The sequence below is a fragment of the Siniperca chuatsi genome, linkage group LG1, assembly GCF_020085105.1.
Source record: "Siniperca chuatsi isolate FFG_IHB_CAS linkage group LG1, ASM2008510v1, whole genome shotgun sequence".
Lineage (NCBI taxonomy): Eukaryota > Metazoa > Chordata > Actinopteri > Centrarchiformes > Sinipercidae > Siniperca > Siniperca chuatsi.
The window spans coordinates 10970592-11181623 of NC_058042.1; the positions used below are offsets into that span (position 1 = coordinate 10970592).

General features: G+C 39.8%; 7 protein-coding genes and 1 long non-coding RNA gene across 27 annotated transcripts; 6 read left to right on the forward strand and 2 right to left on the reverse strand.

Annotated features, from left to right (window-relative positions):
* Positions 1-16282: 16282 nt before the first annotated feature.
* psmd14 (proteasome 26S subunit, non-ATPase 14) lies at positions 16283-21138 on the reverse strand. The gene is made up of 11 exons (XM_044201174.1): positions 20994-21138; positions 19857-19912; positions 19215-19286; positions 18977-19096; positions 18711-18781; positions 18310-18460; positions 18043-18150; positions 17631-17705; positions 17413-17538; positions 16795-16857; positions 16283-16457 (listed from the first exon to the last, which is right to left on the reverse strand). Exons 2-11 carry the CDS (start codon positions 19902-19904, stop codon positions 16359-16361), a joined length of 933 nt encoding a protein of 310 aa, XP_044057109.1. The 5' UTR covers positions 19905-19912; positions 20994-21138; the 3' UTR covers positions 16283-16358.
* A 4748-nt stretch (positions 21139-25886) lies between these two features.
* On the forward strand, positions 25887-42813 carry rbms1a (RNA binding motif, single stranded interacting protein 1a). 2 transcript variants are annotated; one of them, XM_044199211.1, is made up of 14 exons: positions 25887-26401; positions 29823-29983; positions 31673-31731; positions 32615-32706; positions 33799-33956; positions 34780-34859; positions 34961-35061; positions 35593-35642; positions 35741-35831; positions 37629-37679; positions 38507-38608; positions 39827-39895; positions 40160-40234; positions 40729-42813. In XM_044199211.1, the coding sequence occupies exons 1-13, from the start codon at positions 26351-26353 to the stop codon at positions 40226-40228; spliced, it is 1134 nt and encodes a 377-aa protein (XP_044055146.1). In that variant the 5' UTR covers positions 25887-26350; the 3' UTR covers positions 40229-40234; positions 40729-42813. The 2 variants fall into 2 exon arrangements, with proteins under 2 accessions (XP_044055146.1, XP_044055156.1); XM_044199221.1 differs by having other exon boundaries at positions 25895-26401; positions 29841-29983.
* Positions 42814-46595: 3782 nt separating this feature from the next.
* Positions 46596-61093, forward strand: itgb6 (integrin, beta 6). 2 transcript variants are annotated; one of them, XM_044198059.1, is made up of 16 exons: positions 46596-46763; positions 48906-49108; positions 49505-49584; positions 49816-50014; positions 50112-50358; positions 50510-50675; positions 50829-50990; positions 51199-51294; positions 51568-51657; positions 52965-53099; positions 54539-54956; positions 55047-55269; positions 55750-55844; positions 57990-58106; positions 58193-58359; positions 60350-61093. In XM_044198059.1, exons 2-16 carry the CDS (start codon positions 49054-49056, stop codon positions 60422-60424), a joined length of 2325 nt encoding a protein of 774 aa, XP_044053994.1. In that variant the 5' UTR covers positions 46596-46763; positions 48906-49053; the 3' UTR covers positions 60425-61093. The 2 variants fall into 2 exon arrangements, with proteins under 2 accessions (XP_044053994.1, XP_044053986.1); XM_044198051.1 differs by lacking the exon at positions 46596-46763 and having other exon boundaries at positions 46786-49108.
* A 2431-nt stretch (positions 61094-63524) lies between these two features.
* Positions 63525-93526, forward strand: pla2r1 (phospholipase A2 receptor 1). Of its 3 annotated transcripts, none has more exons than XM_044208984.1 (30): positions 63527-63823; positions 66051-66431; positions 66601-66774; positions 67281-67445; positions 67754-67867; positions 68349-68498; positions 68797-68991; positions 69109-69272; positions 69767-69877; positions 72183-72295; positions 72400-72569; positions 72655-72863; positions 73432-73577; positions 75345-75429; positions 75539-75674; positions 75769-75804; positions 76250-76410; positions 78634-78698; positions 80603-80706; positions 80787-80923; positions 83086-83203; positions 83394-83533; positions 84434-84575; positions 85805-86040; positions 88153-88333; positions 88453-88587; positions 90723-90845; positions 90932-91108; positions 92165-92200; positions 92452-93526. In XM_044208984.1, exons 1-30 carry the CDS (start codon positions 63679-63681, stop codon positions 92667-92669), a joined length of 4467 nt encoding a protein of 1488 aa, XP_044064919.1. In that variant the 5' UTR covers positions 63527-63678; the 3' UTR covers positions 92670-93526. The 3 variants fall into 3 exon arrangements, with proteins under 3 accessions (XP_044064940.1, XP_044064919.1, XP_044064929.1); XM_044208994.1 differs by having other exon boundaries at positions 63539-63823; positions 65972-66431; XM_044209005.1 differs by lacking the exons at positions 92165-92200; positions 92452-93526 and adding an exon at positions 91844-92121 and having other exon boundaries at positions 63525-63823.
* Positions 93527-95851: 2325 nt separating this feature from the next.
* On the forward strand, positions 95852-120539 carry ly75 (lymphocyte antigen 75). 2 transcript variants are annotated; one of them, XM_044208960.1, is made up of 36 exons: positions 95852-96169; positions 97211-97570; positions 98672-98845; positions 98962-99123; positions 100329-100448; positions 101300-101440; positions 101856-102059; positions 102394-102554; positions 102738-102845; positions 103225-103313; positions 103544-103713; positions 104203-104402; positions 105234-105376; positions 105905-105983; positions 106248-106319; positions 106980-107103; positions 107366-107401; positions 107628-107797; positions 109130-109197; positions 109309-109385; positions 109926-109949; positions 110414-110550; positions 111186-111294; positions 111464-111624; positions 112111-112240; positions 112694-112914; positions 113009-113171; positions 113895-114059; positions 114173-114295; positions 115369-115554; positions 115675-115898; positions 116062-116269; positions 116549-116710; positions 116801-116917; positions 117828-118010; positions 118711-120539. In XM_044208960.1, exons 1-36 carry the CDS (start codon positions 96067-96069, stop codon positions 118884-118886), a joined length of 5250 nt encoding a protein of 1749 aa, XP_044064895.1. In that variant the 5' UTR covers positions 95852-96066; the 3' UTR covers positions 118887-120539. The 2 variants fall into 2 exon arrangements, with proteins under 2 accessions (XP_044064895.1, XP_044064905.1); XM_044208970.1 differs by lacking the exon at positions 109926-109949.
* Positions 120540-121514: 975 nt separating this feature from the next.
* On the reverse strand, positions 121515-131210 carry marchf7 (membrane-associated ring finger (C3HC4) 7). 4 transcript variants are annotated; one of them, XM_044209036.1, is made up of 11 exons: positions 130781-130918; positions 128368-128560; positions 126783-126929; positions 126466-126637; positions 126044-126223; positions 124757-125939; positions 124081-124250; positions 123888-123991; positions 122791-122895; positions 122421-122469; positions 121515-122223 (listed from the first exon to the last, which is right to left on the reverse strand). In XM_044209036.1, exons 2-11 carry the CDS (start codon positions 128548-128550, stop codon positions 122132-122134), a joined length of 2385 nt encoding a protein of 794 aa, XP_044064971.1. In that variant the 5' UTR covers positions 128551-128560; positions 130781-130918; the 3' UTR covers positions 121515-122131. The 4 variants fall into 4 exon arrangements, with proteins under 4 accessions (XP_044064971.1, XP_044064963.1, XP_044064954.1 ...); XM_044209028.1 differs by lacking the exon at positions 130781-130918 and adding an exon at positions 130112-130712; XM_044209019.1 differs by lacking the exon at positions 128368-128560 and having other exon boundaries at positions 130781-131210.
* On the forward strand, positions 130790-133744 carry LOC122882061. Of its 2 annotated transcripts, XR_006379276.1 has the most exons (3): positions 130792-130921; positions 131870-131988; positions 132171-133744. It is a non-coding gene; the product is annotated as an uncharacterized LOC122882061 (long non-coding RNA). The 2 variants fall into 2 exon arrangements; XR_006379277.1 differs by lacking the exon at positions 131870-131988 and having other exon boundaries at positions 130790-130921.
* An 11708-nt stretch (positions 133745-145452) lies between these two features.
* baz2ba (bromodomain adjacent to zinc finger domain, 2Ba) lies at positions 145453-210567 on the forward strand. 11 transcript variants are annotated; one of them, XM_044202925.1, is made up of 38 exons: positions 145453-145673; positions 157978-158020; positions 181187-181369; positions 184871-185062; positions 185155-185316; positions 185997-186193; positions 186301-186513; positions 186779-187348; positions 189157-189913; positions 190522-190791; positions 191688-191748; positions 191869-191977; positions 192776-192877; positions 193468-193690; positions 194244-194336; positions 195313-195374; positions 195659-195724; positions 196357-196422; positions 196714-196758; positions 197062-197094; positions 199003-199068; positions 199393-199533; positions 200111-200365; positions 200953-201176; positions 201694-201768; positions 201849-202080; positions 202169-202231; positions 202884-203028; positions 203439-204253; positions 204405-204657; positions 204899-205054; positions 205319-205479; positions 205608-205831; positions 206514-206649; positions 206760-206906; positions 207637-207938; positions 208803-208946; positions 209121-210567. In XM_044202925.1, the coding sequence occupies exons 3-38, from the start codon at positions 181189-181191 to the stop codon at positions 209275-209277; spliced, it is 7098 nt and encodes a 2365-aa protein (XP_044058860.1). In that variant the 5' UTR covers positions 145453-145673; positions 157978-158020; positions 181187-181188; the 3' UTR covers positions 209278-210567. The 11 variants fall into 11 exon arrangements, with proteins under 11 accessions (XP_044058860.1, XP_044058816.1, XP_044058834.1 ...); XM_044202881.1 differs by having other exon boundaries at positions 145454-145673; positions 205608-205936; XM_044202899.1 differs by having other exon boundaries at positions 145454-145673; positions 197062-197088; positions 205608-205936.
* The last annotated feature ends 465 nt before the right edge of the window (positions 210568-211032 follow it).

Genomic DNA, 211032 nt, shown 5'->3' on the forward strand with positions numbered 1-211032 from the left:
GACTTGACAAGAGATGGGTACTGACACTTCATCGGCTGAATTATAAATTGAGTCACACACTCACACACCCTTGAGATGAGGTGACCTCAGTGTCAGGAGTCCAGAGGAGGAGCAAAGGGACCAGACAAAACATTTTATCATTCAATTCTTTGACCCTCTTTTTAATCTATAGTGATTTACAGAGTTGTTTTAGATATTCTGGGGAAAAGTCCAAGCGAAGTCTCATTAAAGCAAGTCTCAAGTCAAGTCACAACTCTTCATAAGCAAACTGTAAGTCAAGATGCAAGTCTTTCACGTCTCAGGTCAAGTCTTCATTTTGTGACTTAAACCTGCAATAACTGATTTTATGGCCACTTGGGGGCAGCTGAAACAAGCTCTGACCAAAAAACTAACATCATCACCTGATACAGTTAATGTGGCACACTCGTTAGCAAACAGTTGCCTACTTAGACATCCAGCAGATAAGAAACAACAGTCCAATATTAAGTCTCCTTTTGGCTCCGTTTTGGTGTCCACCAAATCCAAATTTCTGGCTCTTTAGCTGTTAAATGTTCCACTGTCTCCCACGGCACTGGGCGGGTAATTGAAGTGAAAACAGCTGCCTGATGCGGCCGAAAACGATGCTGATGAGAATAGTGAGAGTGAACCAGAACAATACAGTAGCGGATAGTAAAATCAGAGCAATGATGCTGGCATTGTAACGAAACAATGAAGATGCTAAAACGATCCGTAGAGCTGAGGTGAACTGTAACGTGGGGGTGATAATTCTCTGTGGGTTCATTACTATAAGAGACAACTTTCAGACACAAGTACTTTGTTCACAGGCAGAATATGCGGAAGTCTCCCACCTCTTCCCCCTCTGTAGCCATTTTTTTTTGGGGGGGGGTCTATGCTGATCCAAGAACAGCACTCCCACTGCAAAGCTTTGTGAATGCTGACCTACACCCTCCACCTCTGCAGAAAGCTGTGTGTCCTCAGTTTATTCACAGTTTATACCTCCACCAGTAAAACCCAGATTAGCTGTGCAGCCATTTCTAGGATGGCAGTCTCCTGTGACACTTCTCCTTCAATCAGAGACATGGAAATCTTGTCTGTCTTTTCACACCATGACACCAGGTGTAAATAAGCATGACCCTAACAGGGTAACACGTGTGTTTCCATTTCTGCAGTGTGGTGTGTGTTTGTGTGAGCAGAAGAAGGAGAGAGAGAGAAAAGGGAAATGTGGTCTTGGTGGAAGTGTACACTGTGTGCTTCTAGTGTGCTTCTTTAACCTGTGCCCTCACACACAGTCCACAGTTTGTCCATAGTGAATTCACTCAATGTGAAAAGGAGGAGCTGTGCTTTTCCTGTGGGGCTAATTTCCCAGACTGCCCCAGTGGTTTTAATAAAGCCAATGGGGAAAATAGGTGAAACAAGCCTGCATCTTGTATAAAAATAGCCACTTTGTTAGTGTTGTAAAATGAGCTTCACAGATGTGCACAGAATTTGGGACCCATGTGAAAATGTCTGAGCCTTTTTCCTGTTGTCACACCAACTAAGACTGATTGTCTTATAAAACAGAGGCCACAATTCATCACATTAATGAATTCCTGATTAGGCCGCCAGTGGAAAGGTGATGATATTCACACAGACAGGGCACATTTCCAAAGGACTTACAGTAAGCTCTAAAGGCGGCGAGGTAAAGAATCATTCTGCCCTGACCTTGGTCAGTCTTGTTACTCACACTGTTGGCATGTGTCTGTGACCTGCCTTTGTGCGCCCCCCTCCTCCTCACAACAACCTGCCTGCCTCGTCATCTCTGACTGAGCAGGTTGTCCTCAAAAGCTCCTGGAGGAAGGAGACAAAGAGGGGCTTTGAGTGGGCAGAACTTTTGCTGGCCTTCAGACCTATGTAGATTCAAATAAGCCAGCCAACAGTCCGACAAAACATATACAGGAAAACATACAAAGATGCCATTGTTGTTGATGAGTAAATACATGAATTCCCTTCTGCAGTAAAAGCTGTGTGTGAACAAAATGTTGAGCCAATTTGGATCCTTGTCCTAGCTGTTTTACTTGTGGTATTTTTCACACGTCTTTTAAAACATTCAGCCTTAATGGGTAAGCATTATGTTCATTGTGTTCTGTTTCACTATGTGTTTTATTAGACAACAGGGTTGTTGTCTCTAGATTACGTTAGGCTGACATGCACACAGCAGGTCAAAACAGGGTATATTCTAGCTCTCCTGCCTGCCTCTTAAAACTTCCTGACAACATGATTAATGTAAAATAGACTTTCACTGTACTGGCCCCGCAGGGAAGTAAAATGAAGGTTTACAAGACCCTAGCAAGTCTCACTCTTTCTCTGCTGTTTGTTTTTCTCATTGTCGGCACTTTCCCTCTCTCTCTGCCAATGCTTGCTTTTAAGGCCTAAAGACAAAATCATTTCCCTACCAAAGCAGCAATCCTTTGTCAAAACTTACCCACGTTGTGCGCCACAAACACACGCATACACAAACATGCGATTCAGCAACACCTTTCATAGAGTATCACCACTAAATATTTTCTGCAACTGAGCCCTGATGATGCTGACACACTTTCCAAACCAGTGAGGGGAAATATAATTAACTGTGTACCTTGCTGTAAGCATCACCATTACTCACTTGTTCCCGTCTAGACGACATGGACATGCCGGCTCACCTGGGGCTGTATGGAGGAGGCCCACCTGCCTCATCCCAGGTGAGGTCAGCCGGTTTTGGGAAATGCATGACAAGCCCCACTGATTCTATTAAAATTATATGGTACGGCTTGGTGGGAATTAATGATCAGCAGAAAGAAAACAACCCTTGTCATTTGAGATGCAAGTGTAGGAACTGGAAAAGGTCTGTTTAGCTTGAAAAAAAGAAGCTGTACTGACAGAAGCCTGTGTGGAGGTGTAACGAAAGCACTCATGTACAGACCACCACAGTCCCCTCAACACACACACAAAGTCAGACACCTCCACAAATATACACATGCACAGAAATACACAGACACCTCAGCAAACACAGTCTGCAAACTACGCCGATGTTTGTTTTCAGCCTCCACCACATTTGTGTGTTGCATGATCTTGTAAATGAACGAATTATTGAAGAAGTACTTGAGTCTAATCCTTACCACAGCAAAATCTTTCTTCCCCTGTCTTCGATTTTGCATACACACCTGTGTTAGGATTCTGTTTTGACATCACTACTAGAAATGATACACTGGCCTCCATATCAGCCGTGCCAACATGAGCACAGCTGGGCTGAAGGGGTTGATTCAGAGGGGAGGATGGTGGAGGTAGGGTAGAGCAGTCTGCTGTACTTGCTGAGTGAAGCATGGGTCACAGTTCACACCCAGACAATGATTCTACCAGTGGCTAACAGGAGGGATATAATAGCATTTCTCAGCATTGGTAGGGTGGTGATAATATTGGGTCTGTAAAGTGTGATCTCTCCTGCAAAGACAGACAAGTACTGATATTACAACCCTATCACCAGACAAGATTGTTGATATTACACAATTCTGCAAAACCCTGGGTTATGTTCAGTTTGACATATATTTTACATTCATTGCCAACATTTAAAAAAAATCTTTCTTGAACAATTTGTACTGTAGTTGCCATGCTCATAATTGAGTATGTAGTTGCCATGCAGTACACTTAGGGTAAGGGAAAGATTGTGGTTGTGGCAAATAAACTATGGTTTAGGTATCCCATCCACCATCCCAAGCTCCACCCCTTTACTTTCTGCCTGGCTACATAAAGGGTACACTTCTTACTGCATAGGCGCTTAACTTTGGCATTGGACATAAATTGTGAGGTGCGGAACAGTCCAATATGAAAGTAATTCCTAGGAATACCAGGCTGGATATTAAGAGAAACAACAGTGTCGTACATTTGTTAACTATTCGCTAGAAATCACCGCTATATTACTGCAATACCATGAGTATACCTTGTTTATAGTTTGTCCTGCCTTCCAGATAGCAAATAAGTTTCAGTTAATTTCAGTAAATAAAAAACTGATTTAGATTATTTGGGTCTTAGACCTATTTAATCTTAACTTTTGGATACACTTGTCAATACAGCACTACTAAATAGACTGGAAAACTACTTTAAACTCTATGACACAACCCTGAAGTGGTTCAAGTCCTATCTCCAGGACAGGAACTACTTTGTCTTTTTTGTTAAATTATGCATCATCAAGTGGTGACCTGATGTTTGGAGTTCTCCAAAGCTCAATCCTTGGGCCTCTTTTATTTAACATTTACATGCTTCCATTAAGGTAAATAATGCAACAAAAAAAACTCTTAAATCTAAAATGTTTTAGTTAACTCGAATGCACAAACAATGCTACTGCATTACCATGCAATGTAACTGTGTAATTGTGATATAAAATAATGCTGACTTACCTGGCTATCTCAGGAATATTACAAGTCTCTGCAAGTTTATTTTCATCTTATATTTGGAGATACTAAGTTAAAGAAAACTGGATTTACAGGTTTTAATTTTCATCAGTTCTACTGACGTGGGGGTCAGTTACCACACATTTAAACCTTAATGGGTTGTTCACACACTAATGTCACATTACCCCGACACCTGACTGAGAGACTTTTATTTTCATTTTATTTTTCATCATTGAAATGAACTGAACACATTGGCTCTAAAACATATGGTGGGACTTGGAAAATGGTCAGCAGTAATGTAGAATAATTATGATTTGTAGTTTATTAGCTAAAACAAACAATACCACTGGAATGATCTTTCAAGCCAAGATATAATGATCCAAATAGTGTTCAGGTAAAGGGAAAGTAGTGACAGTTACATCATAGCAGCATCATCAAAGAATTATTTTGTATGGGTGAGGATATCATTCTACCTCGTCTCACCATGTCACCATCCCCCACACTCCTCTTTCCTCTCCACTACCTTTTTTGGTCTGAACGCATCTCTCCATTTGGCTCCATGTGAGACTGACTGCAGCCCTCATCAGACCATTTGCCACAGTGCTGTTTTCTGAGGGAATTGCCAGAATGTTTTACTGACTGTGCCACAGAGAGCCAAACACTATAACCACAACACTTTAAGCCTACAGTGTGTCTGCTACATGAATGTGACTGTTAACGGTTTACTGGAGTGCATCTTTGACCTCTCAGACAGACAGCCGAATAAAGCAAACTTATTGTAATAATAAACTCCAGGGCTCATTTGGCTGTGGCTCTAACAATACTCCAGGTTGGCAGTGACTCACATGTATGGCAATGCAGCACAAAAAAAATCATAACCAAGCTGTGAGAGAATGACTCATAGTCTGTGGACGGGCACACTGACAGACCTTATTACATTATTTCCCAGCAGAATACTTTTCTGCATGGAGAGAACATTAGGAATTAACTGAAAGGAGTTTCCCAAAGCTTTCCCTGTTAAACGCAAACTAGGCCCACCATTATAGATCACCACTGCAAGTAGAGTTACAAGCCTATTAAAAACACCCTCACACTCATGGAAACAATATTATCTTGTAATAAAGCCAGAATAGTTTGGTCTATGACTTATTACTTCATTACTCAATTGTGCCAGTAACTGAAATTTCTGATCTGTGCCGTGCTTACGAGAACAAGCAAGCGGACAATGAAGTTACAAAAATCACAAAGGACCAAAACTCAGTCAGACCTTCTTAAACACATCTGTCCCTGCCTCACATCCACTTTGGCTGATTTTGTAATTATTTGTCAGACAAAACACAAACGGTCATCTCAGGGTTATCTGTCTCATCCTGCAGCTTTGAAGACCATTAAATAGATGATGATAGTTCCTAAGAATGACATCATCACAGTGTGTATGTGCATGCATGTGTGATTTTGTGCTTGTTTATGTGTTCGATGTCTGTCTCCATTTCTAACCTCCTATAATTACACAGGTCATCCTCCGCTGAAGGAATCCAGCAGATCAAACAAACCACAAGCTAGTTACTTATTTAAAGATGAAAACTTAAAACATCTTCACATGTTCACGCATTATAGAGACTTATGTGACCCGCTGTTCATCTGACTCACTGGAGACTGTGACGTAACAGGAGGTGTGAAGTGCACATACAGATGGAGGAAGTGACATATCAGTGATTAACCACCTTTCAATACCTATATAGAAAACAAACATCTCTCCTGATATTTATGTAGATACTGTATATCAGTTTGAACTATAGTTGAACTAAACATTGCATAAATGGATTAAAAGACCTCTAGACACAGAAGTGTTTGAATCAAGTACAGTACAATCTAAGTATAACTTCTGCTGTTGAAAATGTGACAATGACGTTGTAAGACGTGTGAAAATGAATGTTTGTTGTGGAGATGCTTCGGTCAGTGTCTTAGAGCGAAAGAGGAAGTCTGGAGGTTTCCGAGGTCACTGAGGAGAGGTCACATTGCCTAATAATTTAGGAAATTATGTGAAAGTGTATGAAAACAGGAAGCAAAACTTTTTAAAAATCACTTTTATCATTTATAGATTTCAAGTGAAAAACAGTTGTGTGCATAAATGCAAAATAATTTTCCCGCAGCCAGATGTGGTCAGATCTGAAGATATGAATTTAAGGTTAGATACGGTGTTTACATGCCACAGTACCCTGGTTTATATCAGAGCACTCCGGATAGCATATCCAGATATCTGAAAACAGGATATGATGTTTACATGCACAACACATAACCAGGATACTTCCAAAACCCGATCAGAACCAGGATACCAGTGACATTATAAATCAAGCATATTGCTCTTTGTAACATCCAGATGAAGGATGAACTGAGCAATGCAACCCTTTCTGCAAACTTGTATAATACAAGTTTGTCTCCATATGCATACATGCCTCATACTCAAGACAGAGTTGTGTCAACAGCAACAAGGGCATATCCGCATGTATATTTTTAATGAATTTGAATTTGAAGAGCATTAGTGACATCATGGAAAAATCAGGAGCTTGTAAATAACTCTGATTCTTTGATTCTCAAACAACACATTCTGACATCACATATGAGTCTCTTTCAGAACATCTGGTTGGTGTTTCATCCACAGCAGTAGGAATGTGTCTAATCGATGTGATTTCAGAGTTGTTTAGCTTCTTCTAACTCGTTTTCTCTTTTTCAGTTGAGAATTTTCCCCTCATTGCTCTATCGAATTGTATAGACATCTTTTGTCATCATCAAAATTACTAGCCAGTGACTCAGACTCCACAACATCACTATTTGGCAGAAATTTTAGGCTAATAAAACCTCCTGTACTGACATTTTAGATTCACTTGGTGCTCTTTTCCAATTATCTGCTTTACAGGAAAGAAGTGGCGACAAACCAGAATGGCTGTTTGATTCAACTTCCCACCAATATTTTTCCAAAACATTTAGGGCCTCCCCAAAGTTAACTTAAATTGTGAATAATTCCAGCTTAATTATGGAATAATATACAGTACTTCATCCATGTAATACAGAATTAAAAAAAAAAAAATTGCCCTTCTTTCCATTCCCCACGTACAATCCACTATTCATATCTCATTACTACCATTCAGAGAGGACAAATGTCTTATGCAACCATAAATCAAAGGAGTAAATATATTATGAAATGGAGAGCTGCTTACTGTCTAGTGTGTGTGTGTGTGCAGGAGTATGTTAGAGCTCATTATTGACTTAAATAACAGTGACCCAGACGGTGAGTCCCTGAAGACTAAACCAATGAAAACAGTACCTCTCTTTTGTGGTTCTGTTCAACACAACCCTCTTCCCTATGCAAACGCAGCCTGTCTGACTGCACGTCACAAACACACACACACACACACACACACACACCCATTCGCTTCATCTCCGCAGGCCCTCTGCTATGGCGGAAACTCGGCGGACATTGACATCATCATTCCAAGACCACTGAGTAACATTACAGAGAGGAGTTGAAATGTAGTCCTGGGCAACAAGTAACATCACAACACCACGCCACGGTGTTACTGTCATTACTGTACCACAACCACGGAAGTGAAGGCTCTGGGGTGCCACGATCGTTGAAACCCACACAAGGACACACACACACACGAAGCACAGAGGAGCAAAAACATCTGTGAGTGAGCTAATTTATTCTCTAAAATCTTATCTGCTTTTCAAAAAATCTTGCTTCATAAAATCATAAAGGAGTGAATCATCATTGATGCTTAAATGACATGTTCTGGACAACCCCTGGATGGCCTTCGTGTACGCGTTTGCTATCATATGCTTCCCTTCCACCATTTGTCTGTCCAACATATCTCAAAAGCCACCTTTAAACAGTGAGCCATTCCCTGATATGTTTATATGTGCTTTGGAAGATAAGAGGTTCCGGTAAATTCTTGTGCCTATTTGCTCTTGTCTTGCATATGGCTTCATTGCATAACACAGAAAAAGAGGGCAAACATGGGGAGAAAGGACTTCACATAATTATAAGAAATGGTAGGTTGGTAGACTCCCTGTGTGGCTGTAGCTTTGAATTTTGGCCACTGGCCTTCCCTGCAGAACCCAAGCTCCTTTGCACATGCCTTAAAACAAATGGAGTCTTAGTCAGTGTTTCCTTTTCCCAGTCTGACACAGCCTAGAGGACATTCACAAATTCACACTGCTACATTAAACTAACATCTGTAGCGCACAATTCAGTTCAGATCACTTCAAATTACTTCATTAATCTTTCAAGGTAAGGGAGTTTGCCAACAACAGCATACAAATAATGAAGAAAATGAGGGATCTAAAAAGATTTTTAAAAATGATAGCAGCATAAAAATAATAAATAATTGAGTTCACAAAAGATGCAAAGAGGCACATTCAGTGTTCACATGTTTAATGGCTTCTGGAATCTAAATCTCTCTTTCTTTGCTTTTACATACCAGTCCTCCTGAGCGCATCAGTACCAAAGTCTCGAGGAGAACCTGCATTAGAATTGGCTTTTTCAGAATCCACTTTGAATCTCATTGTGCAAGAAAACATTTGGTTTTCCAAAAAATTTAGAGCTGAAACGGCAACTTGCACTTGGTTTCCTGTCTGGCTGACTATAAAGTGTAAACCAGAAAACCATTAAAAAGGCTGAAATACTTTCAATAAAAATATATAATGTCAGCATAACTGTCAAGCCTAAAGGAGAGTTGCAAAGACTCTCTCACCATGGCATCTGTATTCTCACTAAACCTTATCCATCAACAAATGCACATTTGTTGCATTTGTGTTCAAACAACTTTTAAGGCTGCTTCATTGAGTTTCATTAATGTAGCTATGACAAGTACATTCCTAACCCCAACTAACCCAAACCTTAAAGATACAACTGTGATTCTATTGTAAACTATCAGTCCAAAATTGATTGGCAGGTCTTTCAATACATGGACTCGCAGCAGACAACAACAAAATATGTTACTAACTTGCCAGTTCATTCTTGACCTTGGAAACACCAGCTGACAATCTCAGCTCAAGGTGTGAAGACCATGAAGACTGTGTAATAAGGTTAAAAGCTCCAGATCAAGTGAGTAAGTGGACCTTGAGGTGAGATTGTTTTGTCAACTAACTTATTAATGTTTTCTGATGGTGTTTCCATTTTCATTTTCAATCTAGAACTCTTCAGTTGTGTGTCAACATACCTCAAATGTATATGGCTAAAAAAGTACGGACTGGGTCTTTAATCTATTTCCAATGAAGAATCTCACACTGAATGAAACTGCAGAGAAACCAAACTGAGGACACCAATTGTATCGGTTATTGAGCATGCTGGCCCCAATTTACTGGTTGAAGTCCAAACTTTGTCCCGAAATGTGGCATAGTTCAGATGCGCACACAGACAATTAAACAGAACAAATATGCACTATGGCACTGTGTTTGTCTTTTGTGTACTCTGACAGAAGACTCTCCTCTGCAGGACAGAAGCATTGCCAGCTTTGAGTCCAGAGAACAGAATACATGAATCATTTCCATGCTAATGGATGGGTGTCAGAGCAGATCACTCTGTCTGCCAACACACTCTCTCTCTCTGCACTGTGACTTTTAAACCCTCTGGTCAGGGAAATGGTCTATTGTTACTGTACAATGCTTTACTAAATACGGACCAGAGGCTCCGGTAACTTGTTTGTGTAGAGGAAGAAGAATGATGGAGAACCTTTCAACCACTGGGAGTGTTTACCTAGATGTAAACTTTTCAAATTATTGTATAATTTCTGAGTGATGTGATTTTAACCTTTTCATACCACCACACCCTCTATTTCCTTCTCATTTTATTCCTCATTTGCTGTCTAACTTGCCCTATAAAATATTCTGCCTGATAACAGAGCTCCAGTAAATACACTTGCTTTCATTCACCCCTTTTAAGGAGCAAAATACAGTCATACCACAAGTATTCCAGAAGCGAAATGCGGTTGAACAGGCATGCTAGAGGCAGCATGACTACTTTGCCATCTCTGCCATTCATTTATGCTTTCATTTGGGTTTTGTTGTGTGTGGCTGGCTAGCTCTGCAGACGATTACCGATTGTTCAAACTATGATCTAAGTCTTCTGGCTGGTTCTGAGTTTGATTCAGAGCTAGATACAAATACAGTCCACATTCCACATGTCCCAGAAGTCACGCCCCCTGTTACAGTAGAGGGCACCATTTTTCACATGTTGTATACATTAGTATTTGCCAGAAAACTCTGCAGGTATGAACCACCCTCCAGCCCCGAGCTGAACTAAGCATAGAGCATAGATCTGTTCATTTCTTGGCTGAACAGATGTGTTGAGAGAGTGAAGATGTTTGCAGATTAAGGGCACTCTGACTGATGGGGCAATGCACACAAGAAGGGAGTTAGACTCTACGCTGATATAACACAGCTGTCTGGCAGATAGCATTACACTAAAATGCCCAAACAGTCCACATTAACTTTGCTTGGTCACATTTAATGGGCAGTGAGGAAAGGTGAAATAAAGTTGGGATGAAGAAAGTGCTCCATGGAGATGGTGTGAAAGCAGTTCTGGGTTGATGGGTGAGTGTTTATTACCCCAAGGAGATGCTTCTCCAGATGTGCAGAGTACACCATTAACACATGCAAAAATTCACATACATGTGCATCAATGAACAAACCAAAATACTCTCACTTTCTCACATATGCAGTCCAGTACACACACTCCCTCCACCCAAATTAGTGTGCAGAAAAAAGAGAGAAGGTCACAAAACAATCATAACGATCATATCACATGATATTTTTTACCAGATAGATTCCCAATTGTCATGGAAATGTAGATGTTCAAGTTTCCATGTTTTTTCTGAGCATTTTAAGTACCTCTCATCCATGTTGGTTTCACAAGACAAAGAGTCTACAGACATGCTAGCTGCTCTGTTAGGCACACCAAAGTAGTTCAAATTGATCCTGAGTGGAGCATGGATGTGTGTACCAAATTAGTTGTTGAGACACTTCACTCAAAACCACAACCTCTTGGTGGTGCTAGAAGAAAAGTCAGGGGATCACCAAAGTCAACATCTGGGGACCATGAACATCTGTACAAAATGTCATGCAGTCAATCCAATAGTTGTCAAGATATTTCAGTCCGGACCAAAGTGGTGGACCAACTGACCAGCATCCCAAGAGCTACGTCGCTAGCATGGCTAAAAACACTGCTGGTGAGATCATGCAATATGATCAAAAGCTCCAGAACAGCTAATAAATGCACATTGATTATATTTACAGGCTTATTTTGTCAGCAGCTGTTTCCAAGGTCAACTCTGAAACTCAGAGAGAAGGTTCTCAAACTGATGATTTTGGATTTGAAAGCACACTGTGCTTCATTACACTTTGACTCAACAAAAAAGAATTTTCAGCTCTTCACAAAAACAAAATTTGGCTAATTTGCATTCATCATGCTGTGATCGTTCACGTTTTATAACACTCTTAACTGTTCATCTGTGAGAGAACACACTTAAAAAGCCTTAACTCTGTCATCCTCTGGCTCCCGTAGGCTGAGGCGGGGCAGAGTGTTGTATACTTGGCCGTGGCCTCATGGGAGTAATCTGTCCTCTTACACCACACCAAACAGCACCAGCGTTTATTAAAGCCCCTGTCTTGTTTACAGCCTCCCCCTTTAACTCATCTGTTTTGAAGTGGTTTGCCACGAGAGGAAAGCAGGGAGCAAAACACCCATTTGAAAATGAGTGCTATGAGGGAGCATGAGATAAGTTGGGTCTCATTTGGGGCCTCCATGCAATGAGTTGGACAAAAGTCTGGTAGATTTATACAGGTGGAGGAAAGATGTCTGACCATGACTTAAGCATTAGTGAGTCAAACCTCAAAGGATCAGCTGGCTATATATACACTCACAACCATAGCGTGTCAGAGCTCATCTAAACAGAAGAAAGCATAGTTGAGGCTTATCTTATCCTGCTTTCAGAAAAAGACTGAGCCCAAAAAAGCTAGATCAGACTTGTGTGCTACACTGTTTTCTGAGGGGAAGTCTCTTATCACGGTCCCAGAAAGATAACATTGGGTTGTTGTTGCCGTCTCATATGACTCCTATGCAGGACGCACGCCTGTTTCATTTGTGGCTGTAATCTCAGTGAGACATCCCCTGACATTTCCAACAGGATAGGCCATGTCTGAAGATGTCTCCATGATTTCAGCTGGCTGGAATGAAAATACTATATGAAGATTCAGCACTTTAAATACACAAGGGAGGTGACACATGAGTGCACAAACTCATGTGTACATACAGACAAGCTTTATACGACTTGGCCTTTCAGAGCTTCCTAGTTATAGGAGGTAATCTCTGTTGCTGTATATGCAATTGCTGAAAATTACTATTTGCATGTGTTATTTTTAAATTGCCTTTTCATCTACCTTCACTGCAAGGACATCAGTTCTAACTTATACAGTAAGCCTAAAAACTATAGCTTCCATTAGCTTCACATACATTTTGGTATCACAAACTTTTCTATTAGCTGCACGATTTAAAAAAAGTTTCCTTTATTGGCTTCACACAATGATGGAAAGTAACAAGTGTGGTTACTTATTGCCCCCACTCTATTTAAAAAATGTGTTTTGCTTATTGTTACTTGACTTGGATGTTTGAGCTTCACTGTGCAGAATGATGTATGTGCAGAGTTTGACACCAGAAGGCTGTTTTTTTTCACATTCATCTGCTGAAGAATGAAAGTTTCTCTGTGCTCACCTTAAATCTCAGTTTAAGGCGCATATATACAATCATGGTTTTGTGACATCACTACAAGTTTTGAAGCCAATTGTGGTCTAATATGCAACTACACTACTTTCCAGAGGGAGAAAGTGCTTTTTACTCCACTAGATTTAACTCATAGCTATAGTCACTAGTGACTTTGCGTATTAAGATTTTACATTAAAAAATATGATCAGTTAATAAAATATGAATTGTTATAGATTAAACCATACAACAGAATTTAGTCAAAATTAGTTCCACTTCAACCAGCTGCAACATTAAAATGCAATTAAAATACACATTAATGCATCAGTAATAACAATCCAATAATGTACATACTAATAATAATAATACTGTCCATTCTGCATAATGAATATTTGTACTTTGATGTTTAAGTACATTTCTTGATTAATACATTTGTGCTTTCAAGTAAAATTCTGAATGCAGGACATGTACTTGTAATTGAGTACTTTTACATTGTTATTGATACTTCAAAATACATGCAAAGCTAAAGTTTTTGGGCTTGATCATATAGAGAGGCATTATCAGTCATTAAGATGAGCCTTACAATGATTTTACATTTACTTTTTACATTTTAATGTTTTCAAAAAGATGCTTTTGAAAGCATCTGAATAGTCCTGTAAAATCATTCCTAAGAAAACTGTTTTGATTGATGTTAAAATCAGCACTTTAAATACACAGCAATGTTGTAGCCAGCTATAGCACACATCTAATATATCTTGGAATTTCATCTTTTAAAAATTATTTCTCAACTTTCAGGTTATAAATTTACCTTATGGACTATGGTGGGGCCCACTTTGTCATTCCCAAATGGCCTTAGGAAAGGTGTTTCATTTCACAGTCCTGAATTTTCACATTTTTCAGTGAGCACAAAGAGAAAACCAATTTCCTCCTGTGTGGGTTGCAAAGATTTCAGTCAGGAATAAAAATGATGTAACTTGAAGACCCTTTAATGGCAGGGGGCCACATCTGTCATAACACTGTCTAGATAGTATATACTGAACAGGGTGGAGAAAGACCATATGCTCCATGTTCTCTGAAGTTACTGCAACACAAGCTGCTCTGCTCTGGCTGAGATCCTGTGAGCCCATTATGGAGACTTTTTTCCTTCAAACTGTAATAAACTAAGAGTGATATTGGCTATTAGGCCCAGCTCCCATGATGAGAACATGATTCCTCTCATAAGAAAACACTCAGTTGAATAAGCTATTGTTGATAATCTGCAAATGCTCCATTTGGATGCGGGTATCAGATGAGGTATACTTCTCAATCAAGGTGTGTTCATCCAGGTGATTTGTAAACTATGCTGTTTGTGCAGCATCTTCTGTTCAGACCAAACCCCAGATGTGAGGTATACTGTATTATACTGTGTGGCAGTTTAATGTCTTTATCATCGCACTTGTTCTTCCTTTCTGAAAGCAAAAGATTACAAAAGCTGCACTTCAGTGGAAATATTTAGGAATAAATTCCTCTTTTATGACCTCACAGCTGATTACTCACTTCTGAATTTGATGTCTGTCTACTGTGTATTGCAGGCGCAAAGTTATTCATAACTACACCAAAAGAAAGTGCTGATCAGCCTTTTTTCTTTTTCTTTCTCCAAACGGGGCAAAAAGTTGTCACTCATCACCCTTGACCTTTTAACTGACTTTGTGGCAACGTCTGTGACAAACAAAGGGGAAGGAATCCTCATTTTGATATTGAGACACAGCCGGTGGAAGAAGCAGCATATAGTGCGTCAACAAAGCATGGTCTGAATGCAAAGTGGAGCATGACGAGTTTACAGTGGAAACAGTAAAGGGGATTTTAAGTTTGTTGTTTTTTATTTTGGCAAAGAGTTATCAGTGTTGTTTGCCCCTGCAGCATGCCTTGCCAACTGTTCAAAATCCACAAAACTGTAAAATAATCCCAAAAAGTCAGTTTAACTATGATGCTTTAACTCTGGAACGATAACTGGGCTGAAATGTATAAAATCTTCAAGTGACATCACCTTCAACTGAAACGACCAAGCCTTTTGAAGAATGAAAGTTACTATGATTTGATGTACTCCATCTTGATCACAACTTCTAGTTTTTGTCCATGGAATTTGCATCTCTTGCACCATCCAGTGGTTAGGATGGGAATTACATCAATATAACAAGTGGCTCCACTAATGCAGCACTGTATTCCACCTTTGAATATATTTCCCTACATTATTAGGGGTCCAAGTGCTGAGAACCACAAATGCAAGGCATGTTGGTAAAAGGGGTACTGCAGCCTACACCGTAAGAGTTATGCAAGTGAAATTCACAGGGGAGGTATAGACTGGTGCCCACACCTCAGACACCAAAAATAAAACACGTCCACCAGCAGATGGCACTATAATCAAGGTAAACGCGTTTTGGCCAGTAACTTGTACATAGGTTGCACATTTGAAAACCTTAGCTGCACGCGTTCCTTGAATAGGCCACGCCCATTTTCATCTATAATTTTTTTTCCTGCAAAACTGCGGAATATGCAAAACCTACTTTTCCTAACTCCTATCTATAAGTCTGTCACTCCATATTTTTCTTTAAATATGAAAACATTAATTAATATCTATATCTCCACATCTAGTGTCTTCTTTCCATCGTCTTTCCGATTAACATGAAACTCGGCTCAATAGTTTCTTATGCACCACTGAGGCTGTATGCAAACTTACATTGTCTCCGTGGGCCGTGCGTTGCGACTTGCAACAGAGGCTTGGAGCCCGTTAATAATATGCCTGCAGGTCTAGTATTTTGATTGTGAAGAACTATTAAGTAAAAGCAACAAAATAAGGTAGTTTTCCCTTGTTAAGAATTGTGAAAGTCCAGATAAATACAAAAACACTAGATAAAATTGTGTAAAAAAAAAAACAAAAAAAACACGATATCTGTTAATGATGCATTTGCCTAAAATATTGACAAAGGAAGAAAAACAATCACACATAAAATGTAGAAATACAATACTTTGATTCAAACAGACACAAAGTTATGTTCACTGCCAGAATTATGTAGCTTGCTGCTTGAATAGTAAAATAAGGTAACCCCATGCTGTTCAACTCATACTAGACACAACCATTGTCTTCATTTGATACATACATTTATTTTATATAAAAGAAAACAAGGGTTGCAATATTAACAGTTATACACACAGGGCCGTCACTGGAAAACTACGGTATCCAACATGGCAGCTAGGCACTGAACAATGTTGGATGTCATTAAAACGTCTACGTGCTCCTCCAAGTGCCTCTTGGGATCCTGCAAGAAGGACAGAAAATTAGAGAAGGGACAAAAAAAACCCCTCAACAATGAGATGTGATTTGTGATGAAGATTTTTGAATAAATACAATTTCTGTTTTGACAAGTCTTTGGTTTCAACAAACTGTAGGAAAATGTAATGACAAAGTAATCCGATCTCTGCTTGTACTGATATGTCTGCACAATCTGACTCTAAGCCAACGTACACTTTCATTTACCTCTAATCAACATCAATCACAAATACTGACTTTGATGCAACAATTTGTCATATTGCAAAAAAAATTAAAATTCAGCATATATATTTGTTTTTATCTGAAGCTTGAAATTTCAGTGTTACCTGCTTTCCAACATTCTTGATTGCCAGCTGCTCTGGGGTCATTTTGTCCTCTTCTTCAACAGCCTGATGTGGAAACATGACAGCGTCTTAGTATTGACGGGGAGCACACCAGGAGCATGCTCTGCATGCATATTTGTATGCATGTACGATTTTTACAGTTTTTGCTCTATGGAAATACTGTATATAATTTTTAGGCCTTGCAACACCTTAAGAATGCTGTATAAGGGAAATACAGCATGCCTGTGTGCACCAGTTAATCCCCAGCATTAGTATGATAGGAGTCTACGAGTATTAAGAAACACGAGGGTGGAATCCTGAACAGCAGCATAGCAGAAAGTAGCTCACTGATCCTCTGACTGCTGCGCCAGAGTCAACAGTTGAATTAAATGATAGATCAGTGATTTTGTTGGTTACAATAGTTTTTTTGGTCAATACTAAGAATACTTAAAAATACTTTTTATTATTTTATAAAAAGGTTATTAAAATCTACATACATTAAGTAATGCATACTAGAACCTTTGTTCCCCTTTGTGCTGTTTTTAAGGCCATTTCAGGCTTCTAAAGAGCTGAACAAAATGTGCTTTCCGAGGAGTGTTGGAAGAGGTCTAAAAGGTGTACCTTATTGTAGTTCTTAGCCAGCTCCAGCATTTCCTTGACAATGGTCTCATTGAGCTTGCAGTGCTCACTGTAGTCCTGCAGGGTCAGGCCCTCCATCCAGCTCTTCTTATGCAGGTTCAACAGCATCTGAAGAATAATAATAACAACAAGTTATGTTTCTCATGTTCTATTAAAAACACCCAAATAAATCATTCTGTGTTAAGTGTGTATTCTCAAACCTTTTGCTCCAGCTCGTTTTTCCTGTAATTTATGGTGATGGAGTAGTAGTGTCTGTTAAGTCCATGAATCAGAGCCTGAAAACGTGAGAAACCTAAAAGTTAAGTATATGAAGTAATAACAGGCACAACAAAGTGGTTTCATATTAAGCCAAGTGTGCATTTTCTCTCATTATAACAAGATGTGATGTGATGTTTATCTGACCGCTAATGGCTAAGAAAACTGAGTCAAATTAGGTAACCTGCTGCTTGTCAAACACTTAGTATGAAACTTTGCTCATATTCATGGTGGTAACAAGTATTGTGCCTGTGTGGTTCAGAGGTGGAGAAAACACCACTTTACCATCTCCAAACAAGGCATTTTAAAAGAAATTCAGCTTGAACGAAGGTGATGGTGCCATGCACAATGTGTTACCTGGATTGAGGGCTTGTTCAGGTGACCCAGGTTGGATGTGGTTTGTCTTGGTTCATGACCCAACACCATCATGTTGGCATTGATCAATCTGAAGGCATCAATAACAACCTGTAGAAGACAGGGGCCACACATGAAACCAGTCTACTGAAAAGTAAGTTATTTCTAATTCACAGTTAATATCACATTTTATACAATGTTTTATACAATGCTCTCAAAATGAGAGCTACTGAGTTACAAGGTTCTTCTGCAGCAGCCAAACATCTTTACCTTTCCTTTGACACTCTGAATGGGATCAACCACCACTGCGACGGCACGCTCTGACAGGGCCTCGAAGCTCTGCTGTGTGTTGATGTCCACGCCAGACAACCAACAGCCAAAACCAGGGTGACTGTGGTACCACCCCACCACCATCTCTGGTCTGATGAGCAATATGGGTGGAGGAGAGCAAACATGTTTAAGGCATCCAAAAAATAATCATAATAAAGTGTTGTTTTATCATCAAAGTGAGGTTTGATAAAACTACTCAGGCCTGAATTTACACTTGAGTTGTTAGTTAACATGAAAATTGGTAGAATGACTTTTTTATAAGTTAGGTTCAAAGAATCTATTGGTCAGTGTAGACAAACAAGTATTTTTCTAAATATTGTAGATATGTGTTAAAGTTTTACCTGCCAGTCTGCTTCAGCATGTCCAACATTTTTGCCTGGAACACAGGGTCCACTGCTTCAACACTCACACCCTGTGAGGTAGAAATGTGTCATTTAGTATTGAGGAGCCAGGGCCATACACTTTCTTGTAAAATTGTCAAAATCAGTATACATACAAGGCATTTACTACAAGAACAAGTCAGCTTTATTAATTATGTTCCAGATCAGGTATTTTCTACAACAGTTTCACAATGACGCATAATTGTGACATTATGGAAAATACATACCGTTCCTGACTGTGGCATGGCAAACACATCGATCACTCGCACTGTGTAGTCATCAACAAATTCTCCCAGCATCAATCCCATGACTTCCATTGGTACACCAGCACGCCCGTGCTTCAACATCTAATGAAGAGCAAATACACGAGAGAGAAGTCACATAACACAGAAATGTTATTTTAACTACAAAAATTAATATAACCACTTTGAAAGAAAATGTTTAGTGCAGATGATGTGTGATTACCTTGAGCAGGGCCAGAGAGGAGATATACACCTGCTCTGCTGTGTCCACAGCAGGTGCATCTGTTGGGGGGCCCTGAGGAGTCAAAGCAGAGTTTATTTATTAGTTCAGGCCTTTAAAGTACAGTAGTTGCTCAGGTTAATCACTATAATCCAACTATTGTTTAGATTTTTAATGCATGTAATGCATAATGGGTTTATAACTGTGTCTCCCTTAATCCTGTGGTATGCTACATTAAAACTCTGGGCTTGACATGAGATTTGTGTCAAGATGTGAGACTGCATTGGGACAAAGTTACCTTGGTCTCACCCCTGAGAATTAATTAATTAATAAGTATGAAATACTGAATACATTGCTGATGCAGTCATGGATCCCACCAGTGTTATGGAAAAATGCTTCCAATGTGGCCCACCAAATTGTTTTTAAATCTTATCTAATAAGATTTAAAAAAGTATAAGCATAGATACATTTAAGTTTAAATGGATTTTAGGATATACAGTTGAAAATGGTTTGATTTAGGTTAAAGATGGGTGGTTTTGTGTATGGGGAAGAATCTGGTAGGGACTTTAATTTCTTCCCCTAGTTATTCTAGGAACTATTAGAAACCTTTGTTCTTTATCTATGGACATTCAAACTTTGTGTTACCTGGCCAAGCCCTGGCATTCCACCTCCAAGCCTCAGCAGCCGGTCCATATCAGGATCTGTTAAACAGACACAATAAAGTCATTAGCTTGCCTTCAAACTATACAGCTGACCAGTAACTTGTATAATTATCAGACAGATATAAATACATTTTAAAGTATTTCAGGCAAATTCAGTACAAAGATTTCAAAATACATATGACTCAAGTAGTGGGTTTCAATTTTTTTCTTTTTAAAATGGAACTCCAGGGAGACTTTAATTTGTTGAGAAGCCAACTGAAACCCGTACACATATACATACTTCTTCCAGACTATTTAGCTCAATAAATGTTAAATGCATCAATCACTTTCCTTTATGATACAACAATTAATTGAGTATGTAGCGTATAGAATCTTAGGATTGTGTTCTTGTACACGTTGCAGGGGATTTGTATGGATATGCGTTAGGATTTGCTTTGATTTCTCTCTGCAGGTAAACTTGACAGGTGTGTTGCCCTAAAGCAGGCTATTTTCCCCAACTAGTAAGGGAAGCATATACACTGGTAAATATTATAAGTGACCCAGTAACAGTTAACCGATTAACATAAGGCTTTGGGTTTAATTGCTAAATTAGCGTTATGTCAACTTTTACATTTTCTGCTGAAGAAGCCGACTGACCTAAATTTGTGCTGAAACTATGACCTAAACTAGTAGATTGAGAATTATGTTAATTTCGTATATTTTAAGGCCTACGACTGTTGTATTCCATTTAGAGTGTATTTGAGGATCCGAGGATATCCTGAATAAAACTAAAGTTAGCAACAACATCGTTAGTTAGCTTCGGTTAGCTAATTTACCCATAGTCACGTCAACACAGCATAAAGAGCCGGATAACCACGCATTGATCTTTGATTCAAATTATCATGTATTGTGTTTTAGCTATAACAAAGAGAGGAAAAATTTGCATTAAGTGGCATTAAATCGCTAGGTTCATGCTAACTAGCAATTAACGTTACTAAAAGCGTTAGCGTGCTGTTAGCTTACTCATGCTTAGCCTCTGTCATCTCGCACGAGAAACGCAGCAACAAATTATTAACACTGATTCCATCTCAGCGTATTTTATGAAAGCTACTGACTGTGTTAAAGCTGTAAGTCTACTTACCTGTTGTCAAATATTTCGGATGTTCAGATAAGTATGTGTTTCTGTGTATAGTCGAATCAAACCAACAGGCTACAATGAATCAGCCAGAATTGTCTTTTTTTTTTGATAAACTACTTCCGTCGCACTGATGACGTCTTTCGTTGTAGCCGGACTGGCCATTTCTAAACCGAGACACAAGGGGGCGCCATAGTCATTACATTTCATATTACTACTACTGCTGCTGCTGCTACTTGCTTCCTATTACTACTAATACTACTACTAATGTTAATAACAATAATAATAATAAACATGTACTTATTCGCCTGTCACAGGCATATAACTGATTATTACATATACAGCTTATAAGCTTTTATCTACAGTAAAATAATAATCTCTGCAAATATGTAAGTTTAAATTAACAGTTTCATATCATTGAGCTCTGCAATATCTGCAATTTTGACAGTAGGATTATTTTAAATGAATTATGTTTTTAAGATGTTAAAATGCTTTTACAAAAAGTGCAATATTCTTTTGTAAGTAAAACTAAATAAAACATTTACAATAGTCTGTGCTGTTTACATTTTGTCTTGATATTTATAATCGTGTTCCTGGAAAAGATCAAATCTGGACTTTCCATTGTGGTTGTATGCTTATGTTAGGTTTATGGCTGCTTATTTATTTGTTTCGGTCAAATATGCTTTAATCTTTGTAGATGCTATTAATAGTATGTATCTATAAAGTGAAAACATCTTTATATACAGTATATAGCTACTACAAACAATGTGCTTTCATTTTGAAATGATAGAAGTGCGTCAATGGATTTTTAAGGAGACTGGTGGTAAAACTAACATTACATGTCCTCAGGATATTTAAGTCTATATTTTAAGGTAATTATTTATACATTTTCAAATTGAACTGAACATAAAGTTGCACACTGACCTTGCCTTCTAGCACCTACAAAACAACACTAATATAATATACAGCGTCTCTCTTTGAATACTAAAAAGAATGAAAATGGCTGGGATGTTTGCGTGGTTTCTCATATTTCAACATGCCAGCATTACATTATTCCCTGAGGGGCCACAAACTCTGACCCAAACCACACCAATACTGGGGTTGTGAAAAAAGCTTCACTGTTTGGTTTCATTTTTTCTTGCCAGAAAAGCAGAACAACTCCTTCAATCTCACCCAGCAGTGTTACTGGCCAGACAGGTCAGCTGTCATGCTGAGGACTTCAACAGGAATTTCAAATTCCCTCATTCCTCAGTGGATGAGGAAGATAATTATCCACATTCCTCAGTCCCTCCCTCTCCACACGCACAGGACCCACAGCCTTAACCAGGATGTGCATCCTTATGATGAGCTAAATGGCCTTTGAGGTCCAGACTGAGTTAACCTACATTAGTAAGGTATATATTATTAATGTTGTCTCTAAATTCAGTGGCTTCAGTGTTTATCTAATTTCTGTTGGGTTATTGCTAATACAGTTTGAATGCAGTCTCCTGTAATGACTCTTTAGCAGATATACATCCACCATTAAAGGATCTGATGTAAGCTTGATCAGAGTCAAGACAATATAGGAAACAGTCATTATTTTTCCTTCAAAGTGGGCAAAGTGAGTTTCTTGTCGGCTGAATCATTATTGCTGACTGGGTTATCTCATTGAATTCAGCTCTGCTTGCAATTGGTTGACAGCTTCCCAGTGGTTCAATTCGAAACCTGTTCATTGTGTTGCCTTAAACAGAGAGAAGTCATTTCTGAAGCTAAAACAATGGAAAGATGGATAAATGAGATGAAGGCTACAGATCAATTGATCTATTGACCTTGGATATTTGATACATTTGTGGCAGAGCAGGTCAAAAATACAACGCAAATAGTTGCAAAGCACAGGAAATCACCTATACAAAGATTATTGCAGCTGATTATTCAGATAGGAATGATTGGACTTTTCAAGGAACATCAGACGTAGCTTGTAACACGACACCAGCATGAAACCTTAATCCTACCAGCAGAGGAAATAAGGGAGAGACATTTGATGCTTTAAGAGCTTCCCTTCACCCTGATGGGATTTGGATTTAGTTTAGCTTTATAAATCTCCAGCAGGACCTGCAGCAGGACGGCTGTTGTGCAGTGGTAAGCACTGCTTTGTGCCCTTAAGTGTTCACATGTGAATATAAAATGTGTGTAATTAGATAAAATTGAAAGGCAAATGTGCACCTAGACAGTTAACTCCAACACCTCTGGGGGCCACATATGGGCCTGTATGGCCTAAGATTTAAGTTTCTCTGCTGCATCTCTACCAATCTGTCCACTTTAGCTGTCTGAATAAACATAAAAATTGTTTATAGTGAATGTGAGTAAAGCTGCTGGGTCTGATAACATCCCTGGCCCTCACCCCCATTCTGATTAAGTGCCTTGAGACACTGGTTCTCCAGCACATAAAGAACAACATCCCAACAAGGAAACCCACCAGTTTGCTTTCAGAACCAACAGAACCACAGAGGATGCCATCTGCACTTCCCTCCACTCAGTCTTCACACAATAGCAACACCTACATCAGAATGTTGTTTGTTGATTTCAGTTCAGCATGCAACACAATCTCCCCCATGAAACTGATTGGAAAACTTAGCACTCTGGGCTTGAGTACCACACTCTGTATTTGGATATTAGACTTCCTAACAACAGACCCCAGACAGTTCGGATTGGCGGTCACACCTCCTCCACTCTAGTGCATGCACTCTGGTTGTAAAATGATCAATAAATCTTGTATCTGGAATCATGTATCTTTATAGTGGTTAAGACACATACCATATACTTTGAAGTCTGTGGTTTGATTCTGGCTTCCAAAAAATACTTCAAAAAATAAACTCATGAGCACACTGTCCACTTTTCTTTTGAGAAATTAAAACTGAAGGACCACACCACACTGAATTTTATGTCTGTTTCCCAGTGACTTTTACATGGATAATGACTAAAAGATCAAATGCTTTAGACACAAAAGGTAAAAAAAGGCATACAAGGACACTTTTATTGATATGAACACTTCATAGTAAAAAATAGGTTTTCTTTCAAGTAGCTTTAAGGTTGGAAAACTCAACGTATTCCACACTGTCTGACAGTATGACACTTTTACTGTATCAGCTTGTTCGAGCTCTACATTGAAGCTTTATAATGTTTACACTAATCAAATTCAAGACTCCATGTTTTATTTTTATATGGCTGCACTTTTCCATCAAATGGAAATATCCTATATGGCATGTGCATCATTTTAGACACATTTCCCACAAGATTCAGGCAATATATTTGGAAATGTTGTGATCTCCACTTGAATCTAAAATAAAGATCTATGTGTTTGAGCAAAGTCTGGCTGCGCAGCATGCTTGTAGAGTGGCTCAGTGAGGTTTGAAGGGTTAATGTACTGTATGATATTGTGTTGCTGTATCATGCCAAGTAAAGTTTATTTACCCAATACATTTTTAAAAAGACATGTATTTGTAAGTCTAAATACTTTCGGATCCCTGTGCACAGAGCAGAATACATTTCTGGTGGAGACATGCAGGGTCTTTGCAGGACTGGGTGTTGAACCTCAATACATTCCAACTAAAATGTGTCTGTAGCATTAAGTCTTGAAAACTGTCAAGTATTGAAAACTGGTATCAAATCTTTGGTCAGATTCTTAGGCGTGTTTACTTTTATCTTTTATCAGATATTTTCTGACTTAAATGACAAAACGTTTCTTACTTTAGACTATGTTTTATATAGGAAAAGCTTTTAATTTACATAACACTGATGCACAGTTTGATACATTTCATAAATGAAAAGAGGAAGGTCAAAAAAAGGTTACATTCAGCACAGTAAGGTATCATGTAGATACCAATATCCTTGATTAGTTAATTTTGTGTTGGCCAACAAATATTATCATTATTATTATATATAAATGTAAGTAGGCCTATATCAAGTCTAAACATAGTGGTCAGGCTGTAAAATAGTCACCATTTTTAAGTTTTTAATTGTAGAACGTAAACTCCCTGCAGGTCTTTAAAATCCTGCAATATCCAGAAAAAAATTCAGAAGACATGACCTCACTGTGAGCGATGCTACGGCTCAATATATGATCAGAATTACCAAGCAAAAGACCTAAAAACACAAACTTGCACACAGGCAAATAAAACCAGTGGACAAAGAATAGATTTTATTATTGATTATATTGAGGGAGGCTGTTCCTCAATCTGGATGCAACAGCTCAAAGCTTTATTTAAGCCCGCGTCTGATGAACCTAAAGGGTCTTGGAGGTCAAACGCAGGCAATCAGAAATGTAGAAAGAGATCACAGGTTATTTTAAAGCATCAACAACAAACCACCGCATCTCAAAATCAATTCTAAAAAGCACTGGAAGCATTTGAACAGAAGCAAGAAAGCTACAGTTCCTCTTTAGTGAGTTATTTGTGTGCCATATGTGAAAATGCTTAGTTTAGACTTTTAAAAACTGCATATGAGCAAATCAATCTTGTGAATGCACTAAAAAGTGAAAATACGAATGGTTCTCTTGATTTATGAGTACACAAAAGAGTCGGTATTTTGGTCCTACTTCACTGTTAAACCTTTATGTCACATGATCTAATATTGATATCTAATATTTATTCTCTGTTCTTGTTTATTAATCCACTCTCTCCCATAGTTAGGTTTATATAGGGAGAATGTGACCTCCAGCCCAGGCCAGTCCCTGCTTATATTTCATTGCATCCTGATTCTCTGACATGTAGTGTGTTTGATGGGGGGAAGGGTAGGAAGAGGAAGAGGGTGTGTGTGTGTGTGTGTGTGTGTGTGGTTGGTTGGAGGAGGTGGGGGTGAAGAATGCTTGGTATGTGCGGACGACAACAACATGAAAGGCGACGAGTGTTCAGCCCAACTGATTGTGCGCCTACAAATCAAACCCTAAAGCATTTTGTATCCGATTATATATTGAGCCACCTACATCAGATGTCTCGGCGTGCCTTTGTTACAAAAAAACACACCGCTAGTGTGAGTTTTTTTGAGGCGGCCACGCAGTTTATTTGATGGCAAACACCCTGCAGCAGAGGCAGAGATGGTTTGGTCTGTAGTAGGTGGGACTGCCGAGCGGTCTGCAGCAGGACGTCGTAGATCAATGAACCGGACCGGAGGGTTGGTCCATCGCCTGGTGTGCATCTGACTGTATAGATGTGTTATACTTATGCAGGACCGAAGCTATATTTCTGTTAACCAGCCCGTTCAGTATGCGGATGTTTTAAACCGACTGGCTATATTTTATAGGCTCCTTTCACCGCTTGGATTCCGTCTCTAGTGGCTCGTCATTGCGATATTCTTTTGGGAAATAAAATATATCTGTAACCTCCAGGATGATCTTTGCAAACACAGGCAACCCGCTGAAGACAGCCAATCGTAAGCAGGTAGGCCAAAACACACACATTGTTTTTTATTATTATTATTATTATTATTATTATTATTATTATTATTATTTATGCCTACTTTATTGCTCACATTTGAGGCAGCATTTGAATAAACAGGCTGAATAATAGCAGCCACAAATGACATTGGAAAGCCCTTTCTGGCTTTCATATGAAATATGGGCGTTTATATCTCATCCTTTTAACACCAAATTAATTGAATTATATATATTTTTTGAAAATCCACTGCTCTCAGCCGACTTATCAAACGGGAAGCTGATAGGCTACATGGAGAAATAAAACCAGCTGCTGACCCAATCTATAGCTATACAACCGAGACTTTAATTATTATGTCCATATAACCTTGTTTGCCCAGTCACTCGCCCACTCTGGTCAATATGAATGGCGGTTATTGTAGTCCATTTTATAGATTAATGCATTCTGGATGAATCCACAGAGAGAGCTTGAGAGAGAGCTCAGTGTAATGTAATGTATGTCAGTGTGCTGGAGTGAACTGAGCTGCCTGCATCTTTAATTTTGACCTCTCAGGTGAACAAAAAGGTAATTGAAAGCTGTGCTCCTTTGCTTTCCCATCACATCTTTTTGATTTAGATGGAAGATGGGAATAGAAAGCAGGCACAGAGGTGAGAGGCAGTTGTTATTATAACCTCTGAAGATGGAAATCCGAGCCTTGTGTCAGGTGAAGTGGATTTTGTGCCTGCGGCCTATAAGACTCCAAATGTCCACCTTTCAGATTTAAACTGTAATATTTATTCATCAGAAGGTGCTGTATATTCCTAAGAGGACATGAATCTCAAAGCAACCACATATGAATCCCTGCAGGGAAGCAGTGAATGAGTTTTCTGCGTAGGTGTAACACAGGTTTAGTCTGCTATAAGGTGTGATGATGCTTCAGTGAAATGTACCCCAGTAGCTGCCCTCTAATGGAGTAGGCGTACCGTCTCGGAGGCCTGATGTGAACCCTTGATGGTCTCAAACAAAGTTAGCGCAGTAATTGCATACCAACAAAATGTAAGGCCTCTACTTGAGGACATAACAGGCCTAACTGTTCCTGCCACAGCGATCAGTTCTTCATCTGTAAAAGAAAAATAGCTGCTATGAACATTTCACCATCACATGACTATGGAAGAATATCTCAGTGATTCTTGTTGGCATGGCTATAGTTGTATCCATTGGCTTTGGCTCTTGGAGTGGATTGTCCTTTTGGTTATGGACAGATGGTGCGATTTTGCCATGCTTTGTCTTTGATCTGATCTGGAGAGGGTTTGGGTTGGCTGGGAGCTATTTTAATGAATGAGTAAGGGGAAGGAAATGCTTTGCAGAGCAGCGCTGCATGGTTTGGCTCGCAAGTATGAAGAAAACTGTAGGTTTCTGATAAACACTACAGCAGGGTAGTGAATACAGATTTAATCACATTATGATTCATAAAGGCCCCCCACACAAGAATAGATATATTTTAATGTACTCTGTGATATATTGGTGGACAGAATCACCTTTTTACAACAACCAGGAGCTTAAAGGTCAAACCTACCTGCCACTGAGACAGTGGTGGAAGAAGTATTCAAATCCTTTAGCATACTTAAGTAAAAGTAGAAATATTATAGACCAGACCAGCACATAGCCTACGGATACTTCGTAAAATGCCATGACTGCGCCCCTTTTGGGGGGATATAACCGAAGATCCTATAGATAAATGGCAAATGGACTGTACTTGTATAGCGCCTTTCTAGTCTTACGAACACTCAAAGCACTTCACACACTACATATCACATTCACCCCATTCGCACACTGATGGCAAATGCTAACTGCTCATCAGTCCAAAGAAACACATTTTTGGGGTTCAGTGTCTTGCCCAAGGACACTTCACTATGTGGGCTCGGGGAACTGACCACTGACCTTCCGGTTGGTGGACGACCCGCTCTCCCACTAAGCCACAGCCGCCCCATTAAGCCATAGACGCATAGATGTCAACGCAATTTGACTTGTGTGTGGATTACAATTTTGACAAGTTTGTATTCATTGTGTGTTAAACAAACCTTTGTTAGACATGTCTAATAGTTATTTTGCTTCCTTGCCTGAACCTGAGCGTTCGCGATATAATTTAATAAATTAAGGTTGATCGGTCAGCAGTCATGCCCGTTCAGTCTTCCACCATCCAAGTGGATCAATGACCCAAAACAGTGGCCAGATATTAATTATTCGGACATGTATACATACTTTGGTATCATTTGGCTAAGTTTTGTTTGTAAGTAACCAGCCTTGGTTATTAATACGGTTGTTTTTAGTTTCTTATTCGGCATAATTTAAATTACAGAAGGTAATTAATATTTATTGTCACCAAAAGGAATTTACATTGCTGCCAAAATGAAGAAATTACCGTTCTCTGGAGGCTCATACGTTCGTCAGCAGTGGATGGGTACAGGTTATTCTACATATAAAACCTGAGGGTTCAGACTGAAAAGATTGGGAACCGGAGATCCGAATTCGTATGTTTACTTGTTTTACAACCTGCTACACAACAGCTTTTCGGGATTTTCCTTTTTCTCTCATCAGCGATGTGTTAGCCTGAGCCTTATGGTGAAAGCTTGATTCTTTCCCCCAAAAGGGGGCACAGCCTTGGCGCTTGATGGCGTGATGGCAATTAGGAGTAGGCCTACAGTCTGCGCGCTTCTCATCATGCCCGTTTTCACACATGCTGAACATGTGCAACAGCGGCCCCTGCGGTCACAGAGTTCGGCTCCATTACAATTAAAAGTCCCACATTGTAGATGTTACTTAAGTATAAGTACAGTATTCTGAACAAAATGTACTTAAAGTATCAAAAGTAATGTATTCATAATGCAGGAATCCTTCTTTCAGAGTGTTAAATTATTGATAATAGGCTATATTACATTATTGGACATAATTACTTAATTTGTCAAGGTGTAGCTAATTTTAGGTACTTTATACATTCCTGGGTAGTTTATTATTATGTTTTTCATGTAAAATCTTAATCTGTAAACTAACTATGAGTGTCATATAACTGTAGTGGAGTCAAAAGTACAATATTTCCCTCTGAAATGTATTGCATAAAATAAGTAAGTAAAGTGTAAGTACCTCAAAAGTGCACTTAAGTACAATACTTCACTAAATGTACTTCCACCACTGGACCCTGATGTTGTCTCAGATGTGCCACAATGTAGAAAAACCTAAGCTGTGTTGACTGCTTAGTGGATCATCGATGAATAGTGCAAATCATCTTAAGAAGAGTACAAGAGTGAAATTTAATGTAGCATGTAATTCATGAAATAATAAAGTCAGACTGTGCCTTCTGTGTGTTTTCTGCATTTTGATGAGATGTTCTTGTGCTCTTGTTGACCTGGGTTTAAATTAGATTATCTAGTGACCATACACTTCCTAACAGTGGGTTTCCTGTGTGCAGTCCTACCCCATGACTCCATCCAGTCCCAGCAGCAGCAGCAACAGCAGCAGCACAGGCCTGGAGCAGCTCAGCAAAACCAATCTGTACATCCGCGGCCTGCCTCCTGCTACTACAGACCTGGACCTGGTCAAACTCTGTCACCAGTGAGTGCATACACATATATGAACATAAGCTTATGTGTGTGCACACTAGTGTTTTGTCACTGATATGCTTGTTTGCTGAAAAAAATGGGCCAATACGGAGGCTTAAGATATCACATGCAAATGTCATTCCAGTCTGATTTAATGAAGGTCTCTCCCTGACAACATGCACTGTACAAAAATACAGTTACGAGTTTCTAACCCTAAAAAATGTAATTATTTTCGGTTCCTACAGGATATTAGTGACTCACAAAAGTTTGAAAGTTGTTTCTGATAGATTTCCTCCTTGATAAGAAGAGACTTTTAAAATGTAGCCAGAAGTTCCTTTTTTTACACTGGTGCCATGTTGCGGAACAGCCTTCCGTTACACATCAAGTTCTTAAATATGAGATGGGGTTATTGAAGTCAGGTTAGGGAACAGGGTAACAGATTTATGTAATTTGCAATGACGTTACTTTTTACTTTTTTTGATGTGGGAGTTATTTGTTCTTTCTTAAATTGCAGTGATGTGCTTTTGGACTTCAGGATTGTGTCATTTAGTTTTTATGCTGAATGTTTTGTGTTTATTTGTGTTGTCTTCTAATATCTTGGGACCATGTTGGAATAAGTGTTTTCACTTTAACATGTTATCTTTTGAATTTGTGATCCGATAATCCATAAATAAAATCAATCAATCAATCACTTTTGGGAAAATTTACTAAATAAAAGGAAATATTTCGCATTTAAGTGGCTATAGATAAAGAAATTAAGTTGGAATTTTGATAAAAACATACTGATTGTCTGCCGTTTTAATGCAAACACATCAATGTTGGCATTCAAAAACACACACTGGTTTAACCATAGTGTATACTGACACATAAAATGCTCCAACCACCATATCTCTATAAAAAGTCATAGCTCAACTGTGGTATATGAAGTGGACTGTAAAAAGTTATTGTTTTCTAAAAAAGACAAAAACAGAGTCATGTAAAGCAGCCCAGTGAACATGTTCGATACTTGATACTATAGTCTTCAGTCCGAGCGGTTAGTGTGGTGGATGCCATAATTAGCGGAGTTTTGTCTCCTCTCTTTCCCTCTGAATCACAAGCATATGGAGAGAGGCATTCACCCATGTAACCAGCAGCAGCAGCAGCTGTTTGTGTCCTGTTTGCTTGTGTTTTGTTCATGCTCCCAATGGTGTTTGCCAGTACAAAGCAGAAATGAAAGCGCTTTTCATAGCAACAAGGTCTGAATGGTGATGTAAGCTAGGCATTCAGTCTGTATGGTGTGTGCACTCAGATAGCAGCTCACAGCTTGTGCCACAGTTCAACTTGAGTATAAAGTCAGAGATAAAGCAAAGCCTGAAACGTTGAAATCGAATTCATAGTGTATGGAAACATGTAGGAGAGAATAGTGATGTACAGAATGTGTCTCTGAAATCACCAGGTATCTCCATGAATGACCAGTTTTTATTATTTTCATAAATTGTGCTTTTCTGGTTGCGTTGTCTTTTATTTTTGATCTCACTAGACTGTCATGATGAGTGAAGGTGCTCTCTGTTCTACTTCCGCTGGAAATAGATACACAGAAATTTGACTGACATTCACAATACATAATGAGAAGTCCAAGGCGATTAAAAGACATTTTGACAAAAAATCACCAGTCTCACCAGAGAGTTTTTTGATGCTAATCTACATGTTGATGTGTGTCCAGGTATGGCAAGATTCAGTCAGCAAAGGCAATCCTGGACAAGACAACCAACAAATGTAAAGGTCAGTAAGGTTACTAACTTACCAGTCATCATTTATCTGTGCTGCACGATTAGAGAGAAAAAGTATATTTAACAATATAACTTAAATCCTCTTCCAGTGCTGGAACATATCTCCGCTGCAAGTATGGAGACTCACCTTATATATTGTTTAGTTGGGGCATCGAAGTATCTGTTGTGTTCAGCTGCCGTTCATAAAGTTCATTTATGCATACTTATATAACTGCATACTTGTAAGATATGAAAACATACCATGTTGTTTTAGATTTTTTAAATGAATTTCCATACCTTCCAGGCAGCTCCTAGTTTTCATTCATTTCCAAAGTGAATGAAAATCAATTTGCGGCGACTTGCTCAGTTGGATAATCCATCACTGTGAACATGAACAATGAATGTGTTTTTGTGAAACTTGTTATGTTGTTGCAGCTGAAAGTGCAGATTGATTTTCAAAGTCTGTACTGCATTACAATGCAATCATAATATTAATTTGACAAAAACAAAAGCAGAATATGATGAATGACCGAACTCAAGCAGGTTTAGAGTCTATACAAACAGATTACATATTTACCGCACAGACGTTAAGAGTGGTATCGATCTTCTCATCTAAGTCTTGGGAAGAAAGTGAATAAGCAGATTTCCCAAAATGTTGAACTATTCCTTTAAAATATTTCAGATTTTTAAATAGTTTTGTAGTGTTAATTTAGACAACAAAACTGTGTATCATGATTGATACTATAAAACATATCTTGATATATTTACTGTAATAAACAATATATACCCATATATATTACCCATCCCACAGTAATAGTGATAGCACAAAATGTACAATAGGTGGTTGTTCTTATTATTAATGACTATTTACGTAAATACTGTTCCACCAACTACAGGTTACGGCTTTGTGGACTTTGACAGCCCGGCGGCTGCTTTAAAGGCAGTACATGCTCTGAAAACCAGCGGCATACAGGCCCAGATGGCCAAGGTGAGTTTGATGCAGGCGTGTGTGTGTGTGCATATTTGTCTTGCTTGTGAACATCTCTGTGGGCTTGTACTTCTTTAATGCGTGCATTTGTCCGGTTTGTGTTGGATAATGACATTAGATTGGTCACATGACCTCAGCTGGCAAGCTGTTCTTTCCCGTGACCCCATTTACTTTCACTGTAGAAACCAGATGTCACATCTCTCTCTGCCAAATAACCTGTCAGTCAGTGTGACACGTTAAACGCAGGACCACCAGCCCACATACTAGCACAACATCCTGGTTAGGTTGTACTGTGTAGATTGTACAGATTTTTACCAGTATTATTATTATGTCACTTAGTGTTAACAATTGTCATTCATGCATACTAATGTAGGCATATCTGCACCGAAGCACTATAGCAACAGTACTGCTGCTTTGAGCCATTCTTGATCCTCTGTGACTAATTTAAAGTAAAGCACATCAATTTTCCATTTTTCCAAAATATTTTTAGATGACAAACACTATATTTCTACATCACATCTGTGATTTGTCTCGTAGTGGGGGCAGGAATTGCCTGGCTCAATACGTTTTTTTCAGTCCCTTCCCTTTCCCACCCTGGGTTGCTCTCTGGAGACCTGCATGTAGCTGCTCTGTTTGGAACAAACATGGCAGAACACAGTTTGTGTATTGTGGTAGCTAGGCTACGCTGCTCTCCTGCTGTTTCTAGGGAAGACCGTAGAGGCGCTGAGCTGCTGCACAGTACAATTGAAGTGTGTTTCTGCGTGTGTGTGTGAGTGCAGGAGAGCTTATTAATGTTTGTTTAACCAAATGTCTTCCTCTGACCCTTAACCACACTTAAGCTGAGCCTCCTGATCCACATAGACAAGTTTCATTGTAGAGAAAAATATATTGTGTCAGTCTTTCATTTGTCACTGAAGAAATAGCGCAGCACTGCCTTTATCTGTGGTTCAGTACAAATCTGCCTGATTCATGAGAAATTATTCTTGCATTTTAGCATGTGGCTCTTTCTCAGGTCAGATGTCACATACAAAATATAGTATAAAGCACCTGGCATTCAATGTACTTCTTTTCTATCGTCTTTCATGTGAACAGCAACAGGAACAGGACCCCACAAACCTGTACATTTCCAATTTGCCTCTCTCTGTGGATGAGAAAGAGCTGGAGAACATGCTGCAGCCCTTCGGCCAGGTCGTCTCCACACGGATCCTCCGAGACTACAGCGGCAACAGCCGAGGCGTGGGCTTCGCCAGGTTGGTCACAGTAGATTGACAAAAAGGAGCACTCATTTCTTCTCTGATGAATCACCTTTAAAGTAGTTGTAGAATAAACCTACAACTTTGATCACAAACTTATGATGATAAATAATGAACAAACACCAATTTACCACTCAAATAATTGTATCTAGTGCTTAGCAGTGACACTGTGTAGCTACTGTTCAAGCACAATTATTGGTAAACTAAAATGTTGTCAATATTTATTAAAATAAGATGTTCTATACTATTATGGTATGTTTTTGACATGATATAACACAATAAATCACCGGAGGTTGAGTTTTATTGTGATTTAGAGCGACCAAGACATCACACGTGCATCTTTTAGCTTGACTATCAAACTTATTAACTGGAGTCGTTCATGTCGTTCAGCAGGACTTGCTTCTGTATTTCCACTGCTGTAGCAAACAGTGTAAATCGCAAGAAACTTCGACGGCCATGTTTTTGTTGACTTTTTTCTTTGACTTCACCCATGATCTTCAAAATAATTTTCTCACAGAATCTTAAATTGTAATACAATTGCCAAACCTACTATTGTTTTAATGGGAGGCCAAATGAAGACAAGCTGAGATACCATTTATTAGCTCTGCTTTGCTTATTGTTTATAACTGTACAGAATGTGAACTAACATTAAAAGGAGAAAAGGAAAAGGAGAGGGACAATTTTGTTCAACATAAGTATGAAGGGGGCCAAGTTGCATCATGCCTCACAAATCCACTTTGTGTTAAAGAAAATGTTACTGTAGATGGTCTCTGCGTGATTTAGTGATGAGTCATTGTTGTTTTATCTTCTCCCCCATCAGGATGGACACAACAGAGCAGTGTAATGCCGTCATCTCCCACTTCAATGGGAAGTTTATCAAGATAGCTTCTGGAGCTCTAGGTAGGAAAGAATTTCACCTTTCTGTACACTTTTTCTGTGATGAAAACTGTGGAGGCGGCAGTGATTGATTGTTGAGTGACTGTTTTGTGCTTTGCCCCCAGCTCCCTCTCAGCCCTTGCTGTGTAAGTTTGCAGACAGTCAAAGGAAGAAACATGCTCACAGTGGATTTCTTCCCAATGGACAGACAGGGGATCTCAGACTAGTATGTATCTGCTTATGTTACATGCATTGCCCCCTCTGTGCGACTTGTTAATGTGATGAGAATGAATGAAGTTTTTATTATTGTGTCATGCATGTAAGACACCATAAAATCACATAAGCCAGAACCAGACTGCTGCGTATAAATTTATTAAACAGTTCCATTCAAAAAAAGCCCAAAACTGGAAAACCAGCTTTAACAACTTATACAATCAAATCTTCAGACCTTCATTGTCTACAACATAATTCAGAAATCAGTGTAAATGCTCATTAAATAGTCCACCTTGCCTTATTTTCCAAGCAAAGTTAAACATATCAAAATTACAACCATTCCAGTTTTTGATCTGTACACCAGAATATCTGTTTTGTTGAGCCATTTCATGGAAACATACTGAAATGATTCCCATATAAACCCATTATAACTGATGAGGTGATAATTTTAATTTTTATTATTACATATTGGGTTCAGTTGTTATGATACAGTCATGAGATACAAATATGTAATTTCACATTATTGTCTATTTCCTCACCTTAGGGTACAATGACTCTTACCTATGACCCCTCCTCAGCAGCTATACAGAATGGGTAAGTTGCGCTCAGGTTATAGCAAGTCATGACGGCATTAACATTTAACTACAGTAATTTTTCTTGAGAATTATTTTGTAATACTGTCTTTTTCCAAGGTACTATCCTTCTCCGTATCCAATGACCAACAGGATAATGACTGTGCAGCCTACGATGTCTCCCTACATGTCTCCAGTATCTGCTTACCAGGTACTGCAGAAGAACAGTCAGAGCTGAATTTAAATCACCTCTCTCACACTGTATCTCTGGTCCCCTCTATGTTGCATTTGAGGTTATGGTGTGTATATGTGGGTTAGGGTGTATTTTTGCTTGTGTGTGGGTTGTACAGGGGCTCTAGATGTAAGAATAGGTGTTAAAGCCACCCTGGGACCACCTCACACTGTGGCAGTGGATGGTCAACCAGAAATCATGTAATATGACAGTTAGCTTAGTGGTTCATAGGAGGGAAGAAAAAACCCTGCTCTTTTCAGCATATACAGTCGTCATATAGGAGTCACACTTTCTCTGAATTGGGTTCTTTCTCACTGTTTTGTAATATTTCACCCATAAGTTTTGATTCATTACTTACTGTGCACCCGAAACACTTCCGACCACTGAGATCCGTTGCTTGAAATTCATTTGCACATGAGGGAGGAATCTGAGGGGTCTTGCTTAGCAGGGTTGCAACACACAATAGAGGTTTTGAATATAGCCCTCTGCCAGTTGTTCTTCAGATGAACCCACAACATGTTTGGGTCTTCCAGGCCTGTCTGGTAGATATTCCCATCATGTGGAGAGCTTACCTTTGATTAAACAACTGCAAAGTCGATCATCGACCTGGCACCTTAAGGGCTCTGGTACTGTGAACACTTACTGTATGAGCTTTCTTGTGTTTGAACAAGGCGTTTTTTGTACCAATCCATAACTAGTATTGAACTCTAACAAAGGCTCACCTTTTCAGTCAGATGGGGGTGGCAGTTCCTCTCTGGCACTCCCCTCCAGGTGTCCTATTCATTGCCAGTATGAACACTGAAGTCTCCAAGTAAGATTATGGAGTAGGTGAAGCTTTCTAAAGGAGCCAACTCGCTCATAATTTAAGCGCACACAGCGAGACAACAGTCAGACTGCATCTTGCAGTCACATCTAAGCAAAACTCTTTTTTTTTTTTACCACATATCCATCGTGTCTATGGAGAGTTTGGTTCCAGAGGCAATGATGTATGAGAAGCAAGTCCAACTATATCCAGTTGGTATCTTAACTTTATGCTCCAGCTCCTCCCCCTCATTCTAATGTCCGATTTGTGCTGCCAATATCCACAACACCTGCATCTTCCCTAGTCCTGCCCATTGCACCTGATGCCTACCTTTTGTAGGTAGGCTTTCAAGGCTTGGTGGCACAGGTGATGCACCTATTATAGTTACATATGCAAAAGCCGGGGACATGCTAGGACATACTCGTAAAAGGCTACCAAGATAACCTTACCATTAACTACTGAGCACCTCAGTAGGGTAAAGCAGGATCTCACCCAGTCTGTCAGTAAGGCGGCACATTGCTGACCTAAGCTGGGGCTATTAATGAGAGGTAAAAGTTTATTTAACGTCTAATCAGACAGACATACCCTCAAAACAGGAGGCAGAATTGTAAGATTCATGGAGTTTGGAGGCCATCATAATTGTTGTAGTAGTTAAAATGCTCCTTAGTGCCACGCCAACAAAGGGGGAACCAGATTGGCCCCAAAAAGCTGAAGGCTTTGGAAGGGACCTTGGTGGACCAAGGTCCCTGAGCAGGACTAGTGGCTTCAAAACATGAATGAATGGATGGATACAGTGTATGCCGTTAACTGTAGCTGTAGACTGATAACATCCTTGTATTTCTACTTAAAAACTATGCTTATTGCAATTGTAAAGTTAGTTTGTAACAAAAGTTTCATTCAAGACACGTCAATAACTCTCTACTTTTCATCTGTATCTCGTTCTGCCTCTCTCTTCCTGTCCGACCCTCCATTAGGTACAGAGTCATTCTTGGGTGGCACATCAACCGTATATCATGCAACACCCGGTAAGGGGACAACAGCATTTGCTTTTTTTAGTCATACGCTCATAATCCACTATTCTGTGTACAGGAAATGGGTGTGTGGCGCTGTTACAGCTAAAGCTCTGACCTCACAGTCACTCATAATGTTACTTTAATCAGCTTGTTTTGCTGACACAATAAAAGCAGCAATGCCCAAATGTAGGAGAAGCACAGAACTGAAAAGTTCTGGGAAATAGCCATTGTGTGTTTACATATTGCAAGTGTGTATATGTGTGTTGGAGTGTGAATGAAAGAAAAATGGAACAACTAAGAAGACATTCAGCCACTCCCCCCCCCCTCTCTGGATCCAGCAGGAAATGCCTGGAGCAGAGACAGTCTTGTGACTCTTTGACTCTTCCAACAGATGGTTTCCAGTGGAACAAGTGTCTCTGCTGATCTGCCCCTCCCCCACTTTTTACTAGGAAATGGTCTATTCCCTAAAGGCATCATGTTTAAAGGAATATACCCCATCTGAAAACAGACTAGAGCTGGCAGCGTCACACCTTTTAGATATTTTCATCCCTTAATGTAACCCAGGAGCATAGAATACTTCATGTTTAACCTCAGAGTCACATATTATCACAGAGTTAATGCTGCAAATGTATTATTTTACATTTTGTCAAACCTCAAAGCCACAAAATATCTTTTTACCAGCTAATCTTTCTGGTCTGTCAGACATACATAGGTGTTAAACAGTAACTCATGCTATATTTATACTCCACTACTCCACTCAGGTGTTTTATCAGAATTAGTTGATTTAGTCTGTATAATCATGTGATATGTGGTAAAAACTCAGCTGCCTTGTATTACAGGCTGCTGTGATGTCTCCCTCTGTGGATCCCTCCATGTCACTGCACCCCTCAGCCATGATTACTCAGCAGATGGGTCAGCTGTCACTGGGAAACACTGGAGCGGTGAGTGGAATTCTGGGATATCCTAAGTCACACACAGCATTGATCAAATCTGTATTGTATAATTAAATAGATGTGATGCTCCATTTTAGAGACAAAATGTTAGTTTCTGTTTGTGCAATCTGTAGTATGACAATGATTATACATAGACTTGTGAATATGCCTGAACAAAGGCTCAGTAGAAAGATTTTTAATTGGGATATTTTGCATGGACACCCCTGGATTAGCAAGGTGAAATCTTTATTTTGTATAATTGATACATTTTTTATTTTTGAGAACAGATTACAGTGTAATATTTATGATACTCTGCACAAATTGTTCCTGATGTACAAAGAAAGATGGTCTGTTGATGTTTGGTACAAACAGTGTAGAGCCTTATGTGAAGCAGAATTTGGCCAAAAGTCAAAGATCTCTGTGTGCACGGTTACGTTCAGGTACATTAGCATTAGCTGTAGAAACAACAGGTTTACTGGTCTCCCAGAAGACAAAATACTTTGTTTACTAGGTGATTTAGGTGAGACTGAAGACAATGTCCATTTCATGTTTTATTGCTCATTATATGATGATTTAACAGCTACAGTTTTTTGTAAAACATTATTATTATTTTCTGATGAGTTCTTCTGAATGGATGATTATGAAAAACCTTGTGGCAGATTTTATTTGTAAAGCATGGGACAGAAGACATATTTTCTTGCTTGCAATGTAATGCCATGTGTAAGAAGTTACATTCATGTCTGACAAATGTTTCACCGCAGCAATAGTATTTTTTGTGTCTTACATGACATGATAATAAATAAATTAACCCCCCTTTAAATGTCCCCATACCAAGCTAACAGAGATGTGAGATCCTCTAGATCCAGGACTAAATGCTATGGTGACAGGGTTTTCTCAATAGCTGCCCCATAACTTACATTTTCTATTTTTCAGTCATAGTTTTACTCATTGGCATGTAATTGTGGCCTAACCTAATCTGCTCCTCTCTAGAAATGTATTATCTCTGTGTGCAGGTGTAAACATGTGATTCTTTGTGTTTTCATTTATTTTTTTCCTCATGTTTTTTCCTTTATGTTTTTTTATGCTTGTGCTATAAAGCACTTTGGATCAACTGTGTTGTGAGTGCTATATCAGTTAAGCTGAGTAGCACAAGATGCATGTATAGCAATATATAGCAATATACCATTCAATGATTTGGATTTAATGTAATTTTTTCTTATTTTGCAGTATATTTCAGCCAACCCTGGAGTCCAGGGAGCTTATATGCCTCAGTATCCTCCCATGCAGGCAGCACCTGTAAGTTTATTGTATCTTTGTCTAATTCAACTCTAAATCCAAGACATTCACCTTCTACCTGGTGTCCATTTAACTGTGATACATCTTAAAACAATAATTGTTTTAGAAAATTACAACAGCCCATGCCAGTCCAATCATCTTCCATTCAAACAGCCTTGAATTGTTTTTGAAGTGTCCGTCCTCTGAAACTATCAATTATCTCGGTGCAAACACAGTGATAGTTATTATTACGTTCTAAATGAGAGATGCTGTTTTGCTTTTTAGGAAAACGGCACGCCGCAGCAAGTGGATTCTTCTAACAACTCGTCTCCTTACAGTCAACTCAGCAAGTAATCACAGGTACACTTTAGTTTCTGAATATAAGCCGTCTGACGTGAATGCCAGCAAGTTGTTTATTTCAGCAACTTTACTGCCACATAACAGAAGTTATGGTACCACTTTCTAATAAGACACCAAGGGTTTATATGTTGTAAGGAGTTACTTTATCAAGGGTTAATGAATCACTTACTTAGGCTTTATAGATCAGTTATAATCCATTAATAAGAATCATTTCGGGGTTACTAGGTTGTATAAAGTTATAATTTATAAAACCTTTATATAGAGTGCCTTATTAGAAAAAGAGCAAGAGCAATTTCTTAAAAATCCCCTTCAGACATGTTGAAAGACATACAAATATTTAATATCAATAATAATAATAATAAAATAATAATAAATGAATCATAAATAGTCTGATCTGATTTTTCAACAAAAAATAATAACATCCTAATATTGTTGTTAATATTAGTTAACAACTTTTATATCAATGCTTCTGCTTTCTGTGTCTTTATTTTTAGGCTAGACTACCGCTCTGTGAGCCAGAGGGCGGGTGTGAAGTTACTGATGACATCACAGTGATAACAGTCACCGCCTTCTCTGATTGGACCAGATACATGAACTTTTTTTGCACAGCCCCAACGTTTGTGGTAGAAAATGAGGACAATGTAAATGGACTCAAGCAGTTGGCTAATCACAGAAAAACAAAACAAGATTTATTTTGATAAGAAACCACATGCTCTTCTTGTTCTCTTTTTTCAAGGATTCTCAAATAAATGCCAGAGGAACGCCCATCCCTCCCCTCTCCAACCCCCACCCCCGCCCCTGCCACCCCCCAACCCCACCCCCGTATGATGTGATATTAAGATGCATGAGATTGAGATATTTTCCCCCTTCAAGGTTTCTATGATTTCTAAGATGATATGAAAAACCTTTCAAAACCTTGTTTGCACTGAAGTTTAAAGTTTCAAAATATCTTAATTTTGGTTTTCAAAGTTGCCACAGAATAGCTTACAAAATCAATTAATGTTCAACTGCCCTTGACAGCTGATACAGGTGTCCATTTAGGAAATTAAAAAAAAAAATAGGAAAAGAATTTATTATTGGAAAAGGTGCCTTCCTTACGTCACATCAAACATTCTCCAACATGTTTTCATTGAACTTGATCAGGTGTCATATTTCTATCTGATTGATCAAATGTGTGTGTGAAATCATGAGATTTCCATTGAGTGTTTCGCTATCTAGTCTTCTGGTAGCAATAAAGACAATGCGAGTCCCACGGCAATACTGAGAGTAAAGAACGGTGACAAACTCAGAGCAGGGTAATAATTCCATATTTTCCCTTCTTTCTTTCTTTTTGACAAGACGTGACATGAAAAAAGAGCTGTACTTTTATGAAATTACAAGTTTTACACCCAATGTACATCTTTTACGAGGTTTTTTTTTTTCTCTTGTGGTCAGTTTGACCAGTGATCTACCTCATGGTTCTGCTGGAGTCTGCTGGTGTTGTGGGGTTTGCAGGTAAAGCCCCCTTTTTCAGTGGATGAAGCAGAACAAAAGCCACGCTCAGGAGCTGGCTAAATAGGACTTCTGCCGTTTGTCTCCCACATGCAGCGTTTCTCTTCCTGATCTGCAAAGAAACATTGTGCTTTGCTTCATCTCTATTTGTCATTACTTCTGTTCTGGTGTTCCTTTTTCTCGACATGATTAGTGTTGTTCAGTTGTGAGGCTCCATTTTAGAGATTCAAAGTAAGACAACTACTAGGTTCTCCTAAAAAATAGTTGTGCTTGAAACAAATTAATGCAGGCTGTATGCATTTATTTGGTGCAGTCTTCTGCCTTTGCCATTGTAGACAGATCTTAAATTAATCACCACTTCCCTTACCTTTCTCTTTTTCCTTTAAAAAAAGACTAAAAGTCACTATCTTGAGTTACACTGCTACTGTAAAGCTCTCCAAAAATAACACTAGGATTTAGCCAGATTTTGGTCATTTGGTTATACAGCAGTGTGATAGTGTACATGCCAAACAATTGGGATGAGTGGAAAAGTAAGTTTCAAATCTTGCCTCATGCAAAATAAATGCAACAATCATGTATGAAGTACTTTTAAAAACAGCAGTATTTCATAAGAGTTGGATGAAAGTTGAAATCATATGACTGACAGCATGTGTTTCAAAGGCTGGCTTGTTCAGAATAAGACTTGTAAATTATATACATTCAGGGCCAAAAGTGAGTTTTATTGTTTGCTTTGATTTTTTTCTTTAAACTAATGATTTCTGAAATAAGAACTCTACACTACTATGAGACAAGAAAAATGGTTAAAGCTATATGGTCGCGGTGCTTTTCCCCGATCAATAGCACTGCAGCAGTAAATGCTCACCATCGGAAAATACAAGTAGTAACCAGCTTTTACTGAGTGTACTCTCCCATTCTGAACATTTGTTGCTGGAAAAAAATGTAAAAATGAAAAAAAAAAATCTTGTACATGTTATCCTCATTGCTTCCCCTGTCACCGTCAACTGATTCTCAAACAATCTTCTCCTTGCTCTGTCCTTTGAAAGCATTGGATAACAAGAGTGCTGAATAAAAGGCTCTTCTCTTTCTCATATACGACTCCTGTCTCTTTAATTGGCTGGTCTTTTTGCTATATTTTATTGCTATTGCACATTTGTCATGTTAAGTGTTTTGAAATTTAAAGGATATTTATGTTGTTATTCTAGATTTTTCTTAATGTTAACAAATCCCATGAAAATACCAATAATGCATTAGTCCATCCCTCAATACTTCCCAACCTACCCTGTCTGTGTGTTCGGTTGCGGATTAATACACATATGGTGAGTATTTAGCTATATGTGGGATTGACTCAAAATAAAGTACAGTGCCCATGTTCATTGTAATGAAGGAATATGTCGTCAAGTGCAACAGTGTGGCTGATTGGTGTGTTTTTAATAGTTTTTGGAAAACAATGGAGGTCTGTCGCACAGAGGAATTATATCAGACTTTGGCTACACAGGCAATACTTGTTAGTAGAATAATTTCATTGGTGGTTTTGGTGTTTTCATAGGATTTGTTGAGAATAAATAAAATACAGAATATCACCAGCCTTGTCCTTTAATATCAAGCTAATTGAATGTATAGCCTTAATCACAGGCAAGTTTAAAGATTTAAAGACTTAAAAGTGTAGTCCAGCAATTTAGTATTGCACTTTCTTACACTGGGGGGACTCCGAGAGACAGATTTAAAACTGAATGGTCAAAATCGGTGCAGCAGAGGCAGAGATATCCTGGTTTTAAATCCCTGGTCTGGGTTAAGCTACAGAAGTGTTGAATCCTATAATTTCCATAATGCAAATCATAATGTATTTTTTTAAAACCTCTCTTCCTGGTAAAAGCTTGCAACTTTAAAACTCTGCCTCTCCAGTTTGTAATCCAGGCTTTCCATTAAACACCCTAGCCAGGATCATCCCTGGGGATCAGGGACTCAGAGCTACTGAAAACATTATAAGAGCTACTGAAAATATTATACAAATGTTTTCATATGCTGAGTAGTAGGCTACTGTTCTTTACAAGAAAACTGATCTTCATGTGTTAAATCAGTGAAGTGCCCCTTTAATACTTTAAACAGGCACAATCACTATCCACAATCAATAGCAGAACAAAAATATATTTTTTTACTTATTTGAGGTTGTCCCCAACAACCTCAAATGACCATACCATAAATATCAAGAAGAAACCTTTAAACATATCTACTGGCCAGTATCTTCAGTGAGAATTAGGCTGTACTGATTATCTGGCAGCAGAGGGCGCTGTGAGTCAAAGCTGTCCAGCATATTTGAAAGCAGAGCTAATTTTCAAGCTTGGATATGTTTTTGTATGACTATGTCTGATGTTATGTATGCAACTTATGGCGGATCAGATGAGCAACAAGTGCAACATGTGCGTGCTCATGCCCCAGCCATTTTCCTGCACTATTTCAGGCACACAGCCTTTATAGTTTCACTCTTATACCGGATCTTCCTTCTTAAGCTCAGTCTTAGCGCAGCTGATCCTGGAGACATAAAGGCACCATCCCCTCATCTCTTACCAGTCAAAGGGATCAAAACCGCCAAGATGCAAGATTAGCCATCACACCCACTGTCACCCCCCAACATACACGAACCCAACCATCCAACCCCAACTCCAGGAATATACATACATGTCCCATGTAGCCCATGCACACACACATGTCAATCAAGTGTCTATTGTAAGGGAATCAAGCCTTTGAACATAAGATACTTGCCAAGTAGAGTCTCTTTCTCTTTCCTCTCATCCGCTCTCTGTCTCTCTTTTAATTCCCCACAGCTGAGGGCACACATGGCACTGATCCCTTGAGGAAGCCCAAGGTCAGACTGGGGGCACAGACATTAAGAGGGGAGGCCTGCTTCAGTATCCGGTATCATTCATTTAGTGTGATACACTTCAGCAATTCAACACATGGGATGCTTCCTAAAGATGCAGAATGTCATTGCTTGTTGCTCTCAATACTAGGATTTCCAATTGTTTCAAAAGGTACAGTAGGTTGAAAAGAAAATAACCTAAAGGGGATGGTCAAGTAGACACTATACTGCAAATTAATATACAGCGTAGGGCTGCAACTAATTATTATTTTCATTATCGATGAATCTGCAGACTATTATTCTCGATTAATTGATTGGTCTATAAGATAGAGTCTTCAGATGTCTTGTTTTGTCCAACCAAAAGTCCAAAACCCAAAGATATTCAGTTTACAATCACATAAGACAAAGTAAAGCAGAAAATCCTCATTACTGAGACACTTGCACCTGAGAATGTTTGGCATTCTTAATATCAAAAATTTGCTTTAAATGATTAATAGATCATCAAAACAGTTGCCGATTACATTTCTGTTGACTGACTTATCAATTAATTATTTCAACTCTTATACAGTATGCTACACTTATCTGCTAACAAGCCTGGGCCATGTTTTGTTATCTCACTGTCTGACTAAATACCAGTGGTGGAAAGTAACTAAGTACATTTACTCAAGTGCTGTACTTACATACAAATTTGAGGTACTTGTTCTTTATTTTAGTTTTTTGTCTTTTCATGTTTCTTTATACTTCTACTCCATTACATTTCAAAGCGGAATATTGTGCTTTTTACTTCACTACAATTAATTTACAAATTACAAATTAAGATTTTTGCATATTAAACATACAATATGGTTGGAGCTTTTAAAATATGATGCTTTTTCATAAATTAAACCAGCTAGGGTTTGTGAGGGTTTGCAGCTTTTCCTTATAAAAATAACTTTGAGGTTTGAACTATTGTTTAAACAAAACAAACATTGTGAAGGTGTCACTTTGGGCTCTGGGTAATTGTGACTGCATTTCTCACTATTTTCTGTATTTTTGTATATTTTTTTTTTTTTTTGTGTGTGTGTGTGTGTGTGTGTGTAGCATGAAGGGACTACAGCTTGCATTTCATTGTACAAACCTGTGTTGTATAATGAAAAATTAATGAACCTTGAACCTTGCAAAACTAATGACATTTCTATCAGTCTCAGCTGTACTTTGTGTTTAGTGCTAATTAGCAGATGTTTGCTTGGTAACACTCTAAACCAACACGGCAAACATGGTAAACATTACACATGCTAAACATCAACATGCTAGCATTATTATTGTGAGCATCGTGTTAGCATTTAGCTCAAGTACAGCCTCACAGAGCTACTAGATCGCTGTAGACTCTTAGTTTTATTTATATCTAACCAAGGGTCTTAGGATAGAGAGTGTTGCATGTTGTACAAATTGTAAGGCATTCTGAGATGAAAATTGTGATTCTGGGGCTATGTAATCTACAGTTGGCCTATGCTCTATTATTTTGTTCAACTCACATATGCATGTGTGTGTACACCTGCATTCCAGCCATACCACTATAAGAAGGAGGCTGTATTACAGCACTGGCACTCCCTCTCTCGGCTTCCTCCTCCTCCTCACTACAGGAAGTAATTGAACCTGAGCAAACATGTGCACGTATACACACACACACACACAATCCAAACTAACGAAGGCCATTTCTTTGTGTCAGTGCTGCAGTTCACACCAGCTTTAGCCTCTAAAGCACAACACTAGCACATCAGTCAGGTTGTCTCTTAATAAAGAAGCTGGCTCATGTGGAGGTCTCACATTCAGCAGTTGTTACTGTCACTCATTATCATCACAGCCTCCCCCTGCACATGCACACACACACACACACACACACGCGTGCACACACAAGCAAGTTGGAGCCTGTACAAACACCCACACATGACCCCAGTATGCATGCACACACACACACAAAAGCACACATAAGCCAAGGAGCATGGGTAGCCGGGTCACCCTAGCGCCATGCTTCATAAAGGGCGCCGTTACAATAGGTTTACTGTTACTCTGACGACTCCCGGGATACAATAGGACTGAATGTACTGGCCTGTTGCTTCTCCATTCCTCTCCATTTTTCACTTGATGACAAGGAAGACAGACTGAGACGGGACAGTATGTTATCAGAGGACGCCCCTGAAGGTGAGTTGCCTCATTGCAGGGTTAATGTATACTTCCATTTCTATGCAAAGTTAATGTTTGGTGCTGAGAGAGACATATGTGGGAGAATAATTTATGGATTGCTAAATTTTGATGAGACTGATACAAAATTTACAAATCGTGTCATGATATGCTTCAAACACTAATGTCAGATTTGTTGTGAGAGTTTCCCTGAAACCAAACTGAAAGGCAACAGGTTTTAAATCTAGAATAAAATTAGGCTGAAATGTGCGTAATGGTATGGTGCATCATGCTGATATTTCTTGAGAAATAATGACAAGCAAGGAAAGATAAAGGCTGTGAAGGAGGAGAGGAGAGGAGAGGGGAGGAGAGGGGAGGAGAGGGGAGGAGAGGAGGAGATAATCAAATAGCAAGTACACTGGAAGACAGAACATGGGAGGAATTAAGCCAAAGGAGGTATAAATGAAATGGAAATTTCACAGACCAACACTTCAAGAAGGCTACTGGGTAAGGTGGATCAAAGTACAGAGAGCTGAGGCGAGAGGGGGTGTCATTGAAAGACGAAAGGAGGCAAAGAAGAGAGGGTGAGAGGGATTAGTATAAGAGGAGTGGAGGTGGGGTTTGGTTTGGGTGAGTCGGGGTAACAGATGGGACTCAAGCAGATCCAGAGGGGTGTGGTGATGAATTGTGAGATTCCTGTGAGTGTGATACAAGCAGGGATATTTGCACTGCAGCTGTCAATGGTTCAACACCTACGCAGCTCCACCCTCCTCACCCTCGAATTATACACACACATGCACACACTCATGGCCATATTTCATATCTTGCAATTTCCAGTGATAGGCCTGCATGGTTGGTTTTGTGTTGAGTTAATTGTTAAATTGAAAAACTTCTTGTGAGACAAAGACAACGATTCATGTTCTTGTGTTGTTAAAGATTAACATATCTTCAGTTATGGTGTCTGGGTAATAGTGGTATACAGGCTATATTTGCTTATGGCGTTACCTGTCTGTACTTTATTGTTCCTCTTCGGGCATAGTTCAATGATTAAACAATTTTAGTGTAGCTTGAGCCAAGCCTATTACATCGATGCAGTGATGTAGTGGGGGTATAAACAATCTCTTAATAAAAGGTGCTTCACAAGTGCTTCACATAAAATACAACAAGACTTTCAAGGGAACAAAATAAAAACATACGCACAACATAAAACCATTGAAGTAACAAGTGGCTAATGTTATTACTTTTCTACTACACTTGCACTACTATTGCACATGATTGTATACTAGTATATTTAGAGTCAGAGTGCAGCCCCTGCTTTACTCCACTACATCTCAGAGGGAAATATTACTCCTCTACAATTATATGCCAGCTTTAGTTACTAGTTACTTTACAGATTTACACACAAAACTTATGAAGAGTTTATAAAATATGATGTGTTGAGACAAATGTTAAGATTTGCCGCTTTTCCTTTTAATTATTTTAATAATTTTAATGCATTTTTAATAATGTTGCGGTAATGTCTGGGTAATTGTGACGGCATTTCTCACTATTTTCAGATTTTTTTTACAAATCAATCAGTCAATCGATTAATGGAGAAAATAATCAGCAAATTAATCCATAATGAAAATAATTATTAGTTGCAGTCCGAAGACTACCAAAGTAGTTAAAAATGAACTCCACCTCAACCAACTACAACAGTGAAATTATGTTTTTACATTAATGCATGAGTAATAATAATCTAATAATCTAATATATAACAGTATAACAGTCACAGGGAACATTTTTAAGCATTGAGTAATTTAACTTTTAATACTTTAAATACATTTTGCTGATTATACTTACATACTTTTACTTTTTCAGTGCAGTACTTTTACTCGTAACATAGTATTTTTACAGTGTGGTATTAGTACTTTTACTCAAGTAAAGGATCTGAATACTTCCTCCACCACTGTCTGAATATGACTTAAGGTAGTGGGAACAAACATGATTCATGATCAGACAGTTAAGGCTGGAAAACAGATGAGTTAGCGGTCAGCACGTCAGCATATGGGTGTGATTTCTCCTCGCGCCTGCCTGCTTTCTCACCTGGACGGAAGTGAACATAAAAGGCAGCGCAGGTAAAGGCAACCACTCACCTCCTCCTCCTCCTCATCCCCTATCCAGGTAGTGCGGGACGGCAGCGCTCTCCTCGCTAGTCTACGTTCGGCTGAGGAGAGGAGGCATGACGCTAGATATGTTTCACTCCTGTAAATATGAGACAACTTGAAATATTCTTCTTCTTTTTCCTCATAACCTGTAACCTCACGGACTAATGGGGCTTATACTGCTGAGCCTGATTCTTCGTTACTGGATCAACACCGTGGAGGGTAAGCAGGACTGTTGTTCGGCTTGAAAATCAAGGGCAACACGTTTATAATGTGCAAACAAAGAGTAACAGTTACTCAAGAGCAGACCGTAAATCCTGTGTTGGTATTTATGACAGGTTAACATGTTTAATTGTGAAAAGTCTTTTTTTATGAAAGTGTTTTATTATTTTAACTGTACTTTATCAAAATAGTTAAAAGAGTTATACATGTTAATAAATGCATTACATCTTAAATTTAACAAAAACATTTTTTTTTTCATTTTATCAAGTCCAAAAACTTAACATACTTTTTAAAATTCAGATATCTTCCCTGGAGAGACTTTTAATTGTTACAGGAAACTCTGTTTGATGTTGACATGCTGACTCTAGCTGTGCACTGGGTTCATGTGTACTGCAGGATCATGTTCAGCTGGCAACGCTGTGACTTGTGACCAGTGTCTGCAGCTCAGTTCTCACTGTGCCTGGTGCACACAGGAGGTAAGCAGCCAGGGTTGCACGTATGAAACCACAACATGTAAGCAGATGACCATAATACATTCGAAAATGGATTGTTTTTGGGCAAAGATAAGCAAAATGATATTGCTTGTTTGGATGTTTGCACCTGGTGATGATAATAAAATGAATGGCGTTATTATGGCATACTATACAACAACCTCAATCTTCCATCTGCAAACAGCACAACGTGTGACTTTTTCCTTCATCTCTCAGAATTTCACAGACTGGTTTTCAGTCAGTGAAAGATGTGACACACTGGATATCTTACTAGAAAAGGGATGTGCCAGGGACCAGCTGGAGTTCCCTGTTTCCGAAGGCCAAATCCTGCAGGATCGCCCACTCGGGAGGAAGACAGGCAATGTTAACAGCACTCAGATCTCCCCACAGAAAATGGCACTCAAGCTGCGACCTGGTACGTAACCCAGCGCATTTTGATTTGATGATTTGCCTCCAGAAGTGGTTCCTCATTTTCAGTCAGAAATAAGGTGTTGATTTTTTTTTTTGCACAGGCAGTAAGGTGACTTTCCAGGTCAAAATTCAACACACAGAGGACTATCCTGTGGACATCTACTACCTGATGGATCTGTCAGCATCCATGATCGATGATCTGGAGATGATCAAAGACTTGGGCTCCTCCCTGTCTAAAGAGATGGCCAACCTCACCAGTAAATTTCGAATGGGCTTTGGCTCTTTTGTGGAGAAACCCATCCTTCCCTTCATCAAGATCACAGAAGAAGAGCTGGCCAACCCCTGCAGGTATACAATAAATATTAAAACATGACCAGAGACTTCAATGACATCCTCTTTTCTGATGTATGTTTGAGGTTGGAAATTTCAGAAATGTCATTTGGTATCTCAGAGAATCTTATTTTTCAAATCTTTGTTTTTGACTTCTGCTGTGTTGCAGTGGCGTAGGCTTAACCTGCCTGCCAACATTTGGCTACAAACACGTCTTATCCCTGACGAGCAGCACTGACAAGTTCAACGAGATCATCAGAATGCAGCGTGTATCTGCAAATATTGATGTGCCAGAGTGTGGCTTTGACGCCATCATGCAGGCAGCAGTTTGTGGGGTAAGATTTTGTTTTTAAAATGTCTAAAAGATATGAACTACGATGTTAGTTTGTGATTCTGTCTTGTCAACTCAACATTATTTGATTGGTTAGTTGAGTTATCCCCTGATGATGTAAAAAGGAGGATGAGCAACATAATGTGTCTCCTGATAGGACAAGATAGGCTGGAGGAATGACTCGATGCGTTTGCTGGTGTTTGTCAGTGATGCCGACTCACATTTTGGGATGGACAGTAAGATGGCCGGCATCGTGATTCCCAACGATGGGCAGTGCCACCTGGATGTCAACAACGAATACTCCATGTCCACAGTGCAGGTAAGTCCACAGAGGTTCTTTTTTAGAAAGACGTTTTGTTTTTATCTTTTGCATTATGTAGTAATAGTTGTGATTTTTTTTTTATTCAGTTAAACCCATTTTATGACCTCATGACTTTCATTTCATGAGTCATTTTAGGGTCAGCTGTGATGAATCGTCACTGCCTTACAGCTCATTCACTATTGACATTTCACCATTTTTTTCCCAGGAGTATCCAACTCTTGGTCAGCTGATTGATAAAGTGGTGGAGAACAATATCTTACTGATATTTGCTGTGACAGACAAGCAGAAACGCAACTATAAGGTAACAGCTTCTTTCCATAGATGTATTAATTTCTTTTCAAGTAGAATAGGTCCAAACTAGAGAAGTGAAAAATGCAAGTGTTTGTGTGAGCATAATGTTTACTGAGGTTTGCATATTCATTCATGGAGCCGCATTCTCATTCAACCTGTTAGAACTAGCCCTCTTCTCTTCCCTGCTCTTTTGCGTACTCTTCTTTGCTTCCAACAACTATGAGCCAAGTCTACCCACATTTGTAACAGTGACTTTGCTGTCTATCTGTTTTTTGTCTCGAAGAACTATGCAAATCTCATACCTGGCGCCACGGTTGGAGTCCTGGCGACAGATTCGCGGAACATCCTGGAACTGATTGTAACAGCATACAAAGTAAATAAACAGTCTTGGTGATCTGGATGTGCGGGTAGGCTGTGTGTGCAGGCACTGGAAATACGGAATAAGACAGAAAACACCTGCTGTTATAAAAGCAGTAAAACTGTGTTAAATTTAATTGAATCAAGATATTTGACATCAAAATGTTTTTGGCTTGAGCCAGAGTTTTAACCAAAACACATAAATGCATGAACATAAAGCATGAATGAATTAACCCTCTGTACATCTTATTTTTTACATCACAGAATCGACAGTATCTCTGCCTTCTCCATTCCTTCTTATCTCTTGATTTTCCTCTTTCATTCCTTCTTCTATAAGGTTTTTCCCTCTTCCACCCACTGCATGCATCAGCATGTTTGACGCCAAGTCTCTGCTTGTCCCATCTGTTTGATCTCCTCACCCTTCTGACTCTGACTTGCTCCTTCTTCCCCACTCTTTCTTTATATTTCTCTGTCTGTCTACCTGCATTCTATGTCCTTTTTGTAAATCCCCCCTGGCGACGGTGAGTGGTGACAGGTCTGCAGTCCTCTAATTCCTTCATCAGCTACCTCGTTGACACCCACTTTTAGTCTCTGCCACGTTAACCACACTGAAGAGAGTAGTCCTTGTTATCGCGATTGTAGATGGTTGTGGTTCTTAAGGGAAATAAAAAACAAACAGAGGGATATTTAGTGACAGAAGACAGATGATTAGTATTTATGGATTGATGCAATTGCAATTTTGGATTAATGTTTGTTGTTTAGTGGATAGATATTTTAGCCAACCCACTTTAAATACCCTGCAACACATTTACTGAATAACAATTAAGTCTTTTGAATCTGTTTTACCTACTTTACTTTAATCCATCTTCAAATTGGGTGTATCCCATTTTGACGTCTCCCTGTTTTCTGCTCCTTAGCAACACTGAAGACACAGTACAATTACAGGCCTACAGGAAACACACAATTAACCCTCTGTTAGCACCCAGACAATCCGTCACAGAGTTCATTAGTCAGTCAAACACAGTCTTTCCTCCAGCTGAGGTTAGCTGTCACTCTTTCCTCAGGTGCTTTTGTACAGCCCAGCACACCTGGATGATGACTCACCCAAAAAGAGAGAACTAGATAGGAGGTTTCAAACAGTCTCAGCACGCTATAGGTCAGCGCAGGGTGAAACTGAGAATAGAAGTCAGTACATACCATTGACAGTTGGGTCTTAGTGATTTTTGCTATTTCAGAGAGAAAAACCTTTTGTTCACCACCAGGTCTGTGCTGCCAATTGCATTTCGATACAAGGTGCTGAAATATACATGCACTGTTTTTCAGGAACTGCGTTCAGAGATCGAACTGGAGGTCCTTGGAGACACAGAAGAGCTCCAGATGTCCTTTACAGCCATTTGCCCAAATGGGACTGTCCTCCCTGATCTAAAACACTGCTCCAACATCAAACCTGGAGAGACGGTCGGTTGTTTCGCTCTAAATTGCTCTTTCTCTGTATTTGTATAGCACCTTTCACACAAGCTAGTGCAGTTCAAAGTGCTTTACAGACTGACAAACTAAAAAGACAGTAGAAAGATAAGAACAGTAAAATAATTGGACAAAAGTAAATAACATAGTGAAAAGTGAAATTAGATCAATAAAAATCATCTGCTCTGGACTAACTGCTCTACACTTAGGATGAACTAAAATTTTCGTGACAGAGGACTTGCCTGCCATGCCTGCTTAATGACTTGTTTGGGTAGACCAGATAGGACTGCATTACAGTAGTCAGGCCTGCTAGTCAGTGTTTCTCAGAGAGCAAAATGGTCGCACTTTAGTTATGTTTTTCAGATGATAAAAAAAGCTAATTTGATGACATTCACTACATACTATAAGCCCTCAAGTTTAGTTTTAAGTCAAAGGTTTCTTGCATGTTTTCCAGGTGTAAGTCCTAGTAAATACAATTTTGAGGCCAGTTTCTCCCTCTGAGCCTGAATACCTGTAATTAATAGTTCAGTTTTGTCCTTTTTGAGATGTAACACAGTTAGCTGGTCCTGTGTGATCAGGAGATACTACCGTATATAGCTGTATGTGCTCTCTATTTTATCTAGAGCTGAAAGGATTAGTTGATTAATTGATAAGTTGAATGTCAGAATGTCATTTTTCATGCAAAAATGTCAAACATTATGGAACTCCAACTTCTCAAATGTGAAGATTTGCTGCTTTTCTTTGACTTATATGATAGTAAATTGAATATCTGTGGGTTTTCCCACTGTTGGTTGAATAAAACAAACTTTTATAAATTATATTGGGCATTTTTTTTCTATTTACTGATATATTATAGACAAACCAATTAATCGATTAATAAAGAAAATAATCGACAGATTAATCGATAATGAAAATACTCCTTAGTTACAGCCCTAATTTTATCTTCAGTTTGACTGGGTGATTTGGGTGAATTAAAATGATAAAGATAGCGTACTGGCAACAAAACCCATAAAAAGAACAAAACCAACAATGCTGCTGGATAATCTCTCAATAGTTTATGACTTTACCAGCCTGTCTGTAGCTATCTTCTTTTAAAAAACACACATACAAAGTTTAACTTTTTAAATAGGATAAATAATTTCCTAAAACAGCTGGGCACTGTAGTTTTTAGCAAATGTTACTCAAAGAGGAGTAATACACGTGGTGCTGTAGTGGACGGTGTATGTGGGATTGATTCACACAATGCCCATGCTCTTTATAATAAAGGAACATGTCACCCAGTGTAACAGTGTGACTCACTGATGTGTTTTTAATAGATTTTGGACAACAACGAAGCTCTGTAGCACAGACGGATAAGCTGTATCAGGCTTTGGTTACACAGGCAAAACTTGTTAGTTTTGGTCTTTTCAAGGGACTTGTTCTTTGCTCCTCAGGTAGTGTTCAACGTGTCTGTGAAGCTCCCAGGATGCCTGTCAGGAGTTCGGCACTTCTCCCTCAAACCGGTAGGTTTACAGGACAGTTTGGAAGTGGAACTGGAGTCTCTTTGCTCTTGTGACTGCCGGCAGCCTCCTGAGGCAAACAGCAGCCAGTGCATCGAGGGCCAAGGGGCTTTCCAGTGTGGCGTATGCGTGTGTCAGCCGGGGTTCCTGGGAGCACAGTGCGAATGCAATGAGGAAAGCGCTTTGTTTAGTAACTGCCTCGCTAACAATGAGTCAGTGATATGCAGTGGTCAGGGGCAGTGCTACTGCGGACAGTGTGTATGTCATGCATCCAGCTTTGGACGCATCTACGGACCTTACTGCGAGTGTGACAATTACTCCTGTGTTCGCTTCCGTGGGGAGCTCTGTGGAGGTGAGTGATTACATATGAATGTTATAAATTATTCACGTGTTTATTGCGTTGGGCCTGTGCGTTGAGGCTTCAGTGATTTTGTGTTTGTAGGCCACGGGGTGTGTGACTGCGGGGAGTGTCACTGTAAAAGAGGCTGGACAGGGGAGTTTTGTAACTGCAGCACCAGCACCGAGGCGTGCACATCAGAGGATGGTGCTCTCTGCAGCGGCCGGGGAAGATGTGAGTGTGGCCACTGTGTCTGCTCTGTACCTGGAGCATCTGGGGACAAGTGTGAGAAGTGCCCAACATGTGGAGACGCCTGTAGCTCTGCAAGGTGAGAACACATTCATGCCATCAGCTCTTTGAGGTGAATAAAGACGTAATGATGTTTTTGTCGGCTTTACCTCTGTATTTGTTGTTTTGTTCCCTGAAAGATATATATATGCCCCATGATCTGTCTGTTCTTTTGAGTACAGGCATATCAGGTTCTGTTCCCCTTGTTCACATATGTCTACACCTTCCATGTGACATCAAAAGACAACTAATGTCCCCAATACAGCACTAAGAGATTTCCTTTCTCCATTGTAAAGCAGCTGTCAGGGCTAGTGCCATTTGATACCATTGTTATAGGGGAGACGGGTGATATAGAGTGAGTGAAGTCTTGGGAAAACTGTGATAAGTGACCAACACTGGGATTTCTTTGTACTCACTGTGTCAGTGATTGAAGCCTCATTAAACTTTAGCTTCCCAAGAGGTACTGTATCATCGCTAAGGAAAACCTGACCTTTTGTTTTTCCACTTGTTTTAACACCAGGGCCTGTATAGAGTGCCATCTGGAAGATAAAGAAGATGCTGAGGTGTGTGATCAAAGGTGCAGTGTCCCGAAAATTTCCATCAACACAACAGCAGGTAAAGGACTCCCCAAACTACCTGTTCTGTATCTGAGAACCAGCAGCACTGCTTTAAATAATATGATGAATACAGTTTCTGCATCTTTTCTGCACTTATCTTATAGCTTATGTCAGGTTTAGGGCTGGATAATATGGTTCAAATCATTATTGAGCCATTATTTCCTAACATGGATATATATCACAATATGTTAATGCATGCAAAATCAGACATAAAATATTGAATAAACTGTTTGACTGTTATGCATTACATAAGCATCAGTTAGGAACACAGAAACAATTACATGATAAGATCAGATCATCATGATGTGATTTTTCTGAGATTTGATAAACAATACAGAATTATCGCCCAGCTTTTGTCAAGTATATGTCAAAATTGTCAACTTTAGAATGTATGTAGTTGGTTTTGAAAAGGTTTAATAACTTGAAAAGATAAAAAATGTGTTCAACCATTAGAGAAGGATGCAGGTGTTCAAATTAAATACTGGTGATTTTGCTTGTTTTAACCCATTAATATTACTGATCTATTTTCCAAAGCATGCCATATGTTTTTAGATAGATTTTTATACCTTGCAAGCTGCCTCTTATTACAGGTCATGTCAGTACACTGTGAAAATCAACCGGCAGATACTTGAAACTCGCTTCAGATAGTCCATGTATCACAGGGAATATTTTGTTCCTTTCATGTAACATTAACATCTAATGCAGTTTTGGGCGGGGACTGTTTTTTTTTTATTCTTGTGCATTGTTGCCTTCAAGAGCAGGTGGGAACCTTAAAAATCTGAAACTTAAGAAATGGACACCACAAAGCAACCATTGTTAAAAACAGTGGCATAATCTTTTTCACAGCATCCATGTTTGCTTATTGCTTGTCATGCAGGTTTGATTTTTTGATTTTGGTAGCTGAGGAATCCATGGCTTTATGCCACCCAAACACCAATGTCAGTCCTTGACAATGATATAATACTAACAGCAAGAGAAGGTCACTAAATATTCTCTCTGATGGATCACCAAGCAGGATCTCCGGCAGGTTTCAGGCTCAAAGCGCCAAAAATAAAATTTAAAAACTCAACAGCATTGTCTTTTTCCAGAAATCATGACTCAAGATAATCCACAGACCTCGTTGTGAGCAGTTTCATGTAGGAACTATCGGTAGAAAGAAAATAGTCCCTACATGAAACTGCTCACAACAAATCTGTGGATTATCTTGAGTACCCGAGTCATGATTTCTGGAAAGAGACATTATATTCAAGACAGGCAGACATCTCTACGGCTGATATGTCCAAAACTCGGCAACTCACACTAAAACAATGTAGATGTATAAATAGCACTACAGGTAAGAGGTATTTTTGATTTTGGGGTGTACTGTCCCTTTACAGTTAAAATAAGATCTTCATAATTAGAGGTTACAGTATTATGGTTTTATCCAGCAGTCAAGTATTGTTCTTAAGTATTCTGATCTAAAATCAACAGCTTTCAATGATAGGAAACCTCTATTCCTACAGAATTGAAGAGGACTATCTTTACAGGATGTGCACCGACATTAACATGATATAAATGTACCATAATCCATATACACCGGCCTCCTAGCATGATCACTTACCTGTGCTGTAAATGCTTGTTGTTGCTGGAGTTTGTTCTCTCAGCTCAGTGTTTTTGATAGTGGTATCAACATAGGGCCATGCTAAGTTTCCCCGTGGGTCAGAGATTTGGAGGAATGCTGACCTGCATCGACTCGGGTGTCTCTCTGAAGCCTGCAACCCCAAACACAACACCATCCATGTCCATTCAGGCAGCACTGGACAATGGGGAACATATTATTTACCTTGTCGTACAGGCAGAGCTATTGTAGTGCATGTGAATAGCCAAAGGACCTTGTCTTCCTTTATAGAAAAGATTATTTTAAACCTGCTATACTTGTGCAAGCTGAGAGGATTTGATTATCAGGCTTTTCAGGCTTCGGCTGTGAAATACAATGGCGTGGTCCACACACACCAGATTGTAGTCTTTGATATGGAAATCACACTGACAGTACAACAGAGGCGAGTATATCCTTTTACATTCTCAGCACAATGTAGAAAGGGAAGATCATATAAAATGGATTCGTGCCTTCCTTATGGATATGTATATTCTCATTTCCTCTCAGATTATGACAAGAGCCCTTCTATGCAATGCTCGCTGATGATGGAGAATGAGTGCTGGATTTCATTTTATGTGGTAGGAGGTGAGACGGGGACCACCGCCTACAATCTCCAGATATATGGTAAGATTTACAACAACAACAAAAAAAAAAAGGAAAAAAAAGGGAGCTCTGGCGTGAGTCTTATCTGATCCCCTGTCCTGTCCCAGGTTGCCCAGAGCCTCCCAACATCCTCATGATTACTCTGGGGGTCTCCCTGTCCATTGTATGTATCGGACTGATCCTGCTGGGTGTGTGGAAGGTGCTGGTGTCGGTCCATGACCATAAAGAGGTGGCAAAGTTTGAGGCTGAGAGGTCAAAGGCAAAATGGCAGACGGTAAGACCTTAAAGTTGTTTAGGTTAAAGACTAGGCTGGTAATATTCTACAGTTTTCTTATTGTCAATAAATCCCATGAAAACACCAAAACAATTAATTGATTCTACTAACAAGTACTGTCTGTGCCATAGACCTCCATTGTTGTCCAAAAACTGTTCAAATATATTTTTATTGAGCAGTTTGGTTCATATACAGATAACAATGAATAAGTTGTTGCTCAGTTTAATAATTATAAAGCCAAATGATATATTATACAAGTATCCACATTACATTCAGTCAGTTTGTAAAAAGCAGTGAACAGTAATAACATTGTCATATGTGGTGTGGTATGTGGACCCAAACGCAGATGACCAGGAAGCGGTATGAGGGTGAAGTAGCCAGATGGCTACAATGTTTATTGGGGTAGACAGGTACAGGTGGACAGACCGGTAGGCAGACAGGCAACAAACAGGTCCAGGTACAAAAATATGGGTTACCGGCTGGCAGTGGTGGAAACAAGGAAGAGAGTCCTATGAGGCTAAACAAATCCGATAGGGAGCAGGCAAAGTTCAAAGTCCAGAATCTAGACACAGTCCAAGGGAGACAAAGAATCCAAACAGAATCTTACTCACGGTAAGCATGCCGGGGAACTGGACACGGGAATCAGGTACAATTAAACATGCACCAAACGACAACACACACACAAGACAGAAACAACAATGATCCGACACTAAAGAAAGAAAGGGACCCGGACTAAATACCCTAGGGGAGGTGAGACAACGAGACACAGGTGCAATCAAGGAAAGACCAACAATCAAAAACTGGAGGGAAAGCAAACAAAGACAGGAAGTAAAACCACAAGATATGCAAGGGAAGGAGAATACTACAAAATAAATCAGGAAATGAAAAACCCTCAAATTATAACAAACATAAACTGAAGAGAGGAAAAAAGGGGAGAAAACAATTAGTCTAGATGGGGGGTATCAAATACTAACATTGAAAAACAAATATATACCAATGGATTTTTCCCTCCAATTATTATTCTAGATTTGGGAGATAATCATGCTCTAAGTTTTGAGTTTTTACAGTTCCCATAATGCATTGAGAGATGTAGGAAGTGCAATGTTGCCATGGAGTCAGTTAGTTCATTTTGTTTAGTTTAGTTAGATTTTGGCAAATTGGCATTAAAAGTATGCCAAATTAGATATTAACAATTCTTGTTTGCACTGTACCCATGGATTTACAGACACTGGGTTACTTTGATCCTGAAGAATACTTAAAAATGCTCAGATTCTCAGGCAAGTTCTGGAGTTATAAGGATTGCCTTTTTTCTATGATTTCCAAGTGGATTTAAGGATTCACTATGACATCAGATGATAATGATATCCTCGTAAAAGTGTAAACACAACAAATCTAAAAAATATGTGTATCATATCTATGTCTCTCAGATTTTACTGAGTTATGACTCCAAGAAGGAGTGTGAATTTTGACCACATTAATGAGCCACATCGTTGCACAGGGTGACATGTTCCTTCATTATGATGAACATGGGCACTGTGGTTTATTTTGAGTCAATTCCACTTCCACCGTCCTGCTGCTGTAAATAGTCACAAACAAGCAAAAAATAGTCCCCAAGAAAAGCACTATTTACTTCTGTTTGAGTAAAGATAGCTAAAACTATACTGTCCAGCTGATTTAGGAAATTAGTATCCTTTAAAAAAAATAAAAGTATGTGTTTGTGACCTGTTTTTTAAAGATTTACATCTTCAGTAGGAACGAATGGGCTTGGAACTACAAGCCACAGACAGGCTGGTATTTAGGGGAGGGTTAACACATTGTTGGTTTTGGTCTTTTCATGGTAATTGTTGACAATAACAAAAATATAGAATATCCTAGCCTTAATGTTCTGATGACAATATTTTAAAGATCCATTGTTCCATCTTGTTAATTCAAAGTGATTATGAATGTTAACTGCTTCATGTGATTGTGTTTTTTCTTTGTCTCTCTTCAGGGGACCAACCCTCTGTTCAAAAGCTCAACTTCTACATTCAAAAATGTAACTTATAAGAACACAGAGAGATGCTAAACTGGAGGCAATGCAAACCAACATCTGAGTGCACTAAAGTGTGTGGGTGGGGTGTAGGTATTACTAATGTTGTGGGGACATAAATCTGTTTACACAGTCACATTGTGGGGACTTGCCTTCCTTATGGGGACAAAATGCAAGTCATCATAATGTAAATCATAAAATTTTCGGGTGAAGACTTGGTGTGTCTGTCTGTGTGTGTGTGTGTGTGTGTGTGTGTGTGTGCAAGTGTGTGTGTGAGACAGAGAGAGAGAAAATGTTGTACTAAAATTTGTTTTTGTACGAATCTCTGTGTTGATTCAGAGATGTTATAACACAGTGGACAATGTGAACAGACAAACACTACATGATGAATTTGCTGCTGTAAAAGTGCACTGCCAATATACTGTTAAACACTGCACTTTCCTGATCATGATCATGATCCTACAAACACATTTGTGTCTACTGTAACATGCAGCTTGGAAAGGAGGAGTCTACACTACGAGTGGTCTACTACTGAAAAAAAGCTTTGTTTTATTCTAATGAATGTATATATAAAGGTGGATGATTATGATTTTGTTTAATATTGTGTTTGTTTGATGTTTTATTTTAAAGCAAGGCTGAGCCTTTGATGTTGATAATTGAGTTTTTTAGTGGCATGGCACATAAATAAAGTTGAATTTTGACTTATTGTGGAATGATACTTTCAGCATTCAAGGTTAATTGTATGTTACAACATAATTCAGATATTGACAGATATTGATTAGATTGATTAGATTTGGTGCTAAGAAACCCAATTTAAAGTTTATTTTGTTTAAAGTGGTGCAGTGAACTCTGTCTAAGAGAGTCATTCCTTTATTCTCTCTTTCTAGGCCAGTGATCGAAAAGTAAGAAAGTGCATTTACTCAAGAACTGTATTGAGGTACTAGCACTTGAGTGTTTCCATTTTCTCCTACTCCACTCAATGCTAGATTACCAACCGTACAAACTGCCTCGGGGCCCTGAAAGCCCCAGGTGTGTCAGGTTTTTTTTTTTTTGTCATTTGATTACTTGCAAATATGTCTGGAAATTTGCACCACTAAAGTACAAGATTAGCTGGGTCTTACATTATTACATATTCTCGTGGCCTGTGTTAAAATGTAGTTCTAACACTTTTATTATTTTTATCTTGTATTGTGCTCACATGGGGCATTTTCCCTAAATAAAGTTGTTGCATCAAATTACCACATACAGAAAAGTTGCGGTCAGTATTCCAGTGTAGGAGTTCTGGTGGGTTTCTGGGTCTCTGTGCAAGATATAATACAGCTGTCATCTAAAGTGCACTGTACTTGATGGGAACGTGGAGGCAACAAGGAGACAACAGCAAAATTTTGCCCCTAAACAGGTTAATCCAGCTATAACCTCACTACATTCTATCTATCTAAAAGAAAAATGCTATTGGCATTATGGGAAATTGTAGGACCCAGTCTTTTTGGAGTTTGATCAGCATAGGGACCAAAAGTCAGGAAATCTCAGGCTCTGCTGCTGTCGATTTTGATCATTCTTGTTTTATCTGTCTCTTGTGAATCCCCCAACTTTATGGAAGTGCAACATTAAATTGCTGTAGTACCCCTTTCAAAAGTAGTAATAACACACTGTAAAAATACTCCACTACAAGTAAAAGTCCTGTGCTAAAAAAGGTTATCTAAAGTCAAAACATGTAAGTATTATGAGCAAAATATGGGCTGTTTAAAGTGTCAAAAGTAAAAGAAACATTGACCCTGTGAGTGTTGCTAATGTAACTAAGTACATTTACTCAAGTACAAATTTGAAGTACTTTGACTTTACTTGAGTATTTCCATTTTATGAAACTTTATACGCTACATTTCAGAGGGAAACATTGTACTTTTTAATACATTACATTTATCTGACAGCTGCAGGTGCTAGTCACTTTGCTGATTAAGATTCACATAAAAAAATATGATACACTTCTATGATATGATGCAGTACTATAATCGACCCTGTATATACATCAAATCAGCTCCACATTGATAAATTACAGTATTTACATGCTTTTACATATTTATTAGTGATAAAAACTGAATAATATAATATAATATAATAATATAACCATTCTGCATAATGCGTACTTTTACTTTTGATACTTTAAGTACATTTTGCTGGTATATTTCTGAACTTAAGTAATTTTGAATTCAGGACTTTTACTTGTAAGGGAATATTTGTAGACTATGGTATTTCTACTTTTACTTAAGTAAAAGATCTGAATACTTCTTCCACCACTGACCATAATAGATAATTGGATTGTTTTTTAACATGTAAGTCGACTTTCGTTATTTTCCAATTTTTATAGTTGAGTCGAGGTGGAGTTAATTGTAGTTATTTTATATACTGTTAAGTAGTTTATGGCAATGCATTCAATTTTATAAGTTCATCATATGATTTGTTTGTAAAATATTAATTTGGAATAGAAGTAGGCCTACAGTATCTATCTGTCTATTTATCTATCTGCAGTGGTGGAAGAAGATCAAATCTTTTACTTAGGTAAAAGTAGCAATACCACAGTGTAAAAATACTCTGTTACAAGTAAAAGTCCTGCATTCAAAATCTTACATGAGTAAAAGTACATAAGTATTAGCCTTAAAATATACTTAAAGTACCAAAAGTAAAAGTACTCATTATCAGAATGGCCCATTTCAGAATAATGTATACTAGATCATTGGATTATAATTAATGATGCATTAATATGTAAGCATCACTAATGTTTACTACTTTACATAATGTCGTGTAGCTTAATATCTAAATTAATACATCATAGTTTATTAGTTATATTTTGTATTAATAATCTGAATCTGCAAAGTAACTAGTGACTAACGATGTCAAAGAAATGTAGTGGAGTAAAAAGACAGTAAAGATGCATAAAAGGAAATGCTCAAGTTGGCTACCTTAAAATTGTACTTAAGTAGCTACAGTACTTGGTAGTTACATTCCACCACTGTCTATTTATCTATGATTGTGTTTGTTTACTTATTGAAGTCCTTTTTATTCAGTCTAAATTAGGTTTTGTTGCTGTCTCAGTGAAAACAGAATGCAGTTTCCAGACCGGAGAGGAGCCGCAGCTCCTCCGTCAGACGTGACGTCGCTGTTCCTGCGCTGAAAAACTTCACTCGGCCGAAGTTTTCTATGAGGGAAAAACAACGAGCCCAAATTACTCTCTCTGACCCGGAGCCTCGGAATGTGCGGACATTTGCACTTCAACATTGCATCCCGCCGTCGAAATGTTAAGACAGTTGTTTCGTTTCGTCGACTCCGTGGCTGTTGTGGCGACTATTTGTGCAGCAGTGTTGTTGGTGAAAAACTGCGTGTGTGTCACCGAGGAGGACGATGAGGTCCTGGAGAAAAAACAGCTCATGGAGTTTTACAGTAAGTTCAGTCATCTGGCTGTAGCTGCTGCTCGGTGGTCCTTTTTTATGTGAATGGCCTCCTGCAAAATATGTCCACACTACATCTTCTGGTTTGGGATTTTGTCTTGTACTCTTAACATGGTAGATAATTATATAACTGTACTGAATAGTGCGTTGGGAGAGCAGAATAATCATTACAACATGTTCTCATTGTGCAAACTATTCCCCAGTTTCCTAGGGACCCACCTAAACTATCTTCAAGTCCCATAGTGGCCTTTGAACCACAGTTTGAGCCCCACTGCTGCAGCTTGGCTCCAGTTTCCAGCAGTGATTTTTATTATCTGTAAAACAGGACAACTCCAGAAGCTGCTTGTGCAAGTTCATTTTGATGAAGAGAAACTTGTCCCCCAGATGAGTTAATTATTGAAAATAAATATTATAAAACCTCATAAAGTGAAATCTGAATAAGGAAAAAAATCAGATGCTATTTATCATGCAGCTCATGCTGAACAGCAATCTGGTTAACATGTGATTATGTTTGCAATGGGGCTGAAATGATTGTGAACTTATTGGTTAGTCAATTGAGTGATAATCAATGGCAATTTTGAAAATCAATTAGTTTATTAAGGAATAATGTAAAATAATCACTGCTTCCAGCTTCTCATATGAGCGGATATAATGGTTTTCTGTTTTATATTATTGCATGTTGAATTAGCATTGAGGCAATTGATGACTTGACTGGTGATGGACAGCAAATTAATCTGCAACAATTCTGATAATTGATTCATCTTCACAGCTGTTCAGTCAAACAAAAATGGCTCATTTTAACTGGTTCCAGCTGTTTTTATCTCTTCAGTATAATTATAAATTGAAAAGTTGGTTTTGGACTAAACAAGCAATTTGAATGTCACCTTGTGCTGAGAAATTGTGAGAAGAAAACTGTATATATACTTGTATATTAAAACTATTAACCTATTAATCATATTTAAAGATTGTTGCATTATCATGTCACTATTATCATGATACTAATTTTGTCAACATCACATCAGATTTAAACAGCCCTCCAATACACAATTTAAAGGGACAGTTCACTCCAAAATCAAAAATACCTATTTTTCCTCTTACCTGTAGTGCTTTATCCATCTAGACTGTTTTGGTGTGAGTTGCCGAGTTTTGGAGATATCAGCCGTAGAGATGTCAGCATTTTTTGAATATTGACATGAAACTGCTCACAACAAATCTGTGGATTATCTTGAGTAACCAGGTCATGATTTCTGGAAAGAGACATTGCTGTTGAGTTCAAATGTATTTTCAAATGTATTTTTTTGGCGCTTTGAGCACCACAAGCCAAGGGCCATTTAGTCCCATATATGTCCAAAAAACTCCAGTCTGGATGGATAAATAGCACTGCAGGTAAGAGGAAAAATATGTGTTTTTGATTTTGGGGTGAATTGTCCCTTTAATGCTGTGTGTGTGTATATTAGTGTTATGGTATAGTCCATTCTAGTATAAAAACACAGGAAGGATATTTGGCCTCTGAAAAAGCACCCCCACATACAAATACATACAGTTTTGGTCACACAGACCTTCAACGCCAACGCCTTTTTAAAATAGTCTTTCCAACTATGTAAATTCAACACAGGTAATGTGAACATTTTATTTAGATTTGTAACATACACTCTGTTTTTCTACTCCAGTATGCAATAGTGACATGAAGGAAGAGAGAGCCTAATTCCTCTAGCTGTTTTCATCACTGCCGTTTGTATATATGCGGTATACATCCTCTGTTTTGAGTATCCAGTTTCCAAAGACAGTGTTTCGTTTTGGAAGACAAATGGTTCCCTCAGGCCTTCATCTATCTTGAATACTGCTCCATTTAGGTGGAGAAATCTGAAAAAACAAGGTGAAATATTGTTATTGTTATATATTGTGTGGATATATAAGTGTGGAAATCCACTGGTGGTGAAAAAGGTGTGCAAGTATTCTCACTTTACTTTCTGAACAACTTTATATAAGACCCTTTGCATCCCACTGAGGTGGTATGCCATCATACAGTATATTAATCTATCCTTTTTTTGCTCACACTAGACAAATCCATCCATCCTCCCCTCTCTATGTTACACATTCACTTCCTCCCCCATGTCTCTCACCCCTCTTTTCATCATAGCTCCCCCTCCTCTCCTTTCCTCCACTACTGCTCATTTCATCCTCTTCCTCCTTCTCTCCTCTCACCCATCTCTTTCTAGAAAAGGGTCTGTTCATCCTGGAGAGTGAGCCGCTGAAACGCTGCATCACAGTGGATCGCTCTAACCTGGTGCTGGAGGACTGCGAGCGGCCCACGCGCCGCATGCTATGGAAGTGGGTCTCCCGACATCGCCTCTTCAATTTGGGCACCAGCATGTGTCTGGGCCTCAACATCTCCGACACGACGCAGCCTCTCGGCACGTTCGAGTGTGACACGGCCCTCCCTGTGCTGTGGTGGCGCTGCAGTGGAAACATGCTGTACGGGGCGTCCCAGTGGAAGGTGGCTGTGGCTGGACGTTTGGTGGTGGTAAAGAAAAACTCTTATCATGAGTGGAAAAGATACAACACGCCCAGAGAGGGGCCCTGCTCGTATCCATATGAAGGTAAACATCTAAAATATCCTGTATATTTTCTGACTTATAGTTTATCTAACAGCTCTTTGGTGAAACTTGACACACTTAAGCAACAGAACAGTTATCTTAGTCACTCTCTGATTTGTCTACAAGATAGTTATAGTCATTTCAAATTATACTGAGTCTGGTTTATTTGCAGATATCCACACTTTGTTGGGAAATGCACATGGCATGCCCTGCGCTTTTCCCTTTAAATACAACAACAAATGGTACTCTGAGTGCACAACTGAGGGGCGTGAGGACCATCTGCACTGGTGTGCTACCACCACCCGCTATGATGAGGCCGAAAGATGGGGCTTCTGTCCGGTGCAAGGTAAAGTGGACGCACAGACAACCCAGAGTAAGAAAGGAACTTGAGTAAATAAGCTACATGGCTTGAAGTATGTGGACCCCTCCTGTTTCAACATTGTAATGCCCCCATGCACAAAGCGAGGTAGTTAATAGTTTTCTGAGTTTGGTGTGGACTTGACTGACTTGCACAGAGCCCTGAACTCAGCCCCATCCAACACCTTTGGGATGAACTGGAACGCCAACTGTGAGCCAGTTCTTATCATCCAACATCAGTGCTCAACTTCAATAGTCCTCCTGTGGCTGAATAATGGGAAATCCCTGCAGCCAGTTTCTAAAATCTTGTTGAAACAAAACCTTTCCAGAAAAGTGGAGACTGTTATAGCAACATACCTTTTAAAACTTTCCCATTCTCTGTCGTATCTCTACTCCTCCTACCTATCCAGTAATGGCAAAGTGCTGACTCATTTCACCTCTTTCCTCATCAGTTTCCTACTGTCTTTCCTTTTTAATTCATGGCTTTATTCATAGATTCCAGCTGTGAGCATTTCTGGGAGTCAAACCAGGAGCTGCAGGCATGTTACCAGTTCAACCTGTACACCATCCTAACCTGGAGTCAGGCGCTGTCGACCTGCCAGGCTCAAGGTGGAAATCTGCTTAGCATCACCAGCCTGGCAGAGCAAAGATATATCAGAGGTAGGCATCTGATAGAAAACACAAACAAGGACCATAAAGCTGCTGAATGAAATAACCACCATGTACTGTCCCTGTATTACATCCACAAACAGTACACTAGACCTACACTACACTAGTACTAGAATCTGGTGTTTGTCCTTGCCCTCCCTTCTTTTCAGTTATTTTATGTCTTGTTCTGCTGTCCATATTATTTATAAATCACATGTGTCAGACTGGCCGACAGTTTACCAATAACCTATTTTCTACTGAAATTAGATACGATTTGTTGACAACTCATACAACATTCTTGTGTCTGTGTCTTGTGGTAGATCGGCTCGCAAGTGTTGGAGTGATGGTGTGGATCGGGCTGAACCACCTGAAGGATGGGTGGGGTTGGCAGTGGTCTGATGGAGCACCTCTATCATTGGTTAATTTCACCACAGGTACTGATTATTTATTTACTCCAGGGGCAAGTGAGAGGGTACTGTCTGTTTCATGAGATTTTAACATAAATATTTTCAGTAACCTCTTTGTAGATGTAGACGTGTGACCCAAATGACAACAACTTTTTTTTTAATGAAATTAAAGTATATTTTTTAAGTTTCATATAAACCCAAGAAAGGAAAATAGATAAAAAGGACATCTTAAACTTGATTAATTAAACAAAAAGATACAAAATATATATTTTCATAGCCCATATAACATATAAAACATTAAATATATCTTTATTTGGTCTAATAACAATGCTTTATAGTCTTTTCTGTATTTTGTCACCTTCATCAAATGTGCAAGCTCAGTTTGTGTCAAAGGGAAGGGTTACCACTTCAGTACGTTTCTACATATTGGGTTCCAATATAAAGAAAACACAAGGGTTAAAAAATTTAACATGAGACTGAACTGCTCCCATCACTGTGTTCCCATCAGCTCTGCCTGCCAGCCCGCTACAGGACAACAGACAGTGTGGAGTTTACAACTCAGCCTTTGAGGGTCACTGGCAGAGTCTTTCCTGTGAGTCTGCTCTGCCTTATATCTGCAAGAAGACACCTAATGACACCCGGAGAGCCGAACCACTAGGTGAGAGCGTGTGCATTGTATGAACACCTGACATGCAGATGGCTTCCCTGCATCTTCAGAGGTGGCCTGGACTGTGGCAGGGATGAATTATGAGTCAGTGCAAAATGTACAAGAAGCTTTTTTAGCTCCTGGCCTCAACAGCTGCACTGCACCTGGGGTGTGAACTTTTGATCTTCCTCTCTATTGCGCTGTTGGCGGCTAGACCAAAACAATGTCTGCTGTGAATCTGTGTTGTAAAAATGTGTTCTTCTGGTCTGTCCTGTTCTGATTTCTCCTCCTCTTCTTCTTCCTCCTACAGAGGACTGGCAGTATATCCATACAGAGTGTGCTAATGGATGGTGGCCTCATAATGGTTTCTGCTACCGGTTGCTGTCAGAAACAGAAGCAGGAAGCTGGGAGGAGTCTTCCCGGGCCTGTGGCTCTCAGGGAGCAAACCTCACCAGCCTCCACTCCCTTTCTGAGGTGGAAATGCTGCTCAACCTCCTGGCTAACTGTAAGGAGCATCATGCTATACAGTTATATGAAGTTCTGTTTCTTATAGACACTCTGGGGATATACCATGGGGATACTAAATACTATTTTGTTTGTGTGAATGCCATGGTGCATGCAGTTTCTGGGGAGAGTATAGAGGTGTGGATCGGTCTTTGGAAGCAGGCATCGTTGCCGACTGTAGAGTGGTCTGATGGCTCACCAGTAACTCTCACTGTCTGGCACCAGTATCACCCCCCTCACAACCTGACAGATGCAGCGCTTTGCGCCAAAGCAGACAGAAAGGTGGGAAACACTGCGTTGTTGTTCTTTTATGTAAAAAGTCTCTTGAAGCTCAGTTATAACAAGAGAGTTTAGCTCCTCCAGTCAGCGAATTCAAATTAAATGAATCCCTTTGAGGGCTACAACTAATGATTATTTTCATTATTGATTAATTTGCCCTTTATTTTCTTGATTGATTGAGTAATTGTTTGGTATATATGCACATCACAGTTTTCCAGAGCCTAAGGCTTTCTTCAAATGTCTCGTTTTGTCTGACCAACAGTTCAAAATCCAAAGATATTCAATTTACTATAATTTAAGACATGGAAAAGCACCATATCTCTCATTTGGGTAGCTGGAACCATCAAAAATCAAAATGATCAAAATAGGTGCTGATTCATTTTCTGTCGATTGACTAATTCATTAATTAATTGTGTATGCTCTAATCCCTTTATAATGTTTGTATGCATTCATCGGGTGCTGTCCTTGTCAGAATAAAATGTTAACCTCTTTCACAGGAAGGTAACTGGCTTTTAGCATCATGTGATGAGCGACTGCCTGCTGTGTGTAGAAGAGAAAGCCAGAATCCTGTTCATCACCGTGGAAGCTGGGATGAGGGTTGTCCTGAGGTAGGAACACGCACATACATCCAGGTTAACATGTACTCACTGGCTGAAATGTCTGGGAGCAAGACAAGGAAACTCTGTCATGCAGTGGGACTCTTTTGTACAGTAGCTTTGCCCTAACCTCACAGTAGAAGGGGATCAAAAACATCACATTACATGATTACATAACACTTAATCATCTTAATTTACCTCTGATAAGACTTTACCCATAATGTGGCACAACTCGGGTTTAAAAATGCAAAGATAACATCTACAAGCATAAGATGTTTGGTTTCAGGTTGTTCCATAATGATTTACTTTTAACAGTAATTGTATTTGTATATTCATGTATTCCTTTGTAAGGGACTCCCTTTGCAAGAAAAGTGCTGAAGCAAAAAGCATAACCAAATGATTTGCAAGAAAATCTGATTTGTTGACTTTGTAAAATGACATTCTCTTTAAGAAAAATGAAAATGTTCTATTTCTGACAGAAATTGAAGTGACTTATTTTTAACTTTGTCAGGCAGATTATGTGCTGTGCAGCGTTACAATAGCTCCATACAGATCAGAACATGCACCAGGCGGAGCCACACGCCTGCTGCAGTTCAACTTCTGAGCAAGTTGCCCCTTCAGAAGCACAATGAGCTGATTCACTCGACTGCTGACGTATTGTCTGGCATTCATGTTGCTCCTTGACTCTGTTTACAAGAATATCAGACTCCTGAGTCATCGGGCTACTTCATACCCTGGATCATGAGGCCAAAAATGGCCCTGAAGGCACAATATCAGTGGACATGCTTGAGCAGTCTCTGATGATTCCTGCCCCGGTTTTAGCAGACAAAACTATATTTTCCACTTTAGTCTTTTCATTGGCTGTGTTGTACAATCTGGTAACGCAGGTAACCATGTAAAATGTTTACCGTAAGTGTAATTTTGTTGATAAAATGACTCCAGACACTCTCTAGTTTTAAAGAAATCTTTTAATTTTGTCTTCATGTAAATGTCAGTATAGGGAGGATTGGGGGTAGATGGGATATAGGGGTGAAGGGGGGCAAACCACCCCCTCCACACAACCTAACACACAGACTTGCATACACAAGCAGACCTGAATATAATTCCCCACATACTGTCTACACTAACACATAGTATAACCATCACTCCACATTAGGACTGGGTAGGTTTGAAAGTTTTCAATAGTAGTTCCAGTATGATACCTGAGTTTTGGTACTGATGCCAAAAGGAAACTTTTAAGAAACTTTACCAACAGAAATTTACATTTTTAGCAATGGTGTGGCTCTATGGATGGTAGTACCATTTGGACTGTTGATCAAATATTGGATGGATTGCCATGAAATTTTGTACAGGCATTCATGGTCCCCAGAGGAAGAAGCCTGCAGACTTTGGAGATCTCCTGACTTTTCCTCTAGCGTCACCATGAGGTTGGCTTTTTTGGTCTTGAGTGAAATATCTTCACAACTATTGGATATTCAGGGTCCCTAGAGGATAAATTCTAATGACTTTAGTGATCCCCTGGCTTTTTATCTGGTGCCATCATCTGGTCAAAATTGAATTTACCCAATAGTTTGGATTATGACCAAATACCTGCAACACTGCTAACATTCCCATCAGCCTCAGCTGTACATTGCGTTTAATGCTAATTAGTAAATGTAGCTGCTAGCAGACTAAACTAAGATAGTGAACTGGGTTAAAATTACTTGATCAATATCAGCATCTTAGTTGTGTCAATGCTCACGTCACTGTGAGCATGTCCACATGCTGATGATGTCTTGTTACTACAAAACCCTTTTTCATTTAACAAAAGAAGCCAAAGTTCTCAAATATTAAATGTTGTCTAAATGCAAGCAGCTGTACAAGGATCAATTAAATTGGGATCTCTCAGATCTAAGAATATTGTAGGTAAAAAAAGATCTCAAATCTAACCAAATATTCTATGGCAATTTTCAGTACTTGACAATTTTAGATACTTGGTGCTATGGACATGTTTTGATCAGTACCAGTACCTTCTTATCATAATAATAATTGTACATGTATATTTTAGTTTGTATTTTTCCTTTACCTCTCATCTATTCCTCTGCATCACAAACTCTGTGCACTCTGCTGATTGTTGCTCCTGTAACTCTATTTTGCTGTACTGTTTCTTCAGTCCTTGACATTCTTATCATATGTGTGTTTTAATATTTCATGTGCTCTGTGAAGGTACTGTATTTGATGATGTTTTTGTCTTGTGGAATATAGAAAATACCTGCAGTTTGAAATAGTACATAGATGGAGTTTGATTAGTGGATTCTTTGTTGTTGATGTGTTGTAGGGCTGGAAGCGACATGGCCACTCCTGCTACATGGCGACTAGCCATGAACAGAGCTATGAAGACGCACTGATGGGATATTACTGCAAGGCTCCTCTCCTTACTGTGGAAAACAGGTGGTTTATTGAGCAAGTGATTTATTGTGTTGTTTTTAGTTTGTGGCAACATTGGAGTCTCTTTCCTCTCCTCACCTCTCCTCTCTTCTTCCTCATGCTGGCAGGTTTGAGCAGGCATTCATTAACAGTTTGCTGAGTGAGAGTGGGGCGAACAGTAGCATGTATTACTGGATTGGCCTCATGGACCTGGAGAAGAAGGGAGAGTACAGCTGGCTTCCTCACAATGACTCCTCTCTGCCTCTCACCTTCACAAACTGGAACAAACACCAGCCAGGTAGCCAGTTGTTGGAAAAGTTTTGTTTACTGTGATTGTGTTAAGTTTTCCGGTTCTGCTTTTCAACTCCTTCTTATTTCCTTAGTCAGTGCTGGTGGATGTGTTGCTATGTCAGGTGGCCCTGCTGTGGGTCACTGGGAGGTGAAAGACTGCAAGTCCCACAAGGCCTTGTCAGTGTGCAAGCAGAGCATCAGCAGTTACCACAGTGTCCAGCTGCCAGAGCACCACATTGATGCCTATGCCCCCTGTCCTCCAGGGTGGGAATCACACTCTGGGCTGCTCCACTGTTATAAGGTTAGATCATCCTCATCTTTTGTCTGTGCTCCTCTCTCTTCTCTGTCCTGATTCATTCAACAGTACATTCTGGACATGACATCAGTCTATCAACACACATAGACAGACAGACTTATTCACATTCACACCTGCAGGAATTTTATTTTCATAATTTCCACAAGGTCTGCAGCTAACAACTATTTTCATTATCAGTTAATCTTGGCCAACCAGCAGTGCAAACCTCAAAGGTATTCAATTTGCTTACTACCATAAAGAAAGAAAAAAAGAAAATTAACAGAAAATATTCACATTTAAGAAGCTAGAATATGATTTTTTTTGTTGTTGCGATTTTACTTCCATAACAATTAATCTGCTATCAAAATTGTTATAAACTATGATTTATATTTGAAATTTTTACATATTATGCTCATTATGAATACAGATTTTTTTTTAATTACTGAAAAAAAATACACATTTTATAAAAATATACAGTTTCTATATATGTGACGCATCTCTACAGCCTTACTGACAGTGTTTGTTGTATATTTGATCTGTAGCTCTCAGCTGACAGTAAGTGTTTCTCTTCTAGGTGTTCCATGATGAGAAAGTCCTGATGAAGCGTTCCTGGGTGGAAGCAGACTTCTTCTGCCTGGCCCTCGGGGCTCAGCTGGCCAGCTTCCACCACTATGAGGAGCAGGTGTTTGTTAAGCAGCTCCTCAGTACCATGTTTGAAGGGTTGGTACAGCCCTCTGGGCCTCGTTAGTGCAGGAATGTTATGGGAAATGATAAATGTATCGGTTGAGGTGTTATGTTTTGAAGTCTTATGTTTATAGAGCAGCGAGTACAGAATATAATTATTGGCTTTTGAAGATGAAATGTGGTTTGGGATTGTTTCTAATCTGTCAATCGATGATTAATTTCCTACAGGGCAAAACAACAAAAAAAAAAAAAAAAAAACACATAAATAAGTAATGTAACCAAGTAATACATTCAAGTTTCTTAATTGCAATTGTGAAACAATGGTGGATGTGCTACAATAATTTAATAATTTTGTAGAATCAAGTGTTAGGTTTGGGCGGTATGACAATATATACTGTGAGATGATAGAAAGTGTCAGAGATTAGTCATTTCAGTCAATCTTGCAAATCAGTGAGCAGGGCTGTTAAATAACAATATTGGATATACAGGATTTTTTACAATTTGATTATTAGTAATAATGCTAATATTAAAGTTTATTTGTATAGCACAAACCAATGTTACAATAAAAACAAAGATATAGGAATAAAATAAACAAGAAAGATATGAAGATAAAAATCTAAAATGTGCAGTGTATAAAGCTTAAAATGAGTTTTGAGAAGTGATTTAAAAGAAGATAATGATTTGGTTAGCCTGAGCTCCTCAGGCAGATTATTCCAGAACTTACGTGCTCTGATAGCAAAGGCACGAACCCCTCTAGTCTAAAGTCTAGACGCAGGAACAGCCAGCAGGTTCTTGTCTGAGGACCTTAGGCTGCACACAGGATGGTAAGGGGAGAGCAACTATGAAATATAATCTGGAGTCTGGCTGTGAAGAGCCTTAAAAGTAATCACTAAAATCTTGAAATCAATACTAAAACAAATGGTGAAGTAATATGATTTCTTTTCCTTCTTTTAGTTAAAAGTCTAGCAGCCACATTTTGTACTAGTTGGAGCCTGTTGAGGGATTTCTGGGTTACACCTGTTAAAAGACCATTGCAGTAGTCCAGTTGTGAGGAGACAAAGACATGCATAACAACTTCTGCATCTTTAAAACTTAAAACTCGTTAAATCGTGAATCTGTTTTTCAGATGATAAAAACCGGAGCAGCTTGCTGATATGATATTCAGAGGTTTTTTTTTTACCACAGGCTTGATGTTGTTGGCAACAGCCCCATTTGTGGATCAATCCAATCCTTCACATCTGCTAGACATCTAACCAGACGGGTCAGATCAGAAGGGTCATTGGGCTTTACAGGGAGATATATCTGCGTAAATGATACAATGAGACTGAGGGGAAGCTTATACAAGGAAAATAAGAGGTCCTAAGGTCCTAGAATTGAACCCTGGGGAACTCTGCATGCTTTTGCATCAATGTGATGAAATACTTTGATTTGTCAGGTATTTAATTCACTTGATTAGCCATATTCTTATTTGATCGAAGAAAATATTCTTCAGAATTTCCAGCAAAATGTACATAAAATTTACACTATATCACAATATAGTGAACCTATAAAGTGATATGAGATTTTACTTACATTGCCCATTGCCAGTGAGTTTCATGGTATAATCCAGATCACAACGGTGTGGTAAAAATATTCTACAACTAAATCTACAACTAAATAAAAGGATAAATTATATTTACTCCCATACAACTGGAAAGATTTATTCTACAGTGTGCTAGTGAAGAACAAATCTCAAAAGGTTAAAAGACTCACTCAGATGGACTTGTGTTGCAGTGTGTTTTTTGTTCTGCTCCTCTTTTGTAGAACAGAGGGTCGCTGGTTCTGGGTGGGTTTAAATAAGAGAGACCCTGAATATCCCGGAGCCTGGGAGTGGTCTGATGGTTCTCCTGTAAGTACATAGGTGGTCACAAAGTATCCACATGCCTTGTTGAAGCATGAAATAATACTCAGAGGGTGTATCCATCATGGTTTTGTGTCGTGTGTCTGTTTTCGTGCAGGTGGTGACGTCCTTCATAGAGGATAAGAACGAGGAGGATGACAGGAGAGATTGTGCTGTCTACAGTGACCTGACCAACAGTCTCACGCCGCAGCCCTGTGACACCAAACACGAGTGGATCTGCAAGCTGTCCAGAGGTAAACACCCTCACACCACCACTCTCCACACAGATGTACTGCACATACACACATCAGTACTGCATTACTTACCATACTCTGTTTTATGTTGCAGGTGATAAACTGAAAAAACCCTATTGGTACACAGAGCGTAAGTAGAAGTTTCATTTACTTCATTGCTTCTGGCAAGCTTCATATACACTGATACTGTAGATATTGTTATCTGTAGATATTGTTAATGTCTCTATTTCTATATGATGAAAGGCAAGCCAGGCAAAATATGGCCTGGCAGGGTAAAACAAGACCACATTATGACTGCACTAAAAGACTTATTTTACAACAATTACAATTACTCCTCTATTTTCTCATTACCTGCTAACTGAAAACATTTATCATTTGGCACAAAATGTATGAAATGAATATCATCTATGTACCTGCCCCACTATATAATTTTTTCCAAATAAACATTTAGGCTGGAAAACACGAATGTTTCCTCCCACAGTGGAGGTGTTCATTCATTTTACCCATCGATATTTAAAGTTACATTACTTGAAAATGTGTACCGTATTATAATTGTTCTCTTGGCTCCCCCACAGAGAGCGAGCCCTGGGTGTTTTACCGCGGAGCTGAATACCTGCTGGCAAAGCAGCCCTTTGACTGGGATGCTGTCTCTCTAGCCTGCCAGATGATGGGAGCCTACCTGCTGTCCATTCACTCCAGAGAGGAGCTGTACTTCATCAAGGAGCGCTTGCGGCGGGTCTGTTACTGCTGCTACTCATATACATAGATTCACAGAATTTCAGTAGCACCAGACTGCCACATATACAGATTTGTAAGATGGTATCTATTTAATAGTCACTTTGAGGTGGTAGCAGGCAGCAGTACTGTAATTATTTTTTCCAGAATATTAATGCATAACAAGAATATACATTTTTGTCATTGTCCCCATTTAAAAGAAAAAAATATCCAAAAACACAGTCACACCCTAAGGCATTTGGCAAAATCCAAATTTTGTAATTTTGTAAACAAGTAATAAAAATTCTCCAAGATAATAATATATGGTATATACAACACAAGTGTATATGATATTATTGTGATAACAATAGTCCTACTGTCAAATTATATTAAAACGTATAGGACGTATCACAGTTTCAAGCAGGGTACTCAAGGAAAACAGGAGATTGGACCCAGAAGCAGACTAGGAGGCAGAGCTGGTGCAGTTCAATGATTTAATGATGAAAAAGGCTTACACGTATATCAGGCAGGCAGTGGTCAAAACCAGGGAAGCAGTCCAACAACGGCAAACAAACCCAAGGGAGCAAGCAATAATCAGAATCCAAAATCCAAGCAAGATCCAAGAGAAACAGAGAAATAATCCAAGAAACGCTGGGGGAACACAGGAACCAAAGGCCAGGATACTTGACATAAGACTAAGACGAACTGACAAAGAAACAAGGGAAGCACACAAACTATATACACTCAGGTGAGGGGAGATAACAAGGCACAGGTGAAACTAATCAGGGCAGGGCAGATAATCAAAAGTGGAGGGAAAAGACACAAAGGCAGGAAATTTAAGTACAAAACATAAGAGGAGAGGTACGTATTACGTAATAAAACAGGAAATTACTAAACTAAACCCTCAAACCATGACAATACTCCCTCCCAGACATCCCTTTAGAAACAAGTCCAAAAAAAAGTTCAAGTCAATCCGGGTGGGTGGAGGGGGTCCTGAGGAGAGATTCAGGGGCTGAGCAGAAGACCTCAGGAGAACATCCTGAGGGCTGGACAGGTGCGGAGCCGAAAACCTAAGGCAGATGGCCTGAGGGCAGGATAGATGGGCAGAGCAGGTCCAAAGAATGACCAGACGTGCAAAGCAACTCATGGGGGCCGGCGACTAAGGGCGGCGATGAAGGCAAAACCCCTCTGGAGGTTGGATTGGAGGCCAGCAGTGAAGACAGAAGCCCTCTGGTGGCCACCGGCGATGGCAGAACCCCTTGGGAGGTCAGGCAGAGGCCGGTGTAAATGACTAAACTAAACCCCCAAACCAAGACAGGATGCACATAATCTCAAAAACCTTTTTAAAAAACGTGTTTCCTTGTAAAACATTCTATATGAAAATGCTATGTATTTTATTAAACAAATTAATACAGCTTATTCAAAAGGTAATGTAACAATTCTAGCTAATTTTAAAACATAGAAATAGCTACTCAATTGCATAAAATAACATCTGCAAATAGTTTGCACCACATTAAAACAATATTATCTCTGTAGCGGTACAACTGTTACAGTGTTTTAGCGAATTATCCCACCTCTTTACTTCTCATACCATAATTTTAAGAGAAAATGCAACTGACATTTACTTTTTCCCAGTGCAAATACTCCCACCATCTAATTGCAGTGACCAAAATGATGCCAGCAGCACTGAACATAAACACTTTTTTTTGTTTTCAGTGGGCATGGGCACAATTTCACACAGGAATACACAGCCAAAGCAGTGTACTTAATCACAGAGGCTCTTCTTCATTGAGTGGCCCACTAGGCAGTTCACACACACACACACAGTGAAAAACAAACACGTGCATGAACAAGTGTGAACACAATTGGCACACTCGTTCCTCATACAAACTCAAGTGTTTACAGACACACTTCGACAAGCTGAAATGTACCTCATATGTGGACACTTTCATGCTTGAGTGACCCCAAACACAGGGAGTAAGAAAAAGGCTGTTCAGCAGCAGCCTTTTGGACCACACTAAAGAAGTCTCTTGTGGTGCTGAGGCTTGTGAAGGGATAAAGGGAACAAAACAAGGCAATGAAAGAGGCGAGGCACTGGCCAAGGAGGGCGCCTGAATGGCCGCTCATGTCAGAGAGGCTCTGAAAAGACAGTCTTCCAGCCCAGTGAGGACTGGATTGCAAAGGAGGAGGGTGAAAGTGAAGCAAGTTCTTTTTCATCTCTGTTCCTTTCACTGTGTCTCCTCAGCTCTCCCTGGGCCCGACTGACTGGTGGATCGGCCTGTCCATTGGGCAGCCTGGAGAGGAGGTCAGGTGTGTGTGTTTTGGAGTTTGTTAAACATTTCCTGTTGCTGCCACTGATTCTATTAGAGCAGTCGACACTTTGTTCAACATCTTGACTAAAGAAATGTTGATGTAGTAACAATCCAGTGGCATGTTTCACAAAAGGAAATTGCTTGTTGATGCAAATGGTGGCAGCGACTCACAAATTGAAGATAAATTTGTGAATCCTACAGGGCTTTCGAATACTCATGCATGTTGCAGATTTGGTGAAATGGGCCCCAGATCTCTAGGGGAAAGCAACATGAAGCCAACTGAAGTCTGGCAATAATGTAAATTATTGTTGGGGCAAATCGTTTAAACAAAGTTGAACCGAATACATATAATAAGAAATAGAACCCAGCTACAAAGGAAAAGGGGCCTGCAAGTGTTGCCAAATGAAAAAAGAAATATAACAAAAGAGGACTCCTAACTCAAGGTGTTTTATAAACTACCTACTACTACCTCTCTAAGCAAACAAAAAATAAAATAAAATAAAGTCTCAGAGTTGCTCTTCTACTACCCAAACAAAGCACAATAGAGGCTTGTGTGGCTAGACAGCTCTTTGCAGTGACACATAGGTGAGCTTTTATGTAAAGATAAATTGTGCTAATCCTGGCCTAGTCTCAAAGTAGCCTACAGCAAGTGTCTGAAATCCACAGATTACAAGTTCAAACATCAGGCAAAAGGAGAGGCACAGGCGCAAGCTGTGGAAATCAAATAACACCCACACAGAGAGAAATTTTGGTCAGAGACACTTATGACAGGAAAATAACTATTTATTGCAAATGGTTATACAGTTAGATTTGGTGGAAAATGCTCTGCTGTTTGAGGGAGCTCTCAAAGAATCTGAGCAAGGATTCTGTTGGGAGAACTAATCCCTCTAATTTATAAGGTTACAGAATCGAAACAGACCGCTGTAAACATATATGAACATTAGAGCTTAGCAAGACAACAATAAGTGTGTTTCCGTCCACCTGTTTTTATGTAGATTTTCAATGTGTGCATAGAAAAGCCCCAAAGGGAAACAACAGAAATTCTAAATATCGTTTTTATGCTTGACTGAGGTGGAAAGGTTTGCCTATCAATAAAAGCAAAATGCGACAAAGTGAAAAAGTGAAAACAGATTAAAACTAATTAATCATGACGTATATGAAGCATGTAACTTAAACATCCACTCAATGTTCTTTTCCCCTGGAGAGAAGAAAAGTTGTGGACCAAATGCCATATTTCCATCATGTTTTTCACAACGTTTTCTTTTGTTTGAAGTTTGACTGGTGCTCTTTTAATTACGTCATCTTGTTGCACCTTCTTCTTTTGCAATTATTTAATGGCACCCAACTAGACTGGAACTGTTTGTCTCTCCAAATATTTGCATAACAGTAGTGGATGAAAACATGCATTTTCTTTTGCCAATTTTCTGGATATTCGGTTTCAAATTTTAGTTAAATTTGGATGGAAATTTGAATACAAACAAAGCTTAATCACAGTCGGAGGAGTTTGGGGTGTGGGGTTGAGTAATGGTGAGAACTGACAGTTTATCAAGGCCATCTAGTACACTTGTATTAATGTAATTGGATGTTACTTGTCAGCTGGTAGTCTAATAGAGTATAATACGTGATTTCTGTAACTTAAGTGAGGGAGACTTCAGTGTTCTGCCTTAACGAACGCAAAGCTTCATTTTGAGCAGAATATAAGTAGCTCGACAGCTGCAACATTGGGATCCATGGATTGGGTGCTCTTCCAATTACAGGTGTTGAGATGAAACATCAGGTCCTGGGATTGGTGGGATCCTCACAGCATTAGTTGCATGCATGAAAACCTACTGACAGGTTCATTAAGACCAGGACATCAGCTAGGGACTAGACACTTAAATGTATTTGCGTGTTTGTTTGCAGGTGGAGCGACAAGACAGAGGTAGACTTTCATAATTGGGCAGAGGGGACTGCCAGTGGTGGCTCAAGGAAAAACAGGTTGTGTGTCACCATGTCCTCTTCATCAGGTAAACACATGCAGAAACGCACTGATGCATGTATACTTGCACATGCTTGAATGTGTTGAGGTTTTCGTGGTATGTTGCAGGGAAGTGGTTGACGAGTAAATGCAGCGATCTCCACGGCTATGTTTGCAAGAGAAAGACTGTGTCTGTGGTGGAGACTCCCAGGGAGCCACACTACATCGGAGGATGTCCAGAGAAATGGCTGTACTTTGGACACAAGGTTCAGACACACACTTGGACAGGCATGCACACACACAAACACTCTTGAGTCATTTATGTCCCCTATTAAAGACTAAAGCAATGTAACAAAAACAGTACAGGAATATGGATGTATTGTCTGTGACATTACCCATGATTTTCTGATGGGATATTTAGAAGTTTGAAGTTTACAATTTGCTGCCATCCTGTTTGTTTGGAGACACAAAATCCAAATTCAAGCAACAGGGTGGAGCTGTGCTGGGTCGAGCAGCTGCAACCATCATGGATGTGTGTAATTGTCAGGGAGACCTGTCAGTCAAGGCAAAGACACCTCAAGAACCCATACCTACTTTATTATAGAACCTTAACTCAACACATATGAGTGAAATTGGTAAAATGAGATTAATATCTTGTATTATATCCTCTAGCAATTGTCAGAGAATCCACACCTGAAGCACTTACCACCACACCGCTTTAACTGTCACCCATAGCAGTTGTCACTTGAACATAACTGACAGTGATTCAGTAATGAACTTCTTTTGAGATCTGTGAGCTGAAACATTGTGACGTGCTTCCACATTTTACCAATTATTACATAGCTCCATGGATAAGAAGAGCCATCCCTTGTAAGTTACCCACCATACACAAAATGAATGATTTTATATCAGGTTTAGGAAGAATAATCAATGTTCATGTATCTGCATCAAGAAATTTCATCTGGTCAAGTCCACATTAAAAATATTGTATGTTTGTGGCTTTATTTTTTCATTATTGGTTACAAGTTCAGACATCTTGCTTAGCTGTGCAACCTCAAGTACATCTAGTTTTTATTGTTTTAAATGTAACACTTTACTTAAACCCAACTATTAAGAATTTATAGTATATGAACATTTAATAAATAGGTTTGTAACACATGATAATGTAGTTGTAAGCAGATATAAGCATATGCTTACAATTACATTATAGTGTGTTATAACCATAGTGTGTTGTATAGTGCTTATCAATGCAAAATAGTTTGGGTTAAAGTAAAATGTTACTGTTTTAAATGATTATCCACTTATTTTGCTGTAATGGTGCAAACTGCAAAAAGGTGGTTCATTTTATCCCACTCTTCCTCACAAATCATTTTGGTCACTTCTCAAATTCACAGCTGCCTCTGGGGTTGAAGCAGGATGTTTTTGTTTACATTCACTGTTCTTGAGGGACTTATGTTTACAACTTCCCACTGATGACGCTCAAACTGAGTCAACCTCTAAAAAAAGAGCAAAACCAGCTGATCCTCTCTTAAATCATCTAGTCATCTAGACTAGTATTACATCCCAAAATGTAGTTTTCTTTAAAATAAATGACTGTATTGTTCAAATAATGTAGATTGTTGCTAGCATCAATACAATATTGGGTGATAAAAGAAACATTTTGAAAAGTTATTTTCTTTTTGGAACATGGCAACATGTAAAATAATATTTTTGCACCAAAACAAAATTTCAGAAAAATGGTTAAAAAGTAACTTGATAAGATGGACATTCATTACTGGGTCTTACCAGATGAGACCCACTGACTTGGAATAGATGCAGTCTTTAGCAAGACTATTGTCTTAAACTATTGTTGTTCTGCATATTAAACAGAATGGAAAGCCTTGTAGCAATGTCTGACCATTCTCTCATTGAACATAAAATATGAAACAACAGTAATTAGTAAAAAGTTGTTTTGTTTTTTTGCCATTTAATTTCTTTATTAGAGTGTTGACAGGAAATGAGGGGAGAGATAAAAACAACATGAAACAGACTTCCCCGGTCAGATCTGAACTGTGGACACAAGGGCAACCCTATCTAGCCGGTTTTAAAGTATACATTTAAGTGCCTTTCTGAGTTAAACTTCATGGGATATGAACAGTGAAGACCTTAATGCCTTGTGTAATGTTACCTAATTTCCCTAAAATTTAATCATAAGAAGCAGAACTCTTGTTGATGCATAGAATCAGCTGCCAAACGTTTGCTTTTTTCCTGTTTAACCAGTAATATGAAATTACATCTATCAAAGAAGACTACATGCTTGGATTTTTTTTTTTTTACTTTGAATCCTGACCTCTCCAAACAAGAGTCCTGGTGGTGATAGGGGAATAATGATTTGCATTTCACAATGTGATATTCATGTTTTGTGTGGGATTTGTGTGTGTGTTGGCAGTGTCTCCTGCTTCACCTCCCTGGCAGCCCAAAGGAGGGAAAGAGTTGGAAAGATGCCCAGTCCATCTGCTCCGCATTCGAAGGCTCGCTGGTTGCTATAGAAGATGAGATTGAACAAGGTAGAGGCAACGCAAACTGTACAACTATCTGATGAATGGCCAATTTCATAAACAAACACCATCAGATAAGATCACTTTGTTTTTGCGTTCCTCCCTGGCTTCATTGGTAGGCATGTCAGAATGGAATACTGCTCATTTTTGTTAAATTTTAGTTTTTTATTTTCCTGTTGTCTTGTCATCATTTCTGCAGCCTACATCACCATGTTGCTCCAGGGAAGCTCTGTAGGTGTGTGGATTGGTCTGCGGGATGAGGACACCATGAAATGGACCAATGGGAAACCAGTCAGCTACACCAACTGGTCTCCAATTGAACCAAAGAGCTATCTCACTGTAAGCTCCTGTGAATATTTCAGGTTGACCTACACTGCTAACTGTTAGAACTTTAGCAATTTGTTATCTATTGTTATTATGTGTGTGAATATGCGTCCTCCCACAGGAGAGTCATCTAATCGTGTCCAAAAGAGTCCCAGCTTTTGCAGAAAATTACTTAATTAATTATATTTTTTGGATTTTTTTATGGCCAAACTGTGTGTCTGTGTTTGAATGTAGAGAACGGGTGATTCTTACATTATATACTATACAAATAAAATCTAATTAATTGTGTTCTTAAACTGCTGTTGAACATTGCACTGCGAGCCAAGACAAGTATACGCACTACAGCTCTAGGTCTCTTTGTTCAATGGCGTCTATGACAGATGGAGGAGCTTGAGACTCTGTGAAAGTGAACACAGAGTTATGCTGTAATAGAATAGCACAGCGGGGGAAGCCACTGGTTCCAGTAACAAGTATTTTAACGCTGTAAATTGCCATTGTCTTTCCAATTTGAAAGCTCAATCTTTAGCTTCAGCTCACTGTTAGCAGTACACACAACAGAAGTTCAATCTTGGTGATTGGATTTTTCTTACCAAAATTCTCTGTGGTCGTCGTTGTTGACTTCCTTACATTTATATGTACACATGCTTGTACCTTTTGAGGTTTTATCAGAAAACAGAAAATTCAACCAGGAGAATACCCACCCCAAATAACTCCTCCAGCTTTGTTACTCTTACATAAAACGAACTGGAAAAAAATTATGTGTAATGTGAACAAAGTTGAAAGCACCATTTCACCAAGTATTGGTTGAAGTGTCTGAAGATATGTGAACTGACGAGGCACACGTTCAGAAATGTGCTTTTGTGAATGGGTTTGTGTGTATTTGTGTGTATTGATATGTACTTTATGGACCCTCAGGAGGATGAGTGGCTTAGTGGATTTGCTGATGAGCCATTGTGTACTGTTATGTCCAACAACCACAACTTCCACCTGACAGGGAAGTGGTACGATGAGAGGTGCAGCAATAGTGGGTATGGCTTTGTTTGTCAAAAACCTCAAGGTAAGATTCCTTCAGTTTCTTTATCTTTGCTTTTATTCTGTCACTGTCTGTCTTCCATTGCCTCTCTGAATGTTTTTCAGCATGTCTGTCTTTCTCTTTTGCTGTCAGACCACTCTAGCTCTCTGAAGTTGAATGGTCTCTCATACACTTCTCTTATAACTTATTCTCTCTGCAAGTAAAAAAAAACCTTTGCCATCTTGAAGTGGAATCTTGAGTGCTGACAGGTGACACTGTGTCTGACACAAATTCTAGCATATTTCAACCTGGTGTATTTCCTGTAAATGTGGCCATTGTCACTATATTGTATTGACCCGGATAGATCTCCATGCAATTAGCCATAATGGCTATTCCAGGAGGCTACTTCTGTGTTTACTTTCAGTCAGATTCAGAGACAAACATTTGAAGTGATTCACGTAAAAATCTTGTTTATTTGAGAAGCTGTAGGAGTAGGAGGCTCGCACAACTTGCCACAATATCCCTGTTTCTCAGAATCTCTACAATGGAGGTGTTGAGTGCAAAGTTAGCGGCCATTGTGACCAATAGAGTCACATTTGTAGGAAATATGTCAGGTTGAAATATGTTTTCCTTTAAGGAAATAAACTCTAAAAACCCAATGACACTAGTGATGGTGGCCAGTCACATTTCTCTGGGTACACCAGGCCCCTCCTTTCATGTGGCCTTGCGTTATTTGATTAAAAATAGAATTGATAGCGTTGATTGTTGACCTTAAATTAATAGTTAGACATTTTGGGAAGTGTGCTTATTCACTTTCTTGCCAAAAGTTAGATGAGAAGATCAATACCACTTTAATATCTGTTAGTAAAAATTAAGCTACAGCCAGGAGAGGGTTAGCTTAACTTAGCATAAAGACTAGAAACAGGGGAAAGCAGCTAGCTTGGCTCTGTCCATCAATGACAAAAATCAAGGAAGTCACTACGCAGATGTGAAAATGGTATCAAAGCAAGAAAGCAAACTAGCCCAAAATGTCAAACTATTCCTTTAATTGACGTGCACGACAGCTAATCATCCATCCATTAATTGCATAAATCAGACGGTGTAGTCCCTCATTCGTCCAGGAGTGTTCTATCGACTACGACTGAAACCCTGTCTACAATTGCATAAATCCCAAACATTAACACCTTGAAGTAATCATTCTGACTACTACTGAGCCTACCAGTATCTTACCTTCTTCCCACACTCCTGTCTTTTGCCTTTTTTTCTTGTTACAGATACATCCAAACCCCCCACCCACTCCTATCACCACCCTCTCCCTGACAATATTGAGTACAGGAGCCGCAGCTACAAGGTTATGTCTGGCAACATGAGCTGGTACGGCGCGATGCATATGTGCATAGAGAATGATTCTGACCTAGTGAGCGTTACAGATGCCTACCACCAGGCTTTCCTTACTGTCCTTGTCAATAGATTGGCAGTCCCCCACTGGATTGGACTGTATAGTCAAGACGTATGTATCCTCTCATGCAATATGTACTGTATACCTCTGCACTGTGTTTGTCTACTATATGTTTGTGTCGGAGAGGTGGAATTGTGTGTGTTTGTCTGCTTTTCTACAGTTTATCTTTAAAGAAATAGTTATTAGTTAAGGAAATAACATTTTGGTAAATATGCATATTCACTTTTTTTTTACCAAGAGTTAGATGAGAAGATCACCACCACTCTCAAGTCTGTATGGTAAATATGAAGCTGCCGGTTAGCTACAGTAGCTTAGCATAAAGAGTGGAAATGGGGAAACATCTAGCCTGGCTCTGTCCAAAGGTTAGAAAGTCTGCCTAGAATCACCTCTAAATCAACATGTTATTTCTTATTTGGTTCCATACAAAAACAAAAGTGTAAAAACAACACATTGTAGTTTATGGGGAGTTATGTGCCGGACTATTACTTACCCGGGAGCAGTAGCTTCCTGAGTCTTATGGTCATGGTGACGACAAGACTCGTGGTCATCTGACGTCAGATATAACATGTTAGAGATGATGGTAGGCAGATTATTTTTTTCCTTTGAAGCAAGCCAAGCTAGCCATTTCCCCCCCGCTGTCAGTCTTTATGCTAAGCTAAGCTAACCATGTACTGGCTGTAGCTTCATATTTAATGGAGAGTGGTGTTCTTCTCATCCAACTCTTGGCAAGAAAGCGAATAAGCATATTTCTCAAAACTATACCTTTTAATACTGGTTAATGAGCATGAATTGCAGATAATACACATCTATATGCATGAGATGCATTTAAAAAATTGGTGGTTGACTGTCCTTCATATGCTTTTTGGTTTTTTTTTTACCAAAAGCATAGTTTGTGCATGTCAGCATGTCATCGGCATCCGAAATCTGTGTGGCAGTCAGTTTCCTATCCCACACTATCATGTAGATAGCTAAACACATATCATAACATTTGAGCATCTCAGTTTTTGTACTAGTTGTTGCTCTGCTGTAACATGATGCACCACCTGACAAGCGTTAATTGCCTGCTCTAAAATGGAAAATAAGAAGATTTTAAATTGTGTTTTGAGTAATACACAGAAAGCTTGGAAAATAGCTTGGAGCTAAATCTTAATAAGGGAAAAGGAAGTACAAAGGAAAGCATTACAAAACTGGTCCTAGAAGATTCTTTAAATGGACACCTAATGTATTTTGTTTAGTTAGTTTTACATAGATGCCTGTCGATGGCTAGTTACAGTTGTTTCACATGCCTGTAGGGTTTTTCTCCTGGCCTTTTGCCCATGTAGAGGTATTCTATCCACAGGCATTTGCTTTCCCAGGAGACAGTCAGAGCCTTAACATTTGGATTCGCTGTATCGCTGAGTCTCAGTGGAATGTCTTAGTCATGGAGAGAAATTAACGCAGGAAGTGAGGGACCTGATTCTCTCTCTCTGCCTCTCTTTTTAATTTTTTTATTTATCTTGCCTGATCTTTTTCAATGTCTGTCTCATGAATCATCTACAGTAATTCTGTTCTTTTAACTTTTTATTACACTCATTAATACAGTAACCACCAGTTCAGTACTAACAAATAGTATTTTTGTCATAGTTTAGTAACTATTGTGACTGCTTCGAATCATGTTGCATGTTCGTTATTCCATGAAACACTGTGTGTGTGGCTCTTCTGGTGAATCAGTAGCTGGAATTCCCCTCAGAAACATGCATCTCCTTAACTAAAACATGGGGCATATTGTTTCTTTGTTAGGAGGTTAAAACAAGTATTTTAATTTGAGATTTATATTTTATAATACTTCTAAATTAGAAAAGGATGCAGTATTTCAGTAAGCATGATCAAGAACCAATACTTGTGAGCGTGATGGTGTGAAGATTTCTTGATGTTTAACTAAAACTTAATAATGGGACATGAAACATACACAGTAAAAACAATTAAATACATAGTCCACACATGGCAGACACCCAGTACCAGTGACCCATTACCCCCAATTCTTGTTAATCAAACTGCTGTGCATGCACAGATTGACATTCACTGCTGCAATAGCTTGGATTCTAAATAATGTTAAGTGTTACTGGTAGAGTGTAGCAGGTGTAACTTCTTGACTGACACATTGGTGAATGTGCTTCATTACAGAGTGGCATCAATTATCAGTGGTCAGATGGCAGTGACACAGTGTACACACACTGGGACGCAGCCGATGATGATGAAGACTTTGTGACGGGAGAGTGTGTGTACATGGACGTGAGTGGAGGCTGGCGGAGAGCTGACTGTGAAACTCCGCTACCAGGAGCCCTGTGTCATATTCCCCCACCAAGTCAGTGCTACTTCAGTGAAACTTGAAAATCTGAGTGTTCGATCTCTTCAGCTGTTGGGTTACTCATAATGTATGAAGATACACACCATTTCGTGCCTTTCTCCTGCTCTCTCTCACAGGCAGTAAACCATTTATCTCAAATGAGTTTGTGTGTCCCTCCACGTGGGTGAAATTTGGACACGGCTGTTACAACTTTGAGCCTGTGGTGCAGAAACTGACATTTGAAGAGTCAAGAGAGCACTGCAGACAGAAAGGTAGGCATGCATAAGGTGTGTAGCCATTATCTGTGAAATGTCTGTGTTGTTTTTGTCAAAATGACAATGATATGATTGACAATTAGAAAAATCTGCAGGATGGATTGCATACTCCCCCTACAGGTCAAATTGAGGAGCTGCTCTGAAAAGCACTAGGCTTGAGAAAACAGTGTTTGAGTTCTTACTAATAAATGTCACTTAGAGGAAATTGATTTTTAAAAAAACTATAAAATCTTGCTTAAGGCTATATACTCTATACCAGTGGTCAATTTACAGTGTGTTACAAAACTACTCATCCACTATATTTGTTTTTGGAAGGAGTAGTTCGACATTTTGGGAAGTACGCTTATTTGCTTTTCTTGCTAGATGAAAGGATCAGTACCACTCTCATGTCTGTACAGCAAATATGAAGCCTCAGCCAGCAACAGGTTAGCTTAGCTTACCAAAAAGACTGGAAGTAGGGGGAAACAGCTAGCTGGGCTCTTTCCAAAGGTAACCAAATCCACCTATCAGCACCTGTAAAGCTCACTAATTAATGCATTATATCTTATTTGTTTAATCCGTAAAGTATAGTTGTAGTTTGCCGGGGAGTTATGTGCCTGACCACCACATTGAACTCCACAAATACAGATAGTTTATTAAATGCCCGACCAGACAGGAGAATATTCGGGTTCACTGTTACACTACAGTAAGCAGTGCCTATCACATCCTATCACGTGATGACAAACCCTGGTTCACAGCTAAACTCAGACAGTTAAGGTTGGGGAAGGAAGAGGCGTTCAGGAGTGGAGACGGACAGGTTTAAGGAGTCAAAGTACAGGTTTAGCAAGGCGGTGAGAGAAGCTAAACGACGGTACTCAGAGACTACACCACCAGTTCTCAGCCAACAACTCTGCTTCTGTCTGTTCTGTCTGGAGGGGGCTTCCCCCCCCCACTCCATTAACGACTTACTGGTCAACCAACTGAATGAGTTCTACTGTTGATTTGAAAGACAATGGGACAGTCCTGACACCATCCCCCGCGACCCCATCCACCAGTTTCAGCCCACCACCTCCCCCACCTCAGCAGGGGCCTGGGCCTCTCCTCAGCTGCCCACCCAAAGGCTCCTCCCTCTCCTACTGCAACAATGACTCTCTCCATCCTGGAGAAAGGGACGTTAACAGACTGTTTAGGAGGCAGAACCCCCCCCGCAAAGCAGCTGGACCAGACTCTGTCTCTCCATCCACCCTGAAGCACTGCGCCGATCAGCTGTCTCCAGTGTTCACGGACACCTCACTGGAGACATGTCATGTGCCTGCCTTGACCACCTGGTGACCTGGTGCAGCCAGAACAACCTGGAGCTCAACACTCTAAAGACAGTGGAGATGGTTGTGGATTTCAGAAAGAGCCCAGCCCCACCCTGTATAACTCCCCTGTTGACACTGTGGAGTCCTTCTGCTTCCTGAACACCATCATGACTCAGGACCTCAAGTGGGAGCTGAACATCAGCTCCCTCATCAAGAAAGTCCAGCAGAGGATATACTTCAAGCAGCAGCTGAAGAAATTTAATCTGCCAAAGATAATGATGGTGCACTTTTACACTGCCATCATTGAGTCCATCCTCACCTCCTCCATCACCATCTGATACACTGCTGCCACTGCCAAGGACAAGGGCAGACTGCAGCTTATCATTCGCTCTGCCGAGAAGGTGATTGACTGCAATCTACCTTCCCTCCAGGACCTGTACGCCTCAGGGTCCTGGAGGCATACAGGTCCTGGAAGAAAGGTAAAGGAAAGATTGTGGCCCACCCCTCCCACCCTGGACACAAACTGTTTCAGACACTACCCTTCGGCAGGAGGCTGCGGTCCATCAGGACCAGAACCTCACACCACAAAAACAGTTTCTTTCCATCTGCAGCTGGCCTCGTCAACAAGGCTCATTATACACCCCTATTCATTATAGTTATGCTTCTTGACCTGCTGTACTTTATGTTTCTTCATGCTTCATTATATTTCTACTATGTTTATTGTCAGGCACCAAAATACCAAAGCAAATTCCTCATATGTGTAAACCTGCTTGGCAGTAAAGCTAATTCTGACTCTGATTCTAAGCTGCACAGTAGTTGTGACTTTGTTGTGCTACTGTCACTTTCTAGTGAACACCTCAGATATCCTGACCATTGAGAGTGAGACAGAGAATCGTTTTGTTCTGGAGCAGTTGTGGTCGTTGGGGTTCCTTCACCAGGTCGTGTGGTTGGGGATGTACTTCAACATTGACAGTAAGAATCTATCACTCTCCCGTACCCATCAGATGATCACGATCCCCTGCAATGTCATTTCATTAAATAGTGGCCTCTGCTTTTAGCTGACTCTATGGCCTGGGTGGATGGTTCACTTATGGACTACACCAACTGGCCCAACAACGCCCCAGACTCCAAGCTGCTGACTGCAGATGTCTGTGTTACTACCAGGGTGGTTGACGGTGTGTGGCACCTGTCACGGTGCACTGAGAATCTCGGCTTTGTCTGCAAAACCATCTTAGGTAAGTTGAATCAGGGGCCGTAGCTTTGAACTGTGTGGCCTTCTGAAAGAATATTGGGTCCCCTGTATTGAACTCATACCCAACATATTGGAATGTTTGTTGGCCCCAAGTCTTTACTTTTTACACAGGTAACAATGCCACTGGGTTAAAATTAAAAAAGAGAAAGAATTAGCAGTAAGTTCAGTGTGCATAAAAATTGTGGAGTATAAACAAGCCATAAAAAACACTTCAGTTTGGGATAGGGTTTTCCTTAGAAACCAAGGCACAATTGCATGGAACTGTTCGAGTGATCGTACCCACAAAATTTAAAGCGGCTATAATCAATATTTTGTGGGAAAGGGTTCGCTTGTATTGATGAACCCACAGATAATTATCACCAGACTGCAGTTCCCCTCAAACTCTACAGAGCATTTCAGCTTCTTTCAGCTCATTGTTTTGGTTTTCAGGCCCGCAACTTAACTGTTTTGGTTCACTCTCATCAGTGTTTTCAGCTAAAAAGCTCTATACACTACCTACCCAGCACCAAACAGCAGACACAGTTAGCAACTAGCTAGTGAACATAGACCAAAACCAGAGCAAAAGGAGAGTGAATATTGGAGTTACAAATAATTGATAATGTTTTGTGCTCTGTATCTGCTGGATGTGCACTTTATGCAGAAAGATGTGTGTTTATTCATTCAGATTAGAAGTGCTTTTATCTGCAAAGTTACTGTCCATTACTGTTTTAATGTTTAGATACCACAGCCTGAACACCAAGTCTGTGCTTGCCACAGAAAACTAAGATCTACAGAACAGTAGGCTATGTATGCCTAGTAACACGCAGATACACAATGGACAAAACAACGCTAACTAGATAATATGGTAAAAAAAAAAACATCAAGTTTTTCATACTGATTCTTTTGATAATTGTGGCTGCACCATTTTTGACCAAGATCACATTTCATAGAGATGATCTTTTGAGAAGTAATGTCAGTTCTTCTTTGCTCACTCCACATCGTCTTTATACCCAAGATGACACATGATAAATTATATTGAACTGTATGTGTTCTTTTGCAGATGTAATTACTGAGGTCGAAGTGGAACCACTAAATGGTAAAGTTCACTTTAATTGGAATGATTTACACTTCAGAGCATTTTATGTGTCCTTTACAGTAGGTGCCATAAGCATGAGCACATTGTTTGACATTGTGAGGCTGTGCTCAGCTAGAAGCTCAGCAAGGATACAGTGTATGATCAAACATGCAGAGAGTGATTCATCATTTACGGAATCTGTATTCATGTAATTCAAAGAAAGGCCCATCATCATACCACATACATTAAAGCTATCATGTTATGTATTTCAGGTTTACATCATGGTGTCATCCCCGCTGCAGTGCTGGTGGCTGTACTGATCTTTGCCCTACTGGCAGGAGCGATGTGGTTTGCGTACAAGAGGAACGCTTCACGTTTTCGGGGGCTTCCTACTCTTGGCAGCGCTTATTACAGACAAACCAGCTCACAGGCTACAGAGTCAGATGGAAGTGTGCTGATCACAGACCTGGAGGCTCACTCAGGAGATTAGCATTCAATGACTCCTTTTTTTTTTTTTAAGGTCTCTGTTGTTCTCCCATTCTGTCTGTCTCTCACCATTTCACCATCAGGTATGACTGCCACATGACACTGCAAAGCTGTGATGCTGACTCCTCAGGACAGTGGTGAGATGATGACGGCAAACATTTCTGTCTTTGAGAAAGTGTTTGAAGGATCCCAGTTGCTCTCTACAGCTTTCATTTATTCAAATCATTTCAATGAGACAAATGTTTGTGAAGATATTTCTTGTGTTGACATTGTAGAGCGCTCATTTGAATTTTTAGACTAACACAGTTCACATAAATGAGAATGTTGATGAAGGGATGCTAGAGAGCTTTAAACTTGTTAAAAGAGGTACTGGACACTTAATGTTTGTCACAATCCAGACGTAGGAGGATTTAATCAAATATAATTGGTAAATAAAGTATTTAGGAAACTCATTTAAACAATAAAAGGTTTTACTCAATAAGATTCAAACAGGTGAAGGAAAATCTACTTGTCAGGGTCAAAAGTAACTGTCATTATTATAAATAAGAGGCAGATGAAAAGATGTAAATTACAGTGATGTTTGTGATTTAACTTTGTATATTTCATTCAGAATCCAGGAGCTGTTGGAGCTGCACATGTGGTACAGCAATTTTGTCAGTATTACTTATGTATTTTTATTTTATTTTTTAAAGTATACATTTTGTATATCGATACCAGATGTTTTTTGAATGTTCAAAACTGTAAGGCTATAGCTGGTGATTGGATTTGTTCTCTTGTTCACTTTTGTCTGATGATGCAAAGCAAATTATTAGATGTATTTTGCACAATTGTGTTTTAATAAATTGAAGTTAGGCCTAACAATTCCAGTTTTGTCACTGAGTCTTGCTGTGTGAATAACAAAGGAGTCAAAGAAATATAGGAAATCCTCAGTGAAAAGTTTTGCAAGTTCCCCTATTCAATCTGTCAATTACTTCACTTTTTAAGTAATAGGACACAGAATTTCTCAATAGCATGGCCAATAATCTCCTCCTAGAAAATCCTCATTACAAAATAACTGAAATCAAAGAATTCATATAGCAATAATATCTAACCATGCACTATCTATACCCACTTAAGCTTTGCAGGGTCAATTTGTTTGCATGTTTGGTCCTTTGCTAACAATTTTGGCAACTCCTTTTGGATAAATGTGTTGTATCCTTAATGGAGAGGGATGGTAAAATACTACAGGCTTGCTTGTAGTGTTTCGTCACTGCTCTTTAGTCTTGTTTGTTCAGTTTTAGGTAGTCCTTGTGGGCTGTAGGACAGATAGTATTACTCACATAGCGATTAAGCCAGTAGGTCATTGTTGTTTTTATTTTAAAACGAGCTGTTATCATTCTTCCTTGAATATTATCCTTGGTATTCCATCTTTTCACATTGAAATAATCTCTCACTGACAAGACCACGAATATGTCTCTGTGGAAACTGCTGAGTTTGTAGGCCTTTTGTGTAAAAATACAATAATCACCTAATGTTTAATTGATCTCAATAAAACACACTCCAAGCCATTAGAATAAAGATATCACTGTTGGGCAGCACCTAACCTAATGGAAATAGGAGAGAGCAAAGTGAAGCTATTAACATTTTCTCTGACATTATCTGACATAAGTAAACTAATGTAAATTAATTAATAATTCACAATAGCTGCTACGTTTACAAATAAAAACAATAACTGTCACTGTACGTACAAGACAAATTATTAATGCTCTGCTGTTAGTTGTAATGAGGACTTCCACTGCAGTTGGATGAAAAACACAAAACGTGTGCGTTTTAGTTGATGAAAAACAACCGAGTGGGCGTGTAGTGGCTAATTTGAGAAAATTTCCGGGCTCTCGGAAGGGAGGGAACCGACGCAAAGAGCCAGAAAATACAAAGGCAACATCGGAAGACAAGTAATTTCGCCTTCAGTATCAAAGTGTTTCATGAAATTTGCTGTTCAGACAGACCGTCCATAGCTCCTATAACTTATTGAATTATAGACAGTGGTGGGTAAGTAAAAGTAAAAATGACCTTTTGTCATAGGCCTAGTAAAAGTATAAAGGTACTTGGTCAATAAACTGCTCAAAGTACAAGTTACTTTGTGTTTTAATATTGTTTAGTGTGTGCGGGCCAGAGATCTTCACAAGTCATTTTATGCAAGTCTAAGCCAAGTCTCAAGTCTTTGGTCAAGAGTCTGAGTCAAGTCTCAAGTCTCTTTTTGGAATAATAAGTGTTACATCCGCTGTGCATCAGGTTAGAAATAGCCACTGTGCAATATGGTGATTTCTAGGGAATGCACTTTACTTTGCATGGTGATTTTCTGTTTAATACAAGTATTTTTCTTTTTTTTTAAATCTACATGAAGGCTTCGATAAGATCACTTTAAAATATCATACTAGCCCACTATTGTTGCCTGTGTCTGTTGTTATCTTGATATGGACATGTAGCCAACAAAACCACTTGCACATTTTCATATGAAAGGCACATATGATTTGCCTTCTCCAATAGCACAGGCACCCAAAACAATATGATGATTCCTAAAGCATGTATGAACATAATATTTACAACGTAAAGAATTATTGTGGCAATAACACAGGAGCAGCCCATTGTTGAATGAAGTAGGGTAAGTCTATATATAGATGGACTGTTTTATCCACCCATATTTGCCCTTTCCCTATGCTTCTCAAAAAATGTTGTTTCCTGAACAAATAACATCTGGTAGTCTACTACCTATCTCATATTCATTTGTCTCAGTAAGTCCTACTTTTGACTTAGTATCCCATACATTTTACTTAGTGAGCCATTTTGACTAGTATAACTTTGTCTTAGTAAGTCATACGTTTTTTTTAACTTTGCAAGTCATACTAATTTTGACTTATCATCATCATATTTTTTTTATTTAGTATTTCATAATTTTCACTTAGTATGTCTTTTTTTTACTTAGTAGCTCATAATTTCCGTCCATTTTATTAATTTTTTTTGATCAAGCCTTATTTTGATTTCGTAGGTTTGACTTAGTAAGTAATGGTTTGCCTTACCCTAAATATATGTGTTTTTATCATGCATAATAACTGTTCATCATTTTATAACTTTCCTGGCAGAATAGGTTTCCATATCCTAATTCCCAGTTTGTCAGGTTTGTCATCCTTATTTTTGTACGTCAAACCGGAAGTCTCGCCCTGGAGTCTGGCTCGTGCCAGCTTGACAGTGTAGTCGGAGCGGGACTCACACAGCTGACAGTTGGGAGAACTGGGTTAACGTTAGGTTAGTTAACTGATCGCTTTCGGTTTTGAGTTCAGTTATCGATCGGCCTATATTTACTAGCTCAACACTCCGGGAGGGCAGATTCTTTATGAATCCAACAAAAAGACTCTGCCGTGAACATGGGGAAATTATCCGAAGCGACACTTTGCCTTTGTTTGTTGACTGTGTTGGAGACAACTATTTTCTTGGGAACTTGTTCACCGGCTCATGTTACAGGTTTTGGTAAGTATCTACCTCCGACACTTTACTTTCATTAATGTGTCACTTATCGCATTTTCAACTATGACTAAGCCATTCACACTTGACTCAGTTGGATAATAGCTGCCACAGAAGCGCGACATGAGTGCGAGGACAAAAGCTGCAAACCTGCTAGACTACAACAAGTGCGGGCAGATACAAACCCAGCTTTTAGTTTAAGTTATTAGCTAGTAGTTTGACTTTGTTCCCATCCCCCAGTGAGTTTGATGCCACACCATATTCTGACAGGTCAAACAAATTGCATACTCATCCCTCCCTCCCCCTAGTAGCTCCGTGCATGTCATGTGTTAGCTACATCTGTACGCAGCTCTCAAATTATGTAGGCTAGCCACTGTTTATGCTCAGTAGTAGTGTATAACTCAATCCTGAATGGCTGCAGTAATGTACAGTGAAGCTGTAATATGATATTTTCTATTTTAGAAAGCCTGTGTGGGTAGGTACTGGACATAGGCAAGCAGTTTTTATATGTTTACTTAATATTTAACTGTAATCACTCATAACTATTTACCCAGGTTACTATATGTCCCTGCTTACTGTCCACTTTTTCTTTATTCGGGAAACTGTGGCGTTAGATGTGTATCAATCTCTTGCCAATATGAAAGAATTAAAAGACAAGTCCAGGAAAAATGAAAATGGCCAGCCTTTTTTTTTTTTTAACCAGCATTGGTTTTCTCCCCAAGTGTTTTTTGTGGTAAGAATGAAGCCCCCCCCTTGCTAAAACCAGCCAAATCCACCCCAAAAGTATAGAGGAAACCATCTCAATATACTAAGTTGTGTCTACAGCCCTGTTACTGTCAATTTTAAGTAATTTGAGCCATTTTGTTTTGATTTTGTCTACATGGTCTAAAGGGATCACACAAATGGTAATCATTTTAGAATGGAAACTCATTGCAGAGCCCAGTCCTAGAGCCTGATGGTAACAAAAGACTTTCTGCAGATGTCAAGGTGAAGTCAGTCTTTTTTTTTTTTTTAAACTGGCGTTTTCTGTCTGTCCTATCACCACAGACGAGGGTGCTTTCACCATCCAGCACTCAAGCACAGAGAAGTGCCTGGGTACAGACTTGAGTCTCACCTCCTGTGACCCAAACAGCAGGTCCCAGCTGTGGAAGTGGGGTTCGGGTCACCGGCTCTTTCATGTGGCCACGTCCCAGTGCTTGGCGTTGGACGTCCGCTCCAAGACATTGTCCCTGGTTGACTGTGGCTCTAACATCCTGCTGCACTGGCGTTGCCTGGATGGGGCTGTTTACACCGTTTATCAGATGGGCCTGGCGGTCAGCGATGGCAAAGTTTCCGCCAAACGGGACAGTAATGATACTTGGGTAAGAGGAGGATCCCAGGACAACATCTGCCAGAAGCCATACCATGGTGAGTGTGGTTTCCTTTATCAAATCTGGGAGAGAAATGCTTACGTACTGTAGCTCTGAGCACTGCAAAGTGCTTCAAACTGTCCATTATGGAGCTCTGAGGACTGACTAATGCTTGAGGAAATTATCAGTCTGGAAATTAAAGTAGTGTTAAATTCAGTTTGTGTTGATTGTAACACAGTAAATTGTGCAAGAGAATCCACATTCTGAATTGAACCAACCTTGTGATAAGTTACACCCTTGTGTATATAGAGATGTTACCTCCTCTTGCTTTTGTGTCTCATGACCAAACTGGTTCTTGTACATTTTAAACAAAGCCTGACTGGTGGGTTATCTTCACACCCCAGAAGCCTCAGAATATCTCAGATTCGAAACTGTCTCTTGAATGTTTGGGGAATTCCTTTGAGTGTGCTTTATGACTGCGTGCATGCAGTAATATGCAGTAGGTCTGTGTGTTGCAGGGCAAAGTAAAAGCTGGTTTCACTTGTGTTTCTCACTGCCTAACTTTGCTGATGCACATTTAATCAAATGCAAATACCTACACATTAAAAATATATAGAAATGTAGAAATTTAAAATATATGTATGTTTCCTCTTTATTACATTCAAAATTCATTGACTGTTGAATTATCTTAGGTCCTTAAACTGCACAGTTTTCCAGTAACTGGTTTTTAACTGCAATAACGGCTGATTTCTTGTTAAGAAAGTCACACAGTAGCATTAGGTAACAGTGATTCTCATTCAAAGAACTCATCTTTGTAATCCAAATAAGGTTTTGGGGAGGTTTCCCATAAAGTATGTAGAGACCTACGTTCAGTGTTAGATTTAGTGTTTCATCATTTACGTTTGCAAAAATGCAACACTAAACTAACTATGTCTAAAGATCTTCTGTCTTTGTGGTTTTGTTGACCACAAGTAAACACATTTCTGTCCAACAATGCTTTCAAAGAAAGATTTTCCTCTCACCTTAGTTAATTTTGGTCTCTTTTTAGTGACACCAAATTTTAACTTTTAACAAATAACCGTCCTGACATGTTTTTGGTTTTTCAGGGGCTTGTAATAGATTTTTGACTTTGCTCTTTGCTCACCTCTCCTCTGTGCAGTTGTCCACACCACTGGTGGGAACTCTGCTGGCATTCCTTGTGAGTTCCCCTTCAAATACAACGGCAGCTGGCATCACGGATGCCTCCCAGATGCAGATTTCCCTGGACTGTCCTGGTGTGCCACCTCATCCGACTATGACCAAGACAGAAAGAAGGGACACTGTCTAACACCTGGCATGTTGTGCTGTGATATTATCATAAGTTTTTCGCCCTTTTACTTGACAAGACATTGACTATGGAGACATTCAGCAACCCATTTTTACTCACACTCACACTTTTTGGCTTTGCAGAGGAGGGTTGCCAGACTCTGTTTGCTGGGCCAGAAGGGGAATCCTGCTATGAGTTTGTTTCCAGTGCCGCGGTGACCTGGCCGGAAGCTTTGGATTCATGTCGTAGTCAGGGAGCTGATCTGCTGAGTGTGTCTGAACCCAACGATCTCCACTCCAAAACCTGTAAGACTTATTTACTGTTTATTACTTCTTTTTCCACCTTCTTCTTTGTCTGTTCTTGTTTCTTCTCCACCTATAAGCTGACAAAAATCAAAAACACAAAGTAGCCTAAGTAATCAATTTCATGTTGAACATGAAGAGAAGAGAAATGATGAAGTTGGCTATTGAGGCCAGTTGATATTCTAAATATATCAACTGGCCTGCGTCTCTCAAAGCCTGGAAACTATATATTCATACTGCTTGAAAACTCTGAAGGGCAACCCCTGCCCCCTCTGTTTGGGTAAAAAAAAAATATTTCAAGAAACAGAACAGAAAGAGAAACATCTATTTTATTCACGCCCAAACACCATATCTGTATTTGTATATTACTGTATATCATATAAGCTTTCGTATTTAGTTAGTGGTCTTGAAAAATGCATTCCTTCCCTAAAATTTTAGGGAAGGAACCCTGTAGCTCACCTGGTGGAGCAAGCGCCCCACGTACCAAGGCTAAGTCCTTACCACAGTGGCAAGGGTTCGAATCCATGTTTAAAAAGTAAACAGTCTTGTAGGCTCAGTGATGCATTTCAATCCTTAATCTTCTGTGTTTTTGTGGGTCATAAGCACTTCTATAGAAATATTAAAAACACAGTAACAGCACACAGTCTTTTGTTTCAAAATGTGTGGCGTTTGCATGATTATTATCTAACCTGTCATGTCTTGAGGATGTCCCATAGCTAGCATCCAAAATATCTCTTGTTCTTAAGTTAATGCTGTAAGCTGTTTGAGAGCGCAGCTGTTGCAACTGCTTCTTTGTATGTGTGACACTTCAGCCACTAACTTGTTCTGGGAAGTTGAAAACCACATTACAAGTGTAACTAGAGCAGCAGCAATTCTCTTTAACAAGCCCACCATCCTTCTAACTGCTGTCAGTGACATTTAAAGCTAAGCTAGCTGTTGGTGTCATTTTATTGACCTGGGCTGCACCAGGACAGACTTGTTGACAGTTTTATGCTCCAATTGAGGCTTGACTTGTGTATTTCTCGCACTCTTCTCCTCTCTTTCTTTCATTGTTAATTTGTTTACTCTGCATCCCTGTGTTTGTGTTTTTTTATGTTGTTTTCACGGTTACAAATTATCTTGATGATTCATACTATCTTAGACTTATCATTTACTTTTTTAAATGTATGCATTACTTGTCCTGTGTGCTGTGATTTTGCATTGTGCAGTTTTGGACGGCCTTGACAGAATGCCTGAGAGGATGTGGATTGGCCTTCACCAGTTAGACATTTCTCAGGGCTGGCAGTGGTCAGATGGCTCCGCGCTCTCCATCCTGCGCTGGGAGACAGGTGATGATGGTTATATCATATTTTTTCTCTTGTCTTTCCCCTGTGTTACTTTCTAATCTTTGACCCATTTCTGAGAGTATGTGTGTAAATGACATGTAAACACATGTAGATCTAAGTGTTGAAATGCCTTTGTGATTTAAAAAAAAAAATCACAAGAAAGAAGAAAGGAAAAACAAAACCCACTGAACCTCAACACTTCCGATAAAAAAAACAAAATGTATATAGGGCCTAGATTTAGCTACTTAATTTGTAGGCATAGGTTTTGCAGAACTGCAGTAAACCAGTTTCAGTTGCCTGAAACATCTGCTCCTCCTAGCACACCAAAACCTGCACCCTGTTGTGATCTGCTGTTGTCGCTGCCCTTCTATAAACTGAGACTTGGTGTCAGTCAGAGAAACAATGAGGCCAGTGTTGAAACGAAGCTCATTGTGCCTGGTTTTTGGACACAGTGTGGCATTGGGATTGTTAGTGTTGCTGAATAACCCATTAATTAGTACTGAATGGAAGGCTTTATAAAACCTTCTAGCTATGGTAATATGTTTGCTGTTTTTTTTTCTTCTGGTGTTGTTCTTACACTGCAGTGTGAGCAGTCAAGGCTACTGCAGCCAACTGTCCTGCTGACATGAGCTCTTTGTGGCTATAATTTACAACATGTCAGTGTTGATACTAGTAACACTATGTTGAGTAGTTATTGCAACATAAAACATTTTATTTCACCTCTCTGTGTGAAACACAGTTGATATGCTGAACCTAGAAAAATACCCACAGGTAAATGCCACTCCTCTGCTCTGCTGTCACAGTCAGTATGTGATTTTATTTTTATTTATTGTGTGTGGGAATGTGTTTGACAGAAATGCCGTCCACCTCCATGATTACTGCATCAGACTGTGGAGTCCTGAACTCCAAACAGAACTATGAATCTGAGTCGTGCAACAAACGGCTGCCATACATCTGCAAGAAGAGTGTCAATGCCTCTCACACAGCCACAACAGGTAGGTGTAGCTGTTGCCCTCGCTTTCTGCTCTTATACGTCTTCTGAATCATACTTAAATAAAACTAAGAGTCTAGAGCCATGCTAGCAGCACTGTGAGGCCGTACTTAAGCATGTGTACACTCCCAATAGTGGGGATAAAATTTATTTAAAAAATACACCAGGCAATGCTGTAGTTCTTCCTCTTCTTCTACTTTTTGGTTTTTAACAGTGGCTGACAACCAGCATACTAGTTTGTCTGTTCTGGAAGTGAGATCCCTCCTCTGTTGCTCTTCTGTCTCTCCCCTTTTCCATGTTGTACAGATTATAAATATAATATAATTATAATATCACAAATTTTGTGATTTTAGGATATATAGATAAAATTGACCTGACTTCCCCTCATGGCCTCTATCTGCCTTGCTCCCTCTCTACAGAGTCTTTTTTATATAAAGAAACAGTGTGTGAAGACGGTTGGGTCCCATGGAATGGCTGGTGTTACAAGTTAGTTAAGGACAAACCTAGCAACTTTGCAGATGCCCAGCTGCACTGTAACAACACAGAAGGAGGAGTAGGAGGCTTTCTGGCCAGCCTCCACTCCATTGACAGCAAAGAGATGATCAGCACTCATTTCCATGCAGGTAAATCTCTCATTTTCAAGTTTTTCATATTATTTTACTTGGCAATGAGTCCTGAAGTTGTTATTTTTCATTGAACAAGTGAAATATCTGTTAATGCAAATTGTTTTTAATGTGATTTGTCTTTGTTCTAGAATTTTGCATGTTTTTTCTTGATTTAAGGCAGAGAAGAAGTGATCACCTGAGTCTGTGGATTTTATGAAACTAGTTGATTTACACTCTGTTGTCTTGTTTTTTTTCTTGGACTTCTAAACAAGGTGGAAATGAGAACAGATTCAAAATGTTCTCTCAACTCTTTGAGTTTGATTTTAATTATTTGTGTGTTATGGTCCATCAGAAGGCCAGTTTTTGGATGTGTGGATCGGTCTGATGGGTTTCGGCATGAACCCCACTGTCTTCAAGTGGATCGACCAAGCACCTGTCACCTTCACCTACTGGGACCCAAACCAACCAGTCCAGCCCACTCAGGATAACAGCTGTGTCCTATACTCTGGAGAGGTGTGTGTGTGTCGACATGGGTGTGAGTGCATGCATTTTTGTGTAACCCCACCCATTGTATCAAGTCTTTTTGTGTTGGGCCTGTGTGGGGAGTGTGTTTACTATCAAGGCTCTGTTTTTGTATGATGTACAAGTTTGTTTATATGAGTCCTGCAAAATCAAACCTGTGTCTGTTCTCCACAGCGTCTTGGTTGGCAGGTTGGAAACTGTACACAGAGGCTACCTTTTATGTGTCAGAAGAAAGGAGGGGTCAGGGAATCAGCAACACAGGACGGATGTCGTTATGAGGATGTGAGTATTGTCTAAATGACCTGATTTTCCAAGGGAAGCCTGCATTATTTTGCATTGGCTTCATTATTTTGTTGGCAACTGACTGTATTAGCTCATCATGTCACGTAATTTAAGTCCAGACTCAAAGACTACTTGCACATTACGGGCCTTAATGCTCAGTTAATTCCACACATGGACATCTTGTGCATGACATGCATGCATATGTCGGCAATAATAAAATAAGATGATCCTTTATTGAGCCCCAGAGGGGAATTTCAAGTGTTGCAGCAGCACAAGGATAGAAATACGTAAAGATAAATAGTGAAAGTAAAAAATGAAAGTGACAGATTGGACGTTTGCTTTGAATGTAGTTTAAGTCTTACTCCTGTCAATCCCCCAGGGTTGGAGGAGACATGGCAACTCCTGTTATCAAGTGAACACCAAAGAAGTATCCTTCAAAGATCGCTGTAACATCACTATAAGAAACAGGTAGGAGTCTGTTCAACTGGTGACCCTACTGCTTGATCACAAATACACACTGACACTCATCAGTTGCAGCCCACATGAATACTTTCTGTACCATTTCAATAGAAGACCTGTATTTCTGACTGTAAAGCAGATTGTAACTCATTCATCACATATGGTAAATATGGACCATTTTAACTGTTCTTTCTATTTTGGGCAGGAAAAAGTCACTCATATTTGACTGTTCTTTGCAGGTTTGAGCAGGCCTTTATCAGCCGTCTACTTGGAGCACAGATCAGCAAGGAACCTCAGTATTTTTGGATAGGGCTGCAGGACATTAAGAACACAGGGGAGTACCAGTGGCTGAGCCAGGATGGGTCCCCTGGTGTGGTTAAATACACCAACTGGGGCTGGTTCGAGCCAGGTTAGTAAAAACCACGCTGCTTCTGCTGCTCCACTCAGTACCTAATGCAGGAATAGCACAAGACTGGAGGACTAGTCATGTCATAACAGACTTGTGATTAATGACTAATGAGTATTAAAATGTGCTTTCCCGAATATGATCGTTTCTTATAGTGTGTGGGGGTTCGGCCATGTCAGTATTCATACACTTGTCCTGTGTGTGAGCATAGGCTAACACTAGACAACTAAATTGAAGTTATGAATGTCTGCTGATGCTCTAAAAGGTTTGTTTTCCATCAGTTATGTGTGTATACCAGGCCCATATTTTCATATTTAAGGAGCTAAAAAATACAAAACTGTAGATTCTGTAGATGTAGATTTTTCATCTAGAAGTCAAACTCTTTGATTATATATGTTAAAATACATGCTATATGCTCAAATATCTACAATATTAGCAATTTCACACAATATATTTTGACTTCATTGTGTTTCATCTACATGTGTATTTCAGAACAGGATGGAGGTTGTGCAGTGATTTCCACCGCAAAACCCCTGGGCAAGTGGGAGGTGAAGAACTGTACCATTTTTAAGGCCGGCACCATTTGTAGAACAGACCTCAGTCCACCTCCACCCCCAGAACCAGAGCCGAATCCCAACATAACCTGTCCTGATGGATGGGTGTCCAGATCAAATATCAAATACTGCTACAAGGTGTGTGTGTGTGACTGTCTTTGAACAGAATTAGGAGCCGTAGTTATTTGGCGAAGGTGATAATGGTTGTAGTAGGAGTTAAAGGGGAACATTGATTTTACACATCAAAGTCTGTTTACAGGTCTTGGGGAGTACTACTGTATATTTGAAAAAAAGTCATACGAAGCTGATAAACTGCCAGTGATGTCATTTGAGTCAGCATTGTTTGGGGTGGAAGACTACAAGTTTGAAAATTAAAAAAAAAAAAAAAAAAAAGTAAGTGGAGTTAGAAAGAAGTGAGCTTACCAAACCTCTGTAGCCCGCTCCTTATCTCTGTTTGAGGCTAGCAGTTCGAGGCTACATTAGCCGCTACTAGCATAACACACCAGAATCTCCAACCGAACTGTCAGCGGTCAAATTGACTTGTGGGTAATGTAGGCGGCACATTCTGATGCATCAATTTGATACTTTTTTAACTGGCCACCGTGAGTCTGACAATGTTATAGGAATGCACTGCTAAATTGGTGGAGTACTCTTTTAATTTAAAAACGATAAAGTTAATTTATGAAAATATCACCAGTCACTCAAAACACAAACCCAACCTGGGCAAACAGAAAAATGGATCACAGGAACAGAAAAATAGGAGCAAGGAAGTAATATTTAGTAGTAGAGTGCAGCAAAAATCTATTAACATCATTCCAAAATCTCATCATTGGCAACAAATGACCATTTGAATAAAGTGTTATGTATTAAAGTATTGTGTAAAGTAAACTTGACTTTCTTTACAGTCTACTCAAGTCTGTTACTTTAGTGGTAGTCTTTTAGTTGTAAATTGTTGTTGCACCTTGTCAGGTGTTTCATGGGGAAAGGCTGAGCAGGAAACGCTCCTGGGAGGAAGCTGAGAGGTTCTGTCAGGCTCTGGGAGCCAACCTGCCCAGTTTCACAAATATGGATGAGATGAGGGCCCTGCACAGCATCATGAGAGAAACCATCAGGTATACACGCATGAACACAAGTACTGTATGTGTTCCTTTTTGTTAGCATTACTGTATTTGTCATTGTTTATTTTGCATCATTCTGACATGAACAAATCAAAATTGATTGTTGCTTCAACCTTTATACACACTTCATGTAGAAGAGTGTAGCTTATAATGGGTGATAATAATTCCCTATCAGACTGGCACTACCAGTCACTTAACAGAGAGATCCTAAACATGTCGGTTTGTCTTCATAGTCGCATACCTCAGAGTTCAACCTCCTCTCATTGTTCACATAAACATTCAGCACTTCACTTGAACGTTAAAATAAACACATACCATCTCCTGACTCACATTTCATACTTGTTCAGTGAGCGGTTAAGTTGAGTCAATTTTAAACTGTTGTTTCTTAGAATAAAATGCCAACATCCCTTTTAAAATTTCTCGACCGTTTTTAAAAGGATTTTTTAAATAATGATTTTCTTTAAAAGAAGAATAATTAAGTGTCATAAATGACGGTGGTTTGCTCTGGTGTTCTTGTTGCAGTGATAATCGGCACTTCTGGGTTGGCCTGAACAGGAGAAACCCAGCCGATCGCTCCTGGCAGTGGAGCGATGGCCAGCCTGTGAGTATTAACCCTAAACCCCTCCCTAACACATTCTGAGAAAACATTAATTAACATATTGATAATAGTGATGCCTGTTTTAAGACTGTGCCTTCTTAAATGTACAATGTGTACAAATTTAGAAAAAAAATTCTATTTAAATTAACTGTATTTCCTAGTGTATAACACTGCAGCTGAAACTTCACCTTTATTTATCTCAAACATACCAAATCTGGTTTGGATAGACTGAGTGTGAAGTCTGTTCATTCAATGTCTCCACAACAGGTATCTATGGATGTTTTACACCAAGATTTCCATGAGGATGATGCATACAGTCGGGACTGCGCTGCATTCAAGGTGGGCTGGGTAGATTTATACAACTAAATGGAGACTTTAAGGGAGAAATAAACATTTGTTTTGTCTTTACTCTCCATTTCTATACCCAATTATGTTTTTTTTTTGCTCTTATCTTTCTCTTAACTTATCTTTTTGCATGTTTTTTAATTTTAGTTTAGTGAGATCTGGTTATCCAAACTGTACAGCTTGATTTGTGAATCAAGGCCATTTGCTCAGCTGTTTGTGGGAGTCAAGCGAAGAGCTACAGCTGAAATCTGCCCCCACTGATTCAGTGATTTCATGTCCTACATGCTGTCTTGAAACCAAAATCACAGAAAAGACAGCCAGTCAGAACAGTGGTTCCTCAATGTTTTTTCACATCATGAGGACACTGTGACTTGCCATACATCAAATTGGCCATGATGATAATATCTCTTTGTTTATTTGACACCTGTGTTTCACACACACTCTTGCTGTTTTCCTCCATTTAAGAAGTACTTTTTAATCTTGCCTCTCAGACTCTGACCTTTGTCCTCATTTAGGTTGTCTCAGTTAGTGATTGTGTTGTCAGAAAGAATGACGTTCTCTTCTTATCACTGAACTGCAGGGAGCAACAAGATCTGCAATGTCAGTTATGGCAATTGTGACAATGTTTGTGCAAACAATCTGTCTCCTCATTAGACAACGAAGAGCACATTGAAACACCTATTTGTGTTTCTGCTCCACAACTTACCTCCCACACCTTTCTACGCCACACCATTTCACTGTGACGTCAGGCTAGAGTGGGTCTGCCAAATACCCCACGGTAAGACTACACATGTGCACAAAGATTGTTTTGTTTGTGAAGAGCTAACATCTCTCATTATGACTGCATACTAGGGATTTGACTTATTTGTACAGCTTTATTTAACACAATAATGGAGTAAAGAAAAGAGATTTCTTCACATGTGATTTAAAAAAAGTTATGGTCTTATACATAAATCTACTGGAATGCAACGTAATCTTGTTATTTGTGTGTTTTAGGTTATATTCTGCTTCTAACTCATTCTTTGTTGATGCTTCAACAGGAAAGACACCAAAGATCCCAGAGTGGTACAATCCCGGTAATGACCAAATCTTTTGAGAAACTGTGTTGAAAGTCTAAGTATCTTTTCAGTCTGTTATTTGGACCTATTAGTAGCCAGAATTTCTTTGATTCGACTTTTTTTTTTCTCAGACGATCTACTAATAGAATTATTTCATCCATGTCTGTGGCTGGCTTTATTATGTCTGTTGTCACTGTCACTCAAAATATGTCATGATTTTAGAGCTGTTTGTTGTGTGTTTCAGGTGGGCACCATGAGACGTCTGTCTTCGTAGATGGAGCAGAGTTTTGGTTTGTTAATGAGCCTAAGCTAACTTTTGAGGAGGCAAGTCTCTTTTGCAGTGCGAATGGCAGCAAACTGGCCGCACCACTTAGCTCAACTGCTGCCTTAAAGATTCACCAGTACCTAAATGATGTAAGTGACAGGAAACCGTAAATGGCCATGTAGTGGTCTATCTGCAGACTACACGACAAACCCACTTTACTACACGACACACCCCCTGAGATTTCTGACTTCCTGGATTAACTCGCTTATTTTAACCCAACCCATGATTTTTTTCCTAAACCTAACCAAACTGTGACCGTTTCGTGGGAGTATCATGTAATTTTACCTTTTAATGTTCCCAGCTAATTCATTTTAAAACAAGAACCATGTAAAAGGGTTTTAAATATGCACTCAATGGCTACATACATGATATTGTGCTGAAAGGCTGAGGCTAAACTGGTTAGTCGGACATGCTAATGTATGCAGCTTATGTTAGAGCAGACAAACACGCTGTTTATTCCATTCCTTACACTTTTACGTTTGTTTGTTTGGTTTTCTAAAGGCTAAAAAAGACACCACCTTCCACCCTACAAATGATTTAGATACCCAGTGTAGCTCTTATTACAGTCCCATGCACACAGTTTCAGGCTACAGCTTGTGAAGAAATCCAAAACTTGATAGGCCTAGTTACAGTTGCTAAGCTATTTTTGGACAATCACTGTTTGGGGCTGGGGTGTAGTGAACGGTTAATTAATTAAACTGTCTATACATTAAGGTCAAATGAACTGGGGCACTTAAAAGTTCATAAAAATGCCTGTGCAGTTAAGAATAAAAGGGGTAACTTGAATAAATTGGAATTCCCTGTTTTTTTTCTCTTTTTGCAGTTTCCCCTTTTACAGTTTTTCTCACCATGGGCATCTGTAGTTGATTTGTAGAGCCTAATGACTGGGGAAATTCTTTCCACTATCCTCTGGTCATGGAAAGCTGACAGTTTTTCATGAGAATACAGCTGGAAGCAGTCAAAATAAAGTAGAACACAATTCTGCCTCCAAGCTAACCACTAAAAAATATAAAAACATCCAATGTCATAAAAGCTTAGAGGCACTTACTGCACAGTTCATTAAACCTCAACATCAAATTTATTTTTATAAAAATGTGAAAGGCCACCTTAGCCTCTGCTGCGACAATTTTGACTGTCCTGTACAGTCAAGCATTTTACATAAGATGCATTTTCTAAATGCCACATTTTGTCATAGATTAATGTCTATTGAATTCCATAATCCCAAGTTTTTTTTACATTAATGTTATTTTCTTTTAATTGTGTGTTGTTTGCTTGCTAGATGGGTGTCCTTATGATTACTGCCTGACAAGTTGTCTTTGTTTTGTCAAGTACTTTATAAACTCTGTTTAAGACAAGTGGTAATAAAGTGTCTTATATATTTATTTTATTATGTTGTACTTAAGCTTGCATGTTTTAAACAGATTTCAAGTTCTCCCAAGCAAAGCTGGTGGATCAATATGAGAGAGCCTGGGCGGATATTCCCCATGACGTAAGCCATTACAGTCACACACACATTCAACAATCAAGGAGATATTTATGACGCTTATACCTGTATATATGTGGTAAAATGTGAGGTTGACTGAAATAATGTATGTTCTAGGTACATCCAGATGTACTTTTATCATTCAGCTTTCCTGGGCAGATGCACCTCCATCAGTCCTGAAATCTTCTTTCCAGGTGAGTAAACATCATAGTGTTTCTATACAGCTGAGTATGATTAAGGATATATTTTAATTTACAATGTTGTTTGGACAGAAAACAACTTCTAATTCAGTCAAACTTAATCAGTTCAAATAATCCATCTCTATGAATAAAAAGGTGAGTTTTATCAGACTGCTAATGTCAGGCATTTTTTTTTTGTACAGTTTGAAATAAGTCTCTGTAAAGTATCAGTATCGCACAGCTCTGGGAATCCAGGATATGCGTTAAATATAAGAACAGTCAAATCAAAGTCTTTGTTTTCTTGGCCAATATGAAACTTCACACTTCTATAAAAAAAGAAACAGACAAACAGCTTCCAGCAGGTCTAATCCATAAAATAAAATAAAAATAAAAGCCCTGAAAACCTATTTTCTCAATCAGCTTTTTACTATGACAGATGGGGTCCTACATGAAAACAAATTTCTGCCAAACTTAGATAAGTTTTTATTTTATATGCGATATATGAGAGATATGTGTATTTGTGTTTTTGTTCTTGCTCTTCTCACTGGTTTGAAGCGGGCGTGGCTCAGTTGGAAAAAGGTATTTCCATGCACCATATGCATTTCCATGCAGTTTAGCAACATCAACATTTTTATCAAAATCTGATGACAGTTGTGGGTTTTGCTTGCTTATGTTTTTGTAGTGTTGTAGTCCAAACTTCAACTTCGATTGTTCAATTTAGTGATGAATATTTAATCTTATAGAAAAATACTTTTTTAAACCAAGTTTTCACAACTGTGTTTCAAAATGGCCTCTTTTTTAACCTGGAGTAATTTGTAATATTTACACGGTAGTTGTTTGAAACTACTAAATAACTACAACAGCAGAAAATAGCAAATATTTAAATGTTTTGAAAGTGTTCCATATTTAGCAAGAAATAATCTGACTTTAATCCTTTCAGAGAGCAAAACAGCTCTGCTGCACATTACTTTATTTGACTCGATATGCATGCTTACAGTCTCTTTTATTAATACACACATTTACTCTTATGTGTTTACTTGCAGAGCATGATCGCAGTTGCCGCCAGCGATTGTCCTTTGTGTGTGAGAGACACAACATCACGTCAGTGGAGATAAACCCTCTGGAGCCTCGGCATGGAGGACTGCCCTGTGGAAATAGCTCTCTGTCCTTCAGAAATAAGGTCTGATCATTCAGCACATTAAATACTGCATCTACATTTTTGACACTGCATGACACAACATACTTTTTGATACTTGCAACCCTACAATCACTATGACAGAATTGTTGTTAAAACTAAGAGATTAGAGCTAAAATAAGAGGATGATAATATTATTATACTTTAAAAGAAAATGCACCTGGAAACTCTTTAACACAGACAAAAAAAATCATACATTTCCCATGAAAAAATGGCCCAACATAGACCATCTCAATTTGAGATATTTCCAGCACAGCTGCAGTAATAGAAGAAATTCAAATGTCATTTTTTGTGTTAACCCAGAAGAGCTCTGGCTTCTTTCTAATATCATCATTTTACACCAAGACTTATTCACTGTCTGAGTGACTGTGAGATCATGTGCACTTAAAGAAAAATTTTGAATGTCAAACACTCCTCACATTAGGAAGTCTCTCAAGATACATTATCTCTATTACCAAAGAAACCCGTCTAAAATGGCAATGTAGAGTATTCAACACAGGGTCACATAAAAAAATTCATTCACAACATTTACATATAGCATATAGCACAATAATATAGGACATGAGAGGCTGAATAAACACTCTTCGCAAATTATTATGATACTGGTGTCTTTTTTTCAGTGCTACACACTGATGAAGAGCATGAAGCCTATGCCATTTAAGTATGCCAATGAGAAATGCCTGTCAGTGAGGGGAACCCTGGTCACTATATCAGATCAGGTGGAGCAAGGTGAGGACCACTATTGTTCTGAACAAGACAAGCATGGTTAACGTGCCCGTCATGGCTCAGATGAGTCAGATAAATACTTTGTTTTCTTATGTTTGATAAAGAGTTGTTCAAATAAGAAATTTGCTCTATTGAACACAAAACATGTTTGTACTATATGTGTGTGTTTTAGACTTCATCACCACCCTTGTGCCGAGCATGACAAACATGGAAATGATATGGATTGGTCTGAAAATCATACGTGATGACCCTGAGTGGGTGGACCAGTCCCCAGTTAACTACCTCAATTTTAACCCCCTGCTTCTGGGCATGCACAAGGCTATAAAAGTCAATGTAAGTTCCCCTTATCTTCACTTCTGTATTAAATGGGAACTCCACCGATTTTACACATCAAAGTCTGTTTACAGGACTTGGGGGAGTACTACTGCATATGTGAAAAAAGTTGTCTTGCTACATTAGTCGCTACTAGCATAACACACCCAAAACCTTGACTGAAATGTCAGCAGTCAAGTTGCATTGTGGGTAATGTCCATCGTGAGTCCAGCACTGTTAGAGGAGTTCAATGCTAAATCAGTGGAGTACTCCTTTAATGCAAACCTCAGGCTCAGAGCACAAGATGAGTTGTGCTTTACCCTGCATTATCTTCATCCAGTCTGCATTACATCCACAGACTTTAGATAGATACGATATGTTCTTTACTATTAGCATTGGCCAAACGGTATCTCATAATAAAGGAAAACTTTTAACAGAAAAAAAGGCTTAACCATATTTGAGTTCACACTGTAATTTTTGTTTGCATTTTTGGTTCTTTTTTGATAGACATGGGATCCAGAGAGTATGGATTTGTGTGTGTTTATGATCAATAACCCCAACTCTGCCATGCTGGGTACCTGGGACTATTCTTCCTGCACACAACATCAAAATGTGGCTGTTTGCCAGCACTATGCAGGTAAATCACCACTTCCAACACTTAATACTACTTTATTATCCAGATTTTGCTGCAAAGATGACACTTAATAAAGTTACCTAATCTGGCATGCTATGTTCCTCTTAAGATTTATTTTGATTAACGTTTTATTAAATATAGAATTTTATGCCTGATATGTTAACCCTGGAAAATACATTTGAAAGGGCAATAAATAATGCTTGTTTTAAACCTCATCCTCTTGGGGCTGGTGGCCTAGGGGTTAAGGGGCTTACCATTAACCTTGATGTCAACAGTTCAGCATGGACCTTTTGTTGCATGTTGTTCCCTATCTCGCTCTCCCCTAATTTCCTGTCATCACTCTACTGTAATCTCTCTAATAACCTCTTTTTGCAACCAAGGTATTGGAGCAACATAGGTGTCTGGCACAGTTTACATGACCTGATGTTCTTAAAACACAAGGCTTACTTATTTCAGATAAACTAGAGGAGCCCCACATCCCCACAGAGCCCTTCAATGTCAAAAACCACACCATCCTACTGCTTGTCAAAAATCTCACCTGGTTTGAGGCCTTAGAGCAGTGCAGAAGTAACAACATGGACCTGGCAAGTGTGGCCGATACCTTCCTGCAGTCCACCCTCACTGTGCACGTGAGCCGTGCAGACACTCCCATGTGGATTGGCCTCTTTAGCGAAGATGTAAGTGTACCAAAGAAGGGCTGCCTTTTATTTTAATCCAATATTCTCAAGATTCTTTTTTAAATGTTTCTTTTGTCTTTGGTTTTGCGTTCAGGATGGGATCCACTACCGCTGGACCGACCACAGTCACACTGTATTCAGCCGCTGGTCTTCTGATGTCACCAGTGGCTCGTGTGTCTACCTGGATACCGATGGCTTCTGGAAAGCCACAGAGTGTGATGAGGAGCTAGGAGGCGCTATCTGCCACAAACCACAAGGTGAGTGGGGAGATACACCGATAAACAGAAATGCCCGTTGTACCTCCTCAAACAGCTAATTCCTGCTAGTGGTGGAATTGCCGGTGTATGAAAAAAAATTCTAGATAGGGAAAATTTCACTCTATCTAAATCCTCTCAGGAATAGTGGTACATTTTGTAACAGTTTTTTTTTTCTCAGCATGGTGGTGGAGAACTTGTTTGAGTCAGAAAAGGGCTTAGGACATAGCTATGGCAGTTCTAGCTCAAAATGTTTAGAGGACATGGTTGCAATGCTGTACTGTGTTTAAATTTACAACCCTGCTGATAAGTCCTCTGTGGTAACAGTATGTAGAGTCTGTTGTAGAGGAAATTTAAAAACTTAGAAAATGAAGCTATGGCTTCCCTATTTGGCCCGGCTGTCAAAACATAGTAAAACGAAAGTTCTGGGCATTATTCCAGAAAGAAGGACTATGAAGTTGTAAGTTAGCCGATATATATATAAAATTAAGTTTCAAAATTCTACTTTTCTGTTCTTGCCTTTTTTTAGTCCTAATTTTCTCATTTTTGTTTTCCTTGGTTGTAAAGTACTTTAACTTTTTCAATTCACAAAGTCTTGTGAACTGAAAACGCTACAGTTTCATCGTCTGTAAAATCTATTCCCTTTCTGCTGGCATGCTTCAGTATGCTTGCAAATACTAATATTTTCAAACCATCTAAATAAAAATGTAAACTTATCTCTTACAGAAAAGATCATCACCACACCAGAGGATGTTGCAGGGAAGTGCCCCCATAAGATTAATGGTCCGAACTGGATCCCCTTCAAGAACAACTGCTACTCCTTCCAGCTAGTTGCCTCCAGATGGGAGCAGTTTGACCAAGGACAGATTCACGATACCTGCAAAAAACTTCGTAAGAATTTTACAACAATGGGCACATGTTGTTATGTGGAGGTTTGCTTATGAAACTTTCTGTAATAGAGTGTTGTTGCTAAAGTTGCTAGTGATGATGCATTTATGTTTCAGATGCAAATGCAGACATCCTAACCATCCGAAATGCAGAGGAGAACGAGTTTGTTAAGCAGCAGCTCATACCGTTTCAAAACTTGGTCCAGTTTGTGTGGCTGGGGCTGTTCAAAGATGACAACGGTTTGTATTTTATTACTTTCACTGCAAATGTCTATTTAGTAGATATGTTCACTACATGTGGGTAATTTTACAGACATCTATAGCAGTGTTTTTTTTTTTTCAATTGTTTTTCAAGCTGCAATAGGTGTGTTATGTAATAGGGGTGCAACACGTTTTACAGATCAGCTTTAATACAGATCCTGATACATAAACTCAGGGTATTGTCCGATATTGATGCGACTAATATCACCGGCACCATCAAAGAGCTCATTTCATCCTTTAATTTGTATGGATGCTCGGAGGTGCTGCTACAGCCCTCTGATTGGTGGGTTTTTCCGGGGGCTATGTTAACATTAGGGATGCACCAACAGGCAAATATCGTCCGATATTGATGTTCGGACGATATTTGCCTTGTTGACTGCTATCGGCTTATCTGCAAATAGGATGGCAGTGGCCGATGTTTATCTGTTGTGTCGCATCAATTTTGCGCTGGCTAAATTTTGTGTTGGTTATTTGTATTTGTTTTATAGCAGACTAAAAAGGCTTTTGAAGCAGTTATTTTTCAAAGAAGGTTATATTAAAGGTTGATTCATAAATTTGTCTCATTGAATTTATGCTCATTCAAAGATAGTGTATTAAAGGGTTGAATGACTTTAAAACAGTTTAGTTATTTTTTTATAATGAAGATTTCTTTGTTTCCCTGGCACAAAAGGGGGAGTAAATAAACAACAAAAACAAAATAAACAACAACAAAAAAGAACAGCGGTATTTGCATCAGCTATCGACCAAATTGTTATCGGCCCAGAATTTCATGGTACCGGTGAAGTGAGTACAAGTGATTGACAGAGTGTAGGATTTTTTTTAAATTTTTTTTATTTAAACTCTGTATAGCTCACAGTGTGGAACTGTCTGGGATATTTTTTTAATAAAATGTTTCTGTGTTTGTGTAGTGTAGTAACAGCCTCATGTTACTTATGCAGTGTTTTCAGGCTTGTGCAATAAGATGTAAAGTATATCGACACTGATTCTGCTCCTAAGTGTGTGTGTATTTATGTCATTATGCCAGGGATAATAGTAATTTTGTTCTGCTGTAGATAACCAGATGAAGTGGTATGATGGCACAAATGTCCAATATTCCAACTGGGCAAAAGGCAGACCAGATGTAGACAGTCCATTCTTAGCTGGTCTCACCGTTGACAGCAAGTGGATTCTCATCGCAAACCCACTCCTATTCTCAGAGTTCAAACAAAGGACCATTGTGGCCTGCAAACTGGACAATGGTTGGTGTATCGCACTTCACATGATGATTCATATTTCTCTGTCCACCTCTATTGTTATTGTTACTGAAAATATTTAATGCTCAAAATGATCTTACATCTTTTTAATCCTTCCCTCCAAAGAACCAAAACAGGAGTACAACCAGTCATCCAGGGATTTTCAACATTATGGCAACTTAACTTATGAGGTTGTAACCCGAAAGTTGAGTTGGTACCAGGCTCTGGAAGAGTGTGGTCAGCGTGGAGGCCACCTGGCAAGTCTCCACGACATCCAGCACAGTGCACATGTGAAGCTCATTGCCAAGACAGATGGCTTCCCTCTCTGGATTGGCCTATCGAACCAGGATGTAAGAATTTTGCTTAACCAGACTCTGAGATATATATCTTAACTTCAACTGCAAGCCAGATGGGCTAACATGACAGTCTCTCTCTCTCTCTCTCTCTCTCTCTCTCTCTCTCTCTCTCTCTCTCTCTCTCTCTCTTTCTCTCTCTCTCTCTCTCTCCATGCAGGTTATTGGCTCAGCCTATGAGTGGTCCGATGGAACAAGATTTGACTACAAAGCCACCATCTCTGACTCACAGGAGGGTTCCAGCTCAGCCAAACAAGAGGCCAGCTGTGTTTTTGTAACCCCTGCTGGAGCCTGGGTGAAGACCAGCTGCAATATGTTGGTAGACGGCGCCATCTGCTACACCACCACCATCACCACCACTTCCCAAAGTAAGACACCGATGTGTTTTATATAAAAAATCACATTTCTATATAAAATCACATTGTTCCACTTTCATTATGTAGGAAAAGGGAAATGACTGGAATCGGTCAGTATTGAATGGTTTAGTCAGCAGAAATGATTTAGAGGAGAAAACTAGCACCACCGAATCATTTGGTACATTATGGCAAAATTGTACCATTGTGTAAAAGGGATGCATCTACCTGTGACTTAATTTGTGTTGGAGTGGCACTGACTGTCATCCATCTTGTTTTTGTGTTATCAATCAGGAGCCAGACTGCAGGCTGCCCCAGAGGCCAATCACTGCCCTCAGAGCAACGGTATGTCCAAGTGGGTGCAGCATCAGGATAACTGTTATGCCTTCGACATGAGCTTCTACAACTACAGCGTGTACAGCATGGAGAAGGCCAGGGGCGTCTGTCAGAGCATGGGTGAGTTGTCAGAGCATGGGTGAGTTGGGGTGGGTTATAATTAGTATTCATCAACTGTAGTCCACCAATTGCTTTTTTTTCTGCTGACAGATGCTCAACTACTGACCATAAAAACCACAGAGGAGAACGACTTTGTGTCAAAATACATGTCTGATGACCCTCTCATCACCAGTCGAGTATGGCTCGACATGGAGCTCGATTCTCAAGGTAAACCCCATCATTTGAAATAGAAGTAAGACAGCAAAACGTTGTTGATGATTTAGATTAACATTACAGGTCCAACCTGCAGTTTTTAGCTATTTCAATTATGATTATATTCATACATATAATTCAAGTTTGACTTCTAGCATTTTGTGTTTTTCAAACTATTGGGCAAGTTACTTTCAAAATTTAATATATTACATATTACATTACATATTACTAGTAACTTTTAACTCATTTGAAAGTTACGATACAGTATTACTGTCTGTGTAGGGTAATGTGTTGCTGATTACACTACTACTACTACTACTACTACATTGTTTTGGTTTTACGGCCCACAACTTTACTGTTTTGGTTTAATCTCACAGCCCTCATCATCAGCATTGTTTCCAGCCACAGCAAGCAGCTGCTGTCAGCAAAAAAAGCTCTGATAAACTCACTGTACACTACCTGCCCAGTGGACATGCAAAGTTAGTGACTAGCTGGTGAACACAGTCGAACATTTAGCCGCTAAAAAGCGAAATATTTCCCTCAGAAGTTGGTAGAGACCAAAAACTGAGCTAAAAGGAGAGAGAATATTGGACAGTTCTTATGCAGACAGAAACACAACTCCAAACCAATGCTAATGTTGCTGCATGTCTGCTGGATTTATAAACAGGCAACTCTTTGCTAACAACATATCGCCACATCACCTTTTATAAGGTGGTAATATGTCAGTGTTGTGTTTACAGTTTGTTCTGCTGCCCGATGTGGCCAAAAAAATTTTAATAATGTTGTTTTGTTTTAACAAATCAGTTTGATTGTGTTAACTTCTTCATTTGAGTCAGATATAAGATTTGTGATATTTGTGTTGTGAGACAGTGATGACAGTCCTTCTCCCTTTCCTCTCTCATTGTCTCCTCGTTCTTCCCCTTAGGTAAGCCTGTATCCTGGCAAGATGGCTCGGATCTGGCCTACTCTAACTGGAAGTCTGAGGCCTTAGTTACTGGGAAGAAGCCCGGGCCCCACTGTGCTGTCATGATGACAGGAGATAAGGGAATCTGGAATCTTGTCAACTGCAAGGCTAGCTACAGTCGTGTTGTCTGTAAAACTGAAGCAAGTGAGTATCACAACTGCATTAAAGGAATAGTTTGACATTTTGGGAAATACGCACATATTTGCTGAGAAGATAGATACCACTCTCATATCTGTACGGTAAATATGTATCTGAAGCCAGCGGCCAGTTAGCTTAGCACAAAGACTGGAAACAGGGGGAAACAGCTAGCCTGGCTCTGTCCGAGGGTAAAAAGTTGCCAGGTTGCGGAGACTGTGGGAAGTTGCTAGTCGCAGCCAAGAAATTATCCAGCACATAATTGCCCATAAAACGTCAAATTGTTAGTTTTACATTTTGTTACCTTTTGACAAAAAAACAGGCTAGCTGTGTCCCCTACTTCTTTGTGCTATGGTGCTATGCTAAGCTAACCGGCTGCAGCTTCATAGTTACCATACAGACATGAGAGTGGCATCAATCTTCTCATTTAACTCTCAGCAAGAAAGCAAATAAGCATATTTTTAAATTCATCTCAGCACCAAAGCGCCACCTTTTCAGACGTTTCATATCTTTGACAACAGTAGTGGTTTTGCATGTTTTAGCCCAAACAAATTTATTTTTTAATTACTGAGATTGTCTTACACAGAGAGTCTGAACTCAGATAAAAACTGTATGAACTCAAACATTATGACATCTTGTTCAGTGGGAACACAAAAACCTCTAAAAACTGACTGACTGATGACTGACTAACTTCACTTTTGTTCCTCAGAGACTGCAAGCTCTCCTGTGGCACTGGTTCTCTTCATCGTGGTCCTCCTCGCTCTCCTTTTAGCCATCGGCTTTATCATCTATAAGAAGAAAAGAGCCTACTTCTCCTCCACTGTCCGCTACAGGAGGACCTTTGATGAATCAGACAACACCAGTATAATAACAGAATCTGACTGAGCTTGCTTAAGTATTCAGCCTCAGGGAGTATTGATATGCTTGCCTCTTGTGCATTTTAGTACTTTTCAGCAAGAGCAGATGCAGCCTTTTTTAATTATTTATTTATCCTGCTCAAGCCTGCAAACTTTCTAGAATTAGGTGTAAAACTGTAAATATTGTTAGAGAATTGTGAATATCTGCCAATTCAGTTTCTTAATGTGGGTTATTTTAGATTGCGTTTATTAAAAGCCCTGTGTTATGCCTAATGTAGATACTTGGGCAGATGCTTTGTGGTAAATGTTGATCACTGACATTAGTGGGATGTTAGAGTTGTTTTTTTTTTTTTTTTAGATTGTATAAAGATTTTGAGTTGATTTACAAAAATATGCAACGTCACAAAACTCTCCCATTCAGCCTTGTAACTGGTGTTAAATTGCACTAATGTATGAGTGACTTCAAACTATATAACAAACAAAACGTGCATTTCTTTTATACTGTATATACCATTACTCAAACTATTCCAGTAGTATTTTTCAACTTCAGAAGGTTTGATTTCCACATGATTACAATTAATCAATACATTAAAAGACTTTTAAAAGGCCAGTTCACCTGAAAATACAGTAAAACATGTTTTTCTTTGACTTGGAGTTAAATATCTAGATTTTTTTCTCCTTCAAATACTCACAATGCTGCCCAGACCTCACAGTGAATAGTTATAGAACTCGTTTTCTACTAAAGTATGCCTCATAACTGTCTGCAAGCAAAAGGAAGAAACTAAAGACTGGATCTTATGTAAACGTTTAATTATATTCCTGTTGAGTTCTTTACATAGATTTTGGGGACTCTGACATTGAGCTCCACTCTATTGGCCTGAGCTACAGCTGATATTTCCAAACCTCAGCAAATCACATCAAAACTATCTGGATTGAGAGACTGCATTTTGGTCAAGAAAATACATTTGTATTTTTAGATGGACTGTGCCTTTAAACAAGTAGAAGAATTTGCCATTGATGAATATCTGACTGACTGTGCCTTTTAACATCATTACTTCACAAGAAATTGGAGTTTTTAAGCGACTGGATTGGGTTATTATCAATGTACTTACTGATTCAGTTGACTTATTAATACCTAATATGACTAATTTGACTAATACCTACCTAATATGTTGTAGTTGTCAATATATATATGATGAGAGAAAAATCTTAAGTGTGGACACTGTCTTAGCCTCAAAATTAATCAGACACCAGTTTGTAGTATTTGTCTGTTTATGTAGATCAGACTTTCCTATGCACTTAACTACTGAGCTAGAACGCACTTTAATATGTTGTGGAGCTACAGCTCCTATGTTTAAGCACAAAGAGGTTCGGAGAGTTTTTAAAGACGTTCAGATTGCACTGCCGTTTGCTGTGAATGCTTTGTAAATATGTGATATTTGTTTTATAACTGAGAATGAACCAAAGATGCTCTGAGTCGTTTGAATGTCAAAAGCTTGAGCTTTCCTTTCAGTCTGTGGAACTGCCTCAATACGGCTTGTTAACCCATTCATATCAAGTTCTAAACCAAAAGTTAGTGGGTTGTGTTTTTTTTTTTTTAATTTTCCCACCACCCTCCTAAACAGATCTATCAGCTTAAATCAGGTATAGCATCCTTCCAATAAAATTTCCTGTCTTAAAAGACTTGTCTTTTTTTTAAATCTTGTTCACTTTGTGATGTAAAGTTATTGTACTTTACATGCGATTAGTCAGGCTTAGCCTAGCAATGAAGTTAGACTAATTCCACCACCACTGCATGTAAAAAGTAATTTTGTGATGTATTGACAGTGTAGTCCCTCATTCGTCCAGGAGTGTTCTATCGTAGAAAAGGTTTCAGTCGTAGTCATCTGGACACTGTTTTCAGAATCAAGACGTTTCCTAAAACAGAATGTACACTGTACTATTGAAAAATATTTAACAGTAGAGATAATATTTACAATTATTCACAGACAACTGACTGGAAATCAGGATTAAACTTGAGCTGAGGACATCATGCAACACTTTTTGGAATCCAGTGACAATGAATCACTCCATGGGCTCATACTTTCAGGTATTAATTTACTTTTATTTGAATGTATGGCTTCCAGCAGTAAATCATTGTTTCAGTCAAATCACCACGGCTGCTATCAGTGTCTCAGATTTTCTATTATTTACCACATTATCTCTAGATGACAGAGCATTGTTCACAAGGCAGTACAATATAAACATTAGCATTTAAATTGGGTGGATTTTTCCTTTTCAGTTTAGAATATTCCTATTGAAAGTAGGATGAGGTAGGATGAAAATCACACTGAACTGCCATGTTGTTTCATTTCATTCGAACTGCTGAACAAATCGGCAATGTGGACGGCAATTCACACGTCAAGAACCAGATTTATTTAGAAGCGCATGCATGTCAGAGGTGGCAGCACTTATTGTGTACATTCATTTACATCTATTTGAGAGAATGGAGCCACGAGATTCAACCATCAACATCAATGAGTCCTCTCAGGAATATCTGGTGTAACATCAAACATCAATGTGCTTCTAACAAGAAGCACCTCCTTGTTAACTATATTGTGCCTGTAACATCAATAGTAAATCAATATACAATAGTAAATAAGACTTAACAGAAAAGGCAGTTTGCATTCAATCTTTATTCCGAAATTGAAAGCATGAAACTAGATTTGTACATACATAAAGCATTTCAAACACAAAGATGGAGAAAATTCATTGATAGGATAAGTTCTTTGTTGTTTTTTTAAATACATTCTCAGTGGGAAAAGTCAGAGGAAAACAGACAAAAGGAATAACAGCCACCTTTTATATTCTCTCCCAAAAGCATCAGTCTCACCATCACAGCTTAAGTACAAATTGACACTTGTCACTGTTGTCCTTCTATGCCATTTAAATTTCTGCCTTTTTATTTAAACATTAAAAGCACTTGTGGTATAACAGTTAAAAAGACTTGCATTTTTATTTTATTATGATTATGATGAAAGTGCACTCATAGAAAGAAATACGGTGGTGTCAACCAAAATATTTTTACACACTAATTCATTTTGAGTTTGCATAAGTGCAAAAGCCACCTGCAACAAAGGCGAGACATGTTCTGTGCGTTTGGCATTTCTCACTGCCCTTGCATTTCAGATGAATATGACGATGTCAAAGCATGTGTGAAAACTGGGTGAGCTACCATATGGCATGGAGTAGCCCTGCAACTTCAGATCCTCTGACCCACTTTTTTACCCTCATTTAGTACTCCTCTTCAAGATCGTCGTCCAGGTCAGAAAACTCAATAGATGGTCTGTTGTCTTGGATCTCCTCGTCACTTTCACCATGGGGAACTGCAATCCAGAGACATTAAATCAAATTCTGTAGCCACATTATAAACATAACAATGAAAACACACGAGCGAGTGATCTACAGTATAAAAGCTGGTAGCTTTAAACATGGCAATTACAGACGAAAGGTCGCTTGCAGCAAATCAGGACTGCCTTTCAACAAACACATAAGCATAGTAGAGAAGGATTGAACAACATACTTTCAAGATTGTCCATGTGTTCATGAAGAATTCTCACCAGGTTGAATAACTGGGTGAGAAAGGGGAGACGTTCCTCTTTTCAAGATTTGTATTCTACCGCAATTCAACATTTAAACATTTTCAAATTGTGTGAATCAGTATTGACTTGTGGTTCAATGTGTAAGAAGGCTACATGCAAACACGAGTATACACTGACTAGAAAAACAGGAACCCCTGTACACTGTATTCTGACAGCAATAAAATACAAATGGCTCTATCAGCCAAAGTTGAGAAAGATTAATGCAATATGATCAACTGTAGGGCTGAATTAACACTATGGTTAAACGTTAAGTGTGTGTTTGTGAATGTGTGTGTGTGTGTGTGTTCTCACCCCAGCTGCATCAACTGCTCCCAGGACATCGGAGAACCTCTGCTCACAGAAGTGCAGCAGCACCACCAGATAGAGGCCGCTGCTGATGAATTCATCATATTCTGACTGTGAAGAAAGAAAAAAAGACCTTTCAGCAAACTGCCCAGTTTTTATCCAGAACCTATGCAGTTGACAAAATGAAGGATAACGTAATGCCTTAATAAAGTGTGGAGAGCCTCCAGAACAGTGCTGCTTGGCATAAGATTCTCAAAGTCTCTGGAACTCTTTTGGAGGGATGAATACCTTTCTTGAAAAGATATTTCCTCATTTAGTGTTTTGATGATGGTGGTGGTGCAGTGTTATTTAACACCAAGGTTCAAAGTCTGCCATAAGTGTTCATCTGGGTTGAAATCTGAACACCACAGCATATGATTCACATCCATTTTCATACTCAAACTGCTCATTGAGCCCTCGTGCCCTGAATGGAAGCATCTGCATTTGTTATGTTTTTCCACTCATTTATTAATTTTCTTTAACTTGTCAACCATGCTCGAGGCAGATGGCCGCCCACTGGTTCTGCCTGAGGTTTCTGCCTCTTAAAAAGGAAGTTTTTTTTCTTGCCACTGGTGCCAAGTGCTTGCTCTTGGAGGGAATTGTTGGGTCTCGTAAATAATATTATAAAGAGACCTGCTCTATAGGAAAAGTGCAATGAGATAACTTCTGTTATGAACTGGCGCTATATAAATAAAGCTGAATTGAACCATCTGTATATCTGCAAACTGTACTGGTACAGTAGGTACTGGTACTTTGACATGATTTTAGTCTATCAAACTTAAACACGTCATGCAACTGCTGTCCAGGAAAACATGCTTTATACACTGTCAGACTGGTGTTTGAGGTTATTTCCAATTTTTTTTATACATAGTTCAATTAGTTACATGACTTATAAAAATAACATCAAATACATTTTATCTCCATAAATTAATGTTTCATTCACATTAAATGTGAGTTCATTGATTTAGCTCTTTTTTTGTTTTTAAATTAATGATGCATGTATTGGGTGAGGTAAATTCTGAAATTCACTTCTCTAACTAAAAGGAAGTAAAATGGTGACTCACTTGGACATGTGTCCTGTATAACTCATGAATGTCAAAGTTGTCTATGTTCAAATGCAGTTTCTCCTTGCAGAGTTCACATGTTGTGATGGCCTCAAGGTTTGTGCCTAAAAGAAAAAAAAAAAATACACATTGACTTGGTTGACAAGATGTGCTTTTGATGCAAGCTGCAGCCAAGTAGGAGGTTTGTATTTACCTGAGCCAATTTTGGAGCGAAGCCACCTCTTGATACAGTCCTGGTGGACGTATTGCAGACTCCCTGTACAGCGGCAAGGCTGAATCAGGGGGTTGGACGCCGAGTCCTCCACCATCTGGCAGATTCGGCACAGGTCGCCTTCTTCCTCGGCAGAGTCCTCCAGAAGCAGTCTACAGCAAGAAAGGAGTTATATGTATTATAAAACCAATTCCGCCTGCTATTTTAATGTAAGATAATATTTGAAAAATTGTACTGCTGTAGATTGTAAAGAGACAGTTATGAAGCATTTTGTTGTAGGCTTAGATTGCGCTACGTAATGATGTACATTATTAAAAAAATAAATAAATTTAAAAAAGGTATAGCCTGATAAAAATGTATGTTTGTGATAATCAAAAGTACAACTTCGACTATGGATAATAAAACACTATCTGTATATTGTCCCAGGTGTATTTCTAAATTCTGAATTAGCAGTTTGTGATTAAGTGGGCTGAACTGGAACAGACAAGATGCAACCTGTAAATTAAACAGTGTTTGAGGTTTTGGAAGGCACCTTTAACTCCAGCTCCCGGTGAGACAGCAATCAGACACATTACCCAAATTACTTAAATACCTACCAGTTTTCTAAGAGGACAAGAAGTAATAAATGCATATTTTGTGGGAGATTAAAATCCATTACCTCTCCTTGATCTTGCGCAGCTTCTCTTGATCCCTACTAGAAACGGGCTCCTCCTTCTGGCCATCCAGCTGGCTCTCAACACCACTCAATGGACCCATAGAAACTGAAATGTTTTCATATACTCCAACTCTGCGCCGTGGCGAAAATTCAACCGAGGCATCTTCGAGTTCAGGTAACGTTTCATCCTTGACTCTGCAGGGATGGCCTGTGGCAAAGGCCTCTAAACCAACTGCTCCTTCTTCTTTCTCCTCGTCCTCTTCCTCTTCATCCTCATCTTCATCTTCCTGTGATGCTTTATGCTCAAGGTTATCCCACCTTCTCAGTAAATGCTGCGGACGGCTGTAGCCTTCTTCTAAGCCTGCAGCTGAGTGTGCACTCTCGTTCCTAGTATGTCTTCTGAGACGAGAGAGGAGGGAAGGGCAGCGGCCACGGAGGGAGGAGGAAAGCCAGGAGGAGCTGCTGCCTCCTCCACTGCTGGTGTTATTACTACTGCCAACACCAGGCTCTCTCCACAATCCCATTCTGGACTGAGCCAGGTCACTACGATAGCCATCGCTGTTGTTTTCCTGGATAGGGGCGAGGTCTGCTCTACGATTCCTGAGGCTACCCAAGGTTGCCTCTGGCCCTCCTGTGTCAGACTCCACACTAAACATCCTGGCTCCTTCATCACTGTCCACAGACTCTCCACCAGTTGATGGACTATCATCATCAAGGGAGCGAACACTGGAAGACCCACTAGAAGAGTCTTGACTGGAGCGCCGTGAAAAGAGACGGGACAATAGGCGTCGAGTGGAGCGACGGCCCTCTGGCTCTGCACCCTCAGGGGCCGGCCTGGGAGGGAGCGTGGCCTCTGGTCTGGCCAGGGGAGTGGTGTACCAGGGGGTGTGGCAGGAGTAAGAGGAGGAGATATCTGAGGAGGATTTAGGATTTCCTGTTTGTTCCTGAGATGAGCGGAGGGTGGATGAGCCGTTCAAGAAACAGGCTGTGGTTCTGTTGCTGAAGTCACGCACCAGAGGAGAAGACCGGTGGGAGGTGGAAGATGAGAGGTGGTGATTTAGGGAGCTTTCTCTAGCAGTGGAGGAAGAGGAAGAGGAGGAGGAGGAGGAGGATGAGGAAGGAGAGTAGGCAGTCTCTTTAGGCCGAGCTCCCTGTGCATATGTGGAGGTCACCCTGTCTGTCTGATCTGAAATGAGGGAAGAGCAGTTTGTGTGAGATTGGCTTATATTTAACAATATATTTAGACAGGTTGTGTACTCTGTGTGTGTTTACATCACAAAATATGCTTACACAATGAGGAAGCCAATCCAGGAGTCCTAATCCTTCTTTCTCCCAAACCTGAGAGACTGGGCTCGTTCTTTATCTCTAGCTCTCTCCTGGACAACAGCGGCTTTGAGGAGGAAGATGATGACCGTGAGAGTAAATGGCATGACCTCCACGATGAATCAAATGTGTCATTTTGTTTTTCACCTACAGAAAAAGAGTAGACAAATGGTTTTGAGGTTTGTAGATGCCTCAGACCTCCACTGCAGGTGAGTCAACTAAAATGAAGAAATACAATGTGCAGCTCAAGCCAGGCAGTGGGGGTGTACTCTGGACAAACTGCATGCAGTGTGAATTAACATGTCAGATCCTCACATGTCCTCCCCACATCAGATCAGGATACATGTTCAAAAAGTGTCCCATACGGCAACAAGTCTGGTATTATGTACCTCTGCCACTGCTAAGCCCATTACTGGAATAGGTGGATCCTGTGACTGAGGTGCTGGCTGGTTTTGAGTACAGTCCTCTGTTGCTGTATGACAGTTTGGCCCTTTTAGAGTCACCATCATCACTGGAGTTTAACAGAACTGAGCGCATCCCCAACCTCCCCTCAGAATCAGTCTGGGAAAATGAAGGCAGACATAAAAAAATATATTTATATTTCAATGACATCATTCGGACATATTCCTCTAATCTCTACCCTAAAATACATTTGACCAGGCTGTATTTTGCCTGCTATAAACAAATGACAGTACAGCTCCAGTACCAGTTTGCTCCTGCTGCTGAGAGAGGATTCAGCCCATGGGCGATCATAAGATCTGCTGGAGGATGTCAGAGAAGAGGGCAACTTCCAGCTGGTGGAGCGACTGTCAGAGCTGCTGTAGTCTCTGGACGACCTCAGGAGACGAGAACTCTTAAAAAGGAGAGACAGTAAAACAATTGAAATCAGTTAGCACTCATGCCTGGGCTAATACGTAATACAAACATTTGTTAACTTTTCCTGTCTGTTAGTAGTGGGACAATTACACAATCACTAGTGGCGCTATGGAGCAATGTTTTATGAGTGTTTCCCCATTTTGTTTGCATCCCGTAATACTAGCACAAGCATGTGGTGCGATACGTATTCCAACAGTTTCACGCTTTTTTTTGGTGGCCGTTAGGGTTGCAATGGTTGAGATGAGATTTTCACAGTACGATAACAGTTTCAGATATATAAATATCACGGTTTCACACTATTATTATTATCATCATCAGTTACAACAACCCTTAAATGAATGGTTGAACAACTGTTTTATTATAATTTCACAAAAAATATTATGTCCTGACAGACTTGAAACTTGATATAAAATTGAAATATATATTGTTGTAATAACACTAATACGGTAGAATTCAATACCGTAGATAAGCAAATGTACAAGATACAATAACAGTCAATTTTTATACCATGGTATAAAGTGAAACTGCTGCAACTCTAGTGGCCGTAATGTGCCAAAAAATCTAGCAATACACGGCAAAGGGCAGGGAAGAAGATACAAGCAATATGTTCTAAATTATTCAAAAGATTGGCTTTTGGATATGTTTCATGATTAAGGACAAGTGTGTTTTGGTGTTTTGCTCATCACAGTCAGTATAATAATTTCAATTATGGAAGGTGAGTGGTTTGTTGTGTCTTTGCACCTAGCCTGGACTCTTCTGGAAAGAACAGGAGCAACTAGACAGGGCCCAGGCCAACAGTAACACTATCTTTCGAGACAGGCCTTGACGAACAGCAGGACTGAAATATGCACAACATGTGCCAAGGAATCTAGGCTGCCCTATAAAAAGACCTCCAAAGTGTCTGCTGTTGCACCACTGATACACGTAGTTAGCTACTGTACCATGCTCCTAAGGGAACATGTAAGAAAAGAGCTTACTTAAAGGCCCTCTCGCTGGAATACTCTAGAAAGGCAGATGACTACAGCCCCAAGTGGAATAGAAACACAGATACAGTAGGATGATGTGGACTCAGGCCCAAGAAGTGTAGCTGTGTTGTTATTGTTGCTCTTGACTGTTTTATCCAACTCACACCAACACTATTCAAGCTGACACTGTCAACCTATATGATCTCTGCAAACCTGGCTGAATTAGAAGAAGCTGGTGTTCATCTACAATGACAGCTAAAAAACACACAAATACCAAAGAAACTCTTTAAGAAGCATGTAAAGTGAATCTAATGTAAAACTAGAAGCAATGTATACACAGGAGGACACAAAGAATGATACAATTAACCAAGACAGTTGTGAAGTCAATTTGAATTATATATGTTTTAGGCAAATTTAAAAAGCGAGATGTGCACTGTGCCTTCGGCCTACCGGTTGGTCCAGGTCTGCTTTGTAAGCTGATGATGCCCTCGGGAAGCGGTCATTATTCAGCACTGTCTCCCTACTGTACAAATTGCTGGAGCCCAGTGATGAGGAGGAGAGTGTTGGACTGGATGTGTAGGACGACCTTGAGCTGGGCAGACAAAAAGGAAGTCTGCGTGACCGGGAGTCCATCACGGATTGCCTGTTGTGATACGAAGATGAGAAACCCAAAAGATATTATTGCACGATAGTTGAGATCTCCTGGAAGGAAGCAGGAAGAACTTGCTCACAAATGCATCAATTATTCCCCACCCAATGGCAAGACAGGGCATGAAGTTTACACCTTGTAACACAGACTTTTAAAGGGCCTGCAACCTCTCGATCTGGTAAATAACAAGGCTTGGTGGGGTGGAGTGTGAGCATGTCTGATTTGTTGATGGAGCGCACGTGACAGTGTGTCTGTAAACACTAAAACTTGCCATCATGCTGCTTCCTGAACTTGGTATCAAAGAGACAGTGCCTATCTTTGGGCCTATGAACTCTGTCACATGAACATGACACCTCCATGGAGCAAGCGGTAGCACTTGTGCATGTCTAAGCAAACAAAGTGCAACAGTTATGAGGTACTGAGATCATTTATTATTATGCTGCATTACTAATTACAACACACAGGGCTGAGTCAAATAAATTGTAATGTTCTCTTAAGTGCTATTGATGTATTATCTGAAAGCCAAATGTACCAGTGGACCTGAAAAGATTTTCTGACATAAGGTGGTACAGTATAAGTTACTCCCTGGTAATGATATGGATCCATGGACATTAGCTACAACACCTGTGGTCAAAGATAGCTCAGCGAGCCAGCAGCCTGTCAGACTGAAATGAACAGCAGTAAATAATACCAGATAACAAGAACATTTTAAACCACAACACAACACTTAAGTCTTTAAACCACCCACAACAGAATACAAGATATTTAGGGAAACACAAATACTTTTCTATTAGTATTTCTGATTCTGATTGATTATTAAACAATAAACAAAACAGTTAAATGGAAGTAGTCTATGAAGGAAGTCTTTAAGAAGGACACTGAAGTATAAGAAATACACTAGAAAATTTGCATATCATGGTTCAAAACTTGTGTTGGTGTGATTAACAACTAGTTGTTGTACGTGATGCTATGTAGCAAGCTGCAGGTGTCATGTCTCCTGGGATATATATACACTCAGGTGCACCTTTCTAAAACGAATTTAGTCTAATAAACTGCAATTAATCCTACCTTCAAAGTGTATAATGTTCAGTTTATGTTGTAAGTTAACTCTTTGAGAGGGGTGTTGGTTCAGCGTTATGGTCATTTTAGAGGCTGAGGTTTGTGGTGCTGTTGAATTGTATTGCCTTATACAGAAAGATGTTTCTAATGTTTTGTCCAACCCATTTAGATTAATGAGAGCAATACAATTCAACAGCAGCACAAACCACAGCCTCCATGAAGACCATATAATTGAATCAACATTTCTCTGAAAGAGCGTCCATTATAACATTCATGAGGAATTTATTGCAGAGCTGTTAGTTTATTACGTTGACGACAAGATCTGTAACTAACCTGAGCAAATTCCCATGAATCAGTATCACTATCCATTAGTAACCATAACGGTAAGTTAGCACCTGATTTAAACACAAAGTCAGAGCAGAAACAGTTTAATCAGACTTTAAAAACTTGTTAACGTCTTGTGGTTTCGACGTGAGCGAACATTACCTTGCCTGCTTCGTCTTCTAACATTACTTGATGCCTTTAGACACTTTGCTGGTTGACAATTTACGAGCTGTCTCCTCACCACCAAATCGCAAATAAGATTAAACGTTAGTTAGCTAAGTAACTAGCTAACCGTCGAGCGTTGGATAACGTTTAAATTGTAAGAATTAGCATTAACCTTATTTCCGTTAACGCTTCCTGGTCGAAACTGTTGTTTTGCCAAAGATACCCGATTGCGTTGCACATTTCATGTGCAGAAGGAACGTTAACGTTCGGTTAGCTACAAAACAATGTTAGCGGTTATCTACTAGATTATGAAGAAAAATACGCCGTTTTGCGTGTTTGGCATTTGCAATCTAACTGTCGTTAAATATTAACTACCTCCCTAGTGGTCGTTCACATAAGGTAACGGAATAGTTCGGCTGTTGTTTTCCGGCAAAGCTGTTTTCTACTGTGGCTGACAACTCAGTTAGCTATAAGCTAACTGTTAGCTGGTTAGCTTGCTGTTTGAACGCTAGCGTTAAAAAGTCCTGACATTGTACCATAACTAATCAGTGGCGCTAAATTAAACGATGACTGATGTTCGTTTGAGACAACCCGTATCAGTACCAAGTGACAATTTACATAAACTAAATTCATAACTCAATGCACTGTCAGCATAACGTTACTCACCTTTGATTTGCCTTGCTTTAGCACAACAGGAACGATGGCGTCCGTGTAGACTGCTGTTGACTCCAGAGAGTCAGGTGATTTACAATGACCCGGAGGTTGTGGGTTTAGAAGATTGCCTTCAGGTGGATCATCCACGTTTTTGTGAGTAAAATTTGAGCTTGTAAATGAATGCACCCCGAAAAGAACTGACACATTTATGGCACTGAACAAATTAAACCGCATACCTCACACCGACTTTGTCCCCTCAAAAATTTCCATGTCAAGTTAAACAGCGCCCCCATGTGGTTTAGATAAGAAAGTCAATCATATTTTCATGTTTGGGGATTAATTACACCAACAACTCCAATGCTGATACACTGTATGTGTTATGCCGACACAAGCCTACACACTTGACCCTCCAATACAACATTTGGCCTCTGGAACAATCTGATTACACCTGACTGGACAATAGATCACTTTCTCTAAATATGTCTAATATACATATGATGTTTTAAACTTCCTTTTTTTACTTCTATTTTCACAGCAACGTTTCAGTACTTATCAAACACTTAACCACAGGCAGACCAGGTGTTCCATGAAGGTCTCTGTGTACAATCCTAAAAGAGTCTGACCACTTAATGTCTTAAAATGAGTTGAAGTCCCTGTGCACTCACAAGCAAACGCATATTACTGATTTTTAAGTTAAAAAAGACAAGAAACAAAAACAATAACTACAGAGTAGGCAGAAATTTGAGTAATTAGCTAAATGTCTGGACTGAGGCATGTAAACAGACACAAGAAGACTGTTCCCTGTGGAAAGTACCATGACTTTGTAGTATATAAAGCAGCCCCAAACATCAGCCACTGTATGTAGCTGGATACATTTTGTAGTTTAAAGTCTGAAACATAACTCATGAATAAAACAGATATAGCCTACAGTAAATAGTACAGGGTACAACACTGTGTAGTGGGTGAGTTGCCATACATTTTTAGACTGTAAGTGACATTGTGTACTTTTTGAAGATGCAGTTCCCTTCCTGAAATGTTAGTTCATCCATCCATCCATCCATTTTTTTCTGCTTATCCTCGGCCGGTTCGTGGTGGCAACAGGCTAAGCAGGGTAGTCCAGACGTCACTCTCCCCAGCAACGCTTTCCAGCTCCTCCTGGGGGATCCCAAGGTTTTCCCAGGCCAGATGAGATGTTAGTTCAGTAATTTCATTTCACAAAGGTAGCAGTTCAGCCTGTGTTCTGTTTGAGTTTGATTTTTCAGTTGCAATCATATATTACAGGCAGTGGTGGAAAGTAACTAAGTACATTTACTCAAGTACTGTGCTTAAATACAATTTTCAGGCACTTTACTTGTATTTTTATGTATTTATTTTGTATTTACATGTAATGCTACTTTGACAGGAGGCAGCAGGTGAGTCTGGGGAAAATCACATCCAGCACCCAGACAATCAGCACTGGCGCCCTTAAGGGTTGTGTGCTCTCCCCTCTGCTCTTCTATACATCCATCACTGACTGTCTGTTTTGGATCAGCCACCAAAGAAGACAGGAACAGACTACATTACACACAGTCAGGACTGCAGAAAAAAACACTGGTGCCAACCTACTCTCCATTCAGGACTTATACATCTCCAGAGTCAGGAAACAGGCAAGAAACATCACTGCAGATCCATCACACCCTAGATACAACCTGTTCCAACTTCTCTCCTCTGGTAGGCGCTACAGAGCACTGTACAGCTAAACAACTAGACACAAGAACAGTATCTTCCCACAGGCCATCACTATAATGAACAGTTAACATCAGTCACATAGTGTTAACAACAACAATCCCTGTGCAATAACCCTGTAACACTAAACATCCACTGTACCTACAAATTATAAATTATATATTTTATGGTTTAAATACACACTGTCTTTTTAACATGTACATATCATCATTGTCAAATATAAGTCTAAGCACACTATATACTGTATATACTGTCATATCCACCTAATTCATGTATATAAAGTAACGTGTTACACTTTGCACTCTGCACCATTGCACTATTGTCTTATTGTTTACAGATTTCATAGTTTATTTAATATATACCTTTTATATATACACATTTATATATATTTTTTTACCTACTTGTATCTACATAATAGTTAAATGTTTATGTTTACCTTTGTTCAGCTTTTTGTCCTTGTTTTTAGCTGTATGTCTATTTCTGTGTAAGTACATTGAGAGCAACGAAAAACCGGAGTCAAATACCTTATATGTGTACGCATACTTGGCCAATAAAGCTGTTTCTGATTCTGATACTTAGCAACATTTCAAAGAGAAATATTGCACTTTTATTTATTTTACAACTAGTTACAGTACAGTGACTTTGCAGATTAAGATTTACAAACAAAACATATGATAGTCTCGTGAAATATGAAGCAATGTTACAGATTAAACTACCCAAAAGTATATCAAATCAAAACAAATCAATCAACAACGTTAAAATGCTTTTAAAACTCTAATAAAATAATTATATAACATTCTAAAGGGGTCATTCTGCATTTATGAATAATGAGCACTTTTACTTTACATGTTGCTGATTTTGTTTACTTAATTAAAGTCATAAGTTAATTAAAGCCATTGCAGGGCCTTTGCTTGTAATTAATTCAGCAATGAGATCTTTCCATCATTGTTTGATACCTAATTATTATGATTATGGCCAACCTTACACTAGTCAACTTCCTAATGTGATGAGCAGCCAAGACATGGATGAGGAAAAATATATTAAATCTGGGACCTCCCTAATATATGACTGTGAATTTAATAGATGTGAATAGAGAGGATGTAGCAAATTATACAATTAATGTGACGAAGGAATATATTAGCCATCGTGTTATGGGAAAAGAGACAGCAAAAATTGTGTTTGAATTACTTATATTTTTATCGGCCATGACATATTCATTAAAATGTTGAATAAATCCTTTAAACATCTAAATTGTAGCAGTTTGAAATTGAATGTATTGGCTTGAACGTTAATGTAATTTTTATTAGATTCAAGTTTCAAGTATCTGTCTTTTAGTGCAATATCTCATACACACCGCTCATTGGATGTTGACAAAACTGGGGCATGTGATGCATCTTACGTGCATCATGGCATTCTGACATTTTCAAAATTACTGCCCCAAGGGAGACACTGTAAATGCAAGTCAAAATTAATAAGCGAAAACTTTGCTTACAGCTACTTACATGCTTTCCAGCAGTGCTGAGCAAATGCCAAATACATGACAAGTGTTTTTTCTCTGAGAGTCATGAACACAAAAAACACATCTGATAATTTTGCAACTCCTCCTGAAGACAAAAGATTTGGAGCAGAGACGTAACATCATCCACAGAACACACTCCATAGAAGGTCTTTTTAATGAAAAGAGTTTACAATAAAGTCTGTGGATTATCCAGAATAACATTGTTTCTAGAAAAAGATGCAGATTTTTCTAAATGTGATTTTGCTGCACAAATGAAATTTCATTCATTATTGGGGTTGATGCAGAAATCTCAGAGATTGTTATCTCAAATCCTGGGTAAATCAAACCAAATAAAACTAAAAGTGTTTTTAACATTTTTTGGGGGCATTTTTGCCTTCATTGGACAGCTGATAGTTAGATAGTGATAGATGTTTGTTAAATAGTGATAGATAGAAGGAGAAAGGGATCTGACATGCAAAACAAATGAAATAACCACCTTAAAGATCTGTTAATTTTTTGTAGTTTAACTGGTGTAACATATCTAAATAGGTTGTTGTTGTTTTTTTTTTTTTAAAGGACTGTAGCTATTAGCTTGTAATAATTTGAAGTGGCCTCTCTCATATAAAGCCAGGTGCAGATTGCATAAGAAATAAATGCAAGCAGAGACAGTTCTGACTTGTGGTTGCAGCCTCAAACTATAGTGACAGATAATGATAAAAGAAAGTATTAATAAGACAAAATGACAGAAGCAAAGAAAGCAACAGGAGATTCAGTACTGCAGGCCATCCATTACAAAAAAGGGGCATTTAGTGTCTTTTACATAATCATATGGTTCATCAGCATACATGTGGTGACCTGTAGGAGGATCACTGAAGAACTACAGACCTCTAATTGTCAATTGTCAATTGTAGTATTTGTTAATGCTGTTGCTGTTGAGGATGATCCCACTTTACTTGAAAATGATCAGAATCTGGGTCATTTGCAACAAAGCTAGCCTACACACACACGTACACACACAGCGTCTACATAGTGTGTAGACAACCCTGGACAGGGCTGATGTCATTATGAAAGCCAGAGGAAGCAAATAGCCACTAAGGGGCGCTGTAGTAGCACATCCTTGGAAGAAGCATTTGAGCTGTTATTTGCATGCCAGAACTTGGTGTTTGTTTAGTCAGGGAGGCAATTAAAGCCAATTTCAACAGGTTTAATTAGATTGATTTGAATAATTGCTTTGAAAGGCATTGTAGATCCCGTCATCACAGTAAATCCAGGATTAGCAGCATTCATTTGATTTGCATACTTTAACTGACGTCTAATTTAGTAGACCTCAGGAAGCATTGATCAGAGATAAGTCTAAACACATACTTTTTATTCATTTTGTTTTCATGTTGCAGATATTATAGATGTTATTGTATTGTTTTTTGTACAATTCATTTACCATCTAAAACTGTAACACACTGAATTCATGTTAAGTGTGTGGGGGTCCAGAAAGGTCAGTTTGGAGCGGAGAGGGAGCACTGTTGCACAGCAGATGCATAATAATGTGAAGGTCAACAAGATGCTCATCATGCTTGGTAAAAATGTAGCACTTAAAAGGCCCAGCGATCCATCATTAGTCGCATGTATACAACAGTGAACAGTGATCAAACCAAGTGTAAATCTACCCAAGGCTAACGGAACAAGAGGTGAAGGAGAAACAGAGAGTGAAAGGGATAAATATAGGAGGGCGGTGCTGCAGATTAATTGCTGACAAAAAGGACGCCTGACCTAGACAAATGAGGAAGTGCAAGGTCTGGTGAGTTGGGGAGGAGGATGCTCAACCCAATTGCGGGTCTGTAGGCCAATGCCACTCGCCCCCCCTTCCTCCTTCAGACACATGATTCTGCAGACTGCGACGCGAAGAGAGACTGCAAGCTCTCCTCCCCCAGTGCCACTGATAGGTTGATAATGGAGCATTCCTTGGAGCTGTTTCTCATTCATGCTAGCTGTGACAAGGGAGGAACATGCTTTTTTCCCCACTGGGGGCAGCTTATTCGTTCAGCTAAGATCATGGGCATGTAACCTGAGATTTGCACACAATGCCCTCCTCTTACTTGAGTCCTCTTATTTATGTGGATATGAGATGCATACCTACCTGTCTCTCTGAGCTGTTGTTCATTTATTTCAACTGTACAGGATGGCATGGTGCAAAATAAAAGTTTCCTGATGTGCAAAAAAACAAACACAAAAAAACATAATTAGTCTAAAGTGGTGGTGACTTTTCCCTCAGGTTTGGACTGTTTATCCAATTCAAATTGCTTTAAAAAACACAAAACGTAACTGTAACAATGTCTCACAACATCTATAAGGACACGGAGATGTTGTTGTTTACACTCTTCTCATGATATTGACTTTAACTCGAGCCTTAAGACACAGAATAACTGCAAGAATGTCTGGATTTGTCCAGCACTGTGTAATCACAAAGGAATGTCCTGAGACATTTCTGCTTTTCCTCTACAAGACCCTTCTTTTCCCACGGCTTGTCCAGGTCTTGAGAATCTGCTTCCTCTTGCTCTGTCCCCCCGTTTGTGAAGACACATGAATAACACAAAGGCGGGTTTATAGGAGAACTACAATACAAGCTCAGTGTCTTCAAGAGTGCAAAGTGCAAGAGTCTATGCCTTCAGAGAAACCTCTAGGAAGGAAAATCCAGGCTAAGGTTGTGAGTTATTTCCAGCGTAAATCAAACAGAAGATTCATGGAAACAAACACGCAACACAGCAGAGTTGAGTGAACTTACTAAGCACATATTGTAAGTTGTTGTCCTGGGGGAATTTCCTGTTTTGTGTTACTTTCAGAAACCTTCTCATCAAGAGATGAAATTGTTTTAAGGTTCAGAAATTGTAGAACAACAAACCGCAGGTTAAATGTGGCCAAAGATGTTGTATGGAGTTCAGTGCTTACAGTGCAATATCTCTGTTGGTGATGATCTCCTGGCAGCTTTGGAATAGACAGACAATGTATTAGTATTTGTGTTTTTATAATGAGGAAGTCTTTGTCCACTTGATGATGATGTTAGGCTATATTTAAAGTGTGTATGAGCTTCATGTGCTTCAAACACGAGACTGGAAACATACATCTGATCACATCAGTAACAATAGTGAAAAAGCAAGGCCACATGTGTTAACACTTTAGGTCACATGTTTGAGGGGCAGCATCTAAAATGCTTGAGAGTTATTTTCTGCCATTCTTCTCTCGCCATAGATTTGCTCTGTTGCAATCAGTGAATATAAATCCCATCAGTGTAAATGTTGTGTTTAAAATTACATGTGTTGCAGACAAAATAAAAAATCAGACACCTGATTCATGAAGAGAAGGAGCCCATTTTTCATTTAGTGACTTTCAGCAATGCAATGTTTTACTCCACACAACCTAAACTAAAAGGCTTTTTCAAAGAACATTTGTTGGTCTTAATGTTCCCCAGACACAAAGTGACATCTGCCTCCCTCCCTGTGTGCCTGCTGCTCTTTGTTCAGAAGAGCACTGAGGGGAGAGCACATTGAAGGCAAAGATGATGTCACCATTGTGATCATTACTGTGCTGTGTGGTGCCCTATTTTTGACCAGGCGTCACTGAGGGCAGGCCAGAATGTCTGCCTGCACACTGCCAGGAGGAACAGTGGCCTGCCAGTATTAATTAACACAGGGCCTGTTTTCATCAGTCCTAAAACCGTCTTAAGACCACCCCCACAGGCCCACCTAAGTCTATGTTCAGATGCTCCTAAACAAATAGATAATTTGAGCAATCTGACAAAGGTTAGTGGATGGGTTCTTAACCTCATGGTCCTGACTCTTTTGTTTTAGATTTGTTCATTTCATTGATTAAGCTTTGCAATAAATTATTTATTCAATATTTCTTGTTCTTGTATTCAATATCCCTATATTCTTGGTCAAACGTGGAACTATATCTACTCCATACATGCATTTCCTGCTGGAAAACACTTAACTAACTTTAAACCTTAATGCTTTATGTATTCTTATTCAGTAACTAATCACTGGTCCTGCCCAGCTGTATTAACACACTAGTTCAATGTGAACATGTCTGTTGAATAATTTATTTTGCCAATCAAAGAAATGAATGGAGACTGTTAATTATTAAATTAATACAAATACGCACATCCACACTAATAGAAATGCACACATTACATTGTTTTTAATGAATAGTAATTTGCTTCAGGGAATAAGTGTGTATTTAGTTTAAATTCTACTAATGGTAATCCTAAAACTAAACTGACATATAAAGAATTGTATCATTGTAAATTAGATCATTATTGCACACCAGACCTGCATTTAATTTCCAAGAGAGGATGTTCTCTTTGACACCACCGTACCTTAAGGGTTCATTTACCGGCCGTTATAAATAGTAAAACTTTCAAACACACTGGTGTGACAGGCTGACAAATGTTATCACATTTTAACTTCAGTATTCCAGATCATTTTCACTCAAGGCACCTAGACAACATATTATATATTTGTTTCATATTTTTATACTGTAGGTTTAATTGCTGAAGTTCCCAGTGCACCTGCCTTTTTACAAAGAATTCACTCCCATGAGGATCTGACAGGTTGCCAGTTAATGGGTCAGTAAAGATGCACTCCCTGATTTTGTTATTGTAACCAATAACACCTAAATTCCCAAAATTCCTCCTAACTCACTGTTGATGTTTTGGGTTTCAAAATATCAACAGTGAGCTGAATGAAAGTTGGGGATTTGAGTGTGCTGTTGGGCACCACAAGGAGGTACCTACCTTTAAACACATAGTTTTAGTTTTTTTGGATGAAGCACTCTGAAACACTCAGCAATCAGGCTTGGAGGCAAATGTCAGCTCATGATGCATATAAACCAAGCTGTTATTACTTTGAGGGATTAAATATTGTCTTGAAGAGAAATTTCCAAAAATCTTACAGAACGCCCTGTCCGAAAATGTATTCAAAATGTGTGAAGAAGTCAAAAAGGCATGTTTGATCTGCTGTATTGTATGTTAAGAACTAAAGTAGACAAATGTACAGGTTTCTGTAAGTGAATTAAAATGATCAAAATAGTCACACCTTTTTCTCAATACTACTGTACGGTGAAGTTTAATAAAAACATGTGCCCTCACATATTAAGCTACAGGAACTCAGATTTCTCTGAATACTAAGAAAAACAACCTCTCTGTCCCGAGCATTTTGTCGCATTTGCTGATTAAAAAGAGTACACGCGCTGGCCAGCATTATGTGTGTGGACTTTATATTTGCAGGTGGTCTTTTTTCATACATTTTATAATAGCTTTAGGGTTTATGCGCAGTTCAAACACACCTCTAGAATGAATATGAAAGCTTGTTCAATAGATGGATTTTTGATGGCCTTGTCACACTCTATCTGAAAATAGCTCATATGGTATGTGTGGACATATTTTCCGCATTCAAATGAGACTTTAAGATCTATAATTAGACCATAAATAGCATTTTGATACAATGTGTTTGCAGCAACTTTACTTTGGATTGGTTTTTTGTGCTTTCTGCTTTTATTTCTATGTAGGAAACGTAACAAATAGCTATAGGAATCAACATGGAGGACAACCCAAAGCCTAATTCACCATGCACACAAATATATGCTCTCAATGGTTTATTTTATGGCATCCACATCAAGATACACACAGGTACTTTGTGTTAAGTAAGATATGCTTCACATGTGGTCATGTGTGGGCGTTGAAACCACTCACTTTCAGGCAGCTCTCACTATTATTTATGGATGAAACACATGCCAAATCAGACTAGTAAGGATTTTAGTTTTGCTGAATATCATCCTGTAGCCACAGTATGAATGTATGTGACATACATACTAACAATGGTAAGTTTTATATAAGAGTAGTACATAACCTGTGACATGTGTTCACAATACAGTTGAACAGAGACATTAAAAGGGAATGAAACCCATTCATATTGTTGTTTTCCTATTATCCTTGTACCAAACTCAACTTTTCAGGTGCACAATTTAATTTAATTATCCTTTTTTATCTTGTCAAACCACTAATCCGTGCACACAAACGCTTTCTGTACTCTAATTTCCTTTGGCTTTCTTTATTCATGAACACTCGCCGATTTCTTAAACGGACATGGAACTGATTAATTTCACAATTTAAAAAAACTCTTAGAAAGCCTGTCGACAGTTTCAGCATGACTCTTGCCATTCTGAATTTCCAGGGCTTCTAAGTCACTGTGGAGCACAAGACACACTACGCCTCCAAAACTGTTTATATCAGTGACCATGTCTTTAATTTTTTGTTTCATATCAGATGATTCCCTTTTTATAGTTGCCTGGTGTTGTTGCATAATCAGGGCCAATGGCCCTTCAGTAAAGGAGCCAAATTCTCACTCACATGAGTTTGGTGTGTCCTAAAAAAGTTGGTGTTCACACCAAATGCTGGTCGTGTAACACAAGGCATAGCTAATCTGAGATTAGTTACGAGTTCCACTTTCAGTACACTGCAGTGTAAATAACAGTATTCATTTTTCCATGCTTTGATCCAAATTTTAAGGGAATTCTCTGCCAAATCAAACTTGTCAAAGTCCCTGCTTAAAAAGAACAAGAAAGCTTTCTGCCTGCAGAAACTGAACACTGTTGAATCTCCGATGACTGACAACAATGATGTCTGTCAATATGAGCTGAGAGCCTCCTGTGGATTAGCATTTGAGTGGAATCCTTTAAAAGGTAGCTTACCTTTGCATTACAAATCACAAGTGGGTGACTTAATAGAAGTAGGTCTAGTCTCCATGGAATTACAATAATGTTTCTTATTTTCCAGGTAATGACCATGCATTATTCAAGTAAGGTGTGTGTATTTATGTATAATAGACCATGTAAATTTTGTTGTAAGAAAATGAAAAATAAAACAAACTGACTGGTGTTACACCTGCACAGCAGTGATAACTAATATCATGCTTTTTATGTGGGTCAGAGAAGAAAACACCAAAACCTCAGTAATGGTAATAGAAAAAGTACAATGGTCACTTATCTATTAACGTATCCTCCACTGTCAAAGATGCTTGCTACAGTGGACAGAAATCAAAGCTAGTTATGTGTAAACAAAATAATAATAATAAAATAATGCAATGAAGCTTGAAATTCAACTGTGAAAGTAATTTCCCTTGAAAAATCCCCTCAGCTTCATCTGTCTCAAAATGCAGAATAAGAGAAATTGTAGAGTCACCGAATGTAAACAAAGTTTTTTTGTGTTGGCATCTGTTTTTCTTTTTCTTTCTTTTTTTTTTATCAGTATGAGTAAGGGAAATTTCATGCCACTTTATTTTAAATTGATTAAATTATAAGTAAGTAACTGTAGTTAACTGTATTTAACAGCAGGGTTCCTCCAGGGTGATATTCATATGGACTTGAAGGAAAATACCAGGTTGATTACCTTAGCTAAACCCCTGCACTTAGGCGCAGATTTAGCAAATGGAAAATCTGCTGACATTTTGTGTGGTGTGTACACACTGACGTGGGTAAAGATGTGTTTTTATTTGATTCAAGGTCATTTGGCTTTGCTCAGGTTGGGGTGACATTTTCTTGTGATCTAATTCTTCATGGAGAGATGCATCACTGTAGGGCTGGGACTTGTTTCTCCACTTTCCTGGCACAAATGACTCCTCATTCCCAGAAAAGGAACATACTAATGCTCTCTCTCTCTCTCTCTCTCTGTCTCTCTATCGGTCACATACTGACAACATGTGCACACAGACTGCATCTCCTCATTGAATGACAGTGTGAATGTACCTCATCAACGAATGACTCACTCTACTACTCTGCTATTATGATGATTTCTCCCTTCTGTGTATTACATCATGCAACAGAGGGTTCTGCTCAGTTACATTCACCACAATAAACACTCTCCGAGTGCACTCATTTAGACTGTGCAGGGGTGTATTAGTCAACCTTGCATGGAAAACGATCCTCCAAATCACTTTTTAGTTAATTTTGTATGCATTTACTGAAAAGTACAATGTTTTTTATGAGCTGACTGTAAATCATGAGGCTGACATTAGGATGGCTAAAAACATTTGTATCACAAAAACACTTAACATAACATCCCTGCACCTTCTTCCTGTAGATGTCTCTGGGAGAAAGGTCAAGGAGTAATGCATATCTCACTGTCACATGGATTCCCATATACCATTAGGCGTAGTTTGGCTTTCAGAATAGATAAAAAGTCATTACATTTACTGCAAACCTTTTTCAGTAAGGGATAGTAGGATACCAATCAATAACAGCGTTCAACTGGCATAATTGCTGAATTTCATGTCAGCGAGAGAATATGAGTGCTACTTGAGGCACACCAATATTCTACATATAGCAGCTGCAAATTGGTCCCTTGTGCTTTAATCATACAGGCAGTTCAAATCATTGACTTTGCAAATCATTACATCTCACAAAGCATTGTGTTCAAGACTACTGATGTATTGAAAGGATGCTAAGAAGAGAAGATACTGCATGGATGGGAAGAATAATTACAGTCCAGTTGCAGGGTTCTTACATTAATCCAAAACAAAAGATTATTAAACTCTACTGTTATAGCAGTGTAAGATGTTGGAGGCAGAAAGGAACAATAGCGCCTGACTCATTCTATACAGCAGAACATTGTCTTAATTTAATTTATTGGGTGTTTATTTAATAGTTATTATGTAGGACACAACAATAAGTGAGGACTAATTCAATTGCATAAAAAGACATCCTTAGGCCAGTTTTCTTGTGTGTGAACACTATTCTAAGCTCCATTTATGGTGTTCAAATTAAACATCTCAGAGTTGCTGGAAGCTTCTTGTGTTAATGGAATACCACATAGCGGATTGTGTGGGGAGGAGAGCAGATGAATCTGTATTCCCTGAATGTGTCTGGGCAAAAATCAATAAATGCAAGCACAGCTCCTCGCTTCTGACGGCTGTCCCTGTCTTTGCATGGTGGACTAATAGAAAAATAATAATTAAATCCAAATCACCAGATTAATTTGTTTTCCATCAGTCTCAGGAGAGATCTCTTTTTTTCCTGTTTCTTTAGTGGCTCATTATACTTTCTAATCAAGACAAAAAAAAGTCCCTCTTTTAGACAGACATGCTGTCTCCCTTCCCCCTTCTCTTCCCTGTGGTGTGCTTTCTCGCATTGCAGTCATTGTGCTGGCACTTATTATGTTACAAATGACCGAGGTACGGCAGGCATTCTCAGTGTGCATGCAAAGAAGGCCCACCCTTCTATGCTGCTAGTGCCTTCTCCTAATGACGATGCTCAGAGTGCCCCCCGACGCCACCCCATGCAGCCCTCTCCCCCATTGCCGCCCCCATGTGCTCTCTTTAATGAAGATTCTCCAATGCAATTAAAAATCCTTGCTTCTTGCTGCTACTGTATGACAAACACAGACACTGTCATTCCTCATGGCCTGTCATTCCTGCTACAAGAGGCGGAGGAGATGGAGAAATACACCAGGGTGCCAGTGGCTAGAGAGACAGATAGAGAGGATTGTGTGTGTGTGTGTGTGTGTGTGTGTGTGAAGAAGAGCAAAACCCCCCATCTCAACAGGTAATGGAAAGGGGCAGAGAAGAAAATCAATGACCAAAGAAGAACATGGAGAGTGAGCTTATAAAATGGCTTTAACTGCACACCACAAGCTGAATAAGGGGTTCTGTGTGTGCATCCTCCAAAACTCGGGTGATCATGAATGTTTTATCAGACCCTCACCAACCACCACCTCCTTTTCTTTTTCTTTCTTTTTATATATGGAAATGATTTATTTCTGAGTAACATCTTTGCAATTCTTGCAGTAACATCAAAAATGTTGGGGTGACACCTTTTGGATGTTGTGACATAACAGCAGAGAGGGAGAGAGAGAGAGAGAGACAGACATACATTTATGGTCATTTATAATGTTTATGAAGCATTAATATGAATGTGCCTGTAAACCAACACTCCATCAAGCTGCTAACAATGAGTTCATTATTTGTGTGTGATTTATGAGGTGTCTATAAACTAACAGTGAACAGTTTGTTAATCCAGTAATATAATACCTGTTAAAATGGATACAGCAAGGGGTGATGTGACAGTAGAGAGACACACCAGTTGGCTCTTTCTGTGACCCACCCTCATCCTCATCAGGGTGGGGCATATAAGAACAGTTGCCCACTCCATCTGCAAAAAAAAAAAAAAAAACTCCCCACCACCCCACCCCCTTGTTGTTTTCCAGTTGAATGAAATAATCTTCCCCCGTCTGGAAACCCAGTCTGGGTCAGAGGGCCTGCGTTCAGCCTGTTGCTTATTGTGTGTTCAGAAGAGGAGGTAAAGCATACACTTAGGCACAGATGGCTGTCTTTGCCAGGCAATGTATTGATCCTATCCCGAGGAAGATCTGTCCCATTTCGTTTGGCAAATGTCTTCTAAGTTAGAGCCTGTGTGAAACTGATTTGTATTTGTTTGATCATGTATCATCTTCTGATCATTTGGTCAGTTAATAGTGAGACACACGAGGAATTTTAGTGACAAGTATTAAAAAAAATACTAAAAATCACGTTTCTCATTCCTGAAAGAATTGTTACTTAAGTCATGAAACAAGAATTTTACTGATGTAGGATCAATAGATGTGAGATTTATTTTTAACTCATTAAATGTATATTAATGTGTGGATGATAATATTACATTCAGCCTTTTAAATTTGATTCCACCTTAGTCCAACATCACCTGCTCCTTCAGTTCCCCTCACAAGATTAGCTGAAACGATTGGTTGAATAATCAATTGACAGAAAATTAATCAACAACTATTTTGATGATTGTTTAATTGATTAAGTCATTTACCAGGCAAAAATGCCAAATATTCCCTGGCTCCAGGTTGTACTAATAATAAAAGCAACTTTATTCATATACCTTTCAAAATGAATCAATTTTAAAAAAAAAATCAAATGTTGTCTGAAATATGAAGAGGATTATACAACTTTTCTTTCCTCTGCAAGCTGCAAAATCTTTGCAGGTATAATTTCATGTAGGCTATTTTAGTTAAATCCACCTTTTAACGCATTAATTCAAACCATAATCGACATCATAATAATTAATCCAACTGATTAAAGTTATATGAAAGTTGGGACTTTAATATGAGAAAACACAAATTAATGTTGTTTTGTTTTATGCAGCCTATTTCTTTATTATGTTATTTGTTTACACTCGTGGCTGGTAATCGCCATAGGTCTGCGTGGTTTAAGATGCCACAAACAACATCATAAATAAAGTTACCGCCACGTCCCTGCCAGTGCTGTGAAGCTAATGACAATGTCGCATTTAAAGTAATAACGGTCAATAACTGTATCCTTCGTTTACTACGGCCGCTGCACAAATAATAAGTTTTCTTTGTGTGGCAGTAGTGAGCTGACGTCAGGTCGGTTCCTTGAAGTGGAGCTGAATAAACCTTGAGAAGAGTCTCCTTCAATCTGCTGTTAGTAACTAACACACACACACACTCACACCGAGACTCAATTACTGCCCAATTCCCTTCTTTATCATTCGTCCTCGACCTCTTTCATAACCAAAACCGAACAAGGAAAAAAAGAGGCGACAAGAAGATCACCCCGAAGTGTTGGTTGAACTAAAAACCCACGCTGGAAATAAGTAAAGTGTCGAAACTGAAAAAAGGTAAGTGTTTTATTTCACTGACGCTGTTTTCCCCACATCACAGAACAAGCGATGAGCTGCGTAGAACTGGCTTCGTTTCTAGTTTCTTAGCTTCTTTTTTTTCAGCTTGTGTAAACTGGTTTATAGATAGTTTCTTGTTTTCTGTTACGCTGTAATTCATTCAGTCGGTGTATTCCGTAGCGGTACATTTGGTCAAATCCGTAAAGTTTTTTTCTCTTTAATATAAAAACGAAGTGGGTTTTTTCCCCTCTTCTGAGCGGTGACCTGATAGTGGGAATCGTCTTTGTGTCCCTATCTCCGTTTCTCTCGCACCGTTCACTCGGGCTGTTGTATTTGATAACTTGTCTTATCGTGGAGAAATTAAACTTTTTAAGGGTTTATGGTGTTGTCTGTTTTGCTTTTATCAGCCGTGTAAATGTACAGTTGACGGTTTTGGGTGCGTATTTTGTGCTGGATGTTGCAACCGTCAACGTAAAGCGGGTAACTACGAGGCACTGGACTGTTGGTTCTCGCTGCCTGTCCGTTCAAATCCATCCAGTTTAATACTCCCTCGACGCGAAAATAAAACTATTAGCGACAAATACATAAATATCCCCTTCGATTCGGATTAACTTTGACGTATAATATTCATTTCTCTTTCCACAGCGGGTCAGAGTTTGAGCTTTTCGTGTTGCTAGTCGTATTGCTGGCCAGCCTGCCGGGGAGCTGCTATCGCGGTCGCTTCCTCAAACCGTGAGGCACACAGGCAAGCTAGCAGCCGCTTGGCCGAGTTGTTGAAATGTATCCCTTTGTGTATATTACAATATCCTCCATTTTTTTCTGCCCCTTCCAAAACAACAAGCCTCTCGCCATCTTGGTTATTTTAAATTCGTCCCCTAAGCACCCCTACACCCCCCCCACCTGCACACACGCACACACACAGAAACACACGGGCTACTTTAAAAGGAAATGGATCCACTTTTTCCCCCCCGCAACTTTTACCAAAGTTTTAGACGTGTTAGGGAAAAAAACGAGACCGAGGACCGCGTCCTGTCTGTGGTTTTAGAAAGGAAATGAAAGGGGTTAATAGATTGTCAGCGATGATTTGAAGCCCATTGTATCTCAAAGAGGGGACAGTTTGTGTTTGTGGACGAGACGTTTGCTTTAAAAAGCTAATATAAAGTGACATAGTGTTATATGTCAGGATGGTGTTTTTTGGAGAGACAGGTGGACATGGTGTCATTTTGGTACAGCCACAAACAAAAGTAGGCTATTTGTGCTATTTTTAAGCTAATATGTTGTTGAATGTGATTTCTAACACTTAGCTTACTCAGTATTGCTTTATGTTTATCTTTGCAACTGAGCATGAATGAATGAAGGAATGAAGGAAGGAAGGAAGGAAGGAAGGAAGGAAGGAATATTAATTACCAAGAATCCTATTAAGGGAAGAACAGTCAAAATTAAATTTAACTGGATGTTGCTGCCAAATAGCAGTCATTAGACATCCTTTGAATTACAAAGTTGTTTGAAATAATTATGTGATTAAAAAGGTATGTATTGGTAAATTGGTGTACTGTTGTTTACACAAAGTTGAATTGATGTATGACTGATAGACTTGCCAGATTGACAAGTTTAAGATGTGCACACTCACATGCATCTCTTGTCAGCAATACACACACACGCAGTTTGAATCACCCCTCACCGTGCTATGATACTGGTTTGCAACAGTTTAGACAGGAGACGCTTTGCAGAACGAATTGTCCACTGACTGGAAAATGGTGACCTTATTTCATCTCTGTCATCCATCTTACAAAAAGGTGTTAGTTTAGCTCTTGTATTTGCTTTGTCCCTCAGAGTTAAAACTTGAACTCACTTTCTTCCTTATGTCCTGTAAGCAGTTCAAGAAAGAGCAGGGCAAAAGAAAACAAACCCAACAAATGCTTTGAAATGGAAAATCTGATCATTTCACCTCCCACCTCTTTTGTTTGCCCGTTTATTGCTGCAAAGCTGGAGTGCAGAGGAGCAGATGTTTAGCCAAACATGAAGGCGCGGTGCCTCTGTCCTTATGGGAATGGCTCTCCCTCCTCTCACTGCTGATGCATCGACATGACAGCTGCTTGATTTCATGGAGCTGCTAAGAAGCCATTAGTGGTATCAGTGAATTGAAACAGAACAGTGTCTCCCAGTTTTCTACCACTATTACAACTGTCTATTGTTAGTTGTCATTTTGTGCAGATTTGCTAGAATGTGTGTGTATTCATATGTGTGTGTGTGTAAGTGCAAGTGCTGCAGCTGAACATACAAACCACCAAGAAGTACTAATATATTTGTGCAGTGTGTTTTCCTGTAATTTGAGAGAGTGAGCAAGAGCAAAAGTGAAAAAAAGGGGAACAAATCTGTCAGAGTTTGTTTGCCATGTTGGTTTGAAATGAAAGCACACTGTGCTACATCAAGCACACTCAAATCAGAGATGTCTCTCCTTGCCAGGCCAAAGGAAAAAAAATCAACTCTCCGCTGGAGTTTTATTTTCTTTCTCTCTCTCTCTGCTTCTCTTTCTCAAATTGGAACTGTTGTTTTTGAAGAGATAAAGGAAGACTTCCGCTTGACTTGAACATTCAGGAATTAAGGATAGACATAGTTAAGCCCTATTTGCATGTCTACCAAAGTCACAGCAAACGGTTGCTATTGACTAAGCTGATTAGGTGAAATTAGGTTCACGAGCTCTGTGTCTAGGGGTGCTGAATCTGACAGAACTTGGACAGCTTTTGAGAAGACAATCCCATGTGCACACATGGCTGTATTCTCTATAATCCTTTACTATTGAATATGGGGCTATCTTTTTTTGTGTGGAGGAAACCCATAGTCTGTTCTTTTGAAAATGAAGTGAAGTGAGATTTATTAGGTGTGCATGATATATCGATCAAGTCATGGTCGGTATGAGGCAAGGCTTGCTTAAAAATATGTTACAGTATCACTTCGTATTTGGAATGATAACAAAATTATGTCCAACGTATCGGGCATGTGAATGATGTGAAAAGTGCGTCAGTCTGCACTTAAATTTGTTTTTGCCATAACACATTATTTCTGTTAATTGTGACATCCACTAGCCTGTTTTGAATGGACAAAGCTAATACGCTACTTTTACTGTGTTTCTAGAAACTTTTGTGATGATTGAGTCACATTTTGATGTCGACCAACAGTTGTTTTCGCTTGTGGAAACCATGTGTCAGCTGGCATTTAAGGATTCACCAGCTGTAGAAAAAAATGCAAGAACAAAGTAAATGCTATACCAAAATATACCAATAGTGTGACTGATTGCAGAAACCTTAGAACTATAGTGTTATTGAATCAAGCAGAGTTTTGAGGTGTAATCTAAAACTGGATATTAAACAGAAATTTATATATCCATATTGATATCAGCATTGGCAAAAATGACCATAGAAATTATCAGTTATCAGACATTTAAGTAAATATTTCAGTATTGAGCATCCCTAACAGTGAATTTGTCGCTGATTAAGCCTATCACTGATTTTACGACTTTACTCTGGGCTACAGTGAGTATTTTCTATGTGACAAAATATATCATAATGTAAAGGATGTAAGCTTTAGGCATGATAGCAGAAGACTAAATTGATAAAGACAGAAAAATTTAACTAATATACTTTTTATGGTCTATATTAAGTGCATAAGAGTCAGTCTGTGGATAACTCCTAACCGAAATATTTCATGACATTGATGTCAGTATTTTATATTTAGACAGAGATTTTATAAACAATCTATTGATAATAATGGCCATCTGGGAGCCCTGTCAAATCTCTGCATGTTAGCGCTGACACAGAGCTGTGAAATTTAGAGAGGAAGTAGAGGTCTACTCTGTGTCAACCAAATGATTCAAGAGCTAATGTTAGACAGAATCCTGATGATATTTCCTCATCCCTCCCATCCGTCAACCGTTTACATATGAATGTGCACGCACACACACAGAAAACAATAATGACAAATTAAATAATGTACCAAGAAACTGAGGACCTTTAACAGATGTTTTTGAAGTAGACATTAATCCTATAAGGGCTAATGGTCTTTTGAGAAGAAGCTGCGCTTTAGCGAAAGCTTTAAAAGCTTCTAGGCATTAGATTGATAATGCCTCTTATTGTTACAGATCAAACTGGTGCTGCTGTGTGTCTGTCTTGGCCTACTGTTTTGTGCTGTGTGGTACAGGCCCATGCAGGCAGATCACTTATTGATACGTGTTTACATGGCTTCACAGGTTAATGTCCTCTCAGCTGGAAAGTTGGTTAGCTCTCAGATGATCTACCTAACCTTATGTTACCTTGCTATTTTGGTAACACTGCATGTTCACTGGATGTCCTGATAATCATCAGGGTACACAAATAATTGTCTAAAGTGCATGCTTAGTGACAGCCACTTTTAATGTGAGCCTTGTCAAATATTCTTTGAACAGAAGTGTCTGCATAATGAGAAATGCATCTGTATTTTGAAAGCTAAGAAAACGAGATAGGGCACATATGCCTCCTGTTGTAGAAACAAATTAACAATCTCAACTGTTAATTAAGACTAAACAAATCAAACAAAACACCCATTTTAGTTGTCTCTACATTTTTGCATGGATTACATATAGTGGATTAATTACCAAACAATAAGCAGTGTAAAGCGCAAGTGGGTCACCCCGTGATGACTTTCAGGAGATAGAAGACAGAGCGGCCAAATTTGGGAGGGAAAGGCGATAAGCTGCTTCTTTGCTGTTCGTCCCCTGGGCCTCTATTTATCATTCAATGTGAGAATTTCCTTGATGAAAGTCAAGGTTGTTTGTGCTTGCTCTGTCTTGTTGGGATGCCTGTTTTTCCACTAGCAAGGTGAAAAGGTTGATTTTCCCCTCCAAAGAGATGCCTTGTTTGGAAAGTACAGGCTAGTTTCTTTTAATGAAGTCTCAAAAGGTCCTGATGAGTTTTATACTTCAGGGCTGTTTTTGTTTTGTACATTAGTGAGGAGGTGAAAATACAGATCTACTTCTTGTTTTGTGGAACCATAGAACAGCATGCATATGAGTCCTCATAATTCACCTATCTCTATCACATATTCATGTGGTAAAGACATAGCAAAGAGGGTTATCACTTTATACGAGCTGAAAGCATCCATTTAATGTGGTCTTTATAAAACATAAGAGTAAGAAAGAAGAGAAGAAACAAAAAACATGGCACCATTATGAATGCATTTCTTTTCTTGAAAAGGAATCACATCAGTGTTATTTGGCTTCATGAAATGGAAATAGTCAGGGTCTCTCAACATCTGAACTAGGCTGGATTGGAACAGCATAAACATGATAGGGATTTTGTTTTCCTAAGAAAACCAAACAAAATGTTTTCTGTCATTTTTATCCCCTGCCTCTCCGTCTCGTGTAGGCGCCCATCATTTTGTTTCAGCAGGAACTTGATTATGGAAATGGTGATGAGGTCGGGAAAACCTGCTATTTAGTTTGATGTTTACCACACCTTGACATTCTCAATCTGTAGCAGGGTGCCTGTATTTACACTGTTCTTGAGATTTCAGCCATGCTGGCTCCGCTCAGATGGGAAAAGGATACTGGGAATGGAAAAGAAATAAGAAGGTTTCGGATGTGGGAATGGGAATGATATTGGTTTCTCTATTGGTGTGCCTCCTGGGTCAGTGGGGGTTCTTGATGATACTATAGAATAGCTTGTAGCAGGCAGGGGAGCTGTGAGCCTTGGTGGGTGTTAAGATGCACGTAGACGCACAGACACATACACACACAAACATCTACACACATACATACACTTGCTGTCAGAACACAGGCATTTACGCATAGGGACAGGACACACAAACACACACACACACTCACACACACACACACACAAATGCATGAGATTGTGCCTCGACAGCCCCCATGTATTGATCTTCTTCAGCATTTAAAATCTGGTCACTGCTGCTACAAAGGCTTTTTATTTTAGCTGTGCTGGCAAAGTCTGCTCCAAGCTAAGCCAGAATTTTAAATATTTTAACTCCTACAGAACGCCATGAGAAATGACAAGGATAGAGAAAAACAAATAGGAAAGCAGTTTTGAGCTGTGCAATAGCTATATGTGTATTTGTTCAGAACCATGTTAAGCGCTACAGTTTGGAGTAAAAATCTGCATATACAGCACCCTTTCCTTCATGAAGTTTTTTTCTGGACTTTATGGGCAATCTTTATTTCTCTTCAGAAAAAGTTACAGAAAAGAAATAAGCATTCACTCTGAATTTAACTCAGTACTGACCTACATAGCCTTACCTTGTTAGCAGCCCAGGCTGAAATGCTAGCAGTCATTGGATTACTCATTATTGGACCTAGGACAAGCTGCTGTTTTTAGCATTTTAAGGTTAAAAATGGATACTCGTGTGTAGAGAGGCGACTCAACGATGTCTAATCCACAGAAGCCCTATAGCACGTAGCCTTATAGTCATTAGCATCTAATTTCTCTGAGTATAAAAATAAAGTTTATCTTTATCTGTTCCTACTGGACTCAAAACAAAGTATTAAAACATTTATTTCCCATTTTTTCGTTATAGTGTTCAGGCAGTCCCAGGTAGTGTAGAGGAAATGATCTGACTAGCTCTTTTCACACCACATTTCGAAATAATTTGTCTCGAAAAGGTCAAAACACATTTCAGAGATTTTGAAAGTGCTTCTACATTGCAATGAAATTATATGTTGCATTAACATCACTTATTAAAATACACCACCAGGCAGCCAAACCACAAGGGCTTCCACAACCTGCTGCTGTTGTTGTTTTTCTCGTTCTTGTCCAACTATGAAAGCCTAACCCCGCTCAGTCTGTGGCATTGTCCCGCTTTCCCCCTCTCCGTCTGTCTCTCTCTCTCTCTCTCACTCTGTCTGTCTGTCTCTCTCGCTTGTGCTCTCTCTTTCTGAACGATGACACTGAGAGACAGCTGTAACGTGAGACGCCTCTCGATCCTGGCAGGGGCTTCGAAAGCAGAGGCAGAAGGGAGGGAGAGGGCCTTTATCTGAGACTGGGGGCACTGACCTCCTTCATTCCCCTTCTCTTTTCTCCTCCTTTCTCTCCCTGTCTCTACGTCTGCTAGCATATCCTATCCTCCCCCCACCAACAGAAGCCAAGACTGCACTCTTAAAAAAGTGTAATGTGTAAATGCTGTCTCCCCATAGCAGAAACCTGATGAATGAAATAGTGTGTGTTGTTGTTTACACCATTTAGAGCTGTATGTTGCTTTTAAATTCCTAGCATATCCCCATCTTTTGTCTGAGTTAGATGGATGCAATTATGTTATGGTGTCAAGGGTTTACAGAATATAATATAATGGATAATAATATGAGTGATATTTAAGTGACATATGTTTTTGATCTGTATAAGGACACTTTTTGTGCATGTGTGTTTGGATGTAGATGGAAACATCCACACATCCCCCGGACTCTAGGCTATGGCTGCTAAATCCTCTGTGAGAGCTCCCGTGTGTAATCCAAACATTTAGAGCTAATTTAAGCATGCAGGCAGGAGCAGCATCCTTTAGGAAACAACAGCTCTCTCTCTCTCTCTCTCTCTCTCTCTCTCTCTCTCTCTCTCTCTCTCCCCCTCCTCCACTGTGTGTGTGTGTGTGTGTGTGTGTGCTACGTATGTGTTTGTGTGTGCATGTCTTGTTGTCGCTGGAGGGAAATGAAAGCACTCAATCACTCACCTGTCAGAGTACTTCAAATTCTGTCCAAAACACACACACATGCACACACACACACACACACACACACACACACATACACACACACAAACACATGGACAGACACATACTGTATGTGCATACACTCTTACCCCAAAGGGTTTGACAGGACTGGCCCTTTATTGACTCCCTTGATCAAGGAGACAGCAGATCCATTTAATAGAAGCTTTACACACACATTCACACGCACACACACACACACACACACACACACACACACAGGCATTGAAATCAAAGTGGATTCACATCTGCTCTCCACACAGCCCCACTGTAGCCTTTTCCTCTCATACAACAGAGCTGGTAGTCATTTAAAATTGTTTCTATATTGGGTGTTGAATTAAATTTTGAAAGCCAATACAAATAGACCTCATAATGTTTTTCACTGTGGGGTATGCCAACTGTTTTCCTTATAGTTTCCGTAATAGTTGCAATGTCATTACACCAAATGAGCTTTGATCTCTGAATCTTGTGGGTGATCATGTTATGATACAAGCCCAGCCTGGGTTATAGGCATGTTCTGCTGGCCTTGGTCCCTGTGCTCCCCAGTTGGCCATGTTTTGTGCTGAGTGTTTTGGATGGCCAGTTAGCCAAGAGGGTGCTGGGAGGAGATGTGACAGCTGTGTTGGTCACGGCTACTCTGACCTTCACACGTCATCTTGATGGATCATCAAGGCTGTAACGATACACTGAACCTGTTGTGTAGGCCTGTGTTAGCCTGATTATCCACTGGTGATGATCTGGTCACATACTGTACTGATACCATTGTTCCAAATGCAACTGTGGACAGTCACCAGGTTGACTGCATATCTGAATGAGATTTATCTTGCAAAGAAAAGCAACAAAAGGAAGTGGATTGACTAATGCAGCAACGGGCTCTCTTCCATTAAGAGAAGAGTTATCATGGCAACACAAAAACATGCGTACATACACAGACAAAAAGACAGACGCACACAATCCAGCCTGGTATTTCATATATATTCTACCTCTCACAAATGGATTGCATTAATGTTCTGAGCTTTTCGCCAGTCTCAAAGCGCTTTACTTTGTGTGTGTGGTGTAACCCATTCCCTTGAGATGGCACTTGCTCCATCAAGTCAAGGAAGAAACCATTTAGTGGAATGACAAACACACACATATATTCACACACATACACAGAACCGGGAGGCTGGGAGGATTTGAATTGCACTTAGACAAACGTTTCTCACACAAGTTCTTTATTCCCCCACCCGCTCCCTACTTTGCCCTGAACATACACTTACTCACATACAAAGGTACTTGCACAGAGATTCCATTTTGTCAGCTTTCAGCCCCAGATCATGTAACAATAAAAGATGCTGCCCTGCAGTTAAACACTGCCAGTAAATCACAGGGCAAAGAAAGCTGGGAGAAGCACTTATTTTTAAGCAGCATGAGAGACCACACTGGGGGGAAAGGGGTTGAGACAGATAGGGTAAGACAGAGAGAGAGAGAGAGAGAGAGAGAGAGAGAGAGGAAGAGAGAGCTTCTTTGTGCACTGTGTACTGGCATTGTGTGTGATGAAGAGATGAATCACTGCTATTTAGGGATTGGTTTCCTGCAACTGATTGTGTGACGACTTGGTGGCGGACAGACTGTCAAGACTTGCCTGTTTTGTTCTGGGGGCTTCAGGAAAATGTCTGCGGCCAAGTCTCACTAGCTCACTCCCACAGGGCCCGGTGTGCCAGAGATCAACAGAGACAAACACCTCACCAGTGTCACTCTACTAACAAGGCATCAAATATTAAAATGCAAGGGATTTTAGGCCAATCTCAATATGTGTATTTTCAGAGTACACTTGTTTTTCATGCTCAAATACCAACAGTAGTTGAGTTTTTTGTAAACAAGGCTCACATGAAACATGGTGTGACCTTTCTTTCTTTCTTCCTTTATTCATTTCTTTCCTTTTCTTTGTCTTTCTCTCTTTCTGTGGCTGGTGCAAAAGTCCAACCCTTGTATTTAACCCTGTGCAGATGCCTGTGAGCTGCTGTATGAATCCTAAAGTAAAGTCAACATCTGTGTGGAGGCAAGGGGGGTAGATTAGGGAAACCAAACAAGACAATTCAGAGAGACATCATAAAAGTTAGGTTGTGCACTGTCCATGTGCAAGCATGCCTGGAGTGTAAATGCAGGTAATTATAACTTTGCAGATAGTTCTGTTTTTCTGTTTTTTTTTTTTTTTTTGCCTTTCAAGTTAATTATATGGAAATGACTGAGTAATGATCGCTATTAGAAAAATGACATTTCTATTGTTACTCAAAACGTAATAAGTTCACTAACATAACTTAGGGTAATAATTTGTTGTATCACTTTGTTATAGGCTATACCAAATAGCTTTGTTTTTGTTTCAAAAATGTGATTACATGTATTCTCTCATTAAAGTAATGCTTAGGTAAACCTTCTCTTTTCTTCTGTTTGTGTGATAAAATGGTACAATCTTAGTAATTATTTAATTACTTATTTATTATTTATTTCTTCATGCATTTGATGGTAAACATCCTTTTGACAGTTTTTTAAGTTTTAAGTTGATAAAGATACACTTTTAGTTGTCATTATTCGATCAAATAATAATCGATTCACCTTTTCAGTCATTTTTCAAGCAAAATCATTTTTGTCTTATGTGGTAGTAAACTTAATACCTTATTGTTAGTCGGACAGAACAAGCAATTTGAGGACGTCATCTTGGGCTTTTTAAAGATTTTAATGGCCATTTTTTTTACTACTTTTTGGCTACTTTTTTATGCCAAATGATTAATTGAGAAAATAATCTGCAGTTAATCAATAATGAAAATAACTGTTAGTAGCAGCTGTAAACTGACATGATTTATGGGGACACTGCAGTTGCAGAAGGTGTTAGGATAAAAGTGATATTTCTGTGATATTTTATCCATCTGCCGTTGATGTAAAACTGGTAAGATCTTACAGTAAAATGAGGTTAATAGACTAACAGCCTGATTCTCAGTCAGGCAAATGATGGCAGACAGCACTGGCTTTCTTATCCAGTGTAATTCACCTGCCTTGTGGCTGGCAAATCATTTTCTGTGCTGAAGCCCTATGAGCAGAGATCCTTTAATCATCTACTAATAGGCCTTTATGAAAAAGCTGAAGATGAATTCAGCCTACCTGGCTTTCTGTTATCATTATCACTGAGATGAGTTATCAAAGTATTTGTGTGTGTCTGTAGTCTGTGTGTGTTTGTGTGTGTGTGTGTGTGTGTGTGTGTGTGTGTGTGTGTGTCTGTCTGTCTCTGTAAGAGTGTAGATAATGAAGGGAACCATTGCAATTCGATGTTATTATCAACACCGTCAGCCTAGGTGATTTCTGTTCAGTGATAAATTGAGCTGTAATGACAGCTGTGCGTTGCATTATGTGCCACAGACTTTGACATGACTGGAGGGCATCTAGAAAGACAAAATCACTTAGGCTCATGAACGACAATATACGCATTTTCTTATTTTAACATGGTTGTCATTCCAACAAGTGACATTTACAGGAATTACTAGAAAAACAACAGTAAAAATTATGTCTCTTTTAACTGTGTGCAAGATTTTCAGGTCACTAAACTAAAAAGTAGAAATATATAATTGTAATTGTTGATCGCATCCGTGCTGATGAAGCGTCCACCAGACTTGATTCTGTTGCTGTTGACCAGATGGATGTGTTTACTGTCAACAAAACCTTGTTAGATAGCTACCCACACACACCATAACACTGTTTGTGTGTTGGTGTGTTTGGAAATGTCTATAAGAGCCTGCTTCCCTGTGTGCATGTGTATGAGGAGGCTTGAGGCTTGAAGTTTGTATGTACTATTTTTTGATAACATCTAATCATACTGACACAAGTTGTAGCTGACATTGATAGCGTCGTAGCTGAAAACTCTTCTTCAGATTTTTGCATCAGACAGACATTATTTAAATTCAAGAATAAATGTATATTAGCTTAAATAAAGGTTAATAATTGTTAAATCTGTGTGCGTTTGCTTGCTGTAGTATGATATATGTAGCAGGGTGGCGTCTGTTTTGGTTAGATTAAGCTCAGGCTGTAAGAGCACAGGAGGGCCTTAGAGACAATGCATGAGAGATGGGCGTGAGAACGCTGGTAAGGCTTGGTTCTCTGCAAGAACTGTCTTGTGTTTGGGGAAAATATCCCCACACTCAAAGCTCCAGTGTCTAGATCCATTTCTAACAAACAGGTTTTGCAAGAAAGGGCTCGCGGAGAAAGAGACTTTTTGTGTGTGCGAACATCTTTCTGTGTGTTTGTGTGCAGCCACAGCTGTGTTTCAGACGTCACTGTATTTTTTGTTTGATGTGTCTAAAACCCCAAATACTAAGCTGTGTAACTGTAACTTTGATACCCAGGTAGTTTTAGGGGCTTGGTCCCCTTCTCTCAAAAGGAAAACTTCCAGAATTATCACAATACTGCATAGAATCAAATCATTTTATTTCCATATAAATCAAAGCGTGCTGGAAAAACATTTTATTCCTATGAGTCAGATTGTATTTTTAATGTGAACCACAATGATCTTTTGTTTCTGCTTGTTCTCCAGGTGTTACAGCAGTTATGTCAAAGAGCTGAAGACATCTCTAACAGTGAGTACATAGTATACTAAAAAAGAGTCTCCTCTTTTTCACTCTGTTCCCCTTGGTATAGATTTGCGTGTTACAAAACAGTTGATGCATGACTTTTTAAAATATATATTCTCACACACTTCTGCTTTTTTTTATGCCACGCCAGAACAAACTTGCGGACTCCTCCAGTTTCAGGCCTAATTTGATTTTCATTCATTCAGTGAAAGAGGATGTTTTTTTCTCACCCAATTAAATTTAACAAGAGCCCCTTGAAAAGCAGTTGTTATGATTACATTACAAATTCGGGGTTCATTCAGTGAATCAAGCAATTAATTAGATTTCTTCCATTCTAATCAGAATATTTGTCTGAAACGTACGCGCCTAATAAACATCCTTTGAGTTTGCTATCTGTTCAGAACCATGCTGAATGTAAATGGTTGTTAAGTGTGCCCTACAGTGCTTCTAGGTTAGGATGTTGGATTGTGTTTAGTTGTTTATGTGTATTGCCATGTGCAGCTTTCATCTGCTCCTCTCTAAGGTCCCTTCCTTCCTTTCTTTCATTTTCTCTGTCTTCTCGCTCTTTCTCTGTGTGAGAGCTAGCTGTACTCAGGGGCGCGGCTGCATCCTCAAGGCTTCACTTCACACACACCAAGGTGGCAGTTTGTTGTTCCACACACAGACAATGACTTGCACTTTTCTCTGCTGCCTGACTTGATGGCCTTGTGCCTGTGAGTGTGTCACCAGATCAAATGGGATCTTTTATAAGAAGGTTTTTACTGAATGCGGAGCTCAGGGAAATACCTGTTTCGCCTGTGACTGGCTCTTCAGCCTTGTGTGTTACCAGACCTGAACCTATCTGGTCTAACCGTTACTGCTTCATCTCTGGCTGTGACTGATACATTATATCCCCCGCAGTTTGGTGCAAGCTGGTTGTATCATTTATGATAAGTATTGATGAATCCTCTCTTGGGGAATCAATTTCTAGGGGGTGTAGCCTTGTAGCTCAACCCCCACCGCTGGCTGTTCCTAACTGGTGTCTTGGCTGCCTGACTTTTCCTGCAGCCCCATAGAGAGCAAGCACAGCAGAGCACAGAGAAAGATGGAGCTCATCCAAACAGCTATGGTGTAATTAGCTGACATTTGTTGCTTGGAAGACAAGAGAAGGAAAAAGGAAAGAGCTGCTCAACTCAAACACCCAAAGGAATATGCAAATGTTGAGTGAGAGAAAATGAAAGAAAGACAGAGAAATGTGTCTAATGGCACGGAGATATAATTATATTACAATCACGTATGTGTGCGCATGTGTGTGTAATTGTGTGTGTTATGAACCCATTGAACTTTACGTCAGTATTTTTGTCAGTGTTTTGCCAATAGAAGGCACGAACCATTGGTCTCCAGAAAGGACTAATAAATATATTAGGATAAGAATGACCGGGACGCTCTCTCTGCTAAGAGATGATACCTTTGTCTGCTGTTTAGTGTTCTTGTTTTGTAGAGCATGCCTTAAGGTATCCAACTACATCAGCTAGGCATTACACAACTGAGCTACACAGTACCCACATGAAGCAGCCATCCACAACCGGGCTGATTCTCTGGTTCAAGGAAGGTTGTGCGTGTGCATGTGTGTGTTTGCATGTGTGTTTGTGTGCATGCATTTAGGGGGGTGTGCTGTAATGCATGTGGACTATCTGTACTTAAGCCAAGGTGCTGCGTGCTTACGCAGCCCCATCTGCTTGATCTAAGCTTGAAATGCAATGCCTTTTAATGACAAAATACTGAGTGGCTGTGAGGTGTGCAGAAAAGAGAGTGTGTGTGTGTTGACTGAGTGTGTGAGTGTGTGTGTGTGTGTTGTGTGAGTGTGAAATAGAGAGGAATAAAGGGAGAGGGAGAAGGAGAGAGAAAAACATCTCGAAGGTCAGGAGCAGCGGGCGGCCGTAGGGGAGAGACACGTGAGACAGAGATAGTCTTGCGTCAGCCCCACAGCAGTCCGCTCTTTGTGTGTGTGTGTGTGTGTGTGTCCTGTGGGGCCAGCATTTCCATCCGCATCCCACCGTGTGCTACAGTGGAGAAGCATGCCAGTGTTTCTATTCTGAGAGATCTGCAAGAATAGATAGATAGATAGATAGATAGATTTGTGCATAGGCCTACATGTTGTGCATTACAAATTACTTCGAAGCAGTCAGTCATTGCGCTACAGATAATTTTTTACACGGCTCTTGTGACAGTGGAAGGGGAAATTACACCTTCTAGCCTGAGGGGAAAGAATTTGTGTGCCTTGCTGCCTGTCACAAAACCTGAATAGGGTTTCATCAATCCTAGCAACTACTATCATTTTTCACCTCTTATTCATGAGCCCTCTTTGTCTCTCACAGTGTTTTTTTCCCAGTGCCCTTTAAACTGGTGCTCTGTTAGATTGGGGAAGTGTTAGAGATAGCACCTAAACATTTAGTACTTTGTACTTGCCTCAGAGCTAAGATTGTTAAAAAGCTGCTGCGAGATTGTCCTCGGGATAGGGAGCAGTGTAGATTCAACAGACACACTCCAGCATTAGTTTGGGCTTACCCATCCATGTCTCTCTGCCTCTTTCACTCTCACTCCCGCTCTCTCTCCACACACACAAACACACACACACACACACACACACACACACACACACACACACACACACACACACACACTGACTGTTCCCCCTCTGCCTCCCTTGGCCCGTGTGGTCTCGACAGGGTTCAGTCCTCTAGCCAGACTTTTGATTCACCCCCATTGCCAAACAGCCTCTGCTCTCCTTGTCCCCATGAAGGGCTTCAGCGTGGGGCGAGGCTGCTCTTTTACAGACCCTTGTGCCATGAATCACTTCTTGCACCCGGGGAGCCTCAGTCTACTCGGGGGCTGCCTGCCCGGACGATAATGTGCGTGGTCATGAGGGGGACATTTTGAATGGAGGGCCAGACAAAACAGGAGCTAAAGAACCCAAGCTGTGAGCTTTTCTCAGAGAGGGCAACAATGGGAGCGGTCTCTGTGTGTATATGTGTTTGTGTTTATGTGTTTGTTGTAGTATAGGGGAGATGTTGGACACACAATGCTGAGTTTTGGGTGTCATAATGTAACATAATTGCATGCCAGTAATTTATGAAACATTAGGAGTAGACCTTTAAACCCCATACATCGCAAACCTTTCAGCCCTGCACAAACGGGATTGCAATTTGAGCTCCTTGGACTCAGCCCTAATGCCTATTTCACTGTTAGGTTTGAAAACAAGAGATGATCAAGCCTTTGCCATCACTTGCACTTACCTACCAATCACATCATGCTCACTCTGAGTGAAATCTTTTTTTTTATTGTCGAACTATTCGTCAAATACAAAATTATTGATAATGTTGATGAGTGTCATTTTAGAACATGTTCTTCAGTATGACATTTTTGCTGTCTTAAGAAACATGTGATTTTAGCTCAAATAAAGTTCTGTGGTGTTGATCGGTGCTTGGTCACACAACATAGTTTGTAATAATGACTCCGTCACATGGTTTATTGGGTTTAAAGGTTAAAACCTGCTTGTATGCAATCACATTTTACATTTTATATTGTACTTGCTGGTTTTACTGTTGTGTTTACTGAATATATAGATTTTGCTTTATTTTTTTTTAAACCTTACCAAATTTGTTAACACGGCTATTAGTAATTGGCTATTATTAGTAGAATTAATATAAGAAAGTTGTTACTATTTTCTGTGTGTGCATGAATGTAAGTGTTGCAGGGTTACTATTTTATGGCGATAATTAAGCAGACCACACACACACACACTCACTCTCTCTCTCTCTTTCACACGTACACACAAACACACACACACACAACCCACCCATGCTCTCACCCGACGCCAGCTGTTGTCCGATGAGAGCCTCCAGGTTTATTGGGTCTATCTGCTGCGTTTATGGCCAAACCACATCTCTTCAACTGCCTTTATCCCTTGGTCTCTGTCTGTACCATGGCCTCTTGTCTCTTGACGTCCTCCATAGCTTCCTGCTCCCTAACCCCCTTCCCCAGATCTTCTTTCCTCCTCCCCTCCTTCTAACACCCACACACCAAACACATAGTCCACTATGGACCTGGGTTTCTGACTACAATGTGTGCCTATGGCTGGGAATTGTTTGTTCCTACTGGGCCTGTCGGCCAGGCCGGGTTGTAACCTGGATACAGCTGCAGTCCAGAGGAGCCATTAGCAGTACCAGGAGGCCCCCAGCTCCCAGTGAGGGCTCATTACTGTATTTGTGCAGTCACACTTCTCCTATGAAACACAGCAGTGTGCCTGGTGAAACTAGCCAGGACATTGAGCCTCAGGGAAACTATCACGGCTCCATTTGGAGTTCTGAGAGAGAGAGGGGAAGAGACAGAGAGAGAGCAAGGTTTCAACGAAAGAGGAGAACGAATACTAAGAATGATATTAATCATTAAACACATCTACCTTTCCCTGTACTTAACTGTGAGAGTGTGAGTGTCTGTGTTTATTGGATTTTATTTGCTCTTTGTTCGGTGTGTGTATGTATGTGTGTGTGTGTATGTGTGTGTGTGTGTGTGTGTGTGTGTGTGTGTGTGTGTTTGTGTGCTCTCTGAGGCCCAGTTCAGCTGTCTGGTCTGGTGTGCAGATGGCCGAGTTGGGGCCTGCTGAATGAGATACCCTTTTTCTTTCCTCTGTCTCTGTCAGTCCTTGTTTCCTCTCCTCTCCTCTCCTCTCCTCTCCTCTCCTCTCCTCTCTCTCCTCCTCTCCTCACTTTTCCTCTTCTCTCCAGGTTTTTCTGCTGGGTTTCATTTACCAGTTACATCCCTGACTGCCTCCTCTCTTTCATCACTGCATCTGCTGAGGGCCATCTTGAGCAGAGGAGAGTTTTCCACCGCTCTATTTTCTCTCTCCCTCTGTCTTTATGCGCCTCTCAGGGCTCAGTGCGGCAGCTATACGCGGTGGCTTTGGAATGAAATGTCTCTTAACCGAGCCATGTGCCCTGGAGCTACGGTAATTGCAGGTGAAATTCAGCTTCCTCTTTAAAATGCCATCTCTCATTTCCAGTTACCGGCCCCCTCCGTATCTCTCTCTCTCTTTCTGCCTCCCTCCACTCCTGCCTCTCTCTCTCTCCCTCTGGCTGTCTTTCAGAGGCGTGTGAATCCCTCAGCCCCTGTCGCGTCTCTCTGCCCCAACAGACACTCCCACAATGCACAGCGCTGATGGTTGCACAGTGATATCAGCCATGCAGAGGAGAGGGAGGGCCGCTGCCTAGACACATACACACTCAATATGTGTGTGTGTGTGTGAGAGAGAAGGAGAGAGAGAGAGAGAGAGAGAGAGAGAAAGAAAGAGAGAGAGTGTAAAGATAGTATGTATGACAGTAACTGAAAGTGTGTGTTTGTGAGTGGGCAATGAGCATATACCAAGGAAAAGAAATGTGTGTGTGTGTTTCAGTGCTTATATCCCGGTGGGAACTTTAACCTGAATGAATGCATCCCCACGGGTAGAGACTGCTTTTTGAGGGTTAAGATTTGGTTTTAGGGTACAGGTTACAATAAGGTTAATGTTTGGGTTAGGTTTAAGGTTAGGCATTTAGTTGTGATAGTTAAGGGTAGGGTAAAGGGCTGGGGAAACCGTTATGCCAATGACTGGTCCCCACAGGGATAGTGAAACAAACGTGTATGTGTGTACAGCGTCAGCAAGGCGTGAGCCGTGTAGAGGTGACATCAAGGTGAACACGGCGTGCGGAATGCTCTGCCGACTCGAGAGGCAGCAAATGGCTCTGTGGCAGATGGAGTCTTTGTCAGGGAAGAAAAATGGCAGCTCAAGAGCGTCAGAGAGACCCCCCCACACACACACTCTCTCTCTCACACACACACACACACACACACACACACACATATATATATATACACCTATACACACACCACTTTCTGTCTCTACCTGTGTTGGTTACACACATGCATAGATGCAATACATGGATGTACACATGCACACACACACAAATACACAAAGACAAATGCACATACACATATTGACACACATACCCCCCCCCCCCCTTAGTGAGCTGGGCTGGCGGGCGGTGACCTTCCCCTGCTCAGAGGGTTCCCTGGCTGTTTGATCAATTATCCCTCTCCCATTGTTTACCAGGAAGCAGGAGTACAGAGGAGTGGAGAGAAGGCTCAAAATGGCCACTGTCAGGTGGAGGGATCCATTTCCCTGCCAGCGTGGGGGTGGGGGTTAGGGAGAGAGAGGGAGAGAAAGCGAGACCAGAGCTGTGAAGCATGCTTGGAAGGAAGGGAGGGGCGTCATTCCCTGGCACCTGGGATGATATGACATTATATTGAAGTTAAGCTCTGAAAGAGGCTATCATTTCTGATGCTGGATGTCATCTGTTAAAAGGTGGTTGTGAAATCTCTAAACTTTGGACAATCTAACATTGGTTAAAATCCCAAAAGAACATACTTTCCCTGCTCTTAGTGCATAAATCAATCTCGTATGAATTTCTGAAATGTATTGTCATGTCCGTGCAATGCTGCATACACACACGCATGTATGCATAATGCCACAGTACTGCAGGTACAATTCCTATTTTTAGCATGGAGAAGTCGGGGGAGTTTACATACTCTAAAGGTCAGGTGGCAGAGAGAAAAAAACGAGTGGGAACAAATGATGCACTAAGCGAATGACACTCTGAGGTCCTGCTTTAATATGTATGTATCGCAGGTTGATGGCTGATTTCATTAGCGCCTCTCATTGTTATGCATAGATTGTCCTCCTGCAGCAAAATGAATATTGTATTCACACACGCGCACACACTCACCCTCATACACACATACAACAAACTGTGTTTTCTAGGGAATACTGTATGTTTGGATCTTGCAGAGGGCTTGAAGAAAAGGTTGATGTTTCCACAGGCTGTTATCTGTGTTGGCTATAATTAAAACAATTTACAGCGCTGTCATTTTAACACAGGTTTTTGGTGCTGCCGTGAATTCCTGTCAGGTAGTTGGTGTGATTATTTAGAGGAGCTTGTTGATATTAGAGTGAATTATTTCCAAAACGGCAAAGAAAGGCTATCTTTGTTTAAATGGCTTCAGCAGAATAAGCCATATCATGTCTGAGGGTTCAGATTACGTCACTTCAATTTACCTAAATCTGGGTGTGTATGTGTGTGTCGGTGTGTGTGTGATATGCTCATCCTTACACACAGATACATATAGTGAGTGCATGAAAATGCCTGACCGCCTCTTTCTAATCCTTCATGATGACTGTGTTTCAGAGGAATTCCAGTCCTTAGTGGGACATGAGCAAATGTTCTCTGAGAGATATTAATAGCTATTGTGGGCGGAAAAGGGAAAAAAAAGCTTCTGCATTTTTCCATATGTTTTGTAAGGAAGCAGTCCAGATGGATTATCTCTTGGTCTAGAGCTTTCTCTTGCCTCAACCAGTTTCAAATCCAAGTGGTGTTAGACTTGCCAGAGACACACATGCACACACACACACCAATGCACTCACACTCCTCCCATCCGAAGTACAACAGGCTATTACTGATTAACATGTCTAAACTCAGCCAGTTCAAAAAGCCACTCTAATTCCTTTTCCATCTTGCTCTCATATGAATCATGGATGACGTGACAGTCTTTCTTCCTAACATACCTCACGTTCCTCGCAGTCATAGAGATATGTTTGTCGCCTTTCTATTTGTTGCCTGAGAAACCATGTTGGCTTGTCTTCTCACATTTCACACTTGGTTTCATCCCCTTAACCCCTAATGCTCAGCCTGAATGGGCTGCCTGACCTCTTGAGTCATGGATGTTAGACTCATCGGAATCACAAGGGCCAGAGTTGGGCTTTATTTTGCCCAGTGATTGTAAGCAGAGACGAGAGCAAACTTTCTTGGATCAAAGATAAAAAAAATAATTCCATTGACACTCTTTGTCAACAAATTTGTTATGTCTCTGTTGCTGATTTTAATTTCCAAACTATTTGTTTGCTGCTTTTTTGATTCATTCTTTGGATTTGGACTTCTTTACCAATATAATTTCATAGTCCTTGCGAACCTCATGGTCTCTAGTATTTGAAGATTTATCAAGTAAACCTGAACATTCACACTTGGCCTTGTGCCTTTAATGCGGAAAGACAAAGCAAAACACCCACACTCATTCATTCCTGAGTTGGCACATGCACACACGTGCACACATATATACGCATAGACACATTATGTAGTGTGACAGGACGTCACATATTCGGAGTTTCACAGCAGGCTGGCATTCCAGGACAGCAAAGAAGAGATAATGTCAGTGTGCTGCTGGTTAACTCACTGTTTTATCCTGTTTCTGGGCCACAAAGCGTGAAGGGTGTCTGTTTATGACACACACACACACACACACACACACACACACACACACACACACACACACACACACACACACACACACACTTACACATACCACTTTGCCTCTCCCAGCCTGTTAGACGACAACGGCTAAAAAAACCCACAAGTGACAAAAGATGCCCATAGACATTGCTGCCAGCATAGACAAAAGCTACGCTCTTGTGTGGATGCATCTGAGTTTTCTTTTTTTATGACATGGCTTCTGGAACCAGGAAGTGTGCCACACTGACTGACAGGATGTAGGATGGTGTTGTGTTGGTGTTTGAATTATGCTTTTAGAGGTCACAGTCCCCCAAAATAGCTTTTTTGGAGTATGTTATTGTGTAACAAATCTACTTAAAGTGCAGGCTTTGTGAGCATGTTGATTCTTCATAACCCAGTGCGGCTATATATAAATGAAGAAATCATGAAATTCACCTAGTCAGCAGCGGAAAAAAGCGCTTCCTCTCCAAACCGCCCACACTGCTTTCAGCCTTGTTGTGACTTGTTTGTCTGTCGTTGGAGGATTTCGGCTTCTTCCAGAACAACACTTGCACTTAAATACCCTCAGCTATAGAGGAGTTGGTTACACAGGAACAGAACAGAGCTAAAAACACAAAAATACAAGTGGAGCCTGTGAGACAGAAACAGGAAAATACTGCCTCTCCCACCACGATGTAGCCTCTCTGTATGCATGTCAGGTGCATGCATGCTATTGTTACTTTCATCACTGGTGTGTTTTGTCATGTGCAGCTGTTTGCTCTCCAGTTAGTGTACTGTGTAGTGAGTTAGTGGAGTTACAGCAGTGTGGAGCTTCTCTTCAGTCTGAGCTTCTCTCTGATTTATTCTTAACATCTGTCTTTGGCAGGTGTGTGGAACCACAAGGTCCTCTCTTTGAGCCTGTGATGTAGCTATCATCGTGGACAGTGTGTGTGTGTGTGTGTGTGTGTGTGTGTGTGTGTGTATTTGTGCAAAACAACAGAGGGCCTTCCTCCACCCCCTCGTTGGGATGAGTCATATTTGAGCCCTGTGTAATCCAAGCCCGTGTTTCATGTGTGTGAACAGACAGACCCTGAGCAGTGGTCTTGGTCCTGACTCCCTCTGGGGCAGTGAGTGGGTGAGACACGGCTATCAACAACAGGCCCAGGCAGCTTCGGTTTCAGCCTCACCACACAAGGAATCTACTCGTCGTGACATAGGCACAGATACACACACCAAACACAAGCATACATTCACGTAGAGCCAAAGTGATTATTCTTTTCCCTCCTTAGCTCCTCCTGAAATAATATCAGGTATCAACAGGGGGCTGATGGCAAGCTTTGTGATTGGTTCAACTATAAGGAAGTGTTAGGATGGGCCAGTGTATATAGTTTCACATGAAAAGATAGTGTGACACAGCGGTGACGCTCAGTCTAACACAGGTAACTCTATTTTGTGTGTGTGTGTATTTATAGTCACGTGTGTGTATCCACCTGTGGGAGTGTGATTGCAGTGCAGTAATGTCAAGGCTGGGTTTGACACAGTCAACAATGGAGGCTCAAATATTTTGACTTTTTATATGAAATCACACAGAGGAAGTGTGGTGACACAGGAAATAGGGCTATGTCACGGGAAAAAAGGAGCTCAATTTTGTGGACAGTCTGCACAGCATTTCAAAGCACCCCATTGCTGGTGTGACAAACTCTTTTAAAGGCACAGCTGGACTTTTAAAAGGGTCTTTCCACATTTGCCCCCAGGGGGGAAAAATGCCCTGGATAGAGCAGCAGAAAGGTGATACTTGCAAAATGGTAGTAAAGCTGTTTTCCATTATGGCACTCATTTATTATCTTTTTATTCTGTGTTCTATTGTATGTTAAGGTAAAATTATCATATTTTATCACACATTGAACTGCAGAGAATAAAAACCGTTTCTCATCCTTGTTTCTCTTGACTGTGAAAAAAGTCCTAGCAGATGTAATATTCTGTATGTGTTGCTAGATATATCCTGCCCTGATTTTGTCATTTGACAATGATAAAAAGGTAGGCAGGGGCACGGAAACAAGAACACAAGGATTGGACAATGACATTTTCACTTTGCGAACATCATTCATTGAATCTTTTGGGACCAGCTTTTTTCAAAACTGCTTTGAATCAGATGTCACAAAAACAGAGCAGTAAATAAAGTAAGAAAGAAACAACAAATCGTGTGAAAGTAACATTATGCATGCCTAGAGGCAAATTGTGGTGACCACCCTGTTGTAGAGTTCTGGTCTCAATCTCAGTTCACTGAATTATGGATTTCCTTGACTTGGTGACATTTTAAGACTAGTCAGAGACTCTTTAAACGCACACACAGTGCTCCTGTATTTGTGTCATACAGTTAATTTTCTTTCTATTTTTGTAATACTTATTAAATCTTCAGTTAAATTTTGCAGTTAGTTGACAAACCATAAAAATGCATGGTTAACATCACAGTGTAACAGAAGAATTTTGATTTGGTCGAAATTATATTTAATATTTAATTAATATTTCAACATATTCATCCTTTTAATTTCCCCACCCTTCCCTGAGTGTGTATGGCACAAAAAACCCAAATCACCACACGTCCATAACTATGTTTCCGGCACTTTCAAAGTACGAAAAGCTACTTAAACAAATATTTAACAAGTGCATGGATCAGTGGAGCTCAATGTTAAACTGATTAATAATGGCCTCTTTATCATTCCTGATGCATGCTGAATTGGCATTTTGCTTTAATTTATTACCTAAACATTTGGAAACAAGTCAAAGTGGCTTTGCTCTAGTCACATGCTTGCCTGCTGTGAGCAGTTTGGCAAGTTACATAACAATTGCAACAAATTTCTTCAACTGTCATAACAACAGAAAACACTAATCTTTCAGCAACAGATTTTATTAACACAATTACAGGCTTATGGGGAAAAATATGTTGCATTTGGGGTGTCCTGAGGCAATGTGGTCCAAGATACATACCAGCGTCTGTGGTTTAATTCTGACCAGGGATCTTTGTTGCATATCACCCTTCCAAAAAACTTCTATGTTGTTAGTTTTGTAGTCTTGTAAATCCAGACAAAGCAGCTTTTATCCTGTGATTATAGGCCATTTTCATTATTTGGGGCAGCAAACATCATTACAAGTTTTCGTGTCACTGAAGTCAGTAAGCATCTCAGTGCTTAGCAAGAAAATTATGAGTCTAGTTGAGAAATCTGGAAACCAAAACCAAAGGCATACAAACCGCTAGTTGCCTGTGATTATATGGTATTGGGACATATTTATAAATGGACTAGTCAATAATAAACTGATAAAGTGACTCTTTACTGCTGATCCTAGTTTAAATGGCTTTAGATCACTGTTTATGTTATCATCATAACCTTCACCTAATCACATCTCTCAAGTGACATGTGGTTGTTATGCTATGCACATTTTTCTTTTTTGTTTGTAGTTAATACTGTCTCTAACATGTGTCAGTACTGCCATGTTTTTTCCCCCCACCACTACTCCATGTTTTATATTGAATGTTTTCAAATAGGAAAATGTGTTTTTATATATCTTCCAAAGAAACTGGAATCTCAGATAAGATTTTCAAATGCTCACCTTATAGTTAACCATGTATGTTTACATTCCCCAACATATAAACCCCAAACCATTTCGGTACTGTCTCATCCACAATTTCTTCAAGACTTTCTCCACACTACAATACTTTTAATTGATTGGGAACACCAATACCATTGAATCGAAGACATCAGAAAATATTATTGTGGATGTATGTATCTTCTTAACCCATCATGAAAGTTACCTATATAGAAACATAAAAGCAGCACATTCTTCCATAAATAGCATCACTATCACTAGGTATTATCTCACTGTTAGTTAAAATTCAAGCTTTCAGCTTTATCTTCAGGCCAGTAGGTCCTAAATTCACTGACTCACACAAACAACAGTTAAACTAATCAACATTGGTCAGGCCCTAAAGCTACTTTGGTCAATTTGGATATGTGCAACTCAATATTGACTTAATGAAAACCTTACAGTCCCTTACCTAACAAATCAACATGTAGATGCTTGCCAGGACTGCTGTGGAGTCTAAAAAGGGACAAGCAGAACAGGTCAGCATAATGTATGCAATTGTTTTGTCGAAAGAGTAACAAGGAGTGGCGTCACACATCGCATGAGCTCAGATTCAGGGAGTACCACAGACGTGTATTGGCAAGTTTTTAAAAAAAGTGATGAAATTGTTGAAGATTTGCTCTTGACACTGCCTTCCTCCCCTACCTTCTGTCTGGAGTGGTAGAGTGGGAGTGAATGCCAGGCTTTATTTGTCTGGAATTATCTGCTCAGTTCATCAGTCAGTTGAGCAGATTTACTAACTGTCACAGGTACTGTAGTTTTCAGAGACTAAGCTGAGATATTTCATTATAAAACCTACGCAAATACTACTATTTTCTCTCATCTGTGCTTTGGCTGCATTTTGTGATTCTTGTGTAATATGGATGTAAATTAGTGCCTGATATTGTGTTTGTGTGTGTTTATGTTTATGCATGTATGATGTGTGAACGTGTGTGCGCGTGGGCATGCGTATGCGTGTTTTTAGTAACAGTACAAAGATGTCCCAAGGGGTTTTTCCCCTTTTCTCATTACAAATGCTAATGTCACATTAATGAAATCGGCTTAGTTTAAGGTTTATAGCGTAGCCTACACTGAGAGATTTGGCCTCGACACTTCCCACATATTTCAAGTTGAATCACATTTTTTCCTGTGGGCATACTATTCTGAGTTACTCTTAAATGTACTGGCCGTGAGTGAAACTTTTGGGGGAAAACTTTAGAGCATGGTTGCCAAGCTTTGTCATCGTTGTAAATTGTCTGGCCACAGGCTGCCGGCTGCCCAGCTTCCGAAGATGACTGTTAACTTAGCAACAGCAGTAATGGCTTCAATGAGGAGCTGGCTAATCTAAACATTGTGTTAATGTGCTAGCAGTGGTTTGTAGAGTCACAAGCTGTTAATCATTGCACAACGGAGAGCTTGTCAGGCACAACAACATGCCAGAGAGTTAATCATGGTTATAGATCCCTGTTTTTATGCAGAGGACATATTTAACAGCTGGGTTTCTAATCATTAGACCTTTCCAGTAAGCACGTACAGTAATATCAGCAGCCATGATTCCAAGGGTCAAATAAAGATGTGAGAAAACAACTGCTTTCAAGTTTAATGCAGTGTTTTACCATCTCAAATAAAAGTGTAAGGGCATTTAGATTGCTTATTTCATAATGTCAAAACAGCTAGAAAATATTATTTCAGAAGAACCTGCAATTTAAAAATGAGCCCCAGTGATTTGCATTTTTTCTTAATTTTTAATGCATTTTCCTGCCATTTATACCCTTTAGCCATCAATCATTTCTCTCACTAGAGTGTGATGGGTAGCAGTTTCTAACCTTTCACTGGCGTTTTACTTCTTGCCTCGGTTTGTCTTTTTTTTAAATACTAAGGACATTTAAAGCTTAAACAGAAGAAGAAGAAGAGATTGTTCTCTGTAATTAAAAGCTAAGTTTGTAAAATTGATTAGATTATGCTAATCAAGGGAGATAATATCTTAAAAGCAGTTTGAGGAAGGGAGATAGAGGGAGTGTGAAGAGTGGAAAGGAGTGACAGTCCAGCCGCCATTACAAGCTGCTGATTTCTGCAGAGTGCTTCATAAAATGTCAGAGCGCTTCTCCCTGAGCAAGACACTGAAAAATGGCAGCGCTGTGATGTGCTGGCACCTCACCTGCTGCACTGTGTGTGTGTGTGTGTGAGTGAGTGAGTGTGTGTGAGAGAGAGAGCAAGAGGAAGAGAGAATGTGAGTGTGTGTGTATATTTGTGCAAGTGTCTGCTTGCCTGTGTGCACATGCCCGTATGTGTGTTTTTACATCTGTGTGTGTGTGTGTGTGTGTGTGTGTGTGTGAGTGAGTGAGTGTGCGCGCGCGTGCGTGCGTGTGTGTATGTGTCCATGCTGGCCTCCCTCCCATGTTGCAGTGAAGCAGAACAGAGTGGCTGACTGCCCGCTGTTTTGCCTCCCTCTCTGTCAATACAACACTATTCTCTTCCAGCCAGTCATTTTCACATGTTTAACATTAAGTAAAGCAGCCGTTTGAACAGAGGAATACAAGTGATTGACATATTGAGTTTAATGCTGGTGGATTTTCTCTCATCAAAGCTTATGTTGCTAGATTGTTGTTTTGAAACTACTCAATAGCTTTTAAGACATTCATCTGATTTCAGTATTCGAACACAACACTGCGGATTGTATAAACACTGAACATGTTTTGTGTTTACTGCCTGATGTAACGCACATGTTTACCTTCATTTGCCTTTTAGCATTTGTCTGTTTGTGTTGAACAGAAAGCCAGGGTCCTTTAATGAAGTCATTACGTGCAGGTGTTATTAATGTTGATGTTAACAAAAGCATGAAAGAACAGAAAGGGTAAAAAGCAGAGTGAGAGAGGAGAAACTGGGCGGGAGAAAGGTGTTGAGGTGGGGGGTTGCAGAAGAGACAATAAACACAGCATCAAGCCAGAAATGTGAGCAGCCTTTTCATTTAGCAATGTTAACAGCTAAATGAGCTAACTGTAAGTTGCATGAACCAGGGAACTCAAAAACCCCCAACTGTTACTATGAGCCAATAATAATTACTTTACTTAACTACGTATTATGTTTCAGGGTTTGCTGTGACCTCGGGTAATGCAAAAAAGAATAGCAAGATCATTTGTTGGTGAGGTGTTTTACTATGATTTACTGTTAATTAATCAAGGCCTTTTTCCTGATTAATCGATTAATCATTTGGTCTATAACATGTCAGAAAAATGCCTATAAGGCCAAGGTGACATCTTCTTACTTGTTTTGTCCGACCAACAGTTCAAAACTCAAATATATTCAATTTACTATCACATAAAACAAAACAAAAAGCAGCAAACCCTCACAGCTGGAACTAGGTAATTATTTGGCCTTTTTGCTTGGAACTGGTTTAAAAGATTAACCGATTATCAAAATAGATGCAGATTAGATTTCCTTCAATCAACTAATCATCGCTTGTAATTTGAGAAGCTGTTGTTTTTGGTAATTCTTACCATACACATGTATAAACAAGCATGTGTAGGTACCTCACCCCCAAGAGAGTTTTTAGTTTCACTGTATTCTGTAAGGTGGCCATAATGGTGAATTTAATTGAATTATCACAAACTATGCTACATGGCAGAGTTTAAATCTGTAAACATCAGCAGTTTGGCCAGTGAAGAAGGAATATGGCTACTGAAACTTTGTGTGGCTGAGGGGAGCAGTAAAAAATAGGGTCTGTGACTGTACATGTACTACCTATTCTGTGGAACAACACATTATGTGTGCCAGGAACTGTATCAACCCAGGCTCTTGTAACTGGTAGTCATGAATAAGCTATTTCTGCCATCACACCACTTATCTGAATTCTGTCACATTTGCACAGTGATATCAGTTGTCTTCAGCAAGTAAAGTTTCAGTTGAACAGAACTGACTCTAAATGGTTTCTTCCCATGGAAATGGACAGAAGGGGCTCCAACGATTCCTCAAGCAAGGCTTGCCGCTCTCTGGCTATTCCATTGTTCTGTCACTGTCAGTTTGTTTTGCCATTTGACATGCATGTCATTTGCATTATGCATATCTGGAGTACTGCGCTCATTCTCTCTCCCCCTGTCTCTCTCCCTCCCTCCCTCTCTCTCTCTCTCTCTCTCTTTCCTTGATATTCCCTGATAACTGATGCTATTTCCTGTTATTCAGTTTGATTGTGCAGTTCGCAGAATGTGGGATATCTTATTTAAGATTTAAACAGGAAATCACACTCAACGATGATAATCCATGGTTTATATCAGAAATTTTGTATAATTTTATATGACTGCATTCAAACTTGATAGGAGCTCAAAATCACACACTATAAATAAATAAGATAGTACATTCAAAATTCAAAATATTTATTCATATAACAAAGTAATACTTTTTTTGCTGTTCAATTGTAGTCATTTGAGGAATCTTACAATAAAATACATATTATCAAGTCATGCCATAATAAAAAAATGAGCAGCAGAGCATGTAGTGATCAAGTTTGTTATCATATAAATAGCACCAAGCAAAACATTTTCAATATTAATAGTGAACCTTTTTAGATTACATGATCATTTCCTGTAATACCTTTGGATATTTTGGATTTCTGGTTACAGTAACTTAATCTGAGAGAGATTGTACAGTACAAAATCGATATACAGGTGTCTACTGAGATGCAAGAAACAAGACTTAGGTTATGTCCAAAACAAAATGTTTACAGCTGAAACATATTAAGTGATTGTTTCTTTAAAGCATCAGTTTGCTGTAGCTCTCCTGTTTTGCATTAATCTTACTGTAAATGTTTCTCTAGACTCAAAAGTGACGCAGTTAGTATTGCAGCAATTACTGTATTATAGTGCTGCTAACCTGCGCAGTATCAGTGGAACTAATGAGACATAATTAAAAATGCATTTTCAGTTGATTTGGGACTGCAACATTTTGTAGAAGTCTGCAAATGTCTTGTTAAATACTGGACACTTTTAGCTACTGTATTTAATATGTGAGGTGTATTTTGTGAAGCGAGTTGTGCACCTAGTATCTAAGTTCAAAGTTTAAGGCCTCAGGGTAAATTTTTTGCAAATCAGCAGTTTTGCTTGAGTTACATACAATGAAGCTCTGTTGTGAAAATTGGACTAGAGCAAATGTAAAATACTACAGTCTGTAATCTAAATGGTAATTAATCTTAACAGGCATTGGTTTACCACTCACCTTGCCTCCAATGCATGCAGTGAGTGTGTGTGTGTGTGTGTACATGTGTTATTCTCTGAAACATCAAGATGGTGTTATTCTGTGCTTCCAAACTGATCCAAAGTCATTATGGACTCTTGTAGACAAATGCAGCTAGTGGCGAGCAGATCTGGTTCAGTCTGCAGAAAAACCGTAATGAGCAGTGAGACTGGCAGATGAGTGTGAGTGGCTAGCAGAGGGAGAAGGGCAGATTCATCAGGGATGATTGCCTGATGCACACTTCTGGTTTTTTGATGTGAAGACCCTGCTAGGTTACCATGGGGAGAATAATTAGCTTTGGCTGGATGCAGATGCGAATGAGCATAAGAGATGGGAATTTTCTTATTGAGCTTACTTTATGATACTTAGAATGGTGCATACGGGTGTGCGTGTGTGCACACTCTTTCTCAAACACATGCACACAGACACACATGCACTACCGGCTCATTCTTTTCTATTTATGGCCAGGAAATGGGAGTAGTGCTATGTCTGGTTGAGCTGAGTAACACTATTCTGTCACACATAGGTTTGACATCAAACACAACTGACAAGCCTATCCTATTCCTCTCCACCGAGTCATCACCATGTCCCAAAATCACATTATTGTCACTAGGAACCCAGCGGAGACGGATGGTGAGTAGGGGTGTTGATTCCAGCCTTTGGCACCTACAGTATGCTTGAAATGGCAAATAAAGCCATTTGGCAAGAGCTGATTTCTTGTCATTTCAAAAATATACAGAATGCGTGTGGCATGCCATTTGGTTTTATATTTTATCTAAAGCCTCTTACAGCGACATGGATACGCATGTGTGTGTTTTACGACAGGGCCCAGTGAATACTGAAGCTGGAAACGCCTTAATGCTAACGCCACGCTCTACCATTTGTGACACACAAGACCATATCATTACCTTTTTGCCCTGGCAGGCAGTAAGCAGCTCTAGCGTGGTAAGCTCCAGTGTTACATGGAGGCAGGCAGGCAGTGGTGTGGCTGTAATAAGACCTGTGGCCAGCACCACTGCCAAGGCTAGCTGAGGCGGGGTGAGAGATGGTGCCCATCCCCTACATGCCCTGCTCTGCCATCTGTCACTGGGCAGGAGCAGAGCTGAGGGAGGGGTCTGAGTCACTCTAGCTGTTGTCACCTAGACAGGCCACACTGGGGCATGCTGTCTCTTTGTACTCCTTTCAGGCCTTGGCTCAATCCATTGTCAGTTTTCGAAGCACTTACACAGTTTTGCAAATATCCTATTTAAATATCTTGATTCAGTGATTCAGTATAGATTTTTTATTTCATGAGTTTACTTCATTAAGGTATTTTTCCAAAGTTACATGAAGTGCTACAAACAGCACAGGCCAGAGCTGGAACGATTAACCTTTGGTTCCAGCATCTCAATTGTGAGGATTGCTGTTTTTTTTTCCTTGTGTGATAATAAACTGAATATCTTTTGGTTTTGGACAAAATATGCTATTTGATGACATCACTTTGGGCTTTAACAAATTGTGATGGCCATTTTTCACAAATTTTGGACATTTTATAGATCAAATGATCAATCAGCAGCCCTGGAATAAATAATACTATTTCTGGCCTTTCAGATTCTGCAACCAGTGGTGCGGGATGATATCACACAGTACATGCTGTCTCTTTAAATGTTCTCTGAGTTGATGTTTGACTCTGGACAAAGGTTGTCACTTAATTTTTGCCAAGACGCCTGGTTATGTCATTTCCTGGCTGACGGTGTGCGTGCAGGGAGGGGAGGGGTGAAGTGAGGAGAAAAGGGGTCAAGAAAGCTTGTGCGTGCACTCTGCTATAAGCAAGATGATCTCGCTCAGTTAGTGTTCATTGCCAATAAGCTTGCAAAGTACAAACATTCACATCCATATGCACATGTCGTGCCTACAAAAACACATACCCACACTAACATATACAAACACAAAGAGAGATGGGAAGTTCAAACAGTGAGCGTGAGCAACAGCTATACAAGGTCAGAAATAAAAGATGTTCTTGCTGATTCAGAGTAAATGATTTCTCTTTCACAAACACAACTGCAACAGAACGTACCTTTCTGTGTGTGTGTGTGTGTGTGTGTGTGCAGTGCCTTTCAGTAATGAGTGATTCATGAGAACTGACTGACAGTTTCTCACCTGGTAACCAGAGGAGCTTGTGGATACTAGACAAGTATTATCAGTTCTCAGAAAGAACCTTGTTATTTACTGGAAATAATAATATATGAACAAGTCAATATGTTTGTTTGGAGCAATACAGAAAAAAAAAGTGTGAAAAAAGCAATGACTCCCATACACTGATTAAACAAGAAGTGCTAATGGTGGATTACTCATTCGATCCTCTTCTTAACCAGCAACCTTCATCATGACACACTTAGTAAGAGATCCAGAGGAGAGAGTGAATGTTGCGGAAGCAGCGATGATACAGTCTGTGTCGGCTGTGGGTAAGAAGAAAAATGAAAGCGAGCTGGGAGCCACCGTGTGTCTTTGAATGAGGTCAGGGCATCATGGGGAATAATGCATTTCCCTTCTCTTGCGCCAGGCGCTCCTTCCATTACGGCTGGAGAAGAGACATTGTGTCCACACTCTGATTACCACTGATCCATGCTGATGACTCTGTTGGCGGATTATCTCAGTTAGTATCAGCCATCTGTTACTGTGTGTACATGTGTGTGTTTTTTTTGTGTATGTGTGTGTGTGTGTGTGTTGAAGGGGCGAGGAGAAAAGGGGCAGGAGTGAGACACACAGGGGGTTGAATAGTTTGAGGCTGTGACACACACACACTTCTATAGGCACATGTATTGACAGTCTTTTGTAAAACCGCTGCACGCGTAACCAAGCACCATTACATACACGCAACACAAAACAAATGCATGATGTAAGGCCACATACCAAGCAACACAGGCCATTACGCCACCCCTAAATGCACACACTCTATCTCTCCTTTATACAATTCTGCCCTCCTTTCAGATGATACTGACATGTGAAGGCTCCTATATGAAGGCCACATGCAATCATAAAACCGCAGAGCTGTTTATAGCTACACTATCTCCTGAAGGGCCGTTGCATCCAGCAACTATTAGCTGCACGCGTTGACAGCTGGGTGCTGTGGTGTATTTGTGGACGTGACTCTGAATTCGGCACTGGAACACATCTTATAAATCATAGTTCAGCCATTAGCATAAATTCTCCCTCTCCTTGCATCTGCGGGACCTGCTGTTTCTGGTTGCACCGCTCTGTGTTGATTGGTTGGTGTTGTTTAAGTCAAATTGATTTAGCGTTCACGGAGATTATAACGCTCGCCTTATACCGCCACTGTGGTGTGCCGTTAATTACCTATAAAATCAAGCTAATTCTGATGCTAAATCCATTTTAATTTCTCATAATTAAGTCAGGATTGGATCCTTAAATACCTTGGCGCTCCATTATTGTTGCAATCATTGTTGTGGTTGTGCATTTGGTGGTACATTGCTGAGCTCAATCTTATTATTGTTATTAGATTTAATTGCACTAAGTGATCAGTTTGTAGTTGTCTGAGGAAGATGGACTTGCCTCGCAGTCGTTTTTTCCCCCCGCTGTCCTTTCTCTCTCCATCTCTCATCCCAGAAAGAGGCCCTTTGAGAGATTGTGAGAGATGAGAGGAGATGAGGGGGAGGGTAACTCTGCTTTACACCTCTGCAAAGGATGGATTTCTTTTTTGTTGTTTGTTAGGGGGGAAATCAATTCTATTCACATCATCACGTTTTGACAAGGCGAGACATTAAGTGCAGATATTGAGAAACGACAGGAATAGTTTACAGCCTGTCCTTCATCTTCTCCACTTTTTTCCTTTCTTCTATCTTTTTTTCCCACAGCAAAATCAGAGTGTATTGTCTTGCTTACCCCCCCCCCCCATGTTTCTATTTCTTTTTCTCTCCCTTTTTCTGTTTTTTCCTTCCCTCTGAAAAGGTAGGGAATGATCCGCTTCACTTACCACCTGACACCACATAAGCTTGCTTGTCCTCTGAGACACGAGCCTTTTGTTTTCATATGTATTATGATAATTATAAAGGGCCACAGCTCCTCTCCATTTTCATCACACTTTTAATGATACTTAAATTTTTTGTCAGGAGCAACCACGTGAAACTTGTGAAAGAATCCTTTTTTCCCTGTGTTTTTTCACTCTAACCTGACATTTAAAGGGTGACAGCCAAAGTGAAGGAACACAGAGTGTGACAGCCATTCATGCAACACAATGTGGCAGAGAGGAACCAGTTTTTGGTTAAGATTACAATAAAACACTTCATCTTCACTCAGCCAGAAATGTATTCTTAACTAATATGTTACGTTCATTTATTTGCCGTTCAGGTTGATAATTCGGCTCTTTAACCCACATCTTGTCATCGCACATGAGAGGCCATTCAAAGGACCTTTGACCTTGCTCATAATTACACAACCACCATCTTTTCACTGCAGCAATGGCAGTCATGGCTGCCCAAGTCCGATGGCACACCAGCCTCCTCCCTGTGGACTGCAGCAGGTTTTCTTGTCATCCTCGCCTATTGCTCTCCCTCTACCACTCTCCCTCTCTCCCTCTCTCTTGTCAGTGTTGCTCCTGGCGAAAGGCTGATACTTGATATTCAGAGGATAGCAGCTTTTGTCTCAGAGATTTAATCAGTGGCTCTGCTCCCACTGCAGAGGAGAGAGGGAGGGTGGCGGAGGGGTGGCAGGAGAGAGGGAAGGAAAGAGAGATGGAGACAGAGACTGTTTATGTGTAATGACACAATAACAAAGCCTGCCTGTAAAACACAATCTGCAAACTGTGCTTTTGAAGGGGATTTTCAGTCCTGGATTAGTGTCAGGCAGAGGGATATGGAAAAGGAGAAGAGAGAAAAAGAGTCAGGTTGATGTGATAGACAGGGGAGGTGATTTTGTGTGTATGTGTCTGTCTGCAGTGGGGGTTGAATTGTGTGAAGTGTGTGTTCATGTGTGTGTGCAAATTCATGTGTTTTGAAACTGTTTTGTATTTATTTAGTTGCACAAGTTAGCATATGTGTGGGCACAGCCACATTGTGTTGTCAGTTGTAAGCAAAAAGGGATTAAAGTTGAATAATCTAAGTAAAATATTTGGCTGCAGAATGGCCAACTGTTTCTTGTGAGGGTTTATGTTGTTGGTTAATAATACCTGGCATGATGGCTCTGTCAGACTGATAATGGAAAGCTACCATGTTGGTTAATGTGCCCATCATCTAATAGCCTCTCCATTTAGTTATAGTTCCAACTGAAAGGACTCAGGGAGCAATGTTGTCTTTAAAGGCCTCAAAGAGCCCTTAAATTTAAATGACATTATTTTTCATCAAGGAGGTGTAAAGAGATCCTCGTTGTCAAACACAGGTGTGTGTGTGTGTGTGTGTGTGTGTGTGTGAGAGAGAAAGAAAGAGAGAGAGTTTGTGTGCACATGTGTGCCCTTGTGTGTCTGAGGGAGAGTGAATGACAAAGAAAAGTGAAAAATGTGTTATTTGTCCATTTTGTTTTTGAGTTCTTCGCTAACCTCTATCATTCCAAACATCCTATTTCAACCTCAGCAGAGTGAGTTCTCGGTAAAAGTGACTGTCCTGTTGCAGAACACATTCTCAGCACTGGTATTTTCTTGCATAAAAATGTGAAACTTGCTTTGTTGTCCGGTATCAGAGTCCTTAAAGATGCCATCCTCCTTCCTACCCCATATAGAATCAATGGAGGCTGAGAGCCAGTGAGCATGGCTAAATAGAAATATTGTTCAGGGGAAGTGAGATGTGAAAGGAAAAGTGTCAGGAGATGTGTGTGTGTGTGTGTGTGTGTGTGTGTGTGTGTGTGTGTGTGTGTGTGTGTGTGTGTCTGTGTGTGCTTTCTAGAACATGCTGTGTAGGTGTGATAGCATTTGTGTGTATGTGTTTAAGCGTGTGTTTGTGAGTGTTCGGGTGGGTGTGCTTTGCTATTGTAACCCTGCTGATTGGATTGTGTTTGACAGATATGGAGACTGGAGAGCGGCTGGCCTCCCCTGCGCCCACCCTGTCTGCTGCTCGCACCTCCTCCCCTGCGGCCTCTTCCTCCTCTTCCTCCTCCTCTTCTTCTTCATCATCCCCTGCTCCCCACTCTAAGAGCAGCCTGGCCCCGAGCCCCTCAGCACTGGGATCCACCCTCAGCACCTCTGGTAAGAAACACTTTTTCTCCCTCTGTCGATCTTCTGTCTCTCAAAATGTGTATAGAAGAAAAAATACCAACACACGTTTAAAACAGTTTCCACGTAACCATAAAAAAATGACAAATATGGTCACCTTCATGTCTCGATAGCATTCAGAATCCTCTTAATTTCTTTACCATGAAAAATGAGTTTCCTCCAGTATTAATTATACAGTTATTTTGCAGCCTGTGTGAGTACACCTCTCTCCCAGCCACAAAGAATTTTTTTTCCTGACAGCTTTGGTTGCAATTGAAAAGCTGCTGCATTAATGAATCCCAAACAATTAGGGGGCTCTTTTGTGTGAGAAACACACACATGCTTCGCCATGTCTCCTGACAACCTTCAGCTCTCTGGCTCCAGCTGCCTCAGAGTCAGGCTCAGCACGACACTGTGCATGCATGTGTGTGTGTGTGTGTGTGTGTGTGTTTGAGAGAGAGAGCCTCTGCCTGCATGATTTAACATTTGTCAGCCACTCAGTGTCTATCAGCCCTGTCCGACATCCAGCCTACTTTCTATGTATTGGTCAAAGCCATTAGGCAAAGAGGAGTGTTTGGTGTGAGTGTGTGTGCGTGTGCGTGTGCGTGTGCGTGTGTGTGTGTGTGTGTGTGTGTGTGTGTGTGTGTGTATCTCTGTGTGTTTTTCAAATATCCCTTTTGAGAGTGAGTGAATCATTTGCTCATACTCTCTTTCTCCTCATTTCTTAATGTCTTGCTGTTTTTTCATAGGCCTGCTACACACACACACACACACACACACACACACACACACACACACACACACACACACACACACACACACACACACAAACCAAGATTGCACTGAGCAGGATATAGCATGTCCAGCTTTCTCTATGATTGTTCTGTTTTCTCTCTGTTACGAGAAGAGGAAGAAGGAGAGAGCAAAATATAGCCCCTTGTTTTGTCCTCGAGCTCCTCAGTGTTGCCCAAAAGAAGAAGCCATTAGGAGCATCTCCTCCTTATGCATTATACATCCCTCTTATCCCTCTGTGCCATTACGTGTGCTCAGATTTTCTAGATAAGCAATTTTGGACTGAGCGTCAAATGAAATGCTGAGAGGCAGGATGTTAGCTCTGAACTTCTGCTGCGCTTTGTGGGAATCAAGCAAGCCAATTCTTTTTCATTTCATACAATGCCTTGTTTATTGTGTGGACTGTAACTCAAACATATAGTATATATACGTAAACACAAAGAAGCCAAAAGAGTTAGTCATCTCCTTTGCTTTCCCAGATCCAAGTATCATAATTAAAAGCAAAAACATTCTCAACCAGAACAGCAATAATTGTATCAAGTGTATTGTGTAAGCACGTAACATCAGTAATTACGAATTGCAGAGGTATAGTGTCATCACAGGCTCTGCAGACATTGATTCAAGGTCCGTTGCCAATGTGCCATACCACTTAACAGAAGAGAATATGAAGAACATAAAAATGAGCACGGACGCTGTTTATATGTGTGTATGTGTGTGCGTGCGTGTGTCATTGATTAGGATATCACTTGGAGAATAAAAGCTGATCGGCGCTTGTAGCGCTCTCTTCTTTGGGGATCAACTCACGGATGCAATTAACTTAAATCTGTCTGTGGAAATTTGATTGACTGCAACAAACAACAAATTAATCCCCCTTCGGCAGCATCCAAACATGAAAAAAGCAGGCGGTGCAGTTTGTCACAGTGGAGGAAGGATTGAAACAGAATGAGAAAGAGGGTGAGGGAGCAAGAGAGAGACAGAGACACAGAGTGAGGAAGAGAGAGAAGGTAATCCTAGGTATGTCTTTCCTGTGCTTCTGTCTCGCTTCAAATTTTTAGATTTAATTATTCGCCTTCTGGAAGCCTGCATTAATATTGAAAAGGCATTTGCAGATGCCTAGAAAGGAAAGGGGTGTGGGGGGGAGGTGGGCACCCCAGGCATAAGTGAATGCTGTGACTGGCCTTTCTGGGGGTTGCATTGCAGTCGTTTATCTTCGTATCCACTAGCTGACGCTGGCAAGGCAGCCTCTACATATTCAGCATATTCTAATGACATTCAAAAGGCAGATTTTGCTGTCTTGTGGTAGAGACGGGCCTTGAAGCAAACACAAAGGGATATACTCTCACACTGCTAGCATGCTGGTAAGGCTTTGTTTCTCCCCACATAACCACAAACAGTTTGATTCTCACTTAAAAATCTGAGATGCATCTGTAGATTCTGTTCATTTACAGTCTTCTCAGTGTTTTGGTATAGAGCACACATAACTGGCCCTACGGTGTCTCCTTCTGGATAATTAGATCCCAGACTGCATTAGTTCAGAAAACACTGTGCTCTAGTGTCACTCTGTTTTACATTTCTGTGGTGTGTGCAAGTGTATAGTAGTTTGACATTTTCGTCTGCACTGTGTACAACACTTTCCTTTTCTTCAGTCATCACTTTTTTGCATGTGTATTACCTGGCTTATGCAGAGGCATCAAGCAGGCTTGCTTTCCTTTTCTGGAATAGAAATTGAATTTGCATGAAATATGCTCACACCAAATTGCATCTGACTCTGGGAGGAGGTAATACGTGGCAGTCGCCCCTGCCAGAAATGATTGTGCTCAGGAAAACGTTAGACGATGATGATGTTGATGAAGTATTCTTCTGTGCTGAAATTGAATGCCAAAAGGATAGAAGAAGGTTAGCTTTTGCGCCTTATACGCACACTTCTTTTTCTCACCGACAATATCCAGTCTTTGTCACAGCGCAGCATATTGACACTCAGTCTAAACTAAAGAAATATCATAGCTGCATGCTGAAATTGGATTATGACAAAATGCTCTGTAATTTAAATGTGAATGTTTTACTGTACAGACATAAGCATCATGGTGAAGCAATAGTCTGTCATGCTCAGAAACAGTACGGCTGCCTTTTAAAATTATGTGCAGTGTGCACTCAATTAAAGCTAAATCTGAAGTTAATTCTTACACAAATAGAAGATGGTCGTTTTGTATTTAATTCTTCTATAGTCAGGTGGATAAGAAGTGACACCTTCAAAACTGTTTAAGTCTAGTTTTTACACCCTGTCGGTCCTTACATGAAAAAAGCTCAGTGAGGTAATTTACATCTACACAAATAAACATAACACTATAACAGTGGAAATGAGATGTGCTAAAGGTGCGATAAACAACTGTCATACCAGTTGTACATTAATGCCAAAATTGCACTCAATGAACGAAAAGATTTGATAAATTTGTACAAATAGTAAAATCAAGTCAGAAGTGAGTATTTTTAGACACTAGAGTTCAAAGCAAAATTCTCTTCCTGTATGGAATTCATCTTTTAATCCTGTGATATAGGACTGTTTAGTCAGTATTGGAAACTGAAACAGTATCTTGAAACAACAAAATGCCATTAAATACTGACAACTATCAACATATAACTGTTTGTTATGGATTGCATTTGAAAACATTTGAACACATCTTCCTTGGTTTGGATCTATCTCAGGCCGTCTGTTTGGAGCAGCAGGAGAGCAGCCCTTCATTGGCTCCACATTGTCAAGTGCCTTCCCTCTGGTCAACCACCCAGCCTTTGGAGCCATCTACTCTCCTGGAGCAGGCAGGCCTGAGTTTGGAGGCCTGGGTTCCCTGGGCATGTCAGCTGCTCTGGCTGCCCACCCACAGCTAGGAGCCCTCTCTGGTAAGATGGGGGACTTTTGAATTTTGGGCAGCAATTGGCTAAATGGGAATGCATCTTTAATCTCTCCTCTTCTCTCCTCTCCTCTCCGACAGAGTGGTGGCGAGCTGCTGAAGCCCATGGACGGGGAGCTACTGCCTTTCTCCCCTCTTTCATCGGCTTCCCTCCATTCTTCGCCCCTCACATTCAGCCCAACCACAGCATCAGTCCTGTTCAGATCAGGATGCCCAGCAAGAATAGCCATGCCCCACCTAAAGGTACAGCACTCATCCAGAAAACCCATTCATTGATCCTCATAGTTACATTGTGTACACGGAAAATTGGTTATTATAATTTAATTATAACTGGAGAGTAAGGTGATAAAGGATCCATTTGTTTTAAATGAAACTTCATCATATCTAAATAGTTCTCCAAATCATCATATGTGTTATGTGAGTGTTGAAGTAAGTGAATTAATTAATAATTTTTCTAAGAGGTAATGGGACTTTGCGCTTAAAATAAACAACCTAACCTCTATCTATCCTCTCCCACCATCTCTATCTGTGTGTCTTCTTCTTCCACAACCTAAATCCAGTTTGTCCTATGATGAGATTCCTCCTTTTCAAGACAGATTTAATGACTTTCCGTCCTCACTTAGTAATTCTGTCAACCTCTCTCTCCCCCTCTTTCCTTCGTGTTCCCTCTTGTAATCTCTGTTTCTTGCACTCTTTTAATTTCACAGTATCTTTTAATTTATCTTTTATTATGTAAACCACTTATGTTGGGCTTGTGCCTTGCGCAGCCAGCATGTTTGATGAGATACATGTATAAATCAATGTTTTTATTAGCCTTATTCCATTCTGTAGTTAGTTCCAGATATTTCATTATCCTGTGTAGCAAAGTTCTCAGAAAAGATGGAGCTGATTAGTAATATAGTAGATCTGTTTTGTGTTTCTAGGGGTGAATGGGGCAGTGAATGGCAGCGGGGTCTGTCCTCCCACCACACAATCAGGGAGCTTTTCTTCGAGTCCGGCTCCTGTTCAGGCATCGACCAAGCCAACCAAAAATTCAGACCCCTCTAATAGTCACCATAGCAGCCCTCAGAACAATCCAGCAGAGTTGGTGGAAAAGCCGATCCAGAAAACTAAAGAGAAGGTCAGTACAGATTTAGTTTACGCCTCAGTTTGAAAAGTAGTGACATGTGAAATGCATTATGCATTATACAGTGAAGCTGATTCTTGCAGTTTTTTCTCTCAACTCAGAAGCCACGAAAGAAGCCAGCAGACACTTGTGTTGCGAGCAACAGTGAATCAGGCACATCCTCAGACAGCTCAAGTGATGGGTCACTCAGCAGTGATCTGGAAGACCTAGCAGAGGATGATGAAGACGATGATGATGACGATGAGGATGACGAAGAAGAGGACAAACAGAGTGAATTATCAGACTCTGAGAAGCAGACAAAGAAGAAAACAAAGGTAAAGAAGAATAGTAGATAATCTAGAGTGAAAGCATTTTTTTGGTAAACTGAAATAATAACAGAGACAAAGGGATGTTTTTGTGCGGGTGCACTGCAGGAAGGCAGCATGCCCTCACTCTGGACAGGGCGCACTTGACTGCACTTGGTGCCCAGTGCCTACATTCACTAAAATAGTGCCCAAAATCTTGAATGAATTAAAATAAATGATCATACCATGGGGATAGCCTTTGTTCTAACAGTTCTTTATTTCATTTCCTCCTCAGGTTTTGATACCCAGCACTGGAACTACAAAATCTGACTCCAACCCTCCAACTCTTGTGCCCTTACCCTGCTCTGTCTCCCCTCCTGCCTTGTCCCAAACCTCGCCGCTGGCCCTGCACAGCTCCAGGTCCCGGACTGAGGGGCCAAAGCAACACTTCAGTGTGATCCAGTCCACTGGCCTGGCTGCCAACTCAAAGCCCCTGGCCCTCCTCGCTCAGCCCCGTAGGGAGTCTTCACCGTCTTCCTCCCCCATAGCCCTCACCACATCTCCAAAGTCACTCTCCAGCACTGCCTCTCCCAAACCTCCAAAACTGCTGCCCTCCTCCTCCCCCCAGCACCTGCCCCTTTCCCTCTGCTCCTCCCCTAAGCCTCTCTCCGTCCCCTCTCCACCCCGCTCGACTCTCCCGCCGTCTACCTCCCCAAAACCTTTTGGTTTGACCTCATCTGTAACAAGCTCCCAGAAGTCCACGCTGAAGCCACCTCGGCACGCTGTTCCTGGTGCTGCCAAATCCAACAAAAGGAAACAGCTGGAAGCTTCACTTGCGCAGATCAATGAGTTCAGGCTCAAACAGGTAAGCCAACCTGATGACAGCAGTTGAATAATGTCATTTTTTTTACCATATCCACACAAATGACACACAGTTTTTTTTATATTAGACATAGACAAGATAAATATAGCTGTACAGTTAGCTTTAGTGAATACAAAGTAATTTATAACAAATTGACAGTAAGGAATTTGTCCACTGGAGCTGATGCAGTTAGATTTGCAGTTATATTTCCCTCTTTTTCTTCATCATTACCACACCATAACCGGCACGTCTTTTAATCTGGTGGACATTTACCACATTTATTTAACACAAAATCCAAGAATCTTGCAGACAGCTACGGAGCTGTTACTGGCGAAGCTGCGCACTCAATTTAAAAATGAAATCATAACATTGACTATTGCAGTTTCTGGGAGAGGCTGGGATTTTGTGTCAGAGAAAAACACATTCCAAAGGGCCTCTTTAAAGTTACAACATGGCCTTAAGCAAACTCTTACAACTGTAGTTGGACATCAGAGAGACTCTTTGTTTTGTATAGTACTGGTAGGGCACTGGGATTAAACATAGACACTTAATAGTCTTTACCAAGAAATGTTTCCATTCATACACTTGCTGTGACTGTCTTGAGTTATTGTGCTAACCTTGGGAAGAGTTTAGAATAAGTGAAAGTTTTGTCATTGTGTACTGTAGTTAATGACTATATTTGTACAGATAGGTAATTAATAATGTGTAATGAACACTAGTAATGTTCAAAACATGCACTCAATGCAACAATTTGAAGCTAACATCTTATACCTGTGTTTATCACACTGTCTCAGCTGGTAGTTTAACCTTAAAGTTGCTACAGGCCAATATGTTCACGTATCAAGTTTGAACTACCTTTCATACATAGCTCTTTAAGCTCTATGATCTACAGTATGTGTTGTCATGGTTTTCTATGTGTTCTCTGTATTAACAGCTTTTGACTGATTTACAATGGTTACAGTTGCTGTACTGCTGCAAAGAGCCTGTTGATAAAATGGTTAATGCTTTTAGTTTCATTACCATTGTTTGTGTCTGCACACATGCTACTGTATTATTTATGTTTTTCAATCGGTTCAGATGAAATGGTATAAAAATTGACATCTTTCTTTGCTTTTACTACACAAATTCCTTTTCCTCAGATGAAATATGAATGGTAGCACAATAATCAATAAGCTAAACCTTTTGAGATCAGCTTATTCTGTAAAAATCATTTCCCCTTTCCTGTTTTACCAATATAGAGAAGTTTACAACAAGCTAAATTCCCCCTGTGGTTTCAGCACTGTTACTGTATTTCATGGTCTGTGAAATTGATTTGTTTCACTTCATATCACATCCAGTTGAAAGTGCAACGTTAAAGTCTAACCTGCCTTTGCTTAAACACAGATTGAACCAAACTTGTCATCAGTGTAAAAAAGGCAAACATGCCCAGTTGCATGATGATAATGATGATGGAGCTTTTCAAATGCGCAGACAAGTAATTACAATTTTCAAGAGATACTCAATGTCTCTTTTTGTGAACCTGGCTGAGTACAATGCCTTTGGTTATTGCATTTATGTTATTTTTGTTTCTCAGAAAGAGGCTTAGACACAGTTAACTGTACCAGTGTTGGCATTGTAGTTTTGTCACCTGCTCAAACAATCAACAGTGATGCAAACTGACAGCTAGAGCAACTCCACTTTGTCCCATTTCTTTTCTATTTTTTTCCCAAACCTTTCTTTGTTCCTCCTATTCTGCTTTCCCCTCTCCCTCCCTCCCCCTGACTCCCTGCCTCTCCTTGTTCGCTCCCTCTCTCCTCCTCCTCTATTCCCAGACTCTCATGTCCCAAGGGCAGACGTTCCCAGCTGAGCTAAAGAAGCAGCAGCAGGGGCCAAACAAGTCTCCCAAGAGGACGTCTCTGTCTTCATCGCCATTGCCACCCGCTCCACCTCCTCCACCCCAGAACAATCACTCCAACCTCTTCCTCTCGAGTGCCCTGCTGGGGCTCCCCGAACCCCACCACCCCAATGGAGTCATCCAAAGCACCACTCAGGACGCACCTTTGGCCCTCATCACCAAACCTCGCAAAGACGCTGCCTCTCAAGGCAAGTCCCCTCAGTGCGACTCCGATGCTGGGTCGATGCCTGTCAATCTGAGCACAGGGGCGAGCAGGACCCAAGCAACCGCCCAGGCTGGGGCCCCGTCACAGCCCCCCACTACCTCACCCCATGCCACAGGCCATGGATCCAGAAAGAACAAGACCCCCAAGGGTAAGGGACAGACACCAGCGCTGGGACAGGGACAGGGACAAGCAGACCCTTTAGCTGCCTGGAAGGGCTTCTCTCAGAACCACCTGGTACAGTCTCTAGTAGATTTGTTTCGTGGAGGAGAGTCCGGGATCGGGATTCCTGGAGTTAGTATCCCTGGAGTTGGAATCCCTGGCGTGGGGATCCCTGGGACATGTAACCCCACAGCTGGTCTCCCAGCTAACAAGGAGTCTGACGACTCAGGAGATGATGATGATGATGAAGATGACGACCTTGAGGAGGAGGAGGAGGAGGATGAAGAGGACTCAGATGATAGTCTGTCAGGTTTGTACCTTCCATATACAAGAGTAAAAGTAACTTTCATAATTTAATAATGAGCTGACCATAAAATATTTACATCAGGGTGGCAACTAACAATTATTTTAATTAGCGATTACTCTTCTGATTATTTTCTCAATTAGTCAATTAATCATCCAGTCTATAAAATGTCAAAATTATGAAAAATGGCCATCACACTGAATTTCTTGATATGTCCAACCAACAGTCCAAAACCTAAAAATATTCATTTTACTATCACATAAGACAAAGGAGAGTAGTAAATCCTCACAACTGAGAAGCTGGAACAATGTTCTGTATTTTTGCCTGAAAAATAACTTGATCAAAATAGTTGAAGGTCATCTTTCTGTAGATTGATGCTTAATGATCTTGTAGATCTAATCAATTAATTGACCAATTGTTTCAGCTTGAATTAATTTAATTTTTTAATTATTTTTTTCTATAATCTCAGTGATTTAAGAAATCCATTTGAAATCTTAGAAACACAGTCATAAAAAATCATTAATTTAATTCGCCATTGTTTTGGTGAATTGATACCTCATTCATTTTAAACTATCAACTCCTTACTCACTTTGTATCCTGGACTCCCATTTCAGAGTCTGACAGCAACTCAGACAGTGACGTCTCTGGGAAAAAAGTGAAGGAGTTAAAGCTGCTGCCGTCTGGATCATCTAAAAAGGAGATGACTCCCCGCAGGCTAACCAAAGGCCCAGAACTACTGAACACCTCATCCAATCACACCGCCACCAGCTGCTCCCCTCTCAACCTACAGGTCATCAAGACTCCCACCATTGTCACCAGCTCCAGTGCCTTGGCCTATCACAGCTCTCCTGGCTCTTCCTCCTATAGCCTAGCCTCTCCATTAGGTAATGTGTTTGAAAATCTGTATGCAGAAAGTGTAAAAATGAGGGATGATAGATGGTTTGAAAATAGTAAAAAAGTTTTGATTGAGATGTGCAGCAGAAAAGATTGTCATGAAAAAAAATTGGTATGGTTAAATGTGACCTTTGCTGCTACTTTTGTCCTTTCACTGTCTTATTGTGAACAGCAGAAGTTTCATTTATTCACACAGGCATATGCAGTACCACAAAAAAGCTATAATATACAGCAGAGGCCATGCTTTGTTTAGTAAAGCAAGCCTCTGTTCTTGAATAACAGAAAAACCTATCATCTTCAGATGACTGTTAAGAGGGATTGTTACTGTTAGAGAGGCAGGAAGAAGGCGGTTGGTTGTCATGGTTTAACCAGAGCTCTGAGGTCCTGTAGGTACATGCCTAAGAGCCCTGACAACTTGTTTGGCACAGCAAACAGGTTAATTTCCGCCTTCTTTCAATGCAGAAAGATTACCCAGATCAGAGGAAATAGGACATATGTGTAGCTTGCCAGGAATGTTCTAAGCAGACATTCCAGTCTTTCCCCTATTGTAAGTTATTTTTTTTTCTCATGCTTTTTTTTTAATGGACACTGCTCATCAGACAATACTCTGTTATGTAAATTCACTCCTGTGTTCATAAATATTGGGCTTGGCATTTTAATTTTATGATTTCAATATGGCAGCCCAGAGAATTGTGTGTATATTTAACTTTTGTGGTCATGTGATGCTGGTAAATGCAGTTTTGAAAGGCCAGTGCGCATTTTCTTGGTTATCTGTCAGGTATGATTACTGGTGAGTTCAGGGGCTTTGACTGCTGCTACTGTAGGTGTGAGGTTTCCAGACATAGGTTGTACTGTCAAATTGATTGTTGAACTTGTCTCTCCACAGGCTTAGGGAAGAGGAAGAGGGTGATGGATGAGAAGGAGTTGATGATACCTCTGGAGTTGGGGTATGTACAAGAGGCTGAGAGAAAGAAAGCTGTGTGTTGAAATTTTTTGTCACTTTCATGATCACATCCACGCATGGTCACAAATGTACGTTACACACTGTTTTCATTCTTAAAAACCAGGTGGCGGAGAGAAACAAGAATCAAATCAGTGGCGGGGCGGCCGCAGGGCGAGGTGGCCTACTATGCCCCGTGTGGCAAAAAACTAAGGCAGTACCCAGATGTGATGAAGGTACCTTGGCCTCACTGCGCTGCAGTTTAGTCTATATCCATGATACAGAAGCAAATGTTTTGAGACATATAGATGTGCAGTTGAGTTTACAGGGATTACAGTGGGAATCATTGTGGCATGGTTTATGATTTATTATGGAAGGATATTTTTGCCAATAATTGCAACACTGCACATCCACATTGCTCAAACAAATGCTTGTGTATCAGGATTTGTGGTATATTATCAATGCTATCGCTCTAGCTGCACCCCACCCCCAGCCCCACCCTGCTTTCTCTAACCCTAATAGTGAGAGATGATATTCATAGATTCACTTCTTGTGTCACTTTTTTCACCTCTCCTTCCCCCCAAAAAATGATAAATGGTTAGTGTTGGGATGCACAGCTTTGGCCTTATTTGTACAGTATGTTACAGTCTATAATCTCCTTTTTTTGCTTCATCAAAAGCTCAACTACACCAATCTTTAGAACTGCCTTTGAGTGTAGTAGTGCAAAGAGAAAAATGTGTACTCATTCACTCACTGCTAGTCAGTCAGAAGGCAGTAAAAAGCCTAGCATGGCCACAGATAAATAAGAAAGGGCCTGAATTGTGCACCCCAAGGTCAGAACCGTTTTTCTCTCCTGAGAGCTTTTGCTCTTTTTTTTCGTCCCCTCGCTTTTATAATGATTTGTAGCACTGCACAGATGCACACCATAACCTAACTCCCTCTAATCTAGTGCCTCCCAGTTGCTTCTCAATGTCGTTAATTTCGCAATTATTTTTCTGCCTAAACCAACGCCATTATTATTTTCTCTTCTGTAGTATCTATCCAGAAATGGAATAAGTGGCATCACGCGTGATAATTTTAGCTTCAGTGCAAAGATAAGGGTTGGTGACTTCTATGAAGCCAGAGAAGGACCCCAGGTGACTGCCTTTCATCTCTCTCTCTCCCTGATCCCTGTTCATCTTTTCATCTAGTGGCAGGCAAAGCTTCATGCAGCAGTCACTGTCAGGGCATGGATAGGAATCAACCAAAACTCTCAGTAGTCCTAGTTCATAGACCTCTCACTGTGCATGGATAAATGTAATAATCAGCTGACATTACTTCCACAGGTGACCAGTGATATATGCTATGTTACGTGACTGTAATACAAAGAGATAAGAAATTAGAGATTAGAAAATGGATGTGTGTGTAATTGGAAGCAGAACAGAGAAAATACGTAAGCATAAATACATACAGTGTTGAGGGGCAGAGAAAAAACAGATCAGTAGTTTTTATTTAATGCATTGTTTAGCCAGCTTTTTACTGTGTATTATAGAAAATATAATGATGTATCATTTAGAAAATGCAGAACAGTTTACTAACCACTGGTTAATACACTCAGATTAGTCTAGTGAGCTAATGATTGAATTGTTCGTTAGTCACATGAAATTATGTATGTCAACATGTCATTCACTGTTTCATCTCTTGACACCCTCCCAATCTCTCCATCTTTACTTTTTTCTCTCTCTAGGGTTTACAGTGGAGCCTGTTGAAGGAAGAGGAGGTTATTCCTCGTATTTTGGCGATGGAAGGTCGTAGGGGTCGTCCCCCTAATTCAGACCGTCAGTTAGCAGGCGAAGGTGCCAAGGGTTCCCGACGGAGGAAGGGACGGCCCCCGAATGTGGGTGATCCACTGGTACCCGAGGGCCCCAGTCCCAGTGAGGTCAAACTTCTGCGCAAACTAGAGGCTCAAGGTTAGCAGAGGAAATGAGCCCTGAAATATGTTTGTCATAAGTGTGTGTGCCATTAATCAACCAGCCATTATTCAGGTAGCAGAGGCCAAGGAAGGGGTTACAGTTTTAAATATTTTCTTAGTAAATGGACAAGTTTTTTCTGTCACGCTTGTTTGTTAGATCCACCTACTTCATGTAATGTGTGGTAATATAGATACTTTTCAAGATGAATCAGCGTTGTTATCGTGTCTTTTTTGATGTTCCTGGGCTTTTGTGTGGCTTTGATAATAGCATAGCTGCAGATGCTGTTATTACAAGGTAAAAGTATTTTTTTATGGCACCAGAACCCTCTGGTAGTCAGTTCTATCTATCTGTATACCTCAGTAGTTTAAAATGTTAATAAATATATCAATCCTTATAGGGAAAAAATGGTTTTAAGTATCTGTCCATAATTTTGTCAAGATTTTACAAAAGCTAAATCATTATCTCAGTCAAATGTGCTAGGTCAGGCTACAGCAGCAGCATTTCCCCTGAAATGTCTCACTGACAATGCCTTTCTTCCCGCTCTGTGCAGAAATAGCCAGACAGGCTGCTCAGATGAAACTGATGAGAAAACTGGAAAAGCAGGCACTGGCGCGTGCAGCCAAAGAAGCTCGGAAACAGCAAGGTTAACTGAAGTTTTTTGTCTGCGTTGTTTACAAGAGCACAGGGCTGTAAGGATGTTAGTGGTGGTTTTTCGGTTGGTCAGTCGGTCACTTCAAACCACTTTGATCTAAATGGGTGAAGTATTAAGACCAGCAGGGCGTCTGGGGACACGTATACTTCTTCTTATATAGCCCTTGTTTGTATGCATGTTCATATTTATTTTCACCACTTTAAAGCACAAGCTTTAATCTTCTTTCTGCTCTAATCTTTATTGTTGCCGTGCTGCTGGTTTCAAACATTATGCTTATTCCTATACACAACATCGAAGCTAAAAAAATTGAATCAAAATCTCAAGACTGTTTGCTTAGCCGTCACTTAAACTCAGAACTAGAACCAGACATGTTATATATTCTGAAATGTATAATGCACCAATACATTTAAACTGTAGAAGACAATTTTGATTTGTGCTTTCGACATCACAGTGCTCCTATTACAAAATCATGTTTACACAATTTAGATTCAGCTTTTACAGCTGCTGAATTTCCCTTAATATGGAAATGAGCTCAGATCCATTGCATGAATTGGTGACAATGGTGACCTAAAAATCTGCCTATATGGAAGGTCATAGTACGATACTTGCTGCAACAGTTGTGGATGATTTCCATGATAAAAATAATCTGTCTAAAGCTTTTATTATTGATGATCACAACATTTTAAGGGACTTCAAAATTTTACATGCTATTATTTTAAATATTGTTTCTCATTGTTTTAATGAGTATGTGTGTTTTCTTTTTGTTTTGTGTGACTGACTCATCTTAGTTGTGATCTAGTTCTCAGAATGTCTTGCCCTCTTGTGTAAAATACATGTCGAGCTCAGTGAGACCTCCTGAATAAATAAGGCTTAAAAACTGTAATTCTCTCTGATATGAATAGTTGGTTGCCCAGCTTTATAGGTCATTTTTGTAGACACTAATATAACACTGACTTGACTCTTGCAGCTATCATGGCAGCGGAGGAGAGAAGGAAGCAGAAAGAGCAGATCAAGATTCTCAAACAACAGGTGGGTTTGCTTCACACGTGTGCTGACAAATCTTTTTCATCCTTTTCTCCTTATCTAAGTGTCCTGACACACGTAGTCCCTGTGTTCACTGCAGGAAATGCTGAATAATTATTTTGTGATGCTTTAAAGCTTGCTTTTCAATTACCATCATTACTTCTAGTACTAAACTTATTATTGTGTCTTTTTGCCCCCCCCGACTGGAATAGAGTGGTTGAAAAGTGATTTTATCTTAGGATGTTTTTTACTGTCTAAAATATTAAGAGATTATGTTGTTTTTTTTACAGGAAAAGATCAAGCGTATTCAGCAGATTCGGATGGAGAAGGAACTCAGGGCGCAGCAAATTTTGGAGGTACAGAATCTGATCCAACAGCACCTCTGATTAAGCAGAACATTCCTGGATAGCTAGAGCCCCTCAGTCTATAGTGTTTTAATCTTCCTAAAGCTCATTACTGAACAGCAGCATGCATTGGAGGGAGTTGCGTCTTCTTAGGCATAATTCCACATGGAACTAATGCTAAATTGGTCTTGGTTGACGGCTGTTGAATATTAAAATGGCTGTTGCTGCCTCTTCAGACCTTATTTAAATTGGACAGAAAAGTCTTTTTTTTTTCATCAGACAACAGTAACAGTTTAGCATAAGTGGGTCGAGGGAAAAAAAAGGTGCTGTTTTCCACACACACAAACACACACAATTATACTGTAGGAGCTTCAAAGTGTTTTAGCAGGACTAAATCAATTTTGAGTTGACACGGTTGACAAGCCACTCTTAACGGGAGGCTTCAAAATATTCACAATTAGGTGTTAAAGAGATACATTATTCATTCACTGTGTTTTACAAATTTCACTGACATTCAGGAGCATAAAATCTTTGCTCAAACCAGAAAACTGCAAACAATCAGTTAAAGTGCAGCAAAGCCCTCACCCAAGACTGATTGATATATGTCTGTCTCTGTGATTCTTGACCTTGATCTTTATTCATAGGCCAAACGGAAAAAGAAGCAAGAAGCAGCCAATGCCAAAATATTGGAGGCTGAAAAACGGATAAAGGTTTGTTGTTTATATTTTTTAAAAACCCTTGAAACAGATGTAAAATTACAGTTAGTATAATATTCATACATATTTGTCATGGAACCTTTTTTGATCAAGAATCACATGAATTAGATTATTTCATATTTACCATGATGTGGGGCTTGTTCCACCAAAGAAGTAGCTGGCAATAAAATTAGAGCGGCCCTTTGGCTCAGGCTGAAATTCCATCAGTCTATAGTGATTTTCATGATATTGGCACAATGGAAGCATATTGATTTTTTTCCTCATCTTCTCTTTTTTGCTTTCAAGGAGAAAGAGTTGAGGAGACAGCAGGCCGAGATTCTCAAACACCAGGTAGGTATTCACTACAAGTTGCACAGCCTATTGAACGTAATAGTTACTGCTGAATAAAACCATTTGTCTCAAACTTCGCTTGAATAGGAATTTTGCAGGTGTGTGTGTGTGTGTGTGTGTGTGTGTGTGTGTGTGTGCATCTATGTACATTTAAATTCAGGCACGTGTGAGTATATATAAATGTGGTTACTTACCAAACATCTGTTTAATGAAAGTCTTAGTATTTCTCTTTATTAAACCCCATGCTTATTGGTATTGGATATTACTTCTGTTCCATAATATTTTGCCAACTCTCTCTGCCAGGAGTTGGAGAGGCATAGACTAGATATGGTATGGGTATGTTTATTTTTGTACATCTAACACCTGCATCGTGTAACTGGTTGTGTTATGGTTGTCATAGCAATGCATTAAGTGTAGCACTGGCTGCTGTCATACTACATTCTTCTGCATGGCTTTCCAGCAAAACCAACAAAAGAGAAAAAGAGTCAGTATGCTGCCTCCATCTGCTCGTCCTAAGGGACAACTGACCCTGTCACGGTGGCCAGGCAGCTTCTGTCCCCCTCCCCCATCCTCCCCCTTCTACTCAGAATGCATTGCAAAGACTGCTAGCCAAGCCACACTCACTGTCTGAAAGTGCTCTCGAGGAGTTTCCATCCATCACATACATTGTCTAACTGTTGTATTGGAGTAGCCTGTGTTACCCATGAGTGCCTGACGATTTCAGCCCAGACGTTGAGCTTGTGTCTGTTCGTCCGTGCATCTGTTCTGCAGTCCACAGAGTGCTGGACTTTAACCTGCCCCATCCCAGCCTCTCTGTCATTCACTGTTCCTGTACTCTGCACAAAGAATGAAAACAGCTACTGAGAATCATTTTGTCTTTATGGTGGAGATCCTTACAGACAGATTCCTCCCCGTTTGGTGAGGGTACAGCACAACCGTTGCTTTCAAATAGACCTGATAGACTGTAGAACGACAATGAAATCAATTCCACCATGGGGACAAATATGGTTCTGTGTAGCATTTTTTTTTTTGGCCTGGCTGTCCTGCTTGTAGCCCTTCTCACTCATCCACAGTCACAGCTGAATCTACAGGTCTGCCTATCTGTTTCACAGTTGACTATGAGCCGATTGATCAATCAACCCCTTGTACCTCTACTCGGAGCACAATGAAGGGGGGCGTATTTGAGATACATGAAATAATCCTGGTATTTATGGTTGTCACATGCAATTGTATTGCTTTTGATTTATTGTAGTTTGTTATCATAATAAGCCTCAATGTGTTTGATGAATTGGAAAGCTAGAAAAAGCTGAATGCCACAGGCTTTATGTCCTTTCTGAACTTGTCCTTTTTGAAGTTTTCCATTTGTAGATAAATCAAACCAAGAAGGACATAGGAATATTGTAGCAGAGTGCCTGGCACCTGGCCTGTTTTGTTTATCACACTGACAAAACAGTCCTCACAAACAGCACATTTTAGTCACTATGTGGACTGGAAATGTCCTTGGCAAGCCCTAATTGTGGCAATTGTGTCTTTCTGGTGGATCACAGAGGAAATGACAGCCTGATACGGTGGAGCGGGAAACCTAAAGAGATCAAATGAAATGATAGTCAGTCACCGGTGATTCCTGTGCCCTTTTGCAGTAGACTGTGTATCATGCACCAAAGAACAACATAGATGTCTCATCCTCAGCAGTCACATACTGTGCTAATACTTAAGCTGCCAAAACCACTGAAGTGGAACTTCTCTGTTTGTAGCTATCCTTTACCATCCATTTGTATTTGTCGTTCCCTTACCAAATATTATGAGAATGATGTGTCAAATAAATATTAGCATTGACCCATTATAATAGAATTTATTATTTTGATCGTAATGCCAATGTGGCATATCAGAAGACTTCTGGCAACCAGCATTTTGTTGCTTTTGTTGTGTCAGCTTTAGTGTAGAGGCGCCGTCACCGATTCCAGCTGCTTCTCTTTTTTGAGCCTGTCATCACATCTACTTTGTATCGCATCTATGTGTTGCTTTTTGGTTGTCATCGTACTACTGTACTCTTCACTTATGCTTCCACCATACATGTGAAAGTGTATACATGCGAAGCATCGTTTTGTGTTTGTTCAAGTATGGTGCCTCGATTGAATTTAGTGCATCACAATTTTACATTAATACATACTAAATTTAGTCGACCTTGAGCGCTGTATGTACAGTGTGTGCCTGTTAATGTGCCTCTGTTTTTTGCCACTCTAGGAGAGGGAGAGGAGGAGGCAACATGTAATGCTGATGAAGGCTGTTGAGGCTCGCAAGAAAGCAGAGGTAGTCTATATGCACAAGAATAAACAGAACTACACACACAGTCCACTCCATAAAAAGAGCCTAAGTCATTATTCCCTGGACGGATTCCCACTTTCTCTCCTTTTTGTGCGCTCTTTCCGTTCATTCATTTTTTTTCCTACACACTTACCAAGTCAAAAGATTCTGGCCCTCAAGCACTTTTCCTTTGAATGCACAGCAGCATTAGGCTGAATTCTAATACTGCTCAGCAAAGTCAAGTAAACCTTCTTGTCTGTTTTCACATACACACAAAGGCACACACACACTTTGCTTCCCTAATGCTCCCTCGAATTTTGGACTCTCTAGGAGCGTGAGCGCTTGCGGCAGGAGAAAAGGGATGAGAAGCGCCTGAACAAAGAGCGTAAACTGGAGCAACGGAGGCTGGAGCTAGAGATAGCGAGGGAGCTGAAGAAGCCAAATGAAGACATGTGTCTGTCTGATCATAAGGTAGTTAAGATAGTAGCTCATCCGGTCAGTGCTGTGAATGTAAAGTTGATCAGAAACACAAAAAATTTAGGTTTTAGTCCATACACACTGTGATGTACAGCAGATGTTCAGCTTTTCTCATTTGAGTGCTGCTAAATACATAGATTTAGGGCAGCAGGGCAGCATAGTTAAAAAAATTCCTGTTGTTTTTGTTATTATTATTATTATTATTATTATTATTATTATTATTATTAAATAGTAAGTTGAACATTTTCTTGAGAGTTAGTACCATAAGACCTCATGGTAGTGAGCATTTTTGTATGTGGAAGTATGTGCCCCCAAGTGGTTAAATGCAAGTACTGCATAAAGTAAGTCATTACTATGAATTGGAAAGCACCATATTGGTAACAGTCAACAGATGTGAGATATAATGACAGCTTTTCTCCCATTTCCCATAGTTGTTTATATCATAATTTTCTGTAGTCCAAATTGCATTTAATGTATTATTATTATTATTATTATTATCTCTTACAGTTACAAATACAACAATAACAAAAACAGCTAACAATCCTAACTTTACCCACTTTCCTTTGTCCAGGCTCTCCCTGAGTTCTCCCGGATTCCTGGACTCATCCTACCAGGACGTGCCGTATCAGACTGCCTGATGTTGATGCAGTTCCTGCGAGGCTTCGGGAAGGTTTTGGGGCTTGATCTGAATGTGGATGTGCCCACCCTGGGCATGCTACAGGAGGGCTTGCTCAATGTGGGGGACAGCATGGGTCACGTCCAAGACCTTCTAGTCAAACTGCTTTCTCTGGCAGTCTGTGATCCTGGTTTGCCACCTGGGCAAAAGGTGAGCTAGTTCAAAGCTCATTAAGTCAGGCATTTGACTTTATTAGTTAATTTACTATTATTAGTTAGGAGTGACTTTACATCATGATAATACATTAAGTTTATTTATATTGTTACATATTGTTTTACATGCCAAACGTATGATAAATACAGTGCATTGCTTAGATTTAAAATACCAATCAGCATGTATAGCATGTAGCCCTTGCACCCATGAAAGCACCTACAATCTTAAAATAACTCTTAAGGGTTAATGCACTAGTCATTAATTTACTCTGAAAGGGACTATTCTTCAAAATGAGTACTTTTACATTTGATACTTTGATATTAATTTTTGTGCTAATGCTTCTGTACTTTTACTTTGAACTGTTTATATGATCATTTTTTCCATTGTGATATTGTTATTTTTGGTTTTAGTGTTTAGATTTAAAGTTTAAGTACTTTTTCTTCTACTGTGAATAAATGCTTGTGCATATTACATTGCTAATAATGCTACAATAACAAATTTTAACAAGCTTAGAAGTCAAATCAAATTTGTCAAGGAAGTGTTAGTCAACTTTACTTCTTTGTCATCCTCTCCTTCTCTATCAGACAAAAACCATGCTGGGGGATCACCTGACCAACGTTGGCATCAACAGGGATAATGTGTCTGAGGTGCTACAGATGTACATGGGAGCCCATTGTGCCAATACAGAACTGGCCCCTCTGGCCCTCAGTCTGAAGACCAAGGCCTTCCAGGCCCACACGCCTGCCCAGAAGGCCTCAATCCTGGGTTTCCTGGCTAACGAGCTGGCCTGCAGCAAAGCTGTTATCAGGTACGAGAAGCAGCTGAAACTGAAAAGTGTGACTGTCCAACTGAACACTACTTGAGTACTTGTTGTCTTAATATACTTCCTCTACCTCTGGATTCACATAATTGAAAACAGAAAATTAGAAATCCAACACTCCTATTCACCAATCACACACTGAAAAAATATATTCATCTACTGTGTACTGTATTTGCTTTTATATTGCTTAACACTCAAGTTATTCATAAGCCAATAATGGTGTTTTACTGATGCAGTGGAAAATGCTTAACAAAGCTGCAGTAGGGAGCAGTAATTTGCAGTAAAGTCCTTTTGATTTTAAGCAAATTATGAAAGTTAAAAGCAAATGAATTTGTGCTCTGGGATACCATCTTATTAAACTTTTTACTTTGGCTGTAGATAGTTGCCATCCTCCCTGAGCTTTTATCTTTTCCTCAATGTATTAGTCATTACTTTATGAGAATACCAAAAACATGGATACACATAGGCACAACTGTAACGGACAGGATTGCATTTCCTCCTGCAGTGAGATTGACAAGAGCCTGGATCAGATGGCAAACATGAGGAAGGACAAGATCATTATGGAGGGAAAGCTGAAGAAGTAAGTTTTCTTTAACCCTAAAAAATCATCCTTTTAATTCTCTGTACACTATCACTCTGAACCTGTATGTGTTTTTGCAGGTTGAAGACCATTTATGCCAAACGTACTGGGAGGAGGGAGGCCAGTATGGGTGTGGAAGAGAACCAGTCTGTTTGTACTCCGTCCTCTGCCACCAAACGCAAGAGAAAACTGGGTGGAGACAGTGACGATGATGATGACGACGATGATGACAGTGATGACCAGGCAGAGGAGGACGAGGATGAGGAGGAGGAAGAAATGAAGAAGGTGAAAAAGGTGGAGACATATGATGAGGTAAAAAAGATGGATCCATCTATAGATCCATTATTGAAACTGACCTTGGAGTGTTGCTCACAGACATTTACTGTATTTGTCCTGTCAGGATGAAGTTGACCAAGCCACCAGTATCGAGGAGCTGGAGAAGCAGATTGAGAAATTAGCCAAGGTATGTTCTTCCTTAAAATGTACAAGTGCTGTGACAAAGTTAACACCCATTAACATAAATTTATAAGGCATCAGAAAATGAATGCATGGTTGGTTGACACTGATAATGTGTGATTAAAAACGGGACACACAGTCAGATTAAAAAAAAGTCTCTTGGGAAAGGAACTATGAACAGATAAACCACAAAAACATGAAACATTATTGCTGTTTGGTTATGCAGGAACTCACTGTATGTTGCCATGAAGATGTGTTTATTTTTTAAATACAATTCCATACAATACATAAAAGGTAACAGCACAAGCACCTCCTATACTCTAGATAATAGATTAGATTTTGAGAAACCTATATTAATGATAAAAAAAAACATTTTCTTAAAATATCTACAACCTCTAAATGCTTTAATATACAGACAGTGTGTCTTAAAAACAACAATGTGTTTTGTACATTTTAACATGTATGGTGACAAAGGGCTACCTGCTAATGAAGGCATTAATTAGCTTAATAAATTACCTCATTAGCTTAGCATGTAATGCTTAATATATCACAGTGATTACAAAAGGACATTAGGTAGCATAAGTGTCTTTTGTTTTCCTGAAGGTCTATAGATCAAAATAATGTATAGAAATTGCAGAGTATGTTTTGTACCATTGCAGCAACATCATCAGACCAGAAGAAAGCTGTTTGAAATATCCCATTCTCTGCGCTCCATGATGTATGGCCAGGACCGTTACCGCCGCCGGTACTGGGTACTTCCCCACTGTGGAGGGGTCTTCATTGAAGCCATGGAGAGTGGAGAAGGTAGTTACAGTACAACACACACTAAGTTTGATGAATTCTTGTATTAAGATGCTCATCTGATATATCAGATATATATGCATAGAACATTTTACGCACACTCAAAAAATATCTGGAAAATACAAATCATAGGAACAGATTTGATGTTGCAGGAAGAGGAAGGAAGAAATGTTGTAAATGTATCTGTATAGCTGCATGTTCAGCTTCAATGTGAAATTTGCTGATGCTGTCTTATTTTATCTTAATTCTCTAATACTCATTTGAGATTGCATCTGGAAACTATTATAATCTAACACAACTCTAGTTATCTTCCAAAAGCAAGTGTAGAATAATGTTATAGAATAAACAATACTCTTACTTACTAGTTGTAAAATCAACCACAGTAGTTTTCAGCTACTCTCATCTCCCTGCAGCTCCAGAGGAACTGGAGGAGGAGCGGCAGAGGAGGAGGAGAGCAGCAGAGGAGGTCAAGGTCAAAGACGAACCTCAGGAGATTGAGTTGCAGAAGGAGAAATCCACCAACCTTGATGGGCAGAGCATTCGAACACAAGGCTTGGAGCAACAGAAAGAGGATGAAAAGGAGCATGAGGGGAAGAAAAACTCCCCAATCCTCTTCTACCAGCAACCAGGCTGTGTATCCAAACTGTGCACATTCCGGGACGTCAACAAGGACATTGGCAAAGAAACTGTGAAGGCAGAGGACAAAGAGAGTCCCCATGTGAGACAAAATGGCAGTCCCGTGGGCACTCCTATTGCCACAACCACAGTAACATCATCCTCCCCCACTCACAATACCTCTGAGCTGGCAGTAGCAACAACCCCCTCCATGGTGACCACTAATGACACTACCAACGTCCCAGCCTCAACTTCTTTATCTGCCCCGTGCCTGCCAGCCCCACTTGAAAGCCCAGGGAACACTCCTCCAACCTCATCCCCTGCTCCCTCTCCACACCTCTCATTCCAAGCCAACGACCAGCTACTCAGAGTCCTGACAGAGAGGAGCGGACACTGGTTCAGTCTGCTCCCTCGCAACCCCTGTGACCTCGCTTCCATCACCACAACTCCTCCAGGAGCTCCCCGTGTGTCTCCCCAGGCGTCCTCCACCCCAGCTAGGCCCAGATCCCCACCTCCATCCCCTGCCCTGCCTCTCACCCCTTCTGCTGCCTCAGCTTCCGCCAGCCCGCACCACCCAGCTGGCCTCCTCAACCACCCACTATCAGCCCTGCAGGTGAGGCTGCTGGCCGGACGCAAATAAAGATAGCCTTGTTCCGTACAGTTATTTTTGCCATGTACCATATCACCTCAACTATGACTCTTGTGTTTTGCTCTCCTCTACCTCTACCTCCCTCACCTTTTTATTTTTCCTCTTTTCTCCCCAGGTGAAGACAGGTGGTTCATTGCTAGGAGTTTCTTTCGGAAGCTGGCCCAGTGGCATGATGAGTCCCAGCCTGCCTCTGTGCAGCAGCCCCAGCCCCATGCCGGGTCACTCTATGGAGGGCAACACAGCAGCAAGTGTCTCTAGTAAGAGTGAATCACCTTTACCTCGCATTGAGAAAACCTTATCCATACCCTCTCCTACCCTGGAGATGCCCAAATCCCTGGACCACCCCACACCTCGGCCTATTCCAGAGGGTGAGTGACAAAAAATTATAGTAGAAGCCATAATCAACCCCCATTGTTTAATTGAAAAGAATTCACCTCCCTGAAAAGATTTCACTTGCTTGAATAATCCAAGATAATTGAATAAGGGAATGTTCTGCTCTGCTGTACGCAATTTCGTTTTGGTATACCATAGCTGAATGAAGCACCTTTTTACAGTGATGTATGTTCAGTGTCTTCTAGCTTACATGCCTGTTTGTACTCATTGTCTCAGAGATGCTGACAGGGTGGTGGCGAGTGTCTGACATCGAGGAGCTGAGGGCTTTAGTCAATGCTCTCCACAGCCGAGGCATCAGAGAGAAGGGCCTCCAGAGGCAGATGCAGAAATACATGGAGATCATTCCCCAGGTCTGCACCAAACACAAAGATGGTGAGTGTCTCAACACTTTTTCTGAGCACGTTATCACTGTATATATCTTAGATTCATAGTAATAGATACAGATTTGGTGTGCTGTCATTCAACCTTCAAAGCATGTCCTTGATGATCCCCGAATACACTGCAAACACTGTATTATTTATGATTGAACTACATGAATATCTGGCTACATTGCTCATATGTTTACCTGCATCAGTGAGTGTGTTTGTGTGTGTGTGTATTCGTGGCTGACTGATATCTATCATGTCATCCATCTAGTGGCCATGATCGAGCTGCGTGAGCTGGAGGAGAGCCAGGTCAGTGTGGAGTCGGTGCGGGGCTGGTGTGTTGAGGAGCAGGCGATGGAGATGGACATTGCCGTGCTGCAGCAGGTAGAGGAACTGGAGAGGAAGGTCACTGCAGCCAGCCTGCAGGTCAAGGTAAAATATTAACACAAGAACACAAATACCGCCATACGCATTTTGTTAGTAGTGTAAAAAATATGTTTATACATGTGGAGTGGTGTGATCAGAGGCCAAAAGACTGAACAGCTGATTTCCTCTCCCAGGGCTGGACATTTCCGGACCCTCAGTCTGAGCGAGAGGACCTGGTGTATTATGAGCACAAGCCCCTGACCAAATCAACGCCAGCATCAGCAAACGCGGGAGACAAGGACTCTAAGGAGCATCCGGAGGAGCGGGGGGAGAAGGGCGGGGTGATCCGTCACCCGGACAACCCGCTGGACATAGCAGTGACACGTCTGGCTGATCTGGAGCGCAACATCGAGAGAAGGTACCTGAGGAGCCCCTTAGGTACCACCATTCAGATCAGGCTGGATAATGTGGGTACGGTCACTGTCCCTGCTCCCGCCCCATCCACTAGTGCTGACAGGGAAGGGTAGGTCATTTCTCCAACCGAAGCTCCCCACTCTCCCATTAAGACCCTTTCCTCTCTCTGTGTGTGCTTCATGTTTCCCATATTTCTCAAAAAGTGAGGGTCTTTGCTGCTTTCACAGCAGATTTTTGTGGTGGCTTGTTGCATTTTTGTTTGTTTCTTTTCTTGTGCAGTTTTTTGGGTTGGGTGGGGGCGGACTCTTCTCAGCTTCATTTTCTGTATAGGCATTGTTTAATGGTTTGTTTTTTTCTGCAGTCATCTGCATGGTGTTGTGCATCAGTAACCTTGGTTATGGGCATACTCATGGCTCCCACTATACAGCATACCCTTACACAGGTTTCACTCTTTCTGCATGAACAAACATAACAAAATACAAAATCGGTGTGTACCTCTCCCCGGTGCCCTGCACCCCCAAAATCCTCATGCCTGTCTCTGCACAGCTGGAGCTCTTTCTGGTCTGCTGTCTTGTTGGCAGCTGGTTCAACTGATACAGTTTACTGCTTTGTGTCTGTGTGTAAATATGCCCAAATATTCACGTATATGTGTGCATTTTTGTTTCTCATCACCTTCATCATTCCAGCGGTGAAGAGGAGGTTGCCCATGGTATGAAGGTGTGGAGGAAGGCCCTGACTGAAGTGCGTAGTGCTGCCCAGTTGGCCATGTGTATTCAACAACTGCAGAAATCTATCGCCTGGGAGAGGTCCATCATGAAAGTGGTGAGCAGCAGATAGTATAGAACCACAGCATATTTCCACCCCACTAATTAAAAACAAACTCTATTCAGGAAGTGTACACTTGTTTTTAATGGATGCACTTGTTTTTTTAGTACTGTCAGATGTGCAGGAAGGGGGATAACGAGGACCTCCTCCTGCTGTGTGATGGCTGTGACAAAGGCTGCCACACTTACTGTCACAAACCCAAGATCACCAGTATCCCAGAGGGAGACTGGTACTGCCCGGCCTGCATATCCAAGGTATCAGATCAATTTATAATACATTTAATTGATTCACATTTAATTGATTCCTCTGTAATTTAGAAGTTTAGGAAACATCCACACCATATATGGCCTTTGCCAATGTTGGTATTTGACAGCCAAAACAGATATTTTTGTATTAAAACTGTCAATGGATGATATATTGCGCCAGTACTCACTGAAATTCAATAATTTTCATGTTTTCAAAGAATTATTTTTTTAAAGTATATTTTTAACCCTTTATTTGAAAGTGGACAGTAGAGAGGTGAGAGAAAACAATGTTCAACAAAGGTCCCCCGCCTTCAAACCGGGGACTTTGCCATCACTATTTGGTATGCGTCTTAACTAACAGGCCACCAGGACGCCCATTGCTCAAACATTATACATTTCCCTTAAAGTTTTATTACGTTTCCTCTCAACTTTTATTGTCTGCAGCATGGATTTGGGCTTTATCCCATTAAGTGACAATAAAACTCTCCATTCATATTCATACTAATAAAATTCTGTGAAGGAGGAAAACCATTGTTTTTTTTCAAGCTTTACAGAATGTCTTTATGTGGATGTGGTCAGGGAAGAACACTAGTTTGTACTAAATAATATTGGTGGTGTAAAATATGACAAATTGAACTAATAGTTTAGAAAAGGCCAGTATTAATATGAAAAATAGGACACTATACTATTAGTTTTAATTGCACCAGACCTCAGAGAATGCATTGTTTACTCTGTGCAGGCAAGTGGTCCATCTCCCAAAAGCAAAAAACCTCCAAGCAAACAAGTAGCATCCAGCGGAGGAGGTGGTAAGAAAGGTGGAGAGGCGAAGAAGAACGGGAAGCAGGCAGGCAACGGTGAAGTGTCGGAGGACGACCCAGCCAGCGCCAGCAGCACACCCAAGAAAGGAGCAAAAGACACCAGCAGGAAGAGGAAAACAGAGGAGAGCTCACCTGCTCTACCAGCAGCCAATCAGGAGAGCCCTGTGTGTGTGAAGCGAGCCAAGACAGCTAGAGACAACAACAGGGACCTGGGATTATGCAGGTATGTGCCCCTGGCTTGCTCGTAACTTGTCTTTCTGTTGAATTCTTCATTTTTTTTATCACCCATCTTCTAAACAGTTGTACAGCAGATGTTGTCTACGGTAGGACTGAATCAAATAAGCCGCAGGGAGCTGATGTGTTTTAACTTCCTCTTTTTTTGCCTTTTCTATCAACATTAAAGGTTATTTACCTCTCATGAGTGATATTTTTTCAGCATCAAGTCAGCTATAAGCCTAGTTTATTTTTGGCTAGTATTGGTTGATATAAGCTCATTAAAACACAGATGTCACTAAAGACCTTACATCAGATATAATCTTCAAACCTCCATTAACTGATTTTTTCATGTTGCGTTTGTGTCCACCTGATGAATATGTATATATATATATATATATATATATATATATATATATTTGGTCACTACCAACTCCTGAGGGAAATATCTGGCTCTTATGCTGCTGAATGCTCCACTATGTTCACCAGCTAGTCACTAACTGTGTGTCGTTTGTCTGTCGTTTGGTGCTGAGCAGGTCGTGTAAAGTGGGTTTTTAGAGCTTTTTCGCTGAAAATAGCTGCCTAATGCGGACCAAAACATGAATCAAAACAGTAAAGTTGCAGGCTTAAAACCAAAACAATGAGCTAAAAGACACTACCAACGCTCTGTAGAGTCGGTTGATAATTCTCTGCGGGTTCGTTCCCATGAGCAAAATATATTTGATCCATTGTTAATATAAAAATATTGATTATAGCTGCTTTAAAGGATAGCTTCTCAGTGTGATATCCAAGGCTTTTTTCCCTAACAAATATAATTCTTGGTCTGTGTCTAACCATTTGTGTGTGTATTTGTGTGTGTTTGTGTGCTCAACAGGGTACTCCTTGCTGAGTTGGAGCGGCATCAGGATGCATGGCCTTTTCTCACACCCGTCAACCTCAAATCGGTCCCTGGCTACAGGAAGGTCATCAAGAAACCGATGGACTTCTCAACCATACGTGAGAAGCTTGTGAGCAGCCAGTAAGTTCCCATCACTTCTGTTTGTTCTTTTTTTCACTGAAAGCCTTCAGGGCCTTTGAACAGAAGTCAGAGAAGTGTTTTTCAGAAAAGAAGTTTTAGTTACACAACAGTATGTGATGTATCAGCTGTTGTAAGTTGTACTTTCCCACCGTAAGACTTTTTTTTAAATTTCAGGTATCAAAACCTGGAGACTTTCATCATTGATGTCAACTTGGTCTTTGATAACTGCGAAAAATTCAATGAAGACAATTCAGACATTGGTCGAGCTGGTCATAACATGAGGAAGTTCTTTGAGAAGCGCTGGACTGAGCTTCTGAAACAAACAAACTAAAAGTCTGTTCAGATTCTCCCCATAAACCCATTCAACTTTTCATATCGGAGCACCAGGTTTTACTTTTATGTTTATTTTCTGATGGAGAATGTGGCTTTGGAAGATGGAAGAAGAAGTCAAATCCTTCCTTAAGGAATCCATGGTGTGCTTAAGAGAGATGTCACCTTGGACAAAAAAAAAAAGTCGTTACATAAGGTGCGCTGGATTTTATTACAACAGGGATAAAAGCCCCAAAGAGTCCCAGAGAAATGGGGTGTCATAGTGCAATACCATTCCCTGTCTCAGAACACTGCACTGAATTAATCCTCAACTGTCACTGATGTGTCTGCGCTAGAATACTTTCCACTACTTGTAAATAGTCTTTTGTTATTTAATCGTATTATAGTGAATGTATTTAATTTTGTAATAATTATTTATGAATCAAGGTCCACTTCATTTTCTATGAAAAGGAAGAATCAGCTGAACTGCTTTGAATTAAAAAAGGAATGTGTCTTTGTGTTATAATTTTTCTCCCAAATATCAAACAAAGCCAAGAAAAAAAAACTGTTTACACTGTTCAGTGCTTTGGGGCATCAGAGGACTGTATTCATTTGTTCAAACTGTAAAACTGCATTTATTTACAGGAGCAGCAGAGGAACAGACAATGGTGATTCATGTGTATATACTGTTTATTAATGTCAATATTATGTCTTGTTTGGAACAATGTGTAAAAATTGTTTAAGAATATTAAGATATTGTTTATGCCTTAGAATGATTGTAGCATTCTATTTTAGTGAACGTGATGAAAACATCATAAATATTGTTTGTACAGTATATACATATCCTCTGCAAACACTGTGGTATCCTTAATCTTGGTAGTGCCTACCCTTCCAACAGGGGCATGTAGGGGATGTTATTGTTTTTAGTTTTCATTCTGACGACAACATTATTTTTTTTATATGATTTCAATCCAACAAGGCCTCCAAAGTTGGACAGTGACACAGAAATCATTCCTCACCATAGCAGAAAAAAAAGGAACAACAAGCATTCAGTTATGCTTGTTGCATGATGCATTTCCTCGTAATCTGCCACAATACAGAGGACCTAAGGCCATTTGTAACCACTGTGTTGAACCTTGCTGTGTGTTGTGGCCTGATGGAGGCAGCTAGATTTTTTTGTACCCAAGTCAAGAGTACTTGAAGTTACTTTATTTAAGATATTGTGGAATAAAAGTATCATTCTTTTGTAGGAGCTTTATTTTTCACTAGTGTGTGGCACGGACCTATTAAAAAGGATGTTTTTCAACGTAAATGTCTTAAACTTGTTTTATTTCAGTTCCATCCTACAGAGCTGCTTTTGATAAATTGTGGTAGATCTGTGGATTAATCCCTTTTATTCTCTCAAATTAGAAATCATGTATGCATTTATGACCATAATCTGATTCTGAGTTCAATTTCAAGGGCATGTTTTTTCAAGCTTAACAGTCGAAGGTTTTTCCAATGCCTTCATACTATCACATAACTAAGACTAGTGCCAAAAACACAAATGTAAAAATCTTTTCAAGGTCCTTAAAATGTGCATTAAAATGATGCAAATTCAAAAATAAAGTTGTGAAGATGACAAAAGAAGAATGACAAATGACAAAAACATTAATATGACAAGGATGCTTGGAATTGGCAGAAAATGTCTCAGAGCTTAATCCAAACTGAATGTACCATATTAGACAGATTGATTTAAAGTAGGTAGTTGAGAATTTAGTTTTCATGCCATTTTGGA

Bases quoted from the DNA above. Each gene is read 5' to 3' on its own strand.
- pla2r1 (XM_044208984.1), top strand. From the start codon at position 63,679: ATGTTAAGACAGTTGTTTCGTTTCGTCGACTCCGTGGCTGTTGTGGCG. The intron at 66,432-66,600 runs GTAAACATCTAA...GTTTATTTGCAG, and splicing joins CTGCTCGTATCCATATGAAG to ATATCCACACTTTGTTGGGA. The intron at 92,201-92,451 runs GTAAAGTTCACT...TATGTATTTCAG, and splicing joins CGAAGTGGAACCACTAAATG to GTTTACATCATGGTGTCATC.
- itgb6 (XM_044198059.1), top strand. From the start codon at position 49,054: ATGGGGCTTATACTGCTGAGCCTGATTCTTCGTTACTGGATCAACACC. The intron at 54,957-55,046 runs GTGAGTGATTAC...TTGTGTTTGTAG, and splicing joins CCGTGGGGAGCTCTGTGGAG to GCCACGGGGTGTGTGACTGC. The intron at 55,270-55,749 runs GTGAGAACACAT...TTTTAACACCAG, and splicing joins GACGCCTGTAGCTCTGCAAG to GGCCTGTATAGAGTGCCATC.
- rbms1a (XM_044199211.1), top strand. From the start codon at position 26,351: ATGATCTTTGCAAACACAGGCAACCCGCTGAAGACAGCCAATCGTAAG. The intron at 38,609-39,826 runs GTGAGTGGAATT...CTTATTTTGCAG, and splicing joins CACTGGGAAACACTGGAGCG to TATATTTCAGCCAACCCTGG. The intron at 39,896-40,159 runs GTAAGTTTATTG...TTTGCTTTTTAG, and splicing joins CTCCCATGCAGGCAGCACCT to GAAAACGGCACGCCGCAGCA.
- psmd14 (XM_044201174.1), bottom strand. From the start codon at position 19,904: ATGGACCGGCTGCTGAGGCTTGGAGGTGGAATGCCAGGGCTTGGCCAG. The intron at 17,706-18,042 runs GTAACACATTGT...TCACGTTTTCAG, and splicing joins TGAACAAGCCCTCAATCCAG to GCTCTGATTCATGGACTTAA. The intron at 16,458-16,794 runs GTAACACTGAAA...TCCTTCTTGCAG, and splicing joins TCAAGAATGTTGGAAAGCAG to GATCCCAAGAGGCACTTGGA.
- ly75 (XM_044208960.1), top strand. From the start codon at position 96,067: ATGGGGAAATTATCCGAAGCGACACTTTGCCTTTGTTTGTTGACTGTG. The intron at 99,124-100,328 runs GTAAGACTTATT...TGCATTGTGCAG, and splicing joins CGATCTCCACTCCAAAACCT to TTTTGGACGGCCTTGACAGA. The intron at 114,296-115,368 runs GTTTGTATTTTA...GTTCTGCTGTAG, and splicing joins GCTGTTCAAAGATGACAACG to ATAACCAGATGAAGTGGTAT.
- baz2ba (XM_044202881.1), top strand. From the start codon at position 181,189: ATGGAGACTGGAGAGCGGCTGGCCTCCCCTGCGCCCACCCTGTCTGCT. The intron at 200,366-200,952 runs GTGAGCTAGTTC...CTTCTCTATCAG, and splicing joins GTTTGCCACCTGGGCAAAAG to ACAAAAACCATGCTGGGGGA. The intron at 203,029-203,438 runs GTAGTTACAGTA...ATCTCCCTGCAG, and splicing joins AGCCATGGAGAGTGGAGAAG to CTCCAGAGGAACTGGAGGAG.
- marchf7 (XM_044209019.1), bottom strand. From the start codon at position 131,002: ATGCGGTTTAATTTGTTCAGTGCCATAAATGTGTCAGTTCTTTTCGGG. The intron at 126,638-126,782 runs GTACTGGAGCTG...TCATTTTCCCAG, and splicing joins TCAGCAGCAGGAGCAAACTG to ACTGATTCTGAGGGGAGGTT. The intron at 123,992-124,080 runs GTAAATACAAAC...TTTTTCTTTTAG, and splicing joins TCGCTCCAAAATTGGCTCAG to GCACAAACCTTGAGGCCATC.